This window comes from Aulostomus chinensis, chromosome 19, assembly GCF_037954235.1.
Source record: "Aulostomus chinensis isolate RoL2024-O1b breed Wild chromosome 19, RoL_Achi_v1.0, whole genome shotgun sequence".
Classification (NCBI taxonomy): Eukaryota; Metazoa; Chordata; class Actinopteri; order Syngnathiformes; family Aulostomidae; genus Aulostomus; species Aulostomus chinensis.
The window spans coordinates 14,204,974-14,441,587 of record NC_141338.1 but is presented as its reverse complement, the minus strand read 5'-3'; the positions used below and the strand labels follow the sequence as shown (position 1 = coordinate 14,441,587).

The 236,614-nt window shown below is 42.3% G+C and overlaps 1 protein-coding gene and 1 long non-coding RNA gene across 4 annotated transcripts; one reads left to right on the top strand and one right to left on the bottom strand.

Annotated features, from left to right (window-relative positions):
* Positions 1 to 32,973: 32,973 nt before the first annotated feature.
* On the bottom strand, positions 32,974 to 190,143 carry LOC147244176 (transmembrane protein 132C). 2 transcript variants are annotated; one of them, XM_086187305.1, is made up of 10 exons: positions 189,905 to 190,143; positions 189,277 to 189,460; positions 137,931 to 138,855; positions 92,893 to 93,036; positions 64,241 to 64,430; positions 48,401 to 48,544; positions 41,909 to 42,117; positions 37,834 to 38,179; positions 35,565 to 35,756; positions 32,974 to 35,069 (listed from the first exon to the last, which is right to left on the bottom strand). In XM_086187305.1, the coding sequence occupies exons 2-10, from the start codon at positions 189,326 to 189,328 to the stop codon at positions 33,996 to 33,998; spliced, it is 3,276 nt and encodes a 1,091-aa protein (XP_086043431.1). In that variant the 5' UTR covers positions 189,329 to 189,460; positions 189,905 to 190,143; the 3' UTR covers positions 32,974 to 33,995. The 2 variants fall into 2 exon arrangements, with proteins under 2 accessions (XP_086043431.1, XP_086043432.1); XM_086187306.1 differs by lacking the exon at positions 189,905 to 190,143 and adding an exon at positions 189,603 to 189,662.
* On the top strand, positions 187,364 to 201,482 carry LOC147244175 (uncharacterized). 2 transcript variants are annotated; one of them, XR_015110383.1, is made up of 5 exons: positions 187,364 to 187,491; positions 189,287 to 189,485; positions 190,709 to 190,824; positions 190,923 to 191,018; positions 201,346 to 201,482. It is a non-coding gene; the product is annotated as an uncharacterized LOC147244175 (long non-coding RNA). The 2 variants fall into 2 exon arrangements; XR_015110382.1 differs by lacking the exon at positions 187,364 to 187,491 and having other exon boundaries at positions 189,092 to 189,485.
* Positions 201,483 to 236,614: the final 35,132 nt, after the last annotated feature.

The following is a 236,614-nucleotide window of genomic DNA, read 5'->3' as shown; positions in this document are numbered from 1 at the left end:
TTTTGTGTCTCTTCAGTTGAAGAAATCCTACACAAACTGCTCAAAGAAAGAAAATACACAAAACAAAGGAGGCGGATTCTTACAATCGTGAGAGCAAAGCGGACGCAACAAAAGCATCAAGCTAACTTGTCAGGTTTTATTACTAGAAACTTGTTACCCATAATTCTAAATTCTATTGGCTTCATTCCTGATTGATTGGTGGGGTACACTGTTACCATGGAAATATAAACTCATCACTGTCAGCCTTTTTGAGTTTCACTTGGTCCTGCGATCATTTGGGAGGAACCTGGCTGCAGAAACACAACAAATCTACATTGGAAATATTTGCTGTTCCTTAGAGCGTGAGTGGTTCCTGAACTCTGTCTGATATTTATGTTCCTGGTCTTGTAGATTGGCCTTTTTCTCCTTTGTCCTGTTGTCTTTTGTACCAAAATCAAATATTTTAGATAGATAGAACTTTATTGATCCCACAACGGAGAAATTTGTGTGTTACCACAGCTCAATCACGATTCATCTGCTCGCCGGGGTCAAATCTCTCAGGATACTCAGAAAAGTCTGTGGAGGAACTGACCACTGTTGAGCTCCATAGGTTCAATAAAACAACTGCAGAGGAGAAGGCCAAACACCCGATTCAACGCATCTGAGACACATCAGGGCGGAGCTAACAAAGAGGAAGAGATGACACAAAAACACAGGAGTTTCAAAATAAAACAGGCGATAACACAGACTTCAATGGCTGTCCAAAACTGAAAAATCAACCAGGACTTTTGTATAGAAATTTGCATTTATCTACTATTTCTTTTTAAGTCCTCTGTCCTGACCACATTTCAGCTTTACATTCCAGCAGCAATGATGCATAAACAGCGTCACCAGCTTAAAGAAACCCAGATAATCTGATGCACCTCTGAAATTGGCAGCTGTTGATATGACAGCATGCATCGTCACTCCCCGCTGCTCAACAGGAGCGGCTGGATTTAGACTGTTGATAAAAGCAATTTCAGCAACATTTTTCCACCAAAATTCTCTACCTACAGGCCAAGCATTTTTTTTGGGGGGGGGGGGGGAGGTTTGCGTATAAAATCTCTCCCCTCTTTCCAGTGAATTTATCTGTCCAGCGGCGGTAGGGAAAGTAAACAAACTCCCCTTGGAGATAAGCAGAGATTCAAAGCTGTCTCTAGAATGTGCATCCTGGCTTGACCTGCTGTATCAGTCAAGTCGCAGAATTCAGAGTTGTAAAGTCCAGACACAGTCATAATTAAGATTTAAAAGTTTGTATGACAACAATGCTGTAACAAAATAATATCTCATACTTCTTATTGAAAGCTTTTGTGATACACACTAACACCATCTGTGCTTTCTTGGTGAAGAACTGGATTTTGTCCCAGCTGCAGGTTAGCTGAGTTGTTGGAATATGCTGAATTACATACATTGGAAATGCACAGTTTACGGCATGTAAGTAAAGCCATGGGAGTTTGTTTTGTAAACAGCAAAACACGAGTCTTTCGGTATCATTACAGCAAGATCTCTAATCTGGAGCATCAGCTTCCCTATTGACAGATTTAAAGGATTGGGGTCATTGTGTTGGAGGATTAGTGTGCATTAGTGGACCCTCTCCATTGCACACTCCTGATAATGTAGGCCAGAAACGACAAGGTCACTTATCTCACACCGCATGCTTTCCCACAGGTCGGGTCACATGATCACAGCTGGAGGAAGGTGTTTGTGGAAACTGCAAATGGAAATCCGTGCAGCTGCTGAATGATGCGTTTAAGCAATGCAACTCTGATCATTAAAAGGGACAAAAAAATAAATAAAACAAAAGACAGATGACAAAGAAAGACAAGAGGTGACAGACACGCGACTCCTGAGAACAAGAGAGAGATGAGAGGTAACTCTGGCAACACATGGTGGGATGCTGGTTTTGTGTGTGTGTGTGTGTGTGTGGGGGGGGGGGGGGGGGGGCACCAGACTGTGTGGCAGCTCATTAAGACAAGAGCACCTCCTGCTTCCGTGCCGCACTTGTCGCTGTCAGCAGAGTGTTGGCGTTTGGCGTGCATCATATGATAATGTCACCGGTTTTACAAAGAAGGGGACAAAAAGTAGAAGACAGGTTCTTTGTGTTAATGAGACGGATTGAAGAAAACAGCTTTGTCAGGGTAGAAAAAAGAAACTCCAACAGAGGAAAATTCCAAAAGTTGACAAGTGGTTCATGCTAGTTTTATACTGCATTGAGGAGACATACAATAACTTTCTGCTCAAGTTCACTGTGTTCAGGGAAAAGCCTTAAGTTTACGAAATAAAAAACCTGACGCTCTTTCTCAGAATTTAGATTATCAATCAGTGCTTATTGTACTGATTATTGCTGCAATTTACCTGGTGCAGAGGAAATCCCAAAAAGGATACAATGGTGCTTAATTTAGGCCGACAGAGAGGAAACACTGCTGATTGTGGTTTCATGAGGAACAATGCAGATTTCATGCTGGACGTGGAACAGCAGAGCAGCCTCTGGGATGAAACATTCAGTCTTTGTCGATTTGTAGAAGGCATGTGATTATGTGTCCTGTAGGGGGAGTTTAGCGCCATTTAGTCTGAATGTAACTGCACAGAGAGCTGTGTCCCTATTCTCAGACACATTCCCCGTGGGTGTTGAGGCAGTTTCTCATGTGAATGCCTGGGGGTCTGCCAGGGGAAGCTGGGTGCATGGAGCCGAGCCTCGATCAGTTGCTTCCACCGTGAGTGTGATAAGTGCAACACATCTCAAAGAGACCTGGCAACTTTACACCAAAGAAGGGCCTCAGAACCAAAGCGCCTGAGAACCGACCCACCTGGACTCACAGGTCTGTCTTGAAATGCTGTGCTAGGAGAGACTGAGGCGGTTCTCTGAGGTTTTTCTGTTGGATGTTAGTAAACATAACATGGTAGACCAGACCCATAATTCACTGAGTCACCAATGATTGTTTTCAGAGTTTGAATCCTAGTAAACCTGGTATTGAGGTAAAGCATACAAATTTTGGAGCAGTCTTAAAACTATTGATACCACCAGCCACCAACTCTTCATGCCGGTAGATTAAACTTTAACCAAACCCCACTGGGAGTAGAGCAACCATGTCTTGAAGCTCAGTTAGCAGTTGTAGGCATTTTTCCTGACGGTGGAGGAGCCCATGCAAGGCGCCAACCTACTCATCAGGAGCAATCAGGGGTTCAGTATCTTGCTCAAGGACACTTAAACGCTGTCACCAGAGAAAGTGAGGATCGAACCAGCGACCCTTTGGCTGCTAGACAGCCACTCCACCACTCCATATCTGTATAGTTGATAAAGTTTCAACAACTGCTGGTATCGCCTTATCCGACTCAAACATGAGCAAACCACTTGAAACGAAAGCTTTTCCCTCTACGTCACTGAGCTGAACCCCTCCTGCTGGAGGCTGACTGGTCCGGCCCAAAATTTGCAACACCGAATCTTCAAGTTTCGGCGTAACATGTAAATGGCTTCAAAACTAACAACTTGCATTACCAGCGACATCCATTTTAACATTTTAAGAAACTTTGTAGTTCGTATCCCTAAAGAGGACAAGGAGAGGTGAACATCAACAACAATTTAAAATGTCCAGTGAGCTATGACCCGCACCGGTTCACCAGGTCATTGTGAGCAGCTGCTTACACACCCACCGTATTGCCCTCCTGACTGGAGTGGGATGACGATCCTCTATGTCAATGTGTAATTTTCCAGCTATTACACTTTTAATGTTTAAACGATCTTCATGCAGGCCAGGGTGCAGCGCTTCAGAGCTACTCTTCCTGCTGTTTTAATAACACTTTTTAAAGGAGAGTCATTTTCTAAATCACAAACTTCAAATTAGTTTCACTTGTGAAGTCATTTCCCAGCTGTGAAGGGCACGCCTACGGTGACCAGGAGTTTTGTCTTTCTAGCAGAACAGCCACAGAAGTCAAGTCTTCGCTCAGTGTCTTTGACCTCCAAGCACCTCCATTTATAAATACAAATCTAATTCCTACAGTTGTTGCACAAACAGGTTGGAAGAGCCCTTTTACGCCTTTTCATGAGCAAAATATTCTAGCTGATTGCTGTTTGGCACTTTGGATTTATACATTGCAAAATTGCAAACTACAAATAAAAGCAGTGCTTCCTCGAAGGAAAAATGAAATGATGGGACCGCGGAGAGTCGGCCGTAGCACGACGACATTAAAGGTGTTTGAAATGGAAGAGTCGTATTCATCTTTGAGATGGAGGAAAACTAGCTTTTGCAGTTATTTTTCCACTTCACTTCAGATCTGAATCAGTGTGCGTGCTTTTGTGTGTGTGTGTGTGTGTGTGCTTGTACACATCTATGACTGAATTTTCATGTGCGCTGGTTTAGAAAGGAGGGATTGCAGACAGAAGCAGCTGTCATATGCAGCAGAAATAAGGGAAACATATGACAGGTTGCAAGGTTGGGACGGGGGAGTTTTTCCGAGCTCATACAGATGTTGCAACTGTTTCATCTTGTTTAACTGACAAACATTTTGAAGCAACACTAAGCATTGGTGACCCATCGGTCCATTTGCTTCAGATCTGCACTTCTCCATCATGTAATCCCTGACAACCACTATTCAAAGAAGCAAAGGAAGCAATAATTCTTTACCTCATGCTCCTCATTTCATATGCAAGGTTCATCGCAGCCTTCAACAAACACCGCCTGTGTTGCTGTTCTCTCTCTCTCTCTCTCTCGCTCTCTCTCTCTCTCTCCCCCTGCTCCTTCCCTCACACCTGCCACTCTCACTGTACCCTCTTGATATTTGTTTCCCTCAAGTTTTTATGCTGACTCTGCAGTTTCTTTATCCCTCTGTCTCTGTCAGTGTCACACAAGGTGAAAGCCGCAGGAACTGTGATTCACACTGAATTGAATCGTTAATGTTGCCTCCATCGCAGCTCATATATTGAGTTTTGAATTTATTTCAAGCTGCTAGACGTTAGAGGATAAAAGTGGGATTTTTTAATAAATGACTAAAACCTGTGGGTTTTCTAATTTTGATTTGGGGGGCAGGTTTATTGTTGCAGACAGGCTGCAAATCACAATTAACTCGCTTATTGATCTCTTATGATAAGTGTTTGCTTTTCGTTGGTATTGATTTTTACTCCATCATTGGAATTAAGATAATCCAACGCATTCAAAACAGAACAATGACGAAGAGAAGGAAAGGCACAGCACCATTTCAGCAATTACACGAGTTACGAATGATCATTCGCGGCATGGTCCATTCGTTGGCGTTCACTGCAATTGTACAACATTGATTTGTGAAGACAGGCTTGTGACTGGTTCTATAGTTATTATCAGAGATGCGGGAATTTTGGTGGGAAGCAAAGGTGAGCTGCAAAATCCACTTTTGGCTTCATTAGGTTCATTATGTCTTCCCTGGGGTGTCAGGATTTTTATGCAGATATGTTGATTATATCCAACCTGTTACAGACCCGGTGCCATTGGAAATCTACAGATTTCTTTTCAATTTCTGAAGAGAGTTTGATTAAATCTTAGAAAATAAAACTAAAAGAATGGTCTTTTCAAAACAGACGCACAAAAACAGATTATTTTAACATCCAACTATCCACTAGTTGCTCAAATAGGAATTGAGTTACTGAAATTGAGAGTGAGCTTCACTTTGCTTTGTATTGTCCATATTACCGAGATGTGACTTTACCATTATTTAACAAAGCTGAAGTACGAGGGATTCAGAGGTGTTAGCTTGGGTGTTTGATTTGATTTTGCTCTTTATCTGCAGACTTTATAGAACAAGCATGTACGACAAGAAGGACGATACTACAGAGATGGTTCTCCGTCTCCGCATCGTAGCTTTGTCATCGACTCAGGCGTGTGGATTTTTACTGGCTATACTTGCGCTTTCAGTGTGTAACGTTCTATATGAGGTACAGGATCGTGCTGTGACTTGATGATGTGTTCGTTAGGGTACTGGAAGCCACACGTGAAATGCTTTTGTTGTGTCAGTGTCATTTCAGTTCCCACTTTGCGTGACAGGGAAATCAAATCATTCATTCATTCATTCATTGAACTCAAATATCTGGACATCTGGCTTGATAATCAAAGTATAATTAAACACTGTTAAAAAATGTGGTTCCTTCCTCAGAGGAAGAGTGCAGGAAGAGTTGAGTTCACTGAACTTTACTTTCAATTTTGGATCATTTACTGACAAACTGCCCCTCCTGCTCTCTGATTCTGGCAGCAGCCAGCTCAGAGCTGTGTAGCTGGTGCCATATGTTTTTAAACTATCTATCTATCAATCAATCTATCTATCTCTCTTGACTTAGTTTTGTATGTCTATTTTATTCTGCTTTGTTTAATGTGTTTTGACTCCCCCCCCCCAACGTCATGCATAAACTCTGAACCCTGTCAAATTGAAATTGAAAAAGTAATTCAAAATACATATAAATGTTGCATCATTTTCTCCTTTTGATAAGAAAAGAAAATCTAAAGTTCCAGAAAAAAAATTGTCAAAATACGCACCAGGACTCTAAAAGAGTAAAGACAGAAAACAAGTTCGATGATAAAACTGAATAAATCTCAGTGTCGCCATTCAGTATCATCAGATTTTACAAACTGCAGTCACATAATGGCCACTTCTCTGTTCTGCAGTTAATTCCTTTATCCAAATGTACTTTTCCATTCTTGTTTCCCACATCATGGAAATCACAGGAGGCCTGAATTCACAAAGCTGGTTTGTAGTTTTGCTGCTACACAACCCCCCCCCCCACACACACACACACATTCAGCTGGAGGCCACTATGTTAATCGTGCCGCTGTGCTAAACTTGTCTTATTCAGGCCAAGAAGAAGAAGAGGAAGAAGAGAGGTGATTCTATTTAGATAATTCTAATTCCGTTGTGTTTACTGCAGCAGTCTGGATTCATTTTTCTGTTGCTTTGAGGTTGCCACTCCAGCTCCGTCAGGGCAAAGGCTGCTTGAGTCAACCACACCACTTCATGCTAATTATTTGCTGTAGGGAGAGTAAAAAACAAAACAAAACAAAAAAAACCTTAAGTGACAACTTCATTTGCAGTATTTTCTTGGCAGATTTACCAGTGCACCTGTTTTGACACACACCGTTTGAATTTCTCACTCTGACACACATGGTTTTGCATGAATATGCTGATGATGCAACAACCTCGGTGACCAGGAGAATATTAAACCAATAACACAAGATGAGGAGGAAGTGTGTCACCGTTACATCGTGTTCTTGCCAGGTCTGTGTGGATGCAGCATTTGTTACTGTCTGTTGACCCACTGACTAGACCATTCACATACATGTCAGACCCATAAGCAGGCCAACATCTGAACTGTATCAGCATCTTTAAATAAAAATGCTCCTATGCTGACTTTCCTTATCTAGCAGTTAACTTTTCAGTCATCATGGATGATTAAATAAAGCAGAGAAAAGTCAGTGCAGTATTTCTTGAGGAGAGTTCTAAAAAAAAGAGATTTACTCCAAGCACCTGTAATTTGAGCGTGTGCATGTTGTTACACACTGACATGCTGCATTTGCTAAGGACATGTTTCCACTGGCTCACTTTGGCCCGGATGGGGTTGGTTTGGCCTTGTTTCCACTGGCCCCAACACGGTATTAACCATTACCATTTTGGTCCCTGCTCTGCTGGGGTTCCCAGCAAGCCGAGCAGGGACCAAAATGTGACGTATATACATACAGAAGCGGGGTGCCGATTGGGTAAGTTGCCGGCTTACGTCATCTACTTCGTATCACCTTGGCCTCGGCGGAGTACTGGTCGGTTGCTTGGTGAAGTCTTTTATACTTTTCTTGGCTGTTCTGTTTCGCCGCTTGAAGCCTTGCCCGACTGTTGTCTCTTACTTTTAGTTTAAGCAAAAACCAGGGACTGAGCAACAGGCATCACGCTGCCTCCATGACCTCCATTGTTGTTGTTGCGTCGCACACAAATTACGCCAGGGAACTCTCAGCTGGGGACTCCACCCACGCTGATGTGGTACCTTGTGCTAGTGGAATCACAACTTTACCGAGCCGTACCGGCCCGACCCCACCTGACCTGAGCCTTATAGATCCTGCAAATAATTAAGCAAGTGAACCATGAGGTGATGCAATGTTAAACACTTGCTAACTGTTACTCTTAAATTACAAAAGTATGTTCTTGTTGCCAGCCATGACTGATTATAAAAAAAGAAAATTTTATATTACTTTAGTAGGAATAATGATGAGGAAATACATAGAAAACCAAAGTAAAATGGCAACTTCTCAAGAAAGAGGTGTGGGAACACGGAGGCATGGGAGCATTAACTCGGTGACAAGGACTTACCTGATGAATCAGGTGATTGCATTCGAAAAATGCAGGAAATATGCCAAATATACGAAGTAAAGCAAGAAGGGAAGTCAATTTCAAAATAAAAGAAACAAACATCCAACCAACATATTCAGGCATGGGAACAAACAGACTCCCTGAGGGGAAGTTAATACAAAGATCAAAACACCAAATTCCAAACTGAAAAGCTCATAATCAAAACAAGTCTAAAACGGAGAGTTGAGAACTAAAAATAAACAGACCAAAGGGACTGTGATAAAGTCATGTGCTGTCGTTTTTGACCGTGGTAGAAGAGAGATCCTGGGAAGCCATCACAAGATTCGCACACTGACCGGGACACCGGGGAAGAAGGCTGCCCATGTTCACCATCCTGGCAGGTTTACATGGTTGCAACTGCGGACTTGTTTCAAACGGTGATGATCTGTAAGATGTGATTCATTATTTATTACTTCTTACTTTTTTTAAAAAGTAGTAGTATTAACTTCTTTTTTTTTCTCCCTGATTGATTATATTACAGATGTAGCCACTTAAATCTTCCCCTCCCAGCTGATAGACAGCCTATTTAGGGATCTTCTGAGTCCATCCCACATTCACTATGTCATTGTGGGGGGGTCTCACTCCAGCCAAAGACCCAGCCTGGTCATGGACTGGGCCATGGTTTTCCTGGAATGAATTACAGAATCAATGAGTCAACGTCTTTGGAAAAATTCCTCAACACACGAATCTCTAAAACAGTTGAGGTAGATGAAAAGCACACCTCGGTCAGCCAGACCTCAGGTAGACACTCGCTCATCTCCGGTGAGTTAAAAACAATTAAGCTGGTTTACAAAAAAGAAAAATGATATATTTGAATGTACCAATTCATGTAAAATTAATCATTTGTACTGTCGCTGCTAATCAATCACCGCTAATGATGTAAGTAGTGTGTTTCTTTTAAATCAACACGTACAACACAAAGTTCACGCGCTCCGACACGAAAAAACAACAATCTTCTACTTTATCACAAACGACTTTAACTGTGCTCAACCTGTCATTATCTTGTTGTCAATAGTAACACATTCTATTTATAGTCACGTTCTTACAGATTTATGAGTTAGACACAAAAGTTAAAGAGAGCCTCTTTCTCAACTGCATCCTGTTAGTTGAAAGCCGACTGACACGATGAAGACATCATGCTAGTCGCTGGGTTTTCATACATTTATTTATGTCATTCGCTTTGTTTATTACAGAACAGTTCAATTCTATGGTGCTGGGAAAACAAAATGTGTGGAGGAAAAAAAAATCTTCAGAAGAATAGTTTATTTGGAAGCCCTTACCTCACCACTCCTCCCATGTTCACCTCGGGCTCCCATCTGGCAGTGTCTGCATCAAGCGAAGAGATAGGTGCACCTTCCAGGACGGCTTTTAAAGGCAGCGTCATTTTCAGGCATGAGACTTTGATTGTCTGTATTACGACGTCTCTGAAAGCGTGTGGGATGGGTTTTTGCCGATCAAACAGAAACGTGCGGGGGTGCACCCAGCAGGTGGTTGCCTCGTGCATCTGTCTGATGTCTTGACACCCACAGGACGTCTGTGAGCTGGATGTGACAATATCAAACGCTGCTGCCCTGGATTCAGTGGCGGTGAGATGTAATTACATTGTGTTGCATGAGAAATAAAACGAGAGAGACAGAAGAGGAGCAGGGGGAGTACAAGGAAGGAGGTAGAGAGAAAATGGAAGGTTATTACCTTTGCAGAGACAACTCACTAGCAGAGATGGGGGGCTTTGATGGTGTGCCCAGTGTGTATCTTTTTGGTGTCAAATTGGGGATCTAAGGATCATTTATTCATGAGACTCCAGTACATCTCTACCAGCTTGGCTACAGTTTGTGTAGTTTGCCATAGGCCTGTACGCTACTTAAATTCTTCCTGAGTAATTTCTTTTATCCGATAGTATTTCAGCTTTAGTGGCAGCAAAGAAAGAAATTGTTCCTTTGCTCTCTCTCTCTCTCTCTCTCTCTCTCTCTCTCTCTCTCTCTCACCATCTCTCGTTGCTCGTCCAGTACAGGCTGAATCATTGAAAACGAGAACATGGTCCGGTAACGATGTGGAACCCAGTTATGTGGTTCATCATTCACAAGTCACACTTTGGAGCACCACAGAGAAGAAGGAAACCAAACTGGCTGGACGTCTGCTTGCTGTTGACGTTCATATAGCTCCTTTTCCACCCCATTGAAATTGTATATTTATAGGCTATTAGTCAATTTAGATTGGTAGCAATACGCTCTATGCGACCTTTTAAGACCAGAAGCCTGAAACACACTGGAGATGCCGTACACCCTTGCAGCACAAACAGAATCCTTCTTATGGAGATCCTCTCATTACAAAGTGTTGGATATTTTTTGAAAATAGACCTGATGCAGAAACAAACAAATACAAAAACAGACAAACGTTATGGCGTTCATTTTTAGCATGACGGAAGCATTCAGTGTGGCTGCTCCAATTGGTCATCGTGATTATTGACAACACCGACCATTGCTCCATTCAGGTTACGCGAGGCAGGTCATCTTTCCTATTGGTGGCAAAGTTTTCATTCCATGTTTCTGTCTGCAACAGAGACTTAGAAATAACTTTAAGTGGTTCCGACGATTCTACCAACTTCCTTATTTTTTCTTTTTCAATCCTAGAAGCAGGAGAAGGAAATCAGTTCTGTAATGACTTGAAGTTCTCCATCCATTCATTTTCTATACCACTTATCCGTTAAGGGTCGCAGGGGGGCTGGAGTCTGTCCTGGCTGACATTGGGTGAGAGCCACCAGTCCGTAGCAGGGCCATCAGGAGCAATTAGGGGCTCAGTATCTTGCTCAAGGACACTTACTTGAAGTTCTGGGGTTTTTTTTTAATCAAAAGTGCATAAATATACTTGGCAGATTTGATTTTAAATCATTCAGTAATAAGAATTTCATCTACTATCCAGTAAAGATGAGGTTGGTTTCTACCAACTTTTGTGAACAAACAAACATTTTTCAACTTTCCTGCTCTATAATGCAGGTATATAGAAATGCCACGAAGAGAAATGTTACTTTTTGGACTGTCTTAATCTGCCCGTCCATCCCAGCACTGAAGAGCCAAATCCCTCTACTCCATTTGCACACATGCAGCCAGCAATGAACCCCCACCATGCCTCACATTTGCAGATGCTTCATAGTGCACTCCGCTGATCCGAAGAACAGAGATGGAAAATTCTAATTTGGACTCATCAGTCCAGAGCACCTGCGACCATTTCTCTGCAACCCAGTTCTTGTGTTATCGTGCACAGGTGATCCGCTTGACTTCACCTCCACATCAGAGTAATGGCTTTTTGAGTGAAAGTCTTCCAGGAGCAGACCTCTTCTGGCCAGCAAGGGCTATTCCAGGGTCCTGCTGGTTTCTGACAGTTCTGAGCTGATGGCCGTTAGACACTAGTAATTTCAAAGAGAGGTCAGCTTCATGTGGCTTTCCTTCGCTGCACTCAGCAGTTTTCTCAGCCAACCTCCGTCCATGAGAATCTCAACCTTATATGTTTCTCTAGCACAGATGCAGGATGACCTCTGATGACCTTTAACCAGGATGATGTGGCATCTTGAGTTTTAGGGGAAGTTGACAAATCTTCAATTAACTTTTCACTCATTTTTACTCTCCCAGTTCCAGCTGTCCCCCCCCCCCCCCACTGACTGCTAATCTTCAGTTCAACAAGTACACATTAGATATTAATTATGTACAGCTTTGGTTCCTGGCTGTAAGACTCAAATGAGGACTTAAAATCCTGCGCAAATGTGTGTGTATGAATGAGACTCGTGTGTGTTGTATCAGCAGCTGTTTGGTGCAACCGTTTCATTGTGCATTGAGCTTCATGGATCTTTTTCAGTTCATCTGAAAAACAATATGTTATTCTGTAATTTTTTTTTCACTATTTGTAAAAGACGTTGATGAAAATTGAAAATCACCAAAAGGTTTTGCATTCCTAAAATGTTCAGTTTTTCTTGGGAAGAATTTAAGCAAATGAGTAACACCTTTATCGCTGTTGACGTGTCCGACATTAAACTTTAAGGTTGTGAATGGTTTATGAAGAAAAAAGCAAAGAAATGCAGCGTTTCATGCCTCATTTTAAGCATCAGCAGCAGCTTTATCGCCAGTTTGAAGCTGGTGCGTGTGCCATTTTTCACACCAAGCTCCCTCTTCCCTTAACTAGCACATAGACTTGCACTCTGTCTGCATTGACGGTATGTTGTGAGCTGTGGTCTCCTGTTATTTTGGGACACCAGAAAGCATTTGTGCCATGGACTGAGAAGAGGCTGGTCAGTGCAGTTGTGTGTGACGTGCTATTTAAAGGATACATCAATCAGACAAGCCGGTGCGCCGCATTGCAAAGCATTGCTATCGAGGCCTGAAAACGTAGAGGCGCTGGCCGTCTCCTCCTCCCAGACCTGCTTCACCCCTGATGGCTTCGTTGGCCTGCTGTTCCCAGAATTAGTGATGTTCGATACCACCAATTTCATTTCCGATCCGATACTGAGAAAAATTCATGCTGGTATCGGCGATACCGATCCGATACCGATACTTTGTGCAATTACACCTAATGTGTCTGGTAAATCTGGAAAAAAAAGTAGTGTATTTCAAATCATAGCCTCACAAAAATACAAGAAATCCAAGTCATTTCTTATATATATTTCAAACTTGAGGCAGCAGCCTTCTTCTTATACAAGCCAACAGAAAAACAGAGGACACAGCCATATAAAATATATGAAAATAGTCTCAAGTTCAAGAAGAAAAGAAAATATGTAAAATAATAAACCCTATTATTAATCCAAGATGAACTCATGCAACTATTTTTTGAAGTGTGTATTTATTTTGTTACTTTTCATAACCATATTAATTTGAACAACTTCAACAGCAACAGTGCTTAGCACTGCTTAAGTTCCATATTTTTAATTGTTACCTGGATAGTGCCTGCCTGCAGCACAGAAGGACTCGGCCAGAGACGTCTGTCTTGCCCTTCCAGCAGCAGCACCTGAAGCTGCGCTCTCCTCTTCTGTCCGATTTACAGCATATGCCTCATACTCTGTGTTGTGGGATAACCTCAGGTGTTTAACGAGGTTTGTTGTGTTGCCACAACTTCTTACTGTTTTCACACATATATCGCACACTGCCTCTTGGCTGTTTGTGGAGCTAAAGTAGCTCCACATAGCACTCCGCATACGCTCCGCCATTGCGAGTGAGTGAGTGACTGAGCGAGAGCGAGCAGCGCGTGAGCTGTGCTTCCGCATTACGCTCTTACCCAGGCGGAAGAAAAAGTAGTTCCCACCAACTATGTCATTTATCCAAGATCTCGATAGTTTAAATATTTTCCACTTTGTTCTTGTTAATAATATACATAATCTCAAATGACTGAAGTATCAAAAGGATCGATATTTTGATTTGAGAATCGATTTTAGAACCTAGAGATCTGGTATTGGAAGTATCGATATTTCAGTATCGATCCGCACATCACTACCCGGAATAAACACCAGACGTGCTCCTTCACCTGGCTCAGGAGGAGGTCCGTTTCTCATATGAGAAGTGTTCTCTCCTCTCCTGAGTTGAAATGCGTGCGCCACTGAAATAGCAAAACACCCAGCGCTGGCACACCATGGGCTTTAAAGGCAATGATAGAAGGCACCCTGATTGGTTTGAGTGATGTCACACCTGAAACACAATTATGAGTAATTAGGTGTCTAATGACTGCCTTTTTGCACTGTGCATCTGTAATCTGGTTACACGCCCTCTAAATACCAAAATGAAGCTGAACACACCCCGAACGCTCAGAGCGCGCATAGCGCAATCTGCCAACCACCTGCTGCCATATATTACTTAAAAAGGAGCCCTTAAAATTTGCAGATTAAATGCACAGAGGAGCGCAGCATGGGTCTCATCTGAGAAAAGAGAAACAGGTGCTCACTGGAGAGGACTGAAGGAATCATGACAAAGACTGTTTTGGGGAAATTTGGGATATTTTTCATGAAAGACATGAAGATGAGCAGTCGACTTTGTTGATCACATATTTATTCAAATGCACCGCACCCAGGATATCCACGTCTCTCCTTCTATTCCGTGTCACGAAAATCTGTCAGGATTCATCATGAATTACGAGAAGTACGAGCAGCTTCCCTCTGTGACTGACATCATAACTCAAACTGTAAATGAAGTCACATTGAAATCAAACCTGAGGAGCTGATCAATAGATTCGAAACAGTACAGGCTGTTTTTAACGGCAGTGTTGCATGAACAATATGAGCAACGATCCTCAAACCTCCCCCTCAGTGAGTGATGGAGAGTCCAGAAATAGATAAATTAAGAACCATTTAAGCGCAAGCATGATTTTTGACACTTTAGGGATAACATAAGGTTTTATACTACCTTAAAAATTCCCATGTCTCACTTGGACAAGTGGGTGGGATTTTTCCACTTTCAAATTTGTCAACATAAATTTTCCTGACGGGAGTGAGTGAGTTATCAAATGTCAAGAAAAAAATGAAGTCACCCTGCTTAATTTTAATCTATATGTAAATGAACGAAAACAAAAACTGTGTACCATATTAGCAAATATTCTGGCGCATTGTATGATAATTCTGGGCATTAACAGAGAACTCCGAACATCGAAGCCGGGTTCTGGTTCTGCGCTGGTGACGTACGAGAAGGACTGAAGGATTTTTAAAGAGGGACCTTTATCTCTCTTTTCATCACTCCATAAATCAGGAGGTACTGTCAGCAGCTACACAGGCGTATTCTTGCTTCACGTTTTTCAAGATAAATGTCCCACAAATCAACCTATTAATGACAGATTGACAAACCCCTCAGTAAAACCTTCAGATTCTAGATAAGAATACAACTATACATGTTTTTATTGTCTTGACTCTGAAGAAGAGATTTCTGGCTCAAAGGATGAGAAGTAAAATAACTCCCTCTGAGCAAACTTGAAAACATCTTATTTTCCCCGTTCGGACTTCAAGTAAATCAACATGTAAACCGAGGTGAGATTCAGCTTCATGTTTTTACTGGGCAGGCTAATAACAATTCCTCCAAGGACTCTCAAGATTTCCTTGCTAACAGCCGGTTTAACATGTAGTACAACATAAAACACCGACAGAGATCATTCATGTTTGCTGCTAACAGGAACAAAATCGTGATTCTGCAGCAGCTTATTCCACTGTTGCAAAATTATCAACAGTTTCGAATTTAGATTCATTCATATGGAAGTTTGCACGTGTGATGCTATGACATGTAACTCGTGTTGTAGGCATTTTAAAAACTTTGTTCATATTTTCCATAAAGTAAGCTTTTACTTGAACTCCACTTTTTTTCAGCAGAAACAGTGCAATTTTAGTGAAGGAATATTATTATTTTTGCACAATTAAAGGCATATTAAGTAGAAAGAACAATACCTACACTTAAATACTACAGCCACCTCTAAGTATTAATGTACATCATCATGGTGATGCTGAAAAATAAAGTTTGTCTACAGCTCAGTTATTAGATTTGAAACCGAAGACAAAAAAACCCCACCCGTGGTTTCTTTAATGACAGTCTTAAACGACGCGTGCTTGTGTGTGTGTGAGTTGTGATGCCACCGTGATACATTCACATCTACTTCTATATGTATTCATAACTACATATTTATCATCTGTATAAAGGCAGGTAGTAGAAAGTGCAGGGGTGTCCCCTGATACTCAGCAGGGTGACTGAAGCCATCCCAGTATGACAACTTTGCTACAGAAATGCAAGTGAGTCTTCTGTCATCCTTCACAGCCTCCAAATGTCCTGCTGAGATCTCGTCCGCCTCTATGAAGGTTTGCAGTAGCACCAGCCAAGTGGAGGAGTCCCGGCGAGGAAAAACAGACATGTACTGCACACACAAACACACAGAAGAAGAAGAAAGGAATTAAGGAGTAGAAGCAAACACTCTAGGAACAAAATAAATTCTAAATTGAGCTTTTTGCTGTGATGTTGTTCAGTCTGAAGTGTTTCTTATTTGTGTGTGTTTGTGTATGAAATTTCATCCCACTAAAACAGTCCCGTGTACTATTATCTCTCCTCAGAAGCCAGCAGCAGGTTCTCTTTATCCCTTAACACCACCTTGTAATGACAGCACCTGACTTGTGCGGCTGTGGCATCTGGATAGATGAAGGGATGAGGTGAAGTGGAAAAAAAAGGAGGGAATTTGCTCCAGTAATTGGTCTATTTTGTCCCCACATGCTATTTTCCTTCTCTCTGGTGACTAAAGGAGGAATGTGTTGCACTGGCAGACAGATGGTTCGAAGCAGATTTGTATTAGAGCCTGCAGGGAGACGGAGGGAGGTAGTGGGAAATGAATGAAAAGAAGTGGGAGGGCACTGTGAGAGGAATAGAAAGAAGCAGTGGTCCCAGAATGAGTACTGAAGTGCAGGGGAAGGGGACATCCAGCTGTGGGTGATGTAATACAGTTGGCTGGTGAAATTTTTCACGTTTTTATACAATCAGAGTGTGGTTAAAAATGCATTCCCTATTCTCATCGGGGTACTTTGAAAGATTTTTTTTTTTTCTCCGCCACTTTTTGAAAGTAGTCTGCCAAAGAGCGATGAACATTTCAGCGCTCTGCTGAATATGTGCTTTCTCTCAGGACAGGCGGAGGCTCCTGTTGATACCTACGCTGGTGAGAACAGTGCAACAACTGTTTTTCCACAGGTGCAGGAATGATGCTGGAGCAGGGGTCCTGTCTGGGAGACGCCACTTGGTTTATCTGCAACTATTGGCAAGTTTAACTGCAGTCAAAATGGATCTTTTTTGTGAAAACGTGTAAATGTATTTGTGTATTTTACCTGGTGTAGCAATCAGCGAGCTCCGTGTCCCGGGGAGGAGCTGGGGACCCATGGGGCGGAGCGTGACCTCCGTGTACTGCCCTCCTTTTGCTGCTGCAGTCTCCACAATATGGCTAATCAACATGAACTCCATGGATTGTGCATTAAGAATACTAATGCTGCAACTCTGCTGCGCTAATTTCATTTGACTGCTCACCTGTGCGACATTAACTGTGTCGTCTCTCATTCAGGTTGATGCCTGACGGGGTTCTCGACCTCTTAACAGGCAGTACACAGCAGTAACAGGGATGAGAATACAAAACGTTCTTACTAAAGGACTGAAGAATGTCTCATTCATTCAGTAGGAGATTTACCACCTCACTCTGCCTGTCAGCACCTCTCAGGCTGAGGGGAGCTGTCTGACAAAGCTGGAAATGGAGTATAAATTGTGTACAACAAGGATTTCATTTTATGTTTAGTGGGAGCTGACACATCACTTAATGGGCCTAAGATTTTTTTCACTACATGTTGATCGGATTTGTTATTTCTAACAAGTAACGGGGGATGTCGTTTTTTTTTCAATAGCACCAATTCATAATTATGTCACAGCATTTTTTTCAAAACAGGTAACCAGAAGTTCTCCTAAGAGCGAACGACAGTGGCAATGAAATCTCCCTTTAAATAACGCTATCACTTAGTACTACAACCACTACTTCCACTACTACTGCTACTGCCAGTATGATAGGCAGGTGTTGAGCCGGATCATGGAACCATAGGAGGAGAAAGGAGAAGAGAAAACCACTTTGGTGTTTATCACCCAGTGGGTAACTTTGGCCAAGATTAAGCCTACAGGGCTGCACTGCCACGTGTAGAAAGAGAGGAGAAGAAGGCTCATCCTCCAAAGAGAGCTAAATTCTGCAGCGTGGGAGCTGTGTACACATGGCCATGCTGCAGCTTAGGTGATTGTAATAGAAACTCAGCCAGAATATCTGCTACTGCGCCTGCTGTATGTCAGAGTCAGAAGAGGCAACAGCAGCGCATCCTGGCAGTAGAAATGACTGTGCCGCTTCATAAAGTCACACCAGCATGCTAAAATCCTTACAGCTAAAAGACAAGACTGGATCCTAGATGTAATGTAGATATTTTTAGCTTGGTAGACTAAGTGCCTCGATTTTGCCTCATTCATTCATTCATTCATTCATTCATTCAAAATCACACTGTTAGTTTATTAAAGGTGGGAACCTTCTCATCAAGAGCTATTGGAGATTCAGTGTCTTGCTCCAGGACACACTGAGCATCGCTGTGGGGCTGTGGGAAGAAACCCTGAAGCTACTTTTCTGCTTGTCACTAAAAAAGTCACTAAAATCTTTCTTTTGTCTCTGATTAGAAACTTTAATCTGTATTCAATCCTGGGTCACATAATCCTTCAGTAGATGCTCTGATAAGCATCAGAACACAAACCCTTGGTGAATACAGTAGTTCAGAGGCAATGGCACCTTGTTGCCTATGCAATCTCTGTAACTTTTGGTTGCATCAACATCCTTCGGTCTGTATTGAGTTTGAAAAACAAAATATAACCCCTGAAGAACCATTACTGCCCTCCATGCTGCTTTTGAAGGCCTACTGTTGGTTTACAATGTTTCGCTGTGCATTTGTGATGTTGAAGCAGGAAAAAAAAAAAAGAAAATTTAAAGGAAAGTCCCCCACTCGCAGATGAAAAGTAGTCTCCACTAACCGGTACGCTGGCATGTGCTGTGGAAGAAAGCTTTAAACTTCAAAGACGACAACTCCACCCACAGAGCCATAAATCTAGTTTAGCATGTTAGCATGCTGCCATTTATGCTTAACGTAACATGCAATATGGTTTATGCCTTTTCAACCTGTTAAAATTTCACATGATGAATGAAAACCTGCTGATGGTTCCCTGAGTGGTGGAGTGATTAAAACGACCTTAAAGCAATGTGTACATGGAGGTCATCAGGGCACTGAAAGCTGCAGCGTTTTTATTCTGTAGCACTTTAGTACCCTCGAGCACAACGCCATCAACATACGGTTTTAGCTGGAAGGGCAGTAATTGCTTGAGAAACTGGGACTCTGACCTTTTCCAGCATTAAAAAGCAAACCTCCATCAGTAATCTCAAGATAAGGTGTTAAGTGTTACCAAGTTGAAAACGAGCGGTGTCCAACAGCTATGACTTCCCAATTAAGAGGTCTTGATTCACTCTCAAGTGACGCTGCCCAGTGTTTTGGCCTCCAGAGTCACTTAATTGTACTTTGACTGGTCATTAAAGGGAACTGGATTGGAACTACTTCTTGCTGAAGTACACTTAAGGGTAGTGACGGCCTAACTTTACACTTTAATGACCAAACGACCAGCACGTGATCTGTATAGTGAAGCAGAAAGACTATTTTGTATATTTGATGTATTGTGGGATGTCGTGGTTTTTTTATTTTATATTACCACCTCTACAATAACCTGTGTAAACATAAAGAGTGCTGTGATTGTAAATGCTTTCAGGAAACTCCCATCTCTCTATAATGTCATTCTGTCTGGCTGAAGCGTTCTTCCATTATCATCATGTGATAGCATCAAAATAGTCGACAACAGCGTTGACGTCAGTAAAATGTCAGATTATTGTCCTGATAGAATGAAGGTAAATCAGGGAAAAGAGGCATGATGGGATGAAGAGGGAAGAAAGCTATTATTTTTTTCTTTTTATTTTGCAAAAACTATGCATTAATCACTTCCCCAAACTTGAACCCAAAACTTTATACTTATTGCCATAGCAACGGTGTCCACAGACTATCACCTCCGGTAAGAAGTGACATTTTACTGTATTTGAAAACCTAGGAAGTAGAGCAAACGTCAGCGAGACCTGACATATGAATACATGAGAGTGTTGCTAACAGCTTTTGTCATTATTCAGCCTCACATACGATCACATATTTCATCAAAAAACAAATGACATGATCACACACATCAGCTCAGACACAATTAGGGCTGGTGTCCCACTCGACTGTCTGATTGATTTATGCTCTCGTTTGTCTAAAATCTCATTGGTCAACAGTTTCTCTGTTAATTTTAAAAGGAATAAAGTGCTTTCCAGGGTGAATCAATTTCAACAACACACACACACACACACACTCACACAAACGCACACAAGCACGGGTCAGACAACTGTCAGAGCATCAGAGTGTATGCGCGAGTAGAGCAAACCTACACTTTCACATAAAAAAAGGCTGAAGGCATTTAGGCATCAAAGCACGTGTTCAATAAGCTCACGCAGGAACGTGATAGTTCCACCTGTCTCCTGTTAGGTTTGCACCAACGCAGCCTGATTGTTAATAGCAAAGAGTCGTATCCTAAAAACACCTGAGGGGACCAAACCCGGCGAGCGGAGAAGACAAAACAGAACCAGCCCGTGCTGCGGGTGCATCCCTGGAAGACCCACCTGCAGAGCCGTGTGTGTGCTGATGAGTGAGTAAGTAAAAGAGTGAGTGAGTGAATGATTGCCGATTGAAATTCAGTTCTTCACTGCACTGATGAATAATGGAATCCAACGTGACCATTTGCCTCCCCTCCTCCTCTCACCTGTTCACTTTACATGCAGCCTTCATCACCGTTTCTAGTCAACCATATCATAAGGATACTTTTACCGCCAAGGGAGAGACCTGGTAGGTGAAACTCATTATAAGCACTGTAAAACACAACAAAACCATAATGATCACAAACTGATGATGAAGCTGCTGATGAGCTTGGTGGCCAGGCTATGATTATGAGTAATGGACTGGCTTAATGCTTTATAAATTATAGTCTATGGGGTGCAGAGCTGGAGATGCGCGATAGATGTAAGTTACTTTATAGTTCGGTGATGGAGATGATTGGCAGTCAGGTCAACCGAGGACCTGAACCTTCCCGTTCGTGTGCGTGTGTTTCAGAGAGAGAGAGAGAGAGTGTCAGCTGATGACCTCACCCGCCGGGAGCCATGATATTTTCAAGTAAGCTCACTCCAACCTGCCCGACCATGTGTTATGAGTATACCTGCACAGCAGTGTTACACACTCTGAAAGCACGGATCACTCAAAACAACATTATTTCTTCTTAAGAGGATTTTCTCCTTTAAAGTGACAAACACGCACACGCACACACACATGCACACACACTAACCAGGGGAAAGAAATAAGGAAAATTAGTAGAAAGAAAGGGAAGTTTGCTGTAATCTCCTGCAGTCCCTCCTCATCATGTCCCTGGTTAACAGGCCGACGGGTCATCAGGCACAACCTCCGCTCCCAGCCAGCTGCTCAACTGGTTCATCGATCATCCACAATGTTTGATTGACATTCCCTCGCAGGCATGCTTTCTCACCAGACAGGGGAGGGTGCGTGTGGTGAAGGTGATATGGGGGTTTCGATGACCGGATCATCACAACACCAGATTCTTTCCCTGCTGCTAAGCTTAAAATCAGTTGTAGGTAGGATGAAGCCTTTTCTTATCTTTAGTTTTTTCCCCTAAATGTTTCTCTTCGATATTCCTCTCAACGTCTGTTTGTGTGTCCTCATCCAGACTGTTGTTTGGGTCTTGATTAGAGTTCATTTGAAAAACTGGTATATTGAATTTGATTCAAGTACCTTCATTCAATGTAATTTACTCATCGACAAAAAAAGAAGTCATTTCCCAGACAAAAGTTAATGGAAATCCAGAGGAGCTCCAGACTTCACATCAGTCCCGGGTGAACTCATGTTATGTGTGCATGCGTGAGCATGTAGCATTGGGTGTGACTTCATGGTTCAAGGTGCTGAGTATTAAGTTCTTAAGTTCATTAATTCTTAAATGGAAAGGTGATTCGTTTCTGATTTGTTGTTGTGGCTGTGTTTCTGTACCATATCATTCTGTACTAACTGGTCTGACTTGAGTAGGAACTCGACTGTAACGATGTCAGTCTTCAAAAGTAGCGAGTTTGGTACCAACTCAACTGAATCCCCTCCCCTTCATCTTCTGAATCCATCCCTCACCTTTGCTCCCAAGGTTTGTTCGGACTCTCTCATCCCTCGTGGGCCTCTGGTTGAGTTGCTCCTCCAGCACAGAACCTTCCACAAGATCCTGATGCGCTCCATCTCCTCCTTGTCCAAATGGAGGATTTCCATAAAATGAAACATCAGCTAGTTTAGTGAACGTAAGCGGTCAGGAAGCATCATTAGATTTGCTAAGTAGAAGAAGCTCTTGTCAGCAACATGGTCTCTTTAGCAGTGCAACTCAAAGATATATCAAGAATAAAGCGTGTTTAAATTTATCTGATACTTGCTGAAGTTTTAACAATGCGGTGTTGAAAAATTAAACAAGACTCGCCAGTATTTCATGTTGAATTTTAGTCAGCAAAGTAACAAATATCCAAAGCTGTGAAATAAATTTACCACAGTTAAAAGGAAAAACCATATTTCTTCCTGAATTGTGGTGGAGGGGAAATGTCAAGTAGCATAAAATTGAAACACAAGTAAAGTACAAAATTGCACTTCAGTACTTGAGGAAATATTTCACTCCAATCCACCGCTGCTCCCTCGCTCCAGGGAGAGTAGTCTTGGAGCAAAACACTAAATCTCTAAATTCTCATTAATGTGAAATCACCCTGGCTGTGTCAAGATTATTCGGGGATTAAATGAATAGATTAACTCTCCAGACACAGTTATAGTTCTGCAAAAACACGTTAATTTCTTTTGTATTTTCACCATTTGATTGCTTATTTGGTCCAACCACCAGACAAAGTTTAATATGATGTGAAGTAGAGAAAAATATTGGCCATTTTATGCTAAAATGGAAATATTTAGAGAGATAAATTAGGGAAATTTGTCTTGGATACACACATGCACACACAATACCTCCGACACAACATCAGCTTGTCTTTGTACAAGAAGAGATGTTGAAATGAGCCTCTACCAAACACATATGCAACAATAATGATCACTCTTACCAACTGTTCAGACAGGGGAAAACGCCTCTTGCTATTTATTCAGTTTTTCTCTCTGTTTTCTTCTGAGCCAGGCTCATTTCGTACCTCCTCCCCCAGGCTCGGCCTCTCATCTGTCCTCCATCCTGCTCATCCAATCAGTCCTCGCCTTCTGTCCTTCTACCAGGGCGCTCTGGTCTCCTAGCCAGAGCAGGTTTAGATGCCCTCCTGCAGAACGCTTCTGCCAGGACCTGCTCCAGTCCCAGTCCCACCCTTCATGGAGGCTGAGTCCAAAACCTTCAATCTGATAAATTGTGTTTTTGCATATTCATGTATTCACGTTCTTGCATTTCTACCACCCCCTCACGCGAACTTGTGTATTTCCTTTATGTCTTGATACGTGAGAACCAAAGTAAACTAGACTATCAACTAATATAATGCACCGGTCAAAGAGTACATGAATACATATCATATATTCTGTAATACATACATGTATTTTGATTACAGAGGGTAACGCACTCCCAAAACCTCACTGTGGTATAGAACTCCTCGCCGTGCCTGCGGGTCAGTGCTTATGTAATAGTCGTGTGTTTCTGATTGGCTGTGTGATGTTGATGGAGCTGTACTACTGTATTACTGCAGAGCAAACCTTAATCAGCTGAGCAGTGTGTGTGTGTGTGTGTGTGTGTGTGTGTGTAGCCTCCTCCCAGGGCAATCGTTAAAAAAAAAAAGCCCCTTCAGAATTATTTCTACATTCAACACTTTTAATTGAGTTGCCATGTGTTCCAGGAAGTGGACTGAGGCTCGGTGCCGGTCATCAGTATCTACTAAGGAAGCTCTCAGAGGTTTGTGAGGCTTTCGCAGCAAAGGCTAAATGTCTTGCTGGGATCTGGACTGCCTACTGTAGGAGGGTTAATTAAATCACAAATCTATTTACTCTTTGCCCTCAATTACCAAGTTAATGCTGAGTCACTGCGGACGTCTGCTAGCACTCGGCCAGAAAGTTCCAAGACATATTTGACTGCAAACACCCCCCCCCCACACACACACACACACACACACACACAAAATATTAAAAAGTATATTTGTTTGAGTTCTGTTCAAAGTACCTCATTAAACTTGTTCTGCAAAGAATTAGACAAAATTCAAGAAATACACACTGAGCTGGAGTAGAATAACTTAATACTTGTGACATTATCTGTTCCTGCAGGAAGATAATTCCTCTTGGCAGGAAATACGTTTGGAGCCTCGAATACGTCTAAACACAGAAAGGATCAAAACTTGGAACAGGTGATTATTTGCTTATTGAATCTCATGATTTGTTTTTATCTCTTTTGTTATCAAAGTATCATATTGCAGGGGGAAAATGTCAAAATTCCAGAGACAAATTGTGAATCTGTAGTGCAAAATGAAATATCCATTCATCCATTTTCTACCGCTTATCCTGTAAAGGGTCGCGGGGGGTGGAGCCTATCTAAGCGTCTTTTGGGTTCATCCTGGACAGGTAAAATGACATATACCAGTAAAAAGATTTGAAAACGCAGCCAGATTATTTTAGTAGAGTAAATAATCCAGTATTATATTCTAAGAAATCTTCTTCTTTGGGCTTCTGACAAGTCTCCACATCTCAAGTCTACTTCTTGTATCACCGTGTCTTGTAATAAGTTTAGAGGGATTCTTTAAACTAGAAAATATAAATCTAAAATAAAGTTTTGGAAAAATAGAGAATGGGATTTTTTTGGGGGGACATATTCAATTGTATGTCAGTATACCGGAATAAACTGCAGTTAGAGAGGTCTAAATGTGTTGCCGTGAACTTGGATGCAGATTTCTTTACTTGGATATCGAACCTGAGATGTTGATGGAAGAGTTCAAGTTTCAGAGAGGTTAAAAAAATTAAAATGTAAAACCCAAAAAAAAGCGCATATAATATTGCCGGGAGCCTTGTAGCTGTACAGTTAGCGTAGCTCGCTGAGGGAAGGGTAGAAAGCGCTTGAAATGGTTTGTCGAGGCAGCAAATGAAGGTTTGAATAGGAGAGTGGGCTCAAAGAAAGGAAGCGTGCACAAGGTTGACACAATTCACATCATGGAGCTGCCAATGCATCTAACACATTACATCTCATCTTAGCACAGCAAACACTCACGCACAAACCTACACAGACATGTCTTGCACATACACTCAAGCTTTCCATTGAGCTCTTAAGAAATGGTACTTAAAAGGGGAAGAAAGGGAGAAGTGTGAGCAGGACGGGTGAGGGTGCGGGTGGAGGGTGCTTGATTGATCGGAGACAATGAAAAAACACCTCTCCTTCCCAATGTACTGGTAATCTCCCTTGTCAGCTTTTAGAGACACTCTATAATTTGATAAATCGCTGGGCTGAGATGAAGTGAAACTCGACTTGACATTGTGGGGGCTCCTACAATGACCATCTGCTCCCTCTTTCATCGCACATTAAACACAGAAGCTCTCTCTTTCTCGGCTTTGTGTTAAGAGACATTCTCACAATTTGTGCTGAAAGGAAAAGAGTAGGATAAAAAAGCAAGAGGCTGACACCAGAGAGCGATAAAAACGACCTGTAAATGCAAGCGCAGTAGTAAAGACAGTCGGAAAAACAAATGCAGCCCCCCCCCCCCAAAAAATTCAATAAATACATATAAAGATGCTGGTGACTGACATGTTTTGTTTGTTTCATCACGGAGGAAATATTTGTTTGCAAGTGAAGCGTCTTGTCATGAACGAAGTTTAAACATTTGCTCTCCACAACAGTGTTAATTCCAAAACTGCAAAATGAGTGTTTTCCTGTTGGCACTGTATGTTTTTTAGATCCTTTAGTTGGAAAGAACAGGCCAATATTTGCCTAACACACACACACACACACACACACACACACACACACACACACTCACACACACAGGTGTACACACGCGCGCGCGCACACACACACGGCCACCTACTTAGCTTACCACGCACACATGCACAAACAATAGCAGACACAAAGGAACACTGTATGATATTTGGAATAAGAAGCTTTGTGCTGTTATAGTCTGAGTACCTGCAGGCAATTCGATTTATTTTAACCTTAATTTATCCCTGGAACGGCTGACAAAAAAGGCTCTGCACGGGGTGTGTTTATTGTGGTAAAATAAATAGCAGATGCAGTGGCATTTGTACTCACACAAATGGGAAATGTGGGATATTTCCCACTTTATGAGGAAGCTGTCGTTTGGTCGCTCAGCTGCTGTTTTCTATGAGTGAAACATCCTGGTCCGTGCTGACAAAGTCAGGTCTGCTTCTTTACCTGGCTGATAACGGATTTATTCCTGCTGAATATTCCACGACGTTTTTTAACATTAGACAGACAAGTCAAGGGGGCGTGTTTGAGTAGCTTCTGCATAACGGCTCTGTCTGTTTGGGTTCTTTTTTTTTAGCAGTTGTGTGTGACTGAGTTCTGATGAAGATGATGGGGGGGGGGGGGGTAATTGATGCTCGGCGTGAGCTGACTGGAGCCCTGTGACCTGTGACACCAAGCTACGAGTTACTACGCCGACTTGAATCTATCATATCAACGTATTCATCCGTACAAATGAAGATTAAAGAGATCTTTTCAAGAGGGATCCAGCATCCTTACACGTGTCTGAATCTGCAGCGTAAAGGTTTAACATTCCCTGCTGGGATCACATATCAACAGATCTCAGGTCAGCTTTTCCCAAATGTAATCACGTACGTGTGTTATTGACAGTGTTCTTCAGTGTGATGTGATGTGAGAGTTGCATCTCAGTGAGACTTTTATTTTATCAGTGGTGATTGACCAACTTTAGTTGACCTGTTATTGAAACAGTTATTTGAGGTTTTTTGTTTTTTTTAATGAAAGCGAAGTTGTGAACGGTAAATGTAAGCAGGTGTAGCTCAGACGCTGGAACACAACCCCTCCCTGGTTGAGCAGCTCCCACAGGTCGATTCCAGCACTGAAGCAGAACCTCACTCAGGAATGTTTTAGGAGCTAATTCTATCTTTAAGGCACTAAAAATACAAATACTAATCCTCTGTAAACACTAGAGGGTAGTCACACAACGCAGAACCCTGTTTAGGCCACCTCAGCCAAAGTCCATGAAAAAAATTTAAAGTTAAAAAAAAGATCTGAGCAAAACATGATAGCTGAAGAGTAAACTTGTTATCTGTAGCTACTACTAGTTAGCTAGTTCGTATTTGTTCTCCATGAAGACAAATTTTCACAAAAATTCCACCAAATTTGATTAAAAATGTGATTTATCCCATCAAACATGATTAATTTCACATTTTCCATTTAATTAGATACAAACTGCGGCACGGTGGTGCAGTGGTCAGCACTGTGGCCTCACAGCAAGAAGATTCCAGGTTCAAGTCCCGGCTCCATCACAGGATCTTTCTGTGTGGAGTCTCCATGTTCTCCCTGTTCCTGTGTGGGTTCTCTCTGGTACTCCAGCTTCCTCCCACAGTCCAAAGACATCAAGAGAGGACGAGGCTGATTGATACTCTAAATTGACTGTAGGTGTGACTGTGAGTGTGAATGGTTGTCTGTCTCTATGTGTTGGTCCTGTGATGGACTGGTGACCTGTCCAGGGTGAACCCCGCCTCTCACCTGAAGGCTGCTGGGTTGGCTGCAGCCCCCTGCGACCCTTAACAGGAGAAGTGGTAGAAAATGGATGGATGGATGGATGGATGGATGGATACAAGCTATAGAGAAAAGCGTGTCATCAGCGGAGAACAACTGCAGTGAAAACACTCACGCTAACTGCTCGTGACATTAGCTAGGTTGGTGGCTAACTAGGGACCTAATTTAGCAGCATGTTCTCACGATACTTAACAACACTTTTGTTTGTCTTTTACATGAACTTTCTTTCTCTCAACACAAAAAAAATATAAATAAAAACTCTTTCCAAAAGCTTCTAGCCTGGTCTGTCAGTGTGACATTGTGCTGCAGAACAAAGAAAGCAGTGAGCAAGCCATTATTATCACTTCAGGGACCCGGAATACACATTCCCCCTAGGACGCTGGAAAACAGACCTAAAAACAAAAATATCATCAGAGATAAAATAAGCAAAAATAAATTCGAGGGGAGACTCGAGCAGTGTTTAGAAGAAGGGGTTGTATCAGCGGCTGTAAGCCCATCTCAGCTTGGAGCTCAATAGGACCCTCGCCACGGGGATTTACAGTCATCAACAACACGCGCTGCTGCTAAAAATGTCATCATCTGTTTCCCTTCATTAACTCGTCGTTTTTCGGGCTGCTGCGTCGAGCCTGTTATCGTGACATGCTGCTAGGCCAGATCCATCTTGACACAGCTGAGCGGGACAAAAGAAACAACAATAACAAAAAAACAACAACAAAAAAAGAATAGATTTTCACTTCTTAAACCACTTTTTCATCTTTTCACAGAGCCGTGTTTCAATGTCAGCAGAATAAAGAGAACAATACCACAGTCGGACTGCTTTAATTGTACCGGTCGAACCCATAAATCACATACACTCACACACTCACACACACAAGCACACACAAGCACACACAAACAAAACCAAAAAGAGTAAAACAATATTAACTCAGAGGTCTCGTAAACCTTCAAACCTCCCGCGGTCCCAGATTGCTTACAAAGTAAATTTGACTTGAAGTATAGAAGAAAACAGCTTCATTTGGATTTGCACAGCAGCGCGAACACACACTCAGTCGATGTTTAAATTAAAAAAGGATTTGTCCTGCGTGATTCAAAAAAGAAAAAGGAAGAAACTGGCATTTCTGAAATAACACAGATCTGCTGAATTCTGTGCTCTCAAAGAAGTAGAAAGCAGTAGAAAGATGCAGATATTATATTTGACTACGACTAGGCTGTACTTGTCCTGTACACAGCTTTCACAGCACAGACAGATGACCTGAGCATAAAACTGCACCACTTTGTTAATTTTGCACATTGTATGACTGATAGTTGCTGTCCAAGTTAAAGTTGATAAGCTTATTATTTTATATTCATCTGTATTTTACTCGTACGAGAACTATTTCAGCTCATTATTTATGAACCTTTTGGGTGGATAACACTGGTTCCTGCCTGTTGCGGTTTTGACAGGGAGACAGAGAGTTAACACACAGAAGAGTGACGCGCTGCAGAATCCTGAGGTTGCTCGTCGCTGCAGTCCGAGAGACTTTAGCCCGGATCGAACCCGTGGATGTTCCTTTCTGTAGCGTATTGTAATTATACGACCAGTTGAAAATCAGCAGACATTCATTTCGATCTCTTGCGGTTTGAAAGTTTTTGGTTGTTTTTTTTTTTTGGTTAAAAGTCATTTATATTTTGCTTAGTAAGTTTTTAAATATGATGTCTAGTCACCAACTAACCAGTTCATTAGGTAAGCTAATGGGCAGGAAGTACACAATCATAGCGTTTCTCAGATTGAAATCCAAAATGCTTCACTTTCAACTTCTGAACCTGCCACGACTATGAAGGAGGTTTACATTTGAAGTCATAATTTCAACTGTGATTCATTTAGAGGCAAAAAAATGAGGAGGGATGACAGATTTTTTTAAAACTATCATTTAATGTGACCTTCTTCATAAAACAGGAGTTACCAAAACATCTCTTTTCTCAATAGTTAGGATTTTTTAAAAGCAGCTCATGAAATTCTAAATTTGATATCGTTTTTAACCCAAACAATCTCCTACCACTTATGTGTCATTAATGTCAACAGGTGGAATTCTACAGTCGAAGGATGTGAAGCACTTTCAGGGAACAGTTCTTGTGTACCATCAAACCTCGAGCCAATATAGAAATGCAATTTACTCTTTATTTCTTTTTTTGTGAGTGAACCCACTGGAATCCACTCAAGGACCTTCGGGGTGAGCCAGACCTCACTGATGTGTCTCTCACACCATCAGGATGTATGTTGTGACATTTTCTCAGTTTTTTCAGCGGTGAAAGAGAGTTTGGGGTGATGGGTTGATCGGTCTTACATCTGATATCAGCGATTTCATCCGTGACATTCTGCCAAAACTGCATATCGGAGGAGAAAACGTAGGAAATAGAAAGAGAGAAAAGGTGCAGAAGCCTGCTGCAACTGCACAGGTTGGTCCTGGTGACTGGGGTCCAGTCCGTTAGAGAACCTGACCCGGTGTCAGCATGTGGAGGACAAGAAGAAGACTGTGTGCTGACTGGGGTCCAGTTTAATGAAAATGCCCGTGGAAGCGTTTGGAAGATTTTTTTAGAAAACAAAAGACTGGGGATGTTTTTGATCAAGCTTGAAGCTTTGATTTAATGACAAGCTGGACAGGAAATGGAAGACTTGGTGGTAGCAGGGGGTTGTTGGGGGGTACAAAGGGCAAATGCTGACTCTGCTGCAGGCAACAAGCTGCAGTGGCTGATCTGGAGACGAGAAGCGTTTGTTCTGTCTTCAGTGTAACAGGAAGACAGAGGGAGACGGCAGCAGGGCCAGAGGCTCGCAGGTATCAGTTGACAGACACAGACGGAACTGATGTGGGTCACTCACCCTCTCAAACTCTCACGACCAGAGTGTAAAAAGAACGGAATAAAAAGTGCCGTGCTGTGAAATGTTGGTCAAAGAAGAACTACAACAACCAAAATGCACTGGGGTCAACACCTTCTGTCCCTGAAATCCAGGCTTTGGCCAGTTCGCTCCGTGTACAGCTTCAACCACTTTGATTTTTATGACATGTAAAACAACATGATCTCACTGGATTGCGTACAAACTACACGCCATTTTCAAGGACGTTTTGTGTGCCATGCCTGTGATTTTGTTATTTTCAGTGAGTCAGTTACAGGCACATAGGCTTCTGCAGTGAGGACGAGGCGTTTCCTGTGCAGGCACCGCACCGTCATGTCATTCGTATCTTACTAGGGGAAATGGCACAGAAAGTTAAAAACGTGCACTCATCGCACGCCAACTGACTTAAGAGGTGGGGAACTTGGGGGTCGAATGATGTCCCTGGAACTAAATGCAGATGCTGGCTCTTGCAGGTCTAAACAAAGGCAGTTCCACCAAGGGGTCCTAAAGTTCCTGCGAAAGTTCCAGTGGTTCAAGAAAGGTGCTTTAGTTTATCCAAAATGGCAATCTTGGGAGTTCCTCCATGCTGCGACGTTAGGTCATGGTAATTTTAAGTCTAAATACGACTTGTAATTCATAAAGGATACCACCAGAAGCCTGCAGTGTTAGGGAGAATATCTCAGGTGGAAATGTTTGTCACATCCTTTTGTTGTTTGAGCATCACACCTTCACTTCCAGACGTACACAACGTTAATTTGTACATTTGGTGAGATGCACTGACTTCATGGCAACAATAACGCTCTCTGAGGTCAAATATGGATCAATAAATGAAGACGACACTGTGCCGCACCTTATTGATCAACTGTTGGCAGCCCTTTGGATGTGTAGGTGCTTTGGTTTACTTTAATTATGTTAGAAAAGTCATATGTAGTTTAAAAGGGTGAGACAAATAACACAGGAAATGCCACATTAACATGTAATGAGACTGAACTAAGTAATCTCTAATTAGTTTGCCCTTTAAAAAGGGGAGCATGTCTGTGATCCGCTGACTAATTGTCTAAGAAGGTTACCAGAATTTCACGGATCTGCTGCACTCGTCCAGGTAGCTTTGACAGCAGACGACTGATATTCACTGGCTGTCTCTGTGCAGACGAGGACATTCATCAGGCTTGACTGGATTCCTGATATTATTACTCTTACTTTTTAACCGTAATCATTGTTTCGTTGAAGTCTGCATTGGTCTGCGTGACCTAAATGTTCTCATCTACTGATGTCTGTGAAGGTTTCAGGACCCTCGATGTGCAGGAAACGCAAGGAAAGCTCCCAAAATACCCACGCTCCAGTACCGGGGCTCTTGATCTCGCACCATCACCCAGCTGGTGGTGTATGAAGTTGGTTCACCAAGAAGTAGAAGGAGACGCTGCATCTCACACCAGTCACCTGTCCTCCCCACCCCTGCTCCTCTTCTACCCCTGTGCTCACACATCTGCCTTTTCTGCCCATTCAGTTAAAATGTTTCTTCGTGCGCAGGCTTCCGTTTGTTCACAGTTTTACTACAAACGGTAGTAGTACGAAGCTGACTGACCCCACAACCCTGCAGTGCAGTCAACAAGCAACCTTTACTACTTGATTTATTTATCTAACACAATCTTTGTCCTTGTGCACAGGAATTATTATTCTGCTGTAACATCAAAGTCTTGTAGTTTTGATTTGTATCAGAATGAAAACCCATGAAAACAGATGTTTGTTCTGTTTTTCTTCTTAAATCAAATTACAGTTCATGTGAAGAACAATAACACATGAAATATCACTATTCATTGCGCGAATGTTTCACATGAGTTTAGATGACTTTATACTGCACCTGTACCAAACTATAAAGCAATTAATTACCTAGAGGGCATGGATTGCCTAGAACTCAGCTAAACCCGATGCAAAAAAAAGAATAAATCAATGAATAAATAAAAATGTTTTTATATGTAAATGTATCTATCCCGGGCTCATTCTCTGCTACACCCCTCAGCTAAGTTTGATGAAAATTAAGAATAATTGTGCTAATAGGGGAGCAAATGCCACCAAAAATGCATCCTCCACGGCAGAGGGAACCTTACCGATGAATACTAACCATTCTCACACAGCAACAGGGAGAGAAACCACACCAGTGTTTGCGCGTGCCGGAGTTCTCCCTCGTTCCATGAAAACAAAAGTCTATGCGTGAAAAGAGACGGCAGATGCAAGATATCACACACAGCCGCCTGTCGTAGACGAGCCGCCTTCAGTCTAGAAGATCATTTGAAAAGAGAGACGGACAGAGGAAAGACGACAGATTTCACAGTTGGTGATAATTTGTTTATTCACTGTCATGACTTTTTTTTTTGGGATCCAAAATGTCATACACATGAATTGTTGTTGTGTTGAGTTCACTGATCTCCACCTAAATTGGGCCACACAAACTGTAAACTGGAAGGATTTTTTTTTTTAAATTTTTTTGTTTTTGTTTTATTAATGGAACAATATAAATGAAAGGTCAATTTTTTAGGCCTATGTGATTGTCTAGTGATACTCTTAATGGTTGATTTTTTTTGTGTGTGTTATTGTTAAAAGAATGCAACTGAATTAAATGTGGTAACATAAATAAGAAGGTCAAAAAAAGGTCAACTAAAGGGGGCTAACAAAACACATCATATTGAACCCAAAAACTCATTACAATGTAAAAATGTAGTAATGCTGATGTGACATGTCTCCAGAGGTATTTTATCTACACACTTTCATTCCAGACACATGCCTCCTCTTTACTAACATCATGCATGGACCTGGTTTCTGGAGACCAAAACAAAACAAAACAAAAAAATGGCTTTTTACAAAATGGTATACACACAGTGTTTCCAAATCAAACTCTGCATTTATATAGGTACATTACAAAACTGCTCTCACCTTCTTGTCTCCTAGAATCTATAATTTGCGGTACAGAGCATACTGCAACTCTTAAAAAAAAAGAAAAAAAAAGCAACAAAGCCCAAACAGTACAACAAATACAACATTAAATATGATGATATAAAAACGACAACAAAAACCAATAACTAAACATGACGCATAGAATATGAAACTCAATTAAGGACAAAGAATATACATTTAAGTTAAGCAACGATATCCAGTTCACATTTCCTCCAATATGCTGTGATGTCTTGGCAAATAAATTCTTGCAGTCCTTCAATCCTTTCAGTCATGAAAACAACAATCCCGGTTGTTATAGTGAGGTAACAACAGCCAGTTTCTTTTCCTTCCTTACCTTTCCTCCTTCGATCCCTCCTTTTTCTGAAGGCATTCAGGTGAGTTTCTCTTAAGTTCCCAGAAACACCAGCTACCTCCTACGCAATGTTCTTAATTGCGTTCTCATTCAACTTTTCCATGTAGTTCCTAAGATCCTTTGAGTCCCCGAGCTCAATGTCCGGACATACCCACTTTATCTCGCTGGTCTGCACTAGCGCTAATGGACTGAGAACAGGACATCCATTACTGGACTTGACATTGGAGAAGGTAGTGAACTTCACCCTCTTTCTCTTGGTGGTGGGTGAATTAAGCGACTCATTCCTGTGATCCCTCCCACTCGAGCTACATCCACCCATATTACCACACTGGACGGCTCCATTTAATAGCTGACTGCCTTCCTCCAGGGTTCCGCCCAGCTCGTCCTGCTGCTGCTGCTGCAGACACAATCCCTCCTCCTGACCCAGCCAGACCCAGTCGTGAGCGTGGGGCATTGTCTCAGGAGCCTCCAAGGACAGCTGCTTGCTACGGTACTTATATGCATAAGAGATGCAGTTAATGAGGAAAACCAGGATGGCCAGGCAGAAGACTCCCAGCAGGGCGTACATACCGATCTCCAGGTCTGTCAAACCTCTTCGCGATGGCAAATCTTCGTCAGTGCTGCGGCTACGAGGTAGATCGCCTTGATCTGGATATTCAGAGAATTCACTAGGGACCCTTGCCCCGCTGTCCGCAGACAGACGACCCCCATTGGTCCTCACTGAGACATGGCCTCTTATGGTAGTGGCTCCACGGTTGATTAACCCAGTTTCCATGTCAGAGATAGAGCCACCATAATAAGGAGGATCGGGCCGTGTTCTCCGGTCTCCTGGTTGTCGATACTGGTCCTCCGGCTGATTAAACCTTACCTGTATGTTTGCCATCCCAGTGGCTAAGGCAGAGCGCCGTTTCCCCTTCTGACACACCTCTGATGGGTTCATTTCAACACGCACAAGCAAACCTTGACCTTCGCCCTTAGCAACAATGATGGGCCATTGCCAGGATGCACTACGCTGCACCACCACCACCTTTTCATCCAATGAGGTGGCCGAGAGTGTAAAATGGGAGGGGTTGTAGTTTTCAAGAGGAGTCATGGAGCCATCGCTGAACTGGAGCCAAGCACTGATGAGGGACTCCTGAGACACAGACACAGATATTTGTACCAGTACAACACAAGTAACCTAGTATGCAAACAATCCCGAAAATAACTTGGAAAACAATAATCTACAGATAATTCACAAGATAGCTGGTGGAGCCTTAAATTACAGTTGAAACAAGACAATTGGATGGTGTGTATATGAGACATTTCTCACAAAAGGCGAGTGTTATTTTCCCTCCAAGGGACGAGTCAGTTGCCTTCTTCCATTTAAAAGTATAATTACAAGAATAGTGGAGCAGCTCCGCGGTTGTACATGCAAATTACAGAGATGAATTCACCACATCAAAACTGAATTAATTACAAAAAGAAGCACACAAAGAATATCATAGACCTCATTGTAACCCTGATCAAACCCTGGACGTGTAAAAACGAACACTCGCACAGTGGTAACATCAAATATACGTGTTTCCCTCCTCTGACAGCACTAAACAATGACTAATAATGCTGAGATGTAGAGGCAAGCGTTTTCCACCTGTTTGAGCGATTCAATGACTTCTTGTGTTGTTGCAGTAGCGACGATGGCGTTGTTGCTCCCTGGGCTGAGGTGCAGGGACAGCGATAGTCCTGATACCAGCTGGACACCCAACTCTGTCACACTCACTCTATCATCCACCACCCTGATGCTCCTCTCAGCCAGAACCGATGATGTCAGAGGAGACAGCACCTGAGACACACACCAAGGCATTGTCTGTTAAGGTCCAAGACGATGAGAACAAGAGGAGGGGCTTCATGATGATGTCATTGTAGATGAGTAAATGTGTGGATCCTTTCATGCTTCAGCCTGCACGCATTTCCTAAATATTTTAGCTCCCAACATCAAGGTGCCAGAGAGAGAGAGAGACACACACACACACACACACACCCTCATCCTAAACCTAACCATCTCAACTGACTGCCTGACTCTAACCTTGACCCTAAACCTAACTAGAGCCTGATTCTAACCCTAACCCTGAAACCAAGTCTTGACCTGCAAACGGCCCTTTGAAGACGTGAGGACCGGCTAAAATGTCCTCACTTTCCAAAATATATTTATTTTATAGTAGTATTCTAGTCCTCAATATGTAGCAAGAACAAGAACACACACACACACACAATCCATTTCCCCCGTCGTCCAAAAGGCTTCTTCAGTTCTAAGTCACAGGTGGGGATTCGCAGGTGTTAAAACTGCCACACGAGTGCTGTGGTTTCAGAGTCGTTAAGGTCACACACAGTCTCATATGGGTTGTTAGTGGGTCGTTGACCCAGCAGGTATCTATTTGGCTCGTTAGGGGGGTCCAAGAGTGAATGGGTGTTGAGTTTCCCAGAGAGGTAATGGTTGTTCCATCCATTCCCACTTATCACACAAACATTTTTGATTAGTTAATGAACAATGTCTGAAACTACTGGGAGTTTACGACAAACAGCAGATTTTCCAGCATGCACAGCTCCGATCGACCCATTTAACCCCAGTAAGTTACAGTACTGGGAAACTCTACATTGAACATGAACCCTGTTCACACCTCTCGGTGCATCACACCTGACATTTTTGGGCAATGACAAGATCCACAGAGCTGCTTAAACCTTCTTGTTGCAGAACCGGGTGAAACATGGTCAACACTGTTTAGATTTATATCAAGTTAAGGAGAGCAAATACCAAAATCTCAAACCATATAAAGGCACAATGTGATAAAAACAATAAACATCTAAAAAAAAAGCCCACGCAAACATTGAATCCCGATGTCTAACACCACCCCCCCCCCCCCCCTTGTTGCCGGAGGTGTGAGCCCATAAACAGTTGTGATATTGTTATGAGATGAAAATCTCTCCCAACTGCTCCAATTAGTGCTCTGGTGTCTCCTCCAGGCGGTTGTGCATGGCCACTCATCCCAGCAATAATGAAGTGTCAACACCTATCACTGCCTCATTTGTACAGACTCCTTTTTCCCTGCCCTCCCCCACGCACTTTACCTCTTTTCATTTTGGATATCCTTGAATGTTAAACACAGCTGAAAGTGCTGTGGGAAAAAACAATACAAAAAATAGAATATATCTCCACCTCCAAGGTGAGGACAGAGGTGAGTGTGCTGTATAGCATTTTTCTCATGTGAGATCTTTTTTTTTATTATTATTATTCACTCAGAATATTTCAAAACATTACTGTAGAAGAGTTTCATTTTTTAACCAAGCATTGGCTCCGTCTGCTGCTGACTCCTCTCTTGGAGCCTGCCTCAACGCCCTGTGACATTTTACTCAAATCTTTAATTTTGGTTGATATATTGCTTAATATGGACATTTATTAAAATGAAACCATGTGAGACGTTTAGTGGGGGGGGGGGGAAATCCCTCTTGGTGGAGCTGTTAACAAGTCAGAGATCTGAAATATGACCCGTGGCTGCACGCTGCTCTTTGTAAGATGTCACAAAACCAAAAGTTGGGAATTGCTAGTTTATCTTATTAAGTGTATAATTGTGTTGAAGCAAAAATAAGCTCCATGTCAAACAGCTGGTAGGATTAAATCAAATTGCTAAAACGAGCACGTTGGAATTTGTGAAGAAAATGAAAAAAAAAGGCAGTCTAATTAGTAAGTGACCAGTCAAGATAACACACACAGACACAGACAGACAGACAGACAGACAGACAGACAGACAGACAGACAGACACACACACACACACAGACAGACAGACAGACAGACACACACACACACACACACACACACACACACACACACACACACACACACACACACACACACACACTCTACCTGTAGTTTAGTTGTTCCAGCGCTCAGTCCTATTAGGACTTGACCCTCCAGCAGCTGGGCAACCTTTGGGTCCTCCACCCGCAGAAAGTCCTTGACCAACTGTGTCACTTCAACCTGCCAGTCGCTACCCAGCAGGAAGTTCTGCTGGCCTGGCCCGTCCTCGTCCCCGCCGCCGCCACCGCCGCCGCCACCGCCACCGCCACCGCCACCACCAACGTCTCCTGTTTCTGCCACAAAGTGTGTGAGGACACGCAGCGTGGTGCTCTGATACTGGGCCACACAGGCGTTATCTGTCCTCTCCTCTGCTGCGTCATCTTCCTCCTTAGCATTAGTAACCCTTTCATACCTAAAGAGGACCAGATGAGAAATCAGATGGGAGACAGAATATTACAGAAAAAGGTACTTCAGAGAGGACCAGAAATACTACATAAAACCACTTCTTTTTTCAAGTTTTCTTATCACCATTAGTACTTCAAAAAATCTAATCCCTCTGATGTATTTAGAGCAGCTAAATCCCTCTCTTGTCTGTTCTGAGGCAGTTTTCCTGACCTCCCCAAAAAAAACAATGTTTTCACAAAAATCCATTAAAAAGAAAACAGCTCGCAGAGACAAACTGCTGCCTTGCTTGCCTTCTCATTTTCTTTAAAAGGACAAGTCATATTTTTCTGTGTGTCTGCCATTTATCTTGCCCGAGGCGAACACTTTGCAGATACAGCCATCTACGTCTTATAACAAATGAACACGTCTTTTCTTCTCCTCCTGTTTAAGTCAGGTTTAACGCCCTTTATCACAAAAACTGACACAAGGAACACAGGGGGAGAGGAAAAGAATAGAAGCATATAGGCTTTTTAAAACCCTAAATTTAGTCTTATAGGCAAGAAGCAAAGCCTGATGGACACTTCCAGCTCCTTGCCCCTGCCATATACTGTGTACCTCATGTAACATTAAAGTCTTTGCAAACCTGGATGATTGACAGTTAAAAGAGGTACACAATAGATGTCAGGAGCAAGGACTCCCTGCCTGTCAGACTACACTGAGGGCTTAAAAACCCTGGTGAGTGTGGGAGGGGAAAGTATTCAGAAGAGAGTGTTATGAATTAAGCCCAACTGAAGATAAAATATAATTTAAAAGCCATTGCTAAGCAAAAAGACATGACAACAGTGATTGAAACATCTTTACTTTGTAGCATTAAAAAAAAAGTTCAATCTGTGAGACTTCATGAACTTTTCAGAAGTTATAAGTTTCAGTTCTGTCCAAAAATACATTAAAGAAGTTTTGTAGACAAAAAAGGCGGCCTTTGGCTTATGCAATAAATCACAGACGACATACTGTATTGTTTACTCTGGAGGTTTTGCTGTGGAAGCTGCAGTGATGGGTAAAATGTGGCCTTGGGATACAGATCTGCTCCGAGGAGTTGACCACACTGATGACGATGAAGAGGGATGTTGCTGCTCATCGCTCTCCTCCATCGGCTCCTGTGTCTTCCATCACCGCCACAAAGGTTAAAGTCTGTTTGGTTCCCGTGTGCATTATCGTTTACCTTTGCATCTCTGACATGATAACTCAGGCCATTTCCAACCTGAATATTACATCATCTGTTATCCATCTCTCACTTGCTTTTTGAAATGGCATCTTTCTTCTCACTCTACCAGTCAGCTGGCCGGGAGAAGTGACAGTTTCCATTAATGAGGCATGGCCGGCCAAGCCGAAAAACAGGCTGACAGGTTAACACGCTGTGGTCCAATTGCTTGGCTTAGATCCCAACCTCCCCTCCCCTTACTATCACCTCGCCAGCCCTTATTCCACATCCGTGAACTGACAGCAATCTAATCCAAGGTGACATTTGTGGCAGGCAACAGAAACAGGAGGTCAGGTCATGTTGGCAGAAGTGAGGGAGGGTCAGCCGGGGGCGTTGGGGGTCTAATGAGGTGGCTGACGCTCATGTGACTGTGAACGCAAGCTGTTATAACGCGGTTATGACAAAAGATTTCGATCCTCGGTTGTTATCTGTCTCTCATAGACAAGCTCATAAATGTCACACATGCATTCTGCAGGACTGATGTAATCCCTGACTAAGCCTGGAATGTGGGGGGGTATTTGTGTTAGAGCGCCTCCCTGTGGGGGGTCTGTGTTAATGTGAGATGGCTTTGTGGCAGAAATTAAAATAAATGATCTGCAATGCATATTAAAAAAAAGAGGGGGGGGTTATATTTAGACAGATGCTTTCCGTGCTAATTAGGGATTAGCCTACTCGCATTGTCAACAGAATGGAAAAAGCAGATTTCTAGGTGACATAAGCCCCGTTAGTCAGTGGTTTTCCTCTGAGAACAATTTCACAGCACCCAACCTAAAACTTCAATGGCATCAAATATATGTTGCATCGAGTTCACCGCCAACAAAGAGGATTTATGTGTCAACCACCTCTTTTATAGTGTGCATGAATCTACCAGCTCTGATGAAGAGAGCTGGCTCGCAAGAACAATTTAATGAATTTCACACTGCAAGCAGACTCAGAGCCTTGAGTCACAGCTACTGCACAAAAAAAATTAATAATTATGGCTATTATTAAATGTAAATGAGTCAGTGTGTCCAACAACTGATTGCTTGTTTCACTTTGGATAGTTACTTCGGTTTTACCCAACAGACTGTGTTCATATGAGGACAAATCTGACTCATTTCAATATTTATATTAGAACCGTCTTGAATAACTCATAATGTTGCACAATGAGTCACTTTTTAGCCTTGGGAATCATGTCCTCAAATTTATTACTCAATTCCTACTCTGTAGAACTTGGCTACCTTTCGGGAGACCCTGTTCAATGAATTATGAGAGTCTCATTGTGGCCCCTCTGCAGCTTCACTTGCATCGTCGGCACCAACAAGCACATTTATTGTTAAGAGAAGAATGGGATTCAGATTCTTCATGCAGGGGTTGCAGAGACCTTATCTGGTTAATGAGCTAAAACTAGAAATCTGAAGTTGTCCTGGGACTATTTTAAAAACGCCAACTTGCTCCATACTGTCCAAAATCCATTATTTGTCTGGAACAATGGTTTTGCTCGAAGGGATAATGTCAAGAAGCAAGGACCAGGAACCGGATACACTTTGAAATCGCAGAGCTTTTTGTCTTTGCTTATTTAAAAGCTGCGGATGTTGTTCTTGGGTCTTGAAATAATTCAGAGGTACTTTAAACAATAATACTTTGAAACACTCAAAAGATTTTCAGAGGAGAAATAACTTGCTTCTGCTGCGGCCCAAAAACTATGGAACTGATCTAGACACTTCCTGCTCCAGACGACTCTCAAGCTAGACAGCTTGGACAGCAACACTTGTCGGTAAGAATAACAGAAGGAAACGCTACGCTACAGCTGACTTAAGCCAAACCTTATGTGAAAAAATGCATTATTGCTATGTTAAAGCAAAACTCGTCCATAAACCCTCTTTACCTACCTACGCACAAATAGATACGGGCTCATAAAGATGATTTCTTTCCTTCCTGCATCAATTCTTTGTCACTTCAGAATGCAGGTAGAGCCAGCCATGTGTATTTAGCTTGACGCTAATAGGGATTAGTGGCTAACAACAATGCTAATTTTAGCTAAAATCAAAGTTTTTATGGATTACTGACCATTTAACTGGATAAAGAAGATATTAAGCAGCAGTTGTGTGTTGTAGCTGTTGTTAGCCATCAGTATGCATTAGCTTCAAGCTAAATATATGTGGCTGGCTCTCTCTGTATTCTGGAGTCAAAAAAGAGGTAATGCAGGAGGGGAAAAAATACCACTCAACTCAATTTGTAAGTACTTGAAAAAGCAAAATCCACTTTTTGGGCACATTATCAGTATAAAAAGGTCTGCCCCAAAATATACTGGATTCTTGGCACATGCAACACTTCTCCACTGAGAAATGAGATGGTAGCTGCGTGAGATAGTTGTGTTCCATTTTGCTCTTCGTGTGGTTTTTTTTCTACTTTGTTCAATGTCACTACCAATTTGTGTCACAGCCAAAGCAGTATCAAGACTTATTACACCCCCCCCCCATGAGTCCACACCAGAATGCCTAATCAGACATTTACCTCTTGTTGCCCGGGGCAGCGGGAACCCTCCAACCCTTGATCTGGCTGAGCTCAGGGTCGGCCACATCGATTAGCAAGGGCAGGCGTGGAATCCACACACTCATCTCCAGCTGGGCACTCAGGAAACTGTAGGTGAAGTTGAGCATCACCCTGCTCTTTCCTTTCGTCTCTTTTCCATTGACGTACACGTAGTCACATCTCTCCGACACCTTGAGGGAACAAAAGGGTGAAAAGGAAAAGTGAGACAGACAAAGAATTTTGATTGGAATCCTTAGACAAAAGGTAGCAGAGTATTCAGATTCTGTTTATCTTGTCATGAAGGAGTTTTTCTTTATTTTATTACAGGTAACGCTGTTGTGTTTGTGTCATACGAGCAGCTTTGATGAAGATTAGAGTTTGTTGTCTTTCCCAGCTGAAAGTTTTTCACTCAAAAGTGTCTTCTGAGACATACTTGACATAGCTTCAGTGACACTTCTGTCAGGCCTGTTCATCAGTGTGTGAGTTTGCAACTTCAATGCAAGTGCAGGATGATATGCATGCAAACAAAATAACCTGGGTTCTATTTAACAGATGGAGCTGGGAAAAGACAAAAATCGGCTTCAGCCAACCAGAGAGCACAACATAAGCTCAGACTCAACAATGATTGGCAGGAAAAAGTACAACTGCAGTCAGGAACTGATTTTTTCTCAGAACTTTGTCCATCATAGAGAACTAATAAAGCAGAGGCATCAAAGTGCTCTGTCGCTATCTTCAAAACGCCAGAATCTCCTCATCAAATAATTGTTCCACATCCAAGTCTGAAGAGCAAATCTATTGAACAATCTGTCACTAAAATTTGTTTGTAATCACTCGCGATTCATTTCATTTGAAACTAAAACACAGTCATAAGCTTGATTGGCACACTTAGTAATGAACAATACTGACAAGTGCTTGTTTATGACAAACCAATCATGAGAAGACTGTCATCTGTCGCCACTTCTTTGCATAAAACTTGGCAGCGTTGCTCTGGAATGATGTCAGACCAGCCCCGTATCGCTGAAGAACAAAACTGACAGCTCGCTATCTGTCAGTCCTCTCCACCTCCTCTTCCTCTCCGACTCGTTCTCTGTCACCCTGAGTCTGGTACTGTAATACTGTACCTCCTACGTTCTCTGTCATCTTTTATGAGAGCAGGTTGTGCTTCTGTAAGGATAATTCCTCGGCTGAACGCAGGCTAGTTTGATGCCTCCGCACCAGCAACAGCTGTGGGCTGGAGGCATAATGGTTACAGGTGTTCCATCCATCCATCCTATTCTTCTTCAAGCAATATCTCAGGAAACGCTCAAGGGGAATTTCTTCATGTTTGGCACAAATGTCTACTGGGACTCAAGAGTGAACTAAAAAGATTTTGTTAGTCAAAGGTCAGAGGTTGTTGTCACCTCACACGTACAAAATATCTGTCCTTCATTGTTAGTGCAAAATTTCAGGGTCACTTTGAGGAAACATTCAAATTTGGGACAAATGTCCACTGGGATTTGGGATGAACCCACAATATTTCCATGGTCAAGGTCAAGGTCGCTGTCACCTCACCTGTACACAACATCTCACCCTTCTTCATTCGGGGGACACCTCAGGAACACCTTGAGGTGATTTATTGAAATTTGGATGAAATGTCCACTGGGACTCAAGGATGAACCTCAATGAATCTTGGTGGTCAAAGGTCACTGTGACAGGCACACATCAGCAACTGTAATATTGTGTTTGTTTATTTTATTATCGTTCGTAATCAGGCAATGAAATGTCAGTAGTGATGATGCAATATTTGTTCACAAAATATACATATTTTTCAACTAATCCTGAGTTTAAACCGGATTAAAATTGTTCAACAATTTTGATAAATATTAGTCAAGAAAACATTTGTTTTTGGTTCCATAAATGTGAAGATTTGAGGCTTATTTGATATTTAAACTGTTGGGTTTTCAGCCGATACTTCAACTGACAACTGAAGGAAGTCTTTGCCATTGTAAGATCTGGAGCATTAAAGTCTTCTGAACTTTTTTTGAGACTCAAGGTCAATACAAATTAACTTTATTTCTTTACTTCTCTCTACAATGCCTGCACCCAGAGCTCCACACCCACCTGCTGACTGTTGTTCAAACTGCCATTAATAAATTAGAAGCTTCAAAAGGACCCGGTGCAGACGAGCTCTATTGTACAGCTACAAAACACGAGAGGATTAAAGGCGTCAGATTTCTGTTGAAGTGAGATTTGGTTGTTCTGACCGATTTGAGGCACCGGGGATGAGAAGAGTCCCCAGCTGAGACCCAGTTGATCTGAGCCATGTGTGAGGGGCAGGGCTTGAACCTGGCCCTAGATTGTAGGAGCGGTCGGGTCTCGGGTCATGCAGCGGCCTGGCAGTGGAGCTGGAGGGCAGCAACCTGGTGAATCGGGATTCTCTACCTTTTTGGAGCGCTGCTATTGCTTTCCAGCAGCAAAGACAGAATAATGAAAACCATCTCTAGTCGCAGTCTGACATACAGTTTGACTTTATGTAGAAGTGATAGAGGCATATGGGAGGATAAAAGACACAGCTCATAGTTTTTGTATATACAGTTCAGCTGGGGCTTATAGCAGCTGGGAGAATAAACAACCTCCTTGTAGTTTGTACATGTTTTCTTGCTCTGTATAGGGTGAAGTCGCCTGACTCTAGTGAAATATGCATGGAGTAACTTCAGGGAAATCTAAGCTGCCACTTCACCCGCTTCTTTTCTTCTTCTTTTTTGTTACAGTCAATGATGAAAGTATTTCATACTTAGAAATAGATGTACAATAGGTTAGACTAGAAATAAAGGCTGTCCGCCTCTCTGCTGGTGCTGAACTGATGAGATGGCATGATGATAATGGATTATACATGTAAATGTGTCTATCTGTCACAGTAACACACACACTCATGCGCAGGGTTTCTAAAAGCAAACCTCAAGAGAATGAGCTGAAAGAATCCACTTCACTTCTCATTGAGTTTCTTAAGCCTCACCTCTATTGCTCTTTTCTCTCCCTGTCTCTCTCTGCCTCAATCACACTCACTCACTCAACAGATCTCCTTTCATTCTACACTCCAGGTCCATCTTTATCTTTGCCTTGATATTGGAGATGATATCCATGACGATTTGATTGAGATATTGGAAGGTGGCATCCTCTGCTCTGTGCCTTGTGATGAATTTGGCACTTCTGACTGATGTCTGTTATTATCGCGAGTGTGTCATGAAGCCATGTGCAAATCACATCAGTTCTCCATGGAAACAATCACTTGCGTTGCTAATCATGACAGAGTGACACGCGCACACACAAACACGGAAAATGAAACCACAGGATTCAATGTGCGGCAAACAGGGATGAGACAGAACTGATAACTTCCATTGAATGTGCAGTTGCTCTGATAGAATGTAGCACTACATAAAGGCACATTTTCTCCAGTTAGCATTTTCACACTGAACAACGAAATTAGACAAACAACAATCCATCCAAACTATAATGACTTTCTAAGTATTTTGGGGGAGTTGGAAAAATCTAGTAGGATTTTGTTGAGTTGCTACATTTATTTCTCTCAATTCATGTTGAATTAAAAAAAAAAATCAGAAAATATGTTTTTCTTAAAGCTCAAGCGTGGAACATCCATCTCCCTCTTGTGGTAATGACAGTTATTGCGTTATTGGGACCAATTTAAGCCTAGACTCCACCTCCCCCTTAGCCTCCTCTGTAGTTACAGTTGTGGTTGTAAGTTGGTAGCTAGACTATCTTTTTTTTGCAGCACCACGACACTCCTATTAAATGACTTCTTTCACTGTCTGGATTAGATCTATTTAACAAGTCTAGAAAAGCTAAAGTGCAAAACATCAATCAAAACCCACAACTGATGATCAGAAGCAGACTATTGCAAAATAAAGCCATAATGGAGAATCGAAATGTCTTCACTTACAAGAGGTGAGTCCAGTTGCCTGAATTGATTATTCTTGAGAGGAATAGACACAGTATCCATAATAATATGACTAAAGTTTATAAGAAACATATCCTATTAATCGGTTACTGGCTACCAATGAGGTAGCAGCTGTAAGTTATGTGAGCAGCAGCCAACAGGGAATTCAATCTTTGTGTTTCAACTGTACAACAACCCATTAAAAGGTCATCCCAATCTCCACAGCAGTAAACACAATAGAGTACATGTTTAAATGTCAGTAGTCAGATGGTGTTTCCAGCGTTATGAATAAACATACCACTTAAAAGCCTTGGTTAAATCTAAGGCTCGTTGTTGCCTGGGTTCACTGAAACATTGCATGATCCTCCTACTCTGAGCCTGACCTTGCGCTGAGGAAAGAGTCAGTCTCATAAGGGAGCTTAAGTCACAAATTCTGAAGCCAATCAAAACCAGTCAGGGTCCACTGAGTGCCTCACATTCCTGGCCTTGGTAATTAGACAACTGTATGCTTTAGGACTCTGATAAGAGCTGTAACAGAAGCACTGACAGGGACCAACCAAGCTCAGCAGTAAGGGTCAGCAAGCAGACACACGTGTATGTACAATCAGCCTTTGCACAGCTGCATCATGGAGGAGGGGATGCAGGTCTTCAACAGGTTCATCAACCCCAGGAGGAATACTGAAGCATAGTACACTGAATGAAGTCCCCTGTCTAGAATTTATGCTGGTTTAGAGGGGAGTCATGTTACATCTGTCAGTTTATGAGAGATTATAAAGTCAGACCCTCAAAGTTTTGGTTAAACTGTGAGAAAAAAACAAATTTTTCTTGATCAAAAAGTGCTTTTGTATTTTCGTTTCCTTTGAAAGTAGGATGGAAGAGGAAAGGCACTACTCACTGTTCCCAATCTAGATGGTAGCGCAGGGGAGTACGCTACCGAGGTCAGTTTCAATATGTGTGGTACTCTATACTTCAGTGGATAATTAAACCCTTTGAGAGATCTGCCGCCTCTTTTCTCTCTGATATGCATGTTTGGTACAAAGAAACTTGCTGTCTGCATACACAAAACCAGAAGGGCACTCAAAGAGCACAAACCTCCACCAAGGCCAGTAGCCCACTTTTCTATCAGATGGATATCTGCAGCTGAGCCCATCATACACGTCTCTTTAGTTGCAGCATTTTTCAGTATGATTATAAATAGCTGAGGGGCACGTGTCGGTACAGAGATTCAAATAAATCAAAATACCAATATTTACATGTTATATGTATATGTATATGTATGTATGTGTATGTATATATATATATATATATATATATATATATATATATATATATATATATATATATATATATATATATATATATATATACACACACACACAAGCTTGAAAGAGTGAAACTGTCCAAAGAATTCCCAAGATTTCCAGATCAAACCCCCTCAGCATTGATGCAGATGCCCATGCTGTAATTGATGTAAACCTGCTGGCAGACAAACCAATCAAACCAATGTACTAACAACTGACAAGCAGCAAAAAGGACACCAGCGACTCACTATAACTGGCATCGCTCGTATTTAATCACAATCATAACATAGATGACGTAACTCTATGACAATTACATGAAGACATACTAAAAGGTCAAATAATCAAAGGTATGCACACATGATCTGTATCTGTTCAGCAACAAAACCATGGGTCAGTAATGGAAATGGACACGGTTCATGTTACAGTGGGAAAATCCTGCATTTCAAACTGAATATTATTCTGTTACAATATTATTTATAGGTAAGAAATGTACACACACACACACACACACACACACACACACACACACACACACACACATAGATATATGTATAATGTTTTGACACAAGACCTGAAGCCTCTCTGGAGACACTGGTGATATTTTCAGTGTTTGACTGTGTGTGGGAAATTCTAATGTATTTAGGTTTTAATATTTTAACCTGGAAGAATGTTTCAAGGATGCTGTTTACATAAAGGCGGTTTAGTTGACCTACTCACACACATTCACTACATTGCATTATGAGCTCTTGAACACTCTTCTGGAGAACACACCACTCATCCTCTTATGGAAGCTTGATCCGTGTGCATGTGCGTGTGAGTGTGTGTGTATGTGTGTGTGTGTGTGTCCAGCTAGACATGTGTTGCATATTTGTGTGAGTATGCAAATGATAGAGTGGTGGCAGAATTCAAGGTAACACGTTATTCCCAGGATTTTCTATATGCTCTCTATTTACTTCTTTGTTTTTCTAATTTTGTGACCTAAGGGACAACTAATAATTCCTTGCAAACCTTTACAAAAAAAAAAAAAAGAGCTGAGTCTTGTTTTGCTGGAAGAAATTCATCACCTCCTTTGTAGACAAATGTGCACAAACCCCCTCTGCACCAAACATAACTATCTTTTTTTTAATTCTGCACACCCACCCACGTAGCACTAGGAAGCTGACTGTGAAGCAGAGGGCAACAAAAACAAATTAGAAAATTAAAATAACAGCAGCTGTTGAAAACACATGCCCCACTAACCTTGATAACCTGTTCATCAGTAGATTTGCACTCCACCGACTCGGTTACATCAGAAACTGTCCCGTCTGTTCCTACAGTGACGACCTTCACCGGCACAGCAACTGTACGTCCAGTAAGGACGGCCGTGTTGAGGATCTCTGTGTCCTGCAAAGAGGGAAAAAAAACAAAACAGAAAAATGTAAATGAGACTAGCGCCTCTGACTCACGCTGGATTTTTGAGTCAATGCGTCAGCATCGAGTGAGTATCCTGAGAAGGATGCTGGCCCCATCTGGAAATGTATCACCCCGTCATATAACAGCTCGGAAAACAAAACAGCATACGCAAGGGTGGCAGGACGCCTGATTCAAATAAAAAAACACTCATTAAGGCATGCGCTTTTGGAAGTTTCTCAAAGGAGAAGCATCAAAAGCTCCATAAGTCCAGATAGCAATCACACAAAGGACACATCTTTATTAAAAATATAATTAATTAGTGACAATTCCTCCCCCCAAAAATTGGAGTGTTCCTCGAAGCAATTAAAAGATGATCAAAAACATTCAGCACCATGCAATTTAAGCCACTGAACCATCCAGCGTGAGAAATGATGCCCACTATTTTGCTTGCACTTAATGCAGAACCATAAATAATCTAACAGTGTGACCTCTTGACCCACAGTGCATAATCAGGTGTTGTCATGCTTGCTGGCACAACAAGACATGTTCAGACTCACCAATCCTTTCTCTCCTGAGCTCCTTAAACAAGGAATACCAGCCTCTACCCTCAAATGTGTTTCTAAAATTTCATTTTAAACACAAAAGACTGAAGAATCCTTTTAGAATCCGAATCCATCCTGCTGCTAAACCAAAATCGGCATGCAGAACACCGAGATCTGGATCCAGGGGGGATCATTTGATATGACTGACTGTCAAATATATCTGACTTATTTATGAAAGTGTCATGTTGAATAGCTTTTACACGCTTAAATTAAAAATGAGTCTGTCTCGTCAGCCTATTTTATAGCCTTTCAAGTGACGGTAAAACAACTTTAACAACGATAGATTCTGTCCACTCCCGCTCATTCTAAAGATATCACAAGATACACGGGAGAGAGGAAGGCCTGGTGGACGAGCCGGTAGAAGATAATGAGATCAATTAAGACAACGGCTGGTAATCCTTGAGCTCTCAGCGTGTTGGTTGAACAGAGGATTTGCTTTAACAGTGGCTCCTGCTCATCACAGCTTAGTTTCAATAAAAGACGACTAAGAGGCCTAAACCTTTTGAAAAGGCAAAAAGGAAACTTCAGATGGTTCTTTGTTCATCAAAAATGGTGCTCGCTTCACTTTGTTTCTGCACCCTCATTCTCCTTCTGAGGAAAAAGGGGGGGGGGGGTCAATTCAAGCTTGTAGATGAAGGAATGTCGAGCGAAATTATTGGAGGTCGTCTTGTTTGTTGTTGTTTTTTGGGTGTTTTCTGAAAGCTTTCTCTCTGAGGTCTGTTAAATTACTTAATCCAGACTAGAGTGTGAATCATCTCTTGTTCTTGACACACTCAAAAACAGTGTGCACCTAAAAGGGTACAAAGAAAGACAATTGTAAGCCTTTCAGTTCTCTTTGCAGCCTCCATTTTAGTCTACAAATGCACTTCTGGCTTCTCGAGGACCGATATTATAGGTTAGGTTATAGGTTTTTGCTGAAAATGGGATATAAAAATAGTGAAATAAAGTAAGAGGTTCTACTTTTCTCAGAGCAAAACCCCTGAGAGAAGGCTGAGAAACGTCTGAACTGACTCGTTATTAACTGCCCACCGTGGTTTTTAGGGGTAAGATGGGTGAATAACGCCAACAAATCTCAAGTTTCTCTCAGAGGATTTGAGGCAAATATTTCACCTTGATCATCTGAATTTTAGACCGTCTTGGTGAGTGTTGCAAATTTTGTTTGTTTTCTTGCATATCTAACTTACTTTAAATTTGTTTATAACTGTTACAGCTTATCCACAAAGTTTCTGAGACCATCTGGGAATCTGAGCTGACAATAACTGTCCTTGACTAGAAGAAGGTAGAGACTCACTCACTGCTACTCCGTAAACACATAGTCAAGTGTTCTTTCGGAAGGTTCTAGAGCAGGGGTCACCAACCTTTGTGAAGCGGAGAGCTGCTCCTTGGGTACAAATTAATGCGAAGGGCTACCATTTTGCACACATATAGAGATTGTATACGTACAAAATTTGTTTTTTTACCTCTTTATGTAAAAACCCGTTTATACATAGACAAATCTAGGACAGGCCTGTTGTCATTTTCAAATTCACACCAATGCAAGTGTGATTAAAAATAGAAACAAAAAATTAGATGCAGCTCACTGGTGAGTGGCGCTGTGGTGAGCTATTTTTAGAGCAGGCCCACGGGCGACTCACGTGGTCCTTGCGGGCGACCCAGGGCCCGCGGGCACCACGTTGGTGACCCCTGTTCTAGAGTGTTCCGGTTTCATAATGGCGTCAAAACAGCTTGAAATACAAAAGAAAGTGCAACATTCTTCTATTCCTTAACTTGTATTTAAATGGGAATTTCAGATTTTTTTTTTAACCCGAGCCATATTTTCCCACAAGCTTTGTTTAAAATACTTGATAGTAATTTGAATTGTCCCATAAATACAAAACTGCTGCAACTAAATGTGAATAGTCGGTTTCAAAATCCATCCACTAAAACTGCCTGTATTTTTATAATCTTCTTCTTCTTTTATTTATTTTATTTTACCACTGACAGGCTCAGATTGTTACAGTATTTCGACTCTCTGACAACTTGAGACTGTGACAGGTTAGTTTATTTAAATCTTGGACTTGGATTTTAATATGATGCTTGTCTTTATATATTTGAGTCAGACCAAACTAAATGTGAGGGGGAATTTGAATCAGCCGCAGCTACAAATGGAGCTGTGGTCCGACCCCCCAGAAAGGAAGAGACTATTATCTCTATACTTCGCCCAGTGTGACGATAGTGTGAAGATACTGTGATTCAAATCACTGGACTGCAAAACAGTACATCTACATCACAGTATCATCTGAATCAAAAAAGTAGGAAGCAGTATTTTTCGGTATGTGCTCGTTTCAAAGAATGTATTTGACAATCGAGAGTGAACAACGTGCGACTAAGTAGCTGAGTAATTCGAAAACACACACTCATAATAACCAACTCGTAAAAAAATGGCAACTCAAATGGTGATAATCTGATGATTACATCAGCTCTTTTAATAAAAATATACAAATTTGGCTCCTGTTAATTGATATTGTACTGTAGGATGACATTTCTTGAGACACTGCAGTATCAATACCTTGCTTCACCCCTGTGCCTGTGTGTCTGTGTAGTTGTTAACCGACACCATGACGATCGAATCAAATTTCTTTATAAAAACTGAAACAATTCAAATCTTGTTGGATTACAACAGCGTTTTGGTTCCCTGTAGGGACACTCACCATCTAAGACCTTCAAATTAACTCTTACCTGAGATCCTCAGTGAATCGTGAAGACATTCAATTGTAGAATAATTGTACAATAACACACACAGTCTCCGGTGACACTTAAAAGTCTGCGTGTTCTGTATATCAACGGCTGTTTTCAATACACAAGCCATTAAAAGAAGGGGGTCGTAATGAGCTCCATCAACATGTAATATGGAGAGTTAATGCCAGACATTGTTGAATTTTAAGTGAGCCCAGGTATATTATACATAATTGCTAATGCATAATCTCCTGGCTGACATTAAGTGAAATTTAGTGAGACAGCAGGAGTGGTACAAGAGGAGGTTGTTGCTTTTTTGTTTTGTTTTGTTTTGTTTTTTTCTGGGAAATCCGCCTACCTCTCACCAGGCGACGCTTGGCTGCCTAATACCCTCCTGGGGTTATGAAGGGCTGAACTGCCTGTCTCATTGGTAGAACCCAGTTGTAAACAACTGCAGCATATAAACAGGCATGTCGCCAAAGTGGCTGTATTATTAGCTCGACCCACACAAAAGTGCTTCAATAAACACAGACCCACTCTTATGTGTACACACGCATATATATTAAGCATGACAGACCAGCGCAAACACAGCCGAGCCAAGAAAACCAGAGGCATGGCTTCCTGCTCCCACTGCAGCTTATCTTAACAACCTCTCAATACGCTGCAGCGAGCAGAGCAGGAGAAGGAGAGGAAGGACTGTGAGAGAGGGAAGAATTGATGAAATGCCATAATGCGTCTTTGCAAGTGCGGGGGGGGGGGGGGGGGGGGTAAAAGTTTGGAGTGTGTGTGTGTGTGTGGGGGGGGGGGGGGGGGGGGCTGATACGGTTGAGGATGAGCGATGACCTACAGTAGCACCGAGTAGATAATAGTAACCGTGTACATCCGTTAGCTTGTCTGTTGGGGAATTAAAGGTACACAAAAATCTTGACATCAATCACTGCTCAGATGGCCGTTGACGAGTTCTGTAGTGTCGTGGATCCCGAAGGGAAAAGTACACGAAAAACGTGGCTACCAGGACCACTATAAATCCACTGCTTTTCGCAACTAGCATCGTGAAGCTCGAAGTATCCTTGGATGGGTGAATCATTTTGAAGTCATTGCTCGACCGTGACTCATCAGGCAGTTACAACTTTTCTTTTGATGCCAAGGGCTGTAGTTTCTTTCTAATCATTAGAGGTATTTTTGTGGTCTGGTTGTGCGTTTAAGGAGTTTACTAGCTGTGGCAAGATGAGACAGTGAACTGATTTTGGGTCCCTGTCAGTTCTGTTCTCTTGTGATTTACCACGTCATTTCTCTTCTTTTACACTTTTCAACTCAATTATACAACTGCGTCAGAGCGAGCAATCTGTCAACTCGACTTTCAGAACACGCACCAATCTTGAGGCGAGTCATTTCAAGGGGGTTGTACGATGCCCGAAACAACGTATCCAGCATCTTAATCTCCAAACAGTGACGTCGGACCAGGCTGCAACAAGACATCAAATGCTTGCTACCCCGGTAACTTGAATGTGGTTAAATAATTTAATAGTCTGACTATTCCAAATGTCATCACACCAAATGTGACATGATACATGATTCGACAGTTTATCTGCTATTTAACTGCTGAAACAGTAATGATGGAGCAGACTACGCTGGAGCTGATGATGTTAACGTTCCACAGCAGAGCTTTAAATTGTGGGGTGTGATTTAGTTTGGGAGACGCAACAAGCGTTAGAAACTTTGCATAAGTCGGCACGCTGACTAGACAGGGAGTACAATGTCCTTAAGTGTCGAGCTACACGAGGTATCATTACTTAGGAGACATGTAATGTTTTTTATGCTTCTGCACCATTTCAGGATATTATGTTTTTGTCTGTTCATGCATGTGTCTGTACAACCCATTTTTCATGAATGCAGTTTTGCTGGAATAAGTTGAGGAACTGTATCCCAATTTGTATCCACAGGGACTCATGGAAGACCTGGAAGCTTTTGGTGGTCGAGGATGAAGGTCACTGCAACCTCTGGGCCCATCATCTGTCCGACGACTGAGCTTCTGGGAACATGGGCCAATATTTCAGGGTTCTGGTGTAGCCAGCGGATATCCACTCTAGACTTCCTGTCTGCCGCTCATTGTTTACAGTCCGTTTCGCAACTTGAGATGTTTGCACGGAGCTGAAAGAGGACAAATACGAGCTGAGTGTTTCAAAAGTAGCCAGTTAGCACACAGGTAGCAGTTTACAAACACTACGGCCTTGTCAAAGCCTCACTGTGTGTTCACACCAAACGCGAATGTGAATTTCGCGTCGCGTTATTCGCGCGAATTTGACCGCCGGATCGTTTTAGTGTCCGTTTGTGTCAATCACGCGAATATGCGAATTCGCTCACTTGCCCGAGTAGTGAGTATTTCCGGCAACGTTTCTTTCTGCCATTTCACCATGGATACTCAAAGAACTGTTGCATTGTACCTGCTGTGGAAGGCCGAAATACATCAGAAAACTAAACGCCGTCGTATCTGGGTTAACAACACCATCTAGAGCCAAGAGGGGCTGCATCTGGATCACTGCCGCTTCCAGCGGTATTTTCAGATGACGACTGGCCAGTTTAACGACCTGCTAGGACCGGTGACAGAAAGTAACGAATGGACACCAACTTATTCAACCGTTTCTTGTAATTTTGACACGTAGTGTCATATAGCAACGGGTTCCCACACATAGCCACAATCAACTTGTCCTCCATCTTGTGACACAGTCAGCCGTGACGTCGGGACATCCTCAACGCTGATTGCCTGTCGTAACGCAAATTTTTCACCAAAGTTGAATATTTTCAAATTGCGCGAATGGTGAAATTCGCCATGCAAATTCGCGTCATTCGCCCCATTTGCACCGCCCAACTGAAAATTCGCATCATTCGCACGTTTGCATAGACTTTGTATGGAAACTGTTCATGCGTATGTGCGAATTTGCGTTTGGTGTGAACACACAGTCAGACTACAGCAGTTTCTCTTCCATTTTGGCGAAAGCGTTCCGTCGCTTTTGCAATGATTGATCAAACATGTTTGGTCAAAGCTACTCAAACAGAAACCAGAAGCTTCCATGTCCCAAAACTTTCTCCTTTGAATATTGATTCTGAATTGATGTCCAGCATCTGTTTATAGAGATTACAGTCACTATGACAGGCACACGACCACAATGCTGTATTTCTAGCTCTTCCAGGCATTAGTTAGAATACACGTGTTTCCATGAAAACAAGATATTTGTTCTGAATTTTAAGACCGTATTGCCCCACAAAATGAATACACATCACTCATTTTATTTTGTTAGAAACTGCTTTATATTCTCAATATTACTTCCAAACTAATGGCACAAGCAGCTCATGCTTGACTGAATAAGTGTAGTGACAAATCAGCATAAAACACACCTTCTTGTGTGTGATCCTTCAGTTGCACTTTTCGTGAAAATCCATAAATTGCTGAAATGCACTGGTAACATTAGAAAGCATGTGACAATAAATTCCGTTGAAGAAAAGAAAATCTATTTCCCTGTGTTGCACCTTCTAGCCAAGAAGCGTTGTACTTTAATTAACTGTTTAAATGAGCTTCCTCTTCAATGTGTTGGGCTGCTGTTATCATGCGTCACTGTGATCGACACAGCTGTTTCCCAGCCATGCAACCATTGATAGAAGCGGCTGAAAGCGTGTTCATTTATCACAACGCCCTCTGAACTGGATTCAACACCAGCCAAAATAACAGGTGAGTTCAGAAACAGCCACACAAGACCACTCTGTGAGACTTGAGTTGATTTTCGATCCGAGGACCCTCAGAGCTGACCTGCAGCTCGACCAAGTCCTGCTGGTCAACAGGATTTACTGTATGTTGCGTCTGCAGGGCTCTCAGCTGTTCACTTCATATCAATCATCAATAAAAAGTCTATTTCCACCGGCACCCTCTACAGTCACCGCCTGTCAGTCACAAATATCCCAGCATCACATAACCTACAGCAGGAGATAAAATGAAAGCAAGGGCAGGCCTCTCAACACCTGCAACCACTTTTCTTTTTTAATTCTTTTTCAGAAATGATAATACAACAGCAAGCAAGAGAGAAGTGTTCGTAGAATCTAATCTTTTTATGGTTATGGCTCGGAGAGAAAAAGTTATTCTGCTCCATAGTCAGAGAGAAATGTATAAGCTGGAGCAAGTTGCTGATAACTGAAATGACAAGGGATGTGATAGAATCAGCAAAAAAAAAAAAAAGAAAAAGAAGGGAATTTTTTTTGATGAGCAAGGAAGGTGTCACTTACACTATTGAGATTTTGAGGTTTGAGAGAAATTGTAATTTGAATTCAGGAGGGTAGGGGAATAAAACTAGACCATATTACAAGTGCAGAGTTATTCTTCATGTTTCTCTGTACACTTTTTTTTTTTTAAATAAAAGCGCATACATTTAATCCCAAGGTTTTATTTATTTTTTGTAAGAATTAAACAGCTGAGTAGTCAAGTTCCATTTCATTTAAAACTGTTGGCAAAGCAGCTACAATTGCAGTATGAGACAATAAAGAGTTGAGGGCAGTTTGGGGGCATTCTGCCATGACGGCTGCCATGAGGAGTAAGAAATACCACTATTGATTATTAAATCAGGAACTACAGTGATTTATACTCTCCTCATTAATTAGATATTGATTTATTATACAATCTGTTGGCCACTCTCTTGGGATTTGTTATTGTGTACTGTGAGCCTGGATACTTTTAGTGAGATTAAATATTAAGACTCTGCTCTTTTACTTCCACATACTTGTTAACATTAGGAGGGAAAATGCAGCGGTCAGCAATGCAATATCGGTTTCCCCTGATAAAGATTGTCCATATTCTGAAAGGGACCTCCCTCCTGTTTCTGGAGAGCTCCACCATGTTGGACCCCGGCCTGAGATGTGGGATGGGTGAGGGAGGGCGTGCCAGAAATAAAACAAACATATACAACAAGAGGCTGACTGACTGGCTGAGCTGCATCACAGGCCTTGAGAGAGAAGTTGAGTAACAGCAGCGAAATCACATTAGTGTGTAATACAGAGGACATGCATATGGTTTTCATCCAGGGACTCTTTTCCATTTCTCTGCCCGATGCTCACAGATACAAACATTCACACTTGAAAGATTTGCATGATGCCAAACTACAGTAACACTGCCACTGCATGGGAGCCAGTGAGGGTTGTGATAATTGCTTGGAGGCAACTTGGCTGAAGTTTTTGTGCGAGAGACGCAAGCTTCTTCATTTCAAATGTATGCAGGCCAGAGCCTCACTCTGGATGTGCAGATGACCCAGAGTCATAGAATGAACATACTGGCATAGTCTATGATTTGAATCTACATGTCATGTTCCTTTAAATCAAATCGATCGTACATCGCAGCGCAGCTCGCTGATAGTGTAACTACATGTGTTCTGATTTCTCCCACACAGCAGACATTTCTTGGCTTCTGACGAGTGATCGACCAATTAATCGCTCTGCAGATTTTTTTTTTTTTTTTTTGAAGATAATCAGCATCAGCCAGTGCCGGCACTCTTGAGGCCAAAAAATGTCTCCACTCTGCACAAATTTGGATTCTGTCTCAAGCCCAAGGAGATGCTTCCATTTGCAGATAAATGTTAAATGGACCATTATTCATTCATATTTTTAGCTTCAAATTACCTGTGACATTTTTTATTTAAAATTGAGTGCACTGCAAAGCTCATGTAGATCATAAAAGCGATACCTCACACTGAGTGTATTTTGCCTTTCAATTACTAACAAATAGGTGTCTTGACTTCAAAACCTTTTCATCCTGGACTCTTTTTTTTAAGACTCCTTCAGATTAATTCTCTCAAGAGTTGGTGGAAACCGAGAGAGAGTTGAAAGGAATAGCCATCCATTCATCCATCCATCCATCTATCCATCTATCCAGCCCCGGGGGTGCTGGAGCCTATCTCAGCTGACATTGGGCGAGAGGTTCACCCTGTTCACAATCTTTATTGTCCCCGAGGGGCAAATTAGGTTTCACACCCAGTTACCTCATACAGCTATCACAAATAAACACAATTATTACCGGTTGAATGTAATTATGGCACTCAGCAGAATTATACAAAGCACATATATATTTGATTGTGAATGCACGCTAAACTTGAGCAGTCCATTTTTCAAATGGAGGCAGGGCCATCAGGAACAATGAGGGGTTCAGTATCTTGCTCAACGACACCTGGACGTGGTCACCAGGGGAACATGGACATTTGCAGTTGGTTTTATTGGAGTATTTGCAACTGAAAAAAATCCAATTATTTCTGCTTTATTCATAGGAGTAGACATGCTTGCAAAAAACTACCAAAAGTTTTATGTTAATTCATAGAACGATGTTTTAAGGTGTTAAGAGGAGCGGTGCTGCAATGCATACATGAATGAATGCACATGAAACTTACAGAGAGAGATGAAGGTGTTAAAGGTCTGAGCTTGACCCTAAAAATTCTGACAAGAGGAGGAGGATTTCCTTGTTTTGATCTCTGCGTCTCAGACTGTGCAGTAAAGGATTATCAAGACCAGGGATGAGAAACAAGCTTAGTGCATACGGCTGAAATCCACCAAGGGTGAGAGCAAAAAAGGAGAATTAATGTTCTCAAAATGCATAGGAGAAAGATAGCAAGGTAAATTACCAGGCAGTATCTACACAAAAGGAATTAATTAAGCTATAAGGTGCATCATGGCTGCATGTAAATCGGTGCTGCTTGGAAGACGCTCAACACGCCTGTGGAAAGCCTCGCAGCACGGTGCACAGCCTATCTATGCTATGGTAGAGCATTTCCAAGTACAGCTCCTGACGGCGTGATAGTGTGACTGATGGCTGCCTGCCAGAGCACCGCTGGCCTGTCCCGATGCTGCAATAGCTCTGTGTGTAAATTCCAGATATGTGGAGCGCTTTCTTTTGGAGTTATCTGTTTCTCTTGCCTGCAGAGGACACAAACTCAGTTGTCCTTGTCGCCTCGGTGTCTGTCAAATACTGGTATGGTGTCAATCTGGAGAAAAAAGCATTTAGCCAAACCCTAATTATTCGAGACAAAGGCACTCACCCATGACTCCCCCCCAAAAAAGCTAATGTTGAGCTTCCTGCTAATGGCTCTGATTATAATGTTATGGGACTGTGAGCACAAAGCTAATGTTATTGAGTTTGAAATGGAATGAGTTTCAGAGGCTATGAATAAAATCCTAATGATAGCATTTGGGATGTAGTGTAAAGAGAGATGGGGGCCACACTGGTTGTCTCTTCTAATGAGAGAACAGAAGAGGCGCTGCGCAGCAAGAGAGAGATCAAAAATTCATGGGAGGATGCTGCAAAAGTAACTCACTCTCAGTTCCCAGCATATATTGTATTTTGAGCTTGTTAATGAAACACCTTCACTGTCTCTTTTCCCATCTTGTGATGCCATGTTGAGCTCTCCATGTTACAGCTTTCTCTCTCTGCGCTTCTCTCTCAGGAACTTAAGTAGCAATGTGTGATTAGACAAGAAAAACAAATATAGAGTCTTTGGAGCCAGCATTTTAAACTTATAATCCCTTATTAAAAGAGGAAAGGAGTATAGAGGTAAATAGAGGTAAAAATGTGTAAATACAGCCTCGTATTATATTCTGGTTGTAATGCAGCGGGGTTATATGACGTAGTCATCAACAGTATGGCTCCTAAATACTGTAGATGTCAGCCTGTTCACCGTGCCGAGAAGCAGACAAGACCTCTGAAACTCAGCATTGTACATCTCAAGGCTGAGTCACAGAAAAAAAACAACATTTTATGCAACTAAATAAATTAGATATTGACTTTTTACAGATGTTTTTATTTAATTTCATGTGTAAAAATATGTTTGTGTGACCCCCGTCCACAGCAGTTTAATGTCAAAATCTACTGAAAGGAATCCAGTTGGACATTTTTTTGTTACGAAAATGTTCTGAGAATATTACGGGCAATGTTCCCAGAGCAATTTTTTCATCAGGAAGTTTTTATTTTGTTCCCACAATGTTCTTCCTTACGGAAGGACATCATCATTCTAAAACCTTTCAAAATGAGATAAGGCAACTTATAAAAGATCAAATATTCATCTCGCATCCCAAAATCATTCTCAAAATTTGAAAATGTTTTGTCTTCGTAAACATTTAACCTCATAAGAACATTTTCTTTCAATGATTTAACATCCAAATAATCAGTAAATAATAGATTCAAACATTCTATTTGACAATGTTAGAAATTGTGGCTAACAAATTTTTGCCTGGAAGACCCTCACCATGGATGAGTACTTCATACAACCCAGTTTCAATTAACCGGAATTATACTTCCCTTTTTTTCAATTTGCACATTTAATGTTTTAAGGTTTTGGGCCTATTATATATATATATTGAGTATATATTAAAACAAGCCATTTTAAAAACCAATGCACCACTTACAGCAACAGAAATTCTTCTGAAAGAGTCATGCAATGCGTAGCGGAATCCTCAAAAACACTTCTTAAATCAATGGAAAAATCAGCCTTGTTTTTATGAATTTAACTGTATGAAGTGTAATTTCCTGCCCTCACTGTAGCGAACTCTCTTCTTCTGTCTTTTTAAGACATAAACGCATTTACTAGTCCCAAAACAAAGGAAATTCATCTCATTTCAATGTCAGATTCTTCTCTCATCCAAGGAAAAAACTGAATGTTAAATCAGTTGTTACGATAATTGTTTTCTTCTTTTGTATCCAGCATTGAAACAGGTTTTTCTTTTAAATATTAAAGCAGAGTTTCAAAAGCTACAGTAATTCAAGTCATTAGTTTAAAAATGGTAAAAATGGCACTTTTCGTAAACTTGAAAATGACTGTCAATGCTTCGATTGAACTCGTGATTCTCCCCGATAGTAATATTTGCCTCTCATCAACAGGATGGTTTACAGCAGCTGTCTTGAGTTGATAGCGATGTGGAAACCATGAGCTGGATATTTCATGTTTGGCAGACATGTCCGGCCTCTCTGTAGGAGTGTAGGCCAGCAGCGGTCAGAGCAGGATGAGGGTTTTATTGAAGATGCTGCCTTGCATTCTTTACACAGCGGCACTGCTGAGTGCCATTGATGACTGGTCTCCTCCTACAAGTTCCGCAGCAAAGGTTAACGATTGATGCCAGCCCCACTTTAATCAAACTGTTTGGGACTTTGATTGATTTGCCTTTGGGTCTAAAAATGACTTTAAATGACATTTTAAAAGTATACTTTTGGGCTAAGTATTCTAATATCAGTGCAGTAGGAGATATACATGTGCTTATGGTGATGTAGATTCTTTTTGAATTTTTTGTAACTTTGTTGTCGTCAATCATCCTGTTGGTGCTTTCAGAGGCTGTGCTTGGTTTCCAGGTGCTGGAGCTCATTTCCCCCCATTTACTGCAGCTTAAGAACCGTGGTCACTCTCCCCAATGGTGCCAGATTGTTTCTGCTCCTTCTAGTGATGGCCAACTTGCTTTCGTGCAAACATTTGTTTTCTCAAGTGATCCTGCTGTCAGATTAATTCCTCCTTGTTCCTTCGCGCCTCTCACCCCGGAGCTCCAGTGCCTCCATCACATGCTGTCCAGCCTCAGCAACAAATCCACAGGCTTGATTGCACAGCTGCTCTATGCTAAAAGCTTTTCACTTGATAGAGTAGTACATGGCCTATTCAGGAGTTCCCCTGGACTCTGTGCTAGAGACCCTTCTCTTTGCAATACACCTCACCTCCTTGGATTTCAATATCTACCCATTCATGTCATTTCCTCCAGACTTTTATTGATTTTATACTCAACTTTCCCACATCCAGTACTGAAAACACCAAAGATATGTCCCTCTTTGAGAAAATCTTCTAACCAAAGATAACCTGGGACAAAAGTCTGAAAGTGTCCAAAAATCTAAGATAACCATCTCAGCCTGTGACCACTGCAATGACCTACAAACATCCACAAACAAACCAGTAGGAATGCGGCAGGAAATGCTGCAGCTGATGTGTAATTGACTTGTGTCGCAGCCTGTGATTCTGGAGGTGGAACTGTAGAGTCTGCATTGATTTCTCACCCAAGTGTTGAGATCCACATCACACAGTGTAGCTGGCACTAAAATTTTCGATTATTTTCAAAGATTTGAAAAATAGGGTACAGAGGCTGGAGCCTGGTAATCACCAAACCTCTCTTTAGTTGTATTTTGATTATCCTGCCGACCAGTCAAATCAACACAATATCAAGAAATCATTGCTGAGAAACCTGGATTTGGTGAATGAAAACCAGTTATCCTTAATTAATTTTTTTAATTTACTGGTATAACGAATGGAATCATGGAACTGCCTGTCAGGGTGGATCCAAGCATTTAGCAATCCAGATGCAGATGCATCTAAGTCTCTTTATTCATTGTCGAACGTGGAGATAGAGGGCTTTAATTCTACACAAATAATAATCATACAACAAAAAGAACTACACAAACAAACTCATTAGAGCTGGAAACTGTAAGAGTGGGTATTGAACCCGAGTCCTACAGGACCTGTTGGTACGCAACTGAAGGGTCAGAGTTTGAGTAAACAAATGAGCAAAGATTCTCCTGTTCATGAATCCATACCTGCGGCAGCAGCACTGCTCTCTCAACAAATTACCATGAACTATGTTGGTTAAATTCTGGGAGACGATTTCTTTTAACGGCATTATCAGATCAAAACTTGACAGCTATTCTCATCCCTTTGAGGCGCGGGATTCTTTTCAGGTCTGCAAAACAATATAACAATATACCATGTTTACGACATGTCATAATTAGCCATCTGAAGCTGCTTGGCGTTCAACCATCTTTTAACCTTTCTGGCAATTAGAGTAATCATCGTGGATGTTTTCTATGTGTGTGCATATATTGTAAGACTCCAGCTGAGTTCACGTCTTCATCTCCCCACGCAATTTCATTAAATCTTCTGGCGCAATACAACCAAATTTTCTATGAATACCAATGTGTCCATGAGCACCAATGCAACATCTGTGTCTGCCCTCTCTTTTATTTTAGAGCTCTCTGACGAGGAGAAGATTCAACACTTATTATCTCTGCTGGTGCTCAGTTTCAATAGGTTTTTTTTTGTTGTTTTTTGACCATTATCCTACGGAAAATAACCCATGACCATTATCCAAGGTGATGTTTTCTTTAATCAGAGCCAACTACCCTAAAAAAAAAAAACCATTTCTTGAACATTTGTTTTAAACTTTGTTTGTGGTGGCTGCTGGTAACATAAAGGGTAAAATGCACGACTGTCGGTGTGGCAGCGCATGCATAAACAGCTAAAAACCACAGAAAAACAATATGAAGTAGAGATATACAGTATCTCGTGTCGAGTTCTATCAAGGTTCAGAAAACTTCGAATGGTACCAGTTCGTCCAAGAACCTATTTGGTGAGTGAAACAGCTTCACCGAACTTGTTTTGTAAAGCTTTGGATGCCAAAGATTCCAGATTTAACTAAAATAGTTTGGAGGTACTTTTTCAAGAGTGGACACCGTAAGCAGCGTAAGTGATCAGACACGTATATTGCAGACATAAGACCATGAAGAGAAAGTAAAAGGCTCAAAATAACCATCCATAATAACAAAACAAAAAAAAAAACAATGTACAGTAGAGAGTAGAGAGTTCTATTTGTGCTGAAGTGGATGACCCTGTTTATATGGCGAAAAACCTATACTCCTTTTTGGAAAAAAAAAAAGTTCTTTCTCTTCAAAAAATGAAAGAGGCTGTTGCCTAGAAACAAGTTTGACTAAAAAGCACAATCCAATGAGAAATGATGGGATGGCCATTGTATGTTCTGATTACATGTTATTTAACTCAGGCTGTGTTCATTGTGTGAAGGTTCTCCTCTTTTCTACCAAATTAGGTTTTATGAAATGGCCACATTTTTTGAAAAGTACATAAGTGAAAGAAATTAACCTATTTTTATACATCCCAATCATATTGTATGGGATATACAGTATATACGTGTAATTATATAATCATATCATATATAATTCATATAATGGTCATGTTTTTTTGCCATCAGAGGTTGAAAAACATCTTGTCCAATCAAAATCCTTGGCTGCTTTGCACTTATGTACTGCGCTAATATTGATTAAAGCGGTTTACCAAATTAGGATGTGAGAGGAAAGGATGATGGCTGCATGGACTGCAGGGTTTGTTGCTTGAGGTTTTCACGTAAGCAAGGTCATGATTGAAAGTGTGATGTCATGTCGTGTGTTAGTCTGCGATTCCCAGCCCTAAATATGTGAAACCATCTTTGTTTTTTCTGGAGAATAATACAAATATTTGACATGATATCGTCCATGCTTTCCCAAATTCAGACTCACACTCATCCCATGTCTGCATGAACACCCCCTCCTCACCATGGCCAGTGGCACAATGCCGCCCAGATCCTGTGGCGCCAGGCGGATGATGGTCTGCACTTCCGCAGTCAGGGTGCGGGTGAGCGGATACTCCACCTGCCACGTCACCTCCCTGCCACCCTCAGTCTCCATCAACCCGTTCACTTCTAGGTCCACCTGCAGCACTCGCTGGTAGCCTGCCGCCTCCGCTCTGCATGGAGAGAGATGTGTGTCAGTAGTGGATTTAGATAAAGGGAGAGGCCAGACAATAGGTGGGAAGAGGAGACAAAGGAAGATAGGCAATAATTGGAAAGGCAAAAGTGAAAAGGATAACGAGACAGAAGTAAGCCGAGAGTCGAGGCGGACAAGAGAGGAGCAGGGAAAATGATGAGGTGAACTGAGGAGCAAAAATATGACCATGGATTAAGCTGAATGCATCAGTAAAAAGAAAAGAAAAGGGGAGTTGAAAACATTGAGAGTATGTCGAAAGAAAGAACACATGAGAAACTGAATGCAGAGGCAAAAGAGAAGGCTTGAGGAGACACTGTGTTAAATTAAATGGAGAGAACGACCTAAAATAAAGGTCTCCAATTTTCTGTCGGGCCTCAGCCCCCTGGTGGTTAGTGTCTGTACTGCATGTGGGCAGCAAGAGTTCATTTAATTAAATCAATCCCGTTTTCATTTTCAAGTTTGCAATTAACTTTGAAAATCCATCCATTCCATTTTCTTCCTTTTATCCTGTTAAGGGTCATGGGGGGTGCAGCCTATCCCAGTGGCTTTTGGGCGAGAGGCAGGGTTCACCCTGGACAGGTCACCAGTCCATCTCAGGACCAACACATAGAGACAGACAACCATTCACACTCACAGTCACACCTACGGTCAATTTAGAGTATCAATCAGCCTCGTCCCCTCTTGATGTCTTTGGACTGTGGGAGGAAGCTGGAGTACCAGAGAGAACCCACACAGGAACAGGGAGAACATGCAGACTCCACACAGAAAGATCCTGTGATGGAGCCAGGACTTGAACCCAGAACCTTCTTGCTGTGAGGCGACAGTGCTGACCACTGCACCACCGTGCTGCCAACTTTGAAAATATCTTAAAATAACTTTTGACATTATTTTCATCCTCCAGTGTAAAACAGCAAGAACAGAGACTTCATGATTCACAATTTGGATAGACTATTAATGTGTATCCATCATGGTGGGCCCATATTCTCAGAGAATCGGTTTGCGTCAGTACAGAGAAACTTAATCTCACTTCCATGTTTACAGAGTTGCGACTGAAGGTTCGGGTGGGTCGAAGAATCTTTTCAATTGACTAATTTGTCTGCGGCATTCTTAAGTAAATGACAGTTGTAATGGAGAGCAACAAAGTTTCCAGAGGTGGGAAATATCAAGTGGAAAGCACAGATGAGTCGTCTCCAGCTGTTGTGCTGGAGCGTGTGGACAAATCATACACAGCCATGATTAATTTCGAAGAATCGTCATCTATTGACAGGTGTGTTTATAAACTCGGACTTAAAAAAAAATTGTACATTTTAATCAGGTGTAAAGAACAAAACAAACATGCATGATTTATTCATGTTGGAATTGCAAAGCTCCTCTTCCTGGATCAGAATGTGGACACCATATTCATTTGTTATGCAACATGTAAGGTTACGCTTGTTTCCTCTGTTGAAATTGAAACATAATCTCAGAATCTGATATGAAACTAAACTATTGAAATTCACTCTCATATCCACACGGAAGAGAAACGCTGGTGAAACTATTTATTTTTCCTCTTGCAAAATGGATGCTTCTCTCTCAGTGGAGCCAAACAAATCATTTTCTCTTAGCTGATGGAGATGCAAACAAAACAGAGGAACAATGGATGTATTTGATTTGCTGTCTGATTGGTTTGATCGGGCCCCCCTTAAGGTGCTTTATATCACCTGCAGCACCCCTTTAAAAGACAACGCTCATGCATGCGCGCTTGAAAAATGTAATTAACGCTCGGAAATTCAATATGCATGTTGCAGTGAAAACACGAACTGATACATGTTTAATGTATACCACTCTGCATCTCTGGGTGTTGGTTTGTTGTCACACTATTAAAAACCAGGCTGGAGAGAACCCAAATGGAGCATAAGGAGGGGTAGGGGTGGCGGGGGGGCGGGGGGGGAGGCTGTTGGGGGCAAGATCCAAAGTTTTCCTTGAACATATTTTGGCCATGCCTCCATTAAAGTGCCCTTACCCACCCCACCCCCGCCGCCCACCCACCCACCCATGTGTTCACACTTCAGAAGCTCGCCTCACTTCAAAGTGCAGATTTGCGGTTTCGCTGTGGTATGGAAGTGTGAGGGAGAACAGTTTGGGAGGCTGAAATTTAGTGTGGATGAAAAGGTTTTCCGTTTCAACACTTCTGAGTTATGCTCAAAATGTTGCCAAAAAAAAAAAACAAAAAAAACAGATCAACTTTGTGTGATCACAGGTGAATATTGGTGTGAATCTGCCTCCAGCGAGAAGTTACTATTTGAGTACGAGAACAGAATGACGCGCCGCCATCATGATTTCCGGCGTATTAAGGAGATACACACCGCCAGCTTTGCAGCCTTCCATCAAATGTAGCACAGAGGATGAGCTTCCTAACAGGCCTCACGACAGAGCAGAATTAGGACAAAGCTCCTCTTTCCCACAATGATAATGTTGGAGGCATTATATTTTAAGGTCGTCTCAAGGTCACTGTCACCCCACAAGGACATGATATCTGCCCTGTTCTTGTTCACACACTATCTCTGGAACGCCCTTAAGGAATTTCCCCAAAATTCCCACCAATATCCACTGGGATTCAAGGATGACCTGAAAAGTTTTTTAGGGTCAAACGTTAAGGTCGCTGTCACCCAACAGCAGCACAATACCCAGCTGACTCGTTCACAATTTTCCAGGAATCTCTTGAGAAAATGTTTTCAAATTTGGGTCAAACATCTACTGGGACTCAAGGATGACCTGAAAATATGTTGGTGGTCAAAGGTCAAGGTCGCACACGCTGATGTGGTATTTCTAGATTTGTATAGATCAGTCCTACCCACGCTGATAAATATGGAGAAGTTTCTGGAAAGGGGGGGGGCGTCCATTTTTATATCAGACTTTTTTTTTTTTCACCCTTCCTCAACTTCACCTCCCTTCACATGGACTTTTTTTATCCGTGCGCCAATAAAGTTCTGTTTGAATTTTTACCACTCTTTGAAACCCATTTCCTTTCAGACAAAGTTAAATATGTCAACTAAGACGACCACTAAGAGCAAACACACCCCGTTGATTGGTCCTCTCTATTAACGAACTCTCTCAAAGTCCCCACATTTCTATTATTTACTCAAGAAACAGGAGCTCTGCCTGCTCATCACTCCACATTCTCAGGCAGGAGGGACTCAGAGTAGCGGAGCTGCTGTGGGGGATCCTCTCCAGCCTGGCAGCATGCTGGGCTCAGGGGTAGTGACTGCAGTAATTATGTGGTTTGCACTTATAGTGCACAATTATAGCCAAATCAATTATCTCCTGCTTTACCATGGCACTGCAAACAATCAAGTGCTTTAGTGCTGAAAAATACAATACAACTCTCTTTCTCTCCCCATTCTTTACTGTGTTGACTTTATTATTCTATCTTCATCTCATCTTTCCCTTTTTTCTGTCCGTCCATCCCTCTTTCCAGTAAAGCCTCTTACTTAGCTGCAGTGCTATGTTGCTCCCAACAGAGGGCAGTTCTCTCTCTCTCTCTCTCCCCGCCTGGATGATGAATGTCTGCAGCCTGCTGCTCGGAGAGGTCAGCCTGCTTTCTCCATGTCTCATTAAAAACATAACCGCACTATGTGCCCTTTCCAAACGCGATTACCATACAATTCAGTACTCTTACTGGCGACTAGCACTTCACCTGCCGTGACTCATGTACTAGGAGGACAGCACGAGGTGGACGCAGGAACGGAGACCAAACACAGAGTGGAAACGGGGTCAGACGGGCAACAATGAAGCGAAACGTCTACTGGGACCTGGGGACTGACTGTGCCTCTTCAAATGTCCCAGTATCATAGCAGCTTTGTTGTGGTGAAATGAAGTGGAAAATCGGTCATGTCATTTTGCAGAAGCTTTTGAGGTATCTCTATTTGTCAGAGCCATTGTACTCAGTGAAAGCACAAACAGAACAAGGTAAAAGAATCCACTCAGAGGAAAACACAAACACACTATCACTTCTGTAAGATACATTTCAAACCCCACGTGTGGCATGACAGAAAATTTGTGTATATACATATATATATATATATATATATATATATATATATATATATATATATATATATGTTTCTTTTCTTTTTTTTTTACAAGAATAAAATTCCTTTTATAACAAAATAGGAAAATAAAAGTGAGGTCGAGTGAAAAAAAAAAAAAGCTCTGTTAAACATGCAGCGTCTTTTTTCTCCCCCTCTCTTTTCACACGAAACACCTCAGTGGATATTTGGCTTTGTGAAGGGTAGTGAAAGAAAAGTCTGCTGTCTCTTTCTGAGACCCGAGAGAGCTCCTCTCATGCACAGCAGTGATTTGGTTTGCACTGACAACAATGATACATCAAAGACTTGAATCTATTTCAACACAGTGAATCGACAGCCAGTCCAGCAACCGTAGGAGAGACTGAGGGAGGTGTCTGTGTACTGAGGTTACGATCACAAAAGGCAGACATATGGCAGTGGAAACTGAATCTTTTAAAAGACACATGATTTGAGTCTGACAGAACTGGAGTTGATTTTTTTTTTTTTTTTTTTTTAAAGAGGAACTGAATCACGTGATTCGAACTACTTCACTCCAATTTGAGTCACATCATTTGGAATTTAACTGATTAGGTCTGAACTGATTTGCTGAGCTGTATTCAGCTCACACAATTTAAATGCAATTACTGAAAAATAGTTGTGTTTAAGTTAAGTTGAAGATGGGCGACTGAGTGCAGATTAAGATCAAATTCAGACACATTTTAGTGAAACGTGAATTAAGATATCAGAATCACATCATTTGAATCTAAAAGAACTGAATCTGAATTCATGACAAGGGGAGGGACTGAATTATGTGATTTGACTCGTATAACTTCAGTAATTGCATTGAAAACTGAATCTAAGTAAGATTTCAAATCAAATTGAACTGAATTCCAAGCTGCACTCAATCCTCACGATTCACACTCAGTCCTCGACGTTCGGTTTTGGTTGCTCTATGAGGACTTTAATCAAACTCCAGAAGAACAGTTCGGCTTCTAGAAATAACCTTGATGGGGCGTCTAGTAAACAAAGGGTCGCTGGTTCGATCCTCACTTCCCCTGGTGACCTTGAGCAAGATACTGAACCCCTATTGGCTCTTGATGAGCACCTTGCATGGCCGCTTCCATTGGATGATATTGTTAAGCGCTTTAGTTACAGCCAAGGTAGAAAAAGAGCTTCCCCTTTATTTTTTTTTTTATTTTTTTTTGGGGGGGGGGGGGTGCAGCTGGGCATTTTAACCAGAGGAATAAATATTAAGTTATTAAGTTCCAGGAGATGGACTGTGTTCTGGATTGGAGTTTGGGAAGGAAATTCCTTAACAAATTGTGATATTATATTCATATCCTGGAACCAACTAGTCTTTTTTTTTCAGGCTTTTTGATGCAGAAGGTTTAGTGAGACAGGCAGTTTTCTATGAATATCAATATGAGATATGGAAATATAGCTGATATATGACATTTCATTTTCATTTTGACATCAGATTGTCCTGATATCTGACACGTGTCTCATCATATTCACAGGAACATTGATTTTTCTTTCTTACAAGCTCTTAGTCTAGTAAGCGGTCACATTTATCTCTGAAAAAGACAGAAAATAACAGAGAGAAACTCCATAGACTTTTAAAATATCACACTCCCATTGGTGGAAGACTGTGTACCCACCCTTGATTGCTCTTCTTGTCATGTTTAAGTGAACTGAACGCAAATTTCAAACACTGATATTTGGAATTTTGAGGATTTGATTTACTGTACTCGTGGAAACTCCGATCAGAAGCGTAGAACCGGAGAGTTGGGGATGAGAAGTATTCCTGAGAATAAAAACAAGTATTCACAGTTCAAGTAAAACGTATAATGTTGCATTAGTGGTTGTATGGCAAGCTATAGGCTACCACTCCCTGGGGCTAATGGTACATTCCAGCCGCATGGACAAAAAAAACAAAACGTAAAAACTAGAGCAGTATTTTTTGTCCAGATCTCTGAAGCACCAGCTTCAATGTGTGCAATTAAAGATTATACTGAGGGCAAATTATCAATTATTTGTGAAGACACAGGAAAACAATGGAGACAGAGAATTTCAAGCCCATTTTTTTCAATTTAATCATCTGGTTTGCTCACATTGCACCGCAAGGTTTCATACAAATTAGGACGTTCCAATTATGTGAATGTGAAATGCTTTTGTTTTCCAAATTCATTCATTCATTCTATTGACACATATTTCTGCCCATAAAATCATTCCAAATATTTTGGAACACAATGTGAGCCAGCAGATACTGAAATTTACTCGACGGCTAAAAAGTTCAATATGTGTCCTCAGTCACTGTGACATGGTGTAAATAAACACGCTGGCTGACAAAGGTGGGCCATGGATGAACTATTTTGTCAGGTCAGATTTCTGTGGTATTTCCCGCAGGTGAAATTTTGTTTGTTTACTGTGCTGTGTGGAGGATATCTGTGCGGAATGTTAACATAAGACGGTTAACTGAGTCAGACACAGAGAAGAGGGCATTCACTTGGAAGTGCATAAGGAGGATATTTCAAGAGGAATAACTACATAAATTGCATATAAACACAATACATCCTGCAATTTTCACAGTCGCGCTGTTATCTACACAGCAGATGCTTAGCGGAAATCCTGATGTTTGCAAGCTTGGTTTGTGTTATTCTCCCTGAGTGGAAAAAAAAAAGAACAGATGTGACTTTACAGCCAGATGGTTTGAGCTGTTGAACTAACAGCTTTTGTTGTGGTTCAATCCTGTTTTACTCTCTGTCTTTCTTTCTTTTTTTCAATGTCACAAAGCAAACCGTCTCCGGGGAGCTCTATGATGAGTATCAAAATGGTTAAGATCTCTGTCTTTGCACGACTTGATCTACTTTAGTTCTAATATTTCATGCAAACCTTTCGGTGAATACAGACAGGTGGATGTAGTAAAAGCGCAGCAGTCTGCTCAGTTCTAATTGAATGTCCACATGTCAGAGCGGCAGTATTTAGGTGCGACGATGGGGAGGATGAGCATCTCCTGCTGCCCGTCTGACTTCACATAAATATCCACCTCTGTCAGACAAACCCTCTTTCTAAAAGGACATCTAAGCCCTCAGTTTATTAGATGGCGTAATTTGAACACAGTTTTTCACCTTGTTCATGGAGTATTTGACATGTTGGGAAACTACCTCCAAAAAAAAGTAATGTGCCATGGTTGCAACAAGTCGTGGTTTTATGGGGACTTACTGCCTGGTTGCCGGCAACGTCACGATGAGGAAGTACCGCAACGTGACATCTCTGTCTCTGTATATGTCTTCAACAAACATGATATGACAGCTTAATTAGTGAACCTCTTTTATTTATTTATTTGTTTACTTGGAGAGGTCGATATTTCTCATAAGTAGTATTGCTCTTCTTGTTTTACTATTGTGAATAAAAGGAATAAATGGTTTCAACATTTCAGACTCCTGCGGAGAGGATGATTGTGTGGAATCTCTCGGAGCGTCCTGTGTGTGGTGACGAGGGTGATTTGCTTTTGCAGCTGTTTTCATTATTCGTACTTCACTTCCTCTCCAGCTGTGCATTAAAGTGCTTTCTGTAATTGAAGTCTTGATGTCAGTCCAAACAGAAATACGCTTTGATTCTAATTGGTTTAAAGACCTCCACGGGAATCAGATAATATTGCGGATGAATAAAACTCTTTGAGCTCTGCTTGTCCTTTCTGAGTTCCCATGTTCTTTGGGTGCTCCTGTTTCTTTAAAGACATGTATAGTAAAAGTTACTAATGCCCCTCAGAGCCTCGGTCCCCCGCTGCTCCATAGAGGCGGAGTCAGACACGGAGGATAGATGTCACTGTGCAACAATGACAGAGCGATTTTTTTCACAGTGTGCAGATATCATGGTCACAGTCCATTAATAGTCCAAACAACCACTCAATGCTGGAGTTCAGGAGATGCTAACCTGTATGTGTGATGGGTTCATGGGGATTTGAGGGCATTATAATTTAACGATTTATAAATGACAATGTAATATATTACAATGTGTGTAAGCACATTCAGGGCTCCTCTCTGATGAGTTGCGGTCGCTCAGATCTAATGACAGAGCTGATGATTCTCATTACATCCTGCGGAAAATAGCAGAGCTGGTTTTTACCTTTCCTCTAAGGCGCTTAGCAGGAGCCCTAGAAGCTACAGTTAGCGCCTGAACATTACGATGTACTTTTCTGGGTTAACAGCTCCAGGTTTGGCACAGATAAAGGCCTCTGATTTCAGGACCGGATCTTGGAAACACTGTGTGAGAATTTCATCAAATTTAGCTCCGATATCCACTGGGACTCAAGGATGAACTAAAGATAGATTTTAGAGGTCAAAGGTCACTGTCTCCTTACATAAACGTGATTTCCATGTCACTACTACAGAAGCAGATGGCATTATATTTTCAGGTTGTCTGTCCGTCTGTATATCTGTACATGACATCTCTGATATGCCCTGAGATTTTTTGCGAATTTGGCTAAAATGTCCACTGGGACTGAAGGATCAACCAAACAGATTTTGATGGTTAAAGGTCAAGGTCATTCCACCTCGTATGCTCACATTTTATGTCCTGTTCTCATTCATGCAAATGCCTTAATGGAGATTCCTCAAATTTGGCTCAAACATCCACTGGTACTCTATAATGACCAGGAAAGATGGTCAAAGGTCACCCATGTGGTCGAACCTCAAGGTCACCATGACAGAAAATCATCACAAAGATGTAAAGCGGAAATGCAGATGTGTTTCTAGTTTGAAAAGTAATTTTGTCTCTGTTGTGTTAATGAATACTTTATATTCCTGTCTTATGTTAATAAATCCCTAGGATTTGGTTATTTCAGGTTTTTTTCTCTGTTGGTTTTGGGTCCATAATGGAGTGTTGTTTGCCCCATAGGGCCACCCAAGGGCACAGTGTAACACAACAGAGCAGGATTGTTTGGATTTGTTTTTTAAAGGCGAGTTATTCAGCCAGCAAGGCCATTGGATGCCCTGTGGGGCTTGGAAGGCTTGAAGCATGGAGGAGGGTTACAGAGAAAGACAGGTCAGAATATAAAACATAATGTTAAAAGAGCTTGAAAATATTTGTGAGTGAGATTTATTCCTTGTGAAATGCCAAAATTAAACACCAAAGACAGCTCAATGAGCCACAGCGCGGTGTTCGCTCGGCGTCTGGAGGGATGCTGGCTCTCCATCCAGAGATGCCCGTCTCATCTCTGCGGACTGGATGTGTTTATGGAACAATAAAAATTGACAAGTGACAGACAGATAATGAAAGAGATCATAAAAATGAAACCATGTCAAGAGGCAGATGAAATGTAGAATAAGCAATTTGTATATGTTGGAGATTTCCCTCAGGATCTATCAAACCCTGTACGTCAGCGCAGTCCCTGTCGGAGCAGATTAGTTTGGTTTCACAGTAGGCCAGCACGGTGCAAAATTGTCAGGGGGGGTGGTGTGGTGGTGGTGGAGGTGGGGTGGGGGTGGGGGGGGGGGGGTGGATTGAAACACAACTATTGCAGTTCTCCCAAATTGCCTTTTTGGTCTATCTTGCCTTCAGATATTTTTCCCAAATAACCCCCTTCGTTTTGTTCTGTTGCTGTCTCTCTCTCTCCATCTCCCCTCCTCTCCTCCCCTTTCTTAACATCTTGCCTTTCTCAGCCGCCTGCAAGTCCATTTTCTTTCCTTCTTGGTGCAGTATTTTTCCTATATTCCTCTCAAACGGTGTGTGAAATGAGAGGATTCAGGCTTCCTGCATGAAACAGATGTGTCTCCATGCATCAACCAATCAAAAGGCAGTGTTACCACTCTGCACCATGTTGTGGAAAAAGCCAATCACAGGCTAAATAGCAACAGTGGCAACACAGGCACTTCTTGGGAAATAGGAGATATTAACATGGTGCAAGAATTGAACAGCGAGCTCAAGTCAGATCATGAACAGAAAGGCCAGGGCAACATTAAGAAATAACAGGGCTATTTTGTTTTAGCCATTCAGGAACAAAATCACTCAAAAAAAATCATTGAATTAAAGTTCTGACTGACAGAAGAGCACTTTTCTGGAAACAATTCCTTCATCATAGTTCTGTTGTTTCTGAAGTATCCTGCCTATCAAATGGCACCGGGGTGCCTGAAAATGTATGTAAATTAACCTCAGACAAAAATGAACACAGGCTTTGCTGCGCTTCCACTGTTTCATCAAAATGCCAACTTTAAAGGGCAAAAATCGTATGCACAAGTATCAGTTCTACTTCACAAACAATCCTCCTCCGTAAATACACATTTATAGCAATGCTGCTCTAAATTTGAGATATTTCTTCTACTGTTAATAACCAGTCCAGAATATTGGTATTGAACATGATGGCGAAGCATTCACTGGAAACATATGGAACGATTACCCTGCAGCATCTCCTTTCAGCGAGATAGGAAGGATGAACATTTAAAGACAAGCTGTAGTCTATGGATGTCAGATTGTTAATGATTGGTCCGTTCAATACTTGTGTCAAAGTGAACTTGGGTAAAAATCTCCCTTGACTTTCTCTGATACGCTCACATTTTCTCCCTATTTGCAGAAAAGGAGGAATGCTGCTTGGACCAGATACCCAGCCGACCATTGCTGAACAATCAGAAACTTGACTTTTATTCGTCACCTGCGTTAATGTAAACACCGTGGTGATAAAATAGATGGTGGGACAGCTGACCGCTGCTTAAAAATGCATCCTAGTCTAACGGTGGCCGGCGGTAATGCTGTGCATTGAGTAAACCTCACTCCCGATGCCTCAAATGATGTACCGGCGCCTGACGCTAGTGCCCATGGGTTAGCATGTCCACCTTCAATGCTGTCGAGTCCAGTGGTGGACGGTGCATAAACAATGCAGGTTACATGAGCTGAGATACTGGCGGTTACAGTCGGAATATTCACATTGGACAGTCAAGCACCGGCAGTCATGCACATTTCCGTAGAGAAAGCAGGTGCACCTCAACTTTGGAATGCAGCCACATTCTGAACAAGCCCCAGACAGCAGAAGAAGTCAGCAACTTGAAAATGTGAGTGGAAAGAAAAAAACAACAACTTTTAGCCAAGATACAAGGACAACTTCAAAGTGAACACTGCACTTCCTTAAGACCCAGCAATACACTCGCCAAGCGTGAAGCACAATGGATGACTGGTTGTGGAGGAACGCGAAGAACACACACAAACAAGTGAATCCCTTGTCAAACAAGAGTAAAACAATGCTTCGTCTCATACTTCAGAAAATCTCTTGCCAACCGGTGTTTTTAACTGTTGTCCACTCACGGTTCTCAAAGACCAGCTGATGGTTACAAGCCACCCTTACGACTCTTATTACAATAGCCTGCAACGCGATCAATCGCTGTATAAACACCATCTTATATCCCCTTATTGATTCCTGTGAGCTGTGGGAGAGTTAGTAAAAAAAATTCTCTGGAGGACTATGGACTCATCCTCTTATCCTGGACAATAAGATCAACAGAGTGTGACTGGCTAATCTCCCCCTCGGAGTTTAAACTCTCCACCAGAAATGACACTTCTTCTTTCCCTTGTTACTCGCACATATACACGTAGATGACAAAGGATTAGATTAAGTTGTCTTCTCCATTATTTGCCTCTCAGTTGCTGCCTGCTACTCTTAAATCCCATGATGTGCACACTTTTAAGCTTTGTGTATAGTGGTCCCTTCGACTTCAGACTTACATCTTTTCATCTATTCTCGCTTTTGGCTTACCAATTTCCCCCCTTGCTTCATTCTCCTTTGCTTTATTTGCTTTGTGCCTCTCCTTCTTGTTTCGTGTCAGTCTAGTTATTACCGTGCCTTTCAGAAACAGAGGGGGACATTTCCCACGTAATATCCCATAGTCCTGTAGATTTTAAGAGCCTTTGAAGGCCCTTGAGAGAACATCAACAGAAACAAAGGTGCAGGTCAGTTAAACATCTACAAAAAAGAGGCCATTTCAATTGCTGATAAAGGGTACTTCTGCCTGAATGATCCCTCTGATATTCGTAAGCTTACAATGTCGTATTGCTGGGTGGAGTTTGTAGAAAATGCTAGTTTTGAATAGATGCGGCCTTTAGTGGATATTTGTAATGTATTGCCAAAGACATACCGTTCAATTATGAGGCCAGAAACTTCTCTTTTTTTTGGGGGGGGGGGGGAATATCAGCACTTTTTCCTCTGCCTTCATATTCTCTAAGAAATAAAATGACTATTGCATATGACCATGCTGACAGGATTTAAGTAAAACACAAGTCCGTGTTTTCCTTTATTGTACAGATATTTCCAACACACACAACACAAATCACAGTAAAAGGTCCAGTGCACTTTAATGCACAGTATGGGGGGGGGGGGATTTATGAACAATTACGACAGCCAATATAACAACACAGTGATGAGTGTTAATAAATCATTGCACACTAGATACAGGCTAATGTAATACGCCCTCTGGCTATCATGGAAATGAAGAGACGGTGGGGAGTTGAGCTCCGAGGAACTCATTAGTGTTGAGTCGCAGCATACTAAATGAGGTCTTTTGGCCAAACTGCTGTTTAGGTTTCCCTAAGTATTTATATGTACATTTAAATGACCGGCGTGAGGGAATAAGGGAGATCTCAGAAAATGTTCTTTTAATTTCATGAAAGTATAAATCACCTGAAAGACTTGTTGATGAATCATTAATGTATTAGGAGCCCATCTCATTAAACTCAAGATACACAAGACAACTTTCACAATCCGAACGGATGATGGAAAGACAGGGTTTACACGGATCCGATTTTTACGACAGAAAAACCGACGATGACGCATGAACAGGCGTAGCGTTACTTTTCACTTCAAGCCAACTGAATGCAACAAAAATCTCGTGAGAGCACTCAGAAGATACAGTACGCGTCAGTGTCTGCACCTAAGAACAAGAGAAAAGGTGAAGTCGTGTTGGTTTCGATGGGGGGGGGGGGGGGGTAATGTACCTCAATACTGAACCCTGAAATAAAATCCTACATGAAATTCAGAGTTTGTACAGCAGCCCAGAATGAACACTGTTAATTAGCTTTTGTAGCACGGCACCAACATGTCTAAATCAATAACATGGTTTAAATAAATGTTCAATGATTGCAGCATCATCCTGTTGTGTCACTTATTGATAATAAATCTTAACACATCAATAAAAGATGTTGACATGGGCCCACAGCAGCCATTTTGACAAGCCAGCGTGAGGTAAACACTGATGTAATTAATCACATTAATTATGGCCCTGTTCCATTTAGTTGGACCAGAGTCCTGGTATTACACATGCTGGCAAACTGGAATTGTTTGTTATACTAAACAGAACATGAACACAATTACTTTAATCGGTGATATCTGCTGTGAGGAGAGCTAACTGTAGCATTTAGCTGAGTTGATACAAATCATTTGCACATTGAGCTACTTGTTTGAATATTTTTCAAAGGAGTGTTGTTTGGTTGAAAAGGGCAATTTGTATTTGAGAATTCAATTAATTATGCTGTAATGTGTTTCAGGTTTTCTATGTTAATATTACTTACAGACTGTTTTAAGCAGCCGTCCCTGTTCAACCAGCCTTTTTTTTGCCTCTCAAGTTCAAATGTAGAGCCTTGTTTTTTTTAATTCCAGTGTGGTAATTTCCCTTTATTGTAATGCTGCTATCAGTAATGACCGCAGTATTTCAGTGTTCTTTTTTTATTTCATTTTTTTTTCCTTGAATTCTGTTCATTTTAAATGTGCATATTGAAGCTAGGCCACATATTTGGCAGCTTGTTTGGATTGCTGTCTCATTAAAATGTACCAGAGATGAAGTCATATTTATATTTTCAAGATCTTCGCCTGCAACTACGATGCAACCCACAGCCGTTATAGAACAATGTTGTCTTGAACTAACAGTTTCATCAGGAGCCCCAAATCTCCATCTCTCACTCATACATGGGGGCATAAATAAATACATGCCTGCCTCAACACTCGCTTGGTTTATTGAACTAGAGTATCTGGACCAGGTTACTAAGAATGCTGGCCCTTTGCTGACCTGGACCCTTGGTTCTGCAACTCTGCCTCATTAATTTGTCAAGTAAACAGAAATCTTTCCTCTCCAGGCACTGGATGAGAGAGGGAGATATATACTGACCCTTAGCTGACCACCACGTACGTTGCTCTCTGCCTGGTCTGGCACAATGGAACAGACAACAAGTACTATGTTGATCTATACGTCTCGGCTTCTCGCCATCACACACTAGTGTACTGTTAAGCACATCATACACTTTGCAGTCTTTTTGCGCCGACATCTACGCCAAATTGCATTTTCCTAATATAATAGGTATGTCTAACCATTGAATTCCTATTTCCAGTTTAATGTGGGTTCTAACATTACATTATGTTTGAATTCTCAGCACAGCCAGCGTGCAGGGAATTTCTTGACAAGTTCCTGCAGCACTACAAGTATTAAGTACACCTCAAAGAGAGTTCTGAAGCATTAACAGCAGCCAAGGATCCAGCAGATGATTGATTAGAAGATGAAATGGATCAGAGGGTCCCAAGGCCACTAGGCCTGTCTTATCAAACAACACCAGGCTCTATGGCCAATCTCCAGTTTGTCTGTGGGCAACTCCCAACCAACACAAGCTTTGGTTGCTGATAAAAGTCTGATTAAGGAACTGCAGAGCAGCTTTGTTAGGTGGATTGGGGACTGTTATTTGACTTTAAAACGATCAATTTCCTCAATCCTTAAAAAAAAAATCTATTTTATAACATACTAAGGACTCTATGAGCCGAGCAGCAGTATAGTGGTCATTTAAACCACGTGTCTACATCCAAGATCGGCCCTCACAATAAGAGGAATATTTGCTATTATACTGTTCACTAACTGAATGTGACATCAACCTCGGATGAATTGATACTTCACCTAAAAACATATATTTCCTCTTTCAAGTACTCACAAGTACGTAGGTATCTTGATCTCCAAAGACATTTCCTATTCCCTCCTCCATCATTTCTTTGTGCCTCCTGAGACCAAAAAGAATCAGCCACATATATTTAGCTCCAAGCTAAGAGGGACTGATGGCTAACAGCAAAACTGTCCAAAAATATCAGTCTGCAAACTCTCATCCTTTGTAATCCATGACTTCTTTATCAAACCATATGCTCAGAAATCCACTTTGTATTTAGGCAAAAACAGTGACTCCAAAAAAACCCAATTCTAGTTCTGTTTCACTTCACTGTTAGCTTCAAGCTAAATATGCTTAGCTCGTTCTTTCTGCATTCTGGAGTCAAAAAGAATGTGTGTGTGTGTGGGGGGGGGGGTGGCGGCTGGGTGCTTAAGACACCTATTCATAAGAACAATACTTGATTATTGTGAGAACGTTGAGTGGAAATTTGAGAAAAAATGTGTTGCTCTTCAGTACAGCAGATTTTCATAAAGAGGAGGCAAAGCGGAGGGGAGACACTGGCTCTTTAAGTCAGTACTTGACAACATCTGAAGACCCTTTTATAAATGTGACGAAAGCAGAAATAACAGATGTAAACGATAACCAAAGAAATTGACTCCCTATTGGCTGCCAGCAGATTTCATGTATCAGCATCTTTTGGCTGCCGTGCGTGATTTCGCTACAGAGCCAAGGCCAGATTCAGTCCCAGAAGGCTCAATCATGGATGTTTCACTTCACGCAGGCACATATACTCACTCTCTGGTAAGATGCAGGTCAAGGACACAATAGAATCTGCAGTAAATTTCTAATTTGTGTCTTCAGTTGTTAAGAGACATGCCTGGAAGAGGAAGACAGCAGAGTGTATATGTGGCATAAATCATTACCCTGAGATTAAAGTCATTTTGTTTCATTAGTGGCGTCATGTCAATGCTGATTTTCATTAACAACGACAGGTTTGGGAGAACAAATAAGACGTGTTTTTCATCTTGATCACATCAGGCACAGAGGGCGGTTTCTGTTAAGAAATCTTTACTATTGCATAAATCACGATAAAGCAAAACCGATAGGATTCATACACCACTCGTGCAAATTGAATTACATACATACATATTGAATTCCACACACATTTTGTGGATCAATCTAACGATCTCTTGAACTGGCGTGGAGATATTTTTTATTATAAGGGAGGTGGTGAGGAGATCCCACCGATGTATTGGTGGATTACGGATAGCCGAGGGAAAATAAAATGTTTGGATGCTCGCTTAAAAGGATTATCAAATGTATTCTGATATTTTTAATTTAAAATTGTATCCTAAATGTACCTGTGATAAGCAATTCAAGAAACAGCAGTTCAATACATGCACATTATACCACCTGGAAGGGTAATTGCTTTGTCTCCCCCATCCATTGTCTGTACCTTTGTACCTTCAAAAGACCATTCACATATTCAAGGACACAGGACCCAAACACACACACACACGTGCGCACGCACACACACACACACACACACACACACACGTGCACGCGCACACACACACACACCATACACTGTTTAAATGTCTATCTGCTCCAGTGTTTGTATGTTAATTACGTACATTCCAACCTCCACCTTCTTCAGGGCCTCTACTAATAAGAGTCTACTCTTTAATTTCCCACTCAATCAATAAAATAATAGGTGCATATGTGCTCAAACCAGCAGCAGATACACTCAGCAGGCACACCATTACTATCCATGCATCTGTCCCCCAACCCCCCCACTGGAGCCTGACAGCACCGAACGGACCTTTGATTTACCTTGTGTTGTAAATGCAGTCTCTGTGGTGCTGCTTGGTCTGGCCATTGATTGTATGTGGTCATTCCCAATGTGAGTTAAGCTTGGTGCAATCAGAAATAACAGCGCAAGGCTCTCTGACCTCTCTCTGTGAACTGAAGAGGACTGAATATCGAACTCCCTTCTTGTTCAATCTTCACTCATCATTGTTCTGTCAATTACTCCAGTTCCTAATTACTCTCTGGTCAGAAGTAAAGCTGCCTTACCGACACGTATTCACTAACCTAAACAATGCACGTTTGCATTGGCTTGCAGTTCAGTGGGTGAAGTCAAAAGTCACCACTGACAGAGTAAACCGTTCTTTATGCAAATCAGCTCTCTTGTACGTCTTTATGTAACCTGGTGAGACCATCCGAATCTTCTGCAGGTCATTTGTGGTACCCCTCACCTCTAAAAACAATCCAGAACCAGTCAGGACTCAGTTCTAACTCTACTTGTAACCAAATATTCTGGTTAAGGTAATATTTCAAATAAGGTGTTTATATGTGCTGCAGCTGTGGGAAAATTCCCATTCACGTGTTAGTTGGTTGAATCTGAATAAACCAATCTTAATGCGTGGGAACTAGCACCTGCAATGAGCCACTTCTGGTTGGTCGCTAGGCAACCGCACGAAACGTCCAGTTCACATAAATGGTATTAAACTTATTCATAAACCAAAATACAAAGGCATCACAGTAAAAAAAATGCCCAACAAATAGTCTCAGAAGGTGAAAGGCAAATGTAACATAATTACATGAACAAAGCCTCACAAATGTATTTGAATTGAAGGCCTAAACCTCTGGGTCGTCACGGCAACATCTGCCTGAAAGCATTTTCTGATTGACAACTTCACACGACCCAGTGTTCCAGTTAATGCAGGCAAGTGTTATTTTTTTCCCAACAAACTGGTATTTCAAAACCAAATCGCAGATTTTGTCAGCTCCTGCAGTTTAACTGCAAAAAAATATCCCACACATTTTTCCCAAAAAATTTGGAGAAAAATCAGGGATTTTTGGCTGCGACAATTAAAAGTAAAACAAGTCAGGCGGCAGGGACTGATTGATAAAACAGCGCAGTAAAGAGCAGAAACTGCTGTCTCTCAAAGCAACAAACTGTAACGTCTACAGAATAATCACAGCTGAAGAGCAGTGATTGTAGAAATAATTGATGGAGATAACCCTCATCTGTCGAGGGAAGTACCCCGCCGCCTCACAGTGGTTCAAGACAGAAAGGGATCCAGATGTGGGATGTAGGACCCAGATATGGGTGCCCTCACCAGGCTGATCTTTATATAACCGAAACTCTGCAGAGCAGATTTACAAACGCAAATTGCAGGAACATACATCCACAACCTAATCACCATTGTTGCGCATAACAACAAATGCACGCCAATGACAAATGTCTACTATTTCATCTAAGGCAGATTTTAATAAAAGAAGCCACCAAATAAGTTTCCTTTATGTCACATGAAGGGTGGAGCAAGTGAGAGAAGCTGCCACTGAGATGATGTGGAGAAGTGATGAGAAAGAGGTGATTGTACTCTACACAAGCCCCCAGGCTATTATTACCATATCATGAGAAGAATCCATCAAATCGTATGAATGTGTACATGACGGTTCAGGGCCACTTAGACACGCATAATGAGATCGCGGCTACGGCACAGTTTCCATATGTGGCGCCTATGTGGCTGCTCGTGGTCCTGAGGCCCCACATAACCTACAGTACGAAGGTTCGAACACAATATTCAACACAGGTCGCAGTTGTCTGTAGAAGCCCAGTCCGATGAATAAAAAGATGATTCTGCCTTCTGGTTCTGTGTCACTTTTAGGTCAAGATCGACATGGGTTTTATTGTTCGTCTCAAGTGCAAGTAAGAGGAACGAGCGTACGGAACATCCAGGGGGTGACGCCTCAACGTCAGCTCTCTCATCGACTATTGTGGGGGGTGTCTGTTCAATATTCAATCGCTGATCCTTTCACACCGCAGGAATTCAGTCGTAAATATCAGTCATAGATCAAGGAGCCTCCAATCTTCCCTCTGACAATAGGTATGACCACCCCTCACACCAGCAGGGTGATTTGGGCGGATAATAAGACCTGACTAGCCTTGAGTAGTTCCAGAATTACACCAAGCAGAAATGCTATTATGAAAATGTTGCACAGAGAAAAGGATTGTGTGGGTTTGTGTGTTCTCATGAACACTGACATGCCATTGCTGGAAATTGTGTGGGAGATAACTTTTGATTTCCTTCAAGGGTTGACAGGGACCTTGACCTTTGACCACCAAAGTTCACCCTCGAGTTCCAGTAGAAGTGAACAGGCTTCAAATTCTCATCCCAGTATGAGCGAAATACTGAGTACCAGTGGTGGGTACAGCACTGACAATCTATACTCAGGTATAAATACAGTTAAACCCACCACAAAAATGACTCACGTAGCAGTGAAGATTCCATTCGAGAAACCTACTCAAGTACAAGTAAAAGGTGTAAGATGTTACTACCAGTGGAGTACAGTACTGAGAAATGTACAACTAAAATAGGAAAATACGCAGAAATGCGATACAGAAGTACGAAACATTTATTTATTTCTTTTTCTAGACTCATGTACATACATTTCTAATTGTGTTATGATAATGAAATTATAAATGTCTTCCACTATTTCTTTGGGGGGGGGGGCATTTGACAGAAAAAAGAGGATTTTCAAGTGAAATCTGTTTTTTTGACAAACTTTTCATCCGCAACAAGACATGAATTCTTTTTAGAATCATCACAATCAGTCAGTTGTCAGGACTAAAATATGAAGCTCAAAATGCAGTTCACCCCTGATATGGAGGCTGCGCTGATATATGGAATTGAGGCGGCGCGATTAAATGGCAGTCTGCTACATTAAACACGTTATTGGGTGTTAGAACTTACAAAATATACCTGGCACTATCTCGTTTGAGAAATATTTACAGTTAAAGGAGTTGCAGTAAAAGGCGTAGCATCTTTATTTGAACCAGTAATCCAATTGCTACATTTTACTTTGCGTTACCAAACAAAGATAGAAGAAACATCGCTTGTATCATTTTTAACAACTGTACAGCAGAAAGGTGCGGAGCAGTAACATGATGGGCTGCTGCCGTGATTTATTTCAGCTGACGGTCGTTAAAAATCATATTGAATTATCACTCTTCCCTCAGGAGTACGTTCAATAGGTTCAGTCAGTAATCTCACAATCTTGTATAGATGTATAACAATACCTAACGGGCAATCTTATGCAACACGCTGCATCTTTATAGACTATTCATACGGGAATTGTGTCTTTCTTCTTCCTGGGGAACACTGCAGCGTATGCTAATTATTCCCATCTAAAACAAGCTTAGGCTTTCCATTCTTCCCGTTGATACTTGCTTCCTCTGTTTCGCTGAAAGACCCTCAGAGGCTCGTGTCACCTCCCTCAGCAGATGGCTGGGGCAAACAGGGAATGACAAGCCTCGATTTCACTGATGCTTTAAACATGATTTCAACCACTGCTGGAAAACAATTTGAATCTTTAACCTATTTTCACACCGGGTCTTGTACACGGAGGAGACTTTCCTCATCAAAGGCTTAGCACAACTTTTAAAACTCTTCATGCAACTTTACTGCAACATTTTTCTTAAAAAATAAAATCGTTCCCTAAAAATAAGTGTCACTAAGCTGCAAGAGATTGAAACATGATGAAACACGCACTTTAAAACTGGAGCTTACATTGCCGGCTTTATGATAATTCCATTTAACTTGGTGTCTAGTTGGGATGTTACTCAGGCACAATCTCTCTCTCTCGCTCTCTCTTGCTCTCATTCATGAGTCTCTGCCATGGAAGGATCCTAATTGACGTTCCAATGTTTCCATGGTGATATCGTCGTGTAACGCTGTGTTAATAGGACGCAGTCATACTAAGTTTAAGTTTATATGATGATGATTATCTTTTTTATTACTGTGGGACACATCATGGCTGTTTCACCTCAGGGAACTTTGCTGGGTTCCTGCTTGTCCCATAGATGATCCGTGTGTGTGTGTGTGTGTGTGTGTGTGTGTGTGTGTGTGTGTGTGTGTGTGTGTGCGTGTGGCCTGCTCTGATGTGCCACACGTGTGATAACAGGATAAACAAACACACAGCGCATCCCCCCTGCAGCAGAAACAAGTGCAGCTCCTCAATATGAGCGATGCTACGCATGTGTGATGTGTCTGTGACACGGCAGCGTAACTTTATTGACAATTCAAATCTCCAGCGGGATATTTTCTTAGCTTTCTTGGAGATTTCTTGAATCAGCGTATTATTGGTATGTTGCTGCTTCTCGGTTATTCAAAGAATTTTTATGTGAACATTAACGTTCCTGGTACAATGTTGTTGGATATTTATGTATCAAAATCCCAAATCAACTTGACCCGACAGTGAAAACGCTCCTTTTTTTTTCCTTAAAGAAAAAACAAAAAACAACAGCAGGTGCCTGTAAATGAGGCTGGCGTTTACGGCCGGGTCACAAAACAATCATTTGCAAACATTCAAACATTATTTTGTTATTTTTGTTAGGTAATCAACACTGTTATCAACCAAATTCTATAATTAGCATGTAGGATGTGTGGATATAGCATATTTTGACGAAATGTTTGACTGGATCTGGATTATCTGGATTGTTGACAGTGTAAGAAATCCACTGATGATCATTGGATAAGCTATTAAACCTTGTTGGTGAGGAGCAAATTAAGCATAATGATGTTATTTTCGGGCTGCACGGTGGTGCAGTGGTCAGCACTGTCGCCTCACAGCAAGACGGTTCCGGGTTCGAGTCCCGGCTCGGGCAGGGGATCTTTCTGAGTGGAGTCTCCATGTTCTCCCTGTTCCTGTGTGGGTTCTCTCTGGTACTCCAGCTTCCTCCCACAGTCCAAAGACATCAAGAGAGGACGAGGCTGATTGATTCTCTAAATTGACTATAGGTGTGACTGTGAGTGTGAATGGTTGTTCGTCTCTATGTGTTGGCCCTGTGATGGACTGGTGACCTGTCCAGGGTGAACCCCGCCTCTTGCCCGTTGACGCTGGAATAGGCTCCAGCCCCCCCGCGACCCTTAATGTGTAGGAATAAGCGGAAGATGACGATGGATGGATGTTATTTTTCCTTCTGCTTGCCCTGTTGGGGGGCTGGAGCAATCAGCCTCGTCCCCTCTTGATGTCTTTGGACTGTGGGAGGAAGCTGGAGTACCAGAGAGAACCCACACAGGAACAGGGAGAACATGCAGACTCACACAGAAAGATCCTGTGATGGAGCAGGGATTCGAACCTAAAACCTTCTTGCTGTGAGGCCACAGTGCTGACCACTGCACCACCGTGCCGCCAGGGTTGACACAGTTCTGGGCTTTTCCCTGAGCACCCACAGCATAGCTCTTAAGTTTTTAAAATGTTGAGCTCTAGTGAGTTTTCAGCAAAGGTTTGGACCAGAGTGTGAACCTCCTGCTGGTACTGGGTGAGGGCCTGGGTGTCAGTGATATGTACCACCAGGGCCATGTCGTCTGCATATTTAAAAAGCCTCAGTCCCACCCTGCAACAGATAATGCTGTTGGTGCAGGCAGAGAAGAGGATAGGCACCAAAACACAGATAAGCTGAATTGGACAACACATGCTGTGGTCTGTCCATTATGATTATTCTCTTATGTGTGCGTGCGATTCGTGTATGGACGCAATATTTACAGATCTTAGAACACAGCTGTAGTATCACATACTCATCCTGACATGGGCTGGATTGCTTAAGTGTGCATGCATGTCTGAGTAAGCACCCTGAAGCAGTGATCGCAGGTTGGAGCAAGTAGAACATTTTCAACTTTAATTCATTCCATCTGCTTCTTTGCTAAGAGCAATGAGAAAAATAAGTTATAAGTCACAACCTAATAGCTTTTCATTTTTATACTATATGCTTGGCTGAAATTGCACTTTCATAAAAATGGAAGCAGAATTCTTTATTGGATCTAATGAATTCTGAAACAGGAGAGAAGAAGAAAGGAATTCACTTGTGAGAAGAATACATTGCTCTCAAACAAAATAAAGTTACAGCCCCAGTTAAAATACAAAGTTATTTCTCACCACTGATTGCAGTAGCAGTACCACTGTTCTCTTTATTGTACCAGAATCCAAATGTCACTTAGTTATTGCAGCTATAATAGTCCTGTCATGTCTGAATGAAACCAAAAGCCCAAAACAATTAATGCAGCACAAAAATTAAGCCACAAAAGGAATGTCCGTGTCTGCAAAAGCCTCTCTCTCTACTCCTGAAGTTACTTTGAAAAGAGATTGAAAAATGTTTGATTTGGTTCTCTGCTCTCATTGACGTCAGGAGTACTCGTTGAATACTTCGATCAATATTTCTGTACCCCATCTAAAGGGACTTACTTTTTTGAGTGGTTAAAAAAAAAAGTACTTTTAATTCAAACCTCCTTTTTCCTTTAGCTTGACAGTGCACTTTATCAAATCATGTCATAACAGAAGCACGCATATTCAAATAGCCCAGGTTTCAAATACATCCCAGTTTAAAAAAAAAAATCCCCTCTCACTGCGGCTTGAACACGCGGTCAGACCATCGCTCTGAGTTTTAGGCTACGAAAATGCTACGGAGCTACCAAAGCTCAAAGGTTCTCTTTTTTTTTTTCCCCCTCACTCTTCCTCTTCAATCAACTTCAAATCATAAGATGTATGATTCCTATGTGTGCTCTCTGGTGGTTAGTTACCGAACCCCAACAGCTGGTTAGGGTTATGAATTCAGTTGCAGCGATAAAAGCATCTTTCAGCTCGAAATCCTCATCAGTCTGGTAACAGAGCAGCGCCGACACAGAAACTGAGGATTCTCGTCTCCATTCTCAGATGATCATTGTGTTGCTTTCATCATGTATCAGCCAGCTTTATTACAGACTGGAGACTTGCACAGTCATGCAGTAACCTACTTTTGGACGGATCTGCTGGACGTGGCTCTAGTGTTAAAAGATGGACAAATAAAGCAGATTATTTGTCATCTTTTTTTTAAGGATTTTCTAAGGGCTGTGATGCAGTAATCTTCCATGCATGTTACGTGTTGACATTTTCTCTATAGTCAGGATTAGGTTCAGCCTACAGGATTTCCTTATCTCACACACTCTGCAAGACTTGCTGTCTTCATACACACGTCCACACACACACACAAAAAGAACAAGGCTGACCACAGACAACGAGTGCTAGTTTGGTGTTTGGGCTCTGTGGCATTCAAATACGGATGTATGACAGAAAACGGAGTTTGATGTGTGTAGGAGACTCAGTACGTGTTCGCATCATTTATATTTTTGTAGTTGGTTGAGCTGGAGCTCATTTCAGCTGCTATCCTGGATAGTTGGGACAACTACAATGTGTAACATTTCGAGTTGATTAACAAAGTCGAATTTAAAAAAAAGTCTTAAAATGTGATCAAAGAGGAGAAAAGTGTACAATATGTCCCTTTTCAAATGAAGAGGAACAGAATTCGACACGAGAAAACCATCTTAACTGTGTGAGACTTGAGATTAATATTTGAGTAAATTTACACAGTTATACTTCAGGACTCTGTTGGGATAAACCCAGTTTGTTGAAATTCCCCGTAGCAACGGTGGTAGTGGGTGGCAGCAGAATGAGGCAGACGTTCCAAATGTTGGTAACATATAACTGTATTTTCTTTTCTTTTTTTTCTAAATGAACCTCTCTTCCATTCCAGGCTACCCGGACTTTCTGGTCTCATGTCTGACCCTAGAATGGGCAATGCGTACTAGCCTGCAGTTGCTACAAGACCATCCTTGGCTTTCCAGCTTGTCCATCTGTTCAGCCTCAGGTCACTGTCCAACTTGACTCGAGCCTACTTGTGCCCACAAACTCAGCCAGAAACCTGGGTGTCATGATTGATGACCAGCTGACCTTTAAGGTTCACGTGGCCTCAGTTTCTCGGTCTTGCCATTATGCTCTCTACAATATCAGGAAGATCAGACCCTTCCTGACCCAACAGACCACACAGATTCTGGTTCAGGCTCTTGTCATCTCACGCATTGACTACTGCAACGCTCTTCTGGCAGGCCTCCCTGCATGCTCATTCAAGCCTCTGCAGATGATCCAGAATGCAGCAGCACGTCTGGTCTTCAACCAGCCAAAAAGGGCACATGTCACCCTGCTGCTGGTTTCTCTTCACTGGCTTCCAGTGGCAGCCAGAATCAAATTCAAGGCACTTCTCTTGGCTTACAAAACAATCACAAGAACGGCTCCAGCCTACCTGGAATCCCCGATCCAGGTCTACTCTCCTTCTCGCCCACTACGCTCTGCATGCGAAAGACGCCTGGTGCTTCCAGCCCAGCGCTGCTCCAAATCTCTAGCCAGACCCTTCTCTTCTGTTGTTCCCAAATGGTGGAACGAACTACCCAACTCTGTGCGTTCTGCTGAGTCCCTTTCTACTTTTAAGAGACAATTGAAGACTCAATTGTTCAGAGAGCACCTAGGAACTTAACTTGACTCTTCTCCTCTTTGTCCTGTGGGGTAGAATAAGTCAGAGGGTCCAAGACCCAGCACTTAGTGATTATGTAGCACTAACTGTGTTGTGTGATGTTGTATGCTTGTCAAAAAAAAAAAAAAAAAAAGAGGGGGGGGGGACACTTCTTCTGCCACTAGATGGCAGTACCTGTGACCAAATCACAACTGAGGCACTTTTGCGCTTCCTATGGGTTTTTCCTTAATTAAGTCTTAATTCTTGCTTGTGTTGTACGTCGCTTTGGACAAAAGCGTCTGCAAAATGAAATTGTAGAATTGTAGAATTGTAAAAATCCCTCCATGAACCTCCAGAAGTGACGACAGGTATCGTTGATCGGCTGCCTTTGCTGTTGGAATAGAAATCTAAAAAGCCAAGAGCTGGTCGGACCTCTCCACAGCCCACAGCCCTTTATAGCCTAAATTTAAGTTCTCTCATCTTGATGGGAATATTAGCAGTGACTTGGCGAGCGAGAAGCTAAAGGCCAGTTTTGAAATGGACGACGAAGAAGAAGAAGCTGCAGCAAAAAAACAAAAAAAAAGAGACAAGAGCTGCTGCTGATGGTGCTCCAGCTGTGTCTCAGTAGAGGCGGTATTCGTCTGATGCTATCTACTAAGATGTGAGAGGGAGAAAAGAAGGCAAAGGAAAAACATCAGGTCACACTCTCTGGATCAATAATGAAGTAAGTTATTTTCTCTCTTCTTCTTTGTATACATTTGCTGCTTTCTTAGCAAATCTTCTCTAAACGTGACCTGAAACGTCTATCACTGCTGCAGGATTTTAAAACTTTCTTTCATTCTCTGCAGGAGTTTTGAGATCTGGAGGCAATAATTGCCAACCTCTGCTGGGTCATGAGAGCTTTCAGGATCCAACAGAGGAAGCAAGGAGGTAGTTTTCCTGTTGTGCTTAGTGTATTTATTTTTTATCCTGTGAGTACTAATCATTATTTTCAAGAAGTTAAAGGCCAGATTTGAACAAGGGGAAAAAAAGAGTTGTCAAGAGCTGTTGCCAGTCAAGCTTTGGCTGCATCTCGGTGGAGGTGGTCAGCAATGGGAGGAATGCCAGGCCCGTTTAAAAAAATAATAATCCCAAGCATCAGAGCTTTAGTTTGAATTCAAAAGCCAAAACGATGACCAGGACATCCCCAAACCTCCGACAGACTTTGATTAAAAACTGGAAAACCCTCTTTTTACACTTTTCCTTCATGAATTTGACTTCTGTGCACATTCAATCTCCTTCCATAACTGTTAAAACCTTCCGCTTCACTCGATTTGTTACCTCCGCTCCTTTTGTGTGAGGCCCGTGACCTGCCTTGAAGTAATTCCAAGAACTATTTTAGTACAAAGCTGGAGCGGTAAAAACCAGTAACGACCCATCAGAGCAGAGTGATGGCGGATCGATGGAACACGTAAAACGATATTTGCAACCTTGCACAGTTTTACAGCGTTACTGAACCCTCTAACAACAGACGCAATTACATGATATTAAAAAAAAAGTGTCTCTCATTGAACTGTAACACACGCTACATTCAGGGGTCCCAGTATGTTACCATGTGACATCAGGGTTGGAATATTGCTACAGTAGGAAAAACTATACAACAATATATTGCTGTTTTGATTGTATTGCACAACCCTATCATCCAGTTCAGAGAGGTAACTCTAAATTTGAAAAGCAGTCACTGATACATTATATATGGATTTAACGTTTAAGAGGTTCTGCTAATGGGTTTTGTTTTATTCCCTGATGGTGCTGCGTGTTCTCAGTTCTGTGTGTGATGTAGGGAAAGCTCAGGGCCACTGCCGCTGCAACATTATCATATCAATACTTAAGGCTAGTCTTTGGTCCCGGCACAATGGCGGAATCAACACGTGTGACCTTCATCCGAGCATCTTGGGTAATTCATTGTGTCTTCTTGGCGGAGCTGTGAGGGAGATGCATGCAAATGACAGAGGACTTGTCATTCATCACCGCCGTCACCTTGACACCAGAGAGGAAATAACAAACCGGTAAAGGTGTGTCACTTCCTGTGTCTGGCTACTTTGTCTTTCACTAAAACCATTTACCTGTCACGTTGAATGTGTGTACACTGGTGCGAACACACACACACACACACACACACACACACACACGCACACACAGACACCTTTTGTTCATTAATTAAATCAGGAGTGCCCCCCCTCACCCACACCCACACACACACACACACACACACACACACACATCTTTTCCACATGAATGAAAAGTTGCAGGTGTTCTCTCACCATCTATATTTTGTCAGATATGAAAGGTTTTACCAAGGTACTTTTGCTTAAGGTTATATCATTGATGCTGGGTCACAAAAAGTCATGAAATAAATATAATACTTATATATATAAAAAAAAAATAGCCCAGATAGCAAAGTGGCATGTTAATGTATTGGTTTATGTAGCTTTTTATTTATATTGGTCAGCTACATTTAATAAGCGACATTACCTAAAAAAAAATGTGTGTGGTGATGCTGGAAGGAGTTTTAACTGGACTTCCATCGCAACTGTGTATCATTACACGTCCGTATTGTTCTATAGAACCACTAGGTGGTGCTACAGGCAGAAACGGTGTATCAGCTCTTCCCCCTACATCATACACACGTGTTTGCCACATGCTAACTTCTGCTCATCGCTGTGAGGATTTTATGTGTTTTGATGTCAGAGCTTAAAATGTGTGAACGGTGAGTAAAGAGAGTGTTTCGGAGGGAAGAGAGCAAGGAGGACGGCAGCAGGACAGCGTGTGTGCAGGAGGCTCAACCCTAATGGGGGAACATGTCCCCTAGTGCAGCAATGTGGCTGACTGATGTGTTTTTAATAGTTTTTTGGACAACAGCAGGGATACATGAGACAAGGGACTAGGCCTCCGAGAATACTTGTTAGTAGGATCCGGTTTTTCGGGATTCGTTTTTACAATCAAGGACTTGAAGGAATTCTGGACAGTTTAAGTGCTGAGTCGTGTTCTCTTTCATCATAACTACTCTACTGTCAGCTGTCCAAAAAAAAAAAAAAAAAAAAAGACTCCTCCTCTTCAGCAAGATCTTTGCTTCATATTTTCTTCCTACATTTAATCGCTCTGCAGGAGCGAGCGCCGCGTACCTCTGAGTAAAACTGTTCTCCTTCCTCCGGCAGTGGAGGGTGACAATCCTGTGACCTTCGCTTCTGACATCCTGGCTCACTGTCCAAACGACCGGGTTACTGGCTCTGGCCCCCAGGAACACGACTCCATCCTTCAGCTTGACCCTGAAACACACACACACACACACGTACGCACGCACACACACACACACACACGCGCAGGGGTCAAAATCTAGACAGTAAATTAGGTGACACAGTCTAATACTGTCAGCGAGACTGCGAGGTATCCTGGGGATAGAAACGTTTTTTTACCCTTCCTGACACACACAAACATCCGATGAGATTGTGTTCTCTTCAACTCACCCACATAGAGGTGATGCACAACTGATACAAAACATGCTAGTTTGTTTGCAGCAAATCGTTGAGGAGATTTCTCTAAATTTATCACAAATGTCCACTGGGACTCAAGGATGAACTATAAAGATTTTGATGGGCAAAGGTCGCCGCCACTTAACATGAGCTCAATATCTCTTGGACATCTTGAGGGAATTTCTTCAAAAACAGAACGTTCACAGCAGCATTAATAGTCCAGTGTCACAGGCACGTACAACCCCAACGGGGTAGTTCTAGTCCACTACATCAAACTGATCTGCTCAAACATTTAATGGGGTTTGTGTTATGGTTTCTTCCTGGGCCCACACGACTCATCCGTTGTGTTTGATGAAAATCGCCCTCATAGTTTTACTGTTGTCTTGATAACACGCAGGCGGCATCGGGAACACGACGTCCTCCGGGGAAGGTAGTGAACCACCTCTGTAGGAATAGGAAGTACCAAAGAACCACATACTTTGCCATCAGTTACGTGTGCGTAAAGATCGATATCTACACACAAGGAAGGATTTAAGATTAAAAAAAAAAACAACTCCCGCCACATCTTAGCCACGAGGGAGTCAAATCTCAAATGGTCAGAAAGCTTTATTCATGTAAGACACCAAAAAAGAAAAAGAAAAAAAGAGCCGCACCACCCGCTGTTATTTTTCATAAAATCTTGTCGATATACATTTGGAGGTGATACACGCATATCAGAGGGGATGACACCTACCATCAGGGTGCACTGCAACAAGTAGCAAAGTCAAATTAACCTCTGAAAACATGATTAACCACAACATGGTGGGTCGGTGCAACATCCCACCGTCAGGACAAAATCTGGGGCAATAAATAGGTGACACGCTCCAGTCATGACATTTTTCTGGAGGTTTTAAAAATCTCTTCATCTACCCCACCTCTTCCATCCCTCCATCATTTCCATTACCCTTGGTCACAGTCTGCAGGAGGCAATGCTAACGCCAAAGAACCATGACCCCACCTCCTCAAATATACTGACACGCTGTTGCTCTCTTCCTCTCCTTCTGTCACATGAAATTACAATGAACTACGCAAACGGGTTTCAGCGTTTTTTTTCCCCCGACATGACATACTGCTCTTGTTCAAACCGCTGTCACAAAAACCACCGAATGTTTTATGTGGGAAGAACCGAAGGGAAGAGACATGCCAACGGAAAACAGATCTAAGGTAAGAAAGGCGAGGAGAGCCAGGCATTTCTAGTCAGTGAAACATGAATGTTGGGTAATATCCCCCGCCATTCATATCAAAATAATTGGAGACTGCCCTCGTTTGGGAACTGCAAAAGACTTGCAGAAGTTGGGGGGGGGGATCAGCGTTAACAGGGGATAATGACATGACAAACCACGCTGCAGTCCTCAGAAGAGCCGTCATTACATCTTCCGTGTTCGACCTGTCCTCTTTGATCTTATCCAGGCTGCTGAGGCTGTAATAACTAACGTTGTGCTGGTCGTCGCTCCTGACGAAGCGAGATAAAGGCGGCTGGTGTGGAAGAGGAGGACACCGCTGATGAGTCCGCCCTTAGTCTGTTTCCTAGTCCTCACTCTAGCCTTGCACCAGTAATTACACACTCCCCAGCCAAGTCAGCACAAGCTGACTAACCACAGGGAAGATGATTATCAACTAGTATGGACTCAACTCTCGCAGCAGTCTGTGTACAGTATTGATTAACCCTTCAGACCCGGAGCCATTTTTGCAAGGCCCTCAGTTGTTTTTTATAAAAGTTGAGAATGTTTCTGGCTTTTGCTGTCAGGGTATTGTTATCATCTTTAGCTACATGGTAGATTTCTGTGTGAGAATGGGATAAGTTTACAGATACTTCACCCAAAAACGATCACTTTATCGATTACGCACCCTTAGGTTGAGTTTGTGATGAAGTCCCCCCCGTCCCGTCCCCCTCCTTTTGCATGACTTCTTGGTAAATTCAGAATTCAGGAAAATGCTGCTGCATACTTGTTGATGGAAGCGAACGGAGACCAAAGATTAGCAAAAGCAAAAATATGAAAAATGCCTCAAAACTCTCAAATTCATCCTCCTTAGTAATCCAAGTATTCTTTATTTAGTAAAATGCTAAATGCTCTACAAACACTTTGATTTGAACTTAAAATAAAACGGCTCTGGTTCTACACTGTCTTCACTCGTTTGTTGTGGATTCACACTGCAGCATAAAGAAAAAAACTTGTTCAGGAATCAAAGATTTGTGACAGCAACTTACTGAAAAAAGGATGTAATAATTTTTGGATGATCGCATTGTTTTACTTGGCAGGAACACAGTAAAGCACTGCAACATAAATTTATGCACAAGCCCTTAGCGTTTATGGCAAAATGATAACTTATCAGTTCCTGTTATATTTTGGTGCAATTTTGGTATTTAATTCCTGTTTTTGCCCCCCCCCCCCAGCCCACCCCCTTGATCTCCCACCTCGTTCCAGCTGCATCATTAGCACAGTCCACTTCAGTTTGTCATGTATGTCTTTGTCAGCTTGTGTGCTTGCGTTCTCAGCCAGCTTGTTGCCTAGAGGTTTTCTTTTTTAGTTTGAGTTTGTCAGTCCAGCTCTTCCTTATTTGCTTTAATCAAAAGAAAATTCCAAGGCCTCGTCAAGTCCTGCCTGCTCCACCACCAGCCGTGACAATGGAAATGTTGCAGAACATATAGACTTTCATTTGGACGCGTATCAAACCTTGGTAACTCAACAAAAATGGATTTACTAAAAAGTGCCTCGGATTCCATGATGATAGTGACAGCGTGAGGGGCCACAAGTCATCAAAAAGGCTTCTGGTTCAAGTTTTATTTATAATTCAGGTATTGAGTGCACCTCTGCTTATAGAAAACAACAGAACATCATGTATTTATCCGAGTGCGTAGATGCGCTGCTGTTATCAACCCGTCCTGCCTGGTAAAAATGATGCTTCAGGACTGTTGAGGCTTTAAGTTTATTTTTTGGAAGTAACATTGGAAATTGGAAACAGAATAGAGAAATACAGAACATTCAAACATTCAGTTAAAGTGAATGTCTTCACCTCGCTTTATAAATGTAGCCAAGGTCTAGTTCGAATATTAATTTCCTGCACTTTTCTCGAACGGTGTCATGTCCTGTTTTGTATTAGATGATGTTTTTGCATCACTTTCACAGCATGCGTTCTTTCTTTGATAATTAAAAAAAAATGGATTCTGATATTTTATATCTATCTTTTGCATCTGCTGTGGTACTTTTGACTTTCCAGTGGGCTACAAGGAAACACTGCTCAATAACAGAAACGTGTTTCCTTTCTTTCTTTCTTTCTCCATTTGCATTTGTTGGTTCTACCCCATACGGGCACCTGTTCCACCTCCTTCGTTCTCTCACTGATTCTTCGCTCCGTTTTCCTCACACACGAGCAGTTTGACAGGCAGACCCTAGCATGGGTCCTAAATTAACAAATGGCATGTTGTAAATGAGATTGGTTTGTCTAATATGATTATTGGTGAGGGAGGACGGAGGGAGGGGGTGGTGGAAGGTCGGGGGGGGGCAATAAAGGAAAGCAATCGGAGGGGAGGCTTCCTTTCATGTGCATCAGCACATGAAGCTGCCTCATTAATTCCATGAAAACCTGCATCAGTGGGATGAGTATTTACAGATGGAATGAGTTGTCAGAGACGGCAGGCTTCTCTGATTGATGCCCCGAAGTGACACCCCAGGATGGCCACCGTCCAAATCACCGCGACAGCTCCAATGAAATAATGGCACGCATTAATATTAATGCACTTTATATAGAAAATAGCCTGTAGTTAATATTCCATGCTGTTTAAAGCGAGGGATTGGTAAAGCTCACTGTAACGTGTACACACGACGGTAAAGTTTATCTGCTAAAGTTCGTCTTGAGGAGACGATCGAAAAAGATCGAACTTTGATTCCTCGCTCAGATCTGAGTTCTGTACTGGCCGCCATCAATAAATCATTTGTTTTGAAGAACATTTTGAATGCGCTTATTGTAGCATCAGCATCATCCCGTCCCTCGTCAACCCCATTACTCGCTAAACACCGCAATATTTTTTCTTCTTTTATTTTCAGACACCCAAAACACTACCTGTGCGCAGGTTGTCCATCCGTGTGTGATGACGTGTTGGTTGACTTCTTCTGGATTATTAATCCACTGTTAAATAATGACAACAGAGTGTGTCCAATTTATACTTCATCTTATTTTAATTCAACATAAAAAATTTGATACAATCTATTAATATAAAGCGCGCGTGCGGATATAAAAGAATAATGCCATCATGATTGTGTTATTGCAATTAAAACCCAAAGAGTTTATTAATTAGTTTATGAAATGTTTTTGTTGTTGTTGTTGTTGTTGTTTAAAACCCTGACATTCCTGAACACAGTATCTTCAGATTAAATAATCACGTATGAGCGGATGTTTGTGCCAAATGAAATTTCCTCCAGCCATTCTTCACATCACCACGACTCGACCTTGACCTTCGACCACCACATTCGTTTTGTTTTTTTTGGGAAGTCCATCAAGGGGTCCACGTAGAAGTTTGTGTCAAATTTGTGAAGCTTCCCTCACAGCAGACGACAGACGAGCTCCAAACAAAACTCCTCCAGCCCTCCCCAAAGTGATTCCCCAAACTGGGCTACGACCTTGATGTCAAGGCTTCCTTTGAGAAGCAAGCGAACTACGTCACAGAAAGTGCTGGGAATCATTAAGTTCTCTTCGTTTTACTTCAGTCCTCAATAAACACAAGGCTCAATCTTACAAAACCTTGATGAGTCAAACAAGTTCCAAGCTTGTTTTTGTTAGCATGAGACTGATTTGCGGACTTCGTCATGTCTTCTTCGCGGGGTTTGCAGCTTTCCGATGAAGTCGCTTCACAACGTTCCCGAGGCAGCAGGAGGAAAATGACTGCTCTTGTGTGAAGTAAACATTTTTCAACTTTTTGTGAAGACATGAGTGACTTTTTTTGCAACAAAAATGCGGGGATTATGAAATCATGCAAGCCCTGCATATTTCACACATTTTAAGCAGAAATCGGCAAGTTTATGTTGCGAAAGTGCAGCGTTTTTGAAAAACTGCGGCCCCCCATAAATGTACGGACTTTAAATAATGCGATCGCATAATTGCCTTTTTCTGGAGAGACTGAAAGCAGTGATTAAAACTGCAATTATGATGTTAAACTTGTTACTTGTGAATGTATGGAGAGTCCTTGCGTCTTTACGGCTGTGACTAATCAACGTTGCTGTACGATCCAGGAACACAGCTCCTGCCGTGTCGTTGATTACCATCACCTCATAGTTCACATGGTAGAGGTTCTGCATTCGTACTGAAACACAGCAGTGGTCGATGAAAAACACAGAAAATTGATGCAGGAAAGGTTTGCATCCTACTTGACAAAAAACAACGAGCTTCTTGCAAATGACATGAGAGCAGCAAGCTGAACCCTGAAAGCAATTTCAGCAAACCATAAGAATATAATGGCATGATAGAATTCACGAGAAGGGCAAAATTGCAGCGATGATTACATGCTGTCATTCAAAACCATGTTTCTTTACTTGACACCTAAATGGGCTCTCGTCACAGTACCCATGACAATAAGTAGGGATGCTGTAAAATTGCCCGCGTTCGCAAGCGAGTGACTCCCCTGTGCTCTTTGTTTCGAGCACACAACTGGAAGGAGAAGATGATGTTAAGACGATTGGAGGTTTACAGAGATCAGCGGGGTGATTTGGAAAAAGGCCAACAGGTTCGGAGCCTTGTGGTGCTGGGGGAACCCCTCAACACGTCAGCTGTATAGAGAATTTAGGATATTGCGGGATATGTTTGCTTTGTTTGTTTTAGAAATCAAATAAAACTTTTGTTTTTCTTTAAAAAGGTTGAAAAATATCTAAAGAGTAATAAAATTGGCCTGAATATATGTGCTACTGGGCAGCACGGTGGTGCAGTGGTCAGCACTGTCGCCTCACAACAAGAAGGTTCCAGGTTTGAGTCCCGGCTCCATCACAGGATCTTTCTGTGTGAGTCTCCATGTTCCCCCTGTTCCTGTGTGGGTTCTCTCTGGTACTCCAGCTTCCTCCCACAGTCCAAAGACATCAAGAGGGGACGAGGCTGATTGATACTCTAAATTGACTGTAGGTGTGACTGTGAGTGTGAATGGTTGTCTGTCTCTATGTGTTGGTCCTGAGATGGACTGGTGACCTGTCCAGGGGGAACCCTGCCTCTCGCCCATAGATGCTGGGATAGGCTCCACCCCCCGCGACCCTTACTAGTAAGTAATAAGCGGAAGATGACGATGGATGGATGTATATGTGCTACTTGGATGTGTTTGTGTGTAATGTACCCCTGGTTGTTGCCATGTTTGTGTACTCTTTCTGTATACGATGCATCTTTTCTTTCCTGATAAAGACCTGGGGGGGGGGGCAGTTTGTATGTGCATGATTGCTTCAATATTTTGCTGCCTTCGGGAGTCATCTTCCATCGTCATCTTCCGCTTATTCCTACACATTAAGGGTCGCGGGGGGGCTTGGAGCCTATCCCAGCATCAACGGGCGAGAGGCGGGGTTCACCCTGGACAGGTCACCAGTCCATCTCAGGACCAACACATAGAGACAGACAACCATTCACACTCACAGTCACACCTACAGTCAATTTAGAGTATCAATCAGCCTCGTCCTCTCTTGATGTCTTTGGACTGTGGGAGGAAGCTGGAGTACCAGAGAGAACCCACACAGGAACAGGGAGAACATGGAGACTCCACACAGAAAGATCCCGCGCCCGAGCCGGGACTCGAACCCGGAACCTTCTTGCTGTGAGGCCACAGTGCTGACCACTGCACCACCGTGCAGGCCTTCGGGAGTTCTTTTCAAAATAAAGGAAACCACGTAATAATGTGTGAAGACTGTGTTTTGAGTGGTGGTTAGTTTTAGTCACACAAAAAACACTCGGTTAGGCAAAGACGTGTCTGTTTTATTGTTTAAAAATAAAATATAAATAAGTGACAGAAAAATTTATTTTTTCTGTACCAAAGGAGATACTGGTGGGTTGCCAACGGGAACCACAACACACTCGTATCACTTGGGAACTCTCCACCTGATAACGACCTAAATCCTTCCATCCGGTACTGTTTATGATATTTTATACCGGAACTCTATACTTTTTTTTATTTTATGACTTTAAGTGTTTGGATTCTTTTCCAAAAAGTTCCAAGTTTGAGAATGTTGGTGTAATCTGAGTCCTCCCCTGGGTTATGAATGTCTGTCTTTGGGGTTAGAATATTTGCTTCCTAGTTTGAGTAGGATGTTCACACATGGCAAAGTTTGGATGCATTTTACTCAGCAGTTCCAGAGAAACAAAAGTTCGAGTATTTGAATCGACCAATATTCAAGGTTGTCTGTCAAAAGTCCTGCGAGTCCGTGGAGTAACTGAGCGTGTGAGATGGGAGTAGCGGGTTAAGCTGGCAGATACTGTGGCATCACGACGGATGATAAAGAACAGAGGATGTTGTAAAACAGCCAGGAGAGGAGAAGAGTTGAGGAGAAGCTGCCTAATTGCTGGAGAGAAACTTTAAGCGCTGTCATTTGCTGTCTGTTTTTAGGTTCCTCCAGTGAAAGAGGGTAAAGTACAATACATCATCCATCTTCAAGAGAACGATTGCAAGGTTATTTTAAACGTTAAACTTAAAGTAGAAATACTAATAAAAACCAGCAGAGACAGATCGGACACCCTGTTGATAACGGATCATTACTCTGGCGTAGATCTCCATTTGAGGAACTCAATAAATTCACACCCTGCACCCACACACCTTGGTCTGTATCTGATATAATGTTAACTCGCCGGCTGAGAGTGGGCTGCCGGACAAGGCTAGCCTTTAGTGAAGATAAATGAAAGTGAGAACAATTGCTCTCATATCAGCTCTGTCACAGAAATGTGATGTAGGAACCACCACTTTCACTTGCGGACTCCTGCCTGCAAGGAGGAACCTCAGATGGAGAACGCGATACAGATGATCCACAGCACATTCCGGAACTAACCTGCTTCTCTCACTGACGCCTTTGAAACATTTGAAACTGTTCTATGATTAATTAGATAAGCTCACACACATTAAAAAAAAAAGAACCTGCACATTTTGGTCTCAAAAGTCAGTGTTTGCTAAATTCAATTTACAGGGAAAATTGGCCACATCACACCGAGCTACTTTAGCTGGCCCGTGTCCCTTAATTCTCCAACACCTGCAGCTAAATCCATATGAAATTAACACACAAGCTGTTGGGCATAGCAACCAGGCTGTCCTCCATCTCTATCTGCCTCATTTAAAAACAACAAAACTGTCTCCATCACCCTGGGGTAAAATTAAATCCAATAGCAGCTAAAGACAGGTGAACCAGACCGGGAGCTGCTCCAATAATTAGTAAGGTGAAGCAGGGCCCCGCACTGGAGATGCTCTCAGTCAATTAGCGTGGGAATAATTGTGGGCGGAGTGTGTTTTTTAAGGGCGAGTGGACACAGATGCTGAGATAAAGAGAGAGCTAATTCAATTAATGAGTTTGATGCTGTTCTCCTCATAATCAGAGCTAGTTAAAAGTGCTGGTGCATGGCAACGACGTGACAAGATTAACACCGTCAGATAAGGAGTGCTCACCAGACAACGCATTCTCTCCATCTCACCCTTTTGTCTCACTTCCACCAAGTCACCTTTCACTATCTCCCTCCGACTATCAGGATCTTGTTCCGCTGAAACGTTCCACCGCTCTCCGTGCATCTGTACAGGAGAGCCTTTCTCGCATCCGTCTCTATCCTCCTCAACGTAAGCCCCCTTCAGGATGGAGCTTAGTCAGAACCACGTATCCTGGACAGACTGGTCCTGAGCCATCAAACCCAAAATAAATTCTGGAATGAAGCAACGCTATTTTAATATTACTCATAAATAAAAAACGAGGAAATGCAAATCAGACTCTTGGTCATCAACTACTCTAAAGAGAATAATTGGCTACTTGATGCTCACTTGAGTCAGAAACTAGAAGAACAGATTGTCTTTGTCTTCTACAGGCCTGCCAAAAATGAACAGGGGGTCTCAAGGCTGCCGGTAGCAGTAATGTTTCTTGCTGCACGGAGATGAAGACAAAGTTTGGGAATATCTGTAATGACACCGGCAGCAGAAACAGCTGGTCAGCCCCACCGGTGACAAATTTGCTGTGTCACAGCTAATTGGGATTAGTAGTTATAATAGTTTCCATCACGTCTACGGCTCATTTACTCGCAAAAATCACCTCAAGTGAGAGGTAAATATATTTGGGGAAATTGCAATTATTTTCAAATCTGGCCGTTTCCATCTACTTTTTCAAATGTCATATGTCAAAATATGCATTGACATCTGCTGATGAGAGTTAAACTGCAGATGTGATGATTGATTTCTTTATGTCAAGATGAATTCTTGGGCCACGGTGTTACTAGCTTAATTTGGATAAAGGCATTTGCTAAATCTAAACTAACAGTAGCTAATTAGCTGGAGTTGCAGGTTTCTCCCAAAATATAGTTTTGCCATTTTCTTCTACCTTTTCTGATGCAATACTTTAAAAAGCATTTGAATATGCTGATGGAAGATAATGTTAAGATGCAATGATTGGTTATTTCATAACAATTTCCTGTCATAACGATTTCTAGTGCTGGGATAGCACTAGCTTAATTTAGACTGTAGCATTTGCTAAATTTAAGCTAGATTGGCTGATTAGCTGCATTTAGCATCAATTTCTCCAACCTTAACTTCACTATAGGGAAAATCTGAAAACCTATTGAGCTATTTGTGGGGAAAAACCTACTATATCATTTTATAAAAATAGATTTATGTAACCCACAGGTTCATGCGGAATCTATCATCTTTTTGTCGTGCTCATTGTGTTGGTGTTTTTTCCCTTGCAACATCAGCCATCACTGTCTGCTTCACAAAACAGCTCAGGTTAGCCCTTTGTTTTTTTGTATAAACTAAGCATTTCCATTGGTCTTATAGTAGAAAGCAGCAGGCATCATGTGTGAGAAGCGTTAATGGATACATGTTTTTGTGCCCTAATGCAAGGATATTCTGACTCTCTGTGTTTATGTTTACAATATTACATGAACTAATGTGTCAAGTATGCAATTAGTGGCAGGGATTCACCATCAGCAGCTTGTTTATTATCATGATGTTATACGCCGCTGGCACTTATTTACCCCTCTTCACTTTTGGATGCCTTTATAAATTATTTGAATTCCTTTCTAGCAGATCAGCGGGCCACCTGCAAATACCCTCTCCACCTCATCACAGCCAGGAGATGCCATAAATCTGTTTATGTCTGCAGTATTTTTCAGTTTTTATGTGTTTTTTATTGTTTCTGTTGCACCTTTTTTCCAAAAACAAAGAAAACACAAAATAAATGTAGCCACAGTGTCTTAAAAACAGTGAGTGGAGTTGAATTTGGATGCAATACACCGTGAGAGGCATCAGCTTAAGTCTTGCCTCGGGCACCTGATTGGTCAGGGCTGGCTCTGATCCTGAACACTGTAGGTCACCATTATTTATAGTTGTTTTTAAATTACATTTCAGCTGGTAAACACCCATCAGTTACGTTAAAGGTCAACTGTAAAGCTAAAAATACACATGGATGCCACTGAACCAGTTTAATTCAAACCAATCGCCTTGTGCAATGGCGTCTGATACGGACGTTTAACTTCATTATTGAGGGAAAAACAGGAGATTTAAAGAATGTCTTGTTCAACAAGTCAACCGAACCAAACAACTATAAAAACCAGCTTGCGGTCCTAAGTTGTACATCAAGTTGTAGTCCAGCAAGATTCCTTTTTGCTTCCATTACAAATTGATTTATGGTTAAGGTCTGGACAGTTTTCAGCTAAAACAAATTTAGAGGGTTTGAGGACGATTATGGTTTGAACTGAATTAAGTACTTTGATCTGTTAAGATTAGGGGTTTTGTCACGCAGGTGGTGTGGAGCAGGACACAAATGCAGAGACGAGGAGAAAGGGCCTGACTTGATGAGGTGTAGGTTTAAGAGGCCAACCAAAACTAGAACTTGCAACATAAAACTCCAAAACAAAACACTGTGAACACTAGAGGATAACACAAAGAGAAACCTGGACAAGCAATAACGATGTGACAAAAAAATTCACATGAGACTCTCAACTACAAATGATGCAAAATGGAACAGGAGCGAGAACATGAGGGCAGGGAGGGAGCGGATAGGGCAAGAAAGGCTGGGACTGACGGGGACTGATTACCCTACAAGACCCAGGTGAAAAACTCTATAAAAGGCGGGAAACAGACAAGGACAGGAAGTGAAAAGCACACAAAGGCACAGGAGGGAATGGAACAAAGCAGACTTTTCAAAAACCACCAACAAGAAAACAAAAGAAACAAACTACATACACACTAAACAAAACGAAGAAATACATGAGAACTGCGAACAGTCAGTTATACACACGAAAGAGTCCAAGACGAGTCTATAACTAAAAGAGCAAATGGGCCAAACGGGATCGTGGCAGCTTCAATGATAGCCGGAAATTCCCGGCAATCTCCTGCTATAAAATTCAACATGAGAGCAATCTGGGAAAACTCAATCCGGTCATCTAATTCTTTGCTTTCTCTGTGTCATAATGACTGTGACCACTAGATGGCGTATTCAACCTTTATGCAGGCTGTTTTCACTATGACCGTGTTTATCATGGGCGGAGAGCGTCATTGCGTGACACCGAAGGAAACTAGCATCAGCTTAACTTCTTCCCTTGAATTACCTCTGACTGTGGCAATGTTGTAAAATCAAGCCTTCCGTGAGGTTTCTCCTGTCCTTCATCCCACCCTTGTCAAATGTCTTTTCCACTACTTGCTGCCTTTGGCCTTCTCCTCTCACTATTCTTCATGGATCAATATTGGTGTGATCCAAACTTGAAAGTGCTTTGATGGTATTAGTGCTGTGACTGTGCCTCCCTCGCTTGCTTTTTGTTGTTGTTGTTGTTTTTTTTACCTGCCGTTCCCCATCAGATCACCAGAGAACAGCATACCCCAAATTTACCTCCCTGTCATCAGGACTTCCACCCCAGTTCCATAGTACATGCTAGCCCCTTCCCTATGTTCCATGGGTTTTATAAACGCTCATTTGTTCTATTGAACCTTTCATCATACGCACACCCAATTACTTGGCCTTTCATATAAAATCTGAGTTCTTCTTTTCAACTCTGGTTTGAACCTCAAACCCTTTAAACCCTTGAAGCTTTTGTCCTGCATTTTCTAAAGCCTCTTTTTCACTGGCCAGAGAACAGCTAACACATGCTAACACCTGGCTCATGTTGAATCAGCATTCAGCCCTTGGTGACCTGTGGAGTGGACACAGGTATGAACGTACGTGATTTGCAGCCCCCTTCAGGTGAATACGATGACTTGCGTCTTCTGACATTGTATTAAGAGACACAGACTGAGCCAAAACTATAACCAGCAAAACATCCCAATTCCCCCGATCAAAGATGGACACATTTGCGGATTAACTCCTGATTACAGGCAAATTTGGTTTGTTTGTTTTTTACTCATAAATGTGTGGAAAAAAATTCCCAACAAACACTTAAAATATAACGGCAGAAAAAGCAAAAGCCTATTAATTCACTCACTTGTAGCCCGTTAGCGTCTCGAGGTAAATACCACACCGAATATAAGCCGAAGGAGGAGGTTCGCAAGCAAATTGACATTTCCATCAGAAAATAATGGACTTCCAAGATTGACAGACTTTGGGGCTTCAACATCCTTATGCGGAAATGAGCCATTAAACCTTTTGTCTGGCGATTTTTAACTTGAGAAAAAGAACTAAAAAAAAAAACAGAAATGCATCTTATCTGCTCACAATGGGGTCAGCTGGCTGTTTTAGTGGGTTTAGCCAGAGGTTTATGATGCCAGGTACGTGCAGTGGGAAAAAAAAGGGTTTTAGTTAAATACATTGCTCTAAACTTCCGACTTCTGACTCTGCATTTGGATCCTCTCCAGTAACAATTAGAGTAGGGAAGGGTTAAAAGCTAGCCATCTATCAGGGAACAAAGATGATCAAAGGGAGTACCCCTCAAAGTGCTACTTAGTCATTTCTACCTCAAGTGGATTCTACTGAGTGCTACATAATTGAAGAGATGCTGACTGTCACCAAACACATATACAGTCTCTGGACTTTAAAAGAAAAGCAGATTACTAGCTTTTCACTCTCAGAGGACAGAACTTTACTGCCTTCGGCCTGAAAAGTGTCTTTTCATCCATATCGTGATGCCTGAAAAACACAGAAGCGATGCTTCATCCCACCCTCCTTTACTCTTTTTTTTTTTAATAAATAAATTAAAGGGAAAACTCTTCAGATAATATACGGAGCCTGGGTCAGAGCTTTGGGGGGAGAAAAAAAACTTGTGCTTTTAAAGAAAAGAAGAAGACAACGTAACTCTAAGAGAAGCGCAGTGGACTTCAAACGCAGAGCGGTTCAAAATGTGAACTGACCGTCGCCTCGTGACATGATCGAATGCATGAGATCAAGAGCGCTCGTACGGGCAGGAGCACTGAGCTATGAATCCAGAAGCAGCGAGTACAGCTTCATGATGACAAAAGCATTTATGCTCTCAGTACATAAATGCTATATGGATCCAAAGATGATACCTTGAGACATGAGAATAATCTACAGTGAGACTGCTCAACTTCATGAACACAAAATCCAGTTCTGATGGCTGTAAAGTAAATGGCTGATCGTATTTAAATGATTAAAAGAATAAATATGTCTTCCATATAACTACGTACGGGGCTAATACATCATTTTGTAAAAGCGAGCCCTCAAGTGCGCTATAATGAGGCACTAATGTGAGGCCCATTTCTTATACGTACATACATAATGCATGGCTGCTGCTGTAAAACTATAAGGCTGTCAAAGAAAAAAGTCAACAAAGAGTCCATGATAGTAAGTAAAGGAGCAGGCTGAATGCGGGTGGGCTCTTAATGAGACGACAAGGAGCTTTGTGTGTGTGCAGACACTGTATACATGAAAGCAGGCCATAACGGGATGATGACACTGAGGGGTGTGACGGCGCAACACCCCCACCACGGCTGAAAGCAAGTCACCTCCAGTAAACGGCAGCAGCCCGACTCTCCTCAAGACGCAAAAATGTAAAATTCAGGAATGTTAAGAGTCTGGTGCCCTACATGTAGAAGCCTATTTGCAGTTATGGGATTTGCAGAGCCAGCACAGGATTTTAGATTACCACCAATTTGAAATATGTGTCATTTTGTTTTTATTTTTCCATGTTTGCAGACATGTATGCCAAGCAGTGTTCTAAAAAACTTTTTTTTTTTAAAATTTGCTTTAATGCTGGATTTCAGGAACTCTGTGTTGCTGTAGATTAGTTGAAGGAATGAGGTCATGCAGCAGGCAAAAACTCGATCCCGGTGGCCTCTGTTTGAATGGAAGCCCACCCAGTTAAATAGGGGATGGGCCGGAAACATGCAAACATTGCCTCTAGTAAAACCTATTTGACACAAGCTTGCATCCAGGGGATAGAAATAAGACTTTGCATTGGATCTGTAGGGTTGGACGGATGATCCAGGACTGATCCAATATTTGGATGGACGTAGAAGGGGGCCAAGCGGTATAATCTCGGGATGTAGCGGGGCAGATTATGGCAAATTGGTAAACCTGATGTAGAAGGGGTTACACAGATTACCACTGATGCTGTCACTTGTTACAGTAATTTGGTCCATACAGTAGCACAGCAGTTAGAAGTTATGGGGTTTTTTTTTTTAAGCCCAGACAGAAAATTACTTCAGAGGCTTTTATGATTTGTGTTCTGCCCCCCAACCCTCAGTTTAGACAAGAAAGACTTCCCACAAAAAGAGTGAAACATCAAGAAGAGTGTTAAAATTGTTAAAAGGATACTTTGTCCAAATATCATGATTTATTGTATTAATCTTTCAGTGTAAAATGTCTCAAGAAGTAGTTTTCCCCCAACGTGACTTCTTTTTGAATCCAAACTGTATGAGCTACATGCTAACAACGGGAAGCAATAGGAGACTGAACATGAACAGCAAAACTTTACAAAATGTTCACTGATAAATGCCATTTCTTCTTTTTCTAGTTGTGTGTTCAATACTTCAATCAATACTTGGACTCTAGTACTGTATCCATGTAGACATCTGAGGGTGAAGTCTGGCTTGTGAACAAACTACAGGGCAGGACTTCAACTGAATGTGCCAGTTAGACAAAGAGCTGAACGATGACTAGCCACCTCAGTCTGGAAGAGAAAAACCCGTTCATGTCCTCCGTAGCGGAGCTTCTTATTGGCTAAATGTGAAATGATGGTCTCTGCTTCTGTAGAAGCTCCAAGCTCATTGGAAATCTGATCCATTTAATGAAACACAGGCATTGTTCACGATAACAAATACGACAAAACCCAGAATCCTCAAGTGCATCAGCAACATCTCTGACTGGTGGAACAGGGCCGTTACCATGGGAATGCATAGTGAGCCACTCACTGTCAGCAGCTCTCAGTGTCATTTTAAGATCCCACCATTGTTTGAGAGGAATCTGACTTCACAAGTGCTATTTCCCTTTCTTGAACGTAGATTATTTTGATATTGTTTATTCTTTAACATCAGTTGTAAGTGAGCAAGCACAGCAACAAAATGGTCAGTCGGTGACAAAACAAAGCCTCTTAAACCAACGCTGGGTTGGATATCTGGGTTGCAATGCCTTATGGGTTGAGTGGATCTTCTTTTCTCAAACTAATTATATACACAGTCTTGTACCTTTGCCTTTTTGCCTGTTTTCCTGTTATCTTTTTGTTACAATTTAAATATTCTGTGGTCAAAATTCATCTGCTCGGTTGTCGTCTCATGTCCTGGTGTAAATTTCCATCCATCCATCCATTGTCTTCCGCTTATTCCGGGTCGCCAGTGGTGTAAAAGTCTTTATGTAAAAATTTGCTGAAACATCAAAAGAGAAGTTGAACGGGAAATTTACCGAGCCATTTTTAAATTGGGCCATCACCGTTGATCGCTATGCTAATGCCATAAAATGCAGAACCGGAACTATGCTAGTTGGGTCATTGAAGCTCAAATACAAGTGTCGGACTATTTGTATGTGTTTGAGTTTTTTTTTTTAACAGAATTTTGTAACGTTTTGCTTCTTCGGGCTCAAGTAGATTACAGGGACAAGTAATATTTTCAAAATTTGGGATTCACCTTGAAGTCATGCAGAGGAAACATCTGAATTTCCAGACATCTTAAAGCAAATAATTCAGTAACCAATCATGATATCTGGGTGAAGCCTCACTTTAACAGACTTTCACTGGGCTTCTCTGCAGTACATGCAAAAACTTTCTCTGTGGTATTTTTTTTTTCAAATAAAGTACTTTGAATTTGATTCTACAAGTAGATTAAACACTTTAACTTGAAGTTGCAGTTGAAAAAGATTTCCCAGAAAAGAAGTCACAGTCAGAAAACAGCTTTTACAGCTTGCATATTCAGGGAGAACAAAAATTAATAATTTCCATATGTATGCAAATGACATCAATCTGAAGTCATTACTGAAACAATTAATCTTTGGCAATCACTAAAACATTTTAATCACGATCGTTACAAATGGTTGACTATTCATTATGCTCTCTAATTAGATCATAAATTGTATGAATACACTGTTGTGGGAGGTTTTGAAGGATGTGACACGCTGGGGACAAACACAAAAGCCAGCCAGGACTGATGAAGTGTGTTGCATTAATGGCACTGGGAGCCAGGGTTGCTGAGGAGAGACGAAATGCTCATTCTCTCCTGACTTCATCTGTAAGTGATTTATTGACTGGGGGGGTTTCAGCCTGCAGATGTCAGGTCAGGTGATCAGAATCAGGTCAAATGTTACAATATGTCATTCAGCTGTCACCTTGTGCGGAGGATTATCAATATTCCTGATGCCATTGATTAAATGCTACCTGCTGAGTGAGCTGTCACAGCAGCCGCGGCAGCAGTAGACAAGCTCTCGGTCTAGATTTGCACGTGTTGTCGTGTGCGTCAGTGTTGTGACATTTGTGCCAAGCCACGGGAGGGGAGCGCAGTAAGTGCCAGAGTGGCAGCGTGACAAGGAAGATAACAACCACCATGCTAACATACAATTTCAGACAATGCCCTTGAAATTCTGCCGCAACGGTGCCACAGAAACATGGTTAAAAAAGAGAGAGATGACTCACTCCCACTGCGAAACACAAACACATTGAATAGAATCAACTTCATTTACAATCAAGGTTTTGTTCTCTGTCTGACATCCTCAAGGGATGAAATAAAGCATCAAAAATGATCTCCTCTGGACCATGCAAAGCTTATTGTGCAAATACTGAAATGAAATTGCAGGTATAGCGATTCAGCCTTGATCTGTAAAATATATCTACCAGTACATTAGCCCCATTTGCACTTCATTATGTGCACCAGTGGCCACTGCTCACCATCAGCAGGAGATCAGGAACGGACCCAAGTAATTGTACGAAGAGAAGGAGAGAAGGCAATAGCCGGTGTGTGTGTGTGTGTGTGTGTGTGTGTGTGTGTGTGTGTGTGTGTGTGTGTGTGTGTGTGTGTGTGTGTGTGTGTGTGTTAAGGGCACAGTGAAAAAAAATGGAGGGATGATTTAAGGCTTGAATAATTGACTTTGATGAGGGCCTGGATAGAAAATCAACAGATCATCTCTGCTAGCTGCTGTGCTCTTCTTTTGTTACAAAAGAAATGCAGAAAAAAAGAGTGAGTTTTCGAGTTTTTGTTTTTGAGTAAAATGCAACCCCACTGTTCTCTGCCTGGAGAAAAAAAAATCACATGAGGTTTAAAAGATATTTTTATGTGACTTCTTAAAAAAATTGAATTTTATTATCATATCATATCAATAACACCAGTCAAAAATCACATTTTCCCTCTCATCCCCTGTTTCTCCATAACTTATTTTCCTCCCGGTGTCTCTCTTGCTGAGATCTGAACCTCAGTAGATTTCAGAGAAAAACAAAGCGTCCTCATCACTTTGAGTCTGTGTTTTTGTTCAGTCGAATTTCACAGGATGCATTTGTGTCAGTGGGTTTTTCATGGGAGTCGCAGCAAAATTTTGTGTTAGAGCAAGAATGTCTCAATCCTTAAACCTATTGTAATATGGTGGTTGTAACATTAAAAAAGATTAGTGGTGTAAAAGAAGGCATTCACCAGTAATTGTCTTCATTGTGCCTCTCGCATCTATTGATTTTCACAGAGAAGAAATTTAAAAGAGAGGGGGAGAAAAAAAACAAACTCTGCTGGAGAGCAAATAGTAACAGCAAAAATATTGTTTTTCTTTGTTAACAACCCTCTCCAGAACACATTATCCTTACCAAATGGTTTCATCATGCGCTGTTCATGGTGTGCATTTCAGAGAAACTGCACTAGTTTATCTTAAGCTCACTGAGAAGTAGACGACTTACATCACAAAAGGAGAACTCGGGTAACATTTTTAGCTTAAAGTGATACTTCACCCAAAAAGTGTATTTTGCTTTTCAAGTACTAGTAAATAGACAAGTACTTTTTTCCCTCCTAAAGTACTTTCCCCACGTGTGGTTCTTTGTGACTCGAGAATGCAGAGCCAGTCACATATACAGTATATTTAGATTGAAGCTAATGGCTAATAATAGCTACAGTGACAAAACAACAATAAAACTATCCAAAAATGTCCATATACAAACTCAAGTAAAGTGCGAGTGCATCATCTGTATAATCCATATCTGTTTAATTCAGACGTATGCACAGAAATCCACTTTGAGTTGAACAATAAAGAACAAACTATAGCCCCCCTGCTTTAGCTCTGACCACTAGCTGGTGCAAATAATTTGCAGGTTTTTGCTAGAAGTGTGTGGATTACTTAGCGTGAGGGTGATTGAAGCAGATGTGGATTGTATCACATGAGAAATTGGTAGAATCTAACCAACATTTTTGAACATGTTTGCTGTTGTTAGCCCTCAGTCAACATCACCTTAGAGCAAAATATATGTGGCTGGCTCTTTCTGTGTTCTGGAGTCATAAAGAAGTAATGCAGGAGGGAAGAGTAGAAGAAAGAAGAAAGTATGGCTTTAACCTGAGCATGAACTGGGCAGTTCCATGCAGAAATACACATTTAGTTGCTATACAAAGTAAGAGGGCATGCTTCCATACATAGAAAAGGTAAATTCAGATCTATATCTGGCTTTATTTGCTAGCCTTACAGAGCATGGCTGAGCTAATCGGCGTTCAAAGCTCTCATTTTAATGGGAGAAATTCGGTACTTGCTCATAATGAGACTGCCACATCTTTTTTGTAGCTGTCAGAAATTACTAACAGTAAGCGTTCTTGCATTGTGTTTCTCTAACAATTTGTGTGAGTTTGTGCCAATCAGGGCTTCATTTTTGTTTGCCCCTGTCATTTCAAAGACAAGAGATAAACAAAAGGATCTCTCATTCATTAATGGAATGAATTTTTCTGCTTTTTTTTTTTTTCAACTGCTGGTCAAGACATCATTTCCTGGCTTCCTGTCAGTGTTTTGTTGAATCACTGCAGCACCGTCAGGTGCAGTTTGCCCTCATTCATGAGGTGTTTAACATTTCCGATCCCTCCATTTTGTCAGATTAATGGTCAGGCCTGTGTTGCTTCCTGTCTGACGATTCCTTCAGATACAGTTCAGTCAGATTTAAAGTGTTGCTTATTCAACTGGAATTTATCTTTACAATGAGGGTAGAAAGCAAAGGAGCTCTTTTTTAACCAACATCTACGACGGCTGCAACATAGACACGCTGACTCCCCCATGACTGTTGCAGTGATAGGTCACTGCTCTTGTCACGTTGATATGGGCAAGACTGGCCCATGGAAATACACACAAAAAGGCTTGGGGTCTTTATGAATGAGGAGCACGGTTACGCAGAGTTGGGTTTATATTCCTTTTTTGTTTCACCCAACAGTCCATGAGAAGTAGAACAGGGCCATGGGCCAGTTTTCTGGGGACGGGGGCAGCATTTGTCTGTTTCCTGTTATGTTGGCGACAGCAGCTTTTATTAAAAAGTTGGAAACTAGACTTTTATGGTCACCAGGTCTACCTGTTTGCCATCTGCATTGCAATAGAAAGAAATATTGTGGCTTTGAATATAATATCGCTGACTGGAACCATATAGATAGAGAATGGAGTGGGACCTAAACTGGAACCCTGCAGTACACCACGAGTAATAAGAGAATGGACCATGCATTGGTACTTACGGTGAAGATAGTCAAGCACAGTGCCTTGGATGCCCACCCAGGTTTTGAGATATCATATTTAAAGAAGAATACTCTATCAACTCAAAAGCCCCACTTACATCTAAGAGAATGGAAATTGTACTTCCTCGCCAGTCGGCAGCTAAAAACAGTTCATTTGTCACCCCGAGGAGGGCAGTTTCTGTACTGTGTGAGGATCTAAATCCCAACTGGAGCTGATGTTATTTTTATTGTTGGATAGAAAGGCTTTTTTTTTTTTTTTGCTCTTAAAAAGGGAGGAATTCTGGATAACTAGCTTACAGACCCTGTCTCCACAAGGACTTACTGATGAAATCTTTCTGTTGTAATTACTCATATTCTTTATTTAAAAAAAAAAAAAAAAAAGGTCAGCCACTTAAACACTACTTTTCAGATTAATACCAACCCCAGTTGGAGTATTCTGGAGATGGGTATTAGAATATGTTAAGCATACCTTGTGTTTAAATGTTTTTGTTTTTTTTACACATTATTTTTTATTACATATACTTTTTATAATCTACAATGTAACATGTCTCTAAGAGCTAGCATTAATGTCAGCAGTGTTTGCCTGGCGACTGGTGGTGTTAGCGCCATCTCTGGAGGCAGAAAGGGTACACAGCCACAGTTCCAATGGGAATCTGTCAAATACCATTATAAATGAAGTCTGATGATGCTTGGGCGATATCTAAGCCTGCAAGTAGCAATGTGCAAACAAAACAGAACATCTTTGTTGGGTACAGATCCTGGCAAAACTCATTATCATTTCAATGTTTTCCAGTTAAAATTTGAATCATGGCACCAGAGTAAGTCCTCTTGACAAACTGAATCATATCCCAATGGCACAATAGCAGTCAAAATAATTAGAATTACATTTTATTCAGTCAGCTCTAACTATTTTTCAAACATCAATGTCCAGTGTCTTTCTTTGCACCCAGAGTTCCTTTAGAGGTTTGGAGACTCCGAGTTATTAACCGATTGGCACTGGCACAAGAGGTTGCTCTTCAGGAAAACACACCCAATAACCAGTCTCAATTCAATTCACCCATAAACCCTTGGAACACAAAGTAGCTTATAATAGTGACTGATGGTTTTATGTGTACACGCAGAAAGACACACAAATACACCGCCGTACAAGAGCTGTTTCGGTCATGATATCCTCTTCACTCACCCTGCATAAGTCTAAACAGCTCCTGGGTGTGTTACTGCTGTAATACGGCACTGAGGGAATGGACGGGTGCCAGTGTTTTAACAAGGATGACCAACTCACTTCTCTCCTGTATTTTAGAGGTGCTTATCAGCCCGCACCATGCCCCGAGCACTGCTTCCACTTCACAGGGCCACCAACACCTCGCCTGCCGCTTGGATGTTTACACTGATCCCTTCAGAGAGTCTTCCCTTGGGTGGCTTTCTCGTGTGTGTGTGTGTGTATACATTATATTTTATATATATTTATATATAAAATATATATATATATATATATATAGTGTGTGTGTGTGTGTGTGTGTCTAGGGACCCCTTGGGCCACAACACATCTTGTCCGTGTTGAGCCTCACGGAGTGACAATGCTAAGTCAAGTCACAGTCAAACACTGGCAGCCAGGGGAGGAGTGATGAAAGAGTGGACAAGGACAAGTCGAAGCACTTGAACCATGAAGGTGGTTCAAGTGCAGAAACTATACAGCTGCAAAAGATGGTGGTTATATAATAAGTAAATAAAACCCCCAAACCCTCATTTTGAGCTTTGACCATATGGTCAATGATAGGGGCGAACACATTTCTATGGCTGCGTTCCACTGGAGGGTGCTTTCACCTGTCTGGTACATTTCAAAACAACTTTTGATTCAGCTCTTTAGATTTAGGCCAGTTTCAAATCAGAGTTGACATGAAAAGGACGATCTAGTTTCCAGAGAGACTAACCGTGACATTGTGTTGTACCTTTTCCCGCTGCGCACACTAGAAAATACATAAAAACATGTCAAGCCTGCAAAAGCAAACAAAAAAAAGACAGAAAATGTGAGACATCACCAATGCACTGGAAAACATTTACAAACAGTATTGTAGAAAGGAGCATGGTGAGCAGTAACGCTGTTTGGACTGCTAACACGGGCTGAACCATGTGAGAGTGCTGCTGCAATGCAGACGGGTTGGGTTTTGTGGAAAAGGTGACAAATAGTTACAGGAGTTACTGCTGGAACCAGGCAGCAAACAAACACTTTCACATGGGTTTTGTGTTTACATCTTCAAACGTGTCCTTTGCTTGCTGTTATGCGCATCTCATTTTTGATGTGACGTATCCGCTGATCTGTGGATAATAGTATTTCATTACTATGTATTATGGAAATTGCAATGACTCTGATTTTGATTCAATGCTGATCGGAGCTGGGCTGATAAATTACCATGTCTACCACAGGGTCATTGGACCCAGAATTGAATACATATTAAACCATTTCCCATTGCAGACAAAAGCCAGACGTTAGCAGACTTATTTGGCCAGTGGAAAAGGGGCTTCATAGTAGATATATGATTTTTAGACACATTTATTTCATTGTGGCCTTTCAGTGACACCCAGGAAGATAAATAAACACATTGCGCAGCATGACATGATCTCAGTAGCTGCAATAAACTCTGATTCATCATCTCCCAAGAGTTGTTGTTGTGCTGGTGGTGCAGGAGGACAAAAGAATACTGGTTAAAGATTGCATCACAGTTCAGAAAGTTGAAAAAAGAAGAAAAAAGCATCAAAGTAAATTTCTGTGGTTTTAACCTACAGTACAGAAGAGTGAGAGATGTAAAGGTGAGCTGGGGAAATAACGCGACACACCAGGAATTCCCCAAGAATCCTCTCGGCTTAATCTGCAACAGTAGCCGTAAACATCCTGGAAAAGGCAAACTGTGAAAAAGGAGAATCAGTGATGATGTGAGATCATTTTTATTGTTGAACCTGCCAATACCGTTAGATTTTGTTGCTAGTGTTTGCTGTAATTTGCCCTGACGGGAGCTTGTGTTCCTGCTATTTAGCATAATTAGCCAAACACCAAGCAATCAACGCTGTACGGCCAGAATTAAAAACATTTCCCTTTTTTTTCTTTTTTTTTTTTGCTTAAAGTGTGTGGAAAGGTCTTTAATTAGTTGCTCAACAGGAAAAGGCAACGGAAGCATCAGCTGGCTGCGATTAGTTACTTCTTTTTGCTTGTTGATTCCACCGCAACTCACTAGCAGGGCTATAATTTTTCTTTTTATGCACATCAACAAGCAGGAGACAAGTGTCGTCTTGCCATGCTGCTGTCTGGCTTTCTCTCTCTCTCTGTCTCTCTCTGTTTACCATTAGGTGCTGCTGCTTGCTGTGCTGATTTAAGCTGTGTCCTAATTCACAGGGCCCCATCTTTCAAATGCAGTATTTGAAGACCAACTATGTCAAAGTGGTGTGACAGCTCTGCCCCATTTTAAAAGACTCCTCTGGGAGATGCAGCTGTCTTTTCCTAAATTTGGAAGATCCAAAGGGTGGATCCTTCCCCTCCCAAGATTCAGGAAGATCTGGGAACAGTGGATGACGCAAATAGGGAATGCTCCGTAGACCAGACAGTCATATTTTTAATATTTTTATAGTTTACCCCCTCATAGACTGCATCCTTCGACGGGTGCGTCCCCTGTATTTAGACTCAGCCCTTTTCTTTTGCTTTGCTAGCATAGCCTCCTGTAGTCCCAGGGCTTCAACTGTCCTGGAAAAGGATCGGATCTTGGTCAGCTGGTTACTGTTTCACACACACGGCTCTCAGCAAATCCCCCCAGCGCACAGACAGCTGCCTTCATATTGGGGGTAACAATTTGTCGACTGAACGACCAACTTTTGACACATTCTCTTGTCGACAGAAAAAGCAGTGACTGTAATCTTTTTTGAGTGCTTTGTGAGGAATGATCCTGGAAGAGTTCTCTACAAAATCCCTTCCAGTACAGCGATCTTGCCTTCAAAATAAAAGCTGCAATAGTTTATTATATTATTTTCCACACTTTTTAGCAGTTAAGCTAACACCAGCTCTTGTTTATGCTGTGCGCTGCATATTTACACTATTACTAGTTTACTCATTGACAGCCCTACTGCTTCTTTTACATGATAGCGTCCTTTGATTGCTACACTACTTAGTGTTTACATAAAATACACACAGGCCAGTATTTCTGATTGCTTTGCCAACAAATGCTTAACAGCAAAGATCTGCGTTCACATGCTCATGCCATGATTCTGCTGTAATCCAAGTTCTTCAGGCTAAAGTAAATGAGAAGTAAAAGTGTGGCTGTTGGTTGTGTATCATAGATGGTGTGTTTGATAATGGCTGCTGGTGGTTTTTTTTTTTGCTCTACTTCCTGCGGTGAGGAGTGGAAGGATACTTTGAACGCCATCTGAGTTCTATTTCCTGTAGTGGACTGCATTCTGTTGCTCCTACAGTGTAGCAGGAGGAGGGGGTTGTGGCTGGATAGTCTTTCCCTCTGGTTGAAGTATTTGTTTGTTTCCCCCTAAGGGATACAGAGGCAGTTTCTCATCAGGTGGGATAGTTGAAAGTTTTTTGGAGCTGTTTTTTTTTTAAATTATCTCCCCCCAGGAGTTTATCATGCTACGCTCATCTTTCTATTGGTTTATCTTTCAGCAGATTCAACAAAAACTACCCCACCTGCACAGGCTTTCTTTTAAAAAAAAAAATTGCATTTTGAAATAAATCTGTTTTAACTGATATTTTTTTTAGGTGGTCTTGGTGGAGGTCCGTGCTCTTCGTGTACCCTTGGAGATTTTGTGTTTTCTGCAGAGCGTTTAGCAGAAGTTTTCTCTGGGGCATCATCTGGAGCGCTGGCTGGAGCACTCAGCCTTCCCTAATGCAAGCAGGCTCCAGGTGCAAAAGTACAGTCACCCTGAGGGTCCACAACATTTTAAGAACGCACATCAAAATCTTAAAAAGCACAACATGTCAGACAACAAGGCAATATTTCTGATTATAGAAAAGGAAGGACAGCCCATTGCTTTTTTAATCTGAGTTTGAAAGGAAAGAAGGAGAAATGTTCTGCCAAACAGCAATCACACGATTTAATATTCAACGTCTTTGTTACATACATGGGCAGGGTCTGTCCTAAAGGTCATCCAAGGGGCCACCCACACCCTTCATGTCTTGTGGCAGCTTAGATTGAACATTAGAGCAGAAAAGAGCTAATCAAGGAAGGATAAACCACGCAAACAAATAAAATTAGAACATACAAGAAAACAAATAAGGCGGCACGGTGGTGCAGTGGTCAGCACTGTGGCCTCACAGCAAAAATGTTCTGGGTTCAAGTCCCGGCTCCATCACAGTATCTTTTTGTGTGGAGTCTCCATGTTCTCCCTGTTCCTGTGTGGGTTCTCTCTGGTACTCCAGCTTCCTCCCACAGTCCAAAGACATCAAGAGGGGACGAGGCTGATTGATACTCTAAATTGACCGTAGGTGTGACTGTGAGTGTGAATGGTTGTCTGTCTCTGTGTGTTGGTCCTGAGATGGACTGGTGACCTGTCCAGGGTGAACCCCGCCTCTCACCTGAAGGTTGCTGGGATAGGCTCCACCCCCCACCCCCGCGACCCTGAACAGGATAAGTGGAAGAAAATGGAAGGAAGGATGGATGGAGAAAACAAATATAGGCAAACCCAGCTGTCCTGACTAAGCCCACCCTGGATTCACCTGCATTTTTTCCCTTCAAGAGTATTATTATACTTTTTATATGCTTTTCTTTTCCTTTTAATGCTGTCTCTCTGTTCTGTTTCCAGTATTGCTTTCATGCCGAAAAACCCACACAAACATAAATACAAACCTAAACACACGCCTGCTATAATAAGAAAAATCCAATGTTTGTGTTGTTGCCCTCTTCTCTGTTTATTTCTGTGTAGTTCTTCCAACTGCCATATGCTCTGACAGATTAAAATCATAAATAAAATACAGAAAAAAAGAAAAGGGGCACCAGAATCAAAGCTGGTGACTCACAGACCTGAGACAGTAGCAACACTGGTGGGTTGATAACTCAAACACATGCAGACAAATCAGTGTTGATAATGTGGCAGATTATTGACGTTCTTATATTGGGTTAAGTTAGCAAATTGAACATGCGTGATATTTACTTAAGACAATAATTAGATAATTATTCATTTGAAGAGGTACTTTCCACAGCAGCCATTTTGACCTGTAGTTGCAGAGTAAATACGTGTCATAAATGATCTTAATCATGGCCCCGTTCCATTTAGTCAGGCCAGGGCCCGGGACAGTCCAGAACAAGGCTGTCGCACGCTAAACAGAACAGGCCCTAATTAAATGTTTAATGGACTCAATTCTATACATCGCTTTTTCTACCTTAGCAGCACTCAAAGCGCTTTACAGTGTCATATCATTCACACACACACACACACACACACACTGATGGTGAAGGCTGCCATGCAAGGCGCCAACCTACTCGTCAGGGGCAATTTCGGGGTTCAGTATCTTGCTCAAGGACACTGTCACTGTGACATGGTCACCGGAGTCGAGGATTGAACCAGCGACACTTCGGTTTCTAGACGGCCACTCTAGCCCTGAGCCACGCCGCCCAGGTGAAACCTAGATGATTACCTCTGTTAATATTTAATGTTTGTGGTGCTGGGTTACACAAAAATGATCCAAGGGTTAAAAATGTTCACCTGATTTAATACTAGTAAAAGAAGTTACTCTTCTATTTTATTTCAGTTATTCAGTCTCACAATTTAGTCCTAGTGGAAGTATATGACACTGGGAAGGAGGAATGACCTACATTTTTGGAGTAGATTGATTTAAGGAAGTAAAAAGAAGAAAAACAAGGGTCAAAGTAGAGTGCAGAGTTCCTGATCTAAGTAATGAAGGGAACCCACCAGCCCACTGCTACAACACACACGCTAACTCTGACTTCAGAGCCTGTTTCATTTCGGGATATCTGCTGGAAGCACAATGGAGCTCTAGACAAAGAAAGAGACTGTGGGCAGTGAATTCCTGTCCGCTGGAATACAAGTCTGACACTTTAATCGCCTTGGAAAAAAACAAAATCCGAGAAAAATCTGTGGAATTTTTGTGATTAACTTCAGACAATTTGAGGGTTTACTTGTCAACATCCACTAACATCTTTAGTGCTCCGTCTACGTAGCCAATAAAAACATGAAATAAAAACTTTTTAAATAAGATGAATTGACTTTGCCCTATTATGCATTCAATTTTGTTTTTAATCAATAAACACCTTGAGATTGTGACGTTGCACTGGTTATTGAAGGGAGGCCGATTCATATGTTTCTTCAGGTCTAAATCAAATTGATGATCAGCATCAGTCATGTCTGACACCAAGAATAAGAGCTAAAAAATTATTACATTGAAAAGACCGATACTGTCATGATCCCTGTCTTGTTTCCTGTGTAGTCCTGTCCTGTCTTCCTGTGCTCCCTCCTGTGATTACCTCATGTGTCTCACCTGGTTGATTGCACCACCTGTGTTTCATTTGCCCCTGTGTATATAATCTGTCCCTTTGTCCGTGTCGGGTCATTGTCATATGTCTGATGTCTCTTGTGTCTTGTCCTGTGTCTAGTGCCTCTTGCCTCTTGTGATTTTTTCATGTCTCAAGCCTCCAGTCTCTAGTTTTGCACCTCGTGTGCCTCACTTCTTTGCGTAAGTTTTGGTTGTTACTTTGTTTTGTGTCCAGGACTTAGGACTGTTGACCCCTTTTGTTATTTTGTTTTGTGTCCAGGACTTAGGACTGTTGACCCCTTTTGTTATTTTGTTTTGTGTCCAGGACTTAGGACTGTTGACCCCTTTTGTTATTTTGTTTTCACTCCTCAGTTGCTACTTTGAGTAACTGTATTTGGACTTTGGTTTTTGGGTTCATAAGTAACCCTTTTCGTGCACTCCTTGTCTTCGTCTGTTACTGAGTCTATTCCTTGCCCTCCAGCACACCTCGTGACAGAATGACCCGACCACAAGAAAAGACTCAGCAAACAATATCCCCTGCGCATGATGACTCTTTTTGAATATTTAGCCTATATGGCCAAGAAGACGGCGGCACAAGAGTCACCATATTTGGAGGACTATACGGGCACCCGGCTGGCCTGGGGTGGTCCTCGCTCGGTGCAGATAGCCCTCGGGGCTCATCCAGGACAGCCAGGACATCCTGGCTGGTTGGCCACCCTCCTGTTCAACGGCAGTTGTCTCCAGTCCCCTCTCCTTCTAAGCTGCTGCCACCAAGGGACGCCATTCCTGCTCCGGCATTGGGGGTCCCGGCGAATGCTATTCCTTTTCCAGCGTTAAAAGTTGCGGCATCAAGCTCTGCAGCAGAGATCAGAGAGTGAAGGAGGGGGTGAGGACGCCGATCCTCGAGCCTTGATGTTACTGAGCTTGGGGCTCCCGGTGTCCAACCTGTCCCAGTGGCTGACACTCCTGGTCCGATGCCGAGGGTCCTGGCAGGCGCCACTCCTGTCCCAGTGGCTGACACTCTTGGTCCGATGCCAAGGGTCCTGGCGGGCACCACTCCTGCTCCGGCGCCAAGGGTCCTGGCGGGCATTACTCCTGTGTCGGCAGACGCCACTCCTGCTTGGCCATCAAGGGTCCTGGCTGGCGCCATTCCTGTCCCAGCACCAAAGGTCCTGGCAGACATCACTCCTGTCCCGGCAGCTGACACTCCTGTTCCGGCACGAGGGTCCTCGTGGGCATCACTCCTGTGTCGGCAGACGCCGCTCCTGCTTGGCTGTCAAGGGTCCTGGCTGGTGCCACTCCTGTCCTGGCACTGAAGGTCCTGGTGGGCGCTACACCTACTTCGCTGCTGAATGTCTGGGCTGCCGCCACTGCAACCGGTCCTGCTCTAAGGGTCTCGTCGGACACTGCTCCTGTTCCAAGGGTCTCAGCCAATTTATTTATTATTCAACCTCTGTGTTTCCCTTTGTCCGCGTCACGTCATTGTCGTATGTCTGATGTCTCTTGTCCTGTGTCTAGGGCTTCTTGCCTCTTGTGATTTTTTTTCGGAAGCCTCAAGTCTCCAGTTTCGCCCCTCGTGTTCCTCACTTCTTTGTGTAAGTTTTGGTTGTTACTTTGTTCTGTGTGCAGGAATTAGGCCTGTTGACCCCTTTTGTTACTTTGTTTTCACTTCTCAGTTGTTCCTTTGAGTTCCTTTGTTTGTACTTTGGTTTTGGATAAATAAGTACACATTTTGGGCACTCCTTGTCTCCGTCTGCTACTGGGTCTATTCCTCACCCTCCAGCACACCTTGTGGCAGATACACTCTGAAGCCACAAAAACAGAAGCTGCTGGAAGGGAGGCTTTATTTTGTCCGTAAGCACACATGCGTGTGTACAGTTCTGGCCAATTGTGTCACTTTGTATGTCAAAAAGTGAGACAAAGAGAATCAGAGTGAGTCCTCTGGGCCGTAACACAACTCGTCTGCACTGGGAGAAGTGGCGTGATACTGCCACATCTCAGTGGCTCAGGGGACATCCAACCACAGAGGTAAAATGTTCATCTGAGGCTCTGCCAGCTCTACGTTAGCATCAGAACTATGCCGGCTCGTGTTGATGGTCCCTGCAGCAACATTTGAACCTCAAGTGTCCGACTTAGATGACAGAAGCTGAAATCTCCCGCAGGGTTGGTGGTGGGGGGGGGGGGGGGGGGGGTTATTATAAAGTGAAGTCTTGACATGTTGAAGTCAAACGTGGACACATTAAAGCTTTCAGACACTCAAGGAGGTTTTTCCTTGCCTTATCTATACATAGAGATTACACTTTTTAAAACAATATTTCTGGCCAGGATTTATTCGTTTCAAAAAAATGCCACCACTGTCAAGTGGTGTATTGGCCGCCTGGTGATATGAACTCAAAAGTATAAACAAACTATGAGACAAAGGAATCATTCAAATTTAAACTGCATAAAAAGGCAGCGTATCTCTGTAATGTCTTTTCCACCGAAGCCCTTTCTTATCACATGATGGGGAAACAATTCAGGGTTTCTTTTTAAACAACCTTATTTATTCGGGGCAGTATCTCTTTTGTAGGATTACCATTTACACAGCTTTACTTTCACACCTGAAAACAGTGCAGCACAAAATCATATCCAAGAGAAGAGTTGAGATTAAGGGCCTTGCTCAAGGGCACCTGAGTAGTGGTAAAGATTTATCCTTCCAATCCTAGGGACCCTCCAGTTAGAAGCTCGCTTCTCCAACCTTAAGGACTCCACTAGCTTTTAGAAGGTGATTTCATGCAGAAATCAACCTGTATTAGCATTAAGCTGCATGATGAAATTCTGGAATTAATACTGTTGCTTTTACTTGCCACAGATTTGCGAAAGCAAGGACACACACATACAAATCAAAAAAAAAGAAAAAAAAGGAACCACAAAAAAAATTTGTTTCAATCAGACAAAGGTCTTTTTTTGTCCCCATCTGTTTAAAATTGGTGTAAAATGTTACAGCATCACAGCCTGGAATGACATATTTGAAGAGTTTGGCACTAGACATCTATTTTCATCTACTGAGGTGAAGGTTGCATGAGCTGAGAGTAATTAAAAGACTAGCACTTTTAATGTCTTAAAGTCTTTTAGATTTATGCACATGACCAGAAAGAGTAAACCAGTGGGCGCTCGCCTCTTAGGGCTCATTTACACAGCCATCCCTTTTTTCTCTCTAAACCCCCACATTTTTATAAATATTTCACTCTTCTTAGCAGGAGTGTCCAGAAAGGCAAATAAAAGGAGTCACCTTCATCTTTCTCTCCTTCACATACACACACACACACACACAACAAACACATGCTCAACATATGAGCTGCCCCTTACATCTCTCTCTCAACTAGAACGCATACATACACACACACACACATTAAGAGGCATGCACACACATGCAAACCCCTGAGCAGATCAAGGCTTATCCACCCACAGTGGTGGTAGGCCCACAGGATGATGAGGGCTTGGATCCAAAGTACCAGCTTATATCTGCAGATCAATGGCTGACCTCCCAACCAGCTCCAGCCAGACTGACCGACACTACACAGCTTAAAGCCCAGCCAGCGGCACCACTCCAAGCTGCATGCTGAATACTAGATCAGTCTAATGATTCTCCCCACAAGCCAAGACTCTGTCAGACTTTCGGGTTTGTTTTTATTTTCTCTGTCATTCTCTCGAGGTCTTTGTCACTTTTTTTTTAAGTGCTTATCACAGCCTTGTATTTGTGCCCGTGAAGAGATAGGCGACCCGTTCTGTGAACTGCAAGAGAAACACGTAAAAGATTCGTGAAGGTGGGGGTTCGACATGCAAAATACTGCAAAATAACAGCCATTTGAAAAAGCCAAGAAAGTGCTTGGAAATTGATGAAATTCAAAAAGTGAATTATAGTGCCACTCTCAGAGATTATGAAGGGTTTCCGTTGGACGAGGAGATGCCTCAAACTCCCCTCGCCAAAGAACTGCTGTTCATATACCGCGGATAAAGTGAAGTAGTCTCCAAACCTGAAATAAAGTTTGAAAGCATAAAATGAAAAGAGGCCATGAATAACTTTTCCAAACTGTGTATTGAAAAAAGTTTTGTCATCCCATTTTGTAATCCTTTGGCCCCTCATCAGAATAATCAGTCCAATGTCTTAGCTTGTGACCTCGATCAGCTGGTCTTTATTTTTATGTATAATTAGCAAATTTGCTAAGCTATGAAATGTTATACCTGCTTCAGTTGGATGTGTTAAAATTCCCATGTTCACATATTTCCTCTCAATGTTCAGCATTTATAATAATGGAGAAGCTTGGTGAGAAAAAAAATGATACAGAATCACGACTCTGTATTTGGGATAATTTTGGTTTCAAATCAGATTCACCAGCGAGCCAAAGAACCTAAATGATACAATTTGGAAAAGGTGGGCAGCTGCCAATGCTATTTGTTCCACACATAAAAAAAAAAAAAGTGTAACATTCCTGGAAATCAGGAAACAAGTACGACCATTGATTTCAAATGTGGGTCAGGTGATCCCATGGGCAAACATCATCGAATTAGCTCCCTTTTCTTTCTACGCTTTTGGAAAAGGTTATGACAATGCTAATGATGATGTAACTTGACAAACTTACCCAGTACCCATTACCATTTGGGCTCAGAACAAATCTTTAGAGGAGGGCAAAGTGTTCCATTATGATAAAAACCTAATCAAACAATAGCGGCTGGCTGGAAGCAGACTCCTGTGAACTAAACTCTATGTAACGTTCTGATTTCCAAACTTTCCAAGGCAAATTTGGTGAGGGAAAAAAAACTGTTATTGTTCAAATAATATCTTCCAAACCCTGAGCACTGTGTCATCACTTACAATAAAAGTGAAAGAGCAGAGCAGGAATCCTGCAGTGATTGATACTCTTTAGTCTATAAATTACCTCCTAAATCATGTCAAGGGGCTGGTCTCCAAATGGGCCCTAAGCCCATCCTCCAGAGAGGGACACAAAGACTTCCATTATCACCCAGCAAGCAGGTACTCGGCTGTCTACAGGCAGTGAGCGATGTCTTTACAGATATATTCAACAGTCCCCTTAGCTGAACTTCTGCCTCTCGAGTGCCACCATCATACCTGTCCTCAAGAAGCCAAACTCAGTCTGAAGGACGTCCTGGAGCCTTCACTCTTACATCAATGAGGACGCCGAATCCACTGCGCTGCACCTCAGTCGAACCCATCAAGACCCATTCGCTGGAATCCTCTTTACTTTTCAGCAGGCAGGCAAAACATAACAGGGCTTCATTTGTAAAGTGATATTGCAGAGTCTCTGTCACAATCTTGTTGGCTAATACAGTTTTTGTCCTTCTTTTTTATTTTTTTTCCCCCTGTTGTAGTCAATTGCTGTTTTATTTTGGAAAAAAACAAAAAAAAAACAACTTACTTCCGCTCTTTGTCTGTTTTCCCTCCATTTTTTCCCCCATTGTGATCACCTGTGTGTCAGCTCACCAGTCTCACACCTGTTTCTGGTTGATGAGTTGAGTTCTCCCTCTCCTGTTTAGCTGTAGTTCATCCCATCTGTAGTTAACCTGCCCGTTTGCCAGCACCTTTCCTGTCAGTCCAGTTTTCAGTTAAGTCATTCACTTCAGTGCCTGCAAGCCTTCTTCCACCACCACTATAAAATGTAAGTCTTTGTTTCAAAGTGATAAGCAAACCAAACATTTATACCTGTAAAAAAAAAAAGAAAAAAAGTTCTCCCTTGAAGAAACCGATATTCACCAGTTTACTTTGATTTAAATCAAACCTTTACTGTTGGAGGCAGTGATTTCCAGCCCCCCCCCCCCCCCCCCCCCCAACAGCTGACTGGAGCAGTCATGCTGTTGGGGGGGGGGGGGGCAGATTACTGTCAATCAGGCATTAGGAGTTAAATATATGTTCTTTGGGACACTTTGGATAAAAACATCATATGTTATTACTTTAACCAACAGAAAAAAATCTATTTTGTGTTTCCCACTTAAGTTTTTGTCTCTGTTTATTATTTGACTGTTTAGATGTTTGTGCATCTCACTTTTCTCTGTATGGTTGCTGAAATATTGTAGAGCATTTTGTCTTCTTTTTTTTTTTAAATCAGCCTCCAAAAAAAAAAATGCCCTTGATGTACAACAGCCAAAGCATTTCATCATTTCCCTCTCCCCCTCTCTTTATTTCTTTGCCTTAAGTCCACATTAAAATATGCATGACTTTGAGTTTGTGTTACAGCTGTCAAGTCTGCGGAATCAAACTAATCAAGGCAAATCCGTAGGAGAAACATCGAGGATAAACAAGTGATTAGAAGGCCCGAGCTTGTGATTGTCTGAGAGAGAAGGAGACTCTGAGTCAGAGTTGCACAGCTTACTGCCTCACGACCTAATCCACCATGTTTGTCAACCCCTCCGGCCCTACATATATCATCTCCAAGCTGGAGTAAACTGCGCTGTAAGAAGTTGGAGTAGAAGTGTTGCCTAAAGATATTGGCAACAGCAGGCTTGTAAAGGAATTGCTATCCACCGAAAGAAAACCTCTGGTGACAATCTCTCTGCTTCAAGTCATTCCCTAACATATATGATTGTGTTTAGTGTGGCCCTCAAAGCCACACATCACCAAAAAAAACAAACAAACAAGAAACAAACATTTTGCCATTAAGGGCGGCATGGTGGTGCAGTGGTTTGCACCGTCGCCTCACAGCACAGGATCTTTCTGTGTGAGTCTCCATGTTCTCCCTGTTCCTGTGTGGGTTCTCTCTGGTACTCCAGCTTCCTCCCACAGTCCAAAGACACCAAGAGGGGACGAGGCTGATTGATTCTCTAAATTGACTGTAGGTGTGACTGTGAGTGTGAATGGTTGTCTGTCTCTATGTGTTGGTCCTGTGATGGACTGATGACCCGTCCAGGGTGAACCCCGCCTCTCGCCTGAAGGCTGCTGGGGTAGGCTCCAGCCCCCCCTCCGCGACCATTAACAGGATAAGAGGTAGAAAATGGATGGATGGATTTTGCCATTAAAGGACAGAAAATGAGGTGTTTTAAGCTGATGGAGATGTTCATTTCCTCCTCTGTCACTATTTTGTGACTTCAGAATGCAGACAGAGCTAACTATGTATATTTAGCCTGAGGCTAATGGTGAACAGCAGTTAACAGCAGCAAAACCATAGCAAAACTCTCCAGAAGTTGCTGTTTACAAACTCAACGTCACCCATGTCTTCTTTAGCCAGACATGCTCAGTAATCCACAAACAAGTGGGTTGGAGCAAACTACATCACTTTTGGTTTGGCGCTAATATTCATCTTAGTCTCCATTACCATCAAGCTAAGTAAACATCGTCAGCTATTTCTGTATTCTGGAGGCACAAAGAAGTGCAGCAGTAGGAGAAATGTCTGTAAGTACTTGAAAAGTAAATACACCTTTTCTTTGGTGAAGTCCCACTTTAACATAGAACTGAGTCCCATTTGTCTTTGACAAAACTGGAAGAGAATTCTCCTGGTTGTTTGGGTAAAGGCTTCTCAAGTCAAGGCTGATCCTTAGCTAACCAGTAAATTCAGAACTTAATGGCTTGTCAAGTGCAGTTTATAGCCCACAATCATAGGTTCGTCCCAGAGGCATTTTCAATTTGGTGTAGTGTTTTATTGCTCTACACACTTTGAGTTTTATTTTTTTTGGCTGCATGACAAACTAGCATCATGGTTGAAGGCGCTCTTTCTTAACATCTCTAGTTATTGACAGCAGACAAGACAGTTTAGAAGGTAAAAGTCTCCCACAGTGTTCAGGTCTCTCCTCTCTTCATTTTGGTTCTTAATATATTTGCTGTTGAACATTTTTATTCGTCTGTGGCTTGCAATGACGTAAGGAGTCAGAGATTTTAGCTACTGTATCACAGGCAATAATGAGAATTCTTCAAAAGAGAGAAAAACAGCCAGTATGAATCGGGGAACTGTAGAATTTATATTCTGGGATTAATGACATAAAAGAGTAACGATACAAACAAAACAAGATGAGTTGTGAATGGAAAAAAAAACAAATCAGAACACTGCAAACTGAGTGTAACTGTTTTGCTGAAATGGAAGTGTTCTGCTTTGTTTTTAGCTCAAGTCAAAGTATTATATGATTACTGAGCATACAGGTGAATAAAAGAGACGTAGATTTCACTGGACCATGAGTTCGTAAACTGACACTTTAGATGGTTGTACAGTTGTTAGCGGTTGGTCTCCATTAGCTTCAAGGTAATAATACGATGCTGGCATTCCTCAAAGGTCGCAGAAAAGCCAATAACTGAAAGCTTGTATTTAAACACATGTTGGGAGACTAGAGGACAGCTGTTTGGCTTTAATCTGTTCATACTGTTTCCCCACAGCATCTCTACCAAGTCATGCAGGGTGGGCCTGGCTCCAGAGATCAAGACATCTAACAGTAAGTCTATATTTGCTTCCAGAATCAGTTTTAAGCCAACTGTGGAAATGCTCAATAGGTGGTTTGGACTTTGGTGAAGGAAACAGTGGAAGAAGAATGTTGTTTATGTGTGACTAATGGAGAGAGGTCTTGAGGAATTACCTTCAGGCAGACAAGTTGTAATTGTTCTTAAGAGCCAGTTAGAGGTAGATTTGTTGCATGCTGTTCCAAGATAAAGTTTGAGAGTATCGGTGAAGACGACAGCAGTGGAGACAGCTCAGTCGTGAGGTAAAGATTTTCTGCCAGCAGTTTTTCAAATCGGGGTTACCTTGTTCTGTTCTGAACGTCTCCTGTTTTGCATCAGCCAAAAAGCACTTCTGGCAAGCATTTGCTAAAGTTGGGGTGTTTTTTCCTTCAAATTTTTGCCTTTTCATCAACCTTTTCTGATGTACCCCTTCAAAATAGCAAATAACACTTTTTGAGGGAAAAGTATTTTTTATTTGCCAAAAGAAAATACTGCATCCCGCTGAATATTTGGAGAAGTTGTTGTTCTGTGGCATATCTCTTGCTAATCATTTCAGAAATGCTCCCCTGGTTCATATCAAGGGTTGGATGGGGTTTGGGGGACTTCTTGGTCTGGTGGTTTCTCTCCTTGTTTCAGCCCCTGAACTTTTTCCCCGCTATGCAGATAGAACAGATCAAATCGCAGTATATCAAACGAAGCCTTTTTCTATTGTTTGCGTCTTTTGTTGTGATGTGTGATGGATACGGAATCGAATGTAAAGGACGGATTCCGAAATCTCTCAAACACTTCAAAAGTCCTACAGCAAGTCAAGATATGGGAAGAACCCCGCTGGCTACCTTCATTCTCTCTTCTGCCCTCACAACAAGCATGAAAGACTTCAGAAGTTCAAAGCAACCAGAGAGAAAACCCAAATCGACCTCTGACTCTGTCAATATTCCAAGTCTTGGAGGCTTGTGTCACTCTGAAAGGTACGACACATTCGTATGACCCCTCTGTCGAGCAGTGAGGAAGTGGGATCACAAATTTCCCTCGGGGACACGCTGCATTTCCAAAGGCAGATCGACAGAGCAAAAGAAGGAAGGAGGAAAAGAAACGAAGACAGGGGAAGTGGCAGAGCAATACATCCTGTCCTTCCAATGTCCAATGCATTCATCAATTTCGACACAAATTCGAGAAAGGAAATGTGATGGAAAATCATTAAGGTAGAGAATACAAGGATTCAAATGACTTGCTGCAGGCAACTGGTGATTGCTTTGGTGGTGGCAGGGTCCAACGGAGAGGAGGATCTACATAGTGAGCAGTCTCCCCAGGCTGCAAATCACTAATTACTTATTAATGAGCAGATGAGGAAAGTCTGTGCTTTCAGAGTAAACATTAGTGAATTGGCCTGCTGAGCAGAAGAAGGGAGGGAACTGGGAGAGGCAGGGCAAAGGAGGGTAAAGAGATATAAGTGTACATTAATATGTTTCCATGATGGTATAAAAGCCCATTTACTGGGTTACTGACTAATATACCTAATATAATGTGGTGGGGAATCTAATTACTTCTGCATGTATACGCTTCAGTCAGCCCCACATTGGCCTGCTGGATGTTCCACAGGTTCCACTGTGGTATTTAACCTCAAAATCAGACCCTTTCCAGGTGGCACAAACCCGCAATGGCAAAATCAAGACAATTTTCTATAATTTCTCAGTTGAAGTCGTTGTCTGTTTTCTCAGTTTATTGATTTTAAGTCTGCCGTTTGAAGGGACACCACAGGTTAACTTGTGTGGAATGTTGCTGCATTCATGGTAGAAGACTAACCAGAGTCACGAGTTCCTTACTGGGAAACGTCGACGAGAATAAACCATCATGTTGGAAAAACAACTCTGCAACTCGCAAATGATTTTGTATTTGCTGCAGTATATAATTGATGCGATATCAGCAGAAACACGGCAAAAAAACGCCAAAATCTGACTAAATCATTTTTTTTACGAAGACATGTATTGAAAATTATGTTTATATAAGATATGACATTTAATAGCATCCACTTCTTCATTTACTTCGCTCTTTATTGTCACAAAAAATGACTTAATCAAATATTGGCGTTTTTCTGCTGTGTTTCTGCTCATATCGCATCAATTATACACTGCAGCAAATACCACATGCTCTGAGCACTAAAAAGGATTGTAGCATCCATGGGTTTCTGACATTTATACCTCACAAACAACAACAAAATAAGAAGAGCGACTTTCCAACAAAAGAAAAGCCTGTAAAAAATGAAAAGGTGTGGCTGCAACCTGCTGTAAGAAGGCACAGCGCCACCTGATGTGGGTATACTCTGGTCAATGAAATGATTATTCCCTGGTTACGTATACCAGGATAACAGCAGCGGCCCAATTAAATGTCACCAAGCCACAACCATCTTGACTTCAACTGTGCATGTAAACCCACTGAGTCAGTGGAGACGTGAGGAGCAGGAGACTTGTAAAGGATTCCAGTACATAGAGGAGCGTGTCAGGCTCAGGGAGAGCATGAGAAAAGGAGAGCATGTGTTCTGGAAGAAAAAGGTTAAGAGAGAGAAAGACAGAGGGGAAAAACACAAGAAAAAGTACAGATAAGTAGAGAAATGGAAATGGAAGAGAGACAGAGCCATCATGGGTGACCTTTACCAAGAACTGAACCACAGAGGAGTGCAGCCAAGATAAGGATAATAAACTGAGGGGAACATCTTTATTGCAACCTTTTCTCCTGCTGGTATTTCAGTAAACAATGGCCAATAACAGCCGAGGCGTTAGACCCGTGTCAAGGATCAGAATCAGCAGACGCAAAGCTCTGCATCCCGTTTGCATAACATTTGAATACCAAACCAGCCTCCACGAGCTCAACATCTTTATTAGCGGCCGGGCCTGCCTCATTTACCTCCTAAATAGTAAAACAGTTGATGCAGACTGTTCAGCCTGGCACAGCAGGAAGAATCCCACACTTATACCTTTAACGCTCCGATATTAGAAATTAATTTGCATACATCAGCAGCACTGCCCCCGGGGGAGGGATCTGTGGAAATATGTTGGATTGTTTAGTCAAAATTACAATACAGCTGGGGAAATTTATCGTACGAAAAGCCTGTTAATTTGTTCAGGAAGAAATGGTGTTTTCATTTGCATGTTGAATAAGGAGTAGCAGGAGAACCCTTTCCAACCTGTTACGCCACTTCCTCCTCAGCTTAATGAGGCAGGGCGCTGGGAATTAGAAATTCCACTGGGAGCCTTTAGCATGACAAACACACCGTGACTTCACGGCTGGCACATGGCTGGTCCATGCATGTAGGAGTGTGAGAGAGTCTGTGTGATGGGTGTGTAAATACGAGTGTATGTGTGCATATTCATGAGACTGTTTTTGTTTTTTTTCTCCAGCAGATGGAATTAAAAGCCTGTAATTACGTTCAAAATAATTACATTAGATTAGTTTCAATTAGATGAAATGCATCCAATAATAAGTCAAAGAGGAAAAAATTCAGTTTGTTTAAATGAGCAGATTTTCCTGCTGCCTGATCATTTAGAAGAACAGCATGATAACTTAAGGATATATTCAAACTCGAACTATATTCATGAGTCCCACACTGGGGTATGCCAAATACATCATCAACATCCTCCTTAAATCCTCCATCAAAAATAAATTCACTGGTTTTCACTGCTGTGGAAACCTGCTTCCTCCCTTCTCCTCTCTGGGTCTGACTCTGATCTGACTCCTGAGGTAGAATATGGCCGTGGGCTGGTCTTCAAGAAAGGCCCTTTAGCCCCGATGTGTGGCCGAGCTGGCTCACACATGAAATGAAACAGTCACTGAGCTCAATCCAGAAACATCAACTCCAGTGCTGCCAGTATGATATTTGACAGTGCTAGCATTCATGCTAGTGGTGCTAGCCTAGCTGCTGGTGCTGCCATCGGCGTCACCCTGCAATTATACACCATGTCAAAAACGGCCATTTTCTTCAGCTTGACCCACATCAGACTAGCAGCATCTCATCTGATCGTCTTCAGCTCAGTTTAGACCTCTAAAATGCTGCTTATGTTAATATAGCAAATGTGACTGGGGCCAACAAAGTAAGTCTTCCAAATCGAGAAAAGTTTCACTTGCAGCACACTCTTGACACTTGGTGCCCTCCAGATAACCACATCTACCACCATAAACCGGCCCTCGCTGCCAGTTTTTATATGCTGTGTTGAACATTGACTTTGTACAGACTTACACTTTTAGCATTAAGAATAAAAGCAGAATACGATAACCACATCAAGACATTATTCTCTATTCTATTAATGAAAAATGGAATGAAAGTTGATGTTGCATTCAAGTTAAATGTTTTAATTTCAACAAACTTCTTTTCCCAACTCCTAAATTAGTTTTGTGACCTACTGATACTTTTGCTGAGACGGATGCGGCGTGTGTATGGATGTGTTTGTTTCAGTTGTTGGGTAAATGTAATAGCCTTCTACAGCGGGAGCCAAATGTTGACGCACCAAGTGAGTTAACAACATTGCTATTGTGTGAGAAATCCTCAGTGAATAATTAGGAAACAAACCACAATCGCTCATCTTACTGATGATTTTTCAGGCTTTTACGTGGCTGAGTTGCTTTTTTAAACAGGTGACATGACTTATTTTCTAAAACCATTCTGATGAGCTGAGGAGCCGCCGCCGGCTTTAGCCGACTTACAGGAGGAATTTGCTGCTGTGAAGATGATGGTTCATTAAAACTAGCTCATACTTGTAGGACAAATGTGGGAAAAAAAAAATTCAAATTGACATGAACAGAGAAAACATCAATTTTGGTGCTAAAAAGAGTTTAAAATCAAAAATAACCAGTACGCACCAGGTCTAGTCGCCCTCAGACGCTGCTCTCAGGTCACTGCTGTTAAATTGGAGGCGTGTCTGTTGGCTGGGAAGATAACCTGCATGTAGTGTGTTTTGGACGGTGACGCGTTTATAACCTTTTAACTGCGATGGTGTCAACTTGGCATTCACTGGTGCAAGGAATTGAGTAGGAAGGAATGTGGACTGGCTTGTGCGCCACACTGTAATTGCTGTTATTGCAAAGGATCCCTATCGTACCAAGCAGTGCTCGAGGGCTCCGAAACCTCCTACAAATGTAGAGACAGAAGAGCAGGACTGAAAACCCTTGTCTGAGGCCTCGTCCACCTGAAGAAAACATTATTTTGGGCTTAACTAAGGACAAAACAGGAAAAAAAACTGAAAGACACTGCGGTTCCATCGATGGATTTGGATGAAGACGACAAACTTTGGCACTTTTCTACATTTTTGCCTCGGAGTGAATCTTCATTCTAAAGTCACTTCAGTGTAAAAAAAAACAAATCTACTTGACAGCAGCACATGTAGGAATAAAACCTGTCCAGACAAAATCGGAGTGTTTGTCACGAGCGAGACTGTGGCGGAGGAGAGGAGGAGATGGATTGGAGGGAGGGGAAAGATAATGGGAGAGAGAACGGGAGCAAGTCCAAACAACTGATGACAACATGAAACACACCAGAGCTGCTTGTAATGTAAGCTGTCTATAAACACACCCACACCAGTCAGTAAAACATCAGCCAGGGAGGAGAGAGACTTCTACATCCAACAGGGCTCAATACAGTTGAGACTCCACGTCTGGTAATATCTCTGCAGCGCCTGGAGGGAAGGGATTCAAACGTGGCTCAAAGCTCCACCGGGACGCAAGGATGGACTGAAATTTGTGGCGGTCAAAGGTCAAAGTCACTGTGACGCGAACACAGGCTGGAACCACGATGCAGTATTTCTAGTTTGAAACAACATCAATGATCAGAGAAAACTACAGCAGTTTTATTCCTGTAAGATAAAAGCGAAGCACTCAAATCATCAATCTTTAAATGTGCAATTATCCAGTAGTTTTGGTGAGTTGACAGTCAAATACTGTGATTCCTAAACTCTTTGAGGTTTAATCTTGTAGTTCCTAATGAGGTATTTTGGTTGAATATTAAGTTGGTGCCCTCCCAAAGGAAAGAGAGAACCAGCAAGATAAACTTCTGAACGACCAGGAGTATGATCTTGGTGCAAAAAAGCACTTAGGAATTTTTTTTTTATCTTTTTAAAGTTCCCATTTACACACATGCTGACAAATGTGATAAACACACTCAGTGAGCACTAATACTTCATGGGAGTTCATCATCGGTGGAGTGAGAGAAAAAGCAATGAGGCTTTTTGGCAGATTTCCTGCTCACCCAGGGTTGACAAATTGCCAAGTCGCTCTGTCACAGCTCCACTTTGAGGCCGCTAACGGTTTCATCTTCCATGATTTAGCTCTCAGGCATAAAAGAAGCCCCGGTGAAAATATTCCTCACACCTTAATTTGCATCACACAACATGGACCAATTACAGTCACTTTGAATGGTAATTTATATGAGACAAGGCTCAATGAATCAATGACAACTTTGTTGCTTTTGTGCGGAGTCACCTCAAACTGAATTTGCCTCAGACAAGCAATTTTGGAGGTGAGTGCGTTAAGCAATCTTCTTAAATAGCACAGAGGAATAATTAAGGCGTTACCCCGTCAAAACAATCCCCTGCAGACTGTCAGAATTCAGTTTGCATGGTATTAAGCACGTCAGTACGGCTAATATCTCACCAGACAAACCGCCTAACAAACCACCTCAGTTACTTTGCACACCGTTTTAATATGTAATCTATAATTGCTGGTAGGGCTGCACAATTATTTTTGACTGATATTGTAATTGCAATATGATTACAAATTTAATGTCATTCTCATTTTCCTTAAAAAAAAAAAACAAGCTATCGATTCGTCACATGTTCACAGCACCACTGTAGTCTTTATTTACTTATGATGTGGATTGTTGTTGGGTGTTGTGGATATATGTTTTCGGACAGTTCCGCGGTTGTTTTGTAGCTGTTAGCCACTGTTAGCTTCAAGCTAAATACGCATGACTGTGATGCAGGAGGGAAAAATGTCCTTATGAGGTCAAGACACTAATTTGTGAGCACCTGAAAGGCCAAACACACTTTTCTGGAGAAGTTCTGTCTCAAATTGTCTATGGTGTGACGACTGCAGACCTCTGGAACAACACAAAGGTGTTTTCTTAAGTCTGCAGAATACAATGTGTAGGCTGGACGTCACTGGAGCACGACCATATTAAATCTTAAATGGTACTTTGACACACAATTAGCCTTTAAGTAAGACTGCACCTTACTGCTGCAGGCCATATTGAAATTTTGATTAAATTACTTTTAATTGTGCAGCCCTAACAGCCTGTATACACAAGAGAATCCTTCAAGCTTTATTACAAAGGTCTGGTTCAGCCTGAAGATCAATATTTCAGCTATGTGAGAGATATGGCAGGACCGGAGTTGAAATTTTATAAGACACAGAAAAGATGGCACAAAATCGTGGACAGTCAAACAAAAAATGTAACAGCACCTCCTCCATCAGTGCTGAGTGAAAAAGCTTCATGCACAAAGCAGGAGGTTTGAGTTGGGTTAGTTCAGCTCATTCGGTTTTTGGTTACTAGGATCACCAGTTATCTGCCATCTGAAACCAACATCGATTTACGAGCCAGGACAACATTCGGTCTAGTTTCTTTTCAGTCATACAATGTTTTTAATTTGCAAAAGTGTGTTTCCACAGCTCAGTGGACCAATGACCTAAATAACCTGACTGTTGCCAGGCAGTAGACTATAGTGTCATGATGTAGCAAATTAGTACACATTTTCTAATCTCTCCTGCCACAGATTAATCCCCTCCAACTGTGGATAATTCTGGTTAAACAAGCTGTTAGGAGCAATGTTTCAAATCACAAAAGTATCGACTGAGAAGGTAAAAGCAGAGGCGGCACGGTGGTGCAGAGGTTCACACTGTTGCCTCACAGCAAGAAGGTTACGGTTTCGAGTCCTGGCTCGGGTACGGGGTCTTTCTGTGTGGAGTCTCTATGTTCTCCCTGTTCCTGTGTGGGTTCTCTCTGGTACTCCAGCTTCCTCCCACAGTCCAAAGACATCAAGAGGGGACGAGGCTGATTGATTCTCTAAATTGACTGTAGGTGTGACTGTGAGTGTGAATGGTTGTCTGTCTCTATGTGTTGGCCCTGTGATGGACTGGTGACCTGTCCAGGGTGAACCCCGCCTCTCGCCCGAAAGCCGCTGGGATAGGCTCCAAGCCCCCCCCCCCCCCCCAACCGGATAAGCAAAAGAAAATGGATGGATGGATGAAAAAGTGGGCTTGGCCTCCCATTGTTCAACAAGAAGGCAACTCAGGCTGTCAGAGTCACACTTAGTCTTTTTTTTCTTTATTTTACTACTTTTATGCCAACACAGTTTCACATAAGGAAGACAGAATTGTCACCTTTCGTACAGTAGTGAGTGTGTTGTCACAGTTCAGGGTGTTTTTGATGGTGTTCTTTATCGCTTCCCTCTTAAGTCTTCCTCTGAACTGTTTGTTGCTGTCAAGCTTCACAAACTAAAGCAGAGTAGGTGTATTAAGACGAGGTGACTCACCTGAGGGTAAAGATTTGCACCGAGGAAAGCGTGGAAAGAGCCAGAAATGCGGAGACTGTTTCTCTCTGCCGGATTGGTTTGGATGGCACCATCACCACAAAGTTATTGTCCAGCTTCAGCTCTGACAGCGGCTGAAACAGCCGGACACTCCCAATACGCTGCATCGGCGTGTGCCCAGCAAAATAGCCCATGGGCCTCTGTTGGTCAGTGCGAAGTGGGCTGCCTTTTCTTGAATCCTCTGAGCTGCAGTCTCCACTATTGGTGGTCTGAACCATGTAGTAGAGCTCCACCGGGGTGCCCTGGGCCTGCTCTGAGACCCTCTGCCTGCCGGGCCTAATGGTAGGTGGGCTGAACCAGCTGGCTAAAGGCTCCAGCTCAGCAACACAAATCCCCAGCTCACCTTTGAGCCGACACGTGCCCCGCACCTCTTGAGTCTCATGAAAGGCGAACATCCTGATGCAGGGGAGCTTCTGGATGGCGCTGTAATCATCCCAGTCCCTCCCCGCTATGTAGAACAACACTTGCACCTTTGGCCAGCTGGGGTGAATCCTCTCACTGATTATATAGGTGTGAACCTTCCAGTTGAATGTAAAGAGAGGTGAAGATGATGCTGAAGTTGGCACTGAAGATGAAGAGAAGGGGTGTGTGTTGAAGGGTCCCGGCAGTGTCTGCAGCAGCTCTAGAGGGACAGGCTGTTGGACAGACAATGGCCCGTAGCTAGCATTGATGAAGGGCATCTGCCGAGCCTGGTGGATGAAAAAGGACTCGGTTCTGGCCTGCAGGCTTGAGTTCCTCATTAAATCCTGGTTTGCCTCCTGTAGGAAGAAAGCTGACTCAGCATTAAGGATCCGGTAGCTGACGGGCAGATAGATTGGCATGGGGCCGTACCTCTGCAGGCCCTCGAGGAGCACCTTGCTGTCCGCCACTGAAACAGAGAGGAAACGACAACAAAGACGTTATCTACCTGTTATTATCTGTGTCAATAGCTGACACCCAGAAGTAGAGGTGTACTCCAAGAGAGCACAATGTGTGATTCTCTCTGCTGAGATGGATTGTGTGAAAGACGACACATTTTGCCTACACTTTGGCAAAAAAAAGTGTGAAAATAATGGCTGTAAAAACAAGTTAAACAGACATTTTTGGGAACAGTCAGCATCCTCTCCTCCACTGTTTTTGATGTCACCCACTCACACACGAAAAATACCCCATTTTACAAAGTTAACAAAAGCAAAAAAATAAATAAAAAATGTGCATATCCACCCTATGATTCGTCACTACACCAAAATATATTTGGTTCATCCTTGGGTCACACTTCACCCCCCAGCCAGGTAGAATTTGCATATCCAGACTGACAGACAGCAGCGGAGACACGGCAGCGATGATAATAATTCAGGACACCTGTGGTCATGCATCATGGTGCTTGTACCTGAATGAAGATGCTTCTTTGTCTAAACCCGATCAACAAAGGCTGAAACAGGCATGAAATCAAAGAGAGAAAATGTGGGGAAATAACTGGGGACCTAGAGCGTACTTCACATTTAACACAACATTTGCATGCACTGCCTGTAACCTGAGGCAATCATATCTACAGTCAATTCTGCCGCTGCATGTTAAATGGTTTGTTGGAGACATTTCCATATGATATCACTTTCATGAGCTGCTGCTCTTGTTTAAAAGAAATTGCTGGGCTCAATCCAAATCACTTGCGTTTTTGTGAATCACTTGCTTATCAGCCTTGTCCGCACCCCCCCCCCCCCCCAATCCTTCTCATTATTGAGCACTAACTCAGTATGTAGTTTTCTCTCATCATTTTCTTCTCGTTTTTTTTCCCCCTGACTTGATCTTTAACCGCCATCCTGTATTCGCTCCAATCTCTTCTTAGGCTTCATGACTCTCAAGTAGAGAAAGTTGGCATCAAATATCGGGTCAGACTCTTAAGCTGTGTCCCAATTCTCTACATATTCTCAGCACTTATATTCTTTCCAAACAGAGTTTTTACCGTGTTAATGTTCACTGTTGTGAGAAATGAGCAAAAAAAACAAACAAACAAGGAAACTCCCAGTTGAGGTTAACAAATTGTGATCAGTTAGGGCACTTTAAAAAAGATATTATAAAAAGCAAACTTGCTCTCTCTTGATGGTGATTAATTAATCAGCCGCAGCTTGAAAGACTCATTGTAGTATGATGGATGCCAGCTGGCACGCATGATGCATCATTACCTTGTCACACAAGGAGACCTCACAAGTTGGCGGTTAACGAAAGCTGTTAATTTCCTCTCAGAACATAAACTACTAAAGTTAATGTGTCAGTAGCTACATCAGTGCGGCTGAATGTTTGTGTAGAAAAGTGACAAAATATCATTGTGTAACGGGTCAGAGACGCAATGCAGTCTGAGTGTGACATTGGCTACGTTTACATGGAGGGAAATACTCTGATATAACGCTGACAACACTTTGGTTAGGACGTTGCTGTGTGAACAGAATTTTCTAGGACTTTGACTAATTCCACCTTCACCTGTCACAACCAACAAAACAGTCCCGTCGCAAAAAATGTACGATAAAGTCACCCTTCGTTCATCCAAATGGTCCAAATAAGGAAATTTTGAAAGTTGCCATATTGTAAAAGACATTTTATTCAGAGGCAGCACGGTGGTGCAGTGGTCAGCACTGTGGCCTCACAGCAAGAAGGTTCCAGGTTTGAGCCCCGGCTCCATCACAGGATCTTTCTGTGTGAGTCTGCATGTTCTCCCTGTTCCTGTGTGGGTTCTCTCTGGTACTCCAGCTTCCTCCCACAGTCCAAAGACATCAAGAGAGGACGAGGCTGATTGATACTCTAAATTGACTGTAGGTGTGACTGTGAGTGTGAATGGTTGTCTGTCTCTATGTGTTGGTCCTGTGATGGACTGGCGACCTGTCCAGGGTGAACCCCGCCTCTCACCCGAAAGCTGCTGGGATAGGCTCCAGCCCCCCCGTGACCCATAACAGGATAAGAGGTAGAAAATGGATGGATGGATGGGTGGAGATTTTCTTCACAGAAATTTCATTTACCTCTTATTAAGACAGAAAATGTTTGTTTTTTTTAACCGGAGTCCTGGTTTCTTATGCTTTGGGGTAAAAATGATGGATGAAAAGGTTCAAATTGTTCCTTATCAATTATTTAGGCCCCCCAAAACATAGTAAAATAGGGCCGTGGTTGAAAAATACAGGAAGTTCCTTGAAGACGGCAACACTGATGCATTCAGAGTAAGTAAACAGTCAGAGCACACAACTCCACATCAGATGATAGAAATATGTATACTGCTAAATGACTGCGTATAACTACCTCCCTGCGTGGACAGTTGGATCCAGATGGCCTCCAGAGTTTATCAGCTGTTCTTTGTATAGGTTTTCTGGACAATTAAAACCTCTCCTAACTTTTCCCCTAAAAAGGTCACAGCTAAAAGTTTTACCTGCTCCGTTCCATAAACACGCCTCTATTTGCTTCCATCCTGCAAACCCTCCCCACCTCCCCTCTCTCTCTCCCATCAAGCTCCAGATATTTGTCCTGATAGAGAAACACATGAGAGTCCATTGATTTTCTATCTTAAAGCTTTCGGGCTTTGGGAAATGCAGCACAGCAGTGACAATCCAGTGGCTGCAGAGCAAGAACCAGCCTGCCTATGGGTGGAACCAACGCACTGTTACCGTTTAAGACATTTAATCCCAATCTTAAAATACTTCAATCTCTTTATCGAGTATCATTTTCATTTTTTAATGTCCTCAACAATATCTATTTATGGCTTTAACACACTGATGAAAATGACCTTTTATGGCCTCCAATAATCAATACTCCTCTCTCCGGGAGAAGCCGAACAGACGGTGGCTCTCCATCCACCCGGTTAGTTAATAGTTCACACGATGGACAGCGCCTGCTGCTGAAATGACGTTTTCATTATCCACCTTTCATTTGTATGTCTTTGAGAGAGGTCTTCTATCAAAGGCTGCTGCCTTTTACAGTAGCCCGGCCAAATGGGCCGCCCTAATGAGTCAATCAAAGAGCAGATATCCGATCTTCCCCGAGTCTGGGCAGCTTTCCTGCTATATAACCCAGGTCGGGACTTGAATTGAAAGTTTCACAAAGTAACATAGCTTGCAATTATTATTTATTCCTGAATAATTACAAAACTGTTGAAAATATGGCCTTTGTCTCCATCACAGCATTGAAAACTGTGCTGGCTGTCCAAATGATAAACAAGCACAAAAATGAACCCCAATTACAGACCCTCTGTTCTCAAAAATATGCAATTAATTCTGACACTGCTATTAGAGACAAAGCCATGAAAATAAGGACTAATCGTAAATATAAATTAGCAAGCATTGCTTTTTCGGTTTGTATTCATGCTGCGTTACCCCTTTAAACTGCATCCTTGAAGGAGAGAATACTAAAGGCTGTATAAAGACCTTCGCAGAGACAGCTGGTTTGAGTGAAAGTGATGAGCAACGTCAAGAGAGGCGAGCAAGTCTATCTGCTTCTCCAGTGAGATGATTCCTTCCCTGTCTGCGATTGTCTGAGAGACGTGACACACTGTCCCACTTTCTACATACTATGACACAGACGGAACTAAATACTCTTTACAGCAGGAAAAAAAAAACAAAATGCTGTAATTTATAAATTCAGATTTAGAATATTCAGATTCTCCGACGTCTAATAGGATGCTGTAAATAAAGAGCCGAAGCTGGTGTGATTTGTAGCCCCTAGTTGTCCTTGGATTCCATGTCAGCAGTTACTTGTAAATCATGTCTGCAGGACTGTTTCTGCAAATGAAAAAGGAAATGATTTGTGCAGATAACTTAACCCCCGTGGTAAATCCTGGCTGTAAACTCTTGCAGAGGATTTCTGGGCACTGACAGCCCCTCAGGATGCAGGCCGAGGAGTCTGATCACATATCAAACATGCAGCTGAACCCGACTGGCCTCTTCATTAGACAGATGTTACGTTCAGGATTTAATGTCATGATGTTATATTCATGTTGTGTGAGCAAAGGGAGCAAGAGACTCCAAATTAAAATGCATTTAAAACACTTTTCATGGGATTCCTACAACATGCAGTCGCCAACTTCTAAAATTATCTCTGATAATAAAAAAAAACATTTGTATATGTGTTGCCAAGACAGACGTGCGGTTCATAATCACCTGCTTTCATCCCCGGTGACCCTCGGTGAAGTAGAACATCCGCCAAGAAACATAATCCCTTCATCTTGCCTGCCTCCCTCCTCCTTTCATCCCATCATCATCATCAACGTGTGAGCATTTGACAACCTCTCCCTCAGTCAACATAGGCCCCCATAGGTTTCAATATTATCAGATGTGGAGAGAAATATTAAAGAAACACTTCACTCTCAGGGGTATTTTGCCTTTCACGTACTCACAAATTGGTGTCTTGAACTCGCAAAGATGTATTTTCACCACTGTGTCACTCAAGAATGCAGAAAGATTGGAATGCAATATTCAGCTTGGAGGCAAATGGCGCCTATGACCACCAGCTACTCATGGCTCTAAGCTAATAGTGAGCAATGGCTAACAATGGCCAAAAAAAAAGCAGTCAATTAGTGCTTTCACACTGGCCACCGAGCTGCTAATTCGCCCGCTTTTTTTTTTGTGGCTTGGTCCGAGGTTTCAGACAGAGTGTGGCAAATTGGGGCTCAGTTTTTACCCGGCAATGTTGCTTCTCCGAGGGTATACTTATTGCCACCTCCATTGCATTTAAATCCAAGCCGTCAGTGTGCCGGCTCGGTGTGAGGTGGGCGGAGGTGTTGATGGTAATGCAAACTCACAAACATAACACTCGCCAACGCTGCTGCTAGAGCGAGCGGTGAACTGCTGTTCTGAAACTTTTAGACTGTCACGGGGCTAAATATTCGTCTGACGCATCGTCACTTCAGCCAGATGAGCAACTGGGGAGCCGCTGATATCAGGGACTGCTCACCATCACTGCTGAGAGGACCGTGGACAACCAGCTCACAGGACTGTGAAGGATGGCTTGTTGTACGAAAAGGTCGCGGAGGAGCTTGGTCGACATGGCTATCGCCATGACGGAACATCACCAGCAACTTGGAAAAACTTGTGAAAAAAGTACCACCAGGTCTGTGACCACAACAGCAGCAGCGGTAGAGGGAGGTTGGACAGGGACACGACAAGGTTTTCCAGACTGCCACGGGGCTGAATATTCTTCCAACATATATGTTGTACCTCACTGTTCACGCGCAACTTCGTACTGCACATCACATCACGTTTACGCTCACACAAGTAGCCGCTTTTTTGGAAAGAGGAATATTATGCCTCCATTTTAAAAAGACAAAACAGCAAATTCCTGCGCATTCACTGTCTAAAAAGGGCTAATTGAGTCATCACTCTCTGCCCTACGTGGAACAATGTCTGAGCTAGCTGGCTTGCTAGCTTGTAAGTACAAATTTACATGCTTGGTATTTTTAACGTGCGGTAAGGCAGCCAAGCTCAGTTTTTTTCATGAACGACTGTGAACATATACAACAAATATGGATGTATAAACAACTATGTACAGTGCAATGGAGGAACATCAGTCTATAAGCAACTAGCAATTAACTAGCTAACGTGTTAACAACGCATGGTAGTTTATCCTTCTTACATCCTTTCATAAGAAGAAATATCACAATAAAACTGCATCTTTGGTTCTGCATATTTTTACTTTTTAGATATTTTTCATTTTTGTCCATTATTTTATTTAATATTTTATATATAAAGCCTTTTAGTCAGGTTATAAATGTATATATAAAATGTGCTTGAGCCTTTAGATTTATGTTTCAGTAAACTGGAGGCTTGGGGGTAAGTGCTACAGTAAAGCTCGACAAAAAAGCCAACACATTGCTTGTTTTGGCCTTTTCAATTAATTTGACTACAATAAAATATTGCCTGTTTCTTTCAAAGAATATAGCCATTTCCAAAATATTTTATGCAAATTAAGGTTGACTTTATGAGTTCTGGCTTTCATCCTTAAACAAATTCGAGAATATATTATAAAAGATGTCTTTTCAACATTCACTTTCAGCCAACATGAGTCATTTTCCTCAGTAGCCTCTGGGACTTATAAAGAGTGGCGATACACACAAATAGCTATCTGCAGTTATAGTGGGAAAAGGAATTCTAAAAGTACCTTTAGACACATGCTTCGTGGCTCGTAAGACGTCATTTCCTGTCTGTTTGATGCTGTGTTTGTTGTGCTCTGACACCATTCTTGTATTCAGGAGTGCTGAAGCTTTTTACTTCATCAACAATTGTTTATAAGTTGACACAAGCATCTTCTTGTGTATTTCCGATAAGGACATTTAAGAATCGCATGGGGTCCGCATGTTCAGATGCGATCTTTCCATGGCATTTTCCTTCATTAACATCTGCCCTACGCGTGAGTTTTCTGTTTAAGGGACCTTGAAGTTACCATCAGTGGACCTCCTGTCAGTCAGTATGAGGCAACTTTAGTCCCAACCACAAAAGAATGGAATGAAAAGGTTCTTTTTTGGAGGGTGGGGGGGACTCATTGAGGGCTGGATATAAATGCCAGCTGCTGCTCAGATGGAGAAAATGCCATCGGCAAAGTCAAGAATTTTCTAAAAAACCTTATCAAAGTCTGTTTCTGATAAGCTTGGGTGCTTCATAAAGAGGAGAGGAGGCGCAGCAGCTCGAAACCACCGAAAAGCAGGTCAGAAAGCTAAATGATTCAGTTGCTGCATTGACTTAAGCTGAACAGAACGCAATCGAGGTCAGCTCTTCGACTGCGTATTCACCAGTTCATTATCCATGCCGCTGGACCTGTTCACACACTCACCTATGGCCAATTTAGAGTCTCCAGATTACCAAAACACACATCCAAAAGTGATGCGCGCTTATTATATGGCAAAATAAGAAGGAAGGTTTTGTGTTTGGACCCACCTGTTGTCTGCCTGGGGCCTCTCTGCGCCGGCATGGGTTCATGCCAGGTTTCCACTCGTCTATATTTTTTTTTTGCAGCAAGTCTTTTTTTTTTTCTTTCTCAGTGCGCAACAATGCTTTTCAAGACAAACTCCACAGAAATGGCTCTAACCACAGAGGCAGTGTTGCTGCTTAAAAAAACAACAACAAAAAAACCACTACCTGCTGCTGATGTTATGCTTAGCGCACATCTCCAGTGTGTGTCAGGCTAGATGGACCGGCCAAGAAAAACTAGAGCTCCATCGCACCTGGAGTGAACCTACACAGATGCAGGGAGAACGTGCAAACTCCACCCAGAAGCTTGATGCTGGGAGGTGACAGTGCTCTCCACTGCAGCTTTTTTTTTTTTGCCACATAATAATGGTATTAATAGTTTATGAAGTCAGAAGACACATGTCCAGCCCTCATATTGTTATCCCAGGCTCATCCTCTCCTCATCTGAAAAGCACACCCACTTCAATTCATCCCAGGCGTCTAAATATAAACGCATCTTCAGCGGCTACAGCAATCTAATCCCCCGGTTAGTGAGATGTCCTGGGTGATATCTCAACACAAACAAAACACACAGGAACACTAATCGCTCTGAGTGCCCATCACATGCACCCTGACTCTGCAGGAGAACCAGGCCACAGCGGAGAGCCCAATCCCAGCTGGAGGTTAATCGGATCACATAAAAGCAAAGCACACATCATCATTCATCACCGAGCAACACATTTATGCAGCAATCGATAGGTGGAATCACATTTTCCCCTTTCAGAGAAATGAGGGAAGATGAAGTGTTGTGATCCAACTGACATGGATGAAAGCTTCATACCTCGCAGATACCCGCCATAAGTCTTGGCCTTGTGTTTTTCGTTTTTTGTCTCTTTTTTTTTTGGAAACTTTGTTGTTTTCGTCTTTAATGGCCTCTTTCATTCCAAAATGGTCAGTTATGTCAATAAAATTCCCGGAGACTGAACAAAAGTAATTCACCGTGCGCTCGTCATCTCTCCTCCTCTCCAGCGCTTGGCCCTCATTTCATCTTCTTCTCACACACGCGGTCACATCAATAAAGATGCGTTAGCTGGCCCCCAATACGCAGCCGACAGACAAAGATGGATTCATCATAAAGGTGTAATTATATGCAAATTAACAGTGTATGGTTGATGTTCATATAATCAAGCAGAAAGCGTGACATCGTGAGGAATAACTGCCACAAATAAAGTGATGTCATTAAAGGAAACATGTAAATATATTTTGAAAATAATGAATTCAGTCATAAATTAAGCATGAAAAGACATGATTTTTTGATCATCTAGTAAGCCTACCAGTGGTGCAGCAGGAGCAGGTTATCTCTGTTTTGTTTTTGTTTGTTTTTTTTTGTTTCTTCTAAGCTTATGGACCTCCAAAAGTGAAAAATGGGACAATTTTATCTGCTCTTTGCCTCAAAAGACAAACAAATTGGGAAAAATTGACATTATCAGCAAGGACGCAAGAAAAAAAGAGAGCACCGATTTTCTTCTTTTCTCTCCTGGATGCAGATGGTAATTACGTATTACATGGTTTAAACAATGCTGAAAATGAGTTGTTTGTAAGCTGTAATTTCTTGAACAGCCAATGTGTTGCACTGCGAGCTGCCTCGCTCGGATCCAGACAGTAACCACTGCTGAATGACAGCTGAATGACATCCATCCTCCGCGGTCTCCCTGCTCGGTAATCATTTCAGCGCTTCGGGAGTTTAAAAAGACACACAGAGGGACATAAAAAAGATAAACCAGCCATTTGGGTCTAAGTTATGCCTGACTGGGGGAAACTTCCTGCAGCTTTCAAACATTTCTCTCTCTCCACGTTAAGAACACTTTTGCCCCACTCACTCTGCAAGGCATCATGTCTCCCTGGTGGGTGCACGGAGCAACAGCAATGAACAGCACTTGGAGGGAGAGAAAAAAAAATCAAAGCTTTCTACCTTGAAGACACATTTGGGACATGAACAGGCTTTTTATGACACTTCAATTCTACCTGCAGCCTGTGAGCCCTGTGTTATGCATTGTACAGCGTCGAGGAGGGAGCAGGTGAATGGTGGAGCGGGGAGTCGCTGTTGAACCATGGGTAGTTTAGATGAGATGAACTGGGAGACAAAAGCTCTTGAAGGATCGCGCCAAATGTGCTAAATGGTGCACAGCAGCAGTTAGCCTCACTGTGAGGGCACCCAAAGGGGTAATCGAGGGCTTCTACTTTAACTATGTGGGTTCTGCTGTTGTCATGCAAGACCCTAGCTTGCCTGAGAGAACGTACGAGCACGGCCGCCCGCTCGCTCTCTATCTCTCTCTCCTAACTGAAGTTATCACACTTGGAAAGTGAGTCAAATAAACGTAGTGACAGTGACAGATGATACGCTGGTGTGCTTGGATGGAAGGAGACCTACGCCATAAATAACGACGACTCTTGGCACATCGTAATCATATCCAAGTAAATTCATTTCAGGTATAATGTATAATATACACCGGGGAGAATTTTTTTTTTTGTATATAAAATCATAAGCAGTTAAGTAGGTAAGAATAATGCAGTGAGTTGGCAAAAAAAAAAAAAAAAAAAAGAGCAAGGTGAGTAATGTTCTGGCATTTCCAGCAAGGTTACATTGTGAGAAAGTCAATGGACCTTGGCCATCAGCCACTGCAGCTGCTCAGGGAACTTAAATAATGTGAACCGCAACATTAATTATGTTCAGACGAGCAGATGGGCAGGTATTCAATATAATTGCTTATTGTCTTTCAATACAACACACTCACAGAGAACTAGTGATAGTTTGTTTTAAAAAATCCTACCGATCTTTCCAAAAAGCCCCCTACAGTTTTTTTCTTACACTTTTTTTTTTTTCTTCAGATTGACGGAGCGGCGCACATTTGTGTAAGGTCCTTAATCAAAAACGGCAACACCGGGAGTCACTGTTAGTGCAGGCCACCTCCTAAAAAGGTGCAAATTTAGATACAGAGGCGCAGCCAGTTTTATGGTAGTAATTCATGTTTACTATCAAGAAGAGCGCAACTTCATGCACCCGATGAGAGACAAACATATTAAAAAAAGTTTAAACAGAGGAGGCAAACAGAAAAGTTCCCCCTAGAGTTGGAGGTGCTATTAGTACCAGTAGCATTTCAAAATAAACAAACTTTCTTCCATGCTCTTTTTTTTTTTCCTCGTTTGCAGCTATAAATGGTGATGGAATCAGCAGTACATTGCATCCCAAAAACTTAAGCTAATAATGTGAGCCTCCCACTCCCCCACCCCCTTTTTGTTTTTTGCCCTTAAAGGATAATTCGCAGAAACACACATGCCATGACGTTTATGGCGCTACAGTGCTAATTCTGATTACGCCCTTGTGGTAAATCTCAAAAGTATTCTAATGCAAACGAGGGCTTGCGCCGTTGCAAACTGTCAGTCAGTCTGGCCTTAAGTCAATTAAATTTGCATCAATTAGATAAACTAAGGTGCTTTATTTTCCAAAAAGAGCCAAAAGTGCCATTATACCATAAACTATCAAGCTAATAGGAAGAACACTCAGGATAGTTGCTGTAGTAAGAGTGCAGTAACGGCGCAGCGTGAGATGTCCTCAGCTAAAATAATCACCCTGCTACGCAATTTAAAATACACATTCTGTAAATCATTCTGAAGTACTGCATTAGTCCAGTCGCAGCAATAATCTGTCCAAGCAAACAAATCAGGTTTAGAGATGAAAGCTGTCGAGGTGGCCGACCTCAGTCAGGCACAAGAAAGAAAGAGGATAAGAGGCATGAGCGGCTGCGGCGTGTTTCTACGCGGCCATTTACAGTCGTACAATCATGTAAACCAATGACATTTCACAACACAGTGATGCTCGAAGTAGTTTAGCCATGCGGTCCATGGGTAGATGTAATTTTGTAAAGCTGCGACACAAGTCATTCCATTTAAAGTTCAACTGTATCCGCTGCCTGCTGGAGGCGGGGGGGCTTCAGTGTAATGAGTGTGTACATGTGACTGCATACATGTTGAGGTTTGCTGCTGTCAAAAACCCACTGACCTGAGCGTGCAAAGCAAACGCAGATTTTGTAGGTACGGATTGTTCATCATTTTCCATTGCGTGTGCAGGCGTGAGGACAAATTGCATGGTTTTGCTGCTGTACATACTGTATGCATAGGAATTCTGACTATTAGGTGTATAATTAAAGCCAGCACACGTTCCCTAAAGATCCTGCATGTGTTCAAAGGTCTTCCTGTAATATCTGTCCCAAATGCGAGCACAGAGGAATGCTCGTGGAGATCCCACGGACTGTGCTGATCAGTGACGCCGGCGGACAGATGCACACCACTAATGGCGTTGAGGTAATAAACAGCATGGAAGAGAGCCTGATCTCTCATGCCCCTGAGGAAGTCCACTGCCCGCTCCAGCAGGAGTACCACTAGAGAACAGGCAGTCTTTTCACTGCTGCTCAGAAACTCTGAAATGAGATGAACTCCGAGGTCTCTCCCTGCAGCAAGCACTGCTCACGGCATGCATTTCTTTATCTCTATCAACCCCCGAACCAACCCCCCCCCCAAAAAAGTGCTACGGAGAATTTAGTGTCTTTGAGTGAGTGAGCTGGTTAGGGGAATAAGCGAGGAATGGAAGTAAAAAAAAAAATACTACAAGAGAATTGCTGTCTATCATTTCCTCTCGATGCTCAGACCTCGTTTCATTTGTCAGAAGCATCCGACTCATACCAGATTTTGAATAACAGAATCTGCGAAAGGTTTAGTCAGAAGTTCCTCATGAATGCCTTGGGTTTTGTTGAAGGGGAGAAAAAAAATGCTTTTCACTGTTTTTAAAAAAAAATGTTTTTATATCCATAAAATAAGATGCTGCTCATATGTTTTGTCACCATGGTGCTCTTTAAAAAAGCAGCCCTGAAGGGGATACAGAAACTCCAGGATAGCGCCTATACAACCAGACATTTGTCTTAAACAGCCAGTGTGTGTTCACACCTTCAGGCACTGCTGTTTGACCCATTTCAACCCTAAATTTGCCTTCAAAAAAGTACTCATAAAAGTCCTCTGACAGCTACACAGGTAGCAGTCAAGGGTTCATTCCAGGAGCTCTCACAGGCTGCTCAAACCCACAGGTCCAGTTGGACCTCCAAACCGAGCACTAGCGCTGCGTCGTTGGTAGCGGTAGTGATTTGGCTCTTAAAGTGAATAAAAAAGATGGTCCAGAAATGACACCTCGGAGCAGAAGCAACCGAACATCAACACAAGGACCCGAAAGGGGACGTGTAGCCATGAAAGATGAATATTTTCAAGAAAAGTGGACGTGCCGATTTCATTCGTCCTCCACTGATACAGCCCTTTACTATGGACACGAACCAGCTCTGATCTCAAATGATGGAACCACCCATCCAAAGTTCAATGAAATTCACCTGGAAGTGAAAGCCAAGTCAGTTTTATTTGTATCAGGCCAGATTACAGCAAAAGTTATCTCATGTCACTTTTTTCAAATAGAGCAGGACTTGTACCACACTATTTCAATCAATTTTGCACACAATTTGCCCGAGCCAGCACATCTGGAACAGCGGTGAGCTAAACCTTCCTTTTAACCAGCAGGAATGTCGGGACGACCCGGGCTCAGCAGGGACGGCCTTCTACTTCAACAGAGCAGGAAAGGAAAAAGGGAGCATTTTGTATTTTTAAAGATCGGTTTAAGTTTCTATTCAATGTAGTTCAACCCACCAATGTGGCTCTCATGGTCCTAAAAACCAGAGGGCTTTCTGCAGCGCTTGAGAGAATTACCAACAAACCTTTCTATGTGCTAGAGACGGAGAAATAAACATGAAAAATACACATTAAAAAAAAATGCTTCTTTGTAAGAGTGACTTGACTTTAACCTGCTCTTCATGAATTAATTTTTTTTGGGACTCAGTAAACAACTAAAATTTTTTTTTTAAATCTGCAGGAAAAAAAAAAATCACTAAATTGACCTGGATGTTGCATCCTCGCAGGTGGAGCCATACGGTGCACGGAAGCGACCGTAAATGTGGGAAACACTTGTTTCCTCTGTCAGGAGTTGAATACAGAGGTTCCGTCCCTCCCGCCACATTCCTACAGTACATGTAGATTATGATTGCAGTCGTCTGCTGCACTGAACATGCATGCACGAACGAAGCTCAACTGTGTGCGACCTTTTTAGACGTGTTAAAGAACACGAAACATTAATTACCACCAGATTATGACTGATCCTATCCACGACGGCATCTGTACATTTAAATAATCAATGAACTCGTGCCGTTCTGCCTCATGCATTAATGCGTGCCGGGTTTTTCCTCTTAATGGGGACACACACTGATCGTTTCTGCTGCAGGGGGATCGCTGCAGGCGAGTACATTTGCTATTTAAACGTGGGCGAGAAAATTACTACCGCAGCGGTCGGAAACTAGCAATGAAACCTGAGTGGAAGATAGAGCCCGATTCCTCGAACGCCGGTGACAGGCCTCTAATGAGAACGAGTGTGCCACATTGCTGCTGCTGCTGCCACAAGCTGAGGTTCCCTTCCGGAAGAAGGAGGGGGAGGGCTGTTAAAAAAATGTGTTGTTTCATTATTTCAAAGCCAAATTGATCCAGTTGTCTCAGTGCTTTTCAAGCAGCTCACATGTAGATCGCAGAGGTCACATGATCACCGCTGCAGGATATTAAAGCACTAAAGCACAGCAGAGCTTCCACATCTACTGAAGCTTTGAGTGCCTGATCCATCACATTGGAATTATAAGACCTACAGGGCTCTAACAACAGCAGGGTTTTACAAGGTTGTTACTGTTAGTTTACAAGTATTGACGGGAGGGCCGTTTCTTCCTCTAATGTACATGTGAATGTCTTTGGATTTCACTTCCGTGTGGATTTGAAATATATTGCTTAATTTACAAGACATTTGGGGTGAGCATGCTCGAGTGAAGCTTTAGTTTCTGCTTTTCTTCCATTTATTTTTTTACATGCCACCGTATATTTACTTCCATTTTGCTCCCTACAGCTGCTCTGCACCGCACACACATCCACAGTTACATATTAATCACCCAGATTCCCATGGATGTTGCAAAGAGAACTGGATGAAGCGTCAGAGGTGGAGCGACAGTTGGGGCTTCTGGGTAATCACGCTAGAGACCTTCTAACTTCCGGTTTAACCCTCTGGTGACGTGAACGGGGACAAACCAGAGACGCAGGCAGGGCCACTGATCTAGAAGTCGAAGAGGGATGACCCTCAAAACTCACAGGGTACCGTCCTATCCTATGATTAATGTGGCCCCATTCCGATGATAACATCAGGACATTTTTCTTTCCTTTTTTTTTGGCTGTTTATCTGATGGGTGAGAGTTTGCAGCTGTTGTTTTATTATGAGTTTTAAGCCAATCCCAGAGCTTCCACTAAACATCCATCCATCCATTTTCTACCGCTTAACCTGTTAAGGTCATGGGGGGTGGAGCCTATCCCAGCAGCCTTCAGGTGAGAGGCAGGGTTCACCCTGGACAGGTCACCAGTCCATCTCTGGACCAACACATAGAGACAGACAACCATTCACACTCACAGTCACACCTACGGTCAATTTAGAGTATCAATCAGCCTCGTCCCCTCTTGATGTCTTTGGACTGTGGGAGGAAGCTGGAGTACCAGAGAGAACCCACACAGGAACAGGGAGAACATGCAGACTCACACAGAAAGATCCTGTGATGGAGCCAGGGCTCAAACCTGGAACCTTCTTGCTGTGAGGCGACAGTGCTGACCACTGCACCACTGTGCCATCTCCGCTATACATATCCAGAACATTGTCAGAACTATCAGCAGATATTGCATTTTCCAGCCTTTTTGTTGAGGTTTCCAAAGGTGAATTGAAACACTGTCCTTGTCTGGCGTGAAGCTCTCATCCCCTGGTGATGGGCAGGTGCGTTAGCATGCAGCCAGAACCCCCTCACCTCACCTGAAATCTGAAATTCTGAATTCTCTTTGGCTGTAAAATGAGAACCTTGGCGAATCAATGTCAGGTAACAACCTAACCACTGCACCGCATGAATAACTGTTCGTAACACTTCATAAGAAATCATACAAACATTTCAAGAGTATCGCCACAAATAGCAACAAACCTGGGAGATACAGTTGTGTCCTGCTCTATAAGTGAAGCGCTAAGTGTCTGATCCGTGAGCTGCTGCTCAGCTCCACTACTTAATGTTGCTTTTAACATTCACTCGTCCATCTGAGGTTGTGAGAAATGAGCTGTCGGTTCAAATCAAAACACTGCTGGCATGAAAACGATCAGAAATGGATGCAGTAAGGAGAGCACCACCCATGTGTAATGTGGTTCACCCAGAACACTAATGAGTGCATTAATGCTCCATCTTTGACTTTCTCTACTCGCATGTGCTTGGGCACATTTGTGCGTACGTGCATTGGTATTCATGTCACATGGCTTAGTGTCCAGAGAGCAGAGAGGCCTCTTAGAGAAAAGCACTCTGTTGATGAGTATGGATCAATATCTACCTATTATCATCTGCAACCAAACCGGGGGACCAAAAAATGATTCCTCATTCAAAGGTAACAACCTTCTCTAAACGCCAGTGCGCCAGGCCTGCCTTGTTTACGTTAGCTTGCATTGACCCGACACCGAGCGCGTTTGGCCCCTGCCACTGTGTTCACATGGGTCCTGTTAAAATAAAAGACTCTCCACAAACTTTGATCATGGCTCTCAGGACACAATCTAAACCAGAGCTGGTCGCCAGTCAAGCAGGACAGGAGGTCCACTGAGGGAGGGGGGAAAAAAGCAAAACAAAGCAGGTATTATTTTTTTCACCAGGAGCTGCAGCTGATTTAGCAGCAGGGTCTTTACTTAAGGCGCTCATTCAATGGCTAGTTGTGCTTTAACAACCCAGCTGAGCACTTCAAGAGCATCATATTGGGCATCACGCCTCGCAACTCTTGGCAGAGCTCCCCTGACCACTGGCGAGCTCTTTGTTTTATATATTTTCACTTGAGCTGCGAGAGCCATCAAAGATAAAAGCGCAGTTGGTCTTTGTCACACAGAGACAACAGTCATGAAATTTTGAACAGCGAGTAGCACTGATCTCACACTGGAGACGAACTGGTCCCCGAGCAGGACTCAAATCCAGTGACACAGATTTAAGCCAATGAAATGCACAAGTCGGCCTGTTAATGGAACGAGAAGGCTTGTTATTGTGTCTCTTTAGGAAAAATGGTCAAATAAAACGCTTGAACAATTTATATAGTGGCAAGAACATAAAACTACATATGCTCCATCCACTTATTAAATCCCCCTTGGAAAAAGATACGTCGGAACAAAACACAGGTCTTTAAATCTGCTGATTTATTTCTTTAAACTCATCATCCAGCAGCTGTTAAGTTTATGAAAATGTCCATTTTAAAACTTGATAGCAACACCTTTAGTTTTACTCACCTGTCTGACACATAAATGTGTACATTATATTAATATGCACCCGTCAGCCAAAACATTAAAACACTGACAGGTTTGTGGACTACAACAGAGTAACAAGAAGAATATGAAGAATTATAATCAGTTTTTGCTCGAATCTGAGAAGATTTCATTATTCCAACTGTCATATCCAACTGTCACAGGCTGTTATTAGTGGTGCTGTACTGGTGTGTATACTGGGATCTGTTCCCTGATATTTTACCACCCTAATCAATGGGCTGAACAAAATATTAGATGAATCTACCAGTAAAACCCAGGATAGTTCAACAGCACCTCAAACTACAGCCTTTAAAATGACCATTACAATAAATCAGCTCCTTCCTAAAACAGATTCAGTGAAAGCTGAACATTGTAAGCCTCGTGAAGGGGGGGGGGGGGGGGCCTATCAGTAGTTTTAATGTTTTGCTCTAATCTGTGTAGATTAACAGGCAATTGAGGGAGGTGCAGGCTGCACGGTGGTGCAGTGGTCAGTACTGTCTCCTCACAGCAAGAAGGTTCCAGGTTTGAGCCCCGGCTCCATCACAGGATCTTTCTGTGTGGAGTCTCCATGTTCTCCCTGTTCCTGTGTGGGTTCTCTCTGGTACTCCAGCTTCCTCCCACAGTCCAAAGACATCAAGAGAGGACGAGGCTGATTGATACTCTAAATTGACCGTAGGTGTGACTGTGAGCGTGAATGGTTGTTCGTCTCTCTATGTTGGCCCTGCGATGGACTGGCGACCTGTCCAGGGTGAACCCCGCCTCTCGCCCGTTGACGCTGGGATAGGCTCCAGCCCCCCCGCGACCCTTAATGTGTAGGAATAAGCGGAAGATGACGATGGATGAGGGAGGTGCACATCAAAATCCAAATGTTCATATCTCTGAATGGATTCTCACGGCATTCCCGTGAGGTAAGAAGAGAACTTTGACACGGTGTAGGAACCCTTCTTAGAACAGTTCCACAGCTGAGATCCAGCCATGTTCTCCTGCTGGGACGACACAAACGCTGAGGAAACCTTCTCATACATTTGTCTTTGAAAATCCGACTTATTCACGTTGCTTTATGTTGTTTACATCCTAAATGTACTTCCTAAAACACTGCCTTCCTGAATGTTTGCACGTATGTGAATGAATAAATACTTGCAGTGCATGTGTGAGCCTACTTGCATGTGTGTAAATGCTAGGTGACTGACAGAGCACCCGCAGGGCGGTGAGTGGTCTGTATTTGCAAAATCAAAAAATAGCAACTTTGAGAAATTCATTTCTGATACAAAAACAAATTTCAATAAGTAAATAAATGCGAGTTGTTTTTTTTTAATTCAAATAACAATCTGTCATAAAAAAAATTGTGTCTGCTTAATTTCCTGTCAACAAACTAATTGAGCAATTTAGTCTGCAAATGAATTTGTCCATAAAAAGATGAAAATCAGAAGTGGAAAGAAAAACAACAGAGGAAGATATTTTTAAAACCCGACTTTTCCACGAGCTGCTTCAAATCATTCATGCAACGATAACAGAGCCCGCATGCACACACACACACACACACACACACACACAAAAACCCTGCACAAGGACACCGTTGACAGCGGGGCAATCTTTCTCATTCTCAGCTCCACGTCACTGTGAATTCATTTCTGAGCTGCACAGGGTGTTTCACGCTCCTCATGCAGGCAGAGATGAGATGGCTCCAAAGGTCACACCGTTTTCAGTGCGCGAGGTCTGCTGTGCTCAGGAGTGCCGATTGTACACGTGTGTGTGTGTGTGTGTGTGTGTGTGTGTGTGTGTGTGTGTGTGTGTGTGTGAGCACATGAATGTTTGTGTAAATCTATAGTGTGTAGCGGCGTTTGTGAACATGCGGGTGCAAATAAATACGTCAGAACATAAGATGGCCCTGCTTTATAGGATTTGGTCGTGTGTTCCAGAGCTGTGCTCACCCCCCCCCCCCCCAACACACACACACAAACACACACCCCCTGCTGAGAGCAGCGGGGCATGTAGAGGGGAGCCTGTTCTTACCAGCACACACTGCTGCTGAGCTGACAGCACACGCTGTTCAGTCGCTCGGATATGAAGAAGAAGACTGGGCAGCTCCAGGGTTGGAAGAGGGGAGCTCTTAGAATTCTGCACACACTCAAGGTCCCGGTCATTATAGTGTCGCTCTTGATCGCTCACTGTTTGTGAGGCAGAAGTGAACAGAAGTGGGGTTTCACACTAGCTAGCACAGCAACCCCAAATTACACTAAATTGTCTCCGCTCCAAAATCTTCCTTATGCAGCGTTCAGGAAATTCAGCTTCCTCACTGCTTGTACCTAACTGGACTTAGAAACTCTTGTGTGTCGGGACTTGAGCTGCTTTCAAATCAAGCGATCTTTCAGTAATTCTTTAATTAAAATATCAAATTGTTAAGTCTGCAGAAGAATGTGGCTGGCGTGGATGAGTTCTACTGCCCAAAGCAAACCCACAAACTGCAGGCTTGTTAGAAAATGATTTACGGGACGTTTTAAAATGTTTTGTTTTAAAATATTGATTTTTTTTTCCCCCCAACTTTTTTGTTTCCCTTAATGTACGATTTCATCAGTAAACATTGTGAAGAAGTATTAATAGACATGCATTGCTGGTTTGGGTCTCCATCCATCCATCCATCCATTTTCTATACTGCTTATCCGTTAAGGGTTGCAGGGGGGAGGGGCTAGAGCCTATCCCAGCTGACATTGGGTGAGAGGCGGGGTTCACCCCGGATGAGTTGGAGGGCCATCAGGAGCAATTAGGGTCCAGTATCTTGCTCAAGGACACTTGGACATTTGGAAGTGAGGATCGAACCAGCGACCCTTTGGTTCCTAGAGGGCCTCTCTACCACTGAGCCTTGCCGCCCTCTGGGGCTGGATTTCTTTTTTCCCTTTTTTTTTAAGAATAACAAATATTATCAGTGACTCAAGTCAACTAATAGCCTAACAGATGTATTTTAGTGCCGGTGTAATCAACTCCTCCAAGTACACATCCATCATTTTCTTTGTTTAATATTTTATCATTCTGATGGTTTCCTCTGACCGACGTGTGGAACTGAGTTTAGGAAATAAGGACCCGAGGGAGAGGGGAGAGGGGAGGGCCTTCGAGGGGGTGATGAGGAATTTCATCTGGTATTCTTTGTTTCAACTTTCTTGTTCTTATCGTCATAATTTGTCTGTAAGGTCAAGAGCTGATCTGACCCCAGGCCTTGACCTGAGGCTGGAAGTGAACCTGGAGCATCATCCGTAAGTTCTTTTGCAATCGTAAATATGTTGTTAGAGCACTAACTGATAGTGAAACTGACACTTAAGACGCCGGCGTTGTCCTGATGCATAGCTACGTTTAGACTGCGCGAAGGTCACATTGTGTCGGATGTTCCAACTCGGTGTTACAAAACATAAGGTGGTCTACCGCCCTCCGAATATGGTAATAGGTAAAGCAATGTTGCCGCGGGTCCCATGACCAAAAGCAAATGGTGATATTCCATGCAATTTTTTGATCGTTGTCAGAAATAATGTCCATGGCAAGAACAAGAACAGAAACCTTGGTGAGTTTTTTGAAGCGTAAATCACTATTAGTGCGAAGCTAACGTTACGCTATGAACAGACTACACCAGGGACGCATGACTTCATCATCAGCACAACTCGCTTCGTGCTGCTTTAGGAGTGATGATGGTTGTCGTCTCACGTGGCCACGCGTTAGCGACCACTGTTTTTAAGACTCCCGAACACTCAAAATACAGCTTTCAGTGTTTTCTACTATAGAACCGCAAATCCATTCAAAGATCCTACTGACTTCTAAATTCTGTGCCACCTGATAGGCAATGTACTGTACAATGGGAGGAGGGGGGGGGGGTCCCTGTTTGAGTCCTTACTGTGGTTTAATGCGACGGAACACATTTTAGCTACTCAGTCACGCACACAGGCTTACGTGTGTGTCACCCCACTGAAGGGAGTTAATATCGAAATGCCTCGGCATGTAGATAAGACAAACCTTCTTTTTGTTTGTTGGGGGGGGGGGTTGTAATTTCACAGACAGATTCTGATAGGCCTCTTGTGTGACATTTACAGATGGGCATGGTCTTGAGTTACACTGCTCTTTAATATAAAGGTTTGAATCTTTCCACTCCGTCAGTTGTGCAGCTGACGCTTAATTAAATCCATTTCAGTCCTTTTCATACAGCACATTATGGTATTTTTTTCTATTCATCTTGCAATAAAGGTCATTTTGGGGAGCTCATGCAGAGGACACATGGCTACGCAAAACAACTTTTCTTTCTTTTCTTGCTCTCTGCCTGCTCCATCTCTCTCTCTCTCTTTCTTGTTCTTCTTTCTGAAAAAACAGGAACTCGATTCCCTCAGCACCACATCACACAGCCTCCGCAGTGACAGTGCAGTCTGACACACTGTCAGACACACATACGCATGCACGCACGCACAAACATACACACACACAGATGTACCACATAACAAGAAGAAAACAATACATGCAGACTCTTGTGGTATATGTAGTATGGAGCCACATGTGTATATTTCATGTGCGAAGAAAGACAGAAACACAAACACGAATGCAAACACACTGAGTTGGAGCACCAAGCTAAGAGGAGGTGTTGTCACAGCTCCTGTCATGGTCAGCTGCCTCTCCTGCTGCGCTCTGTTTACTACACCCAATCTACAGCCGTCAATATTTACAGCCAGACAGAGGAGATGCTCCCCACCGCTAAAACCAACCATTTTACTGCACCTGCTGCCTGACTAATTAGACACATTTGTCTTTCATTTAGCTGAGCTTGAAGTGAGGGAAAGGCATCAAAGCTGCGCCAGTGCCAACCTTCAATTTCAGCTTTCAATCGGCTCCTGTGCCAAAATAAAGAATAAACATGGCGAGACAACGGTTGTCACTCTGCTGCTCATCGTATGAGATGATTAAACTTCAGACCGCAGCTGTTTTTAATCTTGCCATTAAGATTTTCATTCTACAAGTTCCATTTTCGCCGTGTTCATGTTTGCTCAACGTCTGTGTTTAAATGGAGAGTTTGATTCCACTGCTTCACCTGTCAAGACGGCTACAAGAACAACGAACCGAAAGCTCAGCCGTTTAGAAAGTGTAACAGAGCAACAGTTCTACATTCGGACAGCGATAAACAACTTCACCCGATGCTTAAAACTATTACTGCTCTTTATTGTGACGCAACCGAAAAAACGTGCCCTTTCTCTCAGTCGTGAGTCACAATGCCTACCTGTCAGCCCAGCGTTGATGATGAAGACGATGCGCACGTGTGGGAGAATCAGTGAGTGCACTACTTTTCCTTCAACCGAAGCACAAACCGGTGTAAAGCAGAGACGAGTATCGAGGGAAAAGCAGTCCTCACATAGACGGATCGGCGTTTACTGTTTCATTGATCAACCATGACTTCAAATCACCATGAATACCAAAATGTGACCTGCCGTCACCCTCTGGCCGCTCGCATCATTCACTGTGTCACTTGACGGTGTCACCGCTTGCATTTCACGGGGCCTCCAGCATATGCACTAGTGAGTAGGACATTTAAAGATAATCCCTTACTATTCCCAAGACTGGGAAATTCAAAGAAACAAATAGTGGTCCATTAAATTAACGGTTTTAATGGTGTGACGCGAAGCCATTGGTTGGCCGGAGAGAGACCAATCACATGATTGGCTTGAACTTTTGAACTCTTTGACAACGAGGAGACGGAAATGCGACAAATTAACTGGACGCAAGAGGAAGAGGAGTGGAGTCCAGTTAGTTCGAGAGTAGAAATTATCGAGCATTTTGGAATTCTTCACTAGGAGTGCAGAGCACAAATCTGGGGATCCTGAACTGGACTGTGTGCTTGGACAAAACTCTCATATCAATCGAGGAAATCCCAGTGTCAACTCTGTCTGGTGTATCGCTGCATCAAATTCATGCCATGTCCCATGAGTTCATTACTATGATCCAGCCCAAAGCATCTTGTTTTCACTATATTCATTCACAATTCCATTTTCATTAATACGCGTCCTTTTTGAAGAACTGTTAAATGTTCCAGCATCAAATGTGGAGGATTGCGTCCCCGGTTCTTCACATGCTGATGTTCCCGGCTGGCACCGCCGGTGGGAGTTTATGGGTTGGATCCATTTTCATGTTTCTTTTCAATCCAGGAGTGGAACGAGCGTGTGATATTAAAGTGTCTGGCTGAGTGAGCTCTCGTGTTCTTTACTCTCACATCTCTTACATCTGCGTCTGAACTCCTCTTTTCAATGTACCTTTCAGATATGGGGTTTTGTGAGTCTGATCCACACTAGTGAACCGGAGAAAATCATGACATGTTTGAAAACATGGCGTCAGCCAGCAGAGCCCCAGTCTGTACAGACCATCCACTGTTCACACTCACAGGATCACCCGCCCGGGGCCCTGCGAGGGTCCGGTCAGTTACAACCGTCAGTTTACAGCGCGAATGGAAAGATTCTGCAAAATCAAACCACTAAAATTTAAAACAGAGGTAATACATATTTCATTTTACATGTCTTGTGTGTGTGATTTTCAAATAAGCCATCGCTGGTTTCCACTGGAGCTCAGTACTCACATCTTTATTTATGGATAATTCATGATTATATTTTGAATTGAAGTCAAAATCCTACTTTTGTTTTTACTTCTCTTGTATTTTATGATATTCAGTTGTTGCAATATCAGTTATGAATGCAAACTTTTAGTTGTGATGGCGTGTTCATAATCCCAGCAATGAGCAAATAATCTTTAACATCAATGGGAGAAAAAAATACATCTTAATATTTAGTTTCTGATCCCTAAATACGTGTGTGGCGTTGGGGGGGTGAGATGGGATCCTTGACACGGAGGTGATCGTAGACTGAAGATATTACCAGATGTTGAATTTTGTTTCCTTTGCCAAGGGTCTAGATTACGTTCCTCACAGATGAACGCCAGTCTGATCTCCTGCCAGTCAAATGAGCTTTGCTGCCTCAGTATCTTCCAGGTCGGCAGTTGTCACAGTAACTTTGCTCCAGTTCCAACAAATTCTACTCGACACTGGAATATCTGCAACTGCAAGTTTTCAGCTGCATCAAAAGACTTCATCCAAATGACATTGACCCAAATCAGCATAAAGATGAGTTCTTCACATGGTCAGTGTTGCTACTCCTACTGATTATAATGATTATTGACCGTAGCAACTGTCGCTACACTCACGTCCTGACCGGACAGCCCTGGTGTGTCTCAAGCGTCAGTCTGTCTCCTCTCAGCATCAACAGGTGGAGTTATGAGGAACACCAACTACATGACATTTCTCCTGAATACAAATAAGTTTGTACATAATAAACACTCATAAAAACTTTCCCATTTGGCTCCATATATATATATACATATACACACACACACACACACACACACACACACACATATATATATATATATATATATATATATACACATACACACATGGTGGCACGGTGGTGCAGTGGTCAGCACTGTGGCCTCACAGCAAGAAGGTTCCGGGTTCAAGTCCCGGCTCCAGCAGGGAATCTTTCTGTGTGAGTCTCCATGTTCTCCCTGTTCCTGTGTGGGTTCTCTCTGGTACTCCAGCTTCCTCCCACAGTCCAAAGACATCAAGAGGGGACGAGGCTGATTGATACTCTAAATTGACCGTAGGTGTGGCTGTGAGTGTGAATGGTTGTCTGTCTCTATGTGTTGGTCCTGTGATGGACTGGTGACCTGTCCAGGGTGAACCCCGCCTCTCGCCTGTAGCCGTTGGGATAGGCTCCAGCCCCCCGCGACCCTTAAGAGGAATAAGTGGAAGATAATGGATGGATGGATTTATTTATTTATTTATTTATTTATTTATGCTTATGGGTAGAGTGGCTCAGGGGTAGAGTGGCTGTCTACCAGCCGAAGGGTCGCTGATTGGATCCTCAACCCTGGTGACCATGTCAAAGTGTCCTTGAGCAAGATACTGAACCCCTAATTGCTCCTGATGAGTAGGTTGGCGCCTTGCATGGCAGCCTTTACCATCAGAGTGTGTGTGTGTGTGTGTGTGTGTGAGAGAGAGAGAGACTGGGTGAATGAGATGACACTGTAAAGCGCTTTGAGTACCGCTAAGGTAGAAAAAGTGCTATATATAACTTTACCAGTTATACAATGTGTGTGCGTGTGTGTGTGTGTGTGTGTGTGTGCGTGTATAAATTATATCTTTGGGTGAGGGAGGGAAAAAAAACATGAATTTAAATGAAATTCCTCATTATTCAAGATCAATGTGTCCATAATAGAGCAATTAGCAGCGGCTACTTAATTGCTGCAAGCAATTAAAGCTGTGAAATTGCACGTTCAAATCGTGTTGGGCACTGGGATCAGACTGGGAACATGATTTAATTTAATTGCTCCTTACTGAGGAAATTATCTGCAGTGTCTCAGGGCTATCAATCAGCAAAGATGTGCAGGTATGGAAGAGTCGCATTTAAAAGCAACTTTATTGTTTTCAGTGTATGTTGCTTTCCTACAGTTTCCCTCTGATATAAACTTGGTCTGATTGTATTTCTGTAAGTTTATTGTAATTGCAAAGGGTTGGGCTCATACTAATGAAAACACAAATCTTGCACAGCTCTAAAACTGCACTGACAACATTAATGGAAAGTTTGTAAGACAATAAACACAAGACAAACTGTAGCTGCCAAGTGGACATTCAAAAATTTCCCATGGATGTGATTTGGGTAAAGTTTTCATTTTGTCTGTTCAGCTTTAAAACTGCACTGAGGATTTTAATCACCGTGGATAACATGTTTCCAGCTGTGAACGTAAACCCCCCCCACACACACACACACTCTCACTCACACACACACACACACACACGCATGCGATTGAGGCAAAAATGGAGGGGGGTGGGGGGCAACAAGCTACCGATCAAAATTGCTGCAGCGCCACTGAAAGCAGCAAACAGACAATCTCCAGATTGTGAATCCACCGTGAGCTGACGGCATCCCATCCTTCGATCAGCACTCCCAGTCGATATCAGTCAGCCACAGAAATATTTATTACAGGCTTGTTGCTTTTTTTTCTCTAGAAAAGTCAGAGTGTTAAAGAAATTGGCACTCTCACAAACCTGGATGGATTCGCCACAGTTAATTAAGATAAAATGATTCAATTCTAGAGAGATCGAGGTAGCGATTCAATGTGCACGGCACACGGGAACCATTCTGATTAGGAGCCAGCGAGCGCATTCCTCGACATTCTGATGCGGGACAATCTTTTGCATTTTCAATTACACACTCCAACAGTCCTCTAACTACCAAAACCAAGCTCATTTGCATGATTGAAATATAATTATGGTGTGGCAAAATCACTCTTCTGTTTTAGTTTCTGTTACAATCCTTTCTTTTTTACCCCCTGGTGTTTTCTCGTTGAAACCAATCCTGGGCGAATGAGTCATAGCATCGAAAATTTGATAGCAAAGAAAATAATAACGCTCTGGGAAGATAGAGACTTGTCCAGGACAAGCAGATGTGTTTTGAAGCAAGAGGAGAAGAAATTGCCCCGCCAGAAAATTTCAAATCAGTTCAAATCATCAGTGGAGAAAGTGTCTTCTCAGTCAGAAGCTAAGATTAGCATTTCCTTGCTTGAGTTTGGCTGCTGGACCCTTTGATTCTATTCGCGTACCTTTCTGTAGGAAAGAAGAGGAAAAGCACCACTGTTGTTGTGCTACTGTTTATGTAAATCTTTAGCATCTTTTAGGATCAATTTAGTTGTATAAGTCTTTCAACTGTGGACATTTAACCACAATACAGCCTTCAATTTTCAGACCTTAGCATGCTAGTTAGCTGGCCCAGCCACTGCCTGCTAGCAGAGTGAGTAGATTGGTGTGTGAGCTAGCAAGATACTCTTAACAGCAGCCCCCAAATCGTCACAAAATTCCCTGTTTGTTAGTCTGGAATATTTTTGGTGAGCAACCAACCCCCCCCCCCCCCCCCCCCCCAAAAAAAAACAACCACCTTTCCCCTTCTTTGTAGAAATTTCTCTTCATGTTGACATCAAGAGCAAATTGCATCTTACAGTTTTAATATCTTAAAGTTCACATCTCCCCCAGCCACCAAAGTGTGTCGTACGGGGAATGAAGAACGCCACATTTTAATGAACTGGGAGTATCATTATTTGACGTTGCGGGACGAGAACCTCTTGATACCAAAGATAAGATGATTTCTTTGCTTTGCAGTTGGACAAGTCGTCTTTGAATTATTCAGGCAGTCAAGACCTTTCTCTCCACAGGTTCTTTTTCTTTCAGGAGCCACCCTCGCAATGCCAAATCATACATGAAAGCATACAGTGAGTGTGTGTGTGTCTGTGCCTGTGCGGTGAGTGTGTGTGTGTCTGTGCCTGTGCGGTGAGTGTGTGTGAGTGTCACAGAATGAGAAGGGGAAGCTTTTGACATGTAACTACTCTGCATACCCCTCTCGTCTCCCTCTCCATCTTTGCTTGGTCAGGATATTTAATAATAGAAGCAAGGGAGGCACACCAGATGGCTGTTTTGATACCGTCATATCTTTCCGTGGGTCGCTGAGCAGCTCTGGAGCATTACTCCGTTGTGTGTTAGCAGCATGCTGGTCATTGCCTTGCAACACCCACCCACCCACCCACACACACACACACACACACACACACACACTCATGTAAAGGTGAAGTTTTTTCACCTGACACAGATGGTATTTACCCATCCTCTCAATTATCAGCAGCTGGGACCACCGCTGCCACGATCATTCAGCAAGTGGATGCTTAATTATGAGCTTGCTAGTGTGTGTGTGTTTGTGTGTGCGCGCGTGCGCACAGGGTCATCCCTTGTCTTTTGTTGCCTTGCACTCTAGGTTAATGCTGTTTATGTATTCCCCAGCTACTGATAGCAGCAGTTTGTTAGATAAAAGTGATGAGCAGGCTTCGGAATTAGCTGATAACATATTTGTTCCTATAGCATAAATAGTAATGGGTGAAATAAATCGGTTGCACTACACCCCGGGGTGAGATTTGTTGGAAAAGACCTTATTGTGTGCAAAACTTTATCAAATTGTTCCTGTATGCTGGCTGGTGAAGCCAGGATGTTGAGACTGTAAACTCAAATTATGTACATGTTGAGAAGCTCATTTGGAAAAAACAAACAGTAAAACACATATTCATACTCAAAAACCTTCAACCAACACTGCAACATTTCAATCATCCACCAGCCAATTGTCATTTGGGACTTGACGATGTTGAACTGGATCCCTGGAGTGTTTTAAAATTGTGCAGTTCATAGATCTGTCTCCTTGAAGTCCTTGCCAAGTGCTGAAAAAGCTGATCTGCAAGTTATATCTAGGGACTACTAGTATCAGCCAAGATGGGACTGTTCCAGTTAATTATAATCATTATAATATTCACTGATCCTGCTATCAGTCACGACAGGTGGGACAGAAAAATGGCTCTCGTGCAACCATCGGAGATTTCAAATGTGGGGGAAAAGGAGAGCATTGAAATTGAGCTGGAGAGTAAAAGGGAGAGGAAAAGAGGGAAAAGTTGCTGCATTCCTACTCAGTACTTTGACACAATTTTAGAAATGGTTGACTTATTATGTTAGTCCGGCTGAATCAGGGTTTTTGAAATACATGAATATGTAATTGCAAGGGCAGCATGGTGGTGCAGTGGTTAGCACCACAGCAAGAAGGTTCCAGCTTCCTCTCACAGTCCAAAGACATCAAGAGGGGACGAGGCTGATTGATACTCTAAACTGACCGTAGGTGTGACTGTGAGTGTGAAACTCAGGAGGAAGTGAGATAACCTCCATAGAAACTGCTCAGTTTGGGTTGCAGGGCGTACAGAACAACCAGAGCCAGAATGGTTGCTAAGCACCTCCGGCATATTACATCATTCATGTTTCTAATATGTTCCAATGTGCTCCAGATGAGTGCAGTGTTCTTGAGGGCCTGTAACCCGAGTTAGCGATGTAACGTGGTCCTTGACAAGGAGGAGGAGAACGTAATGCCTCTTCTGAATGTTACAGGAAGCCAGCCAGGGTTGCTTTAACTGGATTTATGTGTTCTCTCTACTTAGTTAACAATTGAGCTGCCATGTTCCGGATAGACTGAGGTCTTCTAGTGTTCGTTTTCTGTGCGTAGCCAGTAAAAAGTGCATTACGTTCGTCTAGCATTGAGCATTAAATATGCGCTTGTGTGCAGGGACAATGACAGAAATCAAATCAAATGACACATAACTGGACTGTAACTGTGCAACCACGTCATTTCCCTTCCCCGCCAGATGAAGACCATGAGGGACTTATACCAGAGTCTTTATGAGCAATGTACTGTACACAAAGGTAACATGCACCTGACCTGCTGCATGGGACCATGTATAAGAGCGGTTTTATAGAGAGGACCTCCAAATAGCCACATTGTGCTGAGTCGTGCTTTGATTGTGCGGCCAATTCTGCAAAGTTAACCTCCGAGGGTTAAAGAAAACAATACTGTAGACTGCATATTGCAGAGTGGTTTAGAAAATACTGCCAGTTCTCAGGTCCAAATGATTCATTACTGAATGAATGGAATTTTTTTCACCCTGTCTCAAATGTGGTGTCCTCACCATACCTCAGTGTCAGTGTAATCAGTCTTTCTACGGCTATTTCACACGGCTCCTCCAAATCAGACATCCTCGAAAAACATTTTATCTGCAATAACCATACAGTATATTTCCATCAAAACTATGTGACCTGCACTTATTCTATTCAAATAATGTGTGTGTGTGTGTGTGTGTGTGTGTGTGTGTGTGTGTGTGTATACCCTGTTTAATGGAAAGAGACAGTTAAAGAAAGAAGACTAAATGAAATGTGAATGTTAGACTGGTAGTGCATAAGCGTTCTAATAAGCATGAGTTCTTCCTTTTAGCGGTGCAACGCCCCTCAACCTCGTTTCTTCAAAATCATCTGCTAGTTTTTATTCTGTCCTGCTGCTAAACGGACAACCGCCACCAACCGATGTCGATGGTGCTCCCTGTAACTTCTCCTCAGGTTTCCCAGGAGTCCCATCACAAAGTATTCCTTTGGCAATATGTGTTTGGCAGCACACACAGTGGGGTGTCTCTGTGCAGGCGCTGTGGGATAAAACACACTTTCACAGCTCACCCAGAGACAACTGGCTTTTATAGCTGCTCTCTGGCTCTCCATCGCTGCGGCAAAGCAACGCACAATCATATTAATTTGTTTCCTTAGCGGCGGCCGTGTTTGCATTATGCGCAGCTCCATAAGTTGCTGTTCGTGTTTGTCCGTAGCTTCCATGTGATCCAATGTCTCATTTTGCACTTCTTTCTTGACAAGCTGCCAGCTTTTTGGCAGAGAGCAGCAACCCTTAATGCGTAATTATGATTGGCCGACAGTGCAGCTCATGAAGAATGGCTGTTGATTATGTAATGACTAAACCGGATTAAATCAAATGACTTTATTTTGTTCCACAATGTGGAATTGCTAAAGAAAAAAAAAAGGAAAAAAGAAATAATATTCAGAATGTTATTCTCACAGAAAAATGCAAAACAGAATCACAGATCTGACGGTCTTATTTGTTTGCAATAATTACACTGAGTCATAATGGATGGGCTTGAGTTTGCAGAGCCACTTATACTTTCAGTTTTTGGTTGGGGATCAATATATTCATTTCCTATCTTCTTGTATCAGAAGTGGATAAAATGAACTTCTAAATTCAATTGAAAAGTTTAGCCTTTGATTGGCTGAAATGAAAGGAAAGAAATGATGTATTTGACAAGCTTGTCACAGAAACAGCAGCAGTTTTTCACGTGTGTCAGAACGAGAGTCTGAACGGTTTCATGTTTGCGTCCAGTAATATCCGCCAGTCACCGATGTATCGGAATCTGCAAATATGTCGTGTGACAGCTGCGACGCAGCGCGATTCAGAGACGATGCTCGGGTTAATTGAGAGTAATCAAATTCCCGGTGAAATGTATGACTTCAGACCCAACCTGCAAAATTTTACATTTTTGATCCTCCCATTTAAAAGATTATTGCAAAAAAGAAAAAAGAAATTTATCTTGGCCGATTATATCAATCAGAATTGTATTCCTCCCTAATGGTGCCATTAGCAGCAGCCCCCCCCCCCCCCCCCCCCCCAAAAAAAACCCCAGTTTCAGTCAGTTAGGAACTGGAATGGGTTTCCATTTAACTGTCAAGCAAATCTTCAGCAAGCTGTTGAGATGTTGCTAACCCAAATGACAAAACCACCTCATGCCAGTGTAAGAACTTGAGGGGTTCTTTTTTTGTTCTGTTTTTTTTTTTTTCTTTTTACTTTTTCTAATGCAATACTTCAAAATACATTGCTAGAAACCCCACTGTAAGTACATTTGTTGATATGAAACTCAATCAGCGCGCATATGCAACACAACCAAAGTCACATGAATCATTTCTCATGAGCTTTCCCCATGACGGACTTATTTCCCATTCAACAGCGAGCAGAGTCTGCCGGGGGCATTTTAATGTCCCATCTCTTCTCAACATTTCTCAACATTCCTCTTCATTACATTTCCGCAACACCACAAACATGACCAGCACCAATAAAATGTCCCATTAATTCCATCACGGCCAAGAATAGATTCCCTGCGATCCTCGGTGCTGAGGCAGGGATTCAGCGCCATGCCGCGTACTGTAGCTGCCCTAAATTATCATACAAAAGAAATAAAGAATTCTTTATTTCACGCAGCCCCTCATCAGACTCTTGTGCACACAACACAGCTGCATCAAAGCAAGAAATCAATTTATTTTCTGCTCTGCCTTATTCAGTCACCGCATGCAGTCCCCAAGTTTATGAAGACACAAATTATAATTAGTCTACAAAGACTCGCTGAATATTCAGTGGTCCAAAGCTCTTTTTACCACAATGTACAATGAAAATAGATGGGTACATAATAAGTTTAGGGCTGATTTTTGATTAGCTTAGCTGTGCGGCACAAAAATAGATTACCATACACTTTGAAAATAGATTCTTTTCATGAGCGCTTTGAAGGATGATTTATCTAACGATATTAAATCACTAATAATGTCTAATGAGCATCTTCGATAAAGTCAGTGTTATATTTAGTGGGACATTAGTCCTGGCCAAAAAAAATCTTCAGCCTTTTCTTCTTTAATTACATTATAAGCGTGTTGCTTTCCTCCCATTTACGCTGAAAGCGGGAAGCTGCAGCCCTTGCATGCCTCCGCCGCATCACAACCGCACAAAGCACGACGAACACTGGTGGCCCCCCCCCCTTCTCTCAATGGCCGCTTGTCAGTGTCACGCTGCCAACTGACTGTGTGCCCTTCACTTTGCCCCAGCTACCAGTCAGAGGGAAGAGCACCTGGATTATGTGGAGAATAACTCGCGCTGTGCTCTAACTTCACACCACAAGTGTGATTCCCGTAGTACTGCACCTGCAGAGCTGGACAAGCGCTCACTCCCGCCTTTTATTCTGGATCCTTTATTATCCTCTGGAGTTAAATCAAATCAGGAAAAGGAAAAACATAAAAATAAAAAATGAAATCACTGTGACAGAAAAGCTGCGAGGAAATGCGACAACGCACGGTGTTAATATTCATGCACATGCTGTCTGGCTGCAGGACCGGCCCCCCACCCCACTCCCCCTCCAAGCTGTGAATATTAGCGAGCAAAAAAGTAACATCATAATCACCTAACCAACCTCTCCTGACAGCTGCAGAGATAAAGTGTTCTTTTGCTCTAAAATTCAAGTCGGGGGCAGCGTGATGGTGTTGCAGAGGTAATTTGACATCTGGATAAACGGGGCTTTAAGATTGATGGCAACATCTCCCATCTTTTGATGTTTTTTTTTGTTTTTTGAACTCTCCCGATTAGAGCCACTGCTTTCTTCAAACAAGCTAACCTAAAACAGTCAGATTTATCCATCGACAGCCTGGCTCAAACCCTCGAGAAAATAAATACCCAAAAAAAACAACTGTTGTGTTTGGTCTCCCAGTGCTATGAAAAAGTAAAGATGTCTGGTTAAAGCTGGAATTTCAAAAAATAACAAAAAAAAAACAAACGAAAGAAAGAAAGAAAAGGCTGGTAGCAGATGGATGTGTGAGGAGTCCCTGACTGACTGACTGACGTGAATTTGGCGGTTTTACTCTCTGCAGCTGATAAGGTCAAAAATAGTGACTGGATCTAGCAGAGGGCCTTTGATCTGCTTTCTGACCCACTTAATGAACCAGCTAGACCCATTACAAAACCACCAGAGTGTTTAATCCAGCAAAGTGAACCATGAATTTAAAAACAGCGTGGTGCCATTTCTCAGCTTTGATTAGGCGACACGACTTTTCGAGCCGCGGCCCAGGAAAGCCGAGCCAGAAAATGTCAGGTCATCAGAATTGTGTGATTGCAGCACTCGAGGGTTCAGGATGGGGTGGGGGCAGAAAACATCTCTAAATGTAAATCCAATGTAATGAGCTCACTAAGGCATAATTTAATCACATTTACATATGAAAGAATTTCAACACTGTACAATATCAGGATGGGCGAAGGAGTGATTGGAGGTATATCCTCGTTTGAGAGGAAATCCAACCTAAGCATGGCCAGATAAACAACTGCAGGGCTGAGTCATGAGACGAATCACACAGTTGGGTTTGCAGGTGACGAGACTCAAAAAGAAAGAAAAGAAAATACTACAGAAGAGTGTTTGATGCCAGAGCTTCAAGGAAGCAGGGAGACATTTTTGAATAGACTCAAAAGATAATCTGTATTTTGTTTTCGACAGGCTGACTCCATTTGCTATTTTTTTTAGTTTCTCCCTCCATTTATCTATTTTTATTTCTGCATATCATGAAAGCATATGGCTATATTGCCTTTCAAATACTTATAAATAGATGTCTTGACCCCCGCTGCTGCACTACTTTGTCCCACAATGCAGACAGACCAGAGTACCCAGAGAGAACCCACACAGGAACAGGGAGAACATGGAGACTCCACACAGAAAGATCCTGTGATGGAGCCGGGGCTCGAACCCAGAACCTTCTTGCTGTGAGGAGGCAGTGCTGACCACTGCACCCCTGGCTGCCCTACAAATTGCATACAACAGATTTTTTTTCAATTACTTTCGGGCGATCGATTAGGAGACTTGAGTCATTAAGAGAAATCCCAATCATTCACTGATTTCAGAATTTTGCCACATTTCTCAGTCCCTCCAGGAATTCGTGATGTTGCGATCACAGCTATCAATGCAAATTCATTTTGCACGCCCAGCAATTTTATCCAATCACTGCAACTTTAATTCAACTTCGACCAATCGCAACACTGCTTCTGTTCACGTTACCCGTGACGTCGTCCTCTTTCTACTGGCGAACATGCTAACTTGTGTGAGAGGGAAATGTGTTGCATTTGCCTCCGAAAATCACCGCTGAGGTCTTTTGTTCCCCGTGCAATGGGGTTGAACACAAACAAGTCAACAACTGATTGACTCAGTCAACTCATCATTTTTCCACCGCAAAACACCAACGGAGAGTCTCACAATTACAGGATTTCTTATTTTATTTTTTTTTACATTTATCATTTTTCCCTGTAGCATTTCATTTTGTTATGAATGCTCAAAAGACGGGGTTTGAATCAATAAGCTGCATACACAGATATTTTGGTTTTTGTGAGGAGGGAGGGCTGAGAATTTCATTTTGGGTTTTACTCTTCCCCTTATGTTCAGTAAAAGCACATAGCGAAGCAAAGTTGCACTCAGGGGCAAAATACTGTGAATCTGCACGTTTTAAAATCGCACCTTCAAAATCATTATTATTTATTTATGTTTTTTATAGTTTAAGCCCTGTTTAGATACTTAAGATAAACCCCAACTTTCCTTTTATCTCTCTATTTACCCTTCAACTGAAGCAACTGTTTGTGCACTTTCATTTTCATCCGCAGAATTTCATTTATTTTGTTTTTGAATTCAGCATCAGTTGAAACAGAGTATTTATGTTTGTGTGTCAGCTCAAGTTAAATAACACGATTCCGTTCTAAAAGTTTAAAGTTGCCAAGGTTAAAGGCACTGAAAAATGATTTTATTCAGTAATTACTGAGTTGTCACGCGCTGAAAAGCGCAAGTTTCGTTATCTTTACACTGCAAGTTCTATTAACTTGAATTTTGGTTTTTCTCGCTAAGCTACAACTGTTGTTCTGGATGGCACATATTACAATAAAAAGAGCTGGAATATGAGAATTGAAAGTTTCTTTATGAATAAAAAAAATTTGAGGTGCTTTTGCAACAAAAAAAAAGAAAAGAAAAAGAAAAAGATTAAAAAAAAAACATTACAACTTTTGTTGCAACGTTTCACAGAAGCTGCCACAAAATCAGGCATTTTAGGCTGCAACAATCTTTAAAAAAAGTGCTGCGAAATCCTGGAAGGGATTTCTCTTGTTCGACGACATGATTTACTTTTTGGGGGGGGTTGGCAGACGCACAACAACTCAGAAATATTCCAGCTATTCCAGTGTGACGGCCATTTTCCACTAATTTCTGGCATCTCAACCACCAAATGATTGATCTTCTTATCCATAAATATTTGACAGATTATGGACACAAAAAAAAACCCTCAAGTCCTACTTCTTCTTTTTTTTCCAAACAATCCTCCAATATACCGATACTATGTGTCTGCGGTAATATCCTTCTTTCCTCAACAGACTTAAACCAGAGCAGCGGAGGCCTGTAGAGCGCAGGGTAATCACTGCAATCCTCCATCCTGAGCTGAAATACAAGGATACGCATGTGTCATTGACCGTACTTGTTGTTTACAGCACGTCGATATTATTGTAACATCATTTTTTAATCATCCAAAACCCTCTGAAGGTCTTGTTTGGTTAAGACAGCCAGTGAATACGAGCTTCTCATGTCTGTCTACCATCAAGAACGCGCTGCAGAGATTATATAGAGAAAAATGATATATCCTCCACATATGTTCATATTAAATCATTTAAAGCAAAAATCAATATTAGTCAAAACATCTCCTGGGAAGCAAACCCACATGTGGAGGGGGTGGGGGGGCAGGAGGAGCTAAAGAAAATGAATATGCTGACGAAAATCCCAGGGCAGACTGCAGGAGAGGAGGCATAAAGTGGATCGCATCAGGCCGGGAGTCTAGCTCATCAGTTACCTTAAATAAAAGTGGCATGTGTCTCTCCATGCCTAGTTTAGTTAGGGGGTAGAGCGCAGGGCGGGGCGGGGGGCAGTGTAGCCTCGCTACAGCCTGAAACACTGTATTCATGAAGATTACAGACACACACACACTGGCTTAGAGAGGCCCAATTACCTGCTGGAAAATGCTGGCACCCAGGAGGCTCCAGCCGGGTACCAAGAGCCCACACAATACTCACTCACTCTGCTTCCAGCCCACAGCGAAACAAAAGGGATTTCATGTCTCTGTTTAAATCCTTCAGCTTTGGATACTTTTCGCACCCCCCCCCCCCCCCCCCTTCCCTTCTATATGGACCTTTTACGAGCTGATTTATCCTCCATTACTGAAGCACAGGGTGCGATCCGGCCCCGGGCTCGCCCACGGCACCACTAGTGTATTTCCCAAGAGAGAAACAGGAACAGGACGACTAAATAAGACAGATCAAGAGTGTCCTGCGGAGAAAAACGACCAGCTCGTTCTTAAATGTAAGTAGTGAAAGCAACCTGTACACACTTGTAAGCGGCAGATGCCATGTCGCAGAAATATTAATAATGAGAGCAGCAAAGTAGGAAATCAGAAAACATCAAAAATAAAGCGAGAAAACCTGTGTTGTAAGGAAGGAGTGGATGAAACCAACATCCAGACTTTGGTGAAGGAGACTCAGGCTCAAACCACATCGCCAGTCACGAGTGGTTATCGTTGTTACCATGGTGACTGAAGTTGTTCGCTTTCCGTTTTCAGCCCCAAGTTAAAACAGTGAGTCTGTGGTGTGCGGTATTATGGTTAATTGTAAATGAGCTCTGAGGTAGCAAATCGTGAACTCATGTGACTGACCAGGTGTGTGCACTGCCCTCGTCTTCACGGACGTTCACAACCTTTCGAATTTCATTATTTTCGTAATGTGAACTGAAAGCTTGTCGTTTCGGCTGCTATAAAATGTGACCCGCCATCTCCACATAAAGTATGCAATTATTCGTGTCCGTGTTTGCAGTTAACACGTCAATATTATATTCTGGCGGAGGTCCTCGGATCAGGTGCTTAGCGCAGATTAAAGTATCGAAAATAGATATTGTGGCCAACAAGTGATCAGATATTGAGGGTAAGCTGATCAACCAGTTTGCCAAAGTCTTTAAATCTCACGTGACAAATGTTGGAGCAGCATCCTAATGAGATTTGGGAAAAGGGGAAGGAAATAAGCTTTGCCGTCTTCCCTTTTGGTTGAGGACGCACAACCAAGCCAGGCAAGCGGTGGATCAGTCATTCCTCTTCTATTTAGATTGATTCTAGTGAGAATGAATGTCGGTTGGTGTGGTTAGCCGAGGTAATTGAATTCCAAATAGAATAAAGGCCAGCGGAAGATTAAAAGTAATGAGTTCATGGAGACAGAGCGTTTGATGCTACGGACAAACTGGAAATGTAGATAAAGGATCTTATCAAGGATAACAAATATAAAGCGTGACGTGGGGGTCAGCGGATCCTGCTAGCGTAGGTTAAAACCAAGGCCGATAGAAACATTCAGAGCAGAATCGAAGTGATCATCCCCGCAAAAGAAAAACAACAACATAACTGTCACTCAGGAGTAGATTTACCCGACAAAAAATACATGTTTAAAAAGAACTGCAAGAACATGGTAGAGGGCCAAAATATACACTAGAAGTCTCTTAATAGAGCAGCTTTGCATATTGAAATAAAAAAATAGATTAAAAAGACTCGACCTTGTATTGATTCTCTGTAATTCGTTTTGCTCTGTATTCATTAATGTTATGAAGAATAATGCAGAGAATAATCCAGCCGTCAAATTTTTCTTTCTCTCTATTTATCTTTGTTTGATGAAATAAAGGGATAAAAAGAAAACACAGAAAACAGAACACAAGTTGTCAGAGATGAAAAACGTCCGAAGAGCGGTGATGAAGATGTTTAGGAGAGAGGGAGGATGAGGAGGGGGAGGGAGAAGATATGGAGAGGAGAGGGGAGGGGGACCATATGTGAGGTTTTTGCATATCTGTTTATTAAATATCCGAATATTGTGTCATGTTTTGGGAATATTTAGAAGCGAGAAAACTGAGTAAAACACTCACACGCATGCATGCACGCACACAACCACACACATTAATACACACCGGTAAGAAGCTCAGAAACAGCTTTTTCTCATTCCGTGATGACATCTGCTCCACTGCTGCACAGATTGCAATTTTCTGACCTAATAAGGCCCACCAACTGGCCATCAGCACATTTAATGTTAACTAGAAATTGACCAATAGCAGTTTTTTTCGAAGCCCCCTCACAATTTTGAACTCAGGTCTGGCCTGGAGCCCACAGCTGGATCGATATCTGTGTCTCATTGTCCTGGCCAATGTATCACCAGGCCAAGTAAACCACACACACACACACACACACACACACACACACACACACACACACACACACACACAGAGCAGCTGAGAAGCAATCCAGCAAACCTCGGTACTGTATGAAGATGACCCTATAGCTCGTTCCCACACTAAGATACACTAAGATGTACGACTTCTCCGAGCAAGTGCTGCATCATATGAAGCTGAGAAAGGTGTTCATGCGGTTAGCTTGTAATAATGCGCCAATGACTCATCAGCACGAAACATGATCCTCGACAAAACAAGTATGCTGAACCGTTATAATCCTAATAACAACGTAGAATAGCCTGTCACGACAGGTTATCACTCACGATTACCGCTTATTGTATCGTCTTCCAGCATCTTCCGGGTGATGTCCCGTAACCACGAATCAACGGCACAAAAAGATGGAAGCAATTACGGCTTTTCTCAACTTCCTTAGCATTGTTAGCGGCTTTTTTAGCTTCAGCTGTCAGACATTTCATGCACAGCTGCACATGATAATCTGAAGCAAAAATACAGAAAACTTTGGTGAGAAAAGTGCCGGTGCCGGTCCAATTCATCGCTGTAGTTCCGAGCCTCACTTTGCTCACTAAAATACAATTCCGGGTTTTAGAAGCTACAAGTCTGTAGCGACTACATTTTTCCATGAGTTGAAGCAACGCTCACCACTCCAGAGACTGTTGCTGAAAAATGGTAAGGGACTTGAATCTTGGTTCAGGAACCGCTTCCTAGGTGTAGAATAGTTTCCTTCTCAGGCTTCAATTCCAGAGTGACTATAAAGTTTGAAGTTAAAATTCATCCATCTGCATTTCACTGCTGTAGTGCTGAACTTTAAGAGCTGTTATATTATCTCTTGATGAACAGCTGGAATCAGAAGTTTCCCCACTGACAACACTTTTAAACTCTGGTAAACCTGTTTAAAAAAAACCCAAAACACTGAGCCTTTTCACTTTGTAGCAGACCAAGTAGACCAGGAGTGGCCTTTCTCTCTCACTTCACACCGCGGCCAGTCACTGCACCGGCGAGAACTAAGTGAAGGTGTTTTTAAAATAGCACCTGAGTGTGCCTTGACTCTGTAAAGCCACATCGAAGATTTTTTGCTTTGATCTGTTTATCAAACTCAAACTCAAATTTACGGCCAAGGTGACAAAAATTTGCGGCCATTGACAGCAGAGGCAACAAGCCTTCATCCCCCCAAGTATATTGTTGATAATTTGGCCACAACCAAACGAGGGTGTGTCAGAGTTTGCAAGTGCCGCAAGTGACTGCATTCATCTGAGTTTTGTGTTCCTGTCAATTCCAATCTGAGCGGATACATACCCATGACTGCAGCAGCATGAGACCAGGAGTGAACGCTAATGAAAAGCTTGTTCCTGTTGCAGACAAAAGACAGATGTTAGCAGGTGTTAGAGGGTTTTTGGCCAGAAGGAAAGGTCCTATGAACTGAAATGCGATGGCTATGAAAAGCCAGAGAAACAGAATTGTTTTCTGCTGTCAAGTCCCTGACCTTGACAGATAATGGCAATACTAGAGAATTCTCCCACCACTTTTGTCATCATCTCTTCCTTGGTACCGGCTACATCCATGCACACACACGCACGCTCACACACACACAAAATAACACAATTCTCTTCAGAAAAAAAAAAGAAAAAAGACAAGGGTTGCTGGCTTTTTCCGACAAATTCTTCCAAAACTTCTGTAAAGTGATGCAGTGTGAGGCCACCTCAGCCGGGGGTTGAAGCCCAGGCAACAGACTTATTGGAAAGGAGAGCAAGTACTGTACCTCCAAAGTCTTGTGGGACCCTGGTTGCTTAAAGGAGGAGGGGGGGAAAGTGATCTCTTTCTGTCAGTCTTTCATACAGGAAGTGACAATAATTCTGTTAACATTTTCTCCCTGCTCTGATTGCACAGTTTCATTTTCATTTCCTTTTGATTTGCGGGTGTACGCACAGTGTTCTGTTAGTTATGCTAATAGTCTCCAGACCTCCCGCAGAGTGCGATCCTTTCCCAGTTGGATGGCTGTGAAGTTGTTTGCCCAAGGAGATGAGTCTGTGTGTGTGTGTGTGTGTGTGTGTGTGTGTGTGTGTGTGTGTGTGTGTTTGCGTGCCTCTGTGTGCCTCTGCATGTGTGAACATCTATGTGTGCTTAGAGAGTGAAGCCACAATGTGTCACAGAAGCTTTAGTGATGCAGCGCACGTGCGTTGGTGTGTGATTATGTGTGTCGAGGTGCATCAGCACGCATCTTGGCGCGCCAGCCATGCTTCGACGCGCTGTATACCCAAAACTCCAAACAGGCGGAGTGAACCAGCAAAGCGGAGCAATATTTCATCCTAATGCTGTCATATATTGATTATTCTCCTTTTCATCCGTTATGTCTTTGAACCTATTAGTAAAGAAAAACCTCAGGGAAAGAAAGACGCTTCTTCCATTCTCTCCCAATGGATTACAACTGATGAATTTCTGGGAAAGCAAATGACCATGTCCTATGACTGAAGAAGTAGTTGGGAGTAAAATCCTTTCATTTGTCATGCTCTCTCAAGCCCACGCCTTTCTGCATTCTCAGGTTTCACTCTAACTATGCCTCATTTTCAAGAAATAAGCAGCTTTTTCAGTTGTCACAATAAAGAAATGAATTTTTTTTTTAAAACACACACACAACAGCAGTCAAACACTTTGGCCTAGAAAGGCCCGTAGCTTGAATCCCTGCAAATAAAGAAGAGCTCGACTGTCCTTGTAGAGCACAGCCACCATGAGCTAAACCGCCAAAAGAAAAAACCTTTAACACCCATTTCAGTCATAGAGCCATCAAGCCTTTTTATGATCTCCTGCATCTTTACTTCAGACACCGTGATACTGAGAACCACTTCTGCTCCAATCTATGACAAAGAAAAAGGCCACGGTGGCATTTGCTGTGTTTCCTACGTGAACTCTGATTGCTCGGAGCATTTCTCCAAAGAAGAAAAAAAAAAACAAAAAACGAAGTTCTCTGAATCAAATCAGAAAGGTTCTTTTTCCATAAGGCAATGAACAATAAGTGATCACAATTACCAAAGGAGGTCAGGGTTTTTGGTGATGTTTGTTTGTCTGTCTGGATTACCGAAAACCAATGAGGCTGAATGTCAGTAAAACTTGCAGGAGGTATGGCATGGCAGATTCTATACATATGGTTTATACTCGTACTGCAGCTAATGGCGTAGCCTAACGTGCACCTCCCTATACATCGCTCCAACACAGGCCGCCACAGGTGGGACCAGTCCACCTCAGAACATGACATTTCCTCTTACGCATTCCCAACCTGCTCCTCCTCCTCTGCTCCGAGCTCTTCCTGGCATTTTATTTATTTCAGTAAATGACAATTATGGCAGCACGGTGGTGCAGTGGTCCTCACTGTGGCCTCACAGCAAGAAGGTTCCAGGTTCGAGCCCCGGCTCCATCACAGGATCTTTCTGTGTGAGTCTCCATGTTCTCCCTGTTCCTGTGTGGGTTCTCTCTGGTACTCCAGCTTCCTCCCACAGTCCAAAGACATCAAGAGAGGATGAGGCTGATTGATACTCTAAATTGACCGTAGGTGTGACTGTGAGTGTGAATGGTTGTCTGTCTCTATGTGTTGGTCCTGTGATGGACTGGTGACCTGTCCAGGGTGAACCCCGCCTCTCACCCGTAGATGCTGGGATAGGCTCCAGCCCCCCGCAACCCTTACTAGTAAGGAATAAGCGGAAGATGACGATAGATGGGACAATTATGCTCAACGATAAGTAGCTTAAAAAAGAAACTAAACAGTGACATAAAAGCTCCGTTGCCAGCTAACATTTAGACACTATAATTGCAGCACAACCCTGTCAGAGCACCACTGACGTATAAATGCTCATTTACAGCGTAGGGTCGATTTGACGAAACCCAGGCTTTAGACCTGGTGGATGTACGAGTGCCTGGTACTATATTTCTTTGTCAGTGTCTCTTTCAAATAGAAAATTAAGCAAATTTGTGAAATCAAAATTAGACTCTTGCAGGCATCCATGATGAATCAACCTACAGACATGTCAACATTTTATTTAACCAGTTTGAGTCAGGAAAACTTTGTTTCCATCCCATTATTTTGTTCTCTCAAATGAGACGTAGACATGCAGTTAATGGCTGAAAACTACTTTGCATCTGGTTTCCTTTTATAACTCATATTTTGAGGTAATAAAGTAATTACAATTTTATGAATAAATGTTCATTGTAAATGTTAATATTTTGATTGTTACGTTTAGTCGATGGAAGCGCTTGGTCAAGGTTTAAACACGTCGTGTCATTTACAGCAGATGGATCTGTCCATAGCGGTGACTTGAGGACAGAGTCACTGGTGTACATTTCCCCCGGTGCCCTCAGCCTGAAACATGACAAAATACCACCCTACGTGGTCGTCTTTGGAAAAGGAAAACTGTAAGTAAAACAAACAATGATCTGCGGATATGAAAACCATTCAGATTCTGCGGTCATCTTTACAATTTACCAACGAAAAAGTGTGAACGGACATCGCGTGGGTGGCTCTGAACTGCGTATTTTGCCTAACGCCGAAACTAACACCAATTTGAAGATGAATATGGGTAATAATTGAATACGCAGTCAAGCCTCTTCAAACGGTCTTTGCTGAGGTTTATGATCATGCGGAGCAATAGTTGTTCCCCTGACAGCCAAATGTTCAATTTCAAGAACACGAGGCTAATTGTGCCCAGATTTACCGTCCTCACAACCCTCATATCAGTCGCGTGAGAAACAGACATTCCCAGTTTAGATGAGTTCCTGTGTGTGTCTTCATCACTGTTCACCTTTGCCACCCAAATCCAGGTTTTGAACCCATGTTGGGATTAAGAGTCCTGCATGATAAGCCTCCACCATGGGGCCACCTCCTCCACACGCGAAAAAAGGGAACCCCCTATTCTGGAAAAGTGATTGACACGAGACTTAATTCCGTAGATGATAACAGACTGTTCAAACGGGGAAAAAAACAAACAAATAAGAAAGGGAAGCATTAGACACATCTGACGTGAGGAGCTAACAATCACCCCCGTGTCTGCGAAGTCACACCAGCTGTTATCAGACTAAAAAAAAAGCCTCTTTAAAAAAATCACTTTACATAAATTCAATAGCTGCACACAACAGCTAACAGTTAATAGCACGTGGAAATGTTTACCGTGTTGTGTCATTGTAGCAACTGTTACTCACTCACAATGTCGTCTTTGCATTTATTCTTCTAAAATCTTTCGTCCCCATATTGTGGCTCAGGGACTGCGAGGTCATCTCGTTCCATCGGGCACAATAAACTCACTTCATATCAACAAAGCATCGAATGAAATGTGTAATGAAAAAGGTTTGCAGTTCCCTTCCATCCTACAGGATCTTTTAACCTCTTTTAGCTCCTTTTCATGGTTTTCCAGTTCATCAATTATGAGGAAATGGATGCCCCAGGCAAAGTCCAAAGTCAGACCCTTCTCCATTTTACTTAATGCAATTTTAGCTGGTGATCAAAAACTATTTAGAGGCTGCTCTTTTCAGTAAGACCGAGCCCCAGACCTGCAGAACGCAGCCAGTCAATTCAGACTGGAACTTCAAATGATTTTCAGACGATAATGAGGCGATAAAGAAGATTACAATCTTTTCTTCTTTCAAAAGTGCGCAATTCTCCTGCAGTTTGGGAAATCACGGTAGTGAATTCAATTCTCCAGGTTTTTGGTGTAGGTCTTTACCATCCAAACTGTATCATACTGATTAGGTTGTAGTATGGCTCATTTAAACGGCTCATTTCAGGCCAAAATAAGTTCTTGCTTTTTACAAAAAAATAAAGATAAATAAAAAATAAACAACATGTTGTATTTAATATCAAAAACAACACTCATATTCCATTGAGATTCTATCAAACATTGATATATATTTCATGTCACTTTTTGACTCCTGCCTCTGCATTATGACCCATATAATAAGACACATGGCTCCCTGGTGCAGCGCTCGTGTTGCTCCCTGAAGCCTCGTGTAGGCTGGAACACACTCTCACGCAGGGCAGCTCCATGAAGCAGAGTCGTAGTAAACACTTTTGCTCTTGATTTGGGATATTATTGTTTTGCTATTTGTCAAAAGTTTGGCGGCTGTAGCTTCTTACACGTGAGGATGTGAAAGATGTGTCATGCATGATGATTTGACTTCAAAGTCATCTCTCTGTTAGGGTAAAACTGCTGCTTGGGTTTTTTTTAATTCCGAGGAAAAACCATCAAATTGATAAATAATCAAAATAACTGTAACTGTAGCAGGAGAGAAAAATCCGTAACATTTATATGTTTAGCTTTCGGGCCTCTGACAATTTTCCTGGTGCTTTTTCTTATGGTAATGAATATTTAAGCTACGTAAAATGTCTTTTGAACCAGTCCAGAGAGGAAAAAAACAGAAGTTGTTTTTTTTTTTTTTAATATGAGTCAGCTAATTCTATAGGCTTTTGCGGTTTCTTCACATAACCCAGCAGCGATGAGTCGACCCAAAATTAGACCAGGAGATGCTCAAAGGCAAATATTAATATCCCATGAGAATTTGCTCTCCAGGAGGTAGACACCAGTTTACATTTCACAGCTGTAATGTGTGTGTGTGTGTGTGTGTGTGTGTGTGTGTGTGTGTGTGTGTGTGTGTGAGGTCACTCCAGGTCCCTCCTCTCTACTAACGTTGGTACAACTAATGTGTTGTAAGTTTCTGCTTGTTTCGTCAGTAGCCACCCGCAGCCTCTGAAGATGAATTCATGCTGGTTTGAAGCTGCTACAGAAATTAAAACTGAAATCATGATTTGATGTGTTGTTGTTGTTGTTGTTGTTGTTTTCTTATCTCAAATTCAAAACTGCAAGGAAAAAAATGAATCAAATGAGTGGAGGTGCTGCCTTTTACAAGTTGGAGCGAGAACTGTGACAAATGAAAGAAAATGAATCAGTGTAACAACTGGAACAGTTAATGGGATTTATTCAAGTGGTTAATGCCAGGGACGACCAGGAATAAAAACCATCAGTGATTCACCAACCAACCAGAACTGGTGTGTGAACATGAACACCCCGAAAAGAGCTGGAAAATAGCTGATTGGACCGAAATTCTTCATGTAAAAATATTATGGAAGCTTCAGCTCTAATATAGAAAGGTGTGTGTGTGTGTGTGTGTGTGTGTGTGTGTGTGTGTGTGTGTGTGTGTGGGAGGGGGGGGCTCTCAGGTGTAAGTTATTAATTGGGGCTCATTAACTCTTTTTAATTCCAGAATCACCCATTAAACATAAATGTTCCGTTTTTTTATTACTCTCTGGACCGGATCCCACTGTACCCGTCGACGCTCCAACATGGCCGACTGACGCCACATTAGATCCGTGATTCACCAAAGCGAATCCACATTTTGTTTCAATCCATTGTCCCGCCAATTTTAAGCAAACTCTGAAAATGTTGGGAAAAAATGGAAATGTTTTTTTTGGTGTGGAAACAAGGATGCAATATTTATTTTTGTCAGAAGGTGGCAGTAGAGGCAACCTCACGCATGACTGAGACAAACAGTAGAAGAAGAGGTTTTCTTGGAAAAAATGATTCGATTTCTTGAGGAAGGAAATCCAGTTTGGCAAATGGTAATTTTTCTTTGTTTCCAGTGAATGTCAGACACGTTACCTGATAAACACTGACAAGGAAAAGGTTTCCATCCAAATTCATTTCCCAGTGTCTTAAAGATATCCTCAGATGAGACAAATCTATTTACGTGCTGTGCAGATATTCAGCACCAAAGCAGGGAGCCGTGTGTCTCTTTTGTAGTGATGTAGATTGTGAAGAAGTGGAGGTGAAGTCCATGTAAAGTCACAGACTGACAGCTAACGGTCGCTAGCGTACAGCAGCACTGTAGCTGGATGTTGCTGATGGCATATGTAGTTCTAGTGTGATGTGTCTGTCCTTGTAAACCAAGAGAACCAGGGGGACTGCAGAATCGTCCAAGACCAAAAGTCTTGACTGGTGTGCTGCCTGACCGTGTAACGAAACATTTAGCTGTGCTAAACACACAGAGGGTGGTAAGACATCCTGAAACTACCAGTTAAACCCAGGTGAGGAGGCTGAGGTTAGGTACCTCTGTGTGTGTGTGTGTATGAGTGTGTGTTTGTGTGTGTGTGTGTGAGAGAGAGAAAGAAAGTGTCCTAAGAGAGCTAATATTAATTCAATGATGAACTCATTTTGGTTTTCTCACTTTACAACCCGCCATCTCTGTTCACTCAAGCCGGGCCCACACACCAACTAAAGAGCAGGAAAACTCTGAGTGGGAATCCTCCCACTCTTTTTCAGCACGTTGCCCTTTAAGCCAAACATACAAACGTTTGAAGACCTGATGGAAACTGATACAGATTTATAGCTTTTTGCTAGCTGAGGTCCATATGACTGGAGTATTACTGAATAAATCACGTATACTTGCAAACGATGGACTGGTGACCGGTCCAGGGTGAACCCTGCCTCTCGTCTGAAGGCTGCTTGGATAGGCTCCAGTTAAAGTTACGATTTGTTGAAAACAAAATGCAACACTTCCTTAAAGAATCACAACTAATGACTTCCTCTGATAATAGCCTCCACAGACAGAGCGGAGAATATCTTAACCCTCGATTCATTTTATTTTCCTAATTGAAAAAAAAAAAGGCCACAGCTGGGAAAATAAGAGCATAGATGCTTTAAAAAAACAAACAAAAAACAGGGGTTCTATTGTAAACCTTTTAATTAATCCCAGTACTATTCACACAAAAAGCAAAGGGCAATCTCTTACAACTGTTAGGTGTAACACTTATATAATTAGTGTCACGAAGCCATACGAACGACTCCCCCGCAGGGTTCAAGAAAAAGGAAAGTTCAATAACTCAAAAACTCAAGTCACTCTGATGAGGAAAACTAAGCTAAACTTGATGAAGCATGGAATGAAAACGCAAACTTAACGTGACATGGAACGTGACATGGATTGGCGTAGCATGATTTGACACCAAGGACAAGACGAACTTGCACCAGACAAAGGGAAAAGCAGACTACATACACACATGAGGTGATGGGAACCAGGTGGGCACAGTCAGGGCCGGGGAGACAATCCCACTGGCAGTAAACACACCAGGGGAGAGTTAAATTTCAAAATAAAGCAAGAAACCACAAGACAAAGAACACCACTACATGCATGGACATGACAATTAGTGTGGCAGGTTTGCTTTTCTCATGAATACGCGTACTTGGCGATGACGCACCACGTAGCAGTGCAGAATATTCACATCACTTCTGGGAAAATGTCAGCTCCTGTATCATATTCTGTGGCGTTCAGCTGATATCTGCATTAATTTATGCAACCGCAGAATCAAGACTTTTCCCGAGGGGCCGATTAAAACCTTCTAGCACCCTTGTACACAGTCTGTCTCCATGTCAGATGCAGCGCATGAGTGAATATAACAGGAAATATTCAGACACTGGGGCAAAGCTGAGCAATTTAACATCATTGTGACTAAAGTTTCCAATAAACTAGATGAGAACACATCTGACATGTTTTGTGCCACAAGTGTCCAAAACCTGATTCTCTGGATTTTTCTTCTCTTCCGTTCACAACGCAAAATTAGCTCAGAATTCAAAATGTGAGATTCCTACGACTGATGTGGTGTCAGTTAAATCTTAAATTCTCTGTCTTGCAACTTGTATGAGTTACCATAAAGTGTTGACTAGGCAATTTTTCACACACACACACACACACACACCCCCCCCCCCCAAAACTTTTTTGTACTTGTCAAAGAAATGACAAAGCTCCACTACAATGTACAAAAACCTACCAGCCCATCACGCGCGAGACTGTATGCAGTATTTCCAACTGTCCTGATGGCTGGTCTGACAGAAGGTGAGTGTGTGTTCAGGTATCCTCGGCCTGTCAGTTCCTGTGTCTCACACAGAAAACCCAGAAGCTCTCAGTGAAAGCAATCAGATGGCCGGGGAGTTATAATATCCTCCTAGTCTCTGCACACCAGGGGTCTGACTGACAGGATGGAATTGGTGAAGTTTTTTTTTTTCTTTTTCTTTTTCTTTTTTTTCCTCTACATTCTCAAAGATCAAGAGCCTGACTGGCAGGACTTGGATCAATCATTTGGTTTAAATGTATGTTTGTGAGGTGGGCTTCACCTGATGAACTCACAATCAATGAGAACAATGTTCTACGATCCTTCCAGGGACCCTTCCGCCAAGACGCCTGAATAAAATGCTGGTGTTGTAGAATCGGCAACCATGGACTCGTATTATCTCAATATTTCTGGACTCAAAACATGCTCGGTATCAACTTTTCTGTGTGTGTGTGTGTGTGTGTGTGTGTGTGTGTGTGTGTGTGTGTGTGTGTGTGTGTGAGAATGTTGACACAGGCTGTTGAGACGAAATTCACTAGTGAAAAATACTTGTTTTCTGATGTGTCAACACAACGGTTAAAGTCTAGGGAGGTTTAGGCTAGAAAAAAAAAAAACCTTGGTAAAGCGAAGGAACATTCAATGGATTGTATTCAAATTGTGAAACTGGCAAGTGGAACTGTATTGTCAAGTAAACAGACAAGAAACCAAGTAAGTGCTAACTTTTACCATGAGCTGAAGGTAGGAGAATCTTTAAATTTACAAGTTGATCAACATTCCAGCACTCACTCACGTTCACATGCTTGAGACCAAAAGACACAGAACCCATCTGACAAGTCTCCCGCGGGTAGTTTAGGAAAGAGCAGACATATGGCAGGTGATTGGATGAACCGGCTAACTTCAACTGATCAGATCAACCAAGTGCTGTAAAAGCTGAAGTCAGATAGTCGAAAAGGAATAAAGCAACATTGTTCCCATGGAGAAAAAGTTTCAGTGGTGTTCTGAGCTCTTCCTCAGAAGCAGAAACACTCTCTAGTCCTGATATAACGAATGCTAAAGCAGCATCTACGCTAACCTTCTTGTTAGCGTAGATGCTAACCACCGTTGTTTCAATCAACCTTGCTGCTTTCATACTTAAAACAGAACCGTTATCACCTCAAAGGAGGCTGGGTTGTCCCTACGGCTGGTTGTTAGGACACAATCAAGTTAAATGTAACCGTATTATGAAGTTCTGAAACCAGGACACCTCAAGAGACGCACTAGCCTCGAACACTGTTGGCAGGGTTCAAGTCCAGTGTCTGACCGTGCTTGACTACACCACACAGGTTGCATGGATGGTGCTTTGCAGTGAGAAAAAAACAAGAAAACTCTCCCTGACCCCTTAAAAGATGTGCTGACAACTGAAGTTAGCTCCCAGGGGTTTGGCCTCCTTGCTAGCCCTTCTGCCTCCCTCCCTCACTGGGTGCGAGTTCATGTCCAGTGATGGACAGTCTGCACAATATAGGAGACACTAGCTTGGGGAGGTACAAATATTTCCTTAGAAACTGTTCCTTTAATTAACACACCTGAAATGAGTGCACTAGACCTGGTAAGACAAGGAGTAAGACATTTCGCCTCAAACTACAACGACTTTGACATTTTAATGAACCCACAGAACATTTGCAGGCGCCTCAGATGAAAGTTATTTTCACATCTTTCACCAAATGTTAAATATTCTCAAGCTGTATTTGAGGAAAGACGCCGTGTCTTGATGAGGTATTTGAAGATACAGTGCAAGCAAGGAGCTCAACTGTGGCTGTGCTGAATTATAGCCAAAATTATTTAAAAAAAATAAGAAGAATAATCATTTGTGACATGCAGACAAAGTTTTTGTAAATGTTCAGTCAATATGGCAGAATGTCTGTGTGAGAAATACATGTGAAGAACCAGAGGGTGTTTATCCCTTTGACTGACAAGTAAACAAGGATGTAGACATGTTTTTACTGCACAAAAGCATAAAATACACACCATAAAAAACAGAGCACAAACACACACACGTGCGCGCACACACACGCACACACATATCCATTCTTCCTGCTACTCAAACTTAGTGAAGACATTTCTCTTGTTGCTGCAGCTGCCTGATCTGCAGTAGTTACCTTACACAGACACACACACACACACACACACACATTGCATCAATGCTGCCTGCCACACAATCTCCAGGCAACTGTCACTGTTCATTCATGTTAATATAACAGGTCATTTTGCATTCTGCCACAACAGCTTACAGCTAATTGTGTGTCTCATAAATTATATATGTCCTGTTGGCTGAAAAGGAGCATTTTTTTCCACACAATGACTCAAAAACAAATGACTCAATAAAGCTTGAATCGCTCACACAGCTTTTTTTGTTTTTGTTTGTTTTGGGGTTTTTGTTTTTTGTTTTTTTTCCTAAAACGAGTCTTTAATGTTCCTTTCCTAAAGTGGTCACCGGTACGGACTGAGCTTTCTCACCTGTGCACAGGAGCAGAGCAGCGGCGAGTCCCACGCACTGACGCGGCTCCATGTCTCTCTCGCCCGTGTGTGCTCGCTTTTATTCGGGGGAAGCCGTGGGATAAGTCCCGAAGCAGAAAGCCTCACAACTTTGCTCGCAATGTGTCCCCTCCGAGCAGTTCTCCATTTAAACTTGTAGTTCCACCTGCCGCGACAGACACGAGGACACGGTCAGTGGGCCCAAATACACACACACACACACACACACACACACACACACACACACACACACACACACACACACATTCACATATATACATATATGTACAATCTCCCGTGAGAATTACCCCCAAATAATAATAAAGCAGATATCAAATCAGCTTTTCACTTCTTGCTCAGCCCACTCCTCTCGCCATCTTCTGAGTGTCTGGGGATAAAACAGGTGTGTGTTTGGTGGGGGGGGGGGGGGGGGGTGTTTTTTGAATCACATTTCCTTCCTAGCGTCCTAAATATCTGACACACGATTTTATCTCTCTGGGCTTCAGAGAAGAAAGAACAAAAATTCACTGAGGGTTCATCAATTAGCAAGACAAACGCAATTAAATGGAAATGAGATGAAGTGTCCGCGATGCTGGTGCAGTTTTCTTACCAGATCTCTGACTGAGAGCGATGCGCTTCGGTCCGCTTCTATTCATCCAACCAACGCTGTGTCCTCTTCATCAAGAGAAAAGAGAGAAGAAGAAAAAAAAAGTCCTTAAAAATCTTCCCAAATTAAATCTATAGCTTTTTTTTTTCTTCTTGGAGGATCAATCCATGTGACCAATCACAGCTGTAGGCATGAATCTGCGCTGTCTATGAAAAATAGTCCCCTCCTCAACTTTCCAGGTGGCGATGAGGCGCAGAGTGAGCGGAGGATGCGGAGCTGCTGCCGCTCTGCCCGCACGCTGAGCTGCCTCTGGAGCGGAGCGTGTGTGTGTGTGTGTGTGTGTGTGTGTGTGTGTGTGTGTGTGTGTGTGTTTGTGCGCGCGCGCGCGCGCAGGGATGGATGGATGGGACTCCAGGCTGGTGTTGGCAAATTAGACGAGCCGCGAGCGTCGCGTCAGCAAGCATTCAAGCCCCAGCTCACACGGGAATAGTAGTGTCTTTTTGTCCCAGACCTTTGGAGGGAACAAAAAGTGAAGCGTAGAGAGGAAGATTAATTACATTTTAGATTTGATAGTCTGCTTGGAGGTGTCCTCTTGATGGCAAAATAACAGTTTAAAACACAAAAAGAAGAAGAAGCGACATTGCCACAGTAGAAAAGAAGAGAAACGTCTTTAACTCTGTCTCTAAATTGGCTCTAAACTCATGATAAAGTGGATGGCAATAACACAAAACCCGCATTATAGTAAATATCTATTTTAACTCTCCTATAACAGGATGGATCATTACTGACTGTCTATTCTGTTAAAAGGAGGAGGAGAGTGCTGCAACCTGTTGGGCCCCGGCTGCTCATGAGAACCAACAGTGCCCCCTACAGGCTACCTGCGACTGCTCCACTCAGCATCTCAATGACTCAGGGATGAGAAGGTGCTGCAGAAATATGAATGTGCCTCTGAACAAGGACAAACACGTTGATGTACATAAAAGAGCTGCCACATCTTACACAGTAAACAATGTGTTTGCAGAGCTGCATCATCGGCTGCGGGCTTGTAAGCCGTGACTCTCGTGTGGCCGTTTGACTTGTGCATGGGTGAACGGGTTGAGGGAATCGTGCAAACAAGGTGGGTCTTGTTAAGGTGATGTCTCTCTGCCAAGGCATGTTAATTCTTACAGCACACAGGTTGAATCCCTGAATTAAAAAAGGGTCAGTTTAAGAAAACACACTTCAGAAAAGGCAAAAGATCAAGGTAAGACTTTACAAAGGGGATACATTAATAATGTCTAGTTAATTAATATATATAATATATAATAATATATATATGCACACACACACACACACACACATATATATATATATATATATATATATATATATATATATATATATGTATGCTGAACAGTCATTGATCAATTAATGAGCATAATTTTCTATTTATTAATGCTCTTTGTGTGACTCCTGGTGGGGAACTACTTTTTCTCCACCCTTTACCGTCTCCTCTCTCCTGAATCCTAGCTACTTTCACCTGATCCTTTACATGCTTTTCTTTCTGTAAACCCAAGAACACTAAATATGTCCTCTGGAACCTGCAGAGCCCTGAAACTTTCTCCATTCACACTTTTCAAACACTGTTTGTACATTGTTTTCCAAATGTCAACTGTACCAGACTGGGTGACCAATAGTTCTGTTTTATTGATACTAAACACACTGGTTTTATGATTTGCGTCCCTGTTACATCAGCATTTGCTGTATGACCCATAAAGCTGACATGAACACCATTACTAAATGATTACAAGGTACATTAGTTAACTAATGGTAATGAAGCATTAACTAACCGTTACTAACACACCCTCATTGGTGATAGAGCGTACGAAACCTCTACTTTCAGGTAGAGATGGTCTAGTAGAGCCTCTTGTGTAGCCTGCTAGCTGCTGGTGTTCATGCTCCTCAGCACCACAGCGCTACACACCCATTACAGGACCATCCAGTGGGGTTGGGGGACAGGAGCCCACTGACTCCGTCAGCATGCTCTGTTCTTGGGGGACCTGTAACAGTGAGCTTGGACCCCCACTGTAGCCTGTAAGAGGGACCTTGATGAAGACAGGTGACGGAGCTTTCAGGCGACGTGGTGCGAGAAAAAAAATTGTTGTAATACCGTTAATAAACTAATACTGACACTGAAAAAATAATGTGACTAAACTATGCACCAATCCTGATATTTTCTGTGGTTTTGTGGTATTTTCTATGAATTTAAACTGAGTTAAAAAGTTTATTCCATGGTCTTAGTGTAAGGAAAGCCTATGCTAAGTAAAACTAGTCTAGAACTGCCACTGCTCCCTGAATTCAATCTTAAGATATACAATTATTATGTTTCCTGCATTAAACAACTACGTGTCCGGGAACATGTTATTACTTGATGTTCTGAACAATGTTAATTCAAAACTGTTGACGAGTCGCGAGAGACAGATGATGGTTAGTCATATTCACGTTGGGACAGCATCAATTGAAACTGTCGCTAGTTGAAAACATTAAATGGTTTCTTGTCAGCCTGTCATTACAGTATCACCTCTGATTTGCCCACATCCTTTTCTCTCTCTTCTGCTTTCTCTCTCTTCTTTTAGATATTCTGAAGACATGTGTAGGTCCGTCCTTTAAAATCCTTGTAACGTGGGTGATGTAGGAGAGTTTATTGCAGTCACTATAAAGCAAATTATGAGCCCAAAACATAAAATATTAAATGTCCATCTAGAGTAATGTAGAAGGAGAACACTTTTCTTCTTTTGAGTTTGTAATACTTTGACTGGTATACATATGTACTTGATATTTTTAACATAAACATTCAAGATCCTTTTTATTACACTATAGTCACATCTTTCATTGGAGACCGTCTGGAGCTGTTAGTTTCATTCAGACAACGTTACTGTACGGACATTCTTGGAAGCAGCAGTTGATTTCACAAGCCTGAACTCATTCTGCATGGCCTGTTTCACCCAACACTAAGTATTTGATAAGCTACTGATGAAAGAGGCAAAAATAGACTTAAAACAGATTATCTGATGCTAGCGTTAGAGGAGGAGAAAGACATTACTTCATCCCGCTCAGAGACATATTCTGGCTTGGAAATCTAAACTACCGGCTCTCAGTGAGCACAGTCCCAGGGGGATGATTCTGTTTGGTGCTCAGCGTCTCCTTTCTTTTGTTTCTGGTGCAGGTTGGTACGGCTGCATGCTACTTGGGAGATGCTCCTCTTGCGTAATGAACAGAATAAGTTGACTTGTTTTGAATGCTGTCATTAGAAAATTTCTTTTCATGCTCACACAAAGGGCAGCGGAAGTGATAATGCACTCAAAACAACTATTCACGAAGATGTTTTCTGTCCTGCATACTTCTTTGTGATGCCAGTATTCATTTAAGAGCAAATAACATAGCTTGAAGCTAACGGTGACTGACAGCTAACAGCATTGTCCAATAACATTTGTATAATAAATCATTAAGTGTTTTATTTAGTATAATCCAAGTCCTCTATGTTCAGTAATCCACAAACAATTGGATATGCGCTAAAAACAAAACTACAACACATTTCGGGTAGTTTTGCGGTTGTTAGCCATTGTTTACAGTCACCATTAGCTTCAAGCTAAATAAAAGTGTTTAACTCTCCTTGCATTCTGGTGTCACAAAAAGTGACAAAGGAAAAAAAATTTTAAAAATTATTAAAGTTTTACTTTATATTGTGATGTTCAGTGTCGTTTAGAATATAACCACAGGGCTAGACATTGTGTTATCTACAGATGAATTGTCCTGTAAACATTCTAAGAAAGGCTGCAGTGGTAGAGTCATGGAGGTCGCGCACATGTTCATAGGTGGGTAGACGTGTTGTATAGTGTACCTGAAGGAAGCCTGGCGATTGTTTCATCGAAAGAAGCTGCAGCGACAGCACGTCAAGGCTAGCTGATGACTGTCTCTCAGATACCAATGTTTTGTTTGAGATGGATCATCAACATTACTAAGCATAGCCTGTCATGATTCATCCAGGTCAATATTGAGCATTTCTAAACACTAATATCTGAAAAGTTGATAGCTTTCTTCCACTGGATCGTAAACAAGGTATTTATTGATTTGACAGTCGCTGCTAGATCCTTGGTATTGGGGGCTTCAAAGCGCTTACTGTAATTGTCAATGTCGACCCTGTGGGTGACCTCTGTTTTGTGTGTTTGTGTCTGGTAATGTGGCCGATTAAGGTTTCCGTCCATTGTCAGTCACATGTTTGGCCTTGCATCTTGTATCATTTTCTTGCATTTGTCTTGGTATTTCTACACCTGACCTACAAAGGTCTTAAGTCATTTTTAGGCAAGGTTTGTCTGGGTTTGCACAGCGTGGCTCAGAGGTAGAGTGGTCGTCTAAAAACCAAAGGGTCGCTGGTTTGATCCTCACTTCCCCTGGTGACCATGTCGAAGATGATGATGAGAAAGATACTGAACCCCCAATTGCTCCTGATGGCCCTGCGATGGACTGGTGACCAGGGTGAACCAAACCTCTCACCCAATATCAGCTGGAATAGGCTCCAGCCCCTGCACCCCACCCCACACGACCCTTTACGGATAAGCAGTATAGAAAATGGATGGATGGGTGTCTGGTTTTGCGCTTTTTGTATTTTCAGTACCGTCAAATACCAGGAGGAAACTGTATATGAGATCGGATCTGACGTGTTCTCATAGGTTTGTAACCAAAAGCGAGAGTTGGGCTTTGATCAGCACTATGCCCAGGCTGGCATGTCTGACTTGTCTTTGTGCAGCTTTGTTCAGCACCTTTCACGACTTGAAAGTCAAGGCCAAGTCATGGTTGCTAGAATTAAATTTATAAATTTCATCATCTGCCAACTGTATCCCATATGTGTGCACACTACAAGCACACGATACCTTTATTCAGTTCAATTAAATAAACCTTTAATGTCCCAGGAGGGCAACTCTGGTTTCGCATGAGAAGCATAAAAAACATACAGATGATCAAAAAGTTAACATCAAGTTCATAAAGTTAAATACTAAGAGGTGGACTGCAGTTGTTCATGGCACCAGTCCCTTAGGGATGAAGGACGCTTGAGCTTATGCACTCTTGAACCAGGAAACCCAGTACCTCATTGCGTGGGATGGGTTGGCCATGATGGAAGTATTTCACATTTTGGAAATAAACTGTATCTTGTGGCCAAGAATCAAAGCAAGTGAACAAGTCACAGCATATAGTAACAAATTAAACACATTTTGGGATAAAATTATATCTCAGGCCCGTAAATTCTTCTTATTGTGGGAGCAAGTTATATCTCATGCCCACGAATTATTCAAACTATAGGATCATATCGCATTTTGGCTAAAAAAAAATTTCACTCTTTATGTCGCTTCAGGGTTCCTCCTATCATTACTCCTTGATTCAACTCATTATGAGGCAGCCACAAAAAAAACCCTTTGCCTCATGTATGGTGAGGTGGATGTTATTGTCTCCTGGGTAAGTGTGTATAATGTGTGCATAGACGGACTCCCAATCATAGTATCTATAGAAGGACGGGTGAAAGAATACGCGTTTTAGTCTGCAGCTGTCCTAGTCTGGGTAAACACAGCTTAGATCTGCTGCTTCCACTGCCACTTCACAAGCCATCTGTTGTGAACATATTAAATGAACAGACCTGAAGTCGCAGTGAGAATATGAGCATTTGCTTGCAGCTGACATCATCCCCACAGCTTTGGATGTGTTTGCCATAATAGTCCTGAGTATTGCAAACACCTATTGGTAAACAGCCAATATAGCATTTCCTTGGGTGATGTTTGCTAGTAACGCTGTTCATTCAACTAGCCTTGCTACGTACGCCGTGGTGCGATGAACAGAAGAGCAGCTCCTCCACCATTGACCTGTACAACAGCAGCACATTTGGGGATGTGGAAGGAATCTTAACAGGCTGGCTGTAGTATAATCAGACTGGTCTTTCTCAACTGAGCAGGTTAGCTGGATGTCAACTCCACTGTAGCATTTCTTTTTAACGAGAAAAGATTTAGCAGTTAAAATGTTTTCTTTATAATGCCTCGGCTATTGATGCAGAGAAAAGGAGGGAGCAGTGGAATGAGTCATTAAATTGTCCCCCTCCCCCCGCCCCTTTGATGTCGTTTTCATCACATGTTAATTAAAGGTCATTAGAAGAGGCTGACCTGATTAGCAATGCAAAAAAAAAAATTGTTTTATGTCCATCTCACAGCGGGGGCACTTCATACAAAACAATATCATGAAGCTCTGATAAATGAGAGTACAAAGGTAAATGCACAATGACAGCGATATGTTATGAATAATAGATCAAGTGTTACTGTGAAACACTTCCCCCACATTTTAGATATTCCTCTACACACACGGACGACCAAAGAGGTCAGAGACAGAGTGGCACTAAAATTCAGTGTGAAATGGGAACATTTGGAGAGGAACATTAGTGAAGTAAACATGAGGATTCTGATTTGGCTGATGACAAAGCGTCCCATAAGTACAGTGCATGCAATTTATTCATGACAAAACAGTAAAACTGTGCTGAGCAAACTCACTGATAAACTTATTCATGCTGCAAATGTTTGTGAAGACTCTCAGTCATTCAGGTCGGAACCAAGGAGGGTTCAATTTGGGTGCACTTCTTTGCACATACTTACTAGATACTGCATACAAAGATCCATCCATCCATCCATGGAGCCTACCCAGGTGACATCGGGTGAGAGGCGGGGTTCACCCTGGACGGGTCACCAGTCCATCACAGGGCCATCAGGAGCAATTAGGGTTCAGTATCTTGCTCAAGGACACTTGGACATGGTCACCGGGGAAAGTGAGGATCAAACCAGTGACCCTTTGGTTACCAGACGGCCACTCTACCTCTGAGCCATTCTGCCCCTTCCTCCACCAAGGTATTCAAACTATTTTGAGTTCCTGCGATCAGACAGAGAAACAAACCGATGCTAGGGATAATGTTACTCAAGGAGCTTCCTAATTTGGGGGTACGTAAGGGTGCTCTAACTCCAGGAGTTAATTTCCTTTGGCCTGAATCCGTTGATGAGTTTGTCAGTTCGGAACATTTCCTTTTGGTACCGTTTTGTTTTACATAAACATCCAAGCAATCCAAAATGCCGCACTACAAACCATCTTACATGGCGGTATTGCTGCAGTAAGTTGGTTTGCCATCTGCTAATGAGCCCAGAAGAAGAACGTTCACCATGTTTTGGGGTCAGATGTGTCTGGAAAGGAGCAAAAGAGTTACCAAAGGAAGAGGGTTCTGTGTTCTGACTATTTCTATTTTTTGAATATATTGTTCTTTACTTCTTCGCAAGCTGGGACAGTTTGGATGCTCCGAATCTTCCAAAAAAAATGCGTTCATCCCACCTCCCCGCTCATTCATTGGCCAGGAATCAGCAACCAGGAAGTTGCGCTGCATCCCTTGTTTTAGATGCAGTCTTTGAGATAAAGTGATTGTGATTGATTGTAAATAAAATGCACTAAAATGTGTCACTATTGTTCTCCAAGGCCAGTGCTTAAGACAACAGGCCCCATTCATGAAATGTTCATACACTCGATGGGACTTTGTGATCCTGTGCTTCAGTGTCACAGACGGGACACAAGGTCTGCTGGCCATTTGTAACTCCTAATGTCAGGTGTCAGTCCACCTGTCGTTGGATCAGACCAGGGTCAGATCAAACCCTTCCCAAAGATGAATCACACCAGAGCTCTGTAAAAGTGTCCCGAGACCACCCATACCCGCAAGGTCTCAGTCTGCTTGCTTGGTGTGCAATCGGAGTACAGCCGCTGTGCTGAAACGTGCCCAAACAAACCAAACTAAACAAGGTGCAGTGGATTGATTGAGGTATTGATTCACCATTTTGACACAGCCTCCTTCATTCCTCTTTCAAATCATCACTCATGCATCCACCTTGTTGTCCTAAAAGCAGCATCCCCTCTCCTTCAGAGCTGTCCCTCCTGTGTTTTGCACCATGCTGAGGCTGTGTATTTCTATGAAAGGTGAAACGTCCTCAATTATCTCCAACTAAGTCCACTTGCCCTCAATTGAACCCTGCTGGGCCATGTTGGGGATGTTGATGGTGATGAGTTGTGTCACATTCGTGATTTCCCACACTCTGAAAAGGACAAGGTACCCACTTCTGTCTCAAAAAACGGAATAATTTATATCTCGTTTTCTCTAAAATATCCAACTGTTAGTGCTTTACTCCACATGATTTTTATCCTCCACTTAATATACATGGTAGAGAAATGTAAAACTTGGGCTATGCTTGAGACAAAGGCAGTCTGGGTGATGTATGGTCAGACATTTTTGGAAATAGGATAATATGGAGCCGATTTTCTGAAAAGGCATTCATCGTGTAGCTCCGAGTTTTTCAAATGAATAATGACAGGAAGAATTGTGCAAAGAATTCTAAGAGGACTTGAAAGTTCAAGTCCTTGTTCCTTCTCTCGCCTCCACACACCCAGCCAATCGAAGTACGAGGTGGACAGTCAGAATTGTCCATTTTGGAATGTTTGAAATTCCTGGACACTCTGTTTATGAATTAAAGTGATATTTAACTCAAAAAGCGTCATTTATTTTCATGACATGTTTGCACCCAGAAATATTGAATTCATGAAGATGTTTTCACCTTACATGGCATCTTGGTGAATCCAGAATTTTGAGCCACGTTAGCCACAAACATGTAGCTGGAAGCTGAGGAGCCCAAATAACAGCAAAAATATACAAATGTCTGTTTACAAACTCACAAAGGCATCATGAAGTATAACCCAAGTCTTTGCTATTCAGCTGTATGCTCAAGAGTTCACAAACAGTTTGATTTGAGCTAAAAACTACATAACTAATAAGTTCCAGGTCTAAAAATGATGTCATGAGCGTCACCAGCTTGCACATTCAGTTGAAATCCCGTATCCCTGTAGGTTAATTGGGCAGGGCTCTGCAAAAAAGAAGTTACGCTGTACACCATGTGAGATAAATTGTAGTCAAGACCAAAGCCTAGACCAAGTCAGGACCAAAACCAGAGTGAACTACAGTAAAAGGTCAAGACCAGAGCCAGTACAGACCTTGATAAGTGTGCTGTTGACAGTATCGAATAGCACCGAAGTTTGTCTCGATATGAAATCTTTATGGTTTGTGTAGCTAAATTAATTAATAAGCTGAGATGGCATCTTAGTAATATCAGTTGTGGTCTTGACAGTTAAAAAGTGGGCAATTCCAAGACAGGACTGAAACTAGAACAAAAACAAACAAAAATAGAAAGCTGTACTTGGCTGTCTGAGGCTGTAGCGTCCCCTTACGCATCTGTGCCCATTGGTCCTGACAACGTCGGATTTTGCGTAAAGGAGCAGACTTAGGCGTCTACTATGGGCTGCACGAGTCACTTCCTGTGTCTAGAGAAGATGCACTTACACTTCTGTACGTCAGGTGAAGACAGCATAGGGCAATTTTGATGACAATCAGAAGATCTTTGTTGTGTCTGACTTACTTGTTGTAGCGAGCAGATGGCGCTAAGACTAAGGGTCAGTACAGACCTGTAGGTGTCTTCAAGGCTTGAATGTTTATCAAACATGTAAAGTTTGGAAAAGATCCGACCATGTGGTAAGGATTTACAACAGCTTTCTTTTTCATGGCGAATGATCAAAATTCGGAGGACCTCCTACAACCTCATAGTTGTGACGCAGCATAAAAAGCTTCGTTAAATTATATCGCCTAGGGGTGCAGAAGATGTGAGTCAAATTTGAAGAAAATTGTCCCGAGTGAAAGTTCCTCTGGAGATGGCAGAAAATTACAAAATATTCAAAATGGCTCTTTCGCTTTTTTTCTAGGTCACGTTACACATGCATACTGAATTTTTTGTACGTAGATAAAACCCACTGCTGGGGTAGAATTTCATCAAATTTATAGGGAGCCCCATCCAGGCATTTTTGCACGACTATGAACAAAACCTATGAAATACATAAATACTAACCAGGCCTGGCTTTCCTGCGAAGTTTTTAAGCACGTTTTGGCACTCAAAAAGAAGATTCATTTGTCACAATTACAATAACAGTTCTCTGCATGTCAAGAGGGCTCTGGCACTGTGACTCTAATCAGGTTCTAATAAGAAATGCAGTCACATATAAGAAGAAAAGAGCGAAGTAAAAGCTGATGCTCAGCACTAATTTCTGCTTCTCCGTTTTCATGCCCTCCGCTTGGTCCCTGTGTTGCGATCTTCGGCTCACGTCAGGGTGGAGTAATTAACATTTATCAGTCTCCGGGAGAGACCTTTGCCCACAAGAGGAGAGCGATGAGAAACCTACCGTGGTCTTTACACGCCCACTGCTACGCTCCCTCAGTCATTACCACTAACAGGTCATCAGGGGAGCAAGGCCCGACTGTCATCAGCTGCCATTATCCGCTGTAGAGCAGGTAATACTGATTGACTGGCCAATTGGATGTGGCGTGTATTACTTGTAAAGTTCATGACCAGCGATAAAGACATTAGATTTAATGGTCTAATTTGCTCCCATATCAGTAATTTTTTTTTTTTTTTTAAGAAAAAATTGGCCGATAATTACCAGTCAAACCAATGTTAATGTCTTCCTTTGTGCTCACACTGCCGTTAGTGAAGTAATGTATCGAGTACGTTTGTTGGCATGCGGCGATAGTTTTGAATTGAATGAAACCTCAGGAGTATAATCAACTACATACTCACGCAGGTCAGTGGAGCTGATGGTGTTTTCTCTGGGCTTCTCTCTGCCCGCCCCATTCTTAGGAGCGCAATATCTCACTAACACCTGGAGGGATTTAATGCCAGAAATGTTCACTGGGACTCATGGAAGAACTCATTAGATTTTGGTGGTGAAATATAAAGATCACCGTGTCCAAAAGTCCCTGGCAGATTCCCTCCTCCCTACTCACTATCTATGCTCATGACCGGAGCAGATGCTGTCACCTTGATTCACTGTGGCTGCCATGCCAACAAGCCTGGGTCTTTAGCACTGCGGTCAGCAGTGTTGAGTCTTACCAAGTAATGCATTACTGTAATCAGATTACATTTCCCTGTAACAATAACAAAGTAATGCAAAGACATTGCTGTAATATTACAGTTTCTAATTATAAAAACCATCTCATTACTTACCGTTCTTTGACTGTCTGGATAACAGGAGGACAGGAAAACAAATCAAACGTGTATTTTCTGGCATGTTTACATTCCAGACGGAGACGGAACAGGAGGGGAGGAGACAATTTTACTGTTCAGATATATAAGTATAATTCACACTCCTTCCAGTGTGGTGCAAGAAAGGATAAGAATGTCAGTTTAGCTTTATATTCTTAATTGGCAATAAAGCAAGAGTGTGTCACACCGCGGTGTGGTGGTGGTTATTTGTCTTGTCACTTCCTGTCTTATTGTGAAATATTGACTCTCCTCTCGTTTCAGGTCTCTCACCCTTCACGTGTGTCTACGGCTGCCAACCTCCAGTGTTGGCTGATTTGAAACCAGAGGTTTCGGTTCCTTCCGCCCACGCCCTGGTACGCCGCTGCCGCCGCATCTGGGCAGCTGCTCGCCAAGTGCTTATCCGGCAGGGGGACAGAGTCAAGAGGGCTGCAGACCGTAAACGTCATCCTGCGCCTGAGTATCGGCCTGGGCAGAGAGTGTGGCTAGCTGCAAAGGATCTCTGTCTCAACATACCCTCCAAGAAGCTGGCTCCACGGTTTGTCGGTCCCTTCCCCATAGCCAAGGTCGTTAGTCCGGCTGCTGTCCGACTCTGCCTGCCAAGGTCTCTCCATGTCCTCCCCACGTTTCACGTCAGCCAGGTCAAGCCCACACAGGAGAGCCCCATGGTTCTGGCCGCCAGACCACCTCCACCGTTGGAAGCAGAAGATGGTGGCCCGTTATATAAGGTCAGGAAACTGCTAGCCGTTCGCAACAGAGGTCGGGGCAAGCAGTTTTTGTGGACTGGGAGGGGTACGACGGGCCTGAGGAGAGACAGTGGGTTCCTCAGAGTTGATGACCCTTCCCTCATTCAGGACTTTTACAGGGACCACCCAGACATTCCTGGGCCGTCAAGTGTCAGCCCGAGCGGGGGGGGGGGGGGGGGGGGGGGGGTGTACTGTCACACCGCGGTGAGGTGGTGGTTATTTGTCTTGTCACTTCCTGTCTTATTGTGAAACATTGACTCTCCTATCATTTCAGGTCACTTGCCCTTCCTCCTGTGCCAGGCTGATTGTTTCCACCTGTGTCCCCTTACCTTGTGTTTAAATAGTCCTTGTCTCCCCTTGTCCACTGCCAGTGTGTTTCGTCCTCGTGCATTCACCCAAGCCAGAGATTCAAAGCCCTGCCACAGCCTTGATCAAGTTACGCAGCCGTGCCTGTTGTTTTCTGTTTGCATCCCTCTGAGAGAGTTTTTGGTTGTAAGTTTTATACCTTAGTCCAGGGTTAGTAGTTTCGTTTACAGCCCTTTTTCTTTCCTCTGCTTGGAGCGATTTTTCGTTGGTTAACTTTCGTAGTCCTAGGCCTCCAGTTTTCAGGAGTGCTTTTGAGTTTCCTTCATTCTGTCTTTTTTTCCTCCACAGTTGGAGTGATATTCATTTATTGATAATATTTGATAGCGTTTGTGTTTTCCTCCTTGATTGGAGCGATTTTCATTTTGTATCTGTTTCATAGCTCTGAGTAGATTAGTTTAATTTTCAAAGCCCTTTGATTTCTCTGCTCAGAGCATCATGCAATAAAATCCCTTGCTGTGAACCCTGCATCTGTGTCCTGTGTCTGAGCCTGGTCCTGTCAGTGCATCTCAGGTAATGTTACAGAGTCATCCAAAAGTAATGTGACTACTACTGTGACTAGTTACTTTCAGCAGTGAGTGGTTAAAGAAGTAAAACATTACTTTTATTAAAAAAAAAAAATTAACTCGTAATGTGTAGTTTGTTTTGGGTTTTTGAGCAACTACACAGTCCGTGAGCATATTTGGTACCCTGTAAACTCAGGTTCAAGACAAGTGGGATGACCTGTCGTGATGTCATCAGAGGCGTAGCCCAGAGTATGAGCCTTATGAAGGGCCTCCAGGTTAGGACGACCCCTGTGTGAGGCACCGGAGTGACGAGTCAATCACGTAGTTCATTTTATCCCTAATAATTAGAAAAAATAAAACTGTCCCGATCCCTCTTTCAACAAACTGTTGTTTTTTACGAACATATTTACATTCTTCTTGCAGCACAGCTCTTTGCTTTTATCAGCGGCCATTTCCAAACACAACCTGAGCACAGATCTCAATTCAGCTGGGAGGGTTCAACTGCAGTTTGAGGTTGCCATGGTGACGCTAACAAGAAGTTCACCAATGTTCTGTACAAATGTTCCACACGATAACTTCAAATTCATCTTGGTCCATGTTCTCTGAGAGCACAAAAACCAGTTTAAACTTTATTAAATTATAATCCAATGTTTGCTGCTGGCCCATAATGTTCATAGAGAACGGTTTATAATCCCCAGGACTGTGTTGTCATCATAGCTGGTTCTCTGCATCAATTTTAATTATTCAACAGTTTGTCTTTTTATTTTGCTTGTGCATTCCCCTGAAAAAATGCAGCCAGACCTTGTTTGTATCTTTGCAAGCTTTAGAATATCCACAGCAAAGTGAAGTGCTGAGTTAGGCTGCAGAATAAGTTTGTAATAACAGGCCAACTGGCGCACGGCTGCTGGGATCCGACACGCAGTACAACATGGAATTACACGGAGTGCTCGCTCCCCTGATTGACCATGTATACTGGCAAAAGCAATTATGTTGAGGCCTTGCATGGAGAATCCCAGCGTCTCTGATGTAATCATGCAACATAGTGCCATCATGTTTCACTTCATGGTGTGATGTGTGCAGCCAGTCCATCTGTCAACATGTTCATGCAAGATAATAAGCTAATTTTAGAAAACTCTGCATAGCAGCAGCCTTTATTTATCGGGCTTATTTACAGAATCATCTGATGATTAATGAGCATCAGAAGGTCATTTGGTGTCAAGTTGAGTTACTGGTCGAACCTGTGCAGATCATTAGACATAACGTGCTTCACACACTACCATTAATGCATCTCTGAGCTCAAGTACTATTAAAAGTTGCAGCCTTCAGATTGAAGACCTGTTATTTTAGTGATACTATAGAAATGTAAAGTTATTAATGGCACCCATTCTTGCTCCATTCATTGTCCAGAATAGCAAGAGTATCATTTTTGTGTATCGCCACAGTCAGTCTTGTCTCCGTAAACCTTGAAACAAAGACTAATGGTCGGCTTCAATTAAATAGTTCCTGATTAATCATTGTCATGAAGTAATTCAGAGTCATAAAAAGCATCAGACAGGAGGAGATAATTATCTGTATTTAATTTGCATGCAAGGGAAGTTACTGACGAGTTAGTGCAGGGACAGGTTCCTACCATATATGTTCATAATGTCTCAGCAAGTGACTCCTCAGAGGGACGCTGATTGTTGTCTTCCCACAAATGTGATTTACACAGCGGGTGAAATGATCTGTCTTTGTGTGTCTTCCTGTATGGCTACGTAGAGACAACCGGAGAAAAGTTGTTTTAGTTTTCTTTTTATTAAATTGTACATTGGCAATTACCCTATTTCAGTTCAGCCTCTTGCTGTACACCTCCTCTACCCCCACAGGCTGGGCTAGGCTATGCTAGCACAACACCACGAACATAAATGCTAGCTCAGTCAGAAACTGTACGGGAGGCTGATGGTTGGACTGGACTCTGTGGACGATGTTGTTTCAACCATTTATCCATATTTGAGCCACTTCAGCAACATAATTGGTGCTTAAGGTTTTCTTCTTTATTTCTGAGCTCGGCGGAGATGGTGGTGGCCTTCTGTGTGCCGAGCTTTTCTTCCTTCGCCCTGATAACAACCAATTGTTTGTGCGTGTGTGTGTGTGTGTGTGTGTGTGTGTGATGGCCATATAGTATCTGGTAATGGATCAGCAACATCAATTTTGTGTGTAGGTATGGAGGGGTGAGAGACCTTCCAGTGAGTCAAGATATTTGTTTTTTCAACCATGTGACAGAGTGAATTTGCCCAGGTGGCTAAAGCTCTTTCAGTATCTCAGTAAACCCACCCTTTGCCGCTACGCCAAACACCGGTTCCCCATTGCAGTCCCCTGCTAAGTGTGACAGACAGCCACAGATTGCCCTGCAGCCCATTTACCTCCAACACAAAAGGGCCCTGTGATCCACTCAGTCATTTAGATGGCTAACCACAACACACCGTCTGTAACCCGCTGTGCAAATCAGAGAAGCACTCTCAAAAATTGAATCAATTACTTTGACCATTATTTTGCAGCTCTCACTGATAAATATCAGAGATATTCCACAAGATCCTTTGACTCCTGGGCCTGCCGGGATTAAAACTGACGCATGTGTGCTTAGACAAGTCTTTGCTAAGGACAATTACGATGATCATTTCATGTATTTGTGACTAAGCAGATCAGGCCTATTTTCATATTCACAGAGACATGCCTGCTTGGACAGAGTGGACTTGTCCTTCAGTAGGCCTTGTACTTTCTTCTGACTACCGTATTTTCCGCACTATAAGGCGCACCCTCAATGAATGGCCTATTTTAAAACTTTTTTTCATATACAGGGCGCACCGCATTATAAGGCGCATAGAATCTAAACGACTATAGTGGCTGGGGTTGCGTTATGCATCCACTAGATGCAGCTGCGCTAAAGGGAACGTCAACAAAACAGTCAGATAAGTCAGTCAGTCAAACTTTATTCGTAGAATACAAACCAACGTTCTGACAACTCCGTTCACTCCCAAAACAAGATAGTGCATTCACAAACGGGGAGGGGAACTTTTCCCTGATTCAGTAAACACGTAAAAGAAACAGTCAGTAAATCAAACGCTAGTGCAATCACAATATAGTAACTCTCGAAATAGTGCAAATAACAATATCTAAATAACTCAACGTTGTCCAAACGTTGATGTCCATATTCACAATATCTCCCAAGCCTCGTTCAGTTGTAAACACGTGAAAGAAACACGTAAAGCTCACTCTTTCAGTTCATTCCTCATCCACGAATCCATCGAGTTCTTCCTCTTCAGTGTCCGAGTTGAACAGTTGGGCGAGTACGGCATCCAACGTGCCCGGTTCCGTCTCGTCAAAGTCGTCATTATCTGAGTCAGTGTTGCCGTTGTTGTCTGGCAGTTCAGTGACGATACCATTTTTACCGCCGATACTTCGGCGACGCCCCCTGACTACGGTAGCCATAATGAACCAATATTGATCCACGCATAAGGCGCATCGGATTATAAGGTGCACTGTCGGTTTTTGAGGAAATTCAAGGTTTTTGGGTGCGCCTTACAGTGCGGAAAATATGGTACTTGAAGCACAGTCCTGAGAGGCCCTCTTAGAAAAATGAAATACATCTCAATCTGTGTCATGGATGCACTCACTGTTTCTTTTTTATGTGATCAGCTGAGATGCATGTTAATACGAAGTGTAAGCAGTCTGTGCTGTGTCGAGGCTTTCCAGTCTCATGACAAATGGTTTACAGATATGAGAAGCAGGAGCCGCGCTGCTGAACCGATCCAAGTTGGAACTGATCTTCCACAGGAAGTAACTGTGAGGGGTTTGCAAATGTAACCTGGCTTCAACTGTGGTTGAAATCTGACAGAAATCCTGCAGTGTGAGAGGACCTGCATTGGAATAGTGACAAGCAACCTACAAGAGCCAATGAAAGTTAACGGCACGTGAAGCTTTGCTGTCAACGTGTGGTACTATAATCTGTCCTCACAGATGTCAATTAATTTGTTTGTTTGGTTTTCGGTGCAAAACTGCAACACGGAGACAGCGCCCCCCCCCCCCCCCCCCCCCCCGGTTTTCGTTTTTTTGTATTTTTTTGGTGGCCATTTTTTTGGAAACATTCGAAAAGGTTGATTTAAAGGGCAGAATTTTAAAATCATTTTCGCACTTTTTTTGGAGAGTAGATTTTTGCGCTATTTCAAATCAGCTTAGGTCACACGACTGACCAGCTGTTTCCACCACTGCGCCCTCACAGATATTCCCTGGAGGCTTCGTCTCAGGGCCGGTTACAGGCAGGAAAGGACAACTTGTCCAAGTGAAGGTAATTTCTCAAGTCCTCTCTCTTCTTCTACTGTGTTGCAATCACAGCCAAGCACAGTACGCTGAAAATCCACCTGAAAATTACACACAGTTTGAGTGAAAGTTCCAGCTCTGTATGCAGCTGCACCGATGTACCAGCAGCGCAAAACAAATAAAATAAATTAACAAAATGTTTCCTGAACCAGAAATCCTCTAAAACAGAAGAGATTATAGGGCCTCTACTGGGCCGCTGTCCACTGCACTGATCACATCTAGCAGTGGCAGGTGGAAGCGTTTACTCTCCAGATGTGTCATCGTGACATATGAAGGAAGCGAAACCTGACTAAAGTCAAGAAGGTGGAGGCGCCGTGGAGGTTAGAGAGGTGCTCAACTGCAGGAGCAGCATGTTTGTAATGGAAAGAGAACAGAGCGCACTGCAGCAACATAAAGAAAGAGGAGCTCTATTGCGCATTAAAGTCTGGAGTGTTTTACAGAGGGTAATAAAGCCCCCGGCTAATCACATTCGCCAGGAGCTCACTATCTTTCAACCAATGATCACATAAAATCACGGGGGTTTACCGTTCATAAACAGAATCGCTCCTCTTCTGCTGGGGTGAAGGAGAAAAAAGACAGAACCAGGATTTGGCTAGATAGATTTTGAGTTCATCTCTCATACGAATGTAAATTATTTTGATACAGCCACGCTTGAACTGCAAAAAAGAAAAAGTGTTGTGGCTCGTTTTGGTCACAGAATAAGAAGAAACAGTTCAGGCTTCAGGGATAGATGTTCCAAAATGAATTTATACACACACATATATATATATATATATATAATGTGTGTGTGTGTGTATGTCAGGTTAAAGAGAAAAAAAAAAGATTTAATAAACCTGAGCAGGATTCATTGATTTAAAACTTAAATAACAGCCTAAAATGTTCCATTTCAACCCATCAGTTCGACCCAGAAAAAGGGAAAGACAAGCCTTCATCTGGGTTCTGAAGAGGCTCCGTCAGCTCATTAGCTAACAGGTTACCGTGCAACCACTCACCACGTCTCCGTGACATAGATGCGGCCGAGGCAGCCTATTGTTTAGTCAGCGCAGCGGTGACACAATCACATATGGGTGTATTTTATGATTCATTTGGCTCTTGAGGATTCGGGGCAATTAAGAGTCTCATTCATTACCAGGAGCATCCTGCTGAATGGTAAATAGAGGCTCTCGGGGAGGGAAGATGAAATAGGTTTCCTGCTTTAGACTGACACAAACACAAGCGTGAGATTTAATCAGTTTATTCAGCATCCAGAGCAATTATCCTCACTGGGAGCACCGATTGTTTCAGCCTGTGTAACTTAAGGACTTATCTACCTGTGTGCTTAATTTACAAATTAAGATGCAACAACATATTCCCAATAAAACATTCAATTTATTAAAGTTGTTTTATATATGCAGGAGTTCAAAGCATATTAATATAATTACATTATGCACACACACTCACACACACACACACACACACATCAGCTCCTTCATTAGGAACTCTTGTATAATCTCATGGGGGCCAATTCAACGGTTCTTTCATAAATTCTGCATTCAGATAATAGGTAATGTTCAGTTGTGGGGGAAATTCATTTCACTACATGTTTATTACTGAGCTTTAGAACTTTAGAAAGACTTTTCAGAGTAATATCATCGAACAGAACACACCAGAGACAAAAAAAAAAGAGGCCACAACTTCTTTGGGGAGCATGTAAAGTATTAAAATCCAGCCCTGAGTCATAAAAATGCAAATAAACAAGTTGCTCACTTTTGGAGTTAGCAGAGGTAGAAGTGAAGTATTTGTACTCAAGTACAGTACTTAAGTACAGTGTCAAAATATCTGTACTTCACTTGAGTATATGAATCTTTAGGGTCTTTATACTTTGCTACATTTCAAAGTAAATAGGGTACTTTAAAATTTTCCTAAGAAAACATCAGATAACCTGATGGAGTATCTACTTTTTGTTTATTTCAATGTTCTATTCATTCAATAAGGATTACATCATCAAGTATAAAGCCACCAGCACTTCACACATTAAAGAAACTGACAAAACAAACCCACGCCAACAGATGATGTAATATCAAATGTGTCTTCAACAGGAAGTAATCAGAGCAGCACTGAATACACAAATATCATGTAGGCTGTGTACTTTTACTCTTGATAGTAGTAAATTCAATATCAAATACTTCTCTACTTAAGTTGAATTTTGATTGGATTTTTTTTTTTTACTTTTACCAGAGTACTATTTTTTTTCTAAAGTAAGAACTGCTACTTGTTTGTGAAGTGAGATTTTTTTAATTTCTTTTGTTGTTGTTGTTGTTTTGCGTTCGTGTGAATCCGCTGCCACGTTGTAAACAATTGTCAACAATGAAGTCAAGACATGTAAGCGATGACGGTGTAAAGGAAACAGGGTCGTCTTACGTCGCACGTACACAAACGTCCTCGTCCAACCGAAGCGCGATGGGCGTCCCATCAGGACGCCGACTGCAGTCATGGATGATTATCGCTGGAGGTTTTTTTTTTTTCCCCCCTCTCGCTTCTTCATATCCCATGTGTGGAATTTATTTTTCAAGCTTTTTGTTTTCAAATCTTATTTAGTTTTCTTTGCCTCTATTCCACTTATTATTTCTGCTCTAATGCCTCTTTGCTCTCCCACTCCCCTTGAAGCCTCCCTCCATGAGAGGTTTTTTTTTTTTAATTTATCACCTCTGGGTTTTGCATCACTACACATCTGTTGCTTGTCTTTTTCAGAAAGATAAAACTGAAAACTCATTGTAAATAAGCTTTTCCCCCCAGGCTTCTTAATCTGCATATATAAAATGCATGTGGCTATCCTTGATGCATCCACTTGCCTTGTTTTGTCTGTTTTTTATTTATTTTTTCTGTTGTTATCTGCAGCTCATTTATATTCCTTGATCTTTAATTGTGATTTTCTAGTGTCAATTTTTTTCACTGACTTGAACATAAAACTTATTCTAATTGTTCTAAACTTTATGCAAACTGTTAGGCTTGCACACTTCATTCAGGGGTACAACAGGGCCATAACATCATGTTTTTTCATGAGGATTTTTGAATATCTGACACGTATCCTGACAGATAACAATGGATACTCTTGTCCGATTTGAGGGCACACGGTAGATAAAGATATCTCTCTGTATTGTTTTCTAAAGTTTCATATATTCAAGAAGGGTTTGATGACTTTGTACAACACAATTTTCATTTATAAAGAATATTAAAAAGCAATATTATAGCCATAACGCCTGTGTGGACATGTGCTTATTTGCTGTCCTCTCTAAAGTCAGTCAAGAAGATGGCTCCCCTTCTCTCCCTTGTGCTTAATTAGGCAGCTGAGTATCACAGAGACCAGCTGAATGCTAATTAGCTTAGCACAATGAATGGTAGTGATAGCATACCTCTGTCTGAGGTCATCAAATAGATCGGGTTCAGGATTTCAGGATCTGATAAGTAACCGTCCTCATCCTCTCCTACAAAGTAAGTTTTTAAGGTGCTGCATTAAATCACTGGGCCCAGTCAGGAAAGTAGTTCCGGCGATGTGTCTGATTCTACAATTACAAAATCGAGAAATTTAACGCACAACCCTAGTTTTATTCATCCAGGCAATGTCTGATTTGAAGAAAAGTGTATTTGATGACTTTTGACAGAGCAATGCTATCACTTCCCACTCACTACCATTCATTGTGCTAAGCTAACTAGCGTTTAGCTGTGGGTTTCAGCAGATGATGACAAATGTAATTTGCAAAAGTTAGGATGGTCCTTTAATCTGGTCCACCTGTATAAGAAAGGGAGAGCAGCGAACTCAAGAGGGGAAAAGGTTATTAAAAAAAAAAGCTTAATCGAGTCCTGGCCCGGTTATGCAGAGCTGTAGAAATACAGTGAAAATTTAGATGTGCTTTGTGGGATGGGATTTGGTCAACTGAACACTTGCCAAAACTGAAATAGGATTATTATTTTCTGGGATTTTATATTGAGAGACAGACCAAGCACACAAACATGGTTTGGCATCAAAATTGAATCATCCAAAGAGGTGAAAAGAGATTAAGCTCTTGTGGAACTTGGCAATGCCTTTAGCTTATTAACATGTAACTTCTTGTGGGAGTTTTGGATATTAAGTCAAATGAGTAATGGCAAAGCGTATTTAAAAAGTTATTCAAACTTGCATCTCAATCGGTGAGTTCAGTACAGAGGGGCAGCAGCTGCAGATGGGCATCATGACGGAGTGAACAATTTCCCCTCCAGCTGTCCTTAGAGCAGTCAAAGTGGGTTTAGGGTGAGAAAAGACCACAGTGAAAGTTGTACTGATGATTATACCTTATCCAGTTTGGTGGACAAAAGGTTGCTCGACAAACCTGGAAATTGGATCACAACCCCCAGTAAACCTTTGCCAAATACTATGTTAAAGCAAAAATGAGGAGAATCTTGTTTTCGCCACATCTTGTTAACAGAAGTGTCAAGTAAAAGCTTGTAACATAACAGAAAACAAGTCCGGCTGTCTAGAAAATGACAAGGAACACCTAGGAGATCAAGCCGGAGACAGTACTGAGGTACAGAGGCATAATTGAGGCCACGGAGATGTCAAAGCTTCCTGGCAAGTTAAAGGAAAATTCTTTTTGTTTTTTTTCTTTTTCTTGCAACCAGCTTCTGGTGGACATAATTGCCTCAGGTTGTGTGGCGTTTAGCTCACCAGTCGAGTCCAACAAACAATCTAAACAGGTAATGACTAACAAAGACATTAGTTTATAAGTTGAGTGTGGCTGTAATGAACTAGGGTACAACATCAATATGGGCAGTATGGACACAATAAAAACAATTTTTTTATCATTATTATTACAACACGTGCATGTCAGATTTTTTTTCCAGAAAAATTCATTTTGACATATTTGATGTTTTTGCAGACTTTAGACTTTTAAAAACGATGTTCTGAGGATTCATAATGTCCAGCTGTGCAGAGAGAGTTAGCATCGATCCTGAGATCATAGGAGATTAGTAGAAGAGGAACGCTGTAAATCATTAATCAGTGTTATTCACCGAGCCAGTTGGACACGGTCAAAACTGATCCTACATCTCTTCGCCAAAAAGAACGCATAAAAAATTCACACCAATTCTGAGCGCTGCAAGTGAAGTTGTGAATTAAGCGTGCTTTTTTAACACTTCAGTGTTCATGTTTTATTCTTACACATATCAGTAGCTATCAGTTAAGAGTCGTGTTAAGAGTCATGTTATTGATCATCTCATTGTGTGTGTGTGTGTGTGTGTGTGTGTGTGTGTGTGTGTGTGTGTGTGTGTGTGTTTTCTCCACATTCATCTTCCTGCTGTGTACACCCTCTACCTCCACCAATAATGCTGGCTACACCAGCGGCTACGCTACCAATGCCAATGCTAGCTCCAAAAAGTTGTACCTGTAGCAAAGTGAAGTTGCTAACATGCTAACGTGGTCTGAACAATAACATTTTCATTTCAGTTTGATGCACCTGATGAACTTTAACTACTACATTTTTCAATAAGTGCCACAGCCATCAGGAGAAAATTATATGATTCATATTGAATTAAAAAAATGAAATGATTTTGATCTGCTGTGAAACAATTATTCCTTCAAGGATGTCAGAGAAAATTAATCAAAATTCGAAAAGCTTGTTATTAACTGGCTCAAGGCCAGTAAGACAGCGTGAGACAGTGGTCAAGTGTATTTTATTCAACCCAATAAAACTGATGAAAAACTGAGTGAGAGCAGTCATTCGTGTTGGAGGAGTTTGAATGAGTGAGAATACGAGGAGTGCATGTTGGTTGAGCCCAGCCAAGAGAGAGAGAGGGAGAGAGAGAGCAAGAAGAGTCGGCATGTACACCTTTGTGAGAGCCCAGATGGAGGGATGTGAGGAGAGACCTGCTCCCAAAAATAATTTTGTTTCTTTTTTAATCCCAGTAAAGTAAACCCTAAAAAAACATTGCAGATTGATCTCTCTTTTCTTTGAGTAGCTGGTACAGGAAACGGTAACATCCAACACTTCTGCTGGATGCACTTGCCCGGGGCCAAGGACCGCGACCTGGCATTGGACTATGGCTTTAGCTTGTCCACATTTTCCCAAATTATCAGCCTGGACCAGAATGTGGTCAAACAGGACCAGGTTATGCAGAGGATGCAACACCTAGTGGTACAATTCAGTATATCAGTCCAGGCTGGTGATCAACCCAGTCTTCTGGACTGTTTTTTTAATTTCTGCCTCCTGTATGACCCCCTGTCTGAATTGTTTGCCATTGCTGTTGACATGAATTCTTACTTACGTACGTTTTAGGGCTTTCCCATCTGCCTGCTCCTTATGGGACTGTTTCTCCGTAAATTAGAGTACATTAAAGACCATTTTTATAAACTCGCCCTCACCTCCCGTGATATCCCTGTACTTGAGTTAACTCCCTGGTTTCCTGCCTGGGTCAGTAATTGAATAACTATGACACATTAACAACCAACTGGGTCCTTCACGCCTGTTGTCCCCACGACTGCGTGGGTTCTCTCCAGGTACTCTGGCTTCCTCCAACAGACCAAAAATATGCATGTTACAGGAACTGGAGACTCTAAATTGACTGTAGGTGTTAATGTGTGTGTGTGTGTGTGCGTTTTTGTGTGTGTGTGTGTGTGTGTGTGTGTGTGTGTGCGTTTTGTGTGTGTGTGTGTGTGTGTGTGTGTGTCCGCCCTGTGATGGACTGGCAATGACCCTTAACAGGATAAGCGGGATAAACAGTGAGGTGAAAGGATGATAATAAAATATTGTGGGTCAAAAGAGATCCACATTCATAGAGACCACAGTTTTCAAAATTATCATTCAGTGAAAGTAGTCTGCACTCCAATTTATCTCAAACTGTTTAATCTGGTTTATGCCATTCCCTTCGACGGATGACATGTGTCTAAGACTGCCAACTCTGACTAAAACCCTTCCTGATTTGCATGAATGTACAGAACTCCACTATACATCCATCGTCTATACCGCTTATCCTTGATAGGGTCGGAGAGGGCCGGATCCTGTCCCAGTCCGGGACAGTATACAGACAGACAACCTTTCACACTTCCATACAGGCAAGTTAGAGTTGCCAGTTAACCTTACTGGCATGTTCTTGGTGTGTGGGAGGAAACTGGTGCGCACCATTTCTTCTATATGCATCCAAACTGTCTTTACATAGACCCAGTAAGACCCTCTCTGACTTGCTCCTGACAGCCTACATGTCTGAGCTGGAGCCACAAAATCCATCATCCTTCTTCAACTCTGCGGCTGCAGCTGTCTGATCAATGATACCACTAATAACTGCCACGCTGTCACCTCTGTCTCATCATCCCGCCTGACACAGCCAGGGGCAGCTCTCTGCAGATTGCCTCCCCAGATTAGGACTCTATTAGACAGGCTATTTACCCACATCTCCTCCCCTCAGGCTCCCCTTCATTTTGTTTTGCCACCAAAAGACCTCATGGAGGACATTATAACCTTTCTGAAAGTGAGAAATAACTGTTTCATGTTTATTTCTCTGGGGGCACCTGATAAAACTGGACTCAGTAGTTCTGTTTTGCGGTACCGCTGCAGTGAGGATCGTCTCTGAGGTTTCAACTTTGGGACTTTTCTTTCTGCAAGCACCATTTATTATTTTGCCAGTGCACACCTCCATGGCATCAATGACACACTCAGCTAAAGGTTAGCTTGTCATGTCTCCCTTTTACCCCGTGATAAATACACAGTAACACACTCGGCTCTGTGGCAGTAAGAGTAATATACACACGTCATGTGTGAACATATTTATCGTGAGGTTGCAAATTTTTAGAAGTTTTCTAATTTGGAAACTTTCCATATATGGAAATTAATTGGAAATTAGAGGGTACGTGCCTTCTCCCAGACACATAAATGGAAGCATTTTGTACTCTTTATCTGAATAAAACTTTAATGGCTTCTTTCATGCAACAACAAGAAAAACTTTTTGTGTTCTCAAGTTCACTTAAATATCATTGATCACATGTATTTCAGGGCAGTGAGGTCATCCAAACTTAGAGTCCTGGAGGTCAAATACAGGAATGTGGCCTCAAAAGACCTGGACATGAGAAGATGCTAATAATGCGTGCACGGTTAAATACTAGTTGTGTCCCCAGCTAATGATATACATACTTAGTTGAATCTGATTTGATTGACGGTTAAAACTTGAAAGTTTAGCTCAAACGTATGTAGGTGGCGTGTTCGTTTACACACCAAGCCTCATCGCACCGATGACCCGATGGTGTCTGTTAGCTTGGGTCGCTAACTTGACAGCAGCCTCTCTCAGGTGATCTTTGGCTTCATGTGACACTCCAAAACCCTTTGTTGTCAACTCCGTCCATCCATTCCTCACCGTCATCTTCCTCCACCTAATTCACTCTCAGGTTTTCCTTGCTTTCGGACTCTAGCTACCTCACAGAAGCGAAAGCTCAGCTAGCCCCTGACCAATGTGTGTCATCTTTCGCCAAATTAACTCTAGATCTGACACCAGTATCATGTTTGACGGATGAGGCAGAAAGTTAAGGCAGACTCACTCGAAGTGTACTGAGCTGAGCGATAACGAACAGTGGCGGTCACGTCAGCGTGATGCTTTATAGCCCCGCCCCCAGCCATACCAGTTACCCAAGCTTACCTACATACCACGCATTCCTGCCATGAGTTCAAATCAGGATTCTTCATTCGGATCTTCAACTATTTAGGGTCATACCTCTATCACCTCTAAATGTCTACTTTATTATTAACTCACGTATTTTCCCATCAAGTCTCATAGAAACTTTCCAACTCTTTTGCTAAACAAATAGTTCAAAATTCCTTGGATTCCCAAGTGAAATTCGTAGAAAGTTCCCTGAAATTTACAGCAAACTTTCCATCCCTGTGCAACCTTAATTTGTACAGATATCTTAGCAATAGACTGTCTGTTTTTTCCCTCCAGGCTGAATCCATGGCATGACAGAGAGTACAGAGTCCCATTAATCACCTAGTCTGGCACACTAGCCCATTACAGCACTCACTTAAACCAATCATTAGAAAAAGAAGACTCATTGCATCCCTGTCCTCCTCTGCCATTACCACTTCCATATTAATCATCCACTTCCCTGTACAGGGAGTAAAGAAGAACAAAGGTCCTCATTTACCCCAAACCAAGAGAACCAGGTTCGTTTTATCAGGCTGAGTGAGGAAGTTGGAGATATTGAAAGGTACTTTGCTTGTAATGTAAACTGATGAAATATTACTTATAGAAATGGAAATATACAACTTTAAAGACAACATCGGCTCCCAGTGCCTCATTTAATTAAGCATACGAGCCTTGAAATTCAAATGTAAAATCAATGTGGGATGATCTGCTGAGGAACGGTGTCTTTTATACTCAATTATAGGTCTTTATGCAGATACAAATGATATATTACAGTATGATAATCTAACTCTCCTGTCACTCAAATTCCCCAAAAGACAGCGAAGGTGTTTTGAATTTCCATCGCCAATCTCTCTTTACAAGGAGGGAGAAATTACTCGAGTGAATCTGGTCTCTTGCAGACCTCTCCAGGAGATTTCACTGGCAAGCGAGTAGTCCCGATAGACGGAATGGAAAAGGAAAATGTCATATTTCCTCCACCACTCTTTAATTCATGAGTCCTCTGCCTTATCAGACCTCTGGAGTCCTGACCTGTTTTACTTTCTGCAGGTGTCCATTGTGTGCGTGGGTGTTCTTCCCCCTGAAGACTTCTGTTTTTCCCTTCCCAACACTCCGCAGGCCAAGGTTCCCTCAGTTCCCCCGAGAGACTGATAGCACCTAACATATACTGAGTCAAGAGGATGGGGTGGGATAAGGTTTTCAGAATTGGCTTTCCTAAATTTGATTAGCATTTCATAGTGCTCCATTTTTTTCACCCTGCACCAAGGGCAAGCAGTGGGATTATGCGGTCTAATTCACATGTGCCTGATGTGCGTAAAAATAGCGTTAGTGAAAGTATTTAGCATTTATTTTAAACTGCCATGGGTGGCAGGTTGTCACTGGACAATACAAACAACTCCAGACAGCTTAACTTGCAGGGTAATTAATTGCAATCACAGCCATAATTTCTATTGGAAATATTAACATTTTACTCCCCAAATTGGCTGCTGAGGTCTGGGAAGTTTTGCTAAATAGGATGCCAGTGGGGTGAGAAAAACAAGTAAGTCAGTTGATCTTGCAATTAATCACTAATTAATTAAACACAATATCCATGTTTGTGATTGAGTATGAATAAAACCAGAGTGGGTTAATAGCACTGTGATTGAATCTAATCAAATGAAAGTGGAGCAGTTAAAGTATAATTACAAAGGGCACTGAAGATTGTGGACGGACTTTTAGTTGGAGCCATAAGTCATGACATTGATCAGAGAGGATGAGCAAAGACGCCGGCTATCAGGAAAGAGTGCCGGCGAATGATAGATCCCAGGTCAGACGGATCACTCCCTGTCACACCAACGTCTGCGTTCAAAACGTTGTCAACTGGAAATTATGCCATGTATCTATTGGTAGATTGATCTCAAGGGGGAACCATTCATTCGCTTCAGCTTAAACATAATGTGCACAATATCGTTTAAAATCGTTTGCACTGACAGCAACATGCAGATGGATCATTCAAGGCAGTCAAGGTGTCTCACCATAGTTGCTCATGTGGAATATTGTGAGGGTGAGAGGTGTTACCTAAACACAACTTTCCATCAATCATAGCTGGCAGAGTAACGTTTAAAACCAGGGAAACACGGCTGACAATTCAGCATCCATTTGTCTCGTCCTTCATTATTGTCTTCCTCCATTTGCATCGATTGGCGACAGAAAAATGAATGTCGGTAGTGAGAGGAAAGATTTAGAATAAAAAAAGGATAGGTATGTGGTTGTGCTGGGGGGGGGGGGGGGGGCTGAGAGACATTTAGGGACAGAAACCAGACTGAAGACCGGTCAAATGGGGACAAAAGCTGTGTAAAGCATGAATAAATCTTTTTTTGTTGTTGTTGTCCATCCATTTTCTATACCGCTTATCCATTAAGGGCTGGGGGGGGGGGGTTCCTACAGTTATATTTTCAAATACTGTTTTTTTTTTTTAGCTTTAAGCTTATGGTGTCCCATGACAACCAACTACAAATAGACAAAAAGTCCAAAAACAACCTTTTCCAAACTCTCACAAGAATCTTCCGGTATAACCTGCGCTCAGTTTCGTCAGCTTCAAGCTAAATATAAAAGGCCGGCTCTTTCTGCATTCAATTCAAGACACCTACGAATGAATATTTCAAAGGCAATACATTTTTGAAGTATCACTTCAAGGTCAAGGTTAGTAAAGTCAGAGTTAGTCTTAGTCTGCAGGAAGTTAATGCATGTGTTTAACTTTTAACTTGTGGGATCCTTTGTGGTTTCTGGAGCCAAAATGTTTTTCTTTATAAGTAGAAATGATTGTTTGAGGCTTATGACTTGGTTTTACTGTTAGGATTAGTTTAGGGGCACAGTTTAAGCATTCAGCTGTAAATGTCAAAGTACCTCTTCTGATGTTTTTAAACCTGGGCCCTATTTGCCCATATTTCAGGCTCCAAATGATTAATGTAATGTCAAACTTGTTTGAATCGCTCCACTACTGAGCAAGAACCCTGTGACCAGCAACAATAAAACAACTGAAATGAAGCAAATTTCACACCAAAGTGAAATCTGTTTTGTTTGTTGTTCCGTTTGTGTCTGTGAGACATTTAGACATGACATGACATCGTGTGGAGAGCGATGACTTACACAAAGTCAACAGTGTAAAAAGTCAACCTCCCCACATTGTGCAGCGCTTTCAGAAACGACCTCTGGGGGACACACTTACGTTACTGGCTAGTTATGCTGCATAGCACCATGTTAACAGTGACCATTTGGACCAGAGGAAAGAATTATTAAAGAATTATTAAGAACTAAAGTCTGTTCCAAAAGAGAAGAGACCTACATTTGCAATCTTGCATTGACCTGGTGTAATCTGTTCTCCGGGGGAATGTACCAGTTAGTCTGACACAAAAGCTGCGTTCCCAATGGATGACTCTGATTTTGGGGTCAGTGATTAGGGTTAGGCAATGCATGGTTAGGCTAAAATCTACTGGAAGTGGAGGCAAGATTAGAGAAGACAAAAAGTCAGATGACTGCGAGAGAAACGTGCATGCAGGGTATGCATGTTCATAATGACCCAGGTTAAGTGTAGGTTTGGCCCTCGACCAGCTGCCCCTGGTCACAGGGAGGTCAAGTAGGCCACATCCATCAGCAAAGAAATGCAGGATAGGTTCTTAAATGGCTCTTTCCTCCCCTTGCAGCCACTACAGAGTGATGACGGCCTTGTCTGAGATAGAGGCCGATCCATTGGTCTGATTTGTGGCCAGTGGGGCAATTTCAATACCCGTCTTTGGCTTGATAGATGAGGCCCCTCTTTGATAAAGGGCCAATTTGCCATTGGGCCAATAGTGATGAAATTGCAGCAGCCGCCTTTATTTTGTCCTCTCCTCAATCCACTGCAAAAACAAGGCTGAATGGGGGAACCAATTTATGCAAAGTAGGCACAGTCAAAAACTGAGCTGGTAGTAGAAGAGACTCTCTTTGATCACAAGCCCACATCCTGTTTCTTTAAACAGCAACAGACAAATTTTCACACACACGAGTGTCAGAAAAACAAATAAAAATAGCTTTGGGTGAAGGCTCGGCTTCTCCACAGCAGACACGGAATATCAAGACTCTCAGTCAATAGGCTCAATTCAACTGCGGTTAAAATAAGAGCGAAAAAAAAAGGATTCACATCAGCTGCTCTTGAGTTCACACTGGATAATTGTGAATGACAGGTGAGAGAAGCATCAACCTGGAAATCAATAATCAGAAAAGATTTGATGCCTTGTTCACTGTAACTGCGCCTGACAGGATGGCAAATGTATCCGCCATTTCTGCTGAAGATACCTAAGATCCGGCTCCTTGAAAAGCAGCAGCAGCAATACAGGCTGGAATTCTCTGGAGAAGTGTATAGTCTGGAGGATCCATATGTATCGTTTCAATTTTGAGAAGTCAAGCACCCCAAATTGCTGAAAAGCCTTCGGGAGCACTGTACTCATCTGTGTTCATTCCCACTACGGTTCCACAGTAATTAGGACCATATGTGCTTTAGATGATGGAATTGAGGACGAGGAAGTCGGTTTTATCGAAGTATGCTGAGCACAACAAGGAAAAGAATCAATAGATGAAGGGCCTTAGAGTGATACTTCACCCAATTCTGCTCAATTTGAGTATACAAGAGGATACAGAAGGTGTGGAGTATACTTGAGGATCACTACAGAGTTGGTAAACAGACGATTGGTTATATTTTGTTGTTGTTACTCTTCGGTCTCCATCAGCATCCAGAAACAATGTGGCGAGCTAAAGTTTCTGATGTCTGGATCCACCAAATGCAAGGGGGGGGGGGGGGATTTAATGAATCAAAGAGGTCTAATGTTGAGGAACTGATGAAACAAATCATCATATTTCATTTCAAGGTGACTCCTTTCTGTCCGCGTGTTGAAGTGTGTAAATCATGCGCAGTCGTCTTGAACTTGAGAACAGCAAAGTTCTCATCCAGGGGAAATCTCTGACGTTGCAAAGACACGCAACTTTTTTCCGTTTACAGACGATGCCTGTTTTTAGTGTTGCGTGATGAAATTCAAATCGGTGACCACACAGAGACGAGACTCACTGACCCAGTGTTTTAGAATCAAGTGATAGACGACAGATTATTTGTCGGAACATGGAGAATATGTTGAGTGTCAGGAGTTGTTGACGCAAAAGGCAAAATTGTGATTCTTCTGATCACAACACCCGTGCGTATGGCAGGCCTGCGGAGAGAAAAATCACGCTTCAACCTGTCGGACAGACTGAGTCTTAATGCACTTGACAACTTCCTTTGGTTAATTACTTTTCAGTAACTCATCATTGTGGGGTTTTTGTTTGTTTGGTTTTTTTAAAATCTAAAATAAGTCTCTAGACTGTATGAATAATGTTTGTTTTTTAACAAGCTCTTTCTGCATTCTGGAATCACAAATAAGTAATGCAGGAGCGAGGGGGGAAAAAAAATAAACTTTTTTTTTTTCCTTCCACTTTTTTCCTCAAATTACTCCTTTTGGGTGAAGTATCACTTTTGAGACACTAAAAATAAAGTTTACCCTCTGACACACATATTTCTAATGAAAAGAGCAGCACATGAATATCTTACATCATCTTCCCTTACAGACCCAAAAGGAAGATAGAATTCTTCCATCTACAAAACAATGGAACTTTTGCTCTGGAGATCAAGAGCTTTTCTCCTTTAAATCAGAAGTTATACCACATAATCACACCTTTTTCCAAAAGTAGGTTTCAAAGAGCCCTTTTTTTGGGTGTGTATTGGGGGGGGGGGGGGGGGGCAGCTCATTTTACATTCCCGACCTCTTTTTCAACCTCTCTGAATGATCCCTGCTAGAAGTTGGATTAACCAGGCCGATCTTGTTTTCATCCTGTAATCTGGTTAATCAATGTTGTTTTCCTCACATGAGGGTCCTCATTCACGGCCACCAGCTGAGAGGACAATCAGGCCAGCTATTCCTGGTCACAGGCCTGGGGGGACCCTCTGCCTGCATGCTTTACAATGTTCAGTCGTAACGCAGAGCACGCCAACTTTTGTAGACATTCATTTTTCTACAATCCTCCCCGGATCCAGACAAGAAGATAGATACCCCTCTGAGTGCATGAGGGAGCTGAGACCCACCGCTGACTGCTCGTAAGTTTCGTGCGATGAATGCTTGTGGGCGGGAATTGTTAGCACAGCTCAGTCAAACGTAGTCAAATACAAATTTGCCTCCACATTTGCCCGAATGAATCCATCTTGGATTGTACACAACATTTGTTGTTGAAACCACGAGACGCTGTAATTACATTCAACGTCAAATATTGATCTGAATTACTTTCTTGAGGCTGCAGTGATTTGGCACACATAAAACCCATCGTAACTTTTCCATCAAAAACAAAAGCTTGTTTATGATTCCAAGAGTGGCGGCTGCCACGTATTACGGCTGACTTCGATGCAAACCAAGATCCTGAACTTGATCTACGTGATGACTTTTGATGCGGGTATGCTAACACTTCTCATCCATTGCCATTCTTTGTGCTAAGCTAACTAGCATTCAGCTGGTCCATGTGGGACCTAGGAGAGAAGGGAATCCATCTTCTTCTCTGGTTCTAGAGAGGATAGACAATTAAAAAATTGTGTTCCTGTAAAGGTTCTGTACTCAAGAAGACAATGAAATACATCAGAGGTCTATTCTTGCATATAATTGTATTTTTTGTGGGTTTTATAATGTGATGTATTATTTGTCATATCTGAAGTGAGACGCATCAAGCAGTGAACCAGTCTGCACATGAATACAGGATCACCAAAGAAGGGTTTATGTCCCAATCTGATTTATTAAGATGAAGAAGTTTTAGGGAGCTAAATGAACTGTTTCAGTCAGGTTTTCTTCTTACTTTTTAATCCCTTTATTAGGGCCTGAGCCAGAAGGTACTTCTGGGCGAAGACCCTATTATGTTTCGAAGTCAGAGAGACACGAAGTCAGCGCTAAAAGCAGTAAAAACACACACTTAGGAGCATCACAGGCCTCTAAAAACATCACAGGGGTGTCCGGGGGGGGGGGACAGGGGGGTGAGGTCTCCCATTGAAAACAATGGTGGCACAAATTGTATCTAAAATTGCTTCGTTTTTTTCTTATTAGGGCCTGAGCCAGAAGGTACTTCTGGGCGAAGACCCTATTATGTTTCGAAGTCAGAGAGACACGAAGTCAGCGCTAAAAGCAGTAAAAACACACACTTAGGAGCATCACAGGCCTCTAAAAACATCACAGGGGGGTCCGGGGGGGGACAGGGGGGTGAGGTCTCCCATTGAAAACAATGGTGGCACAAATTGTATCTGAAATTGCTGCGTTTTATTATTATTATTATTATTATTAGGGCCTGAGCCAGAAGGTACTTCTGGGCGAAGACCCTATTATGTTTCGAAGTCAGAGAGACACGAAGTCAGCGCTAAAAGCAGTAAAAATACACACTTAGGAGGATCACAGGCCTCTAAAAACATCACAGGAGGGTCCGGGGGGGGAGAGGGGGGTGAGGTCTCCCATTGAAACCTATGGTGGCAAAAATTATATCTGAAACTGTTAAGTTTTTTTCACTATTATTCTTTCTTTCTTTCACGCCAAGTAAATCCTTTATTTGAACCCCTGAACATGTATGAAATTCGCTGAAATTTTGCACACTCGTCCGGTCTGGCGAAAAATTTTATATTTAAAAAAAAAAATTCGCAAAAACTCAATAGCGCCACCTAGGGAGCCAAAAAACTCGCAAAAAATTTGGAGCGCTATAACTGCTTGCACGAATGTCCCACAGACATGGGACCAACACCGTTGCACTCGTCTCATCAAGACGAAAAATTCATACGCTCTGACCTCTCACCTATCTACAACACAATGTCCACAAATTGGACAAAACTGTCAAAATGAGGACTTTTGCTCCTCCCCGAACAAAATCTATCTCCTCCTAAACCGTAAATGGCATCGCTTCCAAACTTTCACACATTACTCTCCCAACTGTGCTCTTCAAAAATCTTTAAAGGCTAATATACTACGCGCTCGGTTCCCATTTTATAAGCCGTCAAAGTCGGGGAGACACGTTTTACGTTACAATGGAAGTCAATGGGGAGGCTGTGTCCTCTCATGGTACATACTCTCAAACAAATGCTTCTCACGTCTACACTGAAACTCTCACAGCTTCACAAAACACACCACTGGATTCCTCAGAAAAATCCCTACAAAAATATGGGGTTACATTGCACTTTGAAGCAACATATGCAGAGTTATTTGACTTTCACACACTGAAAATGTGGATTTTTCAGCTGCTCTCCACTCTAGCACAGATGGCAGAGATTTGTTTACTGTAGTCATGGAAACCACAATTGGAGGGTCTCTGCCCTCATGTACATACTCTCAAACAAACACTTGTAGCTTCTAAACTAAATGACTCACACCTTCAGAAAACACACCATTGAATTCCTGAGAAAAAACTCTACAGACTGATGTCTTTACTTTCAAATTTTGACCAACATATGCTGAGTTATGACTGTGTTTCACAGTCAAACTGCCAAATCATCCTCTGCTCTCCACTCTGACACAGATGGCAGAGAGCGAGCAGAGAAGGGAGGGGCTCTTAAATGGCCGGCTCTCAACTCTGCACTCACACTGTGCAGCGAACTGAGGCTCGTATCTCCTAAACTACAAGGCCTAGGGATTTGCCGATTACACCGTTGGATTGGGGCCGGCGATCCGGCCGCGGTTAGGCGGGGGCTCAGGCCCTAACAACGCTGCTTGCAGCTTTAATTATTCTTTCTTTCTTCCGCTGCACTTTAACGCTTAATTACACCCCTTAAACATGCATGAAATTCGTTGAAATTTGGCACGCACGTCCGGTCTGGCGAAAAATTTTATATTTAAAAAAAAAAATTTGCAAAAACTCAATAGCGCCACCTAGGGAGCCAACAAACTCGCAACAAATTTGGAGCACTGTAACTGCTTGCACGAATGTCCCACAGATATGGGACCAACACCGTTGGACTCGTCTCATCAAGACGAACAATTCTTACACTCTGACCCCTCACCTATCTCCAACAGAATGTCCACAAAATGGACAAAACTGTCAAAATCAGGACTTTTTTTACTCCCCGAACAAAATCTATCTCCTCCTAAACCGTAAATGCCAGGGCTTCCAAACTTTCACACATTACTCTCCCAACTGTGCTCTTCAAAAATCGTCAAAGGTTTTAATACTACGCGCTCGGTTTGGATTTTATGAGCCGTCAAAGTGGGGGAGACACATTTCACGCTTACAATGGAAGTCTATGGGGAGAGCGTGTCCTCTCAGGGTACATACTCTCGAACAAATGCTTCTCACGTCTACAATATACATCGCAAAGCTTTTAAAAACACACCACTGTATTCCTGACAAAAATCCCTACAAAAATATGGTATTTTGTGTTACTTTTGACCAACGTAGGCCGAGTTATTCAGCTTTTACACACTACATTTCTCTGAATCCTCCACTCTCTCCACTCTAGCACAGATCAAAGAAAGTGCAGCGGGGGAGGGGTTCTTAAAGGGCCAGCTGGCAGCTCTGCTCTCAGCTCTGCTCTCAGCTCTGACAGAGATGGCAGAGAGCGAGCAGAGAAGGGAGGGGCTCTTAAAGGGCCAGCTCTCAGCTCTGCACTCACACTGTGCAGCACACTGAGGCTCGTATCTCCTAAACTACAAGGCCTAGGGATTTGCCGATTACACCGTTGGATTGGGGCCGGTGTCAAGGACGCGGCCGTAGGCCGCGCGGGGGCTCAGGCCCTAACAACGCTGCTTGCAGCTTTAATTAGGGCCTGAGCCAGAAGGTACTTCTGGGCGAAGACCCTATTATGTTTCGAAGTCAGAGAGACACGAAGTCAGCGCTAAAAGCAGTAAAAACACACACTTAGGAGCATCACAGGCCTCTAAAAACATCACAGAGGGGTCCGGGGGGGGAGAGGGGGGTGAGGTCCCCCATTGAAACCTATGGTGGCAAAAATTTTATCTGAAATTGTAAAGTTTTTTGGTATTATTTTTCTTTCTTTCTTCCACGCCAAGTAAATCCTTTATTTGAACCCCTGAACATGCATGAAATTCGCTGAAATTTTGCACACACGTCCGGTCTGGCGAAAAATTTTATATTTAAAAAAAAAAATTCAAAAAAACTCAATAGCGCCACCTACAGAGCAAAAAAACTAAAAAAAAAATAGAATCATTATAACTGCTTCCACGAATGTCCCACACACACGGGACCAACACCGTCGCACTCGTCTCATCAAGACGAAAATTTCATACGCTCTGACCTCTCACCTATCTACAACACAATGTCCACAAATTGGACAAAACTGTCAAAATGAGGACTTTTGCTCCTCCCCGAACAAAATCTATCTCCTCCTAAACCATAAATGGCACCGCTTCCAGACTTTCACACATTACTCTCCCAACTGTGCTGATTAAAAGTTGTTCAAGGTTAATATACTACGCGCTCGGTTTGGATTTTATAAGCCGTCAAAGTCGGGGAGACACGTTTCACGCTTACAATGGAAGTCAATGGGGTGGCCGTGTCCTCTCATGGTACAAACTCTCGAACAAATGCTTCTCACGTCTAAACTAAAACTCTCACAGCTTCACAAAACATACCAGTCGATTCCTCAGAAAAATCTCTACAAAAATATGGTATTATATCCCACTTCCAAGCAACATATGCGGAGTTATTTGCTTTTCACACACTAAAAATGTACACTTTTCGGTTGCTCTCCACTCTAGCACAGATGGCAGAGATTTGTTTACTGTAGTCATGGAAACCACAATTGGAGGGTCTCTGCCCTCATGTACATACTCTCAAACAAACACTTGTAGCTTTTAAACTAAAACACTCACACCTTCAGAAAACACACCATTGAATTCCTGAGAAAAAACTCTACGCACTGATGTCTTTACTTTCAACTTTTGACCCACATATGCTGAGTTATGACAGTGTTTCACAGTTAAACTGCCAAATCCTCCTCTGCTCTCCACTCTGACAGAGATGGCAGAGAGCGAGCAGAGAAGGGAGGGGCTCTAAAATGGCCGGCTCTCAGCTCTGCAGTCACGCTGTGCAGCGCACTGAGGCTCGTATCTCCTAAACTACAAGGCCTAGGGATTTGCCGATTACACCGTTGGATTCGGGCCGGCGATCCGGCCGCGGTTAGGCGGGGGCTCAGGCCCTAACAACGCTGCTTGCAGCTTTAATTAGGGCCTGAGCCAGAAGGTACTTCTGGGCGAAGACCCTATTATGTTTCGAAGTCAGAGAGACACGAAGTCAGCGCTAAAAGCAGTAAAAACACACACTTAGGAACATCACAGGCCTCTAAAAACATCACAGGGGGGTCCGGGGGGGGACGGGGGGTGAGGTCCCCCATTGAAACCTATGGTGGCAAAAATTATATCTGAAATTGTTAAGTTTTATTATTATTTTTTTTCTTTGTTTCATCCGACGCCTCTTTGACGCTTAATTTGACCCCCTAGACATTTATGAAATTCGCTGAAATTCGGCACACACGTCCGGTCTGGCGAAAAATTTTATATTTTAAAAAAAAATTTCGCAAAAACTCAATAGCGCCACCTAGGGAGCCAAAAAACTCGCAAAAAATTTGGAGCGCTATAACTGCTTGCACGAATGTCCCACAGACATGGGACCAACACCGTTGGAATCGTCTCATTAAGACGAAAAATTCATACACTCTGACCTCTCACCTATCTACAACACAATGTCCACAAATTGGACAAAACTGTCAAAAAAAGGAATTTTTTACTCCCCGAACAAAATCTATCTCCTCCTAAACCGTAAATGGCACCGCTTCCAGACTTTCACACACTACTCTCCCAACACTGCTCTTCAAAAATCTTTAAAGGCTAATATACTACGCGCTCGGTTTGGATTTTATAAGCCGTCAAAGTCGGGGAGACACGTTTCACGCTTACAATGGAAGTCAATGGGGTGGCCGTGTCCTCTCATGGTACAAACTCTCGAACAAATGCTTCTCACGTCTAAACTAAAACTCTCACAGCTTCACAAAACATACCAGTCGATTCCTCAGAAAAATCTCTACAAAAATATGGTATTATATCCCACTTCCAAGCAACATATGCGGAGTTATTTGCTTTTCACACACTAAAAATGTACACTTTTCGGTTGCTCTCCACTCTAGCACAGATGGCAGAGATTTGTTTACTGTAGTCATGGAAACCACAATTGGAGGGTCTCTGCCCTCATGTACATACTCTCAAACAAACACTTGTAGCTTTTAAACTAAAACACTCACACCTTCAGAAAACACACCATTGAATTCCTGAGAAAAAACTCTACGCACTGATGTCTTTACATTCAACTTTTGACCAACATATGCTGAGTTATGACAGTGTTTCACAGTTAAACTGCCAAATCCTCCTCTGCTCTCCCCTCTGACACAGATGGCAGAGAGCGAGCAGAGAAGGGAGGGGCTCTGAAAGGGCCGGCTCTCAACTCTGCACTCGCACTGTGCAGCGAACTGAGGCTCGTATCTCCTAAACTACAAGGCCTAGGGATTTGCCGATTGCACCGTTGGATTCGGGCCGGCGATCCGGCCGCGGTTAGGCGGGGGCTCAGGCCCTAACAACGCTGCTTGCAGCTTTAATTAGGGCCTGAGCCAGTCCCTGGCGAAGACCCTATTATGTTTCGAAGTCACACTCGCCACTTCAAAAGTAAATTTGACCCCCTAAACATGCATGAAAACTCACCAAATTTGGTAAGCACATCAGGTGCGGCGAAAAATTCGATAATTAAAAAAAAAAGAGGCGCTCTACTCAATAGCGCCACCTACATACACAAAAAACCACGCCACAGACTGTAGGAATGTCCTACAGACATGGGACAAACACCATTGAACTCGTCTCATCAAGACGGATAAATCATACACTCACACCCCTGACCTAACTGTAACAGGATGTCCACAATTTGGACACGAATGTCTAATTTTGGACAATTTTGCGCCCCGAACAAAATCTATCTCCTCCTAAACCGTAAATGCCAGGGCTTCCAAACTTTCACACATTACTCTCCCAACTGTGCTCTTCAAAAATCTTTAAAGGCTAATATACTACGCGCTCGGTTTGGATTTTATGAGCCGTCAAAGTGGGGGAGACACTTTTCGCCTTACAATGGAAGTCTATGGGGAGAGCGTGTCCTCTCAGGGTACATACTCTCAAACAAATGCTTCTCACATCTACACCATACATTCCACAGCTTTTAAAAACACACCACTGTATTCCTGACAAAAATCCCTACAAAAATATGGTATTTTGTGTGACTTTTGACCAACGTATGCCGACTTATTCAGCTTTTACACACTATATTTCTCTGAATCCTCCACTCTCTCCACTCCAGCACAGATCAGACACAGTGCAGCGGGGGAGGGGTTCTTAAAGGGCCAGCTGGCAGCTCTGCTCTCAGCTCTGCTCTCAGCTCTGACACAGATGGCAGAGAGCGAGCAGAGAAGGGAGGGGCTCTTAAAGGGCCGGCTCTCAGCTCTGCACTCACACTGTGCAGCGCACTGAGGCTCGTATCTCCTAAACTACAAGGCCTAGGGATTTGCCGATTACACCGTTGGATTGGGGCCGGTGTCAAGGACGCGGCCATAGGCCGCGCGGGGGCTCAGGCCCTAACAACGCTGCTTGCAGCTTTAATTAGGGCCTGAGCCAGAAGGTACTTCTGGCGAAGACCCTATTATGTTTGCTCGGCAGAGCAACACATTAGCAGCACTAAAAACACTAAAAACACACACTAAACAGTGTCCCAGGCCCCCCCAACACCCATGAGGCAACTGGGCCAGACGACCCGGAGCCAGTTTTCACATACACACCCATTCAAAACCTGGTATTATACTGTTCTTGCTCTCAATGAGTGCGCGCTATATGCGCATAATGCGCATAACGCGCATAATCTAATTTGACCCCCTGAACATGCATGAAATTCGCTGAATTTCGGCACAATCGTTCGGTATGTCTCAACATTCACTAATCAAAAACAAAAACGCCACAAAAGTCTATAGCGCCACCTAGGGAGCCACACAAAAAAAAGATAATTTTTTTAATTTCGCGCGCTATAACTCCTCACACAAAACTCCCACAGACATGGGACCAACACCGTTGGACTCGTCTCATCAAGACGAACAATTCTTACACTCTGACCCCTCACCTATCTCCAACAGAATGTCCACAAATTGGACAAAACTGTCAAAATCAGGACTTTTTTTACTCCCCGAACAAAATCTATCTCCTCCTAAACCGTAAATGCCAGGGCTTCCAAACTTTCACACATTACTCTCCCAACTGTGCTCTTCAAAAATCTTTAAAGGCTAATATACTACGCGCTCGGTTTGGATTTTATAAGCCCTCAAAGTGGGGGAGACACGTTTCACGCTTACAATGGAAGTCAATGGGGAGGCCGTGTCCTCTCATGATACATACTCTCGAACAAATGCTTCTCACGTCTATACCATACATCGCACAGCTTTTAAAAACATATCACTGTATTCCTGACAAAAATCCCTACAAAAATATGGTATTTTGTGTGACTTTCCACCAACGTAGGCCGAGTTATTCAGCTTTTACACACTACATTTCTCTTAATCCTCCACTCTCTCCACTCTAGCACAGATCAAAGAAAGTGCAGCGGGGGAGGGGTTCTTAATGGGCCAGCTGGCAGCTCTGCTCTCAGCTCTGCTCTCAGCTCTGACAGAGATGGCAGAGATTTGTTTACTGTAGTCATGGAAACCACAATTGGCACTTCTCTGCCCTCATGTACATACTCTCATACAAACACTTGTCGCTTCTAAATTAAAACACTCACACCTTCAGAAAACACACCATTGAATTCCTGAGAAAAAACTCTACGAACTGATGTCTTTACATTACACTTTTGACCAACATATGCAGAGTTATGACTGTGTTTGTCAGTAAAACTGCCAAATCCTCCTCTGCTCTCCACTCTGACAGAGATGGCAGAGAGCGAGCAGAGAAGGGAGGGGCTCTTAAAGGGCCGGCTCTCAGCTCTGCACTCACACTGTGCAGCGCACTGAGGCTCGTATCTCCTCAACTACAAGGCCTAGGGATTTGCCGATTACACCGTTGGATTCGGGCCGGTGTCAAGGACGCGGCCGTAGGCCGCGTGGGGGCTCAGGCCCTAACAACGCTGCTTGCAGCTTTAATTATTCTTTATTATCTCGCCCAATAAAACCTTAATTACACCCCCTGAACATGCATGAAATTCGCTGAATTTTTGCACGCACGTCCGGTCCGGCGAAAAATTTTATATTTTAAAAAAAAATTTCACGCAATACTCAACAGCGCCACCTAGCAAGCCAAAAACACGTTTACGTCAATAACTTCCCAGAGGAATGTCCCACAGACATGGTACCAACACCGGTGGATTCGTCTCATCAACACGAAAAATTCGTACACTCTGACCCCTGACCTATCTACAACACAATGTCCACAATTTGGACACAAACGTCCAATTTTTCACCATCGCACCCTCCGAACAAAATCTATCTCCTCCTAAACCGTAAATAGCATCGCTTCCAAACTTTCACACATTAATCACACAACTGTGCTCTTCAAAAATCTTTAAAGGCTAATATACTACGCGCTCGGTTTGGATTTTATAAGCCATCAAAATGGGGGAGACACGTCTACGTTACAATGGAAGTCAATGGGGAGGCCGTGTCCTCTCATGGTACATACTCTCGAAAAATGCTTCTCACGTCTATACCATACATCGCACAGCTTTTAAAAACATATCACTGTATTCCTCACAAAAATCCCTACAAAAATATGGTATTTTGTGTTACTTTTGACCAACGTATGCCAAGTTATTCAGCTTTTACACACTACATTTTTCTGAATCCTCCACTCTCTCCACTCTAGCACAGATCAAAGAAAGTGCAGCAGGGGAGGGGTTTTTAATGGGCCAGCTGGCAGCTCTGCTCTCAGCTCTGCTCTCAGCTCTGACAGAGATGGCAGAGATTTGTTTACTGTAGTCATGGAAACCACAATTGGAGCTTCTCTGCCCTCATGTACATACTCTCAAACAAACACTTGTAGCTTCTAAAGTAAAACACTCACACCTTCAGAAAACACACCATTGAATTCCTGAGAAAAAACTCTACGCACTGATGTCTTTACATTCAACTTTTGACCAACATATGCTGAGTTATGACTGTGTTTCATAGTATAACTGCCAAATCCTCCTCTGCTCTCAGCTCTGACACAGATGGCAGAGAGCGAGCAGAGAAGGGAGGGGCTCTTAAATGGCCGGCTCTCAGCTCTGCAGTCACACTGTGCAGCGAACTGAGGCTCGTATTTCCTAAACTACAAGGCCTAGGGATTTGCCGATTACACCGTTGGATTCGGGCCGGCGATCCGGCCGCGGTTAGGCGGGGGCTCAGGCCCTAACAACGCTGCTTGCAGCTTTAATTATTATTATTCTTTCTTTCTTCCGCGAACTCTTAAATCCTTAATTTGACCCCCTGAACATATATGAAATTCGCTGAAATTTGGCACGCACGTCCGGTCCGGCGAAAAATTCGATATTTAAAAAAAAAAATTCGCAAAAACTCAATAGCGCCACCTAGGGAGTCAAAAAACTCGCAAAAAATTGGGAGCGCTATAACTGCTTGCACGAATGTCCGACAGACATGGGACCAACATCATTGGACTCGTCTCATCAAGACGAAAATTTCGTACACTCTGACCTCTCACCTATCTGCAACAGAAAGTCCACAAATTGGACAAAACTGTCAAAATGAGGAGTTTTTGATCTCCCCAAACAAAATCTATCTCCTCCTAGGCCGTTAATGGTATCGCTTCCACACTTTCACACATTAATCACACAACTCTGCTCTTCGAAAATCTTTAAAGGTTTTTTCAAAACTTAATCGGTTCCCATTTTATAAGCCATCAAAGTCGGGGAGACACGTTTCACGCTTACAATGGAAGTCAATGGGGAGGCCGTGTCCTCTCATGGTACATACTCTCGAACAAATGCTTCTCACGTCTAAACTAAAACTCTCACAGCTTCACAAAACACACCACTGGATTCCTCAGAAAAATCTCTACAAAATTATGGAATTATATTCCACTTCCAAGCAACATGTGCAGAGTATTTTGCTTTTCACACACTAAAAATGTACACTTTTCAGCTGCTCTCCACTCCTGCACAGATGGCAGAGATTTGTTTACTGTAGTCATGGAAACCACAATTGGAGGGTCTCTGCCCTCATGTACATATTCTCAAACAAACACTTGTAGCTTCTAAACTAAAACACTCACACCTTCAGAAAACACACCATTGAATTCCTGAGAAAAAACTCTACGCACTGATGTCTTTACATTCCACTTTTGACCAACATATGCTGAGTTATGACTGTGTTTGTCAGTAAAACTGCCAAATCCTCCTCTGCTCTCCACTCTGACAGAGATGGCAGAGAGCGAGCAGAGAAGGGAGGGGCTCTTAAAGGGCCGGCTCTCAGCTCTGCACTCGCACTGTGCAGCGAACTGAGGCTCGTATCTCCTAAACTACAAGGCCTAGGGATTTGCCGATTACACCGTTGGATTGGGGCCGGCGATCCGGCCGCGGTTAGGCGGGGGCTCAGGCCCTAACAACGCTGCTTGCAGCTTTAATTAACTTTTCTGCTTTGAATTCACATGACGAGTGATTCACAGCTGACCCACTAAAATTCAAATGAGTTTTTAAAAATCGTTTAAAAAAAAACAAAACATGACAATGAGTGTGGCTCTTTTTTTTTTTTTTTCTTTCCCCACTGCAAATTGGACTTATCTTTACGCACCGATATGGAGGGGGAAGTGTGATACTAGATGCTGGAGGGGAAGGTTTTGAATCCACAGTGACAAAATTAGATTTATTTACCAGCTATTTGTTAATCATTTTGTCCAGGCCCACTAATTTCCGGGCAGAATGGGGAACTCTGAGGATGTTTGTTGGTGTGTGTGTGTGTGTGTGTGGGGGGGGGGGGGGTTTAAATCAAAGCAGGATGTAATCAGCCATGCAGGGTGTTGAGCTGTCCCTGGGGGATTTAATACACCATTACTTAAAGCAGGGCATATCAATGTGAAAACGCAACACCAGCCATGTATCAAACACGAGCTATCACACATCGCCTGATTTATGATCTCGCAGGATGTTTGTTTTTTAAGATATTTTTCAGTTGACTTTATAATCTTTTTTGTATTTGCTCTGTAATTTAATTTAACAATTTCCCCCAAAAAGGAACCCTTTTTTTTTTTGGTTTTTATTTTTGGTCTTATCATAAATTAATTCTCAAAAATTGCAGTTACAGAGAAACCCATTCATGTAATTCCAATTAAGCCCAAATAAAGCTGTTTTTTTTTCTTTAAAAGCCTTGACCTGCAGCAGATTACTGCAATTTAAGAGCACATTTTCTGTTTGTATCCCAAAAGTCAGAAAAGGCATCTCTGTATCTGCTGCTGCGGCTCCCCTGATGATCGTGTCAGACAGAGAAAAAGGTTCTTATCACACACGTTTACTTCACAAGAATCACAAGCAGTTGCGCAAGTTCGTTATCTCGCCTGTTTGTCCCGTAAGAGTGGAGAGAAAATGGCATCCTCAGCAATCCTGTCTGGATAAGAAAAATAGATAAACTCTCCAACTATTCAAATCACAGAAATTGGAGGATGTAATCTTCAGCTGATCTACAGTTAAAAGAAGCTTTCCTTTTAAAATGTGGCGCACAGTGCCATCTGCTGAGGTAACATCACCCACCTAACTGCACTGTACAGCTCTTGTTTTTAACTCCTCTTCCCCCTCCCCCTCCCCCTCCCCCTCCTCCTCTCCATTATCATTGTGAGGTGGGCTTCATGTGAAAGCCTGTAATATGCCCAATAATGAGTTTGACAGTTACAAAATTTGTTATTTCCCATGAAGAGGAAATTAAATTCATTATATTAAAAATAAAACCCAGCACATTTGATTTTGAAGTAGTTATGTTGTTGAGTTCAGCTGGTTGAAAGAGGGTCAGGCTGGCTCCAATCGTCTTTGAAAACAGGAAACTTACATTCATTAAAATGATTCGTCTTTAAATGACCGGTTTATTAACCTGAGGTCCAGGTCTAAGTTTCAGCTGCTCTCCTGTCAGGTTGTCCTTGGAAAACAGGGATGAAACTTATATTTCTGTACTATTTTCTCTATTAATCACACAACCGAGGGGAAATAATTAAATTATGATTACAGGAACAACAGAACCGGTTCTTTTAGGAACCAGCTGATAATGATCCATTCTATCATGTTTGTTCCGGAGAGAAAAGTGAACAACGGATGTAATCTCTCTCCACACTGCAGACACATGAAAACTGGATGCATTGAGTACTACACACACACACACACACACACACACACACACACATGCACACACTCCCTTAGTGCCTCACCTTAAGTGAGCTCTGCAGTGATGAAATGTGTCGCTTGCAAAAAGTGAAAAGTGAACCCGTTTGTTACCTGGCAATGAAAGAACCTTAAGCTAAACTTAAATCACCCAGTTGAGGGAAGTGTTTACTTTCCTAAAAAGAATGATAATAATAATTTGAACCCACATATTGAATTAAAGTCCATCATCCATCCATTTTCTTCCACTTATCCTGTTAAGGGTCACGGGGGGGTGGAGCCTATCCCAGGGGCTTTTGGGTGAGAGGCAGGTTCACCCTGGACAGGTCACCAGTCCATCACAGGACCAACACATAGAGACAGACAACCATTCACACTCACAGTCACACCTACAGTCAATTTAGAGTATCAATCAGCCTCGTCCTCTCTTGATGTCTTTGGACTGTGGGAGGAAGCTGGAGTACCAGAGAGAACCCACACAGGAACAGGAGAACATGGAGACTCACACAGAAAGATTCCCTGCTGGAGCCGGGACTCAAACCTGGAACCTTCTTGCTGTGAGGCGACAGTGCTGACCACTGCACCACCATGCTGCCCTTGACTCACAGTCACAAGTTAAAAAGATTCATTCCATTAAAGGAGAAAATAAATTATTGAAAGATGAAAAACATAAATCTTGTTTTGAGTTTTAAATGTAAGTGTCAACTGTTTTTAACTGTAGTCTGATATATGAAGCCTAACTCAGTCTCAGTAATACTTCTTGAGCCAATCTGGCAGTGTATCCTTAAATGATTTTGTCACATCAATGTTTTTTTAATCTCCTACTTACACATAAATAAATAGACAGATATATTTCCAGATTCATAGTTGCAGTTTGAAATGTTTTCATCAGTGGTAATTAGCGTCAAGCTGACTTTACGTAGCTGGCTCTTTCTGCATTCTGAAGAAGTGATGCAGAAAGGGAAAAAAAAATTGCGTGCTCGGGACGCCAATTTGTCAGGACCTGACAGGCAAAATACCCTTTTTTTCTGAGTGAAGGATAACTTTCTGAGGTCCCCAGATAGAAGGCTATTTATCCTCAACCAGTAAGTAGATGCATGCCTCATAAATGATTCACATTATTTCAAACTATTCATGTAGACTTCAATTACAGTCACTCATTTGAAGTCACTTCTAGGGAGGTGTAAACGTCCACATTGATGGCTTGGTCCTTGCATTCAGAGCAGAATTGCCGGTCAAATCAATGCAACCAATTACCTGCTATTAAACCGGGGACCACGGCCTGGACAGCCTCTGGTTCCAGTGATAATACACACAGAGGCAAGTTGAGAATTTTAAACATGAGTGTATGATATCATTGGCTAATAATATGGTATTTCAGTATCTTATTAGATCTTTTTAAGATCAAAGTAGTTCCAGAAACACGCTCCCCTTTATGGATTAGACGTGTTCATCGTGTGCCTGGAGTCATTCCTGGTGTGGCGG

What these genes read in the sequence shown, in the direction of transcription:
- LOC147244176 (XM_086187305.1), bottom strand. Translation starts at nt 189,328, where the DNA reads ATGGAGCCGCGTCAGTGCGTGGGACTCGCCGCTGCTCTGCTCCTGTGC. An exon ending in GTGCAAATCTTTACCCTCAG is followed by an intron (nt 93,037 to 137,930) that starts GTGAGTCACCTC and finishes TGTGTGTTTCAG; the next exon opens with GGTCAAGCTGAAGGATGGAG. An exon ending in CTGGAACAACTAAACTACAG is followed by an intron (nt 35,757 to 37,833) that starts GTAGAGTGTGTG and finishes TGTGTGTCTCAG; the next exon opens with GTGCTGTCTCCTCTGACATC.